Below are 250,000 nucleotides of genomic sequence, written 5' to 3'. Positions count from 1 at the left end.
TTCAGAGGGATTAATTATGCCAAATTGACTGAGGTTAATTTAATTGAATCCATTAACAGGTGGTATCTAAAATAAAAGAGACATGTGAAAGAAAGAAGCACATAAAGTGGTTTAAAAGTATAATTTAAGTGCTTTTTACATTTTCACATTGTTTGTGTTTATGCCATGTCCACAACAAGCTGAATGTCACACACACACACACACACACACACACACACACACACACACACACACTCTTTATCTATTGCCTAATTAAGTTAATAAGGCATAGCAAGCAGTTGCCTATTTAGTGTAACTTTGGTATTTTCCAACCCAGGCCCCATTTTCCTACGTGTTTGTGTCTAAGTGACACTCAGTGTCTGAGTGGAAAGAACAATTGCATTTTTTTCAGTGCACCCAGAGTTGAAAAATTTCAACCTTGGGTAAAAACACCGCACTTGTTGCTTTTACTTTGGCCGTTCATTAATGATGGAGGAGTAATACCACGAGGACAAACCATCACATCTTACATGAACAAGTGCTGAACAACAACAACAACAACAACAACAACAACAACAACAATAATATTGGAGGAGAAATATGTTAATATACTGTATATGCTTCCTCTCATGAACTCATTGGGGAGTCTGTCCTCTCTTCTTCCTTCAGCCCTTCCCTCTTCCAAAGCATGCTCTACCTTGTTCCGACACATTTACTCACGCAGGTATTCCGTATCATAGCAATTAGATGCAGTCAAAGCTTCTCAGCCGAAAAAACTCTGCGCCTCCAAAGCACTCTCACACGCTCCCAGCTGGGCGTTTTTCCTGAGGAGAGCTTGGCATTTTTAGCTGAAGAGAAAAAAAAAAAGGCTTTGTTGGACACAGCCACTAATTGATGGTGCAAACATTACCAGAGTGGTTACATTGCAGCCTGTTTCACCATTGCCAATTGCAGTAGTCTCACTCAATACTGGATCAATTTTAAAAAACTGTTGTTTTAACCACTCACTTAGACACAAACACATGGGAATATTGGCTCCAGGTTGTAAAAAACTGCAGTTTTCCTTTAAGATGGACATGGAGCAACATTAGCATTCATTTGCAGTCAGAAGGCTTACTGACATAGCTGGTGTTCTACAATCCTAATAGCACTAAAGCCAATTTAAGACCAAATTGAGCATTTAGGCATTAACACAGTTAAGATAAGCAAATGCATAATGTATAACAGCACAGCTGTGTAACAACATGCCCCGTGCCACAGATTAGTTTTAGACTAAAATGGTGAAGATTGTTATTAAGAACCCGGGAAAACAAATCCACCTAATGGAGTTTTGGAAACTGGCTGCCATTTCTCACTGACACTGAGGGCACGAGCATCTCCGAGCCATCTTTAATAGTCTGACATTTAAAGGGCATTACACTCAGGCTCGCTCTCCTGTGTGTCACTCAGACACAAATACATGTGCAGTATCACGTAAAGTGGTGTGAAACTACTGGGCGATTCAGGTTGTGTGTTTATGATATTCTGGACCTGTGCTGCATGCTCAGTTTTCAGTTTGACTTTTCATTGATGAGGTGTATGTGTTTGTGTGTGTGTGTGTGTGTGTGTGTGTGTGTGTGTGTGTGTGCGCGTAACAGGAATGTGAGTTCAGCAGGTGAGGAAGCCCGTAGGCGGATGAGGGAGTGCGAGGGCCTGACAGACGCGCTTCTCTACGTCATCCAGACCGCTCTGGGGAGCAGTGAGATCGACAGCAAGGTAACTCTCAAACACATAACCAACTGCACACACGAAAACACCTGAATATAAAATGAACACACATGCACACAATGATATAAAACATCAGAGAGTGTGTGTGTGTATTACTATCCAAGAACGCAAATATAAATGGTTATTTATGCTCTGTAAACATGTTTCGTGATGATTACTATTTAAAGAATATTTATAATTTACATGAATTTACATGAGTTGAATGCAAATGCCTTATCGGTGTCTTTGCAGACCATTTGCATACTCTGTATATGCAAATTAATCTATATAAATTGTTTGGCTGTGGTTTGTATCTTAATATCGGCAAGCCACAAACCACACACTATATTCTTTTGTTTTTAGACCTGCAGCATTTAGTGCTTTTATGGATATTTATGGTCCCTGCACTGACAGATGTGAATCAGATGATGAGTACATCTTATTATAACTTATTTCAAGAATATATATCACGAAGCAATGAATCATATCTTGAACAAAAAACTACAATCATTAGACATGTCAAACAATGTACAAAAAGAATGAATAACGCTAACAAGTTTAAATACCGTAGGCATAGATTTGAGGGGGATACAGGGGGAACCTCCATAGCTAGCAACTTTTAGTTCTAAAAATGTTCTGAGAATGGTGTAAATGGTACGTTCTTCTGAAAGTTTGGGTAACATTCTCCATAAACATCATCAAAACGTTAAAAATGTTTTAACGACATTTTAACATTTTGATGATAAAATGTAAAAATGTTGTTTTTTCTTTGTTAGCATATCAAATTAAAGGAACATTCCATAAGAAAATATCTGATCTCAGGACTCAATAGCATGTTGTGAATGTTTCTTTGAAAATGTTCTTCCTTTGTTCCAACATTTTGGGAATGGTTTGCAACAGCACATTTTATGATCTGTCACCTCTTAATATCACCAAAACATCCTCAGAATGTTGCAGTTCAAATGTTACGTCTTAGTCAGCAAACCTTACAGGAAAATTATTTGAAATAATAAACATCCTTTAAGCATTCTTTGAACATTAGATAAACTTGTTTTCTTTAAAACATTATTGCAACCTTTAGGTAATGTTAGCCAATGTAGTTGGAACTTTCCCTGCTAGCTGGGCTCCCCTGAAGATTTAGAACATGCGTATTTGTCTTGCCCAGTAAAAAATGAAAGTAGCAGAGGGCTTTTATTTTGACTAAATCGAGGACATTTACGTCATAAATTGATGCAGAAATTTCACAAATTGTTGCATAAAAAAATTATCAGAATGCAGAATAACAACCCTTTAAAAAAACAGTTTAAAACACAGCCGTGGGAGATTGTTGTTTGCATGGTCCTGTTTAAATAGATCTGAAATCAGAGCCATAAGACCCACAACATTCTTACTTTCTGCAGCAGAAAGCTAAGGTTTCAGTCTTCCTTACCCCTCCCACCCCTTTCCCCTCCCTACTGCTTATATCGATCTTAAATCATTAAAAAAAAACAACATTATGATCATTCATGCTTTATTTTTGCTACAGAAAGCTAAGTCCTCTGTCTTTAGTGTCATTGAATACACTCATAATGTCACCATTGCGCTACATTGTGTGGTACAAATCATGCGAAAACGTGCAGTGGCGCCAGAGAAAGGAACAATGAATGTAACACAACACCTTTGCACTCTGCTCATAAAAATGAGCACATCTCATCACAGTAAGCAAAAATACTAACGTAGAGACTGGTGGACCATTTCTATTGCAGAGTTCAGAGGGTTAATATTTTGAATATGTGTATTTTTATCTCCCCAAACTGATACGAGAAAGTAGCAGAGGACTTTAACTTTGACTAAATTAAGACATTTACACCATAGATTGATACAGAAAATGAACACATTGATGCTTAAAATTCACCAGAATGCAGGAAATTTGTTTGACACTCAACATTTTCTGGTGGAGAACCCCCCCGAAAGGCTGAAGCAAAACATATTACCTTGTTATATACAAATATATAGTATGAAATACCAAGCTTGTAGAATTATCATTTTTTACAATGCACCATTTACTAACCAACCCAGATGGCCAGTGACAGAAGCATCATTAGCGTGTGTGTTTGTGTTTGTGTTTGTGTGTGTGTGTGTGCGTGTGCGCGTGTGTGTGTGTGTGTGTGCGTGTGCGCGTGTGTGTGTGTGTGTTTGTGTTTGTGTTTGTGTGTGTGTGTGTGTTATCTTTACGTGAGCCTATGAGCAAACATGCGTATCTGTTTATGTGCATGCACTTGCATATGTGCTGCATGCATATAGAAGATGTGAGTTTAATGTGTAAAGAGTGTCTGGCTCTGTGGACAGTGTGAGTGTGTGTGTGTGTGTGTGTGTGTGTGTGTGTGTGTCTGCGTGTGTGTGGGCATGTGTGTTTAACGGAGGCACTTCACAAGATGTGAAGTTTTTAATCCTTAAAAAGCCTTCACAAGATCAAAGTCTGTGACTGTTGACTGCATAGCCACTCATAACAATAGGATTAGTGTGCGTGTGTGTGTGTGTGTGTGTGTGTCTGTGTCTGTGTCTGTGTCTGTGTGTGTGTCTGTGTTTGTCTATGTCCATATAGCTTATATAATACAGTCTACTGCACAGTATGTTCATAGAAGTGTGTGTGTCTGTGTTAATATGTGTCTACAGAATGATTTGGAGTGTGTGTTTGTCTGTTTGCCTGATTGCCATCTGTCCCTCCTTCATGTCTGTCTCATTCTCTCTGCATACTTCTTCCCCATCCTTTTCTTTTTGTCTCCCACCAGACTGTAGAGAACTGTGTGTGCATCCTGAGGAACTTGTCGTACCGTCTGGCTGCAGAGACGTCTCACAGCCAACAGGGGGGGTCGGAGGAGCTGGACGGGCTGTTATGTGACACCGGCGGGAAGGATGCAGAGAGTTCCGGATGCTGGGGCAAAAAGAAAAAGAAAAAGAAGGGACATGACCAGGTAGGAAAACTGAAAACTTGATCCGGGGAATATTTGTTCTTTCTTTTTCCCTTTTTTTTTGCTCCTAGCTTGACTCAGCCAAAAACTCATTGCTTGTGCTTTATGTGATGTAAAACGGTTTAGCAGCCTCAGCCTAAAGATTCAGTGTGGTTCTTGTAAAGGCTGGGTGTTCATAAAGTACTGCAGATCCATGCAGTTAATATTCTGGTGGATTCATCCTTGTGTAATGTCTCTGAGCAGTCCTCTGAATATCCAGATAAGCTAATGTAGTGTGTTTAGTCTTAGCTGAATGCTGTTGCCCTCTGCTTGCTTGTATTAAAAGCAGATCAGGGCCTGTTTTTTTAAGGCATTCATAGAGAGCAGTGCTAATGTAGCTGTTGATGTTGTATCTGTTCACAAAGACACACAGAATTGGCTTATGCTGTTAGCTAGCTATACTTAGCATCTGTCCAATCTGTGAACTAAATGGGACCCATTATATCATATTCAACATCTGTCTAAGAAGGCTCAGTTTTAGTGCCTGTTTCTTTGAGTCCAGAAAAGCCCATTCTGCTCTGATTTGCCAGCTTTTCCAGGTCTTTTGGATTTTAGTATCTCATCACCATCATTACAACCGAGGAATGACTGTAAAAGCAACCAAGTTTACAGATTTCTGTGGCGTTAGCATGAAGCTACATGTAGCAGTGTACTTGCAGTTGGGAAATGACTGTGTATAGCTGCACTTTCTCCTGTTAAAATAGTGGATAAACACATTTTCAGTTGGTTCCAGACACATTCCACACAGTGTATGATCCAAAATCTGAGAGAAATGAGCATCTACAACCAAGATTACAGCTTTCCATGCGTTAACATGCAGCTAGATGTAGCAGTGTATTGAGCTGACGTCATCTTGTAGGCAAAGTAGAAAATAATGTTGGAAACAGAGGGTTCAGAACAGGGTCTAAAGGTTGCTGTACTGTGTTTGTGTTGTATTAATTATGTTTTTATGGCCAGTGACCACATAAAAATCTACATTTACACACAAAGTATATAATGCATGCCCTCATTGGTTTAATCCTGTGACTTTATTGGTTAGTATTTCCTGTCAGATGTCCCCGCCAGGATAATAAAAGGAAAACAATAAGACATAATAACAGTCCAGAGAGGTTGACATCTTTTGCCTTTATTGTAGAGCATCCAGTGTGTGTTTTCTAAGACACTATCCCAACCATAATCTGCTTTCTTTATATCATTTGTTATCGGTCTTGTGTCACAGGTGTCATCATTTGTTTGTTTCTTTTCTTTCATTACCAAATGGAGGATTCAGTGTCTCATTTTGTAAGGCAGCCCTGTGGTGTTTCTAGTTCAGGAACATTTGCTCAGTTCATCCTTAGTTCACACATTATCTCTAGTCTCAAATTAATATTTATGAATGCAACACGGCTTTCTTTGATATTCATGATGTTTGAGCTGGAGTTGTTTTTCCACGTCAACCACTGGTATTCACCTACCACCTGGATTATTCAGGGGCACGTCTGCAAAATAAGGTGACTCCCAGCTACATATGAAAGAGCTTGATGGTGTGATGCAAATGTGCATGTTCTTAATTCAATGCCTTTTGTTATTCTATGCAACGTCACCAATATAGGCTAAAGGTTTTCACACAGCAAAATCGGGAGACTATAGCATTACCTACAAATTGACTTACTACCTGTGGTATCAAAACACCAAAAAGGTTGGGATGCTGTGCAAAATGTAAATTAAAACAGAATGCAATGATTCGCAAATCCATTTAGACTTTTTTCAATTGAACACAGTATAAAGACAAGATATTAATTTTCAAACTAATAAACATTAGCGTTTCATTGTAAATGTGAACTTATTCTAAATGTGATGCTTGCAACACGTTACAAAAATCTTGGGTCAGGGGCAACAAAGGACTGGAAAAGTTGCACAAAACATCAAAAGCCAGCATCTGTGATGGTATGGGGTGTCATGGGTAAATCACATGGCTGTGAAGGCTCCCTTATTGATAAAGGGTACATACAGTTTTGGAGCAACATGCCAAGCCACATTCTGCACGTGTTTGTACAGCATGGCTTCGAAGTAAAAGATCGCAGATACCAGACCGGCCTGCTTGCAGTCTAGATGCAAAATACGACAAGAGAGAACCTGAACTGCTGGGCAACTGAAGCAGTATAAAAAGCAAGAATGGAATAGGATTTCTCTTTTAAAACTTTAAAACAATTGGGTACTCAGTTCAAATGCTTACTGAGTGTGTTGTTGAAAAAAAGGTGATGTAACACAGTGGTAAACATGACTCTGTCCCAACTTTTTTGGAACATGTTGCAGGCATCAAATACAGAATGAGTGCATATTTCTAAAAAAAGACAATGAAGTTTATCATTTTGAACAAATATCTTCTCTTTGTACTCTATTCAATTGAATTTAGGTCAAAACAAATTTGGAAATCATTGCATTTTGTTTTTATTTGCGTTTTACGCAGGATCCCAACTTCTTTGGAATCATGGTTGTAGAATTTCTTTCTAAATTTCCTTGGTCTGTCCATCTGTTGCCAACAGGAAGAGTGTTATCCTCCGGTTAGTTAAAAAATTAGTGCTCTTTTAGTTGTAGAATTGGCAGAAACCATGCGGCTGCCTTGGAGTAGGCTCTAACCTCTTGTCATGTTAATAAGCAATCAGCATCACATTCTGGTTGAGTGGGAGACATCTTTTACAAGTTCTGGTGAAGCTGTAGGGATTGAAAAACCCAACACTTCCGGTGGATCAGGGGAGGGTGAATTGCTCATTAGCCCTGCATGCTTTTTAACCCCCTTTCATTTTTGGAAATGACAGAAAAGGGAGATTTTAGTGATGAGGCAGGCCTTTAACTTCCTTTTTTCCAGTTGAACCCTCAAGGATTTTTTTGCATATCCAGGCAGATACCAGGAAGATGAGGGATCCTAAAACTAACCCTGGATCACATTGTAAAGGGACAAATCATACCCTCACCGTAATGATTATACGTAGCCCCTCCATCCCCTGTCTCTTCCCACTATCTGTCTGTCTCCACTCCAGCGCAGCTGTGGGTGATTACCATGAAGTAGCAATTGGGGAGCTTGTTGGAGAGGGCAAAACTCTATCGACTGTGGGGTAATTAGAGAGAGAGAATGAGGAGAGGAGACGAGAGGAGGCAAGGATGTGTTGATGGAGAGAGGAGATATAAAGGGAGACGAAAGTTAGGGTTAAAGGAGCTAGTAGACACAAAAGGATGAGAGAGGAGACAGGAAGAAGGAAGTCGTAGAATAATAAGGTCAAAGACAACAAAGGGAAGCAAAGGAAAACAAGACGTTTTTCTTTTTTTAATACAGCCTGTTGGCAGTGTGACAGAGCCTCACCAGACATGTGAGATTACGTCATTGCAGATGGAGGGGCGATAATATGATTTTGTATACAAGACAAACATATGGATTGATAGTATAAAAGACAAGAAGTAGACCTACAAAGGATCACAAAACTGAATTTAAAAAAAAATTATCTTTGCACTGTATTTGATTGAATATAAGTCAATAAGGATTTGCAAATTATTTTTCACTTGCGTTTTATACAGCATGCCAACTTTTTTGGAATTGGGATTGCAGCATTTCTCTCTAAATTTCACGGGTGAACCGAATGATATTGGACAAAGCTGAGGCCTATGCAGATCTTTGGGGGGGGGGGTGCAGCAATACTGAGTTAAGATGTAAAGAAGTCATTACATCTCAGACAAGTTTGATTAACAGCTAACACACCTAAAACACACAAAAACATGGCTTAACAGCAACAATATGAAATGAAAGTACACAATTTTCCTCCATTATAACTCACAAGGTTCAAAGAGAAAATTATCTATTATAGACACAATTTCCCCTCATATACAGTGGTCCCTCGCTATAACACGGTACACCTTTCGCGGCCTCGCAGTTTCGCCGATTTTTTTTTGTGCAATTTTGCATGCTTTTTTTTTTTTTTTTTTTTACACAGCGCATTGTGTTCTGCGTCCTGATTGGCTAAGGGACTGTAGACCATTGTCAATCAATCTCCTCCGTGCCGTGTCTCCTGTAGAGTACAGAATGCATTCAGCTTGCCAAATGTACAGTTTTAAAACATCTATAATAAAAAAAAATTGTAAATTGTATTATTGTAAAAAATAATGCTGACTACTACTTTGCCTATTGCGGGTTATTTTTAGAATGTAACTCCCGCGATAAACGAGGGACCACTGTACAACATGCCAATGTTATTAGCACAAGCCTATGGCATTTTACATTGCATAAAGTAGCCTAGCGGGTAGTCGACTTGTTGTCTACTCGTATAAATCACACACAAGACTTAAAATGATGTTTTGTAGGGGCTTTATTGTCAATTTATTGTTTCTCATCTGTAAAATAAAAGCAAATAAAGGAGGTCTGCATCACCATGACATTAAATACATTTCTAATGGTGCATGTCAGGGTAATGCATCGGGAGCAGCATAAGGTACATTATAGGGTACAGTCTAGGCAGTATAAATCTCAGTTTAGAGGCTGTTTGTTTTAATGACTTGAAGCTCTGTTTGAATGCCAGTGAGAGGCCAAAATGTGGTTGAAAATACCAGTTTTCAGAAATATCTGTACTAGTGTAGACAGGGCTTAAGTCCCAATCTCTTTTGAAACTGTTGCTGCCAAGCCTTTCATTCTAACATGGGACATATGCAGTTAAAAATCATAAAGGTGGCAGATTTACCACTCATAATTCTTGGTCATATTTCAAAGAATGGGTTCTTAAATTCAGGCAGTGGCGTCAAAAAAAATAATAATCAAAAAACAAATGTCACTTGCAGATTTTAACAGTTGTAGCCAGCTAGTTAAGCACTGCACTGTGTGTTTCCAAAGAAAAGAGGGGTTCATATTACAACAAGTCTAATATGTAGTCTAAGGCAGCATCTAATGATTACTTTTTGGTTCAAATGACTTTTTCCACCCCTCAATGCACCCACTCATCTGCACGTCAGTCAGATGTCAGTACCAATGATCTGTGTGAATTATACGGCAGTGTCACTGAGAAATCTCCTTCATTCAGGAGCCAAAGCTTCCACAGTTATTATTGATATACTGTATGTGTGTGTATTTTTCAAAATGCATCATCAATGCAGGCGGAAATGTCAGATTTCAATTACAGAGGAGATAGAAAAAACAAATGCACAAATAGATGAATGCCACCCTATTTATACCCTGCTTATGAATAGTAAATCTCTCTCTCTCTCTCTCTCTCTCTCTCTCTCTCTCTCTCTCTCTCTCTCTCTCTCCCCCTCTCCCTCTCCCTGTTTCTGCCTGAGGGGACCATGCTGGCACCCTACCACTGTCAAACCTTGCCTCACACAGAATTCAAAATGCTTTTCTATTCTGAATTATGTCTCATCTTCCGCAGTGGGACGGCGTCGGCCCATTTCCAGACTTGGCGGAGCCCCCGAAAGGCATCCAGATGTTGTGGCACCCCACCATCGTCAAGCCCTACCTCACACTGCTGTCTGAGTGCTCCAACCCAGACACCCTGGAGGGAGCAGCTGGGGCTCTGCAGAACCTAGCTGCTGGCAGCTGGAAGGTGAGGACTGTGCCTATATTGCTGTGATACTAAAGGGCATCTGCAGGAGAGTGTTGAAGTTCCAGAGGGATCCTGAGTGCTCTGAAAGTGAGAAATCTCTCTGAAATAACAACCTCTACAGCCACCCCATATTCTGGTCATATTGTACTGTGGGATAGCAAACCTTACTTACTGGCTCTTTGAAATTCCCTCATGCATGAGTTCCGTTGGGTACACGTCTCTCTGAAACCAACATTCAAGTCAGAAAAAAATGCATATCGTCATAATAAAAGTATCTTATCAGTATGTTACAGATAACAATATGCATCATACCAAGGACTCTCTGATGATAAGATTAAAAGTGTTTATTTGTTGTTAGCCTCAATGATTTTTATTTGTTTATCAGTTAATTTGATAGGGTTTCTTTGTTTCTTTTTAAAAAATCATCCTTGACAGATGCCTTTTCTTTTTAAATAGAAATGCTAATAAACACGGCACCATCCATTTTTCAAAAAATATATTATACATGGTGTTTCTAAAGCTTTTAGCCACATCATGTGCCCTTTCCTCCCACCCTAAAATCAATTCTTAGATACATTGCGATTCTCGCTTTGAAAGCGTCTGTATGTCTCCATGCAGAAAAGACAATTAACAAAAATGTAATTCTCGACCTAATGATCCTCAGCTGAAATTTTGTAAGACCGGCCTGTATTATCCTTACAGCTTAACCAGCTGGCTGGTGAAAAATAGCGGACGTAAGGATGTGCATCATGTTTATGTTTTAAGCAAGGCCAAGAACAGCTTTGAAGAGAATGCCAATGAAAAAAGTCTATGCAGTTTTAAAGAAAGCCACCCAACCTGAGCATACAGGATACAATGAGTAAGGGGCTTGCAATTAGTATTGAATCTCAATGCACCATGATATACAGAGTCCAGAGCATGCAAACACTGCAAATACACCCTCTCTGTCCACCTCAAAACCCTTCCTTCCCTCTGTCATTCTGCCCAGTGGTCGGTGTATATCCGGGCGGCCGTGCGTAAGGAGAAGGGCCTCCCCATCCTGGTGGAGTTACTGAGGATAGACAACGACCGTGTGGTGTGTGCTGTGGCCACCGCGCTGAGAAACATGGCTTTGGACATTAGGAACAAGGAGCTCATTGGTGAGTAGTTAAATCACAGTAAACAAAAAGTGAAATTATAAGGGCGGTCTTGAAAAAGGTTGAATAAGACTCTGCCAATAGATTAACCCTTTGAAACCTGAGCAAATAGGCTTGATTTCTTTCAAAATCATGGGAAGAAGGCAATGAGCAACTGGGCAACTTAAGAAAAAATGACACAATATCTTCGCATATGAAAAACAATCCTAATTCCACGAATGTATGCAATTTGCAGGGCATTTCTTGTCAAGTTGCTCAATGCCTTTTTTCCAGGTTGAAAGAAATCAAGCCAATTAGCTCAGTGTTCAAAGGTTTAAATACCTGTGAAAGGCGTCTAAATGCAGCACAAAAAGTGACGCTGATCCAGGTTCCAAAGGGTTAATGCATACAGCCATTTCCAAAGCAAATTATTCAAGAATTGTGCCATTTTTTATAGCAGTGGAGTAAAGTGCATAATTCAGCCTTAATTGAAGATAATGGCACTGAAAACAAGTGCAGTTATCTTCGTCCACTTGCAGAATCACTCACTTGCTTTTATATTGAATATGATACTTAGTTAAGTAGAGATGTTTAGCAATAATACTTTTAAAAGGAGCTTTTAAAATGTCTCTTGTGTAGAGGCTTACTGCTGTTAGGACTGGCTGACTGGCAATGGGGTTGACGATATCTCTGTGACAAGAATTGAGATGCATGTCTTTATAGTGTTTGTATTTATGCAGATATAGAGAAAGTTGACTTTAAGCAGCATTGTTGCTCTGACTGATGGTTTGATGCTCGATCTTCCTTTGGAGACCCGGTGATGTCTGCAGTAAACCCTGCTTTTCTGCCGGTCTCCATAGCAACAACCACATGCCTCCTTACTTTTTCTCTGCCTGATGCTTGAGGCTCTGAGCTAAGCTGTCTGTGTCAGTGTGTACACTGTCTATGTATGTGAATGCAGCCATTCATGTGTGTAGAGTATGTAGGTTGTGATGTTAATCTTATATCCCACTGCCACGGGGCATGCACGTATATTCTGATGGGACACATTGTCCTGCCCTCACTCACTGTTGTGTTGACATGATGAAAATGCATTAGAGACACAGCATATTGTGTCATAGCCTCCTCAGAGCTTTCATCAGGAGCTATCAATGCTGAGTGCACAGACAGGTCTGCTGTGAGACAACTGTTGATTTATTGCTGCAGTGTTACAAACTCAATTAACTGCTTCACTTTCACTGTTTGTATCTCAGTAATAATGTAAATGTTGACAATAGTATATTGTAATAGTTAAAGTAAGCTGTTCTGACTGTAATAAGCATGTTTATATGTGTGAATAACTTATTAATTCCTATTTGGAGGGAACATGTTTTTTTAGAACATGGTCCTAAAATTGCCAGGAAATTAGTAAAAAAAAATAAATACATAAACAAAAAGTAACTGGGAAATTACCTGAAAAAAATATATATATATGTATATATATATATATATATATATATATATATATATATGTATATATATATATATATATATAGATAGATAGATAGATAGATAGATAGATAGATAGATAGATAGATAGATATATACATACATATATTATATATGTATACATTTTTTCTGTAACATAATTTAAAAAATATGGTTACACTAATTTTACATATAGTTTTATGGACATTTTTCCCTAGTACTTTAAAAATGTTCTGTTTAAAAAAATTGATTTTTTAGGTCATTTTCTTGTCACCTTTTATTAGTTTCTTACAAACTGCAGGTCATTTTTTTCTCATGTCTCTAAAAGAAATCAAACCAACTTGCTCAGTTTTCAGGGGTTTAATAGTTTGTAAAAGGCATCTCAACACAGCACAAGAAAACTGATGTTGATCCAGGTTTTTCTAAGGTGAGGGCTGCACAATATATTGTTTTAACATCATTGAGATGACAAAAAGTGCAATGAACATGTTTGGAGAGGGTGATATCACACTGTTGCATATTGCGATTATGCAATTAAGATATTATATAATATCTTAATTATATTATATAAGAGATTTTTTTGAGCAGGTTGAAAAAGAAAAGTGTTGTCAGAAATATCGATTTATTAATACATATTAATTCTTCATATTTGAAATGGTGTCAATGCTTATTTTACTTCAGTATTGATACTGGCTGCACTTTTGCGCTCTCTCTCGTATCCTTATAGGGATAGTTCACCCAAAAATTAAAATTCAGTCATTATCTACTCACCCTCGTGCTGATGGAAAGTCTGGTGAAGTTTTATAGTCCATAAAATACTGCTGGAGTTTCAAGGGGAAAAGGCATTGCACTCATCTCCCAAACAATTGAAGCAAATGGTGACCAGGATTCAAACATAAAAAAAAATACATAATAAAACCACAAAATGTTTCCATACTGCTCATCCGAAGTACTCAAGTGTCCTGAAGCCCCAGTGGGCCAAGTTGTTTTGAAAAAATCTCACTGGGGTTATGTTTTTAGCCTTGTTGTAGCCTGTAGCTCCTATTGACATGCTGCGTTGACATGTGCGTGCTCACATAAGACCGAGAGCTCGCTGTATCTGCACACCAGTGTTTAGATGCGACCCGTAAGCCTCCCGCACATTCGTACTTGTTAAGTATTTGGTTTGTGATTTATAAAAACACTTCTTATTAAAAAAGAAAAAAAAAACGGATCTTGAGTCTAGCTGCTTCATGCACCAGCAGGGTTTTTACAACAGGAAAAAAAGTGTAGATGTGAGCTGTCTGTAGGCGATGGTGTTGCTCTACCCCCATCACCCAGGGTGATGACCCAATCAGAGTGAGGGGCACAGGTCAGCATGGACAACATTGCCTGACAGGAGCACTGGGCTGTCATGGGAAATGTAGTCAGTCAGTGATGGATCACGTGGTCAAGTCAGCATTATTGTCTGACAGCCCCACAGGCCTTATTTTCTGACTGGTAGCTGGCAGTTTTAGCTTTTATAGGTTTTTCAGGTAAGAAATGGGAAAGAGCAGAGACCACGATTGACTTAGGGATTGTCCAAAAATTACTGAGTCAGTGTATATTTTTTTTCTGTAGCCTACTTTTGATCAAAGTTAGCATAACACAAGCTTAAATGGCATATTCTTCATTCCTGTTTCATCTTTCCCTTCTCCGTTCCACTTCCAAACCCCCTAACCAACATTATTCCACATCAACCCCATCCTGTCACTCTTAACCATCATGCCCACAGGTAAATACGCCATGAGGGACCTGGTGCACCGCTTGCCCGGGGGCAGCAACAACAACAACAGCAGCGGCGGGGGCGGAGGAGGTGGAGGAAGCACCAACAGCAGTGTCCTGGTGGGGAAGACCATGTCGGACGACACCATCACGGCTATCTGCTGTGCGCTGCACGAGGTCATCACTAAGAACATGGAGAACACCAAGGCCCTGAGGGACGCCGGCGGCATCGAGAAGCTCATTGGCATTGCCCGCAGCAAAGGAGACAAGTAAGCCGAATGAGAAGGTGACGTCAGGTGGAAGAAAGAAGAAGGGAATGTAGAACGATGAGAAGGTGGAAATAGGCTTAGCAAGCATTAACAGACAAGAACATGTGCATCCTTGATATTGCATCATAGTACCTTGTAGTTGATGAATTCATTCAAAATGTATCCATAATTATTAGCTTTTTTTCCCAAACTGCAAACACTAGAATTTGAATCTCTGTGATGCTATTGAGCTTAATTCTGTGTTGTGAGAAACATCCCACATCAGCACTCAAATCACAGAGTCACCGTGTCTCAGACAGCTGCTGGACTGGAGATAATCTTTATTTAATTGTCTCCATATTTCCAAATGTTGATTATGGGACGTACACATATTACTGCTTATCAGGCCGCCTGCTGTTCTGTAAGAAGCATACATTTGTTTATTTGCTCATGATCAAAGCACATAGAGCATGCAGGTAGAAAACAGTGTGGAGAGGGGGGCGTGAAGAAAGAGGTATTTAGGCATCAACATAAGAGGGCTGATTGGGAGTAGGCCAAGAGTCCAGTGGACAAGAAGGTGAAATGAGAAAAGGTTCGACGGTGAGTGTGGTGAAAACAGAGAGAGATCATGCAGCAGAGACATGGGGCGGAGGCGGGAGGAGGGCGAGGGGCTGTGTGCTTGTTTTAGAGCTATGAGTCAGCAGTCAAAACAGTCAAAAAAAGAAAGTTTGGCCAGTCAGATGTCTGTTTACCTGCACACCTGCCTTTTTTGGCATTTTTGCCTATTTTTGAGAGTTGATTGTAGAGACGAACAAGAAATATTTGGGAGGGTGGGGGCAGGAGGGGTGACATGCAGCTATAGGGTTGCAGCTTTATACTGGCTTTAAGGTTTGGTGTGAAAATTTTCAGTTATATGCTTCTCTGTGATATGGGGGAAAAATGCAGTGCAACGGAGAATCTCACCTTTATTTTTATCATATTCAAAAGGCAGACTTTTTAGTGAATAATAATAGGCTAAAACTAATTTCTCTTATAATTCAAAGGTTATTTCACTGTTTTTTTAAGAGACGTTGAGCCCAGGGCCCCATTGTGTCATAAATCCACCTATGACTGAGGGTGTAAATCCATAGATAAACATGTTTTTTTCTTTTGAATTCTTGTTCTTCAAAGAGGGTTTTTTGAAGTTCTCTACATTGCATCACTGAAAGGGCATGATATGCAGTTGCATATTCCAAAACAATAACGTTTACCAAAATGACTTGAAGAAATAAAGTTTAATTTGCAAGGCGGCTGATAAGGCCATATGAGCCAATTAAACCTGCAGCCATTAGTCAGCTGAGTTGAACCCTGGAGGACGCAGAATGAAATATTGGCCAATCAATCAATCAACCAAGCAATAATGCAATTTGGCCTCAGTACAATTCAAGTTCCATATTTGAGGAGATAAAGAAGATGTTCTCATTTTGTATCTTTGGTCGTCTTTCTTCTTCGCAGACAGGCAGAGCTTTACATACTGGTTTAGTGTCTCTGCTTTATGTCTGTGTCTTTGTTCTGGTGCATTTAGATGTTTTCATAGCTCCTATCAGTACAAAACAAAATGAATGACAGTCAGGCTTTATACTGTATGTTTTTTTCCTCTGCTGAATTCCCAGACATAGTCCCAAAGTGGTGAAGGCGGCATCTCAAGTCCTGAACAGCATGTGGCAATACAGAGACCTCCGCAGCCTCTACAAGAAGGTAAAGTGTGAATGTGCTCCGGCTGTATTAACACTGAAAACTAAGTCAGGATGATACTATCACTGCAAAAACTGAAGTCTAAGTAAGATTAAATATCTTAAATCAAAGCAATATATTGTTTTTTGTGGGGCCAATTTTATGATTTGTTTTAAGCTGTTTGCAGCTTTTTTGTTTAGTGTAGCTGTGCTGGTTTTAAGATACATTTCCCAAACATATAGCCTTATTCTTTTATTTATTTAGACAATGGCACTAGCATTTGCTAATTTATTCTTCATATTGAGAGTATAACTCTTAAATCTTGTATCTAGACAGACGAGTTTATTTTTAGTTTGGTCGCACTAATTTCAGATATCTGTGGTTCTTTTTTTTTTAATTGATTTATGTTTTTATTATATTTAGACCATTAAAACAATATACAGATGCACCATATTACCAAAACATCACAAATCCTCAATATGCCACAAACAAATGCCACAAAATGAGTTAAAAAACAACAAAATCAAAACAAAAACAATACAGAGACAAAGACACTATTCCTAAAGAACAAAAACAAAAACAAAGTCATCATGATCATCAGTCTTCTAAACATAAGATATTCCATTTTCCAGCATAGTCTTTTATTGTTCCCTTACTATTTGCAATAATGCCCTCTAACCTAAAACAGTGTTTCAAAAAAAGAAATAATATTAGGAAATGTAAAACGTTCAAAAGTAAGTCTCTTACCCAATCAATAACTGTATTTAAAATCCTTGGACATCCATTTCTTATTTGACCAAGTATTATTTTTTGAGGGCACATTTATTAACAATAGGAACTGTAGAGCCATTTTTTCAGGGTCATTCAAAATGTCACCACTTACGACAAAACCAAGAAAGATGCGACATGTCTTCAATTTCACTTTACAGAAGTGGCAGTTTTGAGCCACTTCCACCCCCCAAATGAAAAGCATTTTTCTCATGAACAATATCTTGGATAGAATTTAAATGGAAAGTATTGTGATTTAGCATCTATAATAGAATTATAAGTTATATTATGCACCTGTCTCTGTGTCAACGGGGTATCTGTGGTTCTTTGAGGTGAGATATTTTTACCTGTGACAAAAAAATTTAGTATTTTTTTTAGTATTTATATTTTCTCCAACTTTATTGCTTTTTTTCTTGTTTTTAGAGTTGATATTTTTACAGTGTTTTAGCTCTCACTATCTCCTCTCCCCTTTTTTTGCTCCCTCCCCTTTCTTCTCTTCCTCAGGATGGCTATTCCCAGTACCATTTTGTCGGCTCGTCCTCCACGATAGAGAGAGACAGACAGCGACCTTATTCCTCCTCTCGTACCCCGTCCATCTCTCCTGTACGGACCTCACCCAACAATCGATCAGGTGAGTCAACCCAGCACCCCCTCTTTTCTGTCTTTCCTTTTGTCCTCCATCAATCTTTCCATCAGTGCGGTCCAGTCAAACAAACCCGGCTCTATACGACCTGAAGTCTTCTTTAACCTTCACACTACGGCGGCCACTGACAAATAAATCTGCTGTCAGGTAAAATCCTTGCACGGTGCCTCCTAAAGAAAGTTTTCTGCCCTTGCGTTGTCGAAATTAGGGTTTGACTAATATGAGCGTTTCCAGGCTTGGGTATTTTTGGATTCAGGACATCTTGGAACTTAAAAAGTAGGAGAAAAATGTGATCCGTGTTTCTCTCGGGGCCTAAAAGCCTCTGACACTGACAGTTGGACAGTAAAGCCAACAATCAGTCATCCTGCATTCATGTGTGGAATATGATCAAAATGTTACACTGTCCTTTCCAAATATGGAATACCTAACTTACAACTTTTAAAACATTATAGGGCTGCTACAGAAAGAGCCACAGTGCATAAAGTTTTTTTTCATTCTCTCAGGTTGCATCAGTGATGGATTTTAAAAACCTATTTTTGCAACAGCATCCTTCATTAATGCGAGGGAAGCTTGCCCCCTCTTCTCCACTAATTAAGTTTCTCATTTTTAAAGACCCTTCCAACATGAGAGGAATCTTTTCAAAAACTTAACACTGACTCATTTGACTTTTTTCTTGGACTTTTTCTGTACATGCAAGACATGATAATGAAGTGCATTTATTATATTCCTCTTAATTAGGCAAACACAACGTGCATTTAATTTCTCTATCTGCATATTTTATTTTTTTGTGCCGCTGTAGCTTGGATGTAATGTAACTTTACTTATATAGCACCTTTAAAAACAGAGTTTACAAAGTGCTTTGACAAACGAAGCAAAGCAGAAATGGGATTCTTAGACGGCGATACTACAACAGAAAACCAAACAGTCCTTTCAACACAAGCAAACCAAAGGTCAAATAATGCAAGATGCGAGACATAAAATGTCAATCTAAAATAAACAAAGAAATAGACCAAAAACAACAACAACAGAAGCAATAAAAACAATAAAGCAACAAATAAAAGGAAATGGAACATAAATTTAAAAAAATAAAAAATAAATAAATAGAAAATTTAAAAAATCACATCACGTAAAAGCAAATCTATAAAAATAGGTTTTAAGAAGTGATTTAACAATGATAATAATAATAAAGTTAATTTATATAACACTTATCAAAATCAACATTACAAAGTGCTGTGCCATTAAAAGAACTACTAATTCTGCAACCCTGCAACATTCATTTCAGACTTGTGCTGTGTTGCTTATTTTTCGGTGTTATATTTTGTTTTACAAAGATAAACAAATGAAAGTTCTTTATACTTCTCTGCCCACTCAAGCTCTACCCTCCACATCCATCCTACACCCTATGGTGTAAGTAATAGTCTTTAATAAGTAAGAGACCAAATGAATAGAATAAACTTTTCTTTAAGTTAAAAAATGAATTTAGAAAAACTGTGGCAGGGAAAAAAAACATTTATATGACTTGTTTGACAACTGACAACGAGGCAGTTGTGCCATATCGATATATCAATATGCACTTGGAAGCTAAACATTAAATATATGTGGCCACAAACAACAAATGCATCATTAGACAGCATATCAACCAGAGGTACATGAAGCTTATTGTCATGAAATCTATATGCTGTTTCCATATTTTTAAAATAAATCCCAACTCTTACGTCTTATATTGTAATAGATTTTATCAAATGCGATGTAGCTTGACATTTTATTCTCCTAATGTAATAATGTAAGAGGGTGATCAGACCTCCAACGGTCTATGGCTTTTTTATGCACTCTGGCACCTAATTTACATTCAAAGTATACACAGAATCCCAGTGTGAATCAATTTATTTTCATTGTGAATAACAAAAGGGTCGACGGGCCATAAGTTGAGTATCACTGGGCTATAGGCTATAGCATCATTTCTGCAATAATTGTATTTTCACACAAGTTGTATTCCATCATATTTCACGACCCTGAAAGACTGGTATGATTTTTAAAAAGCCTCCACTGTGGAGATATATTGTTCTGTACATGCTAGCCAATGCATAATTCAAACCAATTTGAATTTACTGTACTGTGCGAGAGCATTTGAATGGTTCTCATTGGGCCGCATTTTTAAAAAATCACCAGAAGTGGATTTATGAGGCTGTCACCCAACAGTGGCAAAATGATAAACACTTTGGTTTGGAAATTAATTTTTTTATTTTGTTTCTCAGTTTACAATTGTGCAAGCAGATGGTCCGTCAAGCCATTTGTTTAATTTCACTGCTGTGGCAATTTTTCACATACAAAAGAAACCTTTCATAAAAAGCCTTAGGAAAGTGTACATTCCCGCAAGAGTTGTTTACCGCTGTAGGAGTAGCAGCAGGCAGAGGATAATTGGCCGTGTAGGTGCCGATATTACAATAGACTGGTGATATTAGCATTAATGAGTGTGTGGATCAATGCTAAGTGTTATACAGAAAAGAGACAAAGCGACAGATGCAGCCCTACAAACAGGCTGGCGGTCTCCATCATAGCCAGCAGCTTCTATGTGAAAGGCTGTTGATAATGATTTGAATATTAGAGGAAATGCAACCGAACCATATGGCACAGAATCAATAGCCAGGTTTCCTCCAACATGGCTAACCAGATCTAACTCATTATCTTTGCATCTGATCCCACCGTCCCCCTGTCAGCTCAGAATTTCTTTCTAACTGTCTGTGATACTTTTTCAATTTTATGGGGATTTTTGGGGGATATAAATAAACACAGACATAAATTAAAAGGCCAGCGGGAGTTCAAGATGAATTGTGTACATGTAGTAAATACAGGTGCAGAGAAAGATGGGCCTGCAGCCAGACAAAAAGAAGAAGAGAGAAGACAGAAGCAAGAGTAGAGCAAATTCAGGGAGGAGATATGACTCAATATTTACCTCTTTGAAATCACACCCTGGTCAAAAAGCTAGATTTCTGAAGAATGGCACAATACCCACAGAGCTGCAAAACAAACAGCACCCAGCGCCCCCCATTTTTGACTCATTTCAGGGTGATGGTTAGAGGAAATATTACACGCAGTGAAGCCTCAGTGTGTTGTGCCTTTGTTGAGGTAAATACAAAATCTGTGATGCTTGGAAAATCACTCTGGCCTTTCTGCCGTGAAGGGACTCCAGTGTGATATGAATAGTTATCCTTTCTGTTGTCTCCTCCATGAATCCACAGGTGTACTGATAATGCCTTCATGATGGATTGAAGGTTAAAGATGCCCCCATTGTTTGTGTGTGTTTGTGTGTAGCAAGCGCCCCTGCTTCCCCCAGGGAGATGATGGCGCTGAAGGAGAGGAAGGCAGACTATGAGTCGACTGGCAATGCCAGTTACCATGGCAACAAGGGCGAACACACGTCCCGAAAGGACGCCATGATGGGTAGGAATTCCACACTTTGTGTCCGATACTTAAACACCTGTAAAGCTTTGTGTTTTCAGCTCACTTTGTAGCTTTAGAACAAATAGCAACCACATGTGAGTGTAGGAATTTCAATATTAAAAGAAAAATTCCACATTTTGATAAATACGCTTAATTGTTTTCTTGCTGACACTTAAATAACAAAATCAATACCACTCATAGTATCTGTACAGAAAATATGAAGCCGGAGCCAGATAATTAGTTTAACTTAAATCTCTTCTTCAGACACATTTTTAAATTTGCTTTCACAAGATATCATCCTTTTTATTGCTTTAATCATCTTTTTATTGTTTTATTTCTTTTATTTGTATCTGTTTACAAAATTAATTTGTCTTGCCTTCGTTTGTTGTTTGGCCTTGCTATTTGGCTTTCTGTTGTTATATTGCTTTTTGAGTACCCTGCTCTTGCTTTACCTGTCATAGTGTTTTGTACACCCTATTTTTAAAGGAACTATACAAATACAATACAATTGTTATTATTATTATTATTAATTAATTAATTTATTTATTTATTTATTTATTTTTATTCTCTCTTGTTTTTTATTATTACAAATCTATCAAACAAGATACAAAAAAGATAGAGTGTATGAAAAGAGTGGTGCAGGGATGATGTTTTTTTGCAGGCCGGCCTGGAAGTTAGCATCACCCTGAATACCTTGACAAAAAGCTTATGGGATTTTTCCATTGAATTCTGGAAATTGCAAAGAAATAGGTTAATTTAAGTATCAAATATTTTATACTACACCACTGTTGCATGACTTCAGTGTCACCACCACTTAGTTTCCAAGTTAACCACAATTAGAAAATACAAAAAATTGATGAAACTACAAGTTAGAGTATGAACACAAAAGGCTGTAAGGGCAGACCAGTGTGTACATTTGTTTCCATTTTCAACAACCTCTGTAGTCTATCTAGTGACTCTCTCACTTCTAAAATTGAAGTATTTGCTGACGTACTTTATGTCATGGAACAAAACATGAACGTCTCTTAAGCTTATGTGAACCACAGACCTTATTACAGGCATCTAACCAAAGACCCATCGACTTTAGAATGAGAAAACCAGAAGTGCAAAGATGCTAACTCATTTTGGCCATTCAGGTCTCATTCCTGCAGCACTGTATTACAAATGTTTGTAGGTGGATTTTGTTACCTTTGGTCAGAGCCAGTACTAGCTGTTGGCCCTTGTTTCCAGTATTTCTGCTAAGATAAGCTAATCAGCTGTTAGCAGTACCTTCTTACTTAGTGTGCAGACATAAGAGTGGGAGCAATCTTATCTTAACGGTCAGCAAAGAAGAATTCTCCCAAAATTGTCAAACTTATTAAGTGTCAGCTTCTGTCAGTGATATGAACTCACAGTATATGTTACTGTAAGTGTTTGTAAGACAAACAAAGTCTACTATATGGTTTGAGTGTTCAATGATGTAATGTTTGCAGACACTTTTCACACATTGACAGTAGCTATATGGGGAAAGTTCCAAAGTTCTCCTTAATCATCATCATTCATTGTCATTTTAATTCTTACTCTTAATGAGAAATGTTTCACGTCCACCTGATAACGCTGACAGCCTACCCACACTCCTCTACCTTCACCGTAGTACCTGAGCAAATGCCTCAGAGCATGCATTCACCTGAGGTCCTCATCCTCTATGTCTCTGCAGGTCAAATCTCCAGTGGCTCTTCCACGCTGCACAGAGGAGCTTACGTGTCACCTACTGATGACCTGAAGTATAATCAGGTAAGTCACTTTTCTGTGTTAAATGTGATAACTTTTGTGCCCTTAAAATTGTGATCACAGAGCACTCCGTCTCTGTATCGAGTCAAGTGCTGCAAGCAAGAATACCTCAAAGTATTCACCTCCTTTATGTGATGAATTACTACTACTAGCTGTCATTTAAATAAGTAGCAATTTGCAAAAGAATGCATTAGTCATGGACCTAACTAAGGAGAGATGTTCACAGAGGGAGGAAATGAAAACACCAGAGGCAAATATATTATTACATTTCTACTTGAGAATTTTAAGGGTCCCAAGTTCTCTGAAAAAACATTTAGAGAATCACAACATTTAATGTCTGATAGCCTAGAAGACATTTTTTTTCAGTCTGTTGCCCATCTTTGCATTTCTTTCTCTCTTTTTCTCTCTCTCCTGATGTTGATGTTTTATGCCGCCGCACCGATAGCCATGGCCAAGGGCATTATATGTTTTTTGATTGTCTGTCCTTTCTATTCTTGTAAGTGCGATATCTCAAAAGCACATTTATGGACTTTTTTTTTCTTTTTTTTTTCAATTTTGGCAAAAACGTTCACATGGACTCAAGGATGATCTAAGGTTCTAAGGGCAGAGGGATGTTGTACACTGTAAAGCCCTCTGAGGCAAACTATGTTTTGTGATAATCGGCTCTATAAATAAAATTGACTTGACTTGACTTGACTTGATTAGATTTTGTTGGTCATAGGTGAAAGGTGATGGTCATATTGACCTAGCATCCATCTCATCCTTGTGAGCATGATGTCTTGAGAGGACACTTGTTCAAATTTGGCATAAACATTTACTTTGAGTCAATGATAAACTGAGTAGAATTTGGTGGTCAAAGGTCCAGGTCACTGTGACCTTGTCTGTGACATTCTCATGAACGCGATATCTCAAGAAAAGATGGGGGGAATATCTTAATATTTAGCACAAACATTCACTTTGAGTCAACGATGAACTTTTTAGAATTTGGTGGCCAAAGGTCAAGGTCACTGTGACCTTGGGTCTGTCTCATTTTGTGAACACTATATTTGAAGAAGGCCTTAAGGGAATTTCATCAGATTTGGCACAAACATCCTCTTGACTCAAGAATGTACTGGTTTGAATTTAAGGGTCAAAGGTAAAGGTCACCATGACCTCAAAAAACATGTTTTTTTTTGCCAAAACTCAAAAAATGTATATACTAATCGTGACAAATTTTCACACAAATGTCTATTAGGATAAAATAATAAAGTGAGAATTTTTTAGAAGGTCAAAGGTCAGCTTCACTATGGCATTGTAATGTTTTGCAAAAGCACTTTTCTGGCTATTACTCAATGTCATAGCTTATGAACACAAGGGGGGACATTTGGTCAGGTATGGAATTTGGTGACAATAAGCTTGGGTGTACACCCTGAAACTGTGCTGATTATATAGATTGTATATTCTGTGCTGCTGCGAGGTAGATGTGAGTGAAGCATCCATGGTTTTTCTGACATGCATGTAAACTGTAACTTAAACCTGACAGGTTCACAGCGGCATATAACGACAAGGCGGTATTTCTAGTTTTTATGCTACATTGCAAGCTCTGCTTACCCCTTCATGACAGTTCAACAGAATGAAGTGCAGTATAGTAATTCCATAGTAAGTTGTAGATGGAGATAAAATATGACAGCAGAATGAGTCCCTTTTTTGTATGGGAATTTAATAGTGACACAAAGGGGGATAAAATACAATGAGGGTCACTATAAACTTATAGAGTCCCATTTATGCTTTATAGTTATACTGCAGTAAATTGCCTTCAGGGTGTGGCTTTCAATTCAGCTTTGTTGCCAGTAAAAGCCTTTCATATTACCCATCACACCCTTTGGCAGCAATATCTAAGACTGTTGTTAAACGTATGACTTGGCAGTCTCACAGCAGTGCACAACAATCTAATCCATTTTTTGTGTTAAGATATTGGTTTGCTCGCTAGCTAAACAAACAATCTGGTGAGCCAGCCGTCTTTTTGCGAACCATTGAGCTAAATACACTTTCATAACTGACAGATACCGAGATCTTTACTGCTAATTTATGCTGGTTCAATTCATGCTTATTCTTGGGGACTTATGGCTTTTGATGGAAAATGCATTATCGTATTTCATCCCCCAAAAATATAAAAAAGAAAGTCACCAACAGGTGTGCAAAGTCCATTTTGGTTGCAATGGTTAATAATCTTTTGGCACATTCAGATATAGGTATTTAGTTTTTGATCACAGAAGAACTTTTTCATGTTAGACATGCTTTTATATGCATTGTAGGCATCTAATTCTATAAGGTTTGCACTAGAGGGCATCCGTGCTCTTAAACCATTCTGCTTTGTAATGGTCTCGTACACACAAAAGTCATCTCCACCTAAAGGAGCTAACTTAGTCTGGTCTGATTAGAGTTCTTCTGCTTTGTTTAGCATAGAGTTGGCTTTTGATTTAGTTATATTTTAGTCTAGGTCTAAAAGACATGGATACAACCTGGGTTTGGGTATCATTTCTGCACAGAATTTTCTGGTTGAGTACTTGTACCACCTCTAGCTACTATTAATCACTGAAATCCCGTGTGTCATGCTAGCTAGAGCTGGTAGATGTCTATAAACATTTGGTGTGTTTTAGAAATGTGAGTCACATTGAAACTGATTTCTGAAGGGGCTTTTCAAAGTTTTTGAGCAAAGACCATTATTCCTAATGCTTAAATAATCTCAAAGCTATCAGAACTTTTCGACCCTGAACTGCTTGCATGTTGTCCATTATTTGTGTCTCTATTTTTTATGAATCTCTGCTGGTATTTTACTTTTGTTCATATTTTACTGGTATTTTTACAATTTGTTTTGGGCCTGTCTGTCTGTCCCATTCTTACGAATGCTATATCTCAACAGTGCCTTGAGGGAGTTTCCTTAAATTTGGCACAAACATCCACTTGGACTCAATGATGAAGTGATTAGATTTTAGTGGTCAAAGGTCAAGGTCACTGTGACCTTCTCTGGTTCATCCCTCTGACACAATATCTCAGGCACACCTTGAGGAAATTTTTCAAATTTAACACAAACTTTTACTAAGACTCAAGATAGAATTGATTAGATTTTGGTTGATTAGATTCAAAGGTCAAGATCTCTGTGACCACACGTCCATTGCATTTTCATGAACTCTCAATAGGATCTCAAAAAGGTCTTAAAAAATATTATTAAATTTTGCATGTCCACTTGCACTCAAGGTTGAACTAATTAGAATTTGGTAGATTTAGGGTAAAGGTCAAGGCCACTGTAACCTCAGAAAACATTTTTTCGCCCTAACTCAAGAATTAATTAACACTAATTATGACAAAATTTCAAACACATATACAGAATAAAATAATGTTCAAAGGTCACTTTCACTGTCATTGTTATGATGATAATGATCTGCAAAAACACTTTTATTGCCATTATGCATCACCATAACTCACGAACAAAAGAGGAGAAATTTGGTCAGAGATTGAATTGGTGACACTAATCATGGCTGTCTACATTGAAACTGTGCTGACTGTACAAATCTACTGTGCTGACGAAGTGAAGATATGTGTGAAGCATCCATGTTAAGATGCTGTAGCTTTTTGCAGCAACATCTGTGCTTGAAACGATGTCAGCTGTCATGCACCATGAGTCTGGACAGACATGAATGTAAATTGCAACTTGGCTGGTGGAGGCACACAACTGTGAGATGGAAATTCTAGTTTAAAAGATATATGCACATCATCTGCATATACTTGCATTAGTGGTTCTAGCTTGGAGTAAAATGGAGACGCATTGGGGGTAGTTGTTGTTTAAGTATAGAACTCTTGTGCATACCCTCACGTCATGATGTTTTGGACCTAGCTGTCATAATCTTGCTTTTCTCTCAATAACGGTCTTTGCTTTTTTTTTCTTTCACAGATCTCTTCTCAAGGCCTGCCGTCAGAGCCCTACCCGCCTTTCCAAAACCCTCCTCCGCCCGACAGCGTCAACTATGAGGACCAAACCTTCTATGAGAACCAAGTTCATGGGGGAGGGCGCCCCCCGCAGGGTGACCTCAACATGCACCTGCAGGGCCTCAAGTCCACCGGCAACTATGTAGACTTCTACTCAGCCTCACGGCCCTACAGCGAGCTCAACTACGAGACCAGCCACTATCCAGCCTCACCAGACTCCTGGGTCTAAGGGGAGATGAGGGTGGAGGATTAGGAGGTGGAGGAGGAGGAGGAGAGGATGGACGGTGAAGGGGTTTAAAAAGTGGAGGAGAGAAGATGAGAGGACAGTTTCCCTCCCTCCCCATCCTCCCCTGTAGTTCCTGAGTAGCATCATAGATAGCAGGACATCAGAGAGGGGAGGATGGAGCGCAGGAAAAGAGACATGGGGAGAAAATCTAAGAAACGCCTCTCTTAGACATCAGGGGGAGAAGAAAAAGGGGACAAAGGAGGCACAGAAGCGACCAGAGGAGCGGCCATGCATGTGCATGCACACCACCAACAAAAGTGACGGACACATTTTCTTTCTGTGTTTAGTTTGTGATCAACTACTGCGAGACGGTTCAGCAGACAGAAAGACCTCCTGCACCTGAAGGCCTATGAATACAGAATGTAAGAGGGACGGACATGATGAAAGAGAACATAAAGGAAAAGGTGGAAAAAGGTGGAGGATATGTGGAGATAAAGAAGGACAATGGAAGAGAAAAATGAATCAGTGGACTCGAGGATGGATTTGGATTGCGAGTGGAACGTGTGAGAGATACCCAGGAGAGACCTGTAAATATGTGGTATAGCAACATGGCTTTTAGTAATGTGAAGCACAAGAAGCAGAGCTGTAGGACATGTAGGACGTCTGTCACACAAACCTTTGTTTCTCTCCATGGCTTCAGTGTGATGTATCCTCCTCTGGGTGAAGAACGCTTCTGGACTTTGTCATTTGTACAAGTTTTTTGTTTTTTTTTTCTTTTTCTTTTGTTGTGTTTCTACTTTTTTAATTCTCGATTCTGGTTGTATAGTATTTGATGTACACTGTACATTTACGGAGATGCATTGTGTACTGTACATTGCACTATTTTCTGTGTCATGTCAGGCCTTTCGCCATCGGGTCCACCTCACTTCCTTCACTGACTATCCTCCCCCTTCAACACACACAATAATACACACACAGTATCTGCACTCAGACTTTCCAAATCCATATCACAGCTGCAGACGGATGTCAGCGTGTTGCTATTGTGAAATATCGGATATGATTTGAGTATTGAAGCATCAGTTCTGGTAGGTCAAGGTGCTCCTTTAACTGCCCTACAGATAGTTTTCACTGGCTGACTCAGGAGCAGCCTTTACCGAGACAAAACTCGAGCTTTCCTTTTTTTTTTTTGGCGGCTGTCTTTCTACATTAACACCTCAAATCCACATTTTGTTCCCATGAGCCCCTCCTGCAAGTGAACTGTGCTCATAGTGTATATAACCGTGCCAAACAGGGGTTACTTCCCCTCAGCTGAAGAAGGCGGAGGGGAAGGTTTAGGGGCGTGTTAAAGGGTCCAAGTTCAGCAGAAGCTCTCGGCTGAACATCCTTGCGTTCTAACGATGCTAGTTTGTAAATGCTTTGGTTTTTCTAAACTGTGTTTTACTGGGATGAAACCTGTCTAACTGCACCAGGACTGGGAAGAAAACATTAAAAGAAAACTCTAAAAAAGAAGAAGAAAATCACGGAGGGACTGTGACCCGGCGGAGCATCGCTTCCTCCAAAGTTGTACAAAATTAGTTGATTTCTGTGTTGTAAAATAATCAATGTTTGAAGTAAAAAAAAAACAAAAAAACTTTTCTGAGAGATGGGTGGCAAACTTCATGGTAGACAAAACTGTTAATAGAGTACGGATATATATTATATAAATATAAATATATACTTTTTATGTGCAGATGTGGATGTCACTTATAGCAGCAACATTATGGAAAAAGACTTGTAAAAGAAAAAAAAACAGCTACATGTAGGAATTTTGTTCACATTTTATTTTCTGGTCAACACACTAAATTGTCGACTTTGTGTAGTAATGTTGTTGCTATGTGGAGTAGAGTAGACCAGGGCCCAGGGATACACGTTGTCACTAAAGCAGTCCAAAAAGGTGCTACGTCCATGAGAGGTATTTCCAACATGTCTGTATTTCAACTGTGCACAAAATGTTTGTTCCCCTTTTGCATTGATAAACTATCGACTATTAGCCACATAACTGAGAACAATCACGTCGGATTTTCCATGCATGAAAACCACCCACCCGTTCTGATTAATTGGCCTCCTTATGCTGAATAGCGAAAATTCCATGAATGCATGAGTATTTGTTGTCAGTAAATTTGGAACTAAATGGTGATTTTATTTTATTTTTTAATGTGAGAAAGGCTAAATTGTTAAACGTGACAACAGACCCTGGTTCTCCCTACCCACTGCTGTTTAGAAGTCCTAGAGGTCATCTTCCGATGCTTGAAAAATGACTCATAATGCAACTGTCCCCACGAAAAACACTGGATGAAAAACAGACGTACTGTATTTGTTAGTAAGCATCTGGAAACTGACAACGTTATGTATGTCCTTGTGATCCTTAGGCAGAAGAACCTGACTATAAGACCTGTATGGAGATATTACGTCGGTAACCTTTTTGTTGCTAGACCAAACGTGTTTTAAAAAGAGAATTGTGAATCTTTCTATTGCCTCAAACAGATTGCAACTGCTCCAAAAAATATAAACGGACCATCGAAGAACCCCTGACTTTGGGAGTTGTTTGTTCTGTTGCCAAAAACGTGTCCTTTTGGTATTTTTTCAGTGTGTTAAAGGACAGTAGTTTTACTGGTATTGAGCTTTATCATTGTCTGTGTAAAAGTAAGGAGTGCTTTCAGTATTTCTAAAGCATACCATAAGTTTGAAATCCTACAGTCCATGCAGTAAATTTTACTAACAAGGACTCAAGACTTACAAGAACTAATCCATCGCAGTCAATATGTTGCTTCAAATTTTTGTCAGTTATTGTTTGATGCTATTTTTCTAAGGAAAATTGTTTGGTCAATTGTAAGAAAGAGAAACCAATGGGCTTAAGACCAAGTTAGGACTGAGACCAAACCACAAGAATTTCAAAAAGTTGTGAAATAAAGTCTCAAATGGTAACTTTGAAATTTTTCAACTTGGACCCTATTTTCCTTGTGACCAAGTGACTAATGGAAGAAAAAGAAACAATTTTTGGCAGCAGCAAACTGGCTGCAATGAACCACTCTGGATGTGTTAGCACCTTCAATTTATGTCAACTAAAAGTGCGTTCGTTATTGTTAGATAGACTAGAATCCCTTTTTGTTTAAAGGTACACTATGCAGGATTGCCGGTTACTGTTTCTAAACACGCTCGTCAGTGAAAGCCATGTCTGGCATGTGGCCTCACTGACTGTTTTCTGGGTTGTGTCTTGGATGTTCGCTGCTCAAGGTCTGGCACCTGGTTGCTACCTTTCTATGAAGCCCCGACCTCTCCTGAGCACTGCGGTGGAACACACCCGTACATGTTCTGAACACAGAAAATAGCAAGGAAAGAAGAAAATACAGGCAGAGGGCAGATAAATACACCACCACACACTTCTGGTGTGTCATAAGTTATGATTTTTTCTGAAAGCTTTAGTTTTAGGAACAAGAAGGTCTGTCTAATGTTGGGATCCTTTCTGACACCTAGAATAACAATCTGGACATGTCAGTGGAAAAAACAAGGACTTTTAGTGGACGTAAATTGACAGTACGAACATGCCCAGAGTGATTATATGGCAGCCAGTTGATGCCCTCTTGCTCAACACTGGACCGTTGAAGACATTATTTCCATTACTCACAAAAACACGAGAAAATAGGGCCCAGGCTGAAAAATACCACAGTTACCCTGTGATATTGCATTCTTATAACCTCTGAAAGTGTGAGCAGTTCAGACATTCTGCATATAACTTCAAGTCCAAAATAAGGTAACTTTTTTTTCTCATCTTGAAAGAAATGTGCGTCCTGGTGGACATGCAGCTGACAAAAACCACACTGGTGTCCACAAAACCAGCAAGCGATGCTAGGGGAGGGGGGTGTATGGCAGCTGGACTTGCTAGAGCTAGAGATCAAAATTCAAAACGAGACAAGTCAATACACCTCTGGGACGAAGATCAACATCATGGAGGTGTTGTTACAGCGAGCTCAAGCGTTACAGTCCTGTTCTGTTTAAGTTTGAACACTGAAGTCATCGTTAGTTGCTTTGTATACTCCGTGAACTGTTCACTTCAGCACTTTTCAGATAGTCTGACTGATACAGTATTAAAATGGCCCACCTCTTTCACAGATGGAAATATTAGATGATGCAGCCCCATACAGCAGGCGCAGGCAGCTTTCCAGGGCTTTACAATAGAGGAAACAGAAGATCAAACCCTCATAAAAATTTAAAGGGAAGGCACTCATGAGATAATCTCTGTGTGTCTGTGTTTGTTGCACATTAATGTGTACAGGTGAATGCCCAGGGCCTTGTGCGTGCCTGTACATCCCTGTGTGTACAGTGTAGATCTTAAAAAGCAACTATATAGACAACTACAGGGTCATGGGTGCTCTCTAGTGGTCACCAGAGAAACTGCACCACAGGTCGGAGTGGCGGCCATTTTAGTCTCAGAGGCCTGCTCTGCATGGCGCTCTGCAGAAAGATCAGCACACCACAGGCACAGATTTGATCTGTGAGGGCTGAGGTAAGCTCATGTCTTTTTGTGATCATATATGCACTGTTGAAGGGCCGAACAATGCACAAACGAGACGTCAAAGCTGCAGAAAAGACTTAGTGTTGAGAGTGATCTTTCTTTATCTGAGGCACACCACAGCTGGTTTGTTGCAGGGCACCTATAGTAAAAAACAACGTGCTGCAAACTTTGGGGGCTGCTTTTAAACATTCTATCTTCCTACACATTTTAATGCTTTTTTTTGGACGGCTTTGACCTTTTTTGTGTTATTTCAGATGGCATGTAAAAGTATGACTTAATGATATTTTGGATTACATGCTATCCTACGGCTTTTGTTTTAAACGCTGTTTTAGTCATGATGCTGTACTGTAGCATTGTGCTGTTTTGGAAAAAATGCATCACTAAATACTGTGACATCTTTAATGCTGTGTCAAAGTCATGGACGACAGACTATACAATTCTGGGTTGTTTTTTTTTTGCATTTTTAGACGACAAATTACACTGTGAGGTTTCTTTGCTATTTTGCAGGACGACATGGTACACTGGGATGATTTGCATTTTTTGACAGCATTCGTATTTTACTATGATGTTTTGATGACATTTTTGTTTTTCACCTTTTCGGCCTTTATTTCCGCATTGTATACTATGATGCATCTCTACCAGCCATAATATGTCATTTTCAGCCATTTTTATTCAGTCAAAATTTCACATTTTTCATCATACTATACTATGGCGTTTTCAATCAATTTTTTGACATGCTGAATTTTTACGTTTTTGACCCTTTTTTGCCTTTATTTCGTACATTGTATACTATGAAACTTCTCTAGAAACTATAATATATCATTTTCAGACATTTTTATGATGTGTCAGAATTTTACATTTTTCAACATACTATTCTGTGGCATTTTCAGTCATTTTATCGACATGCTAAATTATGACATTTTTAGCTTTTTTGGCACTTGTTTTTACATTGTATAATATGACGCGTCTCTGCAAGCTATTATATGTCGTTTTCAGTCATTTTTTCAACATGCTAAATTATGAAGTTTTTGGCCTTTTTTGTCTTTATTTCCACTTTGTATACTATGACGTGTCTCTATAAGTCATAATATGTTGTTTTCAGAAATTTGACATTTTTCAACATAAAATCCTGTGGCGTTTTTGATCATTTTTTCAACATGCTAAATAACGATGTTTTTGGCCTTTTTTTTGCCTGTTTTTCAACTTTGTAAACTATGACGCATCTCTACAAGCTATAATATGTCATTTTCAGCCATTTTCATGACATGTCAAAAATTGACATTTTTCAACATATTAAACTACAGAATTTTTGGCCATTTTTTTAAGATGCTAAATTATGATGTTTTTGGTCTTTTTTTTGGCCTTTATGTCCACTTTGTATACAATGACTTGTCTCTACAAGCTATAATATGTTGTACTCAGGACATTTTTATGACATGTCAAAATTTGACATTTTTCAACAAAGTATGCTATGGTGTTTTTGGCCATTTTTTCAACATGCTAAATTATGACGCTCCTGGTCTTTTTTGGCCTTTATTTCCATATTGTATAGTATGACGCGTCTCTACAAGTTATTATATGTCGTTTTCAGCCATTTTTATGACATGTCAACATTTGACATTTTTCGACATACTACACTATGGCATTTTTGGCCATTTTTTTGACATGCTAAGTTATGACGTTTTTGGCTATTATAGGCCTTCATGTCCACATTGCATACTATGACGCGCTATTATATGTTGTTTTCGGGCATTTTCATGAAGTCAAAATTTGACATTTTTGACATACTACAATACTAATACTGCCTTTTTGGCCATTTTTTTACATGCTAAATTATTATAATAATAATTAAGTTTTTAGCCTTGCTTGGCTTTTATTTCCACATTGTATACTATCATGCATCTCTACAAGATGTAATATGTTGATTTCAGACATTTTTCAATATACTGTACAGTGGCGTTTTTGGACATTTTTTTGACATGCTAAATTAAGAAGTTTTTGGACTTTTTTGGCTTTTACTTCCACATTGTAAACTATCAAGCATCTCTACAAGTTATAATATGTTGTCAGGCATTTTTAGACATATCAAAGTTAGATGTTTTACACATATTATACAGTGCTGTTTTTGACCATTTTGTTGACTTGCTAAATTATGAAGTTTTTGGACGTTTTAACTTTTATTTCCACATTGTATACTATCATGTGTCTCTACAAGCTATAGACACGGCCATAGCACAAAAAAGCTTAAAACCCCTCCAAACAGCATAAAAAGGCGTGTCCAGACACGTCATAGCGTAATATGTTGCAAAATCGGCCAAATGCACCATGATATAGCATGTCGAAAAAATGACGAAGAGGGCAAGGCACAAAGTAGCATGCCGAGACACAACTTACTGTACAATGTTCCAAAAACGGCAAATAACATGCATGATGAAAAAATGACCAAGAAGGCAAGGCTATAGTATGGCTAAAAATTTCAAAATGTGACATGTCCCAAAAAGATCTGAAAACACCTTAAATTAGCATAAAATAGTGTGCCAAGACACGCCATAGCATAGAGTCTTGCAAAAACAGCCCAAAAGACCATAATAATACATGTTGAAAAAATGACCAAAAAAGCAAGGCTATAGTATGGCAAAAATGTCAAAATGTGACATGTCCCAAAAAAAGCTGAAAACACTTTAAATCAGCATAAAATAGTGTGCCAAAACACATCATAGCATAGAATGTTGCAAAAATGGCCAAAAACACCATAATAATGCATGTTGAAAAAATGACTAAAAGAGCAAGGCTATAGTATGGCAAAAATGTCAAAATGTGACATGTCCCAAAAAAAGTTGAAAACACTTTAAAACAGTATAAAATAGCATGCCAAAACATACCATAGCATAGAATGTTATAAAAATGGCCAAAAACACCATAATAATGCATGTTGAAAAAATGAGCAAAAGAGCAAGGCTATAGTATGGCAAAATGTCAAAATGTGACATGTCCCAAAAACCTGAAAACACTTTAAAACAGCATAAAATTGCGTGCCAAAACACACCGTAGCATAGAACTTTGAAAAAACGGCCAAAACCACAATAATAATGCATGTTTGAAAAAATGAGCAAAAGACAAGGCTATAGTATGGCAAAAATGTCAAAATAGGACATGTCCACAAAACAACTGAAAACACCTCAAATCAGCATAAAATAGCGTGCCAAAACACACCATAGCATAGAATATTGCAAAAACGGCCAAAAACAGCATAATAATGCATGTTGAAACAATGACCGAAAACGCAAGGCTATAGTATGGCAAAAATTTCAAAATGTGACATGTCCCAAAAAAAGCTAAAAAAAACCTCAAAACAGCATAAAATAGCGTGCCGAGACACACCATAGCATAGATTGTTACAAAAACACCATAATAATACATGTTGAAAAAATGACCAAAGAAGCAAGGCTATAGTATGGCAAAAATTTCAAAATGTAACATGTCCCAAAAAAAGCTGAAAACACCTCAAAACAGCATAAAATAGTGTGCCAAGACACACCATAGCATAGAATGTTGCAAAAATGGCCAAATCACCATAATAATGCATGTTGAAAAAATGAGCAAAAGAGCAAGGCTATAGTATGGCAAAAATGTCAAAATGTGACATGTCCCAAAAAAACCTGAAAACACCCCAAAACAGCATAAAATAGCGTGCCAAGACACACCATAGCATAGAATGTTGCAAAAATGGCCCAAAACAGCATAATAATGCATGTTGAAACAATGACCGAAAACGCAAGGCTATAGTATGGCAAAAATGTCAAAATGTGACATGTCCCAAAAAAAGCTGAAAACACTTTAAAACAGCATAAAATTGCGTGCCAAAACACACCGTAGCATAGAACTTTGAAAAAACGGCCAAAACCACAATAATAATGCATGTTTGAAAAAATGAGCAAAAGAGCAAGGCTATAGTATGGCAAAAATGTCAAAATGTGACATGTCCCAAAAAAACCTGAAAACACCCCAAAACAGCATAAAATAGCGTGCCGAGACACACCGTAGCATAGAATGTTGCAAAAACGGACAAAAACACCATAATAATACATGTTGAAAAATGACCAAAAAAGCAAGGCTATAGTATGGCAAAAATTTCAAAATGTGACATGTCCCAAAAAAAGCTAAAAAACAACCTCAAAACAGCATAAAATAGCGTGCCAAGACACACCATAGTATAGAATGTTGCAAAATGGCCAAAACACCATAATAATACAAGTTGAAAAAATGACCAAAAAAGCAAGGCTATAGTATGGCAAAAATGTCAAAATGTGACATGTCCCAAAAAAAGCTGAAAACACTTTAAAACAGCATAAAATAGCGTGCCAAAACATACCATAGTATAGAATGTTGCAAAAACGGCCAAAAACACTATAATAATGCATGTTGAAAAAATGAGCAAAAAAGCAAGGCTATAGTATGGCAAAAATGTCAAAATGTGACATGTCCCAAAAAAACCTGAAAACACCCCAAAACGGCATAAAATAGCGTGCCAAGACACACCGTAGCATAGAACTTTGAAAAAGCGGACAAAAACACAATAATAATGCATGTTGAAAGAATGACCGAAAACGCAAGGCTATAGTATGGCAAAAATGTCAAAATGTGACAAGTCCACAAAACAACTGAAAACACCTCAAATCAGCATAAAATAGCGTGCCAAGACACACCATAGCATAGAACTTTGAAAAAACGGCCAAAAACAGCATAATAATGCATGTTGAAAAAATGACCAAAAAAGCAAGGCTATAGTATGGCAAAAATGTCAAAATGTGACATGTCCCAAAAAAAGTTGAAAACACTTTAAAACAACATAAAATAGCTTGCCAAAACACACCACAGCATAGAATATTGCAAAATGGCCAAAACACCATAATATTGCATGTTGAAAAATGAGCAAAAGAGCAAGGCTATAGTATGGCAAAAATGTCAAAATGTGACATGTCCCCAAAACAGCTGAAAACACTTTAAAACAGCATAAAATAGCGTGCCAAGACACACCGTAGGATAGAACTTTGAAAAAACAGACAAAAACACCATAATAATGCATGTTGAAAAAATGACCGAAAACGCAAGGCTATAGTATGGCAAAAATGTCAAAATGGGACATGTCCACAAAACAACTGAAAACACCTCAAATCAGCATAAAATAGTGTGCAAAGACACGCCATAGCATAGATTGTTGCAAAAATGGCCCAAAACAGCATAATAATGCATGTTGAAACAATGAGCAAAAGAGCAAGGCTATAGTATGGCAAAAATTTCAAAATGTGACATGTCCCAAAAAAAGCTGAAAACACCTCAAAACAGCATAAAATAGCGTGCCAAAACACACCGTAGCATAGAACTTTGAAAAAACGGACAAAAACACCATAATAATACATGTTGAAAAATGACCAAAAAAGCAAGGCTATAGTATGGCAAAAATTTCAAAATGTGACATGTCCCAAAAAAAGCTGAAAACACTTTAAAACAGCATAAAATAGCGTGCCAAGACACACCATAGCATAGAATGTTGCAAAATGGCCCAAAACACCATAATAATACAAGTTGAAAAATGACCAAAAAGCAAGGCTATAGTATGGCAAAATGTCAAAATGTGACATGTCCCAAAAAAGTTGAAAACACTTTAAAACAGCATAAAATAGCATGCCAAAACATACCATTGTATAGAATGTTGCAAAAACGGCCAAAAACACTATAATAATGCATGTAGAAACAATGACCGAAAACGCAAGGCTATAGTATGGCAAAAATGTCAAAATGGGACATGTCCACAAAACAACTGAAAACACCTCAAATCAGCATAAAATAGCGTTCAAAGACACGCCATAGCATAGATTGTTGCAAAAATGGCCCAAAACAGCATAATAATGCATGTTGAAACAATGACCGAAAACGCAAGGCTATAGTATGGCAAAAATGTCAAAATGGGACATGTCCCAAAAAAAGCTGAAAACACTTTAAAACAGCATAAAATAGCGTGCCAAAACATACCATAGTATAGAATGTTGCAAAAACGGCCAAAACACTATAATAATGCATGTTGAAAATGAGCAAAAAGCAAGGCTATAGTATGGCAAAAATGTCAAAATGTGACATGTCCCAAAAAAAGCTGAAAACACCTCAAAACAGCATAAAATAGCGTACAAGACACACCATAGCATAGAATGTTGCAAAACGGCCAAAAACACCATAATAATACATGTTGAAAAATGAGCAAAAGAGCAAGGCTATAGTATGGCAAAATTTCAAAATGTGACATGTCCCAAAAAAAGCTGAAAACACTTCAAAACAGCATAAAATAGCGTACAAGACACACCATAGCATAGAATGTTGCAAAAATGGCCAAAAACACCATAAAAATACAAGTTGAAAAAATGACCAAAAAAGCAAGGCTATAGTATGGCAAAAATGTCAAAATGTGACATGTCCCAAAAAAAGCTGAAAACACTTTAAAACAGCATAAAATAGCGTGCCAAAACACACCATAGTATAGAATGTTGCAAAAACGGCCAAAAACACTATAATAATACATGTAGAAAAAATGAGCAAAAAAGCAAGGCTATAGTATGGCAAAAATGTCAAAATGTGACATGTCCCAAAAAAAGCTGAAAACACCTCAAAACAGCATAAAATAGCGTGCCAAGACACACCATAGCATAGAACTTTGAAAAAGCGGACAAAAACACAATAATAATGCATGTTGAAAGAATGACCGAAAACGCAAGGCTATAGTATGGCAAAAATTTCAAAATGTGACATGTCCCAAAAAAAGCTAAAATAACCTCAAAACAGCATAAAATAGCATGCCAAGACACACCATAGCATAGAATGTTGCAAAAACGGCCAAAAACACCATAATAATGCATGTTGAAAAATGACCAAAAAGCAAGGCTATAGTATGGCAAAAATGTCAAAATGTGACATGTCCCAAAAAAAGCTGAAAACAGCGTAAAATAGCTTGCCAAGACACACCATAGCATAGAATGTTGCAAAAATGGCCAAAAACACCATAATAATGCATGTTGAAAAAATGAGCAAAAGAGCAAGGCTATAGTATGGCAAAAATGTCAAAATGTGACATGTCCCAAAAAAACCTGAAAACACCCCAAAACAGCATAAAATAACGTGCCAAAACATACCATAGCATAGAATGTTGTAAAAATGGCCAAAAACACCATAAAAATACAAGTTGAAAAACTCACCAAAAACGCAAGGCTATAGTATGGCAAAAATGTCAAAATGTGACATGTCCCAAAAAGAAGCTGAAAACACTTTAAAACAGCATAAAATTGAGTACCAAAACACACAGTAGCATAGAACTTTCAAAATGGCCAAAACCACAATAATAATGCATGTTGAAAGAATGACCGAAAAGCAAGGCTATAGTATGGCAAAATGTCAAAATGGGACATGTCCCCAAAACAGCTGAAAACATTTTAAAACAGCATAAAATAGCGTACAAAACATACCATAGCATAGAATGTTGTAAAATGGCCAAAAACACCATAATAATGCATGTTGAAAAATGAGCAAAAGAGCAAGGCTATAGTATGGCAAAAATGTCAAAATGTGACATGTCCCAAAAAAAGCTGAAAACACTTTAAAACAGCATAAAATAGCGTGCCAAGACACACCAGAGCATAGAATGTTGCAAAAATGGCCAAAAACATCATAATAAATACAAGTTGAAAAATGACCAAAAAGCAAGGCTATAGTATGGCAAAAATGTCAAAATGTAACATGTCCCAAAAAAAAGTTGAAAACACTTTAAATCAACAGAAAATAGCGTGCCAAAACACACCATAGCATAGAATATTGCAAAAACGGCCAAAAACACTATAATAATACATGTAGAAAAAATGACCAAAAAAGCAAGGCTGTAGTATGGCAACAATGTCAAAATGTGACATGTCCCAAAAAAAGCTGAAAACACTTTAAAACAGCATAAAACTGCGTGCCAAAACACACCATAGCATAGAATGTTGTAAAAATGGCCAAAAACACCATAATAATGCATGTAGAAAAATGAGCAAAAGAGCAAGGCTATAGTATGGCACAAATGTCAAAATGTGACATGTCCCAAAAAAGCTGAAAACACCTCAAAACAGCATAAAATAGCGTGCCAAGACACACCATAGCATAGAATGTTGCAAAATGGCCAAAAACACCATAATAAATACAAGTTGAAAAATGACCAAAAAGCAAGGCTATAGTATGGCAAAAATGTCAAAATGTGACATGTCCCAAAAAAAGCTGAAAACACTTTAAAACAGCATAAAATAGCGTGCCAAAACACACCATAGCATAGAATTTTGCAAAACGGCCAAAACACTATAATAATGCATGTAGAAAAAATGAGCAAAAAGCAAGTCTATAGTATGGCAAAATGTCAAAATGTGACATGTCCCAAAAAAAGCTGAAAACACCTCAAAACAGCATAAAATAGCGTGCCAAGACACACCGTAGCATAGAACTTTGAAAAAGCGGACAAAAACACAATAATAATGCATGTTGAAAGAATGACCGAAAACGCAAGGCTATAGTATGGCAAAAATTTCAAAATGTGACATGTCCCAAAAAAAGCTAAAATAACCTCAAAACAGCATAAAATAGCGTGCCAAGACACACCATAGCATAGAATGTTGCAAAACGGCCAAAACACCATAATAATACAAGTTGAAAAATGACCAAAAAGCAAGGCTATAGTATGGCAAAAATGTTAAAATGTGACATGTCCCAAAAAAGTTGAAAACACTTTAAAACAGCATAAAATAGCGTGCCAAGACACACCAGAGCATAGAATGTTGCAAAAATGGCCAAAAACATCATAATAATGCATATTGAAAAAATGAGCAAAAGAGCAAGGCTATAGTATGGCAAAAATGTCAAAATGTGACATGTCCCAAAAAAACCTGAAAACACCCCAAAACAGCATAAAATAACGTGCCAAAACATACCATAGCATAGAATGTTGTAAAAATGGCCAAAAACACCATAAAAATACAAGTTGAAAAACTCACCAAAAACGCAAGGCTATAGTATGGCAAAAATGTCAAAATGTGACATGTCCCAAAAAGAAGCTGAAAACACTTTAAAACAGCATAAAATTGCGTGCCAAGACACACCGTAGCATAGAACTTTGAAAAAACGGCCAAAACCACAATAATAATGCATGTTGAAAGAATGACCGAAAACGCAAGGCTATAGTATGGCAAAAATGTCAAAATGGGACATGTCCCCAAAACAGCTGAAAACATTTTAAAACAGCATAAAATAGCGTGCCAAAACATACCATAGCATAGAATGTTATAAAAATGGCCAAAAACACCATAATAATGCATGTTGAAAAAATGAGCAAAAGAGCAAGGCTATAGTATGGCAAAAACTTCAAAATGTGACATGTCCCAAAAAAGTTGAAAACACTTTAAAACAGCATAAAATAGCATGCCAAGACACACCAGAGCATAGAATGTTGCAAAAATGGCCAAAAACATCATAATAATGCATATTGAAAAAATGACCAAAAAAGCAAGGCTATAGTATGGCAAAAATGTCAAAATGTAACATGTCCCAAAAAAAGTTGAAAACACTTTAAAACAACATAAAATAGCGTGCCAAAACACACCATAGCATAGAATACTGCAAAAACGGCCAAAAACACTATAATAATACATGTAGAAAAAATGACCAAAAAAGCAAGGCTATAGTATGGCAAAAATGTCAAAATGTGACATGTCCCAAAAAAAGCTGAAAACACTTTAAAACAGCATAAAACTGCGTGCCAAACACACCATAGCATAGAATGTTGTAAAATGGCCAAAAACACCATAATAATGCATATTGAAAAAATGAGCAAAAGAGCAAGGCTATAGTATGGCAAAAATGTCAAAATGTGACATGTCCCAAAAAAAGCTGAAAACACCTCAAAACAGCATAAAATAGCGTGCCAAGACACACCATAGCATAGAATGTTGCAAAAATGGCCAAAAACACCATAATAATGCATGTTGAAACAATGACCGAAAACGCAAGGCTATAGTATAAATGTCAAAATGTGACATGTCCCAAAAAAGCTGAAAACACTTTAAAACAGCATAAAATAGCGTGCCAAAACATACCATAGTATAGAATGTTGCAAAAACGGCCAAAAACACTATAATAATGCATGTAGAAAAAATGAGCAAAAAAGCAAGGCTATAGTATGGCAAAATGTCAAAATGTGACATGTCCCAAAAAAGCTGAAAACACCTCAAAACAGCATAAAATAGCGTACAAGACACACCATAGCATAGAACTTTGAAAAGCGGACAAAAACACAATAATAATGCATGTTGAAAGAATGACCGAAAACGCAAGGCTATAGTATGGCAAAAATTTCAAAATGTGACATGTCCCAAAAAAAGCTAAAATAACCTCAAAACAGCATAAAATAGCGTGCCAAGACACACCATAGCATAGAATGTTGCAAAAACGGCCAAAAACACCATAAAAATACAAGTTGAAAAAATGACCAAAAAAGCAAGGCTATAGTATGGCAAAAATGTCAAAATGTGACATGTCCCAAAAAAAGTTGAAAACACTTTAAATCAGCATAAAATAGCGTGCCAAAACACACCATAGCATAGAATGTTGCAAAAATGGCCAAAAACACCATAACAATACATGTTGAAAAAATGACCGAAAAAGCAAGGCTATAGTATGGCAAAAATGTCAAAATGTGACATGTCCCAAAAAAAGCTGAAAACACCCCAAAACAGCATAAAATAGCGTGCCAAAACATACCATAGCATAGAATGTTGTAAAATGGCCAAAAACACCATAAAAATACAAGTTGAAAAACTCACCAAAAACGCAAGGCTATAGTATGGCAAAATGTCAAAATGTGACATGTCCCAAAAAAAGCTGAAAACACTTTAAAACAGCATAAAATTGCGTACAAGACACACCGTAGCATAGAACTTTGAAAAACGGCCAAAACCACAATAATAATGCATGTTGAAAGAATGACCGAAAACGCAAGGCTATAGTATGGCAAAAATGTCAAAATGGGACATGTCCCCAAAACAGCTGAAAACACCGCAAAACAGCATAAAATAGCGTGCCAAGACACACCATAGCATAGAATGTTGCAAAAATGGCCAAAAACACCATAATAATGCATGTTTGAAAAATGACCAAAAAGCAAGGCTATAGTATGGCAAAATGTCAAAATGTGACATGTCCCAAAAAACCTGAAAACACCTCAAAACAGCATAAAATAGCGTACAAAACATACCATAGTATAGAATGTGGCAAAACGGCCAAAAACACTATAATAATACATGTAGAAAAATGAGCAAAAAGCAAGGCTATAGTATGACAAAAATTTCAAAATGTGACATGTCCCCAAAAAAGCTAAAAAAAACCTCAAAACAGCATAAAATAGTGTGCCGAGACACACCATAGCATAGATTGTTGCAAAAACGGCCAAAAACACCATAATAATGCATGTTGAAAAAATGAGCAAAAGAGCATGGCTATAGTATGGCAAAAATGTCAAAATGTAACATGTCCCGAAAAAAGTTGAAAACACTTTAAATCAGCATAAAATAGTGTGCCAAAACACACCATAGCATAGAATGTTGCAAAAATGGCCAAAAACATCATAATAATGCATATTGAAAAAATGAGCAAAAGAGCAAGGCTATAGTATGGCAAAAATGTCAAAATGTGACATGTCCCAAAAAAAGCTGAAAACACCTCAAAACAGCATAAAATAGTGTACCGAGACACACCATAGCATAGAATGTTGCAAAAATGGCCAAAAACACCATAAAAATTCAAGTTGAAAAACTCACCAAAAACGCAAGGCTATAGTATGGCAAAAATGTCAAAATGTGACATGTCCCAAAAAAAGCTGAAAACACTTTAAAACAGCATAAAATAGCGTGCCAAAACACACCATAGCATAGAATGTTGCAAAAACGGCCAAAAACACTATAATAATACATGTAGAAAAAATGAGCAAAAAAGCAAGGCTATAGTATGGCAAAAATGTCAAAATGTGACATGTCCCAAAAAAAGCTAAAAAAAACCTCAAAACAGCATAAAATAGCGTGCCGAGACACACCATAGCATAGATTGTTGCAAAAACGGCCAAAAACACCATAATAATGCATGTTGAAAAAGTGAGCAAAAGAGCATGGCTATAGTATGGCAAAAATGTCAAAATGTGACATGTCCCCAAAAAAGTTGAAAACACTTTAAATCAGCATAAAATAGCTTGCCAAAACACACCATAGCATAGAATATTGCAAAAACGGCCAAAAACAGCATAATAATGCATGTTGAAAAAAATGAGCAAAAGAGCAAGGCTATATTATGGCAAAAATGTCAAAATGGGACATGTCCCGAAAACAGCTGAAAACACCTCAAAACAGCATAAAATAGCATGCCAAAACACACCATAGCATAGAATGTTGAAAAAAACGGCCAAAAACACCATAAAAATACAAGTTGAAAAAATGACCAAAAAAGCAAGGCTATAGTATGGCAAAAATGTCAAAATGTGACATGTCCCAAAAAAAGCTGAAAACACCTCAAAACAGCATAAAATAGCGTGCCGAGACACACCATAGCATAGAATGTTGCAAAAATGGCCCAAAACAGCATAATAATGCATGTTGAAACAATGACCGAAAACGCAAGGCTATAGTATGGCAAAAATGTCAAAATGTGACATGTCCCAAAAAAAAGCTGAAAACACTTTAAAACAGCATAAAATTGCGTGCCAAAACACACTGTAGCATAGAACTTTGAAAAAACGGCCAAAACCACAATTATAATGCATGTTTAAAAAAATAAACAAAAGACAAGGCTACAGTATGGCAAAAATGTCAAAATGGGACATGTCCACAAAACAACTGAAAACACCTCAAACTTAGCATAAAATAGCGTGCCAAAACACACCATAGCATAGAATGTTGCAAAAACGGCCAAAAACAGCATAATAATGCATGTTGAAAAATGACCAAAAAGCAAGGCTATAGTATGGCAAAAATGTAAAAATATGACATGTCCCCAGAACAGCTGAAAATACATCACAACAGCATAAAATAAGGCCCCACGACATGCCGTAGCATAGAACTTTGAAAAAGCGGACAAAAACACAATAATAATGCATGTTGAAAGAATGACCGAAAACGCAAGGCTATAGTATGGAAAAATGTCAAAATATGACATGTCCCCAAAACAGCTGAAAATACCTCAAATCAGCATAAAATAGCGTGCCAAGACACACCATAGCATAGAATGTTGCAAGAACAGCCAAAAACACCATAATAATACATGTTGAAAAAATGCCCGAAAAAGCAAGGCTATAGTATGGCAAAAATGTCAAAATGTGACATGTCCCAAAAAAAGCTGAAAACACCCCAAAACAGCATAAAATAGCGTGCCACGACACACCATAGTATAGAATGTTGCAAAAATGGCCTAAACCACCATAACAATACATGTTGAAAAAAATGACAACAAAAGCAAGGCTATAGTCTGGCAAAAATGTCAAAATGTGATATGTTTCAAAAAAAGCTGAAAACACTTTAAAACAGCATAAAATTGCGTGCCAAAACACACTGTAGCATAGAGCTTTGAAAAAATGGACAAAAACACAATAATAATGCATGTTGAAACAATGACCGAAAAAGCAAGGCTATAGTATGGCAAAAATGTCAAAATGTGACATGTCCCAAAAAAAGCTGAAAACACTTTAAAACAGCATAAAATTGCGTGCCAAAACACACCGTAGCATAGAACTTTGAAAAAACGGCCAAAACCACAATAATAATGCATGTTTGAAAAAATGAGCAAAAGACAAGGCTATAGTATGGCAAAAATGTCAAAATGGGACATGTCCACAAAACAACTGAAAACACCTCAAATCAGCATAAAATAGCGTGCAAAGACACGCCATAGCATAGATTGTTGCAAAAATGGCCCAAAACATCATTATAATTCATGTTGAAACAATGACCGAAAACACAAGGCTATAGTATGGCAAAAATGTCAAAATGTGACATGTCCCCAAAACAGCTGAAAACACCTCAAAACAGCATAAAATAGCGTGCCGAGACACACCATAGCATAGATTGTTGCAAAAACGGCCAAAAACACCATAATAATGCATGTTGAAAAAATGAGCAAAAGAGCAAGGCTATAGTATGGCAAAAATGTCAATATTGTGACATGTCCCCAAAACAGCTGAAAACACCTCAAAACAGCATAAAATAGTGTGCCAAGACACACCATAGCATAGAATGTTGCAAAAATGGCCAAATCACCATAATAATGCATGTTGAAAAAATGAGCAAAAGAGCAAGGCTATAGTATGGCAAAAATGTCAAAATGTGACATGTCCCAAAAAAACCTGAAAACACCCCAAAACAGCATAAAATAGCGTGCCAAGACACACCATAGCATAGAATGTTGCAAAAATGGCCCAAAACAGCATAATAATGCATGTTGAAACAATGACCGAAAACGCAAGGCTATAGTATGGCAAAAATGTCAAAATGTGACATGTCCCAAAAAAAGCTGAAAACACTTTAAAACAGCATAAAATTGCGTGCCAAAACACACCGTAGCATAGAACTTTGAAAAAACGGCCAAAACCACAATAATAATGCATGTTTGAAAAAATGAGCAAAAGAGCAAGGCTATAGTATGGCAAAAATGTCAAAATGTGACATGTCCCAAAAAAACCTGAAAACACCCCAAAACAGCATAAAATAGCGTGCCGAGACACACCATAGTATAGAATGTTGCAAAAATGGCCAAAAACACCATAATAATGCATGTTGAAAAAATGAGCAAAAGAGCAAGGCTATAGTATGGCAAAAATTTCAAAATGTAACATGTCCCAAAAAAAGCTGAAAACAGCATAAAATAGCGTGCCAAGACACACCATAGCATAGAATGTTGCAAAAATGGCCAAAAACACCATAAAAATACAAGTTGAAAAAATGACCAAAAAAGCAAGGCTATAGTATGGCAAAAATGTCAAAATGTGACATGTCCCAAAAAAAGCTGAAAACACTTTAAAACAGCATAAAATAGCGTGCCAAAACATACCATAGTATAGAATGTTGCAAAAACGGCCAAAAACACCATAATAATGCATGTTGAAAAAATGAGCAAAAGAGCAAGGCTATAGTATGGCAAAAACTTCAAAATGTGACATGTCCCCAAAAAACCTGAAAACACCCCAAAACAGCATAAAATAGCGTGGCAAGACACACCATAGCATAGAACTTTGAAAAAGCGGACAAAAACACAATAATAATGCATGTTGAAAGAATGACCGAAAACGCAAGGCTATAGTATGGCAAAAATGTCAAAATGTGACATGTCCACAAAACAACTGAAAACACCTCAAATCAGCATAAAATAGCGTGCCAAGACACACCGTAGCATAGAACTTTGAAAAAAAGGACAAAAACACCATAATAATGCATGTTGAAACAATGACCGAAAACGCAAGGCTATAGTATGGCAAAAATGTCAAAATGTGACATGTCCCAAAAAAAGTTGAAAACACTTTAAAACAGCATAAAATAGCGTGCCAAAACATACCATAGCATAGAATGTTGTAAAAATGGCCAAAAACACCATAATATTGCATGTTGAAAAAATGAGCAAAAGAGCAAGGCTATAGTATGGCAAAAATGTCAAAATGTGACATGTCCCAAAAAAAGCTGAAAACACTTTAAAACAGCATAAAATAGCGTGCCAAGACACACCGTAGCATAGAACTTTTAAAAAGCGGACAAAAACACAATAATAATGCATGTTGAAAGAATGACCGAAAACGCAAGGCTATAGTATGGCAAAAATGTCAAAATGGGACATGTCCACAAAACAACTGAAAACACCTCAAATCAGCATAAAATAGTGTGCAAAGACACGCCATAGCATAGATTGTTGCAAAAATGGCCCAAAACAGCATAATAATGCATGTTGAAACAATGAGCAAAAGAGCAAGGCTATAGTATGGCAAAAATTTCAAAATGTGACATGTCCCAAAAAAAGCTGAAAACACCTCAAAACAGCATAAAATAGCGTGCCAAGACACACCGTAGCATAGAACTTTGAAAAAACGGCCAAAAACACCATAATAATACATGTTGAAAAAATGACTAAAAAAGCAAGGCTATAGTATGGCAAAAATTTCAAAATGTAACATGTCCCAAAAAAAGCTGAAAACAGCGTAAAATAGCGTGCCAAGACACACCATAGCATAGAATGTTGCAAAAATGGCCAAAAACACCATAAAAATACAAGTTGAAAAAATGACCAAAAAAGCAAGGCTATAGTATGGCAAAAATGTCAAAATGGGACATGTCCCAAAAAAAGTTGAAAACACTTTAAAACAGCATAAAATAGCATGCCAAAACATACCATTGTATAGAATGTTGCAAAAACGGCCAAAAACACTATAATAATGCATGTAGAAACAATGACCGAAAACGCAAGGCTATAGTATGGCAAAAATGTCAAAATGGGACATGTCCACAAAACAACTGAAAACACCTCAAATCAGCATAAAATAGCGTGCCAAGACACACCATAGCATAGATTGTTGCAAAAATGGCCCAAAACATCATTATAATTCATGTTGAAACAATGACCGAAAACACAAGGCTATAGTATGGCAAAAATGTCAAAATGTGACATGTCCCAAAAAAAGCTGAAAACACTTTAAAACAGCATAAAATAGCGTGCCAAAACATACCATAGTATAGAATGTTGCAAAAACGGCCAAAAACACTATAATAATGCATGTAGAAAAAATGAGCAAAAAAGCAAGGCTATAGTATGGCAAAAATGTCAAAATGTGACATGTCCCAAAAAAAGCTGAAAACACCTCAAAACAGCATAAAATAGCGTGCCAAGACACACCATAGCATAGAATGTTGCAAAAACGGCCAAAAACACCATAAAAATACAAGTTGAAAAAATGAGCAAAAGAGCAAGGCTATAGTATGGCAAAAATTTCAAAATGTGACATGTCCCAAAAAAAGCTGAAAACACTTTAAAACAGCGTAAAATAGCGTGCCAAGACACACCATAGCATAGAATGTTGCAAAAATGGCCAAAAACACCATAAAAATACAAGTTGAAAAAATGACCAAAAAAGCAAGGCTATAGTATGGCAAAAATGTCAAAATGTGACATGTCCCAAAAAGCTGAAAACACTTTAAAACAGCATAAAATAGCGTACAAAACATACCATAGTATAGAATGTTGCAAAAACGGCCAAAAACACTATAATAATACATGTAGAAAAAATGACCAAAAAAGCAAGGCTATAGTATGGCAAAAATGTCAAAATGTGACATGTCCCAAAAAAAGCTGAAAACACCTCAAAACAGCATAAAATAGCGTGCCAAGACACACCGTAGCATAGAACTTTGAAAAAGCGGACAAAAACACAATAATAATGCATGTTGAAAGAATGACCGAAAACGCAAGGCTATAGTATGGCAAAAATTTCAAAATGTGACATGTCCCAAAAAAAGCTAAAATAACCTCAAAACAGCATAAAATAGCATGCCAAGACACACCATAGCATAGAATGTTGCAAAAACGGCCAAAAACACCATAAAAATACAAGTTGAAAAAATGACCAAAAAAGCAAGGCTATAGTATGGCAAAAATGTCAAAATGTGACATGTCCCAAAAAAAGCTAAAATAACCTCAAAACAGCATAAAATAGCATGCCAAAACATACCATAGCATAGAATGTTGTAAAAATGGCCAAAAACACCATAATAATGCATGTTGAAAAAATGAGCAAAAGAGCAAGGCTATAGTATGGCAAAAATGTCAAAATGTGACATGTCCCAAAAAAACCTGAAAACACCCCAAAACAGCATAAAATAACGTGCCAAAACATACCATAGCATAGAATGTTGTAAAATGGCCAAAACACCATAAAAATACAAGTTGAAAAACTCACCAAAACGCAAGGCTATAGTATGGCAAAAATGTCAAAATGTGACATGTCCCAAAAGAAGCTGAAAACACTTTAAAACAGCATAAAATTGCGTGCCAAGACACACCGTAGCATAGAACTTTGAAAAAACGGCCAAAACCACAATAATAATGCATGTTGAAAGAATGACCGAAAACGCAAGGCTATAGTATGGCAAAAATGTCAAAATGGGACATGTCCCCAAAACAGCTGAAAACATTTTAAAACAGCATAAAATAGCGTGCCAAAACATACCATAGCATAGAATGTTGTAAAAATGGCCAAAAACACCATAATAATGCATGTTGAAAAAATGAGCAAAAGAGCAAGGCTATAGTATGGCAAAAATTTCAAAATGTGACATGTCCCAAAAAAAGCTGAAAACACTTTAAAACAGCGTAAAATAGCGTGCCAAAACACACCATAGCATAGAATGTTGCAAAAATGGCCAAAAACACCATAAAAATACAAGTTGAAAAAATGACCAAAAAAGCAAGGCTATAGTATGGCAAAAATGTCAAAATGTAACATGTCCCAAAAAAAAGTTGAAAACACTTTAAAACAACAGAAATAGCTTGCCAAAACACACCATAGCATAGAATATTGCAAAAACGGCCAAAAACAGCATAATAATGCATGTTGAAAAAATGACCAAAAAAGCAAGGCTATAGTATGGCAAAAATGTCAAAATGTGACATGTCCCAAAAAAAGCTGAAAACACTTTAAAACAGCATAAAACTGCGTGCCAAAACACACCATAGCATAGAATGTTGTAAAAATGGCCAAAAACACCATAATAATGCATGTAGAAAAAATGAGCAAAAGAGCAAGGCTATAGTATGGCACAAATGTCAAAATGTGACATGTCCCAAAAAAAGCTGAAAACACCTCAAAACAGCATAAAATAGCGTGCCAAGACACACCATAGCATAGATTGTTGCAAAAATGGCCCAAAACATCATTATAATTCATGTTGAAACAATGACCGAAAACACAAGGCTATAGTATGGAAAAATGTCAAAATGTGACATGTCCCAAAAAAAGCTGAAAACACTTTAAAACAGCATAAAATAGCGTGCCAAAACATACCATAGTATAGAATGTTGCAAAAACGGCCAAAAACACTATAATAATGCATGTAGAAAAAATGAGCAAAAAAGCAAGGCTATAGTATGGCAAAAATGTCAAAATGTGACATGTCCCAAAAAAAGCTGAAAACACCTCAAAACAGCATAAAATAGCGTGCCAAGACACACCGTAGCATAGAACTTTGAAAAAGCGGACAAAAACACAATAATAATGCATGTTGAAAGAATGACCGAAAACGCAAGGCTATAGTATGGCAAAAATTTCAAAATGTGACATGTCCCAAAAAAAGCTAAAATAACCTCAAAACAGCATAAAATAGCGTGCCAAGACACACCATAGCATAGAATGTTGCAAAAACGGCCAAAAACACCATAAAAATACAAGTTGAAAAAATGACCAAAAAAGCAAGGCTATAGTATGGCAAAAATGTCAAAATGTGACATGTCCCAAAAAAAGTTGAAAACACTTTAAAACAGCATAAAATAGCGTGCCAAAACATACCATAGCATAGAATGTTGTAAAAATGGCCAAAAACACCATAATAATGCATGTTGAAAAAATGAGCAAAAGAGCAAGGCTATAGTATGGCAAAAATGTCAAAATGTGACATGTCCCAAAAAAACCTGAAAACACCCCAAAACAGCATAAAATAGCGTGCCAAAACATACCATAGCATAGAATGTTGTAAAAATGGCCAAAAACACCATAAAAATACAAGTTGAAAAACTCACCAAAAACGCAAGGCTATAGTATGGCAAAAATGTCAAAATGTGACATGTCCCAAAAAAAAGCTGAAAACACTTTAAAACAGCATAAAATAGCGTGCCAAGACACACCGTAGGATAGAACTTTGAAAAACGGCCAAAACCACAATAATAATGCATGTTGAAAGAATGACCAAAACGCAAGGCTATAGTATGGCAAAAATGTCAAAATGGGACATGTCCCAAAAAAAGCTGAAAACACCTCAAAACAGCATAAAATAGCGTGCCAAGACACACCATAGCATAGAATATTGCAAAAACGGCCAAAAACACCATAATAATGCATGTTTGAAAAAATGACCAAAAAAGCAAGGCTATAGTATGGCAAAAATGTCAAAATGTGACATGTCCCAAAAAAAGCTGAAAACACCTCAAAACAGCATAAAATAGCGTGCCAAAACATACCATAGTATAGAATGTGGCAAAAACGGCCAAAAACACTATAATAATACATGTAGAAAAAATGAGCAAAAAAGCAAGGCTATAGTATGGCAAAAATGTCAAAATGTGACATGTCCCAAAAAAAGCTAAAAAAACCTCAAAACAGCATAAAATAGCGTGCCGAGACACACCATAGCATAGATTGTTGCAAAAACGGCCAAAAACACCATAATAATGCATGTTGAAAAAATGAGCAAAAAAGCAAGGCTATAGTATGGCAAAAATGTCAAAATGTGACATGTCCCAAAAAAAGTTGAAAACACTTTAAAACAACATAAAATAGCGTGCCAAAACACACCATAGCATAGAATGTTGCAAAAATGGCCAAAAACACCATAATAATGCATGTTGAAAAAATGACTAAAAGAGCAAGGCTATAGTATGGCAAAAATGTCAAAATGTGACATGTCCCAAAAAAAGCTGAAAACACCTCAAAACAGCATAAAATAGTGTACCGAGACACACCATAGCATAGAATGTTGCAAAAATGGCCAAAAACACCATAAAAATTCAAGTTGAAAAACTCACCAAAAACGCAAGGCTATAGTATGGCAAAAATGTCAAAATGTGACATGTCCCAAAAAAAGCTGAAAACACTTTAAAACAGCATAAAATTGCGTGCCAAAACACACCGTAGCATAGAACTTTGAAAAAACGGCCAAAACCACAATTATAATGCATGTTTGAAAAAATGAGCAAAAGAGCAAGGCTATAGTATGGCAAAAATGTCAAAATGTGACATGTCCCAAAAGAAGCTGAAAACACCTCAAAACAGCATAAAATAGCGTGCCAAGACACACCACAGTATAGAATGTTGAAAAAACGGCCAAAAACACTATAATAATACATGTAGAAAAAATGACCAAAAAAGCAAGGCTATAGTATGGCAAAAATGTCAAAATGTGACATGTCCCAAAAAAAGCTGAAAACACTTTAAAACAGCATAAAATAGCGTGCCGAGACACACCACAGTATAGAATGTTGCAAAAACGGCCAAAAACACTATAATAATACATGTAGAAAAAATGACCAAAAAAGCAAGGCTATAGTATGGCAAAAATGTCAAAATGTGACATGTCCCAAAAAAAGCTAAAAAAACCTCAAAACAGCATAAAATAGCGTGCCGAGACACACCATAGCATAGATTGTTGCAAAAACGGCCAAAAACACCATAATAATGCATGTTGAAAAAATGAGCAAAAGAGCAAGGCTATAGTATGGCAAAAATGTCAAAATGTGACATGTCCCAAAAAAAGTTGAAAACACTTTAAAACAGCATAAAATAGCGTGCCAAAACACACCATAGCATTGAATGTTGCAAAAACGGCCAAAAACAGCATAATAATGCATGTTGAAAAAATGAGCAAAAGAGCAAGGCTATAGTATGGCAAAAATGTCAAAATGGGACATGTCCCGAAAACAGCTGAAAACACCTCAAAACAGCATAAAATAGCATGCCAAAACACACCATAGCATAGAATGTTGAAAAAAACGGCCAAAAACACCATAAAAATACAAGTTGAAAAAATGACCAAAAAAGCAAGGCAAAAATGTCAAAATGTGACATGTCCCAAAAAAAGCTGAAAACACCTCAAAACAGCATAAAATAGCGTGCCAAGACACACCATAGCATAGATTGTTGCAAAAATGGCCCAAAACATCATTATAATTCATGTTGAAACAATGACCGAAAACACAAGGCTATAGTATGGCAAAAATGTCAAAATGTGACATGTCCCCAAAACAGCTGAAAACACTTTAAAACAGCATAAAATTGCGTGCCAAAACACACTGTAGCATAGAACTTTGAAAAAACGGCCAAAACCACAATTATAATGCATGTTTAAAAAAATAAACAAAAGACAAGGCTACAGTATGGCAAAAATGTCAAAATGGGACATGTCCACAAAACAACTGAAAACACCTCAAACTTAGCATAAAATAGCGTGCCAAAACACACCATAGCATAGAATGTTGCAAAAACGGCCAAAAACAGCATAATAATGCATGTTGAAAAAATGACCAAAAAAGCAAGGCTATAGTATGGCAAAAATGTCAAAATGTGACACGTCCCCAGAACAGCTGAAAACACCTCAAAACAGCATAAAATAGCGTCCCACGACATGCCGTAGCATAGAACTTTGAAAAAGCGGACAAAAACACAATAATAATGCATGTTGAAAGAATGACCGAAAACGCAAGGCTATAGTATGGAAAAATGTCAAAATATGACATGTCCCCAAAACAGCTGAAAATACCTCAAATCAGCATAAAATAGCGTGCCAAGACACACCATAGCATAGAATGTTGCAAGAACAGCCAAAAACACCATAATAATACATGTTGAAAAAATGCCCGAAAAAGCAAGGCTATAGTATGGCAAAAATGTCAAAATGTGACATGTCCCAAAAAAAGCTGAAAACACCCCAAAACAGCATAAAATAGCGTGCCACGACACACCATAGTATAGAATGTTGCAAAAATGGCCTAAACCACCATAACAATACATGTTGAAAAATGACAACAAAAGCAAGGCTATAGTCTGGCAAAAATGTCAAAATGTGATATGTTTCAAAAAAAGCTGAAAACACTTTAAAACAGCATAAAATTGCGTGCCAAAACACACTGTAGCATAGAGCTTTGAAAAAATGGACAAAAACACAATAATAATGCATGTTGAAACAATGACCGAAAAAGCAAGGCTATAGTATGGCAAAAATGTCAAAATGTGACATGTCCCAAAAACAGCTGAAAACACCTCAAATCAGCATAAAATAGCGTGCCACAATACGCCATAGCATAGAATGCTGCAAAAACGGCCAAAAACACCATAATAATGTACGTTGAAAACACGACCCAAAAGACAAGGCTATAGTATGGCAAAAATGTCAAAATGTGACATGTCCCCAATACAGCTGAAAACACCTCAAAACAGCATAAAATAGCGTCCCACGACACACTGTAGCATAGAGCTTTGAAAAAATGGACAAAAACACAATAATAATGCATGTTGAAACAATGACCGAAAAAGCAAGGCTATAGTATGGCAAAAATGTCAAAATGTGACATGTCCCAAAAACAGCTGAAAACACCTCAAAACAGCATAAAATAGCGTGCCAAAACACACCATAGCATAGAATGCTGCAAAAACGACCAAAAACACCATAATAATGTACGTTGAAAACACGACCCAAAAGACAAGGCTATAGTATGGCAAAAATGTCAAAATGTGACATGTCCCCAATACAGCTGAAAACACCTCAAAACAGCATAAAATAGCGTCCCACGACATGCCGTAGCATAGAACTTTGAAAAAACGGACAAAAACACAATAATAATGCATGTTCAAACAATGACCGAAAACGCAAGGCTATAGTATGGCAAAAATGTCAAAATGTGACATGTCCCAAAAAAAGCTGAAAACACCTCAAAATAGCGTAAAATAGCGTGCCAAAACACACCATAGCATAGAATGTTTCAAAAACAGCCCGAAACACCATAATGCATGTTGAGAAAATGACTGAAAAAGCAAGGCTATAGTATGGCAAAAAAAAAGTCAAAATGTGACATGTCCCAAAAAAAGTTGAAAACACTTTAAAACAGCATAAAATAGCGTGCCAAAACATACCATAGCATAGAATGTTGTAAAAATGGCCAAAAACACCATAATAATGCATGTAGAAAAAATGAGCAAAAGAGCAAGGCTATAGTATGGCAAAAATTCAAAATGTGACATGTCCCAAAAAAAGCTGAAAACACTTTAAAACAGCGTAAAATAAGCGTGCAAGACACACCATAGCATAGAATGTTGCAAAATGGCCAAAAACACCATAAAAATAGAAGTTGAAAAATGACCAAAAAGCAAGGCTATAGTATGGCAAAATGTAAAAATGTAACATGTCCCAAAAAAAGTTGAAAACACTTTAAAACAACAGAAAATAGCGTGCCAAAACACACCATAGCATAGAATATTGCAAAAACGGCCAAAAACACTATAATAATACATGTAGAAAAATGACCAAAAAAGCAAGGCTGTAGTATGGCAACAATGTCAAAATGTGACATGTCCCAAAAAAAGCTGAAAACACTTTAAAACAGCATAAAACTGCGTGCCAAAACACACCATAGCATAGAATGTTGTAAAAATGGCCAAAAACACCATAATAATGCATGTAGAAAAAATGAGCAAAAGAGCAAGGCTATAGTATGGCAAAAATGTCAAAATGTGACATGTCCCAAAAAAAGCTGAAAACACCTCAAAACAGCATAAAATAGCGTGCCAAGACACACCATAGCATAGAATGTTGCAAAAATGGCCAAAAACACCATAAAAATACAAGTTGAAAAAATGACCAAAAAAGCAAGGCTATAGTATGGCAAAAATGTCAAAATGTGACATGTCCCAAAAAAAGCTGAAAACACTTTAAAACAGCATAAAATAGCGTGCCAAAACATACCATAGTATAGAATGTTGCAAAAACGGCCAAAAACACTATAATAATGCATGTAGAAAAAATGAGCAAAAAAGCAAGGCTATAGTATGGCAAAAATGTCAAAATGTGACATGTCCCCAAAACAGCTGAAAACACCTCAAAACAGCATAAAATAGCGTGCCGAGACACACCATAGCATAGAACTTTGAAAAAGCGGACAAAAACACCATAATAATGCATGTTGAAAGAATGACCGAAAACGCAAGGCTATAGTATGGCAAAAATGTCAAAATGTGACATGTCCCAAAAAAAGCTAAAATAACCTCAAAACAGCATAAAATAGCGTGCCAAGACACACCATAGCATAGAATGTTGCAAAAACGGCCAAAAACACCATGAAAATACAAGTTGAAAAAATGACCAAAAAAGCAAGGCTATAGTATGGCAAAAATGTCAAAATGGGACATGTCCCAAAAAAAGTTGAAAACACTTTAAAACAGCATAAAATAGCGTGCCAAAACATACCATAGCATAGAATGTTGTAAAAATGGCCAAAAACACCATAATAATGCATGTTGAAAAAATGAGCAAAAGAGCAAGGCTATAGTATGGCAAAAATGTCAAAATGTGACATGTCCCAAAAAAAGCTGAAAACACCTCAAAACAGCATAAAATAGTGTACCGAGACACACCATAGCATAGAATGTTGCAAAAATGGCCAAAAACACCATAAAAATTCAAGTTGAAAAACTCACCAAAAACGCAAGGCTATAGTATGGCAAAAATGTCAAAATGTGACATGTCCCAAAAAAACCTGAAAACACCTCAAAACAGCATAAAATAGCGTGCCAAAACATACCATAGTATAGAATGTGGCAAAAACGGCCAAAAACACTATAATAATACATGTAGAAAAAATGAGCAAAAAAGCAAGGCTATAGTATGGCAAAAATGTCAAAATGTGACATGTCCCAAAAAAAGCTAAAAAAACCTCAAAACAGCATAAAATAGCGTGCCGAGACACACCATAGCATAGATTGTTGCAAAAACGGCCAAAAACACCATAATAATGTACGTTGAAAACACGACCCAAAAGACAAGGCTATAGTATGGCAAAAATGTCAAAATGTGACATGTCCCCAATACAGCTGAAAACACCTCAAAACAGCATAAAATAGCGTCCCACGACATGCCGTAGCATAGAACTTTGAAAAAACGGACAAAAACACAATAATAATGCATGTTCAAACAATGACCGAAAACGCAAGGCTATAGTATGGCAAAAATGTCAAAATGTGACATGTCCCAAAAAAAGCTGAAAACACCTCAAAATAGCGTAAAATAGCGTGCCAAAACACACCATAGCATAGAATGTTTCAAAAACAGCCCGAAACACCATAATGCATGTTGAGAAAATGACTGAAAAAGCAAGGCTATAGTATGGCAAAAAAAAAGTCAAAATGTGACATGTCCCAAAAAAAGTTGAAAACACTTTAAAACAGCATAAAATAGCGTGCCAAAACATACCATAGCATAGAATGTTGTAAAAATGGCCAAAAACACCATAATAATGCATGTTGAAAAAATGAGCAAAAGAGCAAGGCTATAGTATGGCAAAAATTTCAAAATGTGACATGTCCCAAAAAAAGCTGAAAACACTTTAAAACAGCGTAAAATAGCGTGCCAAGACACACCATAGCATAGAATGTTGCAAAAATGGCCAAAAACACCATAAAAATACAAGTTGAAAAAATGACCAAAAAAGCAAGGCTATAGTATGGCAAAAATGTCAAAATGTAACATGTCCCAAAAAAAGTTGAAAACACTTTAAAACAACAGAAAATAGCGTGCCAAAACACACCATAGCATAGAATATTGCAAAAACGGCCAAAAACACTATAATAATACATGTAGAAAAAATGACCAAAAAAGCAAGGCTGTAGTATGGCAACAATGTCAAAATGTGACATGTCCCAAAAAAAGCTGAAAACACTTTAAAACAGCATAAAACTGCGTGCCAAAACACACCATAGCATAGAATGTTGTAAAAATGGCCAAAAACACCATAATAATGCATGTAGAAAAAATGAGCAAAAGAGCAAGGCTATAGTATGGCAAAAATGTCAAAATGTGACATGTCCCAAAAAAAGCTGAAAACACCTCAAAACAGCATAAAATAGCGTGCCAAGACACACCATAGCATAGAATGTTGCAAAAATGGCCAAAAACACCATAAAAATACAAGTTGAAAAAATGACCAAAAAAGCAAGGCTATAGTATGGCAAAAATGTCAAAATGTGACATGTCCCAAAAAAAGCTGAAAACACTTTAAAACAGCATAAAATAGCGTGCCAAAACATACCATAGTATAGAATGTTGCAAAAACGGCCAAAAACACTATAATAATGCATGTAGAAAAAATGAGCAAAAAAGCAAGGCTATAGTATGGCAAAAATGTCAAAATGTGACATGTCCCAAAAAAAGCTGAAAACACCTCAAAACAGCATAAAATAGCGTGCCAAGACACACCATAGCATAGAATGTTGCAAAAATGGCCAAAAACACCATAAAAATACAAGTTGAAAAAATGACCAAAAAAGCAAGGCTATAGTATGGCAAAAATGTCAAAATGTGACATGTCCCAAAAAAAGCTGAAAACACTTTAAAACAGCATAAAATAGCGTGCCAAAACATACCATAGTATAGAATGTTGCAAAAACGGCCAAAAACACTATAATAATGCATGTAGAAAAAATGAGCAAAAAAGCAAGGCTATAGTATGGCAAAAATGTCAAAATGTGACATGTCCCAAAAAAAGCTGAAAACACCTCAAAACAGCATAAAATAGCGTGCCAAGACACACCGTAGCATAGAACTTTGAAAAAGCGGACAAAAACACAATAATAATGCATGTTGAAAGAATGACCGAAAACGCAAGGCTATAGTATGGCAAAAATTTCAAAATGTGACATGTCCCAAAAAAAGCTAAAATAACCTCAAAACAGCATAAAATAGCGTGCCAAGACACACCATAGCATAGAATGTTGCAAAAACGGCCAAAAACACCATGAAAATACAAGTTGAAAAAATGACCAAAAAAGCAAGGCTATAGTATGGCAAAAATGTCAAAATGTGACATGTCCCAAAAAAAAGCTGAAAACACTTTAAAACAGCATAAAATTGCGTGCCAAGACACACCGTAGCATAGAACTTTGAAAAAACGGCCAAAACCACAATAATAATGCATGTTGAAAGAATGACCGAAAACGCAAGGCTATAGTATGGCAAAAATGTCAAAATGGGACATGTCCCCAAAACAGCTGAAAACACCGCAAAACAGCATAAAATAGCGTGCCAAGACACACCATAGCATAGAATGTTGCAAAAATGGCCAAAAACACCATAATAATGCATGTTTGAAAAATGACCAAAAAAGCAAGGCTATAGTATGGCAAAAATGTCAAAATGTGACATGTCCCAAAAAAACCTGAAAACACCTCAAAACAGCATAAAATAGCGTGCCAAAACATACCATAGTATAGAATGTGGCAAAAACGGCCAAAAACACTATAATAATACATGTAGAAAAAATGAGCAAAAAAGCAAGGCTATAGTATGGCAAAAATGTCAAAATGTGACATGTCCCAAAAAAAGCTAAAAAAACCTCAAAACAGCATAAAATAGCGTGCCGAGACACACCATAGCATAGATTGTTGCAAAAACGGCCAAACATACCATAATAATGCATGTTGAAAAAATGAGCAAAAAAGCAAGGCTATAGTATGGCAAAAATGTCAAAATGTGACATGTCCCAAAAAAAGTTGAAAACACTTTAAAACAGCATAAAATAGCGTGCCAAAACATACCATAGCATAGAATGTTGTAAAAATGGCCAAAAACACCATAATAATGCATGTTGAAAAAATGAGCAAAAGAGCAAGGCTATAGTATGGCAAAAATGTCAAAATGTGACATGTCCCAAAAAAAGCTGAAAACACCTCAAAACAGCATAAAATAGTGTACCGAGACACACCATAGCATAGAATGTTGCAAAAATGGCCAAAAACACCATAAAAATTCAAGTTGAAAAACTCACCAAAAACGCAAGGCTATAGTATGGCAAAAATGTCAAAATGTGACATGTCCCAAAAAAAAGCTGAAAACACTTTAAAACAGCATAAAATTGCGTGCCAAAACACACCGTAGCATAGAACTTTGAAAAAACGGACAAAAACACAATAATAATGCATGTTCAAACAATGACCGAAAACGCAAGGCTATAGTATGGCAAAAATGTCAAAATGTGACATGTCCCAAAAAAAGCTGAAAACACCTCAAAATAGCGTAAAATAAGCGTTACAAACACACCATAGCATAGAATGTTTCAAAAACAGCCCGAAACACCATAATGCATGTTGAGAAAATGACTGAAAAAGCAAGGCTATAGTATGGCAAAAAAAAAGTCAAAATGTGACATGTCCCAAAAAAAGTTGAAAACACTTTAAAACAGCATAAAATAGCGTGCCAAAACACACCATAGCATAGAATATTGCAAAAACGGCCAAAAACACTATAATAATACATGTAGAAAAAATGACCAAAAAAGCAAGGCTGTAGTATGGCAACAATGTCAAAATGTGACATGTCCCAAAAAAAGCTGAAAACACTTTAAAACAGCATAAAACTGCGTGCCAAAACACACCATAGCATAGAATGTTGTAAAAATGGCCAAAAACACCATAATAATGCATGTAGAAAAAATGAGCAAAAGAGCAAGGCTATAGTATGGCAAAAATTTCAAAATGTGACATGTCCCAAAAAAAGCTAAAATAACCTCAAAACAGCATAAAATAGCGTGCCAAGACACACCATAGCATAGAATGTTGCAAAACGGCCAAAAACACCATGAAAATACAAGTTGAAAGAATGACCAAAAAAGCAAGGCTATAGTATGGCAAAAATGTCAAAATGTGACATGTCCCAAAAAAAGTTGAAAACACTTTAAAACAGCATAAAATAGCGTGCCAAAACATACCATAGCATAGAATGTTGTAAAAATGGCCAAAAACACCATAATAATGCATGTTGAAAAAATGAGCAAAAGAGCAAGGCTATAGTATGGCAAAAATGTCAAAATGTGACATGTCCCAAAAAAACCTGAAAACACCCCAAAACAGCATAAAATAGCGTGCCAAAACATACCATAGCATAGAATGTTGTAAAAATGGCCAAAAACACCATAAAAATACAAGTTGAAAAACTCACCAAAAACGCAAGGCTATAGTATGGCAAAAATGTCAAAATGTGACATGTCCCAAAAAAAAGCTGAAAACACTTTAAAACAGCATAAAATTGCGTGCCAAGACACACCGTAGCATAGAACTTTGAAAAAACGGCCAAAACCACAATAATAATGCATGTTGAAAGAATGACCGAAAACGCAAGGCTATAGTATGGCAAAAATGTCAAAATGGGACATGTCCCCAAAACAGCTGAAAACACCGCAAAACAGCATAAAATAGCGTGCCAAGACACACCATAGCATAGAATGTTGCAAAAATGGCCAAAAACACCATAATAATGCATGTTTGAAAAATGACCAAAAAAGCAAGGCTATAGTATGGCAAAAATGTCAAAATGTGACATGTCCCAAAAAAACCTGAAAACACCTCAAAACAGCATAAAATAGCGTGCCAAAACATACCATAGTATAGAATGTGGCAAAAACGGCCAAAAACACTATAATAATACATGTAGAAAAAATGAGCAAAAAAGCAAGGCTATAGTATGGCAAAAATGTCAAAATGTGACATGTCCCAAAAAAGCTAAAAAACCTCAAAACAGCATAAAATAGCGTGCCGAGACACACCATAGCATAGATTGTTGCAAAAACGGCCAAAAACACCATAATAATGCATGTTGAAAAAATGAGCAAAAAAGCAAGGCTATAGTATGGCAAAAATGTCAAAATGTGACATGTCCCAAAAAAAGTTGAAAACACTTTAAAACAGCATAAAATAGCGTGCCAAAACATACCATAGCATAGAATGTTGTAAAAATGGCCAAAAACACCATAATAATGCATGTTGAAAAAATGAGCAAAAGAGCAAGGCTATAGTATGGCAAAAATGTCAAAATGTGACATGTCCCAAAAAAAGCTGAAAACACCTCAAAACAGCATAAAATAGTGTACCGAGACACACCATAGCATAGAATGTTGCAAAAATGGCCAAAAACACCATAAAATTCAAGTTGAAAAACTCACCAAAAAGCATAAAGGCTATAGTATGGCAAAATGTCAAAATGTGACATGTCCCAAAAAAAAGCTGAAAACACTTTAAAACAGCATAAAATTGCGTGCCAAAACACACCGTAGCATAGAACTTTGAAAAAACGGCCAAAACCACAATTATAATGCATGTTTGAAAAAATGAGCAAAAGAGCAAGGCTATAGTATGGCAAAAATGTCAAAATGTGACATGTCCCAAAAGAAGCTGAAAACACCTCAAAACAGCATAAAATAGCGTGCCGAGACACACCATAGTATAGAATGTTAGAAAAACGGCCAAAAACACTATAATAATACATGTAGAAAAAATGAGCAAAAAAGCAAGACTATAGTATGGCAAAAATGTCAAAATGTGACATGTCCCAAAAAAAGCTGAAAACACTTTAAAACAGCATAAAATTGCGTGCCAAAACACACTGTAGCATAGAACTTTGCAAAAACGGCCAAAACCACAATTATAATGCATGTTTAAAAAAATAAACAAAAGACAAGGCTACAGTATGGCAAAAATGTCAAAATGGGACATGTCCACAAAACAACTGAAAACACCTCAAACTTAGCATAAAATAGCGTGCCAAAACACACCATAGCATAGAATATTGCAAAAACGGCCAAAAACAGCATAATAATGCATGTTTGAAAAAATGACCAAAAAAGCAAGGCTATAGTATGGCAAAAATGTTAAATGTGACACGTCCCCAGAACAGCTGAAAACACCTCAAAACAGCATAAAATAGCGTCCCACGACATGCCGTAGCATAGAACTTTGAAAAAGCGGACAAAAACACAATAATAATGCATGTTGAAAGAATGACCGAAAACGCAAGGCTATAGTATGGAAAAATGTCAAAATATGACATGTCCCCAAAACAGCTGAAAATACCTCAAATCAGCATAAAATAGCGTGCCAAGACACACCATAGCATAGAATGTTGCAAGAACAGCCAAAAACACCATAATAATACATGTTGAAAAAATGCCCGAAAAAGCAAGGCTATAGTATGGCAAAAATGTCAAAATGTGACATGTCCCAAAAAAAGCTGAAAACACCCCAAAACAGCATAAAATAGCGTGCCACGACACACCATAGTATAGAATGTTGCAAAAATGGCCTAAACCACCATAACAATACATGTTGAAAAAAATGACAACAAAAGCAAGGCTATAGTCTGGCAAAAATGTCAAAATGTGACATGTTTCAAAAAAAGCTGAAAACACTTTAAAACAGCATAAAATTGCGTGCCAAAACACACTGTAGCATAGAGCTTTGAAAAAATGGACAAAAACACAATAATAATGCATGTTGAAACAATGACCGAAAAAGCAAGGCTATAGTATGGCAAAAATGTCAAAATGTGACATGTCCCAAAAACAGCTGAAAACACCTCAAATCAGCATAAAATAGCGTGCCACAATACGCCATAGCATAGAATGCTGCAAAAACGGCCAAAAACACCATAATAATGTACGTTGAAAACACGACCCAAAAGACAAGGCTATAGTATGGCAAAAATGTCAAAATGTGACATGTCCCCAATACAGCTGAAAACACCTCAAAACAGCATAAAATAGCGTGCCACAATACGCCATAGCATAGAATGCTGCAAAAACGGCCAAAAACACCATAATAATGTACGTTGAAAACACGACCCAAAAGACAAGGCTATAGTATGGCAAAAATGTCAAAATGTGACATGTCCCCAATACAGCTGAAAACACCTCAAAACAGCATAAAATAGCGTCCCACGACATGCCGTAGCATAGAACTTTGAAAAAACGGACAAAAACACAATAATAATGCATGTTCAAACAATGACCGAAAACGCAAGGCTATAGTATGGCAAAAATGTCAAAATGTGACATGTCCCAAAAAAAGCTGAAAACACCTCAAAATAGCGTAAAATAGCGTGCCAAAACACACCATAGCATAGAATGTTTCAAAAACAGCCCGAAACACCATAATGCATGTTGAGAAAATGACTGAAAAAGCAAGGCTATAGTATGGCAAAAAAAAAAGTCAAAATGTGACATGTCCCAAAAAAGAGGAAAACACCTCAAAACAGCATGAAATAGTGTGTCATGACACGCCATAGCATAGAATGTTGCAAAAACGGCCAAAAACCCCATAATAATGAATGTTAAAAAAACGTCCCAAAAGGCAAGGCTATAGTATGGCAAAAATAACAAACTATGACATGTCCCCAAAACAACTCATCAAAACAGCATAAAATAGCGTGCCAAGACAAACCATAGCATAGAATGTTGCAAAAACGGCCCAAAACACCATAAAAACGCATATTGAAAAAATGAGCAAAAGAGCAAGGCTATAGTATGGCAAAAATGTCAAAATGTGACATGTCCCAAAAAAAGCTGAAAACACTTTAAAACAGCATAAAATTGCGTGCCAAAACACACCGTAGCATAGAACTTTGAAAAAACGGCCAAAACCACAATTATAATGCATGTTTGAAAAAATGAGCAAAAGACAAGGCTATAGTATGGCAAAAATGTCAAAATGGGACATGTCCACAAAACAACTGAAAACACCACAAACTTAGCATAAAATAGCGTGCCAAAACACACCATAGCATAGAATGTTGCAAAAATGGCCAAAAACACCATAATAATACATGTTGAAAAAATGACCAAAATGCAAGGCTATAGTATGGCAAAAATGTCAAAATGTGACATGTCCCAAAAAAAGCTGAAAACACCTCAAAATAGCGTAAAATAGCGTGCCAAAACACACCATAGCATAGAATGTTTCAAAAACAGCCCGAAACACCATAATGCATGTTGAGAAAATGACTGAAAAAGCAAGGCTATAGTATGGCAAAAAAAAAGTCAAAATGTGACATGTCCCAAAAAAGAGGAAAACACCTCAAAACAGCATGAAATAGTGTGTCACGACACGCCATAGCATAGAATGTTGCAAAAACGGCCAAAAACACCATAATAATGCATGTTAAAAAAACGTCCCAAAAGGCAAGGCTATAGTATGGCAAAAATAACAAACTATGACATGTCCCCAAAACAACTAAAAACAACTCATCAAAACAGCATAAAATAGCGTGCCAAGACAAACCATAGCATAGAATGTTGCAAAAACGGCCCAAAACACCATAAAAACGCATATTGAAAAAATGAGCAAAAGACAAGGCTATAGTATGGCAAAAATGTCAAAATGGGACATGTCCACAAAACAACTGAAAACACCACAAACTTAGCATAAAATAGCGTGCCAAGACACACCATAGCATAGAATGTTGCAAGAACGGCCAAAAACACCATAATAATACATGTTGAAAGAATGCCCGAAAAAGCAAGGCTATAGTATAGCAAAAATGTCAAAATGTGACACGTCCCCAAAACAGCTGAAAACTCCTCAAATCAGCATAAAATAGCGTGCCACAATACGCCATGGCATAGAATGCTGCAAAAACGGCCAAAAACAGCATAATAATGCATGTTCAAAAAATTACCAAAAAAGCAAGGCTATAGTATGGCAAAAATGGCAAAATGTGACAAAGAGATGAAAACACCTCAGAGCAGCATAGAATAGTGTGCTTAGACAGGCAATAACATAGAATGTTGCAAAAATGGCAAAAAACAACCTAATAATGCATGTTGAAATAATTACCAAGAAGGCAAGGCTATAGTAAAGCTTTAAATGTCAAAATATGACATCCAAAAAAAAACTGCTGAAAACACCTCAAAACAGCACAAAATTACATGCCGAGACACTGCATTGCATAGAATGTTGCAAAAATGGCCAAAAACACCATAATAATTCATGTTTAAAAAATGACCAAAAAGGCAAGGCTATAGTATGGATAAAATTGTCAAAATATGACGTCCCAAAAACAGCTGAAAACACGTCATTTTTGTTACTGGTCGACACGCTATACTATAGTGTGTTTGGCCATTTTTTTGACATGCTAAATTAGGAAGTCTTTGGACTTTATTTTCAGATTGTATACTACGATGCGTCTCTAGAAGCTATAATATGTGACTTTCAGCTGTTTTCATGTCGTCAAAATTTGACTTTTTTTTTATTTTCACGTTTTATTCTATGATGGGTTTCCACAAGCTAGTTTATGTCGTTTTCAGCCATTTTTATGACAAAAATTGAAATATTTCGACACAGTATGCTATGGCGTTTTTGGCCATATTTTGACATGCTAAATTCTGAAGTTTTTGGACTTTTATGGCCTTTATTTCCACATTGTATACTAATATGTGTCTCTACAAGTTGTGTTATGTTGTTTTCTGCCATTTTTACATGTCAAAATTTGACTTTTTTCTGCATAATAAACTATGGGGTTTTTGGCAATTTTTTTTGACATGCTAAATTATGACGTTTTTGGCCTTTTTTGGCCTTCATTTCCACATTTTATACCGTGACTCGTCTCTACAAGCTATTATATGTTGTTTTCAGCCATTTTTATCACATCTTAAAATTTGACATTTTTGGCGTTTTTGTCCATTTCTTTGGACTTCTAGATTAGGAAGTTTTTTTCTCTGTTGTAAGCTATCATGCATCTCTACAAGCTATAATAAAAAAAAATATCAAAGTTTTTGGTCTTTTTTGGTTGTCATTTCCACGTTGTATACTATGATGCCTCTCTACAAGCTATTATATGTCTTTTTCAGCCATTTTTTGACCAGTCAAAATTTGTCATTTTTCGACATACTATACTATGGCGTTTTAAGACATTTTTTTAACATGCTAAATTCGGAAGTGGTTGGCCTTTTTTGGCCCTTATTTCCACATTGAATACTATGACGCTTCTCTACAAGCTAAAAAATGTCATTTTCAGCCATTTTTACGATATGTCAAAATTTACCATTTTTTGACATAGTTTACTATGGTGTTATTGGCCATTTTTTTACATGCTAAATTAGGAAGTTTTTGGCCTTTTTTGGCCTCTATTTCCACATTGTATACTATCATGCAACTCTACAAGCTATAATATGTCCTTTTCAGCCATTGTCATGACATGCCATTTTGGATAAAATACTATACTATTACGTTTTTATGCCATTTTTGACAACTTACTATACTATAATGTTTTTGTTTTTTTTTTTGTTTTTTTACAGTTTTGACAATATACTATATTATGACATTTTATGCATTTTTGGACTATATATTATAGTATGGCGTTTTTTTGCATTTTTGGATGACATACTATACTGTGATGTTTTCATGCCATTTTTGGAAGACATACTATAGTTTGACATTTTCATGCATTTTTTGATGATATACTATAAAATGAAGTTTTTATGCATTTTTGGATGACATACTATAATATGCCATACTGGACAACATGTCATACTGTGAAGTTTTTATGCCATTTTGGACAGCATATTACGCTATGACGATTTTAGGCAATTTTTGAAAACCTACAATACTATAGTAAGTATTTTTTGTTGTATTTTCAACATGGCATGCTTTAGTCAAGTCAAGTCAGTTTTATTTATATAGCCCATTATCACAAAACATGGTTTGCCTCAGAGGGCTTTACAGTGTACGACATCCCTCTGCCCTTAGACCCTCACATCACCCAAGGAAAAACTCCCCAAAAAGAACCCCTGTAACGGGGAAAAAAAAGAGGAAGAAACCTCAGGAAGAGCGGTAGAGGATAGTGAGGGATCCCTCTTCCAGGACGGACAGACGAGCAATAGATGTCGTAAATAGCAAGTGAAATACAATCATGGCAAAAAAGGAAAGAGAAAGAGAGGGGGGTGGGGATGATGTTGATAGATGATGTTGATGATGTTGATAGAGATGATAACAGTCTCATGCATATGTGAAAGGGAGTTGTCCAAAGGCAAGATCACAGCATCGGCGCAACCAGGACCAGACCACGATCAGGGCGAGCGGGGGGCACAGAATCAGTACAGCCACAGCACGAGCACAACCAAAGGCAGGGTCGCAGCATCAGCACAGCTATCACCACGGTCAGGCACAGTCAAGGTTACAGCCAGGATCCAGGGAAACTAGGAAACAAGGGAGCAGGAACGCTCCCGAGAGGCAACAGAGACTGACTGCAGTGCAATTTCAGGCGACATAATATAGTATGACTTTTTCGGGCTATCTCTGACAACATAGAAATGTGTGACTTTTTGTGTTTTTTTAATGACATACTATTACTACTTTGGACGACAGAATGTCATCAAAAATAGCACCCCAGTGTAATGCTATAGTATGTTGTCCTAAATAGCACCAAATTTTCGCGCAATTTTGGACACCGTACTATAGTGTGACTTTTTTTTTTGCTGTTTTGGATAACATACAATAGTATTTCTTTCTTGCAATTTTGTACCACATCGTATTCTTCCACATTTTTGCTCTGTTTTGGATGACATGTGATAGTGTGACTTTTTTATGTTAGTTTAGATGACATGCATACAGTGTCTCTGCAGCTTTTTGTTGGATTAAAGCAAAAGAGGAATATGAAATGGCCCATCAGCAACTTCCCCACCATAGTTGTTGAATATGGTTACAGTGTGTTTTTTTCCATTTTTTTCTAATTATAATTTCAACCAAAACCCACATTTTAAATCATAAGAGAGAATTTTTGACCAGAGTATTTTACAACCAGTACTCCTCACTGCTCGATGCCAAGAAATTCCCCTGATCTTATACACTGGACCTTTAAAGAAATGAAGAAACAGTAGGTGTGCTACAGTGTAGCACACCTTTTTAGCACATACAAAAGCCCTTTACATGTAACGAGATTAAATGTGTGTATATATATACATATATATATATATATATACATATATATATATATACTGTATATACGAAAAAATGTGTTCATGATCAACTCAATAATGTTTAAGTTGAACTCAAACAGAACCAGCTGTTTAGGAATAAATATGCACTAACAACAGCCATCCAAAAACAATAAAGTTGCTCAAGACAATTTAATCTAAGAATTCTTACACTATGGTGAGACAAGAGTGCATATCAAAAACACACAGGGTAGTCACTCTGCATCAGCAGTGTGTCTCACATACAGGCATTTTTAGGCATATAAGTGTTTCCAGATATTTCTTTCTGCAGAGACAAAGAAAAGACATGGGCAAGATTGAGGGCCAAAACTAATTGCAGCAGATGACACTTCAAGCTGACTTCCCTTTGTAATTGAAAGATGTCCAACAGCACCATCAGCTAAAAACTGGCAGAAAATCCTCAAAAATAGAAGCAAAACCAAGAGACTCACTTATGCAAGGAAACACAAGAACTGGGGTGCAGAGAAATGGCAGCAGATGTTTTGGATGGATGAGTCAAAGTTTGTAATGTTTTGGAGAGTTGACAAGGTGTCATCTGGCAACCGTGCAACAAAAAGGAGGTCTCTTGCAGATCTGGGGCTGCATTTCTGCAAATATAGTTTGGGATTTGGTCATCTTGATGCTGAGAATTACAGATTTGACCCCAAAAATACAGCCAGTCATAAAGCCATAATTTTCAGCGAAAAAAAGAGCACAAAGTCCTCCAGCAGAGGACAGAAGCTTGCACAATACTCTGTATATAAATATCAATTTTAAATACTATGGGAGGATAGCTAAGAGATATGAGAGTGATATTTTAGTCGTGCAAGCTTAGAGCATCACAAAAAAGGTTTAACAGAATTTCGAATGATCTTTGTGTGTTATGAAAAAAGACAGTTTTAGAGGGGTTTTTTTGACAACTGCATGCAAAAATGCCTTGTTAAGAGTTTTTCCTTGAATGACAGAGGGGCATGAAATTGACCCATAAGCCCTTTTTGAAAGCTTGTCTTTCAATATCCTTTGTCGAGTACACAGCACTTTTTAGATATATTAACATGGCGGTTTCTGCAATTAGTAAAAGTACAACAAAAAAAATCATATGGATATTCAAGTTTGATTCACAGTATTTCCACATATGCCAGTGATGGTGTGACATACAGACTCTGAAAGACAGATGGACTACCATGGCTGTATTTAGAGACCTGAATAAAGTATTCAAGGCGGCGCCCTGTTTATTCCAATGAAAGTTGCACATGAAGACAAAAACGTTCCATTTCCACTGTATGACATTACCTGGATCTTCTGCATTATGGGGCCCATACAGCATGTGCACCAGAGACTTACAGTGGCCTAGAAGGGGCAAGTGCTGGCAAGTACAATACAGGTTATGAACCCTGCCTACTCCATGTTAGTTAGAACAGGGGTCAAACTAAAATCTCCAAATATTTGTGATTGTCCGTGGGTTCCATAATGGCCCCTTGCCAATTGCCCACATGAGTAGGGTTACCCAAGTTGGCCCCAAAAGGGTAATACTAGGGCTACCTAGATCGCATGGGCCGAAATTGGGAATCTCATCTTGGGCCCACAAGTAAACCCACCAATGTGGGCATTATGCACAAGGCAATTATGGAACCCGTGGATAATCTACGGAAGCCCTGAGGGGCATGAGAGAATTTTTTTTTCTGCAGGGTCCATTTTCTATGTCCAGAAAATTTTTTTCTACATGTGTGAAGTAGAGTGAAAAAGAAATCTTTTTTGGTGGGGGCAAGAAAGCTTTTTATAATACCCATTTTGACCACAAGAGGCTGAAGCGCACCACCAGGGGACTCATTTCTCTCTGCGCTCTAAACACAGCACACTATGTGGTACATAAAAGGTTATGGTCATAGTGGTCACTTTTATTTGCAGCAGTTACAGTACATTGCTTTTGTGTTTTCTCATTTTTTATCTTCAAAATGCAAAATGCAAAATCGAACATCAACAGTAGTAGTTACCAGCAGTCTCCAGCAGGGGAGCATTCAACAAATCATATTTAGCACTCAGCTTGTTCTGCGTCCCTGTGCTCTGATTAATAAATGTATTCTATAATTTCAAAACAATACCCTTATGTTTTCATTGCATGGGTAGATCAATTAATTTTATACTATATATAAAAAACAAATCTTCCAATTCAAACAATTAATAACTATGAATAATAACCAGTCATTTATATTGACGAGATCAAAATGCATCAAAATTGCTTATTCTGTTTGTTATAGACAAACGCAGTGCACTGTAACTGCTGCAAGTGACAGTGACCACTATGACCAAAATGACTTCTCCCAAAAGCTTTTTTTTTTCTTGCCCAAAAGAAAAAAAAAGTTTTTTCTTGCCCCCCCCAAAAAAGTGTTTTTCTTGCCCCCCCCCAAAAAAAAAGTGTTTCACTCTATTTCACACATGAGCAAAGCATTTTTTTGGACTAAGAAAATTGACCAGCAGCAAAAAAAAAAAAAAAATTCTCGCTTGCCCCTCAGGGCTTCTGGAAAAAATCTATATAGGGCCCATTTTTCAGCACAATTACAACCCAAATGGACTCAACGTACAACTGATGGTTGGGATTTTGGCTTCATTTTTGTACAGTGGGATGATGATTAGTCCATCTTTATATGACGTACTTGTCAGGCCATCAACAGTTTCAAGTCAGTGGTTTTGGCATGGTTTTCCTTTGCATTAGAGCTTCAAGTCAGTTATGAAGTTAAGTCAATGAAATGCATTTTGTTGAAGTGACTCAGAGTTGAGTCATTAATGCTTTTAAATCCCACTCCAGCATTTTCTCTCCATCATCTAAACAAGATGTGAGATCAGATCAAAAATGGTTGAACCTGGTAGCAATGAGTTATTGCTCAGTACTTTGTCTTGTGTTTTGCGACGTAATAGTTTCAGTTTTTGGCAGAAATGTAAAGAGATCCATTGAGGTAAACCTTGACAGTCTCAAGTCCACTAAAGTATAGTTCACCAGAGTGGTTCAGAGTCCAGATTAGTCCAAGAGATGAACAGGTTGAAGACAAAGGAGCAGGGCTTATCCTTGCGTTGATGTTGCATGTAAACGAGCAAAAAAAAAAAAGAAAAGAAAAAGTTGCAATTCACGGTAGTTGCCACTGGATGGTATTGAATGTAATACATCATATAGTAGAATATTTACACACTAAATTGCCATTCCGATGTAAAATACAAATGTTCTCATGCAGGAACAACTAATGGCGACCCTCCATTTCTCACAGAGCAGAAGATGCTTACAGTACCAAACAGTCGCAGTGGACTATTGCGTGTGATTATTTTGGAAGTCAACAAGTCACAGTCTAGCACTAAGCTGTTTATTTTTGGCTCTGCCTCTCCACTTCTCCACAAAGCTCTCACAAAGCCTATGTGAGCTGGCCCCTCAGCTCAGCTGTCAAACACTGCTCATCAGCTCTCCCTTGCAAATACCTGTTGGACTATGTATCAGTGTAAAATGGCTTCTTGGCTTCCTCCTGCATGCTCAGTGATCCTTCCCTGCGGCAATCTACTGCTGAAGCCAGCCACCAATCTTCATTTGGCCGTGTCAGAGCCCTTCCTTCTATCCTGTAAAATTCATGTGACAGGCTGTCAGCCTCCTGCATTTTCAAGCCCCATTTCTCCCCTCTTTTGTACAAAAGCATAATGCATTGACTTGATCAATCAATCTGCTCATATTTTTCTGAATTAATGAGCTAATAATGTAAATTCCAAGATTATTGTTAATGCAGAAAACCAAGAAAATATTTTTTTCCCCCACATTTGTCAGAATTCTGAGATAACACTTCAGAACAGATTTTCCTTTTTCAAGGAAATACATTATGATCCTTCTCATCACCTACAAAAGCCCTCAAAGACCTTCCCCCACTCGCCACCTCAGAACATCAGATGCCAACCTCCTGAACCCCATCACCAGGACCCAGCACCGCATTGCTATTGCTGCCGCCATCCTCTAAAACTTCCTCCTTCCAAATATCCACAACCTAGACACATTCAACTCATTTAAAAAATCACCTCAAAACCCAAACTTTTCAAAAAAGCATACAATACCTGTCTCCCGCTGCTTTCCTAAATCTGAGCTGCCATACCCTCTTCATTTTGTACTCTGTTCTTGGTATTTGTTCTGCTGTTTCATGTGAGCATCTTTCAGTATTTTGTATTCCTTATTCTATATTTTTCTTTTTGCATTTCATGAAAAGCTCCATTGGGTACATGGTAAAATGCCATATAAGTCCTATAAATTATTATTATTAATTATTATTATTATTAAAGTCATAATTTTGAGGGGGAAATAAATCATTACTTACGAATCAGTACTTTGTGGATCGAAAAGTTGTAATAATATGCAAACAAAGTCACAATTTTTTTTTTAAAAAAAGGCGTACAATGACAATAAAGTTGGAATTTTGAGGAAAAAAATCTATTTAAAGAAAAAAGCTGGAATTTTAATGAAAAAATAATTTCCAAATTAGAGTATTTTTAAGGAAAATAAGTTGTCACAATACGCAGTCAAGTCATAATTTTAAAAGACATTTGACACTCCGAAAATAAAGTCATAGTATTTTCAGGAAAAAAGCCAAACACAAATAAAATGTGATTTTAAGGATTAAAAAATCGGAATATTACAAAAATAAAATATTTCAAGGGAAATAAGATGTAGTATTACACAAATGAAGTCCTTTTAAGAGAAAAAGTTGTAATGTTACTTGAGAACAAATAGATAATTTTTATAACATTAATTAAACGTTCCTTCTTTGCGGCCCAGAAGCAAATATTCCAAACTGGGAACCTTCTGCTAAAGCATACTGTAACTCTTACACTTAATCTTCTTTTGTTCTTTTGCCATGTGTCACTAAATTTACTATGAATATAATATGTCAACACAGAAAAATCTTAGTCGTCGGATTCCTTGCAGGAATTACAAATATAGCTTCTATACTGTATGTGGACTTTTTATTTTTTCCTGAGTTCAAAAATCTCCCACACTGCATCACAAATTGTGTCTCACAAATAAAGCGTGTGAACTGGAGTAGAAACAAGGCAACAAATCCAACAATGTCGGCAATCTCAAAAAATACATATTTTCACATCAACAGAGTTGATTCTTGAGGTTAATTTCTGTCAGCCTGTAACACTGCATTGTCAGGGCTTTCTAAAAACACACACTGGAGATCTCTGAATTTTCAGCAAGCCATGTCCCGCTCTCTGAGATAAAGTGAACGTAGAGTGGTGCTCCCCTTTGCCCTCATCTCCTCTTTATCAGAGGTAATGCTCGTCGCCTCTCGTCTTCCTGCCTCCTCTCTATTCTCTTCATCTTGTAGTCCCATTTGGGGATCTGGAGCTGGTTGCAGTTTCTGCTCCGTTTGAGTTTTTCTGGTAAGAAGCTTGGAGCCGGGGCTTTGCAGAGCCTCACTTTGGGCACCACAATGCCCGGCCGCACGCTGCTCCTCCTCAGCATGTGCAGAGGCAGGAGGCTTGCTCGTCTGATGGCCACTGTGGCCACGTCGTTCAACAGCTGAGGCTGCAAGCTGGCTCTCCGATCCCTCACCTTGGGAATAAGCAAGACTCGTGAGTTTTGGAAAAACCTCTTGTAGTTGTTCAGTCTGTCCGGGCCCAGACGCTTCAGTTCAGAGATCCGTTGCCTCCTCAGGATCTCCTGTACGGCCTGACGGCGTTTCCCGACACACGGCGGGCTGCCTGGACACACTGTGCGGCAAGCAGTGGCGATGACTGGATTGCAGATACTGGTGGTGACCCGCACCATGTGGTCAAGAACACCATCATCCACAGGGTTTACTTTGTTAGTGATGGAAATCTTATAAGGGCAGCAGGAAAGGAAGTTCAACAAATGCCTCCAGCAGGACTTTGGTTCTTGGGCCTGGGCCACCAGCTCCTGCACAAGAAGATCCAACGTTATAGTTTAAAGAAATCATTAATTTACCCTTTGAAACCTGGTGCACCGTGACTTACTTGTGCTGCTTTCAGATGCCTCTAAAAAGTATTTTAACCTTTGAATCCCAAGGAATTTGGTTTGACTTTTTTGACATGGGGAAAAAAAGGCAAATGACAACTTGCTACAGATGTTCCAGGAATCGCAAGAAATTAGTCGATTTTTTTTTTAAAGCTAGGCAAAAATGTCTAGGGGAAAAAAAGAAAAAAGAAAAGAAAGAAGCTATGGGAAATTGTTCAGGGTAAAAAAGAAAAGTTAGGGAAAAACAATTTAAAACTTGAAATAATGTTGCATTTTTAGATTTTTTTTTATTTACCAATTTTGCAGTAATCTTCTAGTCGTTTTTTGTAATTTCTTTCTCATTTTTGGGTCATTTCTCATTTCTCTTCATTGCTAATCGCCTCCTTCCCATGTAAAAAGAAAAATAAAACAAGCCAATTTGCTCAGGCTTCAAATGGTTAAAGCACTATGTGGTGTGTACAGTAGAAGCAATGATGAGTTCATTAACCTCCAACATGGGCCACTCCAGGGAGAAGGAGTCACAGAACTGCTCAGCACAGGGCTTTGACATCAGCCGTTGCATCAGATTGGCTGTCTCATATCGACCAGTGAAGAGAGCCCACTCTCTGGGTGTCATCTTGCGGCCGCTGTCCCTTGCCTGAAAATCTCCCCCTGGAAACATGAAGAGTTATGAAAGTCGTCAATGCGACGGAGAATCCGTAACTAAAGCTCCTCTGTAATTTACCTTGATACATCTAATATATTGAGAAGAATAAGGTTTTTATTCAATATGTCAATTTCGATAGCAGATGTCCATTGACTTTCATTAATTAAATGTTGTGTTATCTTTACCACAAAGCATGAGAGCCCGGACGCACTCAGCCCGGCCCTGCATGGCGGCCTTCATCAGAGCCGTGAAACCATGACAGTTCCTCCTCTCGATGTCCATCCCGGGGAAGTAGTTGAGGAGGTAGTTGGAGATGAACACATGACCTGCAGCCGGGAGAGAAACAAAGACAGGTGTTCGGCAGGCTAGTTTCTCCAGTTTACACAAGCAGAGCTAGCTCCCATATTGTCTTTTGCTTTTCTACATTTCAGCTACCACTCTGTTTTTATCAACACTCATCAATAACTTGGCTTGTCTAATTTTCTACAGCCACCACTTCTATCACTTCTAGCATATACAAAACATATATAAGCATATATAAAACATATTTCATGTATCCAAGTGTTACTATGTGGGACAGTTTAATTCTCTCCTATACACAGAGGACTTGGACTTTAGTTCCCAGAGTTTTCTTCTTAAAGTTAATGTTCTTCTTAAAGGGTAATATTCTCTTTTAACACCAAAAAATGTGGTTACAATGCCGAGGTTTTAGCACACAATAGAAATCCATTAAGGAGCTATAACCTGAAGCATGGTTGAACTCCACCAGTCCGGTGGAGAGGATGGTTAATACTGGGAGTTCTCTTCTGAGTTTTAATTCCCAGTACATGTCTAGACACTTTCCACTTTTAGTGAAAGGTTTTATGGAAACTTTTTCTCCTCATGTGTTCACACTCTGCAGCAGCCTTGTGGACTCACAGTCTTGGTCACCTGTTCCCCCCGAGGCATCGCAGAGTACTTTGTCATAAAAGGGGATCGATACTTCTTTTAATGAAGCAGAAAATGAAGAGCAGTCTGCAGCTATTCATCACAGGACACAGAGAGCCATTCATCATCGTTAGCAGATGAGAGGTCCAGGCGCCGTGTCTAATACATGTGGCTGCATCACTATGAAATGACTCGCCGTGGTACTTTCTAACGCAAGCAAAAAATGTGATTCTTGCGACCCAAATTACCGGACCATAATATAGTATAATCTATGCTTTTATTTTAGACCAAATTCTCTGCAGTAACATTTTTACCACTGTAAATTATGCAGTAAGAGTAGTGAAATGAGATGAAATGAGACATCTGCAAAGTTGTGTGTATCTGTGGTGATAATATTCGATGTTTGGTCATGTAATTCATTAGTGGCAGGTCACATCAGAGGTTTTTAGTCCTAGATTTGGAATTCTAACAGTTAAATTGTTACACTTTGCAGTAAATGGAGGAGAAAAATGAGAAAGTCAAACTCAATAAGCTCTCTGCCATTTCTTCAAATCTTTTTATGGATCCCTGTCAAAGTGAGCATGTCATGACTCCGTCTCACGCAAATAGATACAATGATGACTCCATTAGCTTTGACTGGGTGGGTAGTCAGACAGAGATAGTTCAACTTATCAATGCTTCAATAGTAAATTGATCTGTATGAATGAGACTGGTTTAAGTTTATGCTTCACTCGCACAGGTTTTTCCTTTTAAATCAGAAAAGATTTTAAGCAAAATCATATCAATAAGTGACTTTTACAGGATTGTTGCACATTAAATTCCCTTTACATTACATTACAAGACTCAGTTGAATAAAGGAAAACTTAAGTTTCTTGCAACTGGGTTTTTTTGGCTCTGGTTGTCAGGTCTATTTACTAATTACTAGAATCTCGTAACACAGCAAAATCACTAAAAAGAAACACTAGCGCTCAGAAGATTTAAACAAGTTGTAAACAAACCAACAGTTTTAACAAATTTATTTGGAAGGGGAGAAAGGCAAACAGTAACATTATTACTGCGCCCAAAAGATTGAGCGTTAACATAATTCACAGTTTACAAACAAAGCTCCTGGTTCAACGTTAGCCTGTACTTGCTCAGTTTTACCTCAGATAATTGTAGAGGTTGTGAACTAGCTGTGTTCAGCCAGACTAGCTACCACATTAATTTGACTGCTCATCTGCTGTTTTAGCACCACTGTTGTGGTCAAAGATTTGTAGAAAGGTCGCTACTACAAAATGCTGGCTTCATACCTTTCTGCAAAATGCAAATATATTAAATTTGCATGGTTCACACGTATCATATTAACGTTTAAAAGTGAAATCATGGAGGTGGAGGTGCAGGAGATGGTAAATGGTTGACACGTAGAGTGACAAATAACAAAACCTGTTGGGATTTAGTGAGTAATGGTTTCTAGCGTCTTTTAAGGCACCTTTTCTTTCTTTTTTTTTTTTTTTTTTTTACATTTCATTTATTATTTATTTATTTTTCTGTAGTGACCCCTTGCTGTGTTTACGTCACCTTTGTAGGCACAAAAACAGTTTTTTTTTTGGTTGTTTTGTTTTGATTTGACCAAGACATTGCTGCTTTTCCTGTCAGGATTGTACCCCCTAAATCAGGTATTTTAAGCTAAAACATGATATTTTCCTAACTATAACCAAGTAATTTCTGTCCTGAAACCTAAGCACATGTTAACGCAAGTGTTGATGAAATGTGCAATGTCAGTGTCTCCACTGCTTAATGCATATAAAATGCATATGCAATGTACCCCTTGTTTGCAACATAATATAGTGGTAACATTTTTAGGGCGATTCAGTTGAGATCTTGGCAATTATTTTGGTGGGTACAATATTAGAATTGATGGCTGGTGCTAGGAAAAATAAAATAAAAAACTCTGAAATGTTTGTCCAAGATTATAAAACACAGTAACAGTATAACAGTAGCTCCAATAAGTGTCACTATGTCAGCAAATATACTCAATAATGTCATATACATCCATTAGCAGCTATAAGCTACTGGTCTTGCCAGTCTAAATATGGCTTCAGCAGTAAACCATTTCAATGTACTGACTTAAGCAAGAGTGAATTTTATGGCAAATGAAATTTTTCATTTGGCACAATTCTGTATTAGAGAGAAAATTAATTGAATGCTGATAATAGTAACAAATAATGATAAATGAGTGTAATATTTGCAGCAGCGAATTACTTTTAACTTAACTTTTCTTGTTTTAACATGATTGGTTTGTTGTTATAACACCAGCCAATGATTAGAGACACTGTAGCTCAGAGCAACATAACATGATGGATTAATCATACAGCACGGCTGATACATAACACAACATGACTGATCAATGTGGCAGGTTGTTTTTATGTACAAAGATATGGCTGTGAGCTGCTTTGGTATTGTTCAGCGCATTTTGTGTAATTATTATGTGTGAATGTAGTGTCAGATGGGATTAGCTAGAGCCACCCATGAACTAAGAAGTGATAAGTAGGTACATATGATACATGAATCATCCCTAGCATTGAATAAAACTTAATCATAACACATAAACCAGTCATAGTTTAAAAAAAAATAAATCTGCCCCCTCTGAAGCCATTATTAGGTTTTCCTTTTTTAAATGACAATATACTTATCATACATGCCATTTTGTGACATTGTTAAAAAAGTAGTAATTTGGTATCTACTAATAATGAAAAAAAAACATCTTGTTAGAAAGTTGAAATGACCTTGTAAATAAAAAAGACAATTTGTTCAAGTCAGAACAAGAAACTAAACTAACATTAATTAAAAAATGAGTACTTTCCATGCCCAGTGGTCTAAGTAAGTCTAAACACCTGCTGTTGGTCTTTCACTGTACATGGACTTTTTAAAAATTCAAGCACCCGTGATGCTTTCATTTAAAGGCGTGAGGTGTGTTTACCTGCTTGGGCTGCAGTGATAAGAGCTGTGTTGCCTTCATTGTCCTGCCAGTTGACATCAACATATGGGCACTGAGAGAGAGCGATGACCACGTCCACGTAGCCATTGTAGCACGCCACGATCAGACCGGACTGAAACACAAAAACAAAAGTGATTGAGTTTCTTCTTCTCTCTTTGTCTGTGGTTTGAAAACATCAAAATGGTCTCTTGGGGCTATGGGAAAAGCTTATCTATAATTTCATAGCAATGTTTCCTCACAGGAGAAAATCGCGTGAATCTAAAAAAGAAATAATGTTTATCACTTCTGCTGCCTACAAGCACAGTAAAAGGCTGTTTTTCACAGTGTGTAACAGACAGATAGTGAGTCTGTAATAAACTGGCTAAACACAGTTGTCCAACTGTAGTGGTCGCTTGCCAAGCACCGAATTGTCCAAATTGCTACTGGCTGGGTTGCTCTTACTTAAAAGGGTAATATCTGTTAAATCAGAGCTAGTGTTTGGATTAGGACTAAATGAAAAAAAGAATCTCTCATATTCACTCACAAAATCCAAATTTAAAAAAAGGGACAGGGGTGCATTTTCAAGCTTTTGAGACACTAAATACTTTTACCAACCTTACTGATAATTTTAAAAAATGCATGCAGAATCTAAGCAGCTGGTGGTGTGACATCATGTAAGATCATTAGGAGTTAACCACAGTGCAGTTTGAACTAGACTAAAGAAAGCACAGATAAGTCACAATTAAAATAGATGCAGATTGTGTTGAGCAATTAGTCTTTGCCTTGTTTAGATCTTTGGGGATTGTTGAGGATGACAGGGTGATGCACACTTTCTAATCCACCTTGGAGGTGGAGGTCTTTGAAAGGACAGTCGTATCACTTTATCATCAACTTAACTGCGGACCTGGCCTCAGTCTAACATTACTGAAAAGAATAAGCCCAGTCAGTCAAACAACAGCCCTACTGAAAATGGAAGTCTAGAAGAAGAATTTAAAAAAAATCTGCGTTCATTTTATAACATTGTGAGAAACAGTGAAAACAGCTGCCATGTACACGGATCCGCAAAAACAACGAATAACGCTGTTGTATGCATACCAGGCAAGTAGTTGGAGGTGTAAGTTTGTAGGATCAACTTCAATTTATTTTTTCCTCAAACAAAAAATTGACAAGAAATCTACCTTGTACCTTGTAACTTTATAATGACACAGCATGGAAGAACACACGTGCTGTTTACATGACAGAAGGGTTGCTTTTTCAAATATTACACTCTGGAAGGCCATTTCAAAACTGTGCGTCTTCAGGTCCCCAAAAGGCCATTGTTGTGTTAACAAAAAGCCAAATCACAACAAAAATTTAACATTTCATGCAAGAACTGTTGCCATGTAAACGGCCCCTAAACTACTTATTATTATTATTATTAACTTAAAGGGATGGTGAGAGAAAGGAGAGATCCCTTTGAAAGGATAGTTTGGACTTCTTGAAGTGGGATTGTATGAGGTATTTACCCATAGTCAGGGTACTGCAGACAGTAGATATCAATTCATGTGTACTCTATGTTTAAAATAATTTTACTGCTCTGCCTTTTCATCAGACAGCCATTTTTGAGAAGGAAATTTTACCATTATATCTCTATATCTCCTGGTGCCAGACTCTATTGAGAAAATCAGTGATTAAACAGCACTGAACACGAGCTACTGGTCTACCGCTGCCTCAATCAGTTATGTTTGTGTCAGTGTGTGATTTGGGCATTTAAAACTGATGGTTCAGATACACCAAAGTTAGAAATAAATAAAAAACCAAAGTAGCACAATATCACAAACTAACTAACTGAATGAAGCGGCCAGCAGCTACAGTGTTCAGAGAGTTAAAATTGTGGTTTTTGTCAATGGCACCTTGTGGTTTTGACAGGAGCATAGATGGGGATCTGAAGCTTTTAATGGCTTCACTGTTGGAACAGGCTGTCTGACGGAAAGGTTGAGTAGTGAAAATACTCTCATTATACTTAAACTGTTAGAGATTCTTTTGGGTAGGACTTTTTCAGGTGACTAAAACAGAATATGCAACAGCCCCTTCCACAGCAGATCACTGTTCAGTTTCCGTGTTGGCACCCCTGCTTCTGGGCGCATGCAAACCTCCATCTACTGTATAATACACTGTCTATGGATAAGAACCTCATACAACCCCACTTCAAAAATTATGAATAATCCCTTCATGAAATGTAGAAATAAATGTTAATTTAAAGTGTACATGCATGCAGATCACATTGTGATTCAAATGTGAGGTGGTGTGTGAATCAGATGTCATTATCCAGATAATGTATCACTTGATAAAATGAGATGTAACTGGGGAAAACTGTTCTGCAAAATCAAATGGACGCTTACAATAGACAGATTAGGTAAAGATTTCCCTTCTGCCTTTGGATTCCAAAGAGAAAAACACTGATACAAGTTTTTCGTCGTATTACAAAAAGTTTCACAATCTGCATTCTGATTCATCCCACCAATTTAGCAGCATTCTGTTTTATTTCCCGCTAAGGTGCCAGTCTTTCAAAATGAGGTATGACAAGCAATAAATTAAGCCTTTCCCACAACCCACCTCAGGAGAGTAACAAAGCACATCAAAAAGGACAGCTACAAAGCTGGTTGAATTAAATATTTATGGGATAAGGCAAGAACTTAATTTCAACACAGAACAAGAGGATAATTGGGGACATGAGACAATGGCAAAGTTGTGAATTCAAGGGAATTATTTCCAAGCTTTTTTGGGGGGTGGGGGGGTAATAAATAAGAATTTGTATTAATAACTGGAATAATTATGACCACAACGGCATGACATTATGTGACCTGCACGCACATTTTGAAACAACACAAAAAAATGCAATCATGTCCAGTGAAGGCAACTCAAACCATTGGTGAGGTTGCAGAAAGATGAATTTTCGTAGTCAGGAAAGCTGACAATTTTTAAAATTGGAAATTTTTCACACACTTAGGAAATTTTTGTTTAGACACACTAGGTTAAGTGATTGTTGCTACCCCCTTGTTTTGTTTGTGAAAGCTGTTCTTTATAGAAGAGAGTTAAGTTTTTTTTTCTAGTTTGTTTTCTGAGATAGTGGTTTAGTTAGGCCCAGTTTTGTTCTATTCAGTTATTTTCTTTGGCACAACCACCTGGTCCCATCCTCTCTCACATTTTGAGAACCCGTTGTTTGGTCACCAATAAATTACTTTAATTTCCACTTCTACTCGGGTTCATCTTTCTTGGTTGTAGTGTTATCGTCCCTTTGCTTTAAAGGGAATGTAACAGCCACAGTATGCAGTTATACAAGGGTTATGAGCTATAGTTGGTAGGTGAACACTTAGGACGATTTTAGTACCATAAATTGCTAGCTGGGATGTCTTGTTTTAGCCTGAGAATAGTACAACGCAATGTTTTAGTAATGTTTTCAGCAGCAAGTTTTCTTTAAGTTCCCAGAATGTTCTTAAAGTTTCTCTCTAAACATCATTAAAATGTTAAAAATGTTTTTTCTTTACATTATGGAAAATTTCACAAAAATGATGTGTGATCTCAGGCCTCAAACATCCTGAAAACATTTTTTGAATGTTGCTTTGAAAACGGTCTTCCTTTGTTCTCAGGTAACATTGTGTGAACGCTTTATAAAAGATTATTCTATGATCTGTCACCTCTAAACATCACCAAAACATCCTCAGAATGTTGCAGTTAAAACGTTACATATTACTTAGCATTTACAGGAACATTATTTGACATGAAAAATAGTTTTTAAAGGTTCTTTGAATATTAGCTTAAAATGTTTTCTTTAAAACATTATTGTAACTTGTAGGTAACGTTAGCTAGTGTTGTGGGAATGTTCCCTGCTAGCTGGGATGAAGTTACTGCTGCCAGCCTGGTTTCTAATGCAACAGATATTAAAAATGACACAGAATTTGCAGTTAAATACCAATCCCTAACATTAAGGTTTATACTGGATCACACTACAAACAGCAAGTGGATTGATTCAGCAGCGTTCTGAATCAGTGAAAAGTTATTGTTTAGTTTAATATCCCAATAGAAACTGTCACCCGTTGCTTATTTCCATGACTTATATACTGTGTCAACACACTTCAAGATGACCTGGAAGACGTTACGGTTGGAGGACTCCAGGACTCCAGGACAATCCCTCTCTGTCTCTATCAGATCAGCAAGCATGCAGTATCTCTTACTGAGTTCTCAGGTCAATGTCTTAGCGAGCCCTTTAGAAGCTGAGCCCTGACGGCAAGCTGCTTCTTGACACTGTCGCTGTGCAGTTTGCACTCCCCATCTGTCACATGAGAGGCTTAACCAACTGCTCTGAACCCTCCTTCAGGATTTGACCCTCAGTGGCTCTCTGGTGCCCAGGAGCTGCACCAGGGTCAGCTGACCTGACCGCAAAACCTGATGCGCCCGCCAGTGAGAAGAACAGCCAAGTTCACTCAGGGTCAACATGCCTTCCATCCGTCATCATGCCTTTGTGTTGCAGACCACAACACATCTTAGGTATTAAGCCTTAAAGTGATGAATCATAGGAGGATATGTATCATCAAACAGAACTTTTTAAAAAAAGACTACAGTTTTGTTTGCTGAACTCGCAATTGCACAATCTCAAGAGTTCTGAATGATACTTGTAAACTGTGGACATCACACTTAACAGTGTGAAAAGGGGAAAATCTAAAAGGCTAAAATGGGACTGAGTGGCCAGTCAACATTGCAGGCACAAATGTTTAAAACAAGTCATATGCGTGCTGGAAAAAAAGCAGCTCCCATATACACTGTCATTATGATTTTAGATAATATATAATTCCTCAGTGCTACAACAGCTCCTGACTGTGAGCTGCAGGTGTGTGTTTCCATCTACAGGACTGTTCTGAACCTGAATTTGAACTTAAGTGTTATAATGACACTTTTTCAGGGGCAGTGGGTGGCTTACATAATCATCGACACTGGCCCTGTTGTAGCACTGATGATGCACATACACATTAGTCTCAGAGCTGAGACCGAGTTCAAAGGACATTGCATTACTGCTGATTATTTTACACACCATGCTTTGGTGTTTAATAGTTTTAAATGTATTTTTGCAATGGAAAAAAATGCATACGGGTTGCTTTCATTGACCTTTTTCAGATGGTAATTATTTTATCTTAGTATCAAAATGATACTATTAAAAGGAATCTGTGCTTAAAAGGATAGTTTGGGGTTTTAAAGTGGGGCTGTATCAGATACTTATGTATAGTCAGTGTATTAGATACAATAGGCTTTCTGCAAAGTAGTAAAATACATCCAGAAACCTTAAATTCTAGAGTAAAGATACTTAATATGGCTAAACATTAACACTGATACATTGCTTTGTGACTAATACTCATGAGACTACATTTACAGTAGCCTATTAAAACCTTTGCGAAACTGAGGTTTCCAACTGAAAAACATTGGGATTCTTTTGGGTTCCATCGGGGAAGCTGTAAAGAAAGCAAACAAAGCCAGAGTGGTCTGATTTCAAGACACCTACTCTTCTATTTCGATCTGTTTCTCTCACTTCCTCTTCGGTCACTCCTTGTCTGATCATAATTTTGACAATGATGGCGTTGTTGTTGCAGCAGGCCTTAAAGAAGGATATAGGCTCGGGACTGTCAGGGCTTGGCACGCGGTACAAGTCGGACATATCCGAACTGTCTGGGGGATAGAAAGAATCATCCGAGGCAATGCTGTGCATGTCCGAGCGATCCGGCAGCGACTCGAAGTCCAATTCCTCGAACTCCTGGTAGACATCATCCTCGTCCTCCCAATAGTTTTGCCTGTAATCAACTTCAGTCTCCTCGTCATTGTCCTCTTCTGACTCCTCACACTCATCATCATTTTTGTCAACACTAGTGATGGACATAACAGGTGTATCCATTGCCGCTGTACTCGTCCTATACGGAATCTGACCCAGTCCTGCGCCTCTGGATGCTCCATTTTCCCGAACCTTTGAACCATCACCTTGTTCCTCTGTTATTAACACCATTTAAACCCTCCCTTGCCCCCGCACGTTTTTTTAAAATTCCTGTGGTTTGCCATGAACATTGTAGGAGGATCTAGAGTTTATGTCCACTGGCCTGCTGCAGTATGCTGTCCTACCAGACAGAAGATCCAATCATGCCAGACTATTGACCTGTATCTGTTTCTGTTTCAGCCAGGTTTCCGAAGTGATAAGTGTCACCAGAGGTCACTGCAGAGGCATGAGATCATTAAACATGCTCCCAGTCCTCAGTCATGGTTGGCATCCTGAGAAGATGAATTCATAGAGTTTGGGATTCCCCAGAGGTCCACAAGACAATGTCATTAAGAAAGGTATTATCATATGCATGATCTGAGGTAGTCACTTTGGATTTGTGAGGTCACCAAAGAGGGTCGATAAAAAAGAAGCATCAAAAGTTTTCCTCTTCAATGAGTCTGCCAAGGGTGCATTTCCAGACAAATTGAGTTTGAAAAGCCCAAAAGTTTCCATTAGTTACGATTTGTTGAAAAGTCCTTACCAGTTTCCATGTGACTCTTCGCAACGGCACCAAAAGCCTTGTCCGTCAAATCTTTTAATCACGGCATCAGAACCCAGACGGGCAGTTTGAAGCCTTGAAGTCTGGATGCTTCAAGTTGTCCCCTGGAAAGTAGACCAGGCAGTCGTCTTGGTTGGAAGCTGTAACATCCACCACCAACAGCAACTAATTGTGTTTCCCTGTGGAGAAACACTGAGCTTCCTTTGATGCTGGCCGGCAAAGGGAGGAGAGACATTCTCTTGAACTGACGCATGATAATCCCTTTAGTCGCTCTCTCTCTAGCAGTAGCTGTTCTGTCATGTTCCCCTCCTCTGTGACAAGACAGTTTGAATGTTTTCTGTTGAAATACAATAAAATGTAAAATTGAGTGGTACAAGCACAGAGGGAATGTCTTAACTTTAGAAAATCTTCTCTTTTATTATCTGTAGATGTTTTACACAGGGTCAGCTGAAGAAATTAAGCAAGTTCTTTCACAGGACACTAAAAGTACTTAACACAAAGAATATGCAAAGTAAATGCAACAAATACCACGCCAATGTCTAAACCAACATTCATTTACTACCTTTGCTTTGACCAAGGTATTCTTACACAAGAATGTCATCGGTCCAACAGGTCACGCTGACCCCACCCTTCTCTCATGCTGCATTTAACACTGCCAGCTTAAATTGGATTTAACATCCACGTGACTTAATTTGTGTACAGGGCACAGTGGAATGACTGGGATCACCGTTAAACCCAGACAGTTCAGGCCATAATGTCACCTACATTAGTGTCTAAGACATACTTCTTGTTGGGTGCAATGGCATTCTTTCAAATTACAAATCAGACTTGTAAAACCTTTCTGATTAATAAATCACTTTTAGAATCAGTTTAGGCAATTTAAAAGACTACAGTAAAAACAAAACATAACAGAATTGCACGACAGGATATAAATTAAGCAAAGAGAACGCTGCAAGCCAATGGAAGCAAGTTGCAAAAATTTGAACTATAGAAATTTAAATACCCAATTAATGCATCCAATATTTATAACTTGTCATGTTAGTACCACTGATTTACAGTATAGAAACACTTTTCTCCAAGACCCACCTATCTGAATTCATGTGATTTGGATCCTGATGTTCCAAATATCCAGCAGATACTTTCAACTGATAGAAATTCAACAACTGAAGTTGCTCAACTTCAATCAGGCCAAATCTAATTCTAAAAGATTTTGTGGCATTTTGGGGGCAGCAGAAATAAGTTGCGAACACAAACATGCAGAGTTTCCAATGATACAAAGTTGACTACAGTTAATAAGCTTGTATTCCAATGGCCGGATTGGCTCATAAATCAGTCTAGTTCATATGGTCATGAACTGAGTGTCTGACTTGCGTATCTGAGCCAGACAGTTTGGGAGTCAAAGTGTTTTCTGCCAAGTGCCTCAGGTAGGTGAAGTTTGTCACATGACAAGTCATCTCTGAGCGGACATGTTTTCAGGCCCAGAGATGTTAATCTCTAACAGTCAAATTCTGCCTTTCCTGACACACATTACCTGACTGTATGTACACTTTGTACTGAACTGCCTTACACCTGTATAAGTATCTGCAAGTTCTCTGTGACCCAAGTCTGAAATATCTTGTGCAAAATAGTCATCTGTGCCAGAGAGTGTACATTTGTTCTGGTTCTTTGCCTTGTTCTTTGCCTGGAGTCTGGTTTTACACACTAGCACTAATCTCTTCAGAGCTCCATAAGGAGGGACAAATCACAGGCACTTAGTCTGATATGATCACCATGAAAGGTTGATCCCATTGTGCTTGTGAAAAATGAAGCATGGGTTGAAAAAAAAAAATCAGATTTAGCTTGACAGCAGAAATCTGGTTTCAACTGCATATGCTCCTAATCTGCACTTGGCTTCCACAAATGTTAAGACTATGCATTAGCAGAAAAGGTAATTGGATTCAGCAGAAATAACCCCACGGCCTGTTTCCTAGAGCTGCGCTTTTCAGCAGTAGTAGACATGATCCCAGATCAGAATGGGGCTGTTCTAAACTGCTGATGTTGGATGTGGAATGAAGGATAAATACATTTTGACACATCAACATTAAAGAATTGATGCACTGCCTTGATAGCGCTGCACTTTTTGCACTCGTCAGAAGAGATGGAAATACTTGTGGGGAGATTGAAATAGAGGCAGGAAGTTATAGAAGTTTAAGGAAATTGTCAGATGTAGCTGCCCCAGGTTAACATGCTTAAACTCAAGATTCTCGATTATTGCAATTCCCATTGAGAAAAATTCTTCTTGCACAGTCTTATCTATTGCATTTCATTAACTCTGTCATTTGGCGTTTTGAGAATATTTTTCCTCCTACCTCTTTGTGATTCTGCCATTTTCTCCTCTGCTTAATAAACTAAAGCCTCTTTAAAAGTCCTCCTCCCTCCTCCTGTTTTTCACCTTAGGAGCTCTCTTAAGGGCTAAGATCTTTTGTAAATAAATTTTATCTTTACTGGGATTTAGTTTTAACTTTAGGGGCAAATTCTTAGAAAACATCATCATTGTAACAGTTTTCTTAGAAATTTATATTGAGCAACATTGTATTGAAGGCCTTTGTGAATACAACTCCAGGGATCATACAGCTTTAGGCAAGCTTGATTTAAGGCTTTATACACCTTTTTTAGCCACTTGGCAGGAAAAGTACAACCAGTTTTACAATAACCACAACTGAAAGAAAACAATATCAACTGGAGTATCTTGTTATAGCACGAAAATATCCTGTAAAAACATGAATAACATCTTATAACAAGAAACTTCATTTTCTCACCTACTATTCATCAGTTTTGCTTTTTTTTCATGGCCTGGCTTTCATACTTTTGTTTGTTTTTAAAGATCTGCGGGGATCCTAGTTGGTACGAGCTGGCAAGTACTCTATGTTTTTATGCATTTTTTCTCAGACAAAAGTGTTCAAACCTTTGAATCTTTAGTTGGCATAACATGTGTAAAAAGAAAATATCGACCCACACAAAATTAACATTCCCTGAAAAATGAAGAAACAACAAGGTAATTCAAGATTACTCTTGAGCTAAAGGCCTGTGGAGAAATAATTACTCAGAGAACAAAAGCAAAGTCAGAAAAAAACATGTTTTTTGAGTTGCAAGAATACATTTTCCTTATCACCTCACCACTCCTGAGATTTATCGTGCAACCCCTTCAGGACATCACAACACCATCACTGGGATCCGCAGCTCTAATCCAAAAATCAAAACACACACAAGTAAAACCATTTGTTTGAGGATCATCCAGTACATTATCTGCAGTGTGAAGAACAAAACTGTACACTGAGAAATCATTTCAACTATTTATTATTGTTTCATCTTACTGAACCAACAATTAATAGACTTTAGTGTGTATACCTTTATATTACAGTACATGCCACTGCCTTTTTGAACATATAAAAATAGAAATCATTTGCTTCTAGAAATTGAAATTCAAGACCAAAATTTGAAGTGTCCAGGTCAGTTCAAGAAGATACCTAAAGATCACTTTATAGCATCATATATGTACACACACACATAAATATATATGTATGTATATATATATGTATATATATAAATAATGTGAGCATTCCACACAGCAGCACTACAGCTCTCAGCATTAAAGTTAATGTGATTCACAATCCCTATCAATAAAAAAACAGTTATGTTTACCAAACTCCTAATGAAACAATTCTCACACAAATGCAGTGTCAAAAAAAAAAAAAAACCAAGATGCAAAACTTAAAATTCACCTTTTAAGTAAAATCCATTGTGCAGAGTCACCACAGTGAAATACTGACATCTCTCAGTCTCAGTGGGAGGGAAATAAAATGTGTTGACTGTGTAACAAAGGATTCTGAAATGATTGCAAATTGTGGTATAAAGTGCAACACATATAAAATATAAGCATGAAAAAACTACTCAGTATTGTTCCAAAAAAGGAACTTAAAAAGCATCTCAAACATAGCTCTCAGTTTAGAAGCAAAAGCCCATCAGAGAATGGGATTCAGTTTTTATTGGCAGCAAGAAGCAGTTTTAAAGAATGGCTGGTGCTGAAAATATGTTACCTTTTTTTTAAATATATTTTTTAGCAATTATAATACCCTTTTACTTCTCAAATTTTATATTGTAATTGTGTTTTGTTCCATACTAGGTGTGGATATATGACTTCTAACTCCTGAAACTTGCTTTAAAAAAGAAAGAAAATAAATTTCAGGTATATTCTCAGGGGTAGTAGACAGAGGAGACAATGCTGTCATAAAAGTGAGACATAGGGAGTACAACACCAAGACTTTACATCCTCATGCAGAGTTCTTTTGGGAGGACTAAAGGTTGTAGAAAATGAAATGTTTGAAACCTTAAGCAATAGTCCGACATTTTAGAAAAATACACTTATTTGCTTTCTTGTCAAGAGTTAGGTGAGTATAAATCCTGGAGTCTGGAGTTTGCTGGGCAACCAGCAGAGACTCCAAGACGTCAAGAAATAGTTCTGGTATGTAACCCTTTGTGTAACCAGAAAAGGACATTTCTGTATTTCATTTTTTGGTATGTATAAAACTGAGGAGATATGTGTGTTAATTAATGAGCTTTGAGGAGGTAAGTCGATTTTTTTACATTTGGCACGAGTCAGGCCAGCCGTTTCCAGTCTTTATGCTAAGCTAAGCTAACCATCTCCTCGCTCTAGCTTTACATTTAGTGTGCAGATACGATTGTGATATTGATCTTTTCACCTAACGCCATGTTCACACTGGAGGTGGAAGCACCACAATATGACAATTGTTGCACAAGTAGTCGCCCGGCAGCTCACACCAGAAGCTGCGCCAGTCAACAAGTGACTCTGTTTCTCCCCTCTTTTCTAATCACACCAATGTCAGCTTGTGTTTATATTTGCTCATTTTTCTCTCTTTCTTTGTTTCAACACAAGTAACAAATATGTGGAATAAAATAAGCATAGGATGCTTATTTTATCATTCATAAAGAATCTGTTTGTTTATTTCATACATATCTTTTACAACATTAACAATAGATTGTCAGTGTATTTTCTTTCCAGATCTGTCAGTGGCTCACAGAAAAAATAAACTAGATGCTGAAACTATTTCTGCAGATTGCGAGCTGGCCCCACAGCGTTTGGCAACACGGCGCTTCTAGTGTGAACAGCCCAAGTGGTTAACATGGGCACAAAAAGGAAGTGAGCACTGCTCGACAGAAAATCGACACGTTTAGCAGTACTCCGGTGTCCAGTTTTAAACCTGCGTACCTTTAAGCAAGAAAGCAACTATCTAAAAAATGCTGAACTATTCCTTTGTAAACTTCTGAACTCATGTTGAATCAAAATGATCATACGCCTGTTACATCGATTTATGCATGTTTCTATGCATTATGTTGTAAATGCAATATTTTTGATGCCTTTTGAGACACATTTAAGTCTGTTTGTCTGTTTTGAGTTTACAGTTAAGCTTGACTTTCACTGTGCTCTTCAGTTAGCTAGTTAGTTAACTCTCGGACTACGTATATGCCAGCCACTTCAGATTTCTTCTCCTAACTACCTGTTCTTGTTTAACATGATCCTGAACGCTTCTTCTTTTAGAGCACATACATAGTGATTGTTGTGGATACTGTGATTTTGATATTGTAAATACGAGTACTGTAGGCTGAACTGAGTAAGTAGGCTCTTTCCTCTAACATGAGACAAACTTTCAAGACATGAAGGACCCTGAAACGTGACTCCCTGAACTGAGCTGACCCTGATTCTTCCAGTCACTATTTAAGTGTCAACCTTCAGATAAATCAGAGCACCAGCTGTGAAGAGGTAAAGACGAGAGTTGATTTTAGAGGATCTTTTCAAGTGAGCTGCAGCTCATCAGTGTGAGCACCTGGAATGCTCCTGCCAAGGAGACATTCACCAGTATGACAAAGAGAGCAATGTTTTAACCCTTTCAAACCCAAGCAAATCGGCATGTTTTCTTACAAAAACATGGGAGGAGGGAAATGAGCAATATAACAAAGAATGACCCAAAAATAAGCAATAAATTAGTAAAATGTTCCAAAAAAGTTGTCTGAAAATAAGCACAAAAAAAGAAGAAAGTACAAAACAAAACTGACAAGGAAATTACCCCCCACAAAATCCTTAAAATAAAAAAGTATATTCTGTAACATATTTTGAGTATACAATTCTAATCATAATCATAAATATAGTTTCTCATAAATCTTCCTGTATTTTAGAAATAATTGTGTATGATTTCTCTTTTGCTCTCCTTTTTTAAACGTTAATATTCAGGTTGTTCTCTTGTCATCTATTACAAATTTCTTGCAATTTGCTTATTGCCTTGCCTTTTCCCATGTTTTTCAGGACAATTAAAACTTTTCACTCAGATTTCAAAGGGTTAGATAATTGTGAAAGATGTCTATATGCAGCACAAGAAAACTGATGTCCATTCAGGTTTCAAAGGGTTAAAGGGAGACAATGTAACTTATGCTAAACAGTGGCCACCGTGGACAGAAGTAGTTATTACAGGTGAGTGACACATTGCATTTCCACAAATTTGTTGGTTGCCATTACTGAACAGACCAGTAGATCAAATTCAGAGTGACTCAACTGACTCAGCTGAAGTCATAGAAGGTAAAAGACTCACAGCAGATCAGAGTGCCTCAAGAAGGGAATTCAATAGTACAAATGCTCTGAGTCACAGGAGAAGCATCTGGTGGAAAAGAACAGAACCACACACAGCGCTACATGAGCTCCTGCTGCTGTCCTCACAGACTAACAGAACCAGATCTGACTGCTGATCTGACATAAAACTACTTTCTCTCCAACATAACCAAGACGGATGGCATAAAGCACCAGCTGTGCAACAGCAGTCTTTTAGTGGCACGAATTATACAAAGTAGCATCACTGTCTCTTAACTGCTGATGCTTTCTGTGCACACACTATTTTACTTTTTAAACTTAATGTAAGGTCAGCCCCCATGAAGTGTGATGTCATTTTGTTTTGTTTTTTTAAGGAGGTGCTTTGTCAGGTCTTTTACTATGTCAGACTGATGTATTTGGTCTACATGACAATCTGAAGATATAAAATTTGAAAGATGTGGGTGTTTAGTATCTTGTTTGAAAAAAAAAAGTGATTATTAAAAAAAGCAGGGCGCAGGGCATTTTAAATATGTTTCCAACTCTCATTTCTACGCATTCCTTTTACTTTACAGTGAACTGTCACTATCTATATTATCAAGTCAGTCATTAGCTATGAGGAACATATGCGCCACTAAGTATTGGCCAGTTTAACATTTGGTTTTCCTTCTTTTTGTTTCTGTCAGGTAAATATGTGAGCAGTGTCTTTAAAAGGTGGCATGCAGGCGTAAACAAATGGTATGAAATGTAACTTTAAGCTTAAGGGAAAGGGCCTGGACGTGGCGTCAAACTGCATTTCTATAGCATTAAATAACTAATTAAAACCAAACTATCAGAGAAACAAACACCTGAACTAACATCAGGGACAGGGACAGTGGACTTTGAGTTTTCTGTTGGGCCAATCCACAAACACTGAGGGGGCGGGGTTTGTGACCTAAATTGCAGCCGGCCACCAGGGGGCGATTGAGATGTTTTGGCTTCACTGTCGGGGAGCTGTAAGGTGTCCATCTTTATTTACAGAATATGATCTGAGCAGCTTATTAGCAGCACCATTTTTAAAAATTCCATCAAAATAAATGTGTAAAATTAGCGTCACTCTCAGGATGTAAAACATGCATATTTTGAAATGTTCTGAGGCTTTTTTCCAGTTGAAATATTTATAGTTGAAACTTAGTGACCTCTCCTCTCCCGAAGGCGGATTTGCTCAGGAAGGTACCTTGCAACCCAGTTTTTAAATTTCACAGCACATCTTAAAAAAACCATGTCCTTGGCTGTGTCCAGATTGTCCAAAAAAACCCAAAACATAATTTTCTTCTTCTTTTCTTTCTACTTCAAAGGAATTCTCATAGGACTATCTAACAGCTCACTCCAAAAATGCAACACTAAAAATCAATAAAAAACATCTAAAAAGAAAAAAAAATACAATCACATTGCTACATCATGTATGTCCCTACTAATCACTGACAACCTCAATCTGATGAAGCGCCATTTGAGACGCATCAACAATTGGAACAGAACCCATGTTAATCTAAATATCGCCTCTCCAGTTCTGAAATGTCAAATACGTCCCATTAAGAGACACTGAGTGAGAGCTAGATAATATTTCACGACAAACATTCACAGGGGAGCACAAATTTGAGGTAAAAACTGTGCTTCACTGATCTGACTTCCAACTCAAACCTTTAAAATAATAAAATCACAAAAAAATAAAATGTCAGCTGCATTGAAGACAAAAACGGACACATTAGACAGTCGGCAACTTTGTGATTCTGCTGAGTTTCAATCATGCGGACTGTTTTTTCAGGTCGGTTAACAACCTTTTTCAGAAATTCAACTTTTCCATGAGGAAGTTTAGTGAATATTTTGTCTTTACTCTGTCTCTGTCTGCCAGCCTGTGACAGCAGTAGATGTTGGTGAATAAGAAGCTGCAGCCAAAAGTTAAGAGGTTGGCATTTGACAGCACAGAGGAAACAAAAAAATGTTTCACCACAGGAGCTGATGATAGCAGAGTGACTCAGCTCCACCAATCCCACAGCTGTGTGTCGTCTATGAGGAGGTGCTGTATGTGGAAGTGGACGTGCTCCTGCCTGTCTTGCGTTCGTAGTTCACCAGTCGCTGTCCAACCAGGTACCTGGGGGAGAAACAGGAAAAGAGTAGTTTACAAATTATTTTTAATATTTAAACTCACTCTATTATGCACACAATTAATTTTGAGATTTCACTGATCACTCTTCATTTGGGTCATATACTTTCTGATCCGATTTACTGCAAAGTCGACTTAGACTACATGAGTTTTAAGATCATAATCAACTTTGAAATCGGCATGAATGAAAGTCAGAAAGTGTATCCTATTAGGTTGCTGTGATCTGTAAATTCTCCACTTCTACGCCTTACGCTACAAAGAGTAGTGTAATATCAAGAGTGCTCACTTCACAGCAAAATCTGAATACCAAAACGCCCCCAGTGGTACACTGCACAGAAAACAAAATGACTGCTTGACTCGAAGCAATTTCAGCTGACTGAGGGTCTCTGACTGATGATTCCAGCTTCCAAATTTCACAGGGGAGTCCTAATAAATGCTATGATATCATAATAATTATCAGGGTGCAATTTCTGTACATATCACACAGTCCCACCGACTGGAATTTCTCTGAATCAGTAAAACAGCACAATTGGAATAGAACAGTGAGCTTCTTTGCCCCTTTGCCACTTATCACTACTGACTTGTCGTTCTTGATGTGCTCATAGAGGCGTTTGAACTGTCGGATCTGGAAGGACAGGATGGCCAACAGTATGACTACCATCAGCAGGAAGGGATAGATCCTCCTCTCCACCAGCATCTGCATCTCTGGCTGCACACCTATAAAGAGAGGGAGGGATGCAGATGGGGAGATGAGGGAAAGAAAGACAGGACAGAGGAAAACTGGAACAAAATCTCCTCTTAACAAGTCTGCATGTCTGCTGTGTCTTATCTCTAACAACCGATGGACTTAAAGTCGAGACAAACAACAATCAATTGCACTTTGGCTCGCACAAAGGCTAAACTCCTGATTACAGCCAGAACTGGGAATTCTTGATTGACTAGTTGTTTAAATGCAAGTGTTGTCTGAATCAACATCAAAAGCACTTGTCTAAACTAAAATTGGTGCCTTGGGTAGGCTTTGAATAAGAAACACTCCCCAAATGAGCCCATGTCCAAATTAGTAAGGATTTGCCTTTGCAGAGGCCTGATGATATCTGAGAGTGTCTGCTACCTCTGGGCCCCAATTTCATCTACCACAATTTCTAATTTAGTCAGTACCCAAAACAAAATAAGGACTTTCTTACTTTTCCACATGTTGGTTTATCAGCTATATTAACATTTCTTAAAAAAAATCATTCATTATCATTTTTCACACAATTCCTGCTGAATTATTCAAGAGTTATTCTAAATTGTACCCATTCACCCATCTTTTTAGTAATTATGTCTTTGAGTGCACAACTGATAGGTAAGTGGTTTGTTTACATGACGCAATGGAGTTCTATATTTTAACGAATGCAGTGTGGACAGTGAGCGTCTGATATAACAGGAAGAGGCGTGATAGTCAGACGCTCACTTCCAGTTAAGACACGGTGTAATGTTTCTGCATTTGTGTAAATGACCAGTGGATATTAAAGTCTAGAAGTAGGAAGAATAACAACTAAGAGGTAGATTTCTTCATGAGGCCATCTTTGACCCCACTAAGAGAGAGTTGGTGAAGACTGAGAAAACTGGAGCAGTGAGAGAAAGGAGGACAGGTGAAAGAAGCAAAAATCATTTCTTTTTTACTCCATTACCTGCTCTTTAGGGTACATGACAGTACCTGAAGTTAATGCTCAAACCAGATGCAGAGGCATCCACAGAGACTCACCCAGCAGTGGTGTAATGCCTTTAGAGATAGTGTAGGGCACACTGAGAGACAGCAGCAGGACACAGATGACTGGGGCAGCCAGTCCTCGCACAATGAAATGGAGGTCAATGTTTCGGATACCGTTAGCATACACCTACAGGACAGAAATAGAGAGGGGATACTGAAAGCTTTGTTTTACTTCGTTCCAATGTCAACTGAGTTTTTTTTTGTCTCCTAAAGATACACTTCGTAACTCTGTGTCATATTTGCTGAAGCGGTCACTATATTCTGAGAGAAGTACACAAGACAGACAGTCTTTTCCTACTGCCTTTAATGGCATTTGCAAGAACAGCAACAACCAATCAGAGCCGAGGAATCTTTAATGCAGCTGTCAATCACTGCTGATGAACTGTAGCCAAATTGTCAAACTAGGTAGCACTGATAATATATAAATTAAGATTCTGTTTCTGCATTGCCTTTTTCTTAACTCAAACGTTTTCAGAAACATATATAGGTGTACTATTTCGCTGTATGATAAAGTTTGTGACCCAGCCATCGTGTTGGATACAGTTGAGCCGAAACAAATTATAGAATCTTAATCTCCATTATTGATCAGCGGGCCTAGTTTGGCCGAAGTTTGCAAGCAGTGACATGACTGACAGCTGTGTCTAAGACTCCTCAGCTCTGATTGGCTGTTTCCAGCAAGCTGCAATGAATTGTAGCAAAAGATTATCTGTGTTATATAGTTCATTCAGAATATAGTGACAGTTTTAACAAATATGACAAAAAGTTATTTACATAGAAGCTATCAAATTTAGCTTTAAGAGTATATTGCCCAACAAAGATGGACTAGTTCTTATAACAGTGGATCCTAACCTTTGCCCTTAAGGCACCCCTTTTCTATCATGGAGTAAATCGACTACTCCTGACTAACAAGCAAGCAAGTTTACTTATATATTACCTTTCACAGACAGCACTTACAAAGTGCTTCACAAACAAGATAAAATAAAATAACATTAAATAAATGAACAAAGTAAAACCCCTTTTCCACCAATATGTGTGTGTGTGTGTGCGCACAGGTCCCCTTTGGCAGTAGACCAGAGTTGTATACACGGCTCTGTAGCAGCCTTATTGTGTGGTTTTTATCCTTTTTTTTTGGTGTGTCTCATTTGACGTCACAAACGGGCCTAAAGTTGCTAAACAGTAGAAAGCAGCATGGATAGAGGCCTGTGTGAACTTCATGGTGGTTACTTTTTCTTTACCTCTCACTTATTCAGTTTCTTTCAAACTTTGTGCAGACGAATTTCAATCCATGTTTGACTCAAGCTTGGGCAGAGACGGACGGTTGTGGTGGTGCGTCATTGCATTTCACTGATTAAATTAGCGCATTAACCCAGGTGTTACATTTCCATCAGTGCCAATCAGAGCTAAAGCTGATAAATACTCTTGACTACGGCTGAGTCATTTGACCTGGGTGTGAATGCTAATTGAAACATCTCCCATTACAGTAAAAAGCCAGATGTTAGCAGGTGTTTTGTACACAGGAAAAAGGGTTTTAGTGTCAATTTTTGTTGTTATTTCATGTTATATTCAATGCATAACAATAACAGTTCAGAAAAACTAATTAATTGTACAGGGAGTGAAGGCTCTGTGAATGCAGCTTGTGTTCAGGTGTTCACTGTACCCTTATCCTGTGAGATGCAAGTTTATACTTTAATATTTAAAGTTAAAAAATATCAACTTAATTTAGTTTTCTTCCCAGAAATGAATGGAAAGCTGCGATTTTGACAACTATATCTACTATATTCTCATAACCCCCTCCCACTGGAGTTCCACTGGATGTGGATCATATGAAATGTTTTTACATGATTTGTCATCTTTACTGTGTTTTTAAATGTCAGTGAACTTGTTTTGTTCTAGATGAAATGAAGCTGGGAGGATGTCACACTGACCTGTTCGATGACAGTTTTGAGCCACCACTGAGGGCCCATGAGTGTGATGGCAGCAATGATTTTAGCATGGAGCACGCCCAGGGCCCAGTCCTGCCACAAACAAACAAACAAACAAACAAACAAACAAACAAACAAACAAACAAACAACCAATAAACAACCAAGACATAATGAGATTTGTCTAAAAAGATCTGTATCTGCTCAGTATCAAGGTCAGTTGTCTTCTAAAGTTGTTTTTGTGTCCTTAAACAAATGTGAAGAAACAATCCACAGTTCCCAGATAGATATCTGATGTGCAACAGGCACCCGCAGCAACTGTGTAGTGCCGTAGTGTATGTGCATGTATAATTGTGTATGATTTTTTTAATCATATTCACACACTCACACTCTCACTCACACACACACACACACACACACACACACACACACACACACACACACACACGCAAACACACGCAAACACAAACTCCTTAGTCCTACCTGCCAGGGGTAGAAGAGAGGCGTCTGGTCCAGTGGGACTCTAAGAGGAGCCACGATGACCAGCTCAAACAGCAGACCCAACAGCAGAGGAATCGCCCCAGCTAATAGCACAGCCACCACAATGGTCTTTAGGATCTGTTTTCGACAATACATATCATCAAAATACATCAAAAATCAAAATTCAACAGCTCCCCACGTGACACAGAGGGAGCTTTATTTTTTCCATTGGCAGCAAGGACTAGACAAAAATCTGCTTTACCATGAGCGTCCACTCATGGACTTTGACCATGATGATTGTCCGCCCCTGTGGCATCCAGGACAGAATCACAGTGGCAGCTCGAATGGACAGCCAGCAGACATACAGTCCGCTGGCCGCTGTGTACAGCTCGTGAACCATGGCACTGCCCATCCAGAAAGACATCAGCCAGCGACCCACACACACTGGGAGAGGGAAGGAGGAAGGTGAGTGAAAACAGGTGTAAAGAACAACTGAAAACAGGAAAACGAAAGGTAAAGTCCATAACTTACCTGGAAGTGTAAGGCAGATCAGACTAGCCAGTAACAGTGTCACGCACATAAATACAACCAGCAGAATGATCTTAACCAAAAAGAACAAAAATCAATTGTGAAGGAAACATTTATAGCAGTACAGGCTTTAACACTGATATCTGATATAACGTTGGGACACACCTTGAGGGGGAAGTTGACAGGCCGATGGTACGCCTGGAAACTCACAGGACCGCCCTGCTGCAGTATGGCCTGGTGAGCAGCGTGAAGCCCCTCCCCCAGGCCAGGGATCCTGTTGTTGTTGCGACCGGGAGGATTGTTGTTTGGTTGATTGTCATCATCCTCGTGGTCCCCCAGCAGGTAGGAGTGAAGGTCTCTGTGGTGAGGAATGATTTTGTCTTGTTACTATGACTGTGAAATGACATTATGACAAAGCACAAGGGGAGCAAAATATCATTTGTGAACACTGTGGTCCTTCTTTGTGTGTGTGTGTGTGTGTGTGTGTGTGTGTGTGTGTGTGTGTGTGTCTTGTGCATACAGCATGTATCCAGCGGTGAATGTCCAGGCGTGGACGAGCCGTTTGAGCCACTGGCGAGTGTGACCCTGCTCCAGCAGTGCTGGTAGGACAACCTGAAGCAACAGCAGCTCTAGTGAGAGCTCGCTGACCGGGGCGTCACTGCAGACACAAGACATAAACCAATTCACACTCCATTTCTAATATACCGTCAATGTAATGAGAAATGGCAGCTCATTTTCTCTGGCAGATTCCTATTTTGGTTATGCCTGAATAGAGAACAGACAATGTCATTTTAAAGTTTGAGATGCTGAAAGTTAAATGATAATTTAGTGTTGTTGTTTGTACCTGTACAGCATGACGTTGTAGGGCAGGAAGTTTGGGAAGAGCAGTTTAATGATTCTGATAGGAAGCCAAAGCATCAGCAGAACTATGGAGCCAAACACCACCTGCAAACACACACACACAAACAAAACAACAACTCAGTGTATTTTAGTAGGCATGTAAAGCCCTTTCTCCACACTCATGATCTGTCTTGACTTGGTTTGGTTTGGCACATCAGCCCAGACCAGCAGAGACTTGCATCTCCATCACAAAAGGGCTATCTGCTTGAAGATGTGTCTTTAACTGATGACAGCTTGTCCTAAGAGAATAATTTTAAAAGCAGCAGGCTAAAGTCCCCCATTATTTTTGCTGCAGGCGTATTTCAACCATACAGCAGGCAGGTTAAAGAAGTTTACCTGTTGGAGGTCAGCAGAGGTGCATTACAAGCCTCATGTCTGCTACTGCTTATCTAACATCTCACTTCCATTGTTACTGCTCTTTTACTTTCCTCCCTGAGGTACAAGTACAGTTGCTTTTTATTAAAGATAATCTCCTTACAAAGTTCTCTTCATTTGGTGATGCACATTTAATTTTCTATAGATCCTTCTCAATGAAAGTCCCCCATTACACTGGTGTGTAGAAGCTTGTATTGTGAAGTAGCAAAATAAGGAAATGCTGGATTTTCATCGGGGGCAACTTCACAGTCCACATCCTGTACGACTGAAGGCGAACATGAAACGGTAAAATAAAGCAGAAATCTAAAGCACAAACAGGGACTCAGCAGGAGTAAAAGTAAACTCCAAACCAGAGATTGATGTCGGATTAACAAGAACACTTTTGACATATGACACCTTTCATGTTGTGTTTCTAGTGTTTTGTGCTCTTGAAGACATATAAGGAATTGTTAATATGTCGTATTTCTTATAAGGAGTTTGGCATCACATTTCCACCAAGAGCAGGATGAGAAATAATCTGAAAAGTGATAAAACTGAAATCTTGCAAACAGTGACTCTGAAAAGTCCACAGTCTTTGCTAAATCTTACAGTGTGTGACTAACAACTTGCATCATTTTCAAATATGAGAGGGTGTTAGACTTTGCTATTTTAAAAGTCATCTACTGTATGGTAGACATTATTGAAATGTGCTTGTGTGCTTATTTTTTACAATCCCAGATTTTGTCAATTTGTTTTTTTTAACTGCTTTAGATCAATAACGTTCTTTAAAATTCTACATGATGTACTTGACTTGATATGACGATGGCCTATTTTTATGTATCTTGCATCAGAGTCACCAGAAATCTGGCACTGAAGATTATATTTTGAAGAGAACAGAGAAGGAGGATACTTGACTGACCACAGAGAGAATAAACCTCCGCAGGTGTCTGTAGATGGGCAGGTGGATCATCTCTTGGACCGGGTTGAAGTCTGGATCATTCAGGTTCCTCAGAAACCACAGCACGCCCGGCCGGAGCACCTGCAACCACAGAAACAGGTGAAATCTTAAGCTGTTAAAATCTTAATTTTAACAGCTATAGATGGCTTGTGAGTTGTTACACAAGTTGCAAACCATCACAATGACTGGCTGCTACACTTACCTCCCGGAGCAGAAGGATGAAGGAAGCAAAGTAGAAGACGTAGACCATGCCAACCAACCAGTGGAGGAACATTGTGGTACCGGGGGCTGAATCAAAACTCTGCTCCCTGTCTTTCAGAGTTGCATCAAACATCTCCTGCAATGAACAGGAGACGTGCTGTGTTGTGTTTGTTTAACACCAATGACAGCCACTAAATATGTTCATCATCATGATTGCATTTAATTGTGTTTATTCTGCACGACTGTCATACCAGTGAGCAAATGTCGAGCCACCAACCACAAATCAGCGGAAACAAGCCTATCTCCATGACAACAAGCAGGGACACCTGCAACATAAAAATACAATGTAATTTAGTTTCAGTTTTCATCATTTGTTCCTGCAATCATCATTTACCTAATTACTGTTTCGACTGAAAGCTTGCCGAGTTCGATAAAAAACAAAACAGGCTTTTGAAAACATTCCAATCTTGCATCTCTAAATTACCTTGACAACTATGTAGCAGACTCCCAGGAGGCGTCTGGACCGCTGAAACTTCACTAATGAAGCCAGTGCCTGAAAGAGGAGCAGTTAAGGACAAACGCCAAAATGTGAGATAAATAAACATTCAGTTCGTATGTAATGTACCCAAATTTAGCATCACTCATTAACACATTTTATTCAAATTCTCAAAACCAAAATGGACCACTGACCTGATCTTTTGGGTTCCTGTTCCTCCAACACTTACATTTTTACCGAGACAATGTATAGATAAGAAACTAAATTTTAGATCATTTTACATTATTTGCAAACAGTGGTGGCCTTAATTTCAGGTATATATTTCATAAGGGGTTAGGAAATAATGGAACACACATACATATTTAAAATACAAATATGAGAAAATGTATTTCATTACAGTTTAAATTAGTGGTATTCTGGATACAGTTACTTTCTTTAAAAATAGATTACTTGAAGGGATTACTTTGTTTCGTGCTCTAACACTGTTTATTAACTGAATGAATGTTTTCTATTGGAATGTTGGCATTTGCTGCAAGTTTTGAGCTAAACATTTGACGAACAACTTGCCTGAATTAATTTGTGTCTCTCACTTTGAAAGTTCTGCAACAGACAAAGAACGGCTGATTCATGACAGTGAAATGAGGAGTTAGGAGACAGCTGGCTAGAGGGCGATCGCCAAGGAGCTAAAAGTCTGATAGGTGACCATCTAGCATAACAACATACTTGCTGTTGGCTATTGGTTTTTAATTTCCAATAAGTATTAGAATATAAACTGTGTGCTTTCTGGTTAGAAAAACAACAGATGTTAAAAGAAAAAATTGCAAGTACTTGCCCAATGTGTTTATGGTTACATTTCTATTTGAGCGCAAAGCTGATAGATTTGTGGTTTGTTTACATGACGGAACTTAAGTGCATATGATACAGATTCAGGCCACATCCACACTAATACGATGTCATTTTAAAGCTGCTTATGTAAATAAAAACGCTCTTTGTACACATGAGCGTTTAATCGTTTTCTCAAAAATAAATCTCCGTCCATACTCACAGGCCTAAAAATGCATAACAAATTAACACAAATTGGGAACAAAATAGATTGTTGTAAACAAAGGATACATGGCAGATTATGAGGGCTCCAGCCAGGAGGATGTACCCCAGTATGGTGGTGACGAGGCCGTCAAAGTGTGAAGCTTTGATCTGCAACCAGATAAAACATCATCAAACAAATTCCATCACTGCATGACAATTCAGACACTGGTAAGGAACTTCAACTGTACAAATGTCTCTCCATGCATTGCTGTGCACTTACATAGTCTTCAAAGCCCAGTCCGACCACAGAGAAATGGCCAATGTGATACGGGCAAAAAGCTAGACGGAAATACAAAGGCTGAGTTAGAACATGTAGTTTAATGGGGTGAATAAGAAGCTATAAAGGACTGTCTTATATCACTGAATTATAGTGAACAACCTGTTAAAATTGGGGGAAATTCCCCAGTAATAGGACACCAAAGGTTTGACTGGTTCTCAAAGGTAAAGACTGTATGCACAGTACAGCAACACTACATTGCAGGTTTAACTCACCAAAAACCAGGATGAAGAGTGTGTTGAGAGACACCACCCAGAACACGTGCTCCTGGATAATACACACACACACACACACACACACACACACAGGCACACACACACACAGGCACACACACACACAGGCACACACACACGGGTCAATGTAAAATAATTACTTTCTATAAAGCAATGGAGACTCTGTATGCATCCTATCAACATGTAGTTCCATTGAAGCTGTTAAAGTAATAGAAAAACCTAAAAATTATCATCTGTGTGTTAACTCCTCACAATGTGTTTCATGGAATTTGGGATGAAAACGTTTTTCTTACATGCCTCCACTGTAAACGAAGAATCCAAAAAGGCAAACATTCTTTATGAACTGAGGTCACAAGGTGCATTTCAATCCAACCGTTTTTATGCACATTTTCAATTAATTTTCATTTCTGAATGTGATTTAGTGCAATGGAACAAGATTCCGTGAATAAAAGGTGATGTTTTCATAGGCCACTGCAAGCTTTCTCAGTCGTCTCTGGATGGCTTTTAACATGTATACAGGTGCATCTCAAAAAATAAGAGTGTCGTGAAAAAGTTCAGTATTTTCCATCAGTTATTCAAAAAAGTGAAAATTCATTACATGTAAACTTAAATGTTTCAAGCATCTTTCTGTTTTAATTTTGATGATCACGGCCTACAGCTAGAAAAATGTGAAAAAAACCTGTTTCAAAATATTAGAATATTTCATTTCAAAATTGAGTAAATTATTATTCAAACAGTATAAATACTATGCATCTCTTGGTCTAGTTCAGTACCACGATCATTGGGATGACTGCTGACTTGACAGTTCATGGACACCTTTCACAAGGAGGGTAAGACACAGAGGGTCATTGCTGAAAAGGCTGGCTGTTCGCAGAGTGCTGCATCGAAGCATATTAATGGAAACTTGACTGGAAGGGAAAAGTGTGGTAGAAAAAGGTGTGCAAGCAACAGAGATGACCACAGGCTTGAGAGGATTGTCAAGAAAAGCTGATTCAAGAACTTGGGAGAGCTTCACAAGGAGTGGACTGAGGCTGGTGTCGGTGCATTAAGAGCCACCACACACAGACGTCTTTGGGAAAGGGGCTAAAACAGCCACATTCCTAATGTCAAGCCACTCCTAAACCAGAGACAACATCAGGGGTGTCTTACCTGGGCCAAGGACAAGAAGTACAGGACAGCTGCTCAGTGGTCCAAAGTCCTCTTTTTACATATGAGCATTTTTTTAATTTCATTTGGAAACTCTGTTTTATCAAGTCCAAAGTCAATGCAGCTGTCTACCAAGAGATTCTAGAGCACTTCATGCTTCCATCTGTTGACAAGCTTTATGGACATGTCGATTTTCTTTTCCAACAGGTCTTGGCACCTACTCAAAGTGCCAAAACTACTTCCAAATGGTTCGCGGACCATGATATTGCTGTGCTTGATTGGCCAGCCAAGTCACCTGACCATAGAGACTCTATGAGAAACACCCTACCCATAAATACAGACAAGCTGAAGGCCACTATCAAAGCAACATCGGCTTCAGTAACAGATTGATCGCCTCCATGTCACGCTGCATTGATGCAGGAATTTGTAGTAAAGGAGCCCCGACCAAGTATTGAGTGTATAAAGGAACATACCTTTCAGAAGTTGGACATTTCTTTTTTTTTTTACTGGAAAATGTCCAAATAATTTGAGATACTGATTTTCATGATCTATAGGCCATATCATCAAAATTAAAACAAAAAAGGCTAATATTTCAATTAATGTCAAATAAATATACAGTGTATGATAGTTTACCTTTTTGAGTTAAATTATGAAGAAAAATTCATTCTTTCATGATATTCAAATTTTTTGAGATGCACCTGTATGTATGCACCCAGAGCTGTAAAATACAGCTAGCTACAGCTCCTTGTCTCAGGATTACAGAGACGAGAAGTTAATGTCTTAAGAGACAACATGCCTCAAGAAACTGATGGTGGTCCTGCGGTCAAAGCTGAGGAGGAATACATTTGCTGCAGAGAGTCAGACTTGTTAGTGTCAGAGTATATAATTTAGATGTGTCCACAAATGACAGTGATCCCAGCTGTGTCACTAAATTTCAACAAATTAATGTATGTCACCTGAAAATCAAGACAGAAAAGAAGAAAAAAAGAAGAGGCCGGCTGGACCAAATTGTCACTTTTTGAGACAAAAGCTACTACATTAACTAAAACAAAGAAATGATTCATCAAGTTACTCTGAGTCTCTATTAGGGAGGTTAGGAGTGCAAAATAAGCATCCATAGAGTCACAATGACCACATTTAAGGGAAATATGCTGGACTGACATATACGTTGAAGGCAAACTTGAAAGTGTGTAAGAGTAGAAAGAGAGCATGTGCACTTACCAAGAAAACCAGGGAGCCATCCAGCCCCAGCATCTGAGACACAAACAAAAAGCAATGTCATATACTGATCCTTTATGATACATACAAAGTAAATGAACATCCTGCTAGTAATTAATATAACCTGTAACTTGTACTAATACGATGATGACATTTATTGACAGCCAAGCTAACAGCATCCCCAGAAATGGCAAGATGTGCTGCTTTAACACACTAAACCAAAATGGATATTTTCTGTTAGCCCAAATTCATCTGCCAACTAACTGCTTCCTTGTGTACACTTTTCTTTCTAGCATCGTGTTATAGCTACATCAAACCACTTAATGGAACAAGAGACAGATAAACAAAATATAGATTCCCACCCTTTCCCAGGTCAGCTCCTCTGCAGCACGGTCCCACTCCAGGGCATTCCAGTTCAAATCTTCTGCAAAGGACAATCAGAAAACAACAAAATGTGTACTTTAAATATGCCTCTGTGGCTGCATTATTATGTAGGTTGCTGTCCATTGCCATGATTTTGGTTTATTTATGTCTTTATAGAGGAATGAAGACACTAGCTCACAGGGAGCTCTCTCTTAAAGATATAATGTATAACTTTTTTGCACTAAATTGGCTGACATTGACTAGACCGATGTACATATTTTGTTGTATATCTTCCCCCCGGCAGCACAGAACATCTCTACAAGCAGCACAGTTTCAAGGTGGGCATCCAAGTTTAGTGTCACAAATTCAGTATCTGACCAAATGTCTTCCCTTCTGTTCCTGATTTATGATGTGAGAAATGGTTTGAAAAGCGTTTTTGCAAACATTACGTTGTAAACCTTTGAATCTTTGGATATAAAATGTAATTATTCATTATTATATACTTTTAGACATTTGTGTGAAATTTTTCTATAGTAAGTGTATTAATTTTGGAGTAATGGAAAAAACATGTTTGTTATGTCACAGTGGCCTTCGTCAACATTTGTGCCAAATTGAAAAAAGTCCCTCACAGCATTCTTGAGATATCATGTCAAGAGAATGAGACAGACAAGGTCACAGTGACCTTGAACTTCAAGCTATGACCATGAAAATCTAATTATCTTAAGATATTGCGTTCACAAGAATAAGACAGATGCAAGGTCACACTGAACTCAATCTTTAACCGCCTAAATCTAATCAGTTTATCATTAAGTCCAAGGGGACGTTTGTGTCAAATTTGAAGAAATTCCCTCAAGGTGTCCTTGAGATATAACAAGAATTGGACAGACAGATGGAAAACCAAAAAACTTGATGCCTTATGCTTATGCAGAGGCAGTGACGAGCCAATTTACTGCTTCCGAAGCCTTGTCAGTTTGTTTTGGGGAGGAAGAGACTTCTCTGAATAATTCGGCTACCCAATAAGATCCTCCTGAAAAATGAACACTCAAGGGATTCTGACTGGCTTCATTGATGGCATTGCTCCTCCTTTTGTTATTGTTTTGAGTGAGAGACCCCTTCTGGTTTAAAAAAAAAAAAAAAAGTGTTTAAAACTTTTCTTAAAGCATTTATGTCAGTCTTGTTAAATTAAATTGGTCACCCAACAACAAAACCATAATAATTTAATAACTTCAATTTTATTATATCAGTTGACTAATTTCTTTACCACAAAAAAAAAAATTGTGTCAGTTCCACACAGTAGAGCTGTGGGCAATCAACAATGTTATGTAAAAAGGTTGAAAACCTTTAAAGTGCATCACACTCCTATGTTTTCATGTTAACACTGACCTTGCCCTCCATTATTTGCATCACCAGCGTCCTCTTCCCTGCCTTCTTCATCATCATCCTCCTCTTCGTCTTCCTCTCCATCGTCCTCATCTTCTTCATCGTCGAGTTCGCCTTCATCTCTGTGATTGCCGGCTTCATGTGGGTTGGCAGGTGCCAGCCCATCTGGGGCAATGTCTGCAGGGTGCTGGGCTTCTGCAGCAGCCTGAGCATTGACGCCAATGTTACCATCTGGAACCTGTAGAGTCATGAAATAACAAAAGGTCCTGACATACAGCATCGCCTGAATTCTGTTAAATAAGATAATATGGCTTGCATGTGTATCAATCCTGCTCAATTGACGTATTGCTTCGCCCCACCGTCGAATGCCACAAGCCAATCACATTCTGAACAGCTACACAATGTACTCGGACATCCTGCTCCATAGAAAAGCATCAGAAATTTTGATTTTCTGTTTTATTTTAATTTATGCAGTTATTACTTGAAAAATGGTCAAACAATTTGCATCGGATAAATGTTACACTGATATGAGGTATCCTGAGAGGCTGGAGAATGGAGTGCATTTTATATCATTCCCTAAACCTCACATAAACAGAGCAAAGTGTCTACTTTGGATTAAGCTGTGTGGCAAGTGAATATAATTAACAGGGATGTCTACATTTATTGTAAGGTAAGGCAACATAATGTTAACAAAATTTGCTGCAAAGTGACAAGCATATATAACCTCATACATTATGTCAGCAACATCGTGTATCGTGTCACCTTGCAGCAAACTCTGCTAGGTAACTTAGCTTAAGTTAGCTAATCGCAGCTACCGTTATGGCCAACTTCAGCTTCATAACTTTAGCTCATCATGTCATGTGTTCAACTTAGTCTTAGTAATTTTGCCCCTTGACAACTGGACATCTGTATTAACTGTAGCAAGAGATTGTAGTTAAAGCCCACCCAGCTGAAGTCATTAATGTTAACTTAGCTGTAACATTAGAAAGCAAAGGCTGGCTAACGCTAACACCACAGCATGGTGAAGATCCTTTTGATGACTTCTGTGTGAAATAAGGAGCTTCTGTCTCAAAAAGTTCTATTGCATCTTTGGATATGTCTGCTGCGTTCCTCAAACTTATAACATGAGAGAGAAAAACTCTTAAGCAACTGTTTTGACACTTGTAACTAAGACATTTCAGTCCTGAACTGTATTGCTCATTACCATAACGAAAGAGCAGAGATTTGAAACCTGGGAAGCACTGTTTTTTCCTCATCTGGTTGTGTGTAAACACAGACAAATGTCAGGATTAGCTTGGCAAGCACATTCTTTATCAGAAAAGATAACAGTCCTGAAGGTTCCCCTGAGGCAAAGCGTTGGCCAGTCCCAGCAGGCAGAAAACAAATGTGACCCAACACAGAAATCTGACAAAATGTGGGAGAAAGTTAAACTTGGAGTGATTATTTTTCACTAAATCCAAAGACTGTATTTTAATGTCCCGTTTTAAATAAATGAAATCAAACTAAGAATGAATGCCTTAGGTAATCACAAACTCCACTGGCTTATCATTTACAGATATGAGCCTGTCTTTGTGCCAACTGTGTCAGAGTGCATTAGTGGTAGAGTAAATTGGGAAGCCAGTAAACCACTGTCTGCCTATAGGGGTGAACCAGGGAGCAAGTTAAACAAAGCCAAGCTTTCTTTGCCGTAGCTGGCTTGACAAAGCCTCCAGCCTCAGTAAGAGATAATGAGTACCATGACGGTGGTTATCAACTTGCTCTGTTAACCCAGGCTTTTTTTGTCAGAGTAAAATGACGCATTCAGTGCATCATTTCACTCTTAAAAATGATCGATTGCATGCCACTTATTTCCACCGCTGAAGAATACTTAAAAAATGTATTACAATAAAAAGCAACACTGTTGCTCCTGTTAAGGTGAGAGAGGAATAATGGCTTAAAATTAACTGCGTAAATGCCATGCAGACATCTTGTTGGGGCTGGGATGTGTGGACAGTTCAATCATTCCACAAAGCAGAAATCATGGACTGATAGAATCATCCAGAAACTTGGACAATTATAAAGGAAAAGGAATAAATTACAGAGCATAAGTTGAAGGAGCCAATCGGATATTTGTACATTGTTGTACCTTGTATTATTTCCATGTGATAAATACATGATTGATTATATTAGCTGCACATTTTACAGCTCAAACACTTTAAACTTGATGCAGAAAATTTAAACACTATACTGAAGAATTGCCTTTACCTTATGCATACTGACACCAGGGGTGCAAATTGGCACCAGCAACCAGCCACCAGCCAAATGCCTATGAAATATGCTGCTAGATTTGGTTCACTCACCAGCCAAAATAACAATGGTTATCTATTGAGAGGCTTGGAGATTTTGGAGTCCACCAACCACAGTGGCAGGCTTCCAAAAAAGGTTCATTTCCTACCCCGCTGACACTGTTCTATAATGAAGGATACACTGAAATCAATCTTAGTTTTTGGCCATTAAAAAGCGAAATGAGTTTTATTGACTGATTGTTTTCTCTGATAAATAGGCTACTAACAGACTAATACATTTTCTAATCAACGTTCTATTTGCTGTGATACAACTGCAGTGTAAAACTGACTTTGGCAAATCAGGACCACGCAGAAAAGTCGTGAGATTCATTTATATTGCCCAAATATCTTCTAACGCTGTACAGATCTGGTGCTTGCATAACGTTTCACTTATATGGTTATCCAAATGGCATTTTGGTTTGTTTGGTTTTAAAATGGCAAGTGAGTTACAAAGTATCCCATGATACCCAGACCTTCAACATTTTGACTTTTTCTCAACATTGTATCTCAATTTTATTCTTGACATTTCAACTTTTTTCTTGAAGTGCATAATGAAAAAAAAATCCTTCTCATCTAATTTTTTTTGTCATCCCTGTACCTAATACCCTTCTGTAGGTCGCTGTATCACTGATACACTGAATAAAATAAATTTAAAAAAACAATAGATACAGTAAGCATTATTGATATTGCACAAGATTTTCTATAGACCATAGAGTGATGCTATTTCCAAAGAAGTTGATTGATGGAAGGCGCTTTTAAGGCAATATCAAGTCAAACTTTGAACAAAAGCTTTATTAAACCAGGTTAATCTTGCAGCATAAGTTGCCATGGCAATATACCTAGGATACAAGAAAACCACCATTGTGACACGGAAAACTATGGCTTTAGACGTAACATACCTCGCTAACCCACTAATCTTGCTTCGTGGTCCCCTCCCTCAGCTCTGTGTGGAGGTACAAAAAAAAAGAAGTAAGTTGGCACCATAAACTGATCTCACCTCGTTAGCTGGTGCGGGACCGTTGGGCTGGTTTGGAACTAGAGGGGGTGGATTCTGCTCCAACCACTGAGGGGCGCCACCATGGACAATCTGCTCTCTGAGCCACACTAGGCTGATGAAGGCACACAACGTGCAAGTGACCACAAAACAGCCCTGGAGGCAGTCGGCAAGCAGGTTTTGCCTGCAAGGAAGAACCATTATGATTTTCTGAGATATATCACAATGATTTCACACAATTCTTCTGGACAAAGGGAAAGAAAAGATGACATGATGGATGGAGGGCTTTTACGGATAACCACACTTTGACCACCACTCAGACTCCAGGGTAAATAAAAACATAAAGAACACACAGACCCAAAATGAACAGAAGCATAACACTGTGAGAGAATCTGGGCAAAACGAAGACCAGAGAGTCATTCATACTTACGTTGAAAGCATATCTAATGGCAGGGTAAGGAGAGAGCTCACGGAGCCAGTAAATAAACACTTGTAGATGCGACCTGTAAGAAAATAAGACAAAAAAAATCAATCTGAGAATCATTTTCTAAAAACTAAATCTAAAAACTATGCTCCAAATTCTAAAATCTTCTTTGAATTGTATTTTTTGGGGGGAATAACAAAAATACTTCAACTAATGGTTCACTTCACATGTTCAATGTTCACTTTGTCAATAAAAAATGTATGTTTTTCATATCTGCAGACATCAGCATGTTGGCCGATGTCAACATTTCTTTTTAAAGCCAATATCTGCCAATACCGATAATGTGCCGACGTTTATGTGAATCCCTTGGACACATCATGTTATCATCAGTCTTTTGGACTTTCCAAATGTCATTAACCAAATTTAACTCAAATAATATGGTAATATGTGATTTGCCAGTGAGCCCACACAATCTAAGGTAAACAGTAAATGACAGGCCCACAGAGAGGGCCACTAAAGCTTTTAACACACTACTCAGCAGTATTACTCTTAATTTGTCATATTCTAACAGATTCCGGGTCCAGTTTGTTTTTTTTTTGCCACTCGCTCCCCCGCAGTAAAGTTAAACCACCTGATTCCACAAGATTTCTGTTGAATAACTTAGGATCCCAATCAAAATTCAGTCCTCTAAACTGTATTGTGTTTCATGATAAATAAGGAATTTATTTACAGCTTAAGGGAACAAATTAAAGTAGCTTAGTTCCGTTCCCTAAACAACAGCAGTCAATTGTGGGTTCAAACTGTCAAGTTCATTTGTTGCTGCGGAGTGGGTTAAAGGTTTATTTGAGTTTGTTTTATCTAGTTTCAGTTCTTACACAATTTGAACAGCTGCTTAATGTTCACCTTCTATTTAACTTTTCCCTAAGTTTAGTTTGGAGTTAAGGGATATGTACGATATGCTGAAACAATATACAACTGCTGATAAAACTTCTTTTTATTTTGTTTTTACAATGAAATGGTGTGACTTACATGCTGTGAGAGGCACCACGCCTAACCAGGCAAAGGCCACCAGTGTGTAGTGGAACCAGTATCTGATGGCTGTTCCAATACTGGTGACCAGCCCTGCAAAGATGTCCTGGACAGGCAAGCGAGACGGCATGTCTGGAGAGTAGACTGGGGAAAAGAGATGAGAGAAACAGGTTGTTATAACTTGAGGAGCTAACAACAAACAAATACATTTTTAGCTTATTGATCCAACTTACTGATTGACAACTTACTTGGTGTAAATGCAAACCTGTGTTTGCATAATTCACAGTATTCTTTCCTGCTGTGTTTCAACCACTGCAATAAGCTGTGAAAACAAAAGAAACACATTGTGTGTTTACTCTTGTGACCGTGCATGGTAACTTTGCTTCACTTGTGCAAGAATTTTAAAAACCACACAGCTTTTCCACAATTCTTTACAGCTAAAATGTGAGCGCTCCTTGGCTCAAAAATACTTTTGTTTCATGTCTTGTTGTTAATACTGTTTTTCAGGTGTGTTATTACATCTAAACTGTATTCAGGTACACTCCCATGAAGTGATCTCTTTGTTATAGTCGCTGCTACTCTCTAACTTGCCCAGAGAATTATTTCCCCATGTTGGAGTACACTTCAACAACTGTTAAAGCAACAAGATTAACAGATTGCAACCTATTTTTAAGAAAATTTAATCAAATAAAGATAAGGGAAAACAATGAATATAATAACCAAACCATGGACATTTTTTAAATTTAAGCACAGTTTTAAACAAAGTTGACTTAACCTACCATTCCTGATGAATAAACTTGATGCTGCCGGTGCAGACACAGGGGTGGTAGAGCGGCTTGTCCTGGGTGCCCTCCGACCGACAAACCCGACAGATATCTGCTGTACAAAAAACACACAATAACATTATTTGACATGATCCTACTCCTGACATATTTTATTTCATCAACTTGGCACGTTGAATTTCTTTTCATTCCATCAACAGATTAGTAATTTACTAAACTCAGTCAGCCTCAGACAGCCCTTTGCTGGGGTGCAGGTTTTGTTTCAACATTATGGGGAACACATGAAACAGAGGACTTGAGGTCCCTCTCCAACAAATTTGGGCATTAGAAGCTTAATTACAATCACAATGTTGGCTTCCCTAAATAAAATGTACTAGACAATATGCAAAATTGGCATTTAAAATATGTGCTATGCTCCTAGAAACTCAGCTGCATATCAAATCAAGCACTTCCATAACTCCAGCCTTCGCTCACTTAACAAAAAAACAAAAACAAATACAATGGTGGATGTGTATCAATATGAGATGCACTGACTTTAGATGGAAAAGAGTCTTGTTTTTAGTCCTATATTAATGCAAAAAAATTAACATAAGCATGAATGTAACAGTGTAACAAAGCAGTGCTCTGTTTATTGAACCCTTGGAAACCTGAGCTGAGTTTGACTTCTTTAAAAAAAAAAAAATCAGGGAAAGGTAATGAGCAACCTGGCCAGAAATGACCCACAAATTGCAAGAAATCAGTAAAGGTAAGAGGAAAATGACCTGAAAAAAAATTATCAAAAAAGGGGGGTAAATGTTCAGAAAACATTTCTCTCTTTGTTCTTCTTACTTTCATAAATAATTCTTGCAAGTTTTTAATGATTTTTGGGCAATTTCTTGCTAGGTTGCTCACTGCCTTTTTACCATGTTTTTGAAAGAAATCAAACCAATTTGCACAACTTTCAAAGAGTTAACTGTGAAAATGATCTAGGATCTGTCATGCAGCCCTATTCTGGTTTTATGCATCAATTTATGGTTGAACTGTATTTAACTTTTTCGAATCATTATATATTTGCAATTTTCATGTTGTTATTTGGATGGGGGACAAATCTTCACTGCAAAATGTTTAAAAAAAATAAAATTGAAAAAAAAGGGGAAAAATGCATGAAAGCTTTCTGCAAGATCTTTACACTCATAGTAGTTACAGAATTTTAAAACCTTTTGGGATAGCATACACACTTATCTTCAGTGAATACAACAGGTCTACAACAGGACAGGTCATATACACTGTAGAGGAACTGTAATCCTTGGATTACCCGTCACTGGATGACCAAAATAAAATAACTATAATTAGCTCAAGATGCAAGAGCATACCACTAGTTAGGATACCCAGAGTACATTCGATTGACTGACCTCAAATGTAAACATTTAGCTATATTCAAAAATATAAAAAAGCTAGCCAAGTAGTAATGTGTGAGCCCAGAAAACCTGAACACCAAGCGTGTGTACTGTTGCATAAATAATACTCAGGACAAATGTGGTGTCCAACGTTACATTTGTCCAAGAATGCGACAATTATTTTGAGTAGGTTCAGGATGTTTGCGATATTTTATCTTTTGTATAAATCGGTCTTACGTTTTAAAACACACCTTATCAATTTGCAGGACCGCCAGCGTGTGAACGCAAAGTTAGCTAAATTAGTTAACGCTTGTACGTAACATTATAACGGTTGAATTAAACTTATTAAACGTTAACTGCAGCGTCTGACTAACTAGACAATTCGCTAAGTTTTGAGTGACTATAATATGTAACGACCGTCTTGAACCACAACATAAAAACGTGTTAGTCAAAGCAAGCAACGGAAATCTTACGTTGCCGACTTTATTTGTAACAGCTGATAGCTAACGGGAGAAAGCTAACGCTAGTTAGCTACTTAGCTAATGCTTATTGGCTAACAGTTTTATACATTTCTGGTGAACTTTTATCAAAAGTGTAACACAATGTCCACTGGGTCATTGTCACAAGCAGTCCTTACGAAGAAGTTAAAATGAGATACAGACAAAGTTAGTACCGGCTTGCCCGTTAACGCTAACAGTTGGGGCAATCAAGTTTTAACATTAGCTACCTTCCTCGGCGGTGTCCATCTTGACTGGCTACAAGGCAGCCCTGCTCCACAACACTCAGGCAGGCTGGTCAGTCAGTGTAACAACGAGCTATCTCCGTGGAAACATTTCAAGTTGCTGTTTAGCTCAAGCTCCAGTCATTTTTAACGTGACCGTGCGCTTCGAAATTAAATACAGCAGTTTGACTTCATAGTATATCGGCTAACGGTCAGGACGTGGCTACAGAAATAACGTGTGATTGTGCGGCGTTTTCACCACTAGATGACAGCCACGCGCAATCAAGCAGCTTCACGAGTACAGAGTGGTTTTATTTATAAATACACACACGGCTAAAAATAGCACACAGCGCAGCAGTAGACAGGCTTGCTACATTTGCCAAGCACGTCTTGGCAACACACGTGTCTGTCTGGGAAGTATAAACAACTCAATTTGTGCTGAATCATTAAAATCATCATAATAACTTATGCTATCATTTGTGACAAGTACAATTCGCCCTACTTTCTCTTGTCATTAGGGCAGTGTACTTGTTGGGTTTTCATTTTTCCTCCCAGAAACAGAAATGAAAAAAGCAGTAAGTTATTAAATTTACAGAATAGAAATGCCATTTTTTTCTCCTATTCAAAAGGGTGACATTTTTCACCTGGGAAGTGCAATGTTTTTCCCCACCTATCCAAAAAAACTCCCCTTTTTGTGCACCTGGCAGAAAAAAACCACTAGACCTTGTTATGACAAGTCAAAAATGATGTCAAAATGTGGTTCCAAAGCCATTACAGTGCTGGTTTTAACAATAAGTTCAGTCTCCAGTCTTCACTTCACTCTCACTAACTATTTTGGTGCCAGCGTATTGAACAATGTTTTCGGTTTTTAACGGCAGTTACAGAAAATGAAAAAAACAACCCAAAACATCTGATTTAATTTTCTTGGTATTTATTTATTTATCCATTTATTTATTTATTTACAAGTAAAAAAGAAAATAAAGTGACATTACTATGATATATATTCCATTTCTTGCTCTGAACACTAAAAACAGATGTTTTTAATTTGTCCTTTTTGGATTTTGTAATAAAAATGAAATAACTAATAGTTTTGAGTGGTTTTTTTTTTTTTCATTGATCTGTTTCTGAAAAGACAATTAAAAGACCAAAAAGTACACTGACCTCATTACTACTGATGTTCTTTTTAATCCCTTGTCTGATTTTGAGCCCCACAAATGTATGGAACATGAAATACCTGTTTGTTTCACTAGTGTGCACATATGCAGAGCTGACTGATAACTGGAGAAAATTGACTTTGAAGGATGACTGTTTTTTTTTTTTTTTGGAGGGGGGGGGGTTAATCTGGATCCTATTTTCCCATGTTTCTTGTGTCTAAGTGGCTTATGGGAACAGAATTGGTCCAGAATTGAGCAAAATAAGCCATGTGGGGCATTTGTGCATCATCAATTTACAACTTGTAAACATGCTCATTTTTGCAACTCACAGGCTCTGATTATTGGAATGTGTCTGTGACCTTTTTGATGAAGAGTAATATCTTTTTTATTTCACCAGAAACAGCCCCCAAATTATCACCAAACTCCACTTAAATAACCGGAATTTAAGTGTGCGTAGAGCCACCATATTTTCACTACAGCCTGACTTGTACTGGATTTTTAGGGCCCATGTCAATACTAATATTAGGGAGTAAAATAATCCCGATATTGATATATCAGCAGATATACTATCTATCTTATCTGATCTATTTCAGCTATCCCTCTAATATGGTTATAAAACACTTTTGACAAAGATATGTTTTGGAGGCAGGATATTTTCAGTTTAACAATAACATTTACTGGCAAAATAAAATCAGTGCACAGAAACAGAACACCTATTTGGGAATTTAATTATTATATTATTATATTATTATTATACTATTATTATATGTTACTTCAAGCATTTTTTTCTAAATTATGTTCTGTTAAAAAAAAAAGTTTCATATTTGTACATATGGGACAACATATACACTGATAATATATCTGTGAAAGGCCAATATCAGCTGATAAAATGGGCTGACTGATATATCGGTTGGGCTCTAATAGACGTTAATTGACAGTGCACAAATTTGCCACTACGGCTGCAACTCTCTCGCTCAGTACTGGACCAATTTTAAAAATTGTTGCTCCTATTAGTGACTTTGACACAAAAACATGGGAAAATAGGGTCCAGGTTGAAAAATACTGATGTTACCCCTTAGCATGGTATAAGCACTCATTAAGGCAAGTGCCAATTAGTTTTGTCTTTCTACTTCGCTCAGTTTGACATTGATGTGTAAAGACTTACTACCATTTGGCACATTTTAAAACTTGAACATCAGTTTTTTCCACCCATTTCAGATCCACCCCACAAAGGAAATTGCATGGATTCAAAACAGGACCACATCTCAGGGTTGCAGTCCATGATGAAAATTTAACAATATCTGATTGTTGGCATTTATGTGTGGGAATCTGGTGTATGTTCATGTTCTGGTGTCGTCTTCCTTGTCATCCCACGTTGTACGTGTGATTTAAATGTCTTGGCATCGTACACCCACACAGTGTCTATGCCCTCCCCGGCGGTATGTTCGGGGATCCAAGTAGGGAAGGGGAAGCGGCAGGCCACCACCCTGGCTGTACTCGGTAACTCATTTGCCAGTTTCAGCTCCAGCTGGTCCATCTGCAGACACAGAAAGCAACAATCAGAACATCAAGGGTACCACTTTGGGATTCTGAAAACTTACTTGGCGATTTTAAAAAAGAGCACTCAGGCAATACAATGATACAACCGAGGTCAAGAACATCTGATCATATTTAATTGCTCTCTCTAGTGAAGTGGATGGTGCAATTTCTCACAAACAATAAATGATTTTATCTATTGTACTATTTCATTCAGTTACTTAAACTAGCCAACCAGAGTGCACACTCTAAACAGGTTTTTCATTAACCCTCAAATTGCACAAAATGAAATTGCGGATACAAAATATGCCTAATGGAAACACGGCAATTTCGGCATATTTCGCAAAACTGCAATGGAAACACTTTTTTTGCATTTATAGCTTATATGATGTGTAACAGCAGGTAGCGGTAATGGGACTTTATGGATGCCAACCACCATTAAACCCAAAGAAGACAAAGTACAACAAAGTCACAATACATTCTACAAAACATGGCTTAGTATGTGCGGACAGAGGAAGAGACAGAGATCTTCTTAACTATTATACTAGACAAAGAAATTACGCTGATATTTGATTGGCTTTATTGAGTGGCTGCAATAGAAATAAACCAGTCAAAGTTTTGAACATCCATCGCCATGGTTATTGTAATGTTATCACGAGAGCAAAGTCACACAACATTGCGCAAAATATCCATCAGTGGCAATGCAGTTGAAAATATTGCTTATGTTTTGCGCAAGTCTGTATTAGAAACCCACCTACTGACTATATGCTTTACTAATTTAGTAACTTCCATTAGCAAACATGGCATTGATAATAAGCTTAAAATGCAATAATAAAAATGCTGCTAAAAATGACAGCAGCGCAAACAGAAGAACTCACCATTTGAGGGACTCCAAAAATGACAACATTGGAGTATTGAGCAAAACTGACCTGCAAAGAAATCAGAAAGAAGTGGAATATAACAAGTATGTTTTTTTAGGGGATGTACGATATTGGATTCTTGCCGATACTTGATATGCCGAAACTTTTTGACTCATTTGGGCTGATTGCTGATACTGCTATATACACGTGTTTTTCCACCTAATTGCAGAGAATATCAACTGGTGGCAGATGCAGACATAACATACAAAGTTTTTCAAAATATACACATTCACTGGAGTAAAAAATGGAATTACTTTAACTCTTAGGAACTGTTTGGTGCATTTTACACACTTTCCATTCTTCATTTTTTTGATCATTTTGGCTGTGTTCATGCATATGACATACATTTTAGCAAGATTGTGTATTTTTGTTTAATCTTGGAAATTCCAGCTCAGCTCCTACAGTAAGTCTAAAATACACTGTGCAAACAAAATTGTTACATTCATACTGTTAAATTGTTAAATCCAACAGCTGTCAAAGTATAAAAGCATGCATTGTATTATTTTTAGATGTTATTCTGAGCTTTTGCCTTGGGATTTGTCACTTTTACTATTTTCTACCTGATTACATAGTTTTTACTATATTTAGCATTAGGAGAAAATACATGCTATTTCCACTAGATTTAAATCACCTAGTGCTTTTGTTTTGGAGAGGAAGAGACCTTCGCAGATAATTCAGCTCCCGGTAAAAACCTTCTGAAGAATGAACACAATCCCCACCACTAGATGCCACTAAATCCTAAATACTGCTCCTTTATGTGACACCGTATGCCTATAACAACAAAAATACATTGACTGCTATTATCAAATAAATGCATTTCCCCCAAATGTAGTCATATACTATACTTTACCAATCATGTATCACTGACCTTCCATAAGTCAGAGATGTGGAAGGAGGTGGAGCGGTGGACTCCCTCTCTCAAAGCCCTGTAGCGAGAATACCAGACCAGCCAGGGGTTCAGCTCAAAGCCTGATGCCTGAAAGCCCTGCTTGGCTGCAGCTATCACCTGCAGGAGGAAGGACAACTGAGGAGAATTCAATTCAGCAACGTGAAGTAACTGTAGCAACACTTGCATTAGGATGAATCTAAGAATGTTTTTGGTTTAATGCGATTGGCAGGAGTTAAAAGCTAATGTTACGCTATAAACAAACAATACTTAAATCAAATGATTAAAAGTCACCACCAAAATGAGGCTGGGAAGCAGTTTTTGGCACAGCTAGATGTGATTACATTCTTTAGTCTCATTTAGTCACTTGTTAGCAACCACCTTTTCAAAGACAAATAAGAGCTTCTTAGTTCACAAATTGGGTATTTAATGATGTATTTATGTCAAAGAACTAATCATGACTTTCACTGAAGCTTGTGTTAACCACAGTTTTAGGCTTCTAACCAAAAACACAATCAAAAAAAAAAACATTGAAGAGAGACAAGGGAACCAGAGGTGCTGAGATGCTAACCCCTTTACGGTTTTAGGACTCATTACTGAGGCTCTTCATATAATATGCTTGTGACATCACAACTTCACAGAAGTCCTGACAGCTTGTTTAAAGCCACAGCTTCTGAATATGGGCTGTGCACATTTCTGTGTGGGTTGAATGTTTTGATACTTAAACAGTATTATATAAGACCTATTCCAGTGTTGTAATGACAAAAAGTCATGAAAATCAGATTTTTACAATATGGGACCTTTAACTCTGCCACAGAGGAGACAGGTTTGGCGTTCAGTAACAGTAAACAGTGTTATGACTAAGAAAAATAGAGAAAATGTGTTTTACCACAGGCACATAGGGATTTATCAGTATAATGAGCATGTCACCAATATTGCTGTTTACTTCTATAGCACTGATTCTTATTTTTTATGCCTCTATATCCACACTGAACACAGCACTTACTATCCTTCCATCTCCACTCCCAATGTCAACCAGCGTCCCTGACCGGGCTCGCAGCACCCTGAGGACATTCTCCACCTGAGCTGTAGTCGCGGGGACAAACGGGAGACAGACTTTCCTGAGGGCAGGAGCCACAAACGGAGCAGCCACCGCGTACAGGGCGACCAGAGACCCTCCCAGCACCCCTGTGACCACCACACCGAGCCGACTTCTGCTCTTTGCCTCCTTCACTTCGCTTTTTAATTGTCCTGCTGGTGCCGAGTCTAGAAAAAGCTCCTCCTGTGACATGATGTTAGCTTAACGGACGCGTATAAATGCGCAGCTAACTTTCGCTGAAGTTGGGCTGCATGAATGACAGCTGGGACTCTGCTACAGGTTAGCTAACCGAGCTAAAGTAACTGTCATAAATGAAGCCGGGTAATAATTAAAACGCGCCTGCTCATTGTGCTAAGTCAAACGTGCAAAACAAATTATTATAAACAATAGAAATGGCTAACAAGAGAGCGACCGTCCTGTTAGGTTATTCTGCTATGCATGCGTTCATTCTAAACGATGACCTGTGCAACGTTGATACAAGCCCGAGGGGATGACAAAGATAAGGGAACAAAGGTTCCGCCTTCCTTCCCTCCCTGGTCAACTATTTTTCTAATAATACACAGTAATCATCCCAGCTAATTTTCAGGTCATTTTCTCCCCTACTTTGACAGTTCATTTTTCAGTAGACATTTCTTGCCGAGTTTCTTGTTGCCTTTTTTCCATCTTTTTTAAAGATATGAAACCAATTTCTCATGTTTGAATGCTTGTGAGAGGCATCTGAAGGCAGCACAAGAAAACTAATCTCCCTCAAGGTGTTTAAAAGAGTTTTAAAAGGTACAAATAAATACACACACACACACACACACACACACACACACACACACACACACACACATTAAATGACAATGCCATGGAGTAAAGGAAAAAAGAATTTTAATGAAATAAATAGTCAGTCGAATAATCAATATAAATAAATCAGACAGAAAAAAATGGGATGAACCGAATTGAAAATAAATTGATGCACACAAATAAACCTCAATAAATCCCCCCAAACAAACAACAGATTTGATCTCATAATATATGCATTTTTACACAGAAACAAAAAATATAAATTTCAAGCCTACTAGGTATCATAGTGTATTTGCAAAACAATATTTGGTCATGTTTTATTTTTTTATTTTTATTATTATTATTATTATTATTATTATTATTATTATTATTATTATCATTATTATTTACATTTCACCAGCTAATTAGTTTAGATTCAAGAATTCAGCTGTTTTGTTTATTTACAGAGTATATGTGACCATTCTCTGCATATTCTCAGATTAATTTAGTTGAATTTGAACTATTGACTAGACCTAACCATTTGAAACCTGAGCAAATTGGCTTTATTTCTTGAAAAAAAAAACACATGGGAAGACCCCAGATTTCCATCATATCCTTGTCATTGATATTATTTGTTTAAATGCCTTTTCCTGGACCTGTGTTCAACACAAAACATCTTGTTTGTTGAAAGACAGGGAACAGTCTAACACTTTGGTGGCGTAATAATGTCCAAACATAAAGGAAACACTACAACATTCATCCATAAAATAATCTCAAATAGGATGAAGTCATAAAACATTTCATTTTAGAGCTGGAAAAGCCAAATAAGGAACAAAAAAGGGTGAAAAAAGCCCAGCTAGCCCAGCATTTGCTAATGTGAGCTCACTTATTTGCTCTGATAAGTTAATGTTTGCTCTCCTTATTTCTGATCCATACGTTCAGGATTTTTTTTTAAGTGAGCCAAATTATCCACAGAGGTCTCTTCCTCTTAAAAACAAATGGAACAGGTGAATAAAACGGGTAAAAGCACTGAAAATAACGGTTTCACATTTTATAAAAATCAGTGTTTTTTCCGACACTGGTCAGGGAGGAGCTGCTAACCACAGTGGCTGACGTGAAAACACAAAAACATGAAGGGCCCTAGCCTATCTGAAATCAGTGTTTGGTTTGTCCATTTTGGGCTACTCTAGAAACATGGCGGTGCAACATGACAGATTATGTGGACAAAAACCCACTCCCCTTTTACATATGAACAGCTCATCGTAAGGTAACGAAAACACCACAGTTCTTATTTTCAGGTGATTAAGCACTGAAGAAGACATACGTATTACATTTTATTCTATTTCTGCCAACATATCCTCATAAATCCTTCATGCTGGATATTTAATTCCTATAAAGTTAAACTGAAATCTAATTTACAAAGGAGTTTAAATTTCATGATTTTTAACATAACCAGATAAAGACTTCAAGTGATGATATATATTCACCACTTCCTTCTTAATGTCACCTTACAATAGTCAGAAGTCATTAGACAGTGTACGGTGGACAGTGTGGTCCAGCCCTGGCATGCCATGGTGCATCTGATGGTGATGCATGTAGTGCTGGCTGGTGGTGGGACCATCGTCTGTCATCAAATCATCATCCTCCTCCGCCCTGTACCCCTCTGCCCCATCCTGAGAGTAGCTATGCTTCATCACCAGGATGCTCCTCCGACCTGCTGGTGTGGTGTGATGGGAGAGGTGTGGCGACTGCTGGCTCACCATGACAGGCGGGAGCGGCGGGGGCACAAGAGCCCCCCCGTCAGCCGCTATGGTAGCGTCCCTCATGCTCAAGTTGCTGCGGCTTCCGTGGACACTGCCGTGCACGCTCCCCGGAAAAGAGCCACAGTGATGGTCACGGATGCATTTGGAGGAGGAGCGGCGGAGATTGTGGAACTTTTCAAAGTCCTCGGCGAGGGCGGCATCAGTCAGGTCGCCAGAGGGGGCACGGCGCAGAGTGCAAAGCTCGTAGTGAGGAGGCTCGAAACCAGGATGGAGGAGAGCAGGGTCAAAGTCGTCTCTGTGTGTTAAACAGAGGAAAAAAGACAAACACAAACACATATGATACAGATAGTTAGCACAAAAAGGTTGACAGTTTCTGTTAAACTGATTTTCAACCTCAGTCAACTTTGAGTTTAGGTGTGCTGTCACTGACGTGTGTATAATTGTCTAAGTATGCACTCTGAACCTGCAGGCATGTGATCTGTGCTCTTATACACAAAAATAAGTGAATTTCCTTCTGCCCTTAAAAAAAAAGACAAATGATTTTTGTTTTTTGACATTCATCAAAATATTTACAACTTGAAACTGCATTTTATAATGATACCATTTCTACTAAATCATGTACCCAATAGCTAAGCTGCAACACGCTGCATTTTAGCCAAAATGAAGTGGTTACACTGGTACCAGTAGATTGATGTTAAGCCCTTGTTCAGATTTTTTTTTTTTTTTTACAAAGCGGCTTTATATTTATGTTTTGGCCACTTGGGGGCAGAAGAACAAGTTGAAAACACAACATTGAACATCAACAAAAACACTACCTAAACTTTTTAAGCAAAAAGACGTCTATTTATTGATCCAGCAGACACAAAGCAGCATTTGCATTCATTTGGAGACACTAAGGTATTTAAACAATGTAATGAAGTTAAATAAGTCCATTTCTTACTAATCTAATGTAACATAGTGTGACATATCTCACATGACATATGTCGCATACATCACGTGACATATGTCACATACAGCTCATGGGATTTGTCACCAAAGCCATGAAAGTTTTTCTAAACCTACAAACAGTGGATTGTTGCCTAAACCCAACCACATAGATTTAGTTAAACTGAATTGGATTATATATTAATATTAACCAGGTGTTTAAAACTATGACCGCTAACAGTCATATACAAGCCATTCCACTGTCCATCCACCTTTAGGGACATTATTAGAGGGTGGGAACATGATCTTTGTATGTATGTAGGTATAAAGGGGGGAGAATGCATTGGGTAAGAAATGAATGAAATTTCACCTGCGGATGATGTATTTCTTGCGAGGCTGTTTGACCTGGATGATGACAGAGATAACAAGCAGGATGACAACCAGGCCACAGGTCACTCCGATGATAGTGAGGTTAGTGTTATCCAGCGTGTCCAGGATACTGGCTTTCCTCTTCTCTAGTTAGAGAGGAAACATGGAGAAGAATGAGTTTCTGTTCAGCATTAGCCAACTTAGCCAATTTAGCTGCTTGTCTGCCTCTGTTTCATGCAGGGTACCTTTGCAGTGATTCTCATCCCATGGGTAAACACAGTTCTGGATACCGTTGCAGACCAGGGTGTGGTTGATGCACATGTTGCTGTGGCAAAAGAAAGTCCCTCCATCACACGGAGCTGAAAAACAATAATGAAAAGGAGTCATACACAGTTGACTACATTGAAGTCAATTTTAATATGATTTTCTCTAAAAGTATGTAATATTTCACCTTTATGCAGTGTTAAGAATTTTTTATTATTTACCACACTGTACTGTAATGTTAATCATCACCAGATGGCGCCAATGTAAGGTTTTCTAATCATAGTTTTTTGGGGCATTTATTTTTTGCTTTGCCACTTGGAGGCAGAGCAACCAGCTGAAAGCACAACACTGACATATTATCACCTTACGAAATTATTACGGCAAACACGTAAGTGAACTTATGCCTATTAATACATTGAGCAAAAGCTGAGCCACCTTCATTTGGAGTAGTGGTTTCTGGCCACGTAAAGAATCTAGGTCCAGTGTCCACTTTGCTTTTAAAAGAAAACTTTATCCATTTTCAAAATTCATACATGTTAGTCCTGTGGTCTAAGACAGTCCAAAATATCACTAAAAATGAACTCTTTTCTAAATCCCCAAACTGGAGTGCTAAAACTCAAATTTGGGATGCCAAAAGGTATAAATTCTAAAGCTGCTCATAGACAGATAATGGTGAAAGATGACACTGAGAGCAGCCAGAGGAACATGATGAATACATGGGCACACTTTCTGTTTCACAACTGTAATAACTACAACAGATAAAGTGAATTTGGATATATATAAAACAAAAAAAAGATTTGTCTATGGAGCAGCTCCAGACTTTATACTTGATGACATAATTTTAAGACTTCCTTCTCTGGTTTCTGGCTTTGAGAGACAGTAGCTCATGTCCCCAAATACTAATTAAACTTTCCTTGGTCACGGAAATAACATATTGAAATTCTTAATTTAGTTAATGTTCCCTTTTAACTCTTGTTTGGTATCCATAATCTCCTGTGAGAAATAATAAATAATGCCATATTAGCAGCTAAATGTTCCCTTATGTTCATAAGCTAATTGCTAACTTGGTCCATCTGCCACTTGTTGCTGTGCTTTTTCACATTGCAGTTAGTCATTTGATTCGGTCTAAATATAGAATATTGATTAGTGCAGCATTAAAGTATAATTTGATACATTTTGAAATAGTTTGATTAATAAATAAATGCTTTGATCTCAACATTTTTGATGAGAAATGCCTCTGCAACGCTGCTCACTGACTGCTACTTGCATTAAATAGCAGTTCAGTTCAGTGATTTGGTACAGTTTTCATACCTGATGCAAATTTTGCTATGTTTCCTGCTGTGATAGCGCCTGAAAAAGTGCTTGCTTTGTTACTGAGACATTTCAGCATTTACAGCTAGGATAATGCCACATGAAGTAGTTTTTTTGTGTGTTTTTTTTAACCAAGATATCGTTGTATTGTCTACCTGATAGTGCCATGAAAAGCAGTGGTCTACTAAAGTACATTTGATCTGTACATATTATAGAGAAGTAACCAAAATTCCACACTAACTGTGAAGAGGCTAGTATCTTCAAAAGAAAGCTTGCAGAAAAATGGAGACTGACTCACGTTCATGGAAGGTTGTGAAAAGGATCTTAAATTTGCTCCTCCTGCTTCCCTCATCCGCCCACAGTCTCACCACACCAACAGAGGACACCAGCATGACATCGTTGGCCACCGTGGAGCAGAACTTATTCTTCAGGTGCTCGACTGAACTGTTGCCGTCATAGATGGCAACAAAGTTACGCTTGCACTCATTCGAGTTGTGCATCTCGTACTCGAGAAAACGCATGTAGATCTGTACATAAAAGGCAGAAAGGGAAATTTTTCTTCCAATTCTTTTGAAAAGAATATGCCACATTTTTTTACATCGATTTTTACACAGTGGCAACATAATTATCTTGGTTTCAATCATAAAGCTTCTTGTCTCATTCCAACACTTAAGCATTTTAGCTAACATAAGCATTGCCAGTAGATGAAAAAGAGAACTTTTAAAAGTGGTAAAACTGAATGGGTAATCGTAACATTTATGGAACTCAGTCATTTTTAAGTTGGAGATTGTAAAAATGTAGGTACTGTACATAACATGAGATACAGGTATAGTGTCAGCCTACTGCCTTAAAATAAGGGATTCATAAAAGGTAGGAAATACCTCTGATTTGTTATTTATAATATATGGGTACAATCAGAAACATATTTTCAACAATGGTACATGCAATATCCTACAAATAAGCGCTGCCTGATTGGCCGTTTTTGTTGTGTTGCAATCAGTTCTAACAAATTTCATTAGAGATGGTAGAAAGAGGAGAAGGACATCATTTTTTTCACAGACTATCTGTCTCACGTTCTAATTTTAGAATATGTTGACAGTTTTCAATTAGACACAGAATTATTTTCATGAAAGTTACCAACTGTAGCTTTAAGCGTTGTAATGTAAAGAAGGACAAAATGACTTTTAATCAATTGTTAGAGTTCTTTTAAAAAAGGATGTGTTGCTTGGATATGGTAGTAAGATTTGGTCCAAACCTTTCCAACCCCCTTAAAGTCAAAGTCATTTAAAAAATAAATAAGTGCCAACCACAACTGACAAAAAGCACCACTGCCAACACATAACAAGACTGGCGACATATACAGACCCTACTTCTTGGTGGAGCCTTGATGTACCACCTGCAGTCTACAGCTTCAGTCGCCAGCGCCCGGCCCTCTCCACTTATCTGGGTGGACTCCACAAAGCCTTCTGGCCCGCTCAGCTCAAACTCACAAACTGTGGATAACAAAATTTTTAAGTTAAGGTAATGCAAGTTTTCAGACCCTAAAATCTTAATGTGAAATTGTAGAAAGATATTTGACAAAATTATCCATTCAGCGAAAATGAGAAGTCAGACACATAAAATGTATAGGTAGTTGTATGAAACCGTTATTTACCATTAGCGGTCAGCAGGAATCAAAGCTGCTGACCTGCAAAATTGTTGTGGCATAATAACACAAGTTGAATACTCACATGGCAGAGCTGGCAGTTCCCCAAGCCCTTGGAACTCTGGATCTAGAAACAGAACATAACAATTTTAGAAACAAATATCTGGAACACTTACTCAAACCTTTCCATAAACAGGGGCCAAAAACACAAGTTTGGCTCAAGTGGACGCTTGTGCTAAATTTAAAGAAATTACTTCAAGAGGAATTTTGAGAAATCATATTTACGATAATGAGACGGACACAAGGTCACAGTGACTTTAACTTTTGACTTTCAAAATCTCATCACTTCATTGTTGAGTCCAAGTGAACGTTTGTGCCAAATCTGAAAAAATTCCCTCAAGCTGTTTTTGAGGTATGGCATTCACAAGAATGAGGCAGAGGAAAACACAGTGGCCTTGACCTTTGATGTATGACCACCAAATCAATTCATAATTGAGTCCAAGTGGACATTTGTGCCACAACTGACAAGATTCCCTGAAGGTATTCTTAAGATATTGTGTTTAAAAGAATGGGACTGACACCCCAAATATATAATGCCTCTAGCATCAGCCATTGTTGCCACGAAGGCATAAAAACTTTGAGCAGCAGGGCCAGTGAGTTGGAGGTGGAACAGAAATGCACATATCTGACACATTTTCTCCACTTTTCTCTTTCCATGTACCATCTAGTACAAGCACAAGCACACCAGCTTGAGAAGAAGATACTATACAATACATCCGTTCAATTTGCTGCCAGCTATCTGTGCCCCAGATTTTAAAATACAAATACAAATACTGCAACAAATTTGGTCTGGGGATAGAGAAAACAATCTAGGACAAAGACTAAAATGCAGAATGAAAATGATAATATCAAAACATATTGCAAAACAAAATAAAAACACAGCTGGCCAAGGCTTACATCATTTGTGTCCGGGCACATTGCCTCCGCCCTCATTTAAACTCCCCTGAAACCCTTATGCCCTTCATCAAAAAAGAAAAACACACACTTCACATTAGAAAGGGAAGAGAAATTGTGTTCTAAACCTTTGTGCTGATGAATCTACTTGCTAGGTGGATTATTAATCCTGATGTACCGGCTTAGTTCGAGACAGATTAGGCCCCAACAGCAGTGGCAACCTTGTGATAAAAATGTTACTTTTTTGTTTTCTAAATTCTACCAAAGCAACCAGTTTGACAATATATGAGAGAGACTTAAATAATATACTAAATAATACAGCATACACAACTGTCCCTAAATCAAGTACAGGTTAAAAAAGGTGTTTTAAAAGACATGGGGTGGACTGGAGAGTGAGTTAATTTAAAAAACCATAATATCCCTAATTTAAAAAATTTTTGTCATTCATAATGCAATAAACTGGTCAGTAGCTATGATGTAAGGAGAGCAGGTGATGGACTCCACGGAGGCTCAAATCAACAAGGACTCTTAATAATCCTCTCATGTTTCTTAACTGTGCCTCTGCTTCAGGGTTGTCCAGATTATTCACATTCATTCCTATGTGTGTGTGTGTGTGTGTGTGTGTGTGTTCCCAGTGGTTTTATACCCAATATGAAAAAAAAGTAAGATGAGATGAAAGCAACATATAGGATGGTTTAAGTAAATCCTCTGCTACTGTTATTCAGCTTAAAGGTTTATGGTACAAACAAGAACACTGACATTGTATTTATCTTTGTTCAATCAACGAAAAAAGATTAATACAACACACAGACGTACATATACATGAATGTAAATTAAAATATCCACAGCCACAAATAGATTTAAATAGAAATTTAGATTTTTTTGGAGCTGCGTCTTTTTATTAGGAGGATTGTTGAAATACATACACCTTTGTGCATTGCACCACACCCTCGGAGCACAGAATGTACTCTGGGCACAGATGGAGCAGCAAAATGTTACATGCATTGCAAGCGAAACTTTCCGTCATTCTGCATTCACTCGCAGCAGCTGCTCCTCTCATCCATAAATTTGATCAGCCCTGACAGATCAGTTATCCACCCCATGACTCACAAACTGTTACTAAGGGAAAAAAATGTACTGCAGGAATTGAACGATGCCATCAGCAGCAATATCACCAAGCAACCGGACTGAATCTTCATAGTAGATGCTGATTTTAATCAACTCAACCTTCAACTCCAAAGAAGTAGCAGGATCAAGGATAATTATACTTTCTTTTCTTAAACTTTGTTTAAAAAATGAACAATAAATCTACCTTCTAAAAAGCAAAACAACAAAACAAGCTGTAAACAAAAAGTTACATAATGCCTTTATATGGCTAATTTGTTAGCAGTTTCTTACAGACAAGTCCAGCATTTACAAACAACATTAACATTCATTTGCTGTAATGTTTGTGTCCATATACAATAAGTTCAACAGTCACTGAAAACAGCACCTAAAAATGTTGCTCATGAGAACTGTCAGGCTAAACCTGGTCAATAACGATGCAAGGCCAAAAACCAAACCAATGTGCCATAGACACCATGTTGGCTCCCCCGCTGGGTCTCTTGGTGATCTTTTAGAGGTTGTGACACATACCCCCGGATGGCTGGCTGCAGTATAGGTCATAAACCCCACCCCCTCCATGTCAGCAAACGGGATGTGGGGCAAACTAAAACCTCACAGTACACGCCAAAAAAATTCTTTAAAGGTGCTTTCTGTCATTTAAGTGAAAAAGCAATAAGTTTGGTTTTAATTATTTATTTGATTTAATAAAAAGGGGATTTGACGTAATGATTGACAACTGTGAGTGCCAATCGGTGTGCTCGCCTTCAATGAAGCTGCTCATGATTGGTCGGATGTGTGTATGGGTAGGAAACTTGATTATGTCACCAGCGCGGGATGTCAGAAATGTCACTTATTCATAAGTAAGAGCCTGCATGTCCCAGTCTTGCAGCTATTCAGAAGATTACCGTTTTGTCATAAAGCTGATCAGATTGCCTCCAGTAGCTGAAATTAATTCAAACAAGTAAATACTATCATGTTCACTTTATGAGGTTTAAAACAAAAACAAATTTCATGAAAATCAGTTCATTAAGCGAGTAACAGTCGATTCTGAAGTGAAATCTGCATCTCTCATGACACATGTAATTCTTTATTAGTAGAGTTTGACCTCTACAATAATGCAGCTGTGCAGACAGGCGTCACACTGGGAATGTGATATCTACGTGTCTATACTGATAGGTCAGTCTCTGTTATCAGTTTCTATAGGAGTGACTGTGGCAAAAAAAGTGGAAAATACGATAATTTTTCCATTTCATTTTGCATTTCTGATAAATTGTTGTTCCTCTATCGTACCAGCTGGCGCTACGTCTGGCTGGCAGGGAGTGATGTTTGGAGTATTACTACAACTCTAAGCCTTCCGACTCCTTTCCTTGGCACTCTCTCCTAGTCCACCACCCTGCTGCGAGTTTGACATTGTCGCCTGCCACATGCCAAACTGGCTACCCCTTTTACACAGTTTCTCCCTCTCAGTTTGTGCCCCATTCGGCCAGTCATACAGTCCAATTGAAACACATATTTGCATGCACAACTGACACATGTATTTCCCAGTGCCACATTGTGATATACACCAGATCAATACCGCAGAGAAACCCAGGAATCCTTCAATTTAAAGGCTAGTGGTAGTGTAGTTTTTAATTGTGCATATGAGGTCAAAAAGTTACATCGTGCAACTTTAATACTGGTCTGGTGGCATGCTGCTGGGAAAGTATTCTCATTTCCATTTGTAGTGCAGGCACACCAGCTGCAGCTGACGAGGGAAGAGGAGGGCAGCATTTATTCAATACACACGCGCACGCACACACACACACACACACACACACACACACAAAGTTAATGAAAGCTTGTCTTCAGGGGAATACAGCTTGTCAGTGCTGAGCCGCAGTAGCAGCTTAAGGGAGTCCGAGGCAGAGGCTTCATTAACGGCAGATTTTATAGGCCACCTACACTGACGGGGGGCAAAGATTAATCTGCATCCCTCTGTCCACCCAACCACCCCTCTTTCTTTTTTTCTTTCTTTCTTTCTTGACATGATAGAGCATCATGTACATTATCTTTTTATCCGCACGGGATGTTCCAGTTTTAGCCTACAGTTTGTGAGTCCCTCCCACACACTCAAGTTTTGATATTGCTGCAGGGGCTGATGTTGTTTTCCTGTGCATATGAGGTTTGATGCTATTTTTCTGCAAATATCAGACTTTTTTTCTATCATTTCACAAAATTTTACAGTATGGTTACCTTACTCTCCAGAGTTAACAACTTACTGAGCATACTAATGCATTTATCCTAAAAGCGTGAAGTACCCCTTTAAGTTTCTGTCATTTCCTATAACTGCTTGTCCTCGTAAGGGTCGCGGGCCCCTTTAAGTTGATACATTTAATTATTGGCAGATCAGAACGAGCTTTTTTCTGTTTACATCAAGTTTAATGAGTCTCCCCTGCCAAATGCTAATCTCCTGTCTAATTCCACTAATCATTGGTGGCAGGAGAGAATTAATTTAACAACATGTGCTTACACACATCTTTAATAACTGCAGTAATTTGAAAGGATCAGTGCACACTATGTTGACCAAGACTTGGAATACAATATCATTTCTATTTAAGCATGTTATTGCCACATAAGGGATATTAAGAATTTACCCTTAACTTTTTGTTGAGTTATTTTATGCTGTTATTTATTTATTTAGATTTTATTAGCACACGATATGTGATTTAAACAAATTGGCCAAAATGCCAAATTGAGGCTTCAAAACAGTCCACAAATCAATGGGTGATGTCATGATGACTGCATCCATTATTTTCATGCAGTCTAGGGACGAAACAGCATGAGTGCCACCGCAGCAAAAAAGAGAAAGCAATAAAGGTAAATCTTTTGGCACAGTGCAATTCAGCTCCACCGAGCAACTGTGTATTTACCAATTTAATATATATGAGGATGCGTTTCCGGTAGAGTCCTTTGTAGCATTAATGGCCTATTAAACTGTTTACCTTATCACCCATCACTCACCTTGTGTGAAGTTATACCGGGCAGAGAAACCGATGGCCTCCAGTTCACCATCAGCCACAAACTTGATGTACAGGTACCTCCCACTTGAGCGGACATACGCTGGGCTTTCCTGCCCACAGAAGCGACCAATGATGGGCGAGAAACCAAAGGGTCCATCGCGGACCTCGATGTGGTCGAACTTACACTCCCAGGACGGCTCAATGGAATACTTTTCATCGAAGAACAAGTCGATGCACTGTCGAGGGGAGGCTGGAGCAGGAGGAGAGGTTGAGAACAGGTGAGATAAAAGCAGGAAGAGTGGAAAGTGAGGAAAAGGCTAAAAGAAAGGATGGAGAGCCCGCACCTTCTATAATGTAGATACATTCCCTCTCAGGCGGGTATTTCTCAGGGTAATTAGGGGAGGTGAAAAACCCTCCATCAGGCTCCTTTACCCAGGTCCCACACTGCCCAGCTGGTGTCACACCTGAGTTGTTCTTCACTGGAAACACAGGCAGACATTGTACAGTCAGATGTTCAGTTGGAGAGCTGTTTGTTTTTAGCATTTCTTACCTTTAAAAGTCTCAAAATGCAGTTGAGAGTATGTGCAAAGATTGTATAAACTGCATTTTATTTTTTTACACATAAAAGCAATTTTTCAAATTAGCTTGATCAAGACTATACACTCCGTAGTCTGAACTACCACTCTACTTGACTCATGCTTTTCATGCCACTTTATACCTCTATTCCACTATGTTTCAGAGAACATTGTACTTTTCTACTTTACTAAATTTATCTGAAAGTTGTAGTTATTTTACAAAGTAAAATTTTTGCATAAAAAGCATAAGATGAGTTTATAAAATGATTTTTATATAGGCCTAGATTACACTACCCAACAGTTAATACATGTACAACTGAAATGATTAGTCAATTAATCAACAAGGTGAATGACAGAAAATTCATTGGTTCTTTAATTTGTGAATATTATTTAGTGTTTTCTGCAGAATCATTAAGTAATACTTTAAGTTTAAATTTTAAGTAACTGCTACAAGCTCTCCTTCTTCCCAACTTCCATAGCTCTACTTGCTAAGCAACCCGCTCAATTTTGGCACTTTAACAGTTCTAGCGAGTCTTGGTGTGCAGTTATTGTGATTTTATTATTTTATTCTTTTATCATGTACCTGCTATTTTTTTGCGGTGTCATAGCTTTCTGACTTTTAACTTATCTTGCTTTTATAAGTTATTTTATTGGCTTTTATCCTTGTTTGATAGCTGCTATTTTATATTTGCTATTATCGATATTTCAGTCCACTTTAATCCTTGTGGAAGAGCATTGCCATTATTTTTTATTTTTTTTCGCCATTATCATTGATATTTTCCTTGAAGTACATGTTCTTGATTAAACTTTTACCAAAATAACATATTCAATGCAGGACTTAACAGAACAAAGTATTTTCCAAGTGTGGTATTTTAACTAAAGAGAAGGAACAAAATACTTCCTCCACACTTACAGATAATACTGTAAGTCCTAAAATGCAAAATGGTGAAGAATGAACAGTGAGGATGTGATACAATACCTTGAGCTTTTATTTTGGTACCTGACAGCACAGGTGGGACGAGGCTTGCTAAAGCTGAGAGGAGAAGAGATTAAAGATGGTTTTTCTTTCTTTTTTTCAATTTATCAGAAATCTAAACCTCTTAAAAATATAGTCTTTAACCCTTTAAAACCCGGGCAAATGCCTAATTTCTTTCAAAAACATGGGAAGAAGAAAGAAGAAATGACCCAAAACTAGCAATAAATTGTAAAAAGTACAAAAAAATTACCTGAAAATTAGCCCCCCCAAAAAAATAAAAAAACATCACACAAAGAAACAAAAAACAAGTGAAAAACCAAGTAAAACAACAACAAATAAAACAAGGATTTGACCTAAAAAAACTGCTTAAGAATTAGAATAATGCTGTAAAATTTATGTAAATATATAATTATGATAAATAGTTCTCTGGATATTTTCCCTAGGTTGTTTTTTTTTTTTTAAATAGTTTTCTAAATCTCCTACCTCCTCGCAATTTTGGAAAAATGTATTGTCAAGTTGATCATTGCTTTTTTTTTCCATTTTTGAAAGACATCAAACCAATTTGCTCAGGGTTCAAATGTTTAAATACTGAAGAGGGGTGATAGAACAGAAAAAAAGTACAAGAAATAAAATTGTTGAACAGCTATTTGCACCAGATGTTAAAAGCAGACCATTGACACACTATGTGACTATATAATTATTTACCTTTTAGAACCTGAATGGATATAAATTTTGTTGTACTGCATTGAAACAATTTTCATAAGCATATAAATCTATGGAGCTTTAGAAAATTGGTTTGATTTCTTTTGAAAACATGGAAAAAAGGCAATGAGCAACTTGACAAGAAATGTGCAAAAAAGAAAAAAATGAGAAGAAAATGACTTGAATGACTCGTGGGAACATTTTTAGATATTATCCAAAAAGGTTTAGTAAACTATTTTTATAAATCTTTTAAATTCTATATTTAAAATTATGTTACAGGAAGAAAAAAAATCTTCTTTTTGCAATTTCTTAAGGTAATTTTCTTGACTGAAAAGAAAAACTTTTCTTTCTTTCTTTTCTCTTTATTTCTTCTAACTTTTTTAAATGTCTTGCTAGTTTTTGTGCCATTTCTTGATAGGTGCTCATTGCTTTCTCCCCAATGTTTTTTAAGGACATCAAGCCAAATTGCTGGTTTCAAAGGTTAAATTTAGGGCTAATATTCTTTTTTTTCTTGAAAGCATGTAATTTGATACCTCCACAAACATTCTACATGATCAAAGATGATAACAGCTGTGAACTTACCAATGGGCAGCAGAAGTTTGTGCACCATTTCTGTTCCCTGAGGCTTTGTAGCTGTGTCTCAAATAATGCCATTAAACACTTTTGAAGTCAAACGTCCCTTTATTGGGGAAATGTCCTTCAGCCCATCAGTTCTTCACAAAAATGCGCCAAATCCGATAGCAAAGAGTTCGACATTTTCCTCCCTCTCTGTCTGTCTCCCCAGGAGCTCAAAGGATTATTCTCCCGTCCGCTACAAACCTTCAATATTTTTCCTCCACCTTTCGGCTGCATTAATCCTCTCACAAGATATACGCTCATTGACAAAGCTGCGCCCGTTTATAGCTGGCTGAGGCAACTGAAAACTGTCCTTTCGCTCGCTGTGTGTGTGTGTGTGTGTGTGTGTGTGTGTGCATGCGTGCGTGTATCATTCAGTGAAGGGTTGTCCAAGTTTATCCTCCAGGGAGTCACACAATCAGCAGCATTATCAAAATTTAAATTTAATAAAAACTAATGTTTTAGAAATGCAGTTTACTCTATTAATCTACTGTCATTTTTAAAATGTGAAAGTTTTAAACAGATTAAGAATACATTTGAATCCACTTGGACTTTCTGCATATTTAGATTCTTAAAGACCCAGCATGTAGAATTTCGGAAAATCTATTGGCAGAAATGCTACTTAATATTCACAACTATGTTTTCATTTGTTTATGATCACCATGCAATGGTTGTGTTTTTATTACCTTAGATTGAGCTTTTATATCTACGTACAGAGCACGGATTTATAGAGAGAACTGGATAGGGGAGAGAGGGGTAACATGAGCCAGTGAGTAAGTTGACCCAACCGTCTTTCTTTCTTGGCAACTGTGGAAGGAAGTGATAATAATTACGAATTTAAACAAATATGTGAAATTTAATCATTTAATTGATAGGCTAAATGCTGTCAAAATATATGCAATATGTTGCTGTGAGCTTTGACTGAGGATAATACGCATTTGGTGTTGTTTGAAATAAGCAAAGTTTTTATGTTTTTTTCAATAATAATTAATCAATAATTAATTTTTACTGATTACCAATTATGGAAAGTATTTACAATTTGCAACCCTACTCTGAACCAAATCTTACATAGTGGCCAAGAGTGGAATTACACTGTCTGGGTCCGTCACATGATGCCCACAGGCCCAGAAAGACTCATGCCATTATCTAGATTTAAGTCATCCAGTTCTGTAACATTTGGAAAGTTTTGGGGTTCGTTCCAATTAAATCAGAAGTTGGAGGTTGGAAGTGGGAGTGACATTGACCATGTTCTAGCAGCACAAGTGGGAATGCCCTGGATGTTCGCATTAAAATCACCACGGGTAAGTCATTGTTAGCAAATAAAACCAGGGTTAGCCATTGTTAACAATACCAGTTAAAATAACAACAATATTTTTAACATCGTAATAACATGTCTAACAATAGAAGATGACCAGTACCATGTGTACAGCTGAATTAATGTGATACAAATAATACAGTGGGGCTCAAAATGTTGTATTATCAGAGTGTTTATCACTGTTCACATGCTGAGCAGCCATGATGAATGTTGATTTCAGGGTTGGTGAGGTTTCTCCGAGTTTCCAAATGGGAGGTCCAACCTCATGGGCGTTTCAGTTGTAAATTCCCACTAGGAACTCAGATATTGCTACTTCCCAGTTCAACTGGAGCGCACAATAAGAGCTGCACAATTACATTGTTTAGACAGCCATTCAAGTTAGCAAAGTGCTAAACTGGAAGTTAGTCACTCTGCGAGTGGAAGTAACCTGCTCAGGCACTCTTGGATGCCACTGTAAGTCTAGTGCGCAACCCTCATGGGCCCATAGATCTTAGATATTAGATCCATAGATATTCTATAGCCAAAAAAAAAAGGGTTTTTTTGTTGTTGTTTTTTTTTTTTGCTTCATAGGCAAATGACATTCATGGCTGTGATGAAGCTAAGCCCATGGGTTTATTATGAGTATATTTTTTAGGGATGTCAGCATTAACAAGTTAATTGTGATGCAATTAGGGTCCATACATAATTTGTAATCATGTTTTTTTTTTATCATGTTAATCATCGCCCAACTTTCCTTTTGTTAACAGGTTGCACCGGGCTGAGTTTTAAAGCTGATGATACTGTACTGGTATCTTGACCTGAGGAATCCAGTCAATCCATCCATGTCATGCTAGCTTCTCAGGGAGGGAGCTAAATAAGTAAGGCTAAATTTTTGAGTCGCCCCTTTCAGACAAGCCTATGCTGGACCCATACAGTTTTGGGCAAAAAACAATTTGCAAAAAACATTGCAGTTTTTTGCATTCAGTATAAACATGTTATTTTTTTGTCTATTTTATTTGAATATTTCTGTATATTTGGGCCCCACAAACAGTCTTAAAATTGCTACAACCTATGAGCTGAGCACGGAGGTGCAGCTAATCAGACTGATGGCAGCACGCAGCTGCAGCACAAAAGCCAGCAAAGCACTGTTTTGGAGTACCTGAATCACCACAGACCTTAAGATGAAATTAAATCAAAGAAGTGGACTATATGTTTTTTCTTTTTAAGTTAACTCTTTCAAAAACACGGGAAGAAGGCAATGAGGGACCTAACAAGAAATGGTCCAAAATTGGGGGTGGCACGGTGGCTTTGTGGTTAGCACTGTTGCCTCACAGCAAGAGGGTCCCTGGTTCGAGAGACCCAAATTTGGAACGGGGTTCGGTCCGGGCGGGGGCTCTTCTGTGCAGAGTTTGCATGTTCTCCCCGTGTCTGCATGGGTTCTCTCCGGGGTCTCCGGCTTCTTCCCACAGTCCAAAGACATGCAGGTTGATTGGTGACTCTAAATTGCCCTTAGGTGTGACTGTGAGTGTGACTGGTTGTTTGTCTGTATGTGTCGGCCCTGCGATAGTCTGGCGACCTGTCCAGGGTGTACCCCGCCTTTCGCTCCAGCCCCCCCGCGACCCTTACGAGGACAAGCGGTTCCAGAAAATGAAATGGCCCAAAACTGGCAAGAAATTAGTAAAAACATCACAAGAAAATTACTTGTAAATAAGCAAAAAATAAATGAATAAAACGAAAGAAAGAAAAAAAGAAGAAAAAAATACGTTAAGAAAGAGCTCAATTAAAAAACAAGAAAAAAACCTGTTACATAATTTTAAGTATATAATTATAATAATGACAGTTCTGGATAGTGTTCAGATTTATTTAAATGAATTATGTTTAAACATTTTTAAAATAAAAAAAATAGAAATCAAAAATAGAGTTACATTATTATTTACTTTATGAACAGCCATGACTCATGAAAGTATATAATTATTTACACATTTAATATCATGTTAGCCATACAGTATATGAAACAGATATGAAACATGAAAACTTGCAGAGTAACATAAGTTCAAACACAAAATGTGATTCAAAAGCATTTTCAAGCAAATTGGGGAAAAAAACTTCATCTGACAACATTAAAACTACGTATATGATTGATCACATTCTGACTCCTTTGTGTCATGTCTCCTGGTGATCCATGAATTATGTCCATTCACATTTTATCAATAGCTAATCTGGCTCTATGTATTCCACCAGTCGTGTTCTACTTCATGTATCTGATCTTGAATTTTAGTACTCTTTTACTAATACTTTTCTTTTCAGTTGTATTGGAAAATTGTACAGTGAGCTACTCTACCCATTTCCTGAGTGCAGATCAAAATCTTCCCTTTCAGCAATCAAAGAATCAGTACTCCTACCTCCAGCTGCATGTAAGGGTAGGAACATGGCATCTATCAATTCAAGCCCTGCAACATAAACCAGCCATGATTTTGGTGAATATCCGCTTTTGGGCTTGCATCTGTCAAAAGCTTCTCGAGTGTGGATGACAGATTTTTGCAATTTAGCCAAAAAATCATTGTCAGCTGTCTCTGGGTCACAATTAAGATTGAGGACAATACGAATTTCTCTTGTTTCAGAGCTAAAGTACCTATTAGCTGTAGTGTTTTTGATGCGGTGGAGGTGAAGCTTCAAGCAGCCTGCAAAAAATTTCCCCAGATTCACATTGAGTGCTGTTGTGTCTTCCATCATCAGTAACGTCTTGTTTTCTCCCAATTTGTCCAAAGATCGGTCATCAGTTTTCAGTTGCTTGAGGTACCTTGGTGAAAAAAAATACAATAAAACTGCACAATCGGACACAGAGAACATACATTCAGTACTGACAAACTGATTTTATGGAACACATGTAAATCAATAAATGGACGTGGACCGTGCCTTTCTATTCTACTTAAAGTGCTTTTACACTACAGAGCCACATTGACCCGTTCACACACACATTCACACACTGGTGGCCAGGGCTACTGTAAACCGTGCGTGATACTCAGTTTAACATTTGTACACAATCACACACCGATGGGCAATTTGTGGTTTGTTATCTTATCCAAGGATACATCGGTAATGTGGCCTGGAAGAGCCAGGAATGCATCAATGCATTGATCTTTTGATAAGTAGACAATCCGCTCTACTGAGCCGAAGCCACCCCATTAATACCAGCCTGTCTTGATTCCGAAGTTGTCAGATACTACCACTTTGACAGTGCTATCTGCATGAGATCATGACACCAAAAGCCACCTTTCATGTCTGCATGGATATGCTGCTGGACAGCATCAGGTGAGAATGCGGCTGGACAGTACTGGCCGCGGTGTTATTATATGCTGGCCGACAGCACCTACTGTGTCTGCATGATACACAGATGGGTGGCGTCACTTGTCAACGTGGCCGGACGGAACCTGTCGAGTGCAGGGCAGGACAACGCCAGGTTGAAACTGGTAACTAGTAATGATGTAATATAAAGAAAGCTAGGATGCCTACCCAGCTAGCAATTTTTGTTCTAAAAATGTTCTGAGAAGGGTACAATGTAACCAATGTAATGTTTTAGCTACATTTTCACTGGCAAGTTATCTTTATGTTCCCAGAATGTTCTTCTAAAAGTTCAGGCAACATTCTCTATGAACATACAAAAATTCTTTGATATTTTTTTTACTGTTAATATATCACATTACATTTTAATCTAAAAAAGATCTGTAATCTTAGTCCTCAATAACATTTTCTGAATGTAGCTTTGAAAATGTTCTTCCTTTGTTCTCATGTAACATTGTGGGAACATCTTATAAAAGAACATTCTTTGATCTGTCACCTCTTAACATCACCTAAACATCCTCGGAATTTTGCAGTTGTCACGTCGTTCTTGGAACATTAGATTAAAATGTTTTCTTTAAAACATTGTTGCAACTTGTAGATAACGTTAGCCAATGTTGTGGGAACGTTCCCTACTACCTGGGTATAGAATAGATGGGAGGGGCAGTGTATGGGTCCAACAAACCCTGGAGTTTCATGCAGGAGTCCGGTGTTCGCTTCCCATCTGAACATGATGTATATTTCCAACACCTTACCATGTGCTGTCTTTACCTAATCCTTACCATCTGTGGTGGCATGTATTATTTTTGACGTCCCAGCATTGGTTGCCATGTGCTTGTGATCATGGAGGCAGCATCCCAGGAAACAGCAGACGCAGTATGATACTGCACCTAGAGTGTAATATGTCGACGCGAAAGTCCACTGCATAGTGGCAATATGTGACGACTTGGAATGAGAATGTGTTGGAGCAACAGCCACCTGTAAATACATATTACAGTACCTACCTCCCTGTCTCTTTTCTCATCCTGGTGGGGTTGTTTGCAATGTAGGGTACCAGTCTCAGGTACTCGCTGACTGTGTAGACATGCGGTGGGTAGTACCCTCTCATGTTTTGGACAAATAAACCTGGAATAGGCCCCGAGTCTGGCACCCACTCTCCCCTGGCCCGCCTAGCAAGAGTGTCAAACAGCACAGCCAGAGACAGGGCCACTACCCCCACGCCACCAAGAGTGACCCTGCCCTCCCTGCCAAAAGTGGTCTTCAGGTCCAGGGTGAAGTCCTCCAGCTGCTTGGGGGTGAGGGAGGACTGCACTGCTGTGTAGTGGTTCCTCAGGAGAAGAGAATAGTTGACGGACAGCATGTTGAGGAGAAGAGGACTGGGGTTGTAGTTTGGGAAAAGACAGATGTCTCGAGCAACAGAGGCCAGGTGGGCTGCGTCCTCAGCAGGACACTGCATGTTCCCCATTTTGATCTGAAATTTGTCAGAAATTTGACTCTTAAAAAATCGTAGTAAAAAAGTTCAAACTGCACAGCACTGCTTGGTCTGTGTGTTTGGAAAACTGTCCCTGGAAATCCCAAATAAAGTCATGTTGGGAGCATTATGTAAAATCTGTCATTAATTATTCACTTGATACATGACTGTGATACATGACTGTGTCTTGCACCACTGTTTGATCTGGAAGTCATCCTGCCAAAACACACTGACATGCACATTGATTTTTTTTTTTGAACGTTATGAGAGAGAGGGACAATCGGAGGATAAAACTGTGTGTGTGTGTGTGTGTGTGTGTGTGTGTGTGTGTGTGTCTGTGTGTGTGTGTGTGTGTATGTGTGTGTGCGCATGTGTGGTGGGGGGTGAGGTTGGGGGGTTGCTGTTGCAAGCCAACTTTAAACTTAGATGGTCTAAAAATCAAAGGCTGTACAGTCAATTTCTGCCCCCAAAATGGTTCCCCTATAACTTAGATTCAAACAAAACATAGAAAAGGTATTCTGAGAGCAAATTCTAACTGATACTCTTTGTCTAGATATAGAAATACATGTACGTAGTATCAGTTTGGTATCAGTTAGAAATTGCCCTCCAAACAATATGGTAATATTTTCTGAAATAAATCTGTAATCTTGCTCCACTGATGTCTGCCACTGAATAAGTTTGCAAAGTGAGTGAGCAACAACAAGTGTCTAGCAGCACAGTGCATGAAAAATCAAACAAGGTGCCACAATACTGCACGTAATAAATTTATAACTCAAGGTAACAGTCTACATTTGGAGTTTAACTGTGGACTTTCTTTCCTGTTTGTTAGTGTATGCATGTGTGTGTGCCAAAAGGAAATTGCAATCCCTCAAGCCATGGGCACTAAGTTGATCAAAAAAGTCAACTCATTAGAGAGAGTAAGCTTAAGAAATTTTACCACCATCCACTGTTTAACTGCAGCATGGTAATATGTATTACCGTAATATTAATAACATGGATTCATTCCAACCATATTCCACTTGAAATATCAATTGTCTTGATTTTACTCAATTCCTCTTTTCAATTCTTTAGAATTAGTTTCAGTGGCCACTTGTTGGGCAATGATAGTTTGACAACAACTACAGTGTAATGAATTTTAACTTTACTTTTATTTTTTAAAGCATTTTTTCATCTGTATTTGGACAGTTGACCAATGAACTACACTGCTGATTTTTTAAGTGCATCACCCTTCAGGTCAAAATCTTCTCTTTGAGCTGTCAGAAATTCTCTCTCTCCACTCTCCCCTGGCCCGCCTAGCAAGAGTGTCAAACAGCACAGCCAGAGACAGGGCCACTACCCCCACACCGCTGAGAGTGACCCTGACCTCCCTGTCAAAAGTGGTCCTCAGGTCCTGGGTGAAGTCCTCCAGCTGCTTGGGGGTCAGGGAGGACTTCACTGCTGTGTAGTGGTTCCTCAGGTGAGAGGAAGAGTTGATGGACAGCATCTCAGCGAAAAGAAGACTGGGGTTGAAATTTGGAAAGGGCAGATGTCCAGAACAACAGAGGTCAGAGAGCTGTGTCCTCAGCAGGACACTGCATGTTCCCCATCTAGTTGTGAATTTGTCAGATGATGGAGATTTGATTGAAAACAGTCTCTGTAAAAAGATTGGAACCAGACAACAGTACCTGTCTGTGTCTGACAGGCTGTCTCTGGACATCAGTTATAAAGTCAGAGTGGGATCATGACGTCAAATCTGTAATTACACTGGCCCACATCCTTTAATGCAATTTAAAGATGACAGGGTTTATCTTTGGTGTTGATCTTATTCAGGTGCATATCACATTGTTGAAAATAAATGTGTCCAGTGTGCATGCAAATGTATGATTTGGTGGACTAGATGGCAAAAAGGAAGGAACTGTGTTAAAAAAGGCTGCCAGTTGTGGCATCTGGCAACATGTGGCAAGTTTGACCAACAACATCAAACTCACAGGTGGACTGGGAGAGAGTGCCAAGGAAAAGAGTCATGGGATAAGAGTTGTCGTAATTCTCTCAACATCTGCCCCCATAAAACAGACACTGTGCCAGTTATAACAGAAATTTAAATCACATGAATAAATTAATGTATTTTACACTTTTTTTTTCAATCACACTCTAAATCCTAATCTCCAACTAGGTAGACTGTCCTCAATCAGCCGTTTTACTCTCAAACTTCAAAAACAGCTGATGAAGAACATCAGTGCAGCTCCAGCATTCAGCTGCTTGTGATGAGTACAGCCATGTAAAGGGCATTAAACAAAACTCTGAATAAAACAAAAAGATTTGTTTGTTTTTTTTTAAAAAAATGTAGTTATATAATTACAAAAATGCTACAAAACATGGTCTTGTTAAATAGAAATGCAAAGATTAAGTACCAGATATTCACTAGTATCCCACTGCTACCATCCTGAAGTGCAACATATTAATGAGTGCTTATGTGGACCTGTTAGTCACATTGATAAGTTTATTTAGACTGAATTGGATTTATTACCTCCATTGTGAGGCTGAAATTTTGTGCTTTCCTCTTTGTTTCCAAGGGGAAAAAATGACCACTCTTACTTTCCACTGACCATACACTAAAGAAAGCCTACAGATCATATTATATTCATACATTAAATTCATATATTTAAATTCAACATACTGGAGCCTTAACTCTTTGAAACCTGTAAATTGGTTTGATTCCTTCCAAAAACAACTGAGCATATGAGCAATGAGCATAGCCCTAAAATGAGCAACAAATTAATTACAAAACTATATCTATAATCTTTATAATTACAATTTAAAATTATGTACTTTTTCCAGGAAATTTCCTTTCCCTTTTTTTCCCCCAGATCATTATTTTATTTCTTTTCCTTTTTTATTTATTTTCCCCACAAATTTCAGGTATTATTCTTGTACTTTTCCACCCCACCAATTTCTTACAGTTATTTATTTATTTGTTTTTTTAACATTTTTTAATTTATTAATTTATTTTGGCATTTCCTGTTTTGTTGCTCATTTCCTACTTCCTGTGTTTTTAAAAGAAATCAAGTAAATTTGCTCAGTTTTCAAAGTGTAAATCAGTGTTTATTTTCCAATTTTTATGCTTATTTTGTGTTGTGCAATTCCCTTCTTTAAAGCTCTTTGCACTGCATTTCTTTATGAAAGGTACCCATGTGCTTATTTTGAAAAGGTATCCTTACTTCCTGAATGTGGTTTACTTCCTGTTGCAGCAAGCTTTAAATTTAAAGCCACCAATGGAAGAATGTTTAAAATATTTTTCATTGTTTTATTGGCTAGAGTTTTAGTCCCCCCTCCTTGTGCAGCAATTGAAACACCTCAGTGTCCCGGATGTAGTTTTCCTGGGAAATTTAAATCCCAGCACATGTCAAAAAGTGTCCAGCTGAGTCTGAATGAGTCCAAATCCACTCAGAGGCAGAGGAATGACCACTGTGAGTCTGAATTATCTTTCTAAGCAGCTTCTCTCGGCACTGAAAGTTAAAGGAAGGGAAAGTTTTGTTAAAGAGGAGCTTCACACACCTGTTAGGTGAAGCCCAGAGAGGAGGGTGGTTGTTACGTGTTTCCAACCAGTGGCAGAGCGGGAACTAAACTGAAGTTTAATGCTGACAATATTTTCTCAGTGAAGAAAATGCTGAGCTGGAACTTGCGTCTCAAGATGGAGGACTTTAACAAACAGAGGTCGTCATTAAGGTCAGTATGTGGATATTTATCAAGTGATGACAAACAGTGAACAGCAGTCACCCTGGGGTGTTCCTGTATCATCCGTTCACTCATTATTTAATTCCTAATGGAAAACCTAAAAAAACAGTGAGAATAATAATAATCGATCGCGTGCCTCCTACTTCTACCTTTGAAGAATATTAAAAAATGATTACAGCACAAAGCAACACTATTGCTTCAGTTAAAACAAAAGCTGACAGAAAATGATGCATTGTGAATGCACAAGTTAATGTGGGCTATCTATTTAGGTTGTTATGTCAATCTGTTATTTCTAAAGTGACAGCCTCTCAATCTGCAGCTCTTAAACTTAAAACTTAATACAGTGGATTTAAATGTGTTTAACATAATGTTTGTGTGTTTCTGTAAGCATGAACGTTGTCCTTATGACAAAATGTGTACATCTTTCTGTGTGTGCCTGCTCTGCTATCTGTATCCAGGTCTGTGCACTAAGTGCATACTCAGTCATGAGTTATCGCAGGTTTGAATAATATCTGTGATATTATTAATACCAACTAGGGGTGTCAAGGTTTACAATTTTTTCTACACGTGTAAACGGGACTTCTAACCGACGTGTACCCGGTTACACGATTTATGATCTTTTTCTATCGCAGTTGCGCTATATAACCACTAGATGGTTCTGTCTCCATTCAAATACCTCCTAATCTCATTAAATCAAAGCCATTCCAGTAGTTAGTTATCGGACAAATACGTTTATTCAGCGAACAGAACTTAAAAAGTAGGCAATCCATCTCACCATTTAAGGCTTAGACCTACTTATGACAGAAAGTAAAATGAGTTGAAAATAAAATCATCAATTTTGACAGACAAGAAAACGTACAAGTGAAAGCTGGAAAAGGTTTAACCTTCTTTTTTAATCATTGTTTTAACTATTGCTCACTTTTGTACAATATATTTTTTTAAACTTAAAGTGCAAACTGCATCCCTCTCTTGCAACGGGAGCTGCGTCTGAATTTTAATATCCGTCTCATGGTGAAAGTAATCTGGAATTGGCGAGAGAAAGCAACTCAAAAAGAAGCCAAAGTAAGCTGAAGTGAGAGGAAAAAACTTCACCTCTATATCCACAAAGTTAAAAAAGTAGAGGGGGACTCTCACAATTATTCACTAAAATTGGCGAGAGAAAAAAAAAATCAGGTCGGAAAATGCCGACAGAACACCAACCAACAATATAATGTACAACAACACGCAACAGCAACAGCTAGCCTGTCCACACCGGCAGCAGCACTCTCTCCCTCCAACTTGTTCGGGTGTTTCCATCGCAGGTGGTTTCGCATGGATCCCGTGCTGTTGTTGTAAGCCAGCTTTGCCTGACATAGCCTGCACTCAACACTATTTCCACTGGCAGTTTGTTGGAAAAACTGCCACACGGTGCTCCGCTTGTTCATCGCTTGTTGCTTGTTGTCCATGCGGCCCCGAGTCAACTTGAAGTGACGCGACACTGGCTGTGGCTGCGTTTTTTTTTTTTTTTATATCAACGTAACATTGCCACCTGTGCATCTATTATGTATGCGGATAACTGCATTAGTGGGAACATTTAAGTGTATAGTTAGTTAATGTTATTATCTTAAGCTTTCAGGCAACATTATCACCCCTAAAAATAGTATTGGTGAGAAATGAACGAGGAGGAGGAGAGGAAAAAATGACGTGTAAACGGTTATTGATTTTTCTGAACGGTTATGATTTGTTATCCGTGTACCCGTTTACACGTGTAGATGTTGACATCCCTAATACCAACACACTAATCTATCAGCTGCCATACAACAGCAGTGTAAAAACAGACTTCAGCAAATCAGACCCAAGCATATCCCAAACATAAGAAGTGGTAACAGTATGGTATGATTTGAAGGAATTATATTGCATTTAATGTGAAATTGACATCATCCTGATTTAAAAATACATAGTGACCTTCTGTTAATGAATAATTTGATCTGTTGTTTTAAAGAAGCTTCTTTAAGTGCCACTGGGGACAAATTGAATTACTGAAGGGGGGCCGGCAAATAGTTCTTTTTTTTTTCTTTTCAAAAATTACAATATGTCTAAAAAGTATCAAACAGAGCAAAGATTTTAAAGAGACAAATTTATTGTAAATCTGTGTCAGATAATGAATTTCAGTTTCTTTGTTAATGCAGTTTGTATGTGTCGCATGGTGTCATGAGTTTACAGGCGGTTTCTCCTCCCATCCGAACAGTCTGGCAGCACCTTGTCTCAGACTGAGTTTTTGCTCTTCATATTGACGCTTCTGGGTTTGAAATTGTGAGGATGTAATGGCTGACAGCCAGACGAACGCAGACACCGGCAGCCTTTGTCACTGCCCATAACCGCTGGCGAAACTTGTTTCTGACCTCATCTGGGTGTGACTTTATCAGGTGAGCAGCCTGAAAGGTAACACTACACACCCTTGATGAGAAATCTCTGCTGTCATTTGTGATCTTTTGGGGCCATATAATATGACAGCAGCGATTAAGTCTTTCAGCACTGGTATTTCTGGTTTCTGAATTGAGTCATTGTTTAGTATGTGTGTCTTTTTTGTCCACAATGGCCCTTGTCATGTTAAAGTTATTCAGATCTATTCATGACCAGGAAACAAGTGCGATTTTGCTCTCGATTTGAGCAAAAATATCTTGTCTTTGTATTATAATGAACTGAATATTCGTCAAAATGTATTTTAAATTGATGTTTTTATTTATGTTTTACACAGCACACCCAACTTTTTTGGATTTGGGGTTGAGCATTTGTGTCACATTTGTCCTTCAGTTGTCAAAACTACCAGATATTTTTTTTCACAGGAAGCCACAATGACGGCAGTGGACCTTTTGAACACACGGGAGGATCTGACAGAAGATGATGTAAGACTTTGAAGTAGTATCTGCAGCAGTGAGACATCCTGGAAGGCTTCCAAGCCATCAAAGTGTACAAGCTGAAGGAAGCAAAGAGGCTCAGGTGGAGAACACCTTTGAACTTCATGAAGCTCTGAAGATGACCGAGAAGATTTCCAAGAAGACCAACAGGAATGATCTGGTGCAGCGTCCATCAGACACCAGCTCATGACCACAAGGTCAGTCACACTCTTTAAATTTGTATTTTCAGGCATAAAGAGTGAGATGACATTAACAACAAAATGCAACTCTGTCCAGAAGCTCATTATATTCACCAAAGAAAAACAATTGGAGGCCCGATCTCATAATTATGAGAAAAGGTTCAGGTTATCAATCATCAAAGGCATGATGATGCTCCCTGTTTTCTTTTATTTCCCCCTTTGTTTGAGAAACTTATATTAATGGGAGTAATGTGAATGATATTTAATGCCATTGGTTATTCATCAATAAATTGTCTTGTGACATAGTGCGGTCATGCATATGAGGTTTTTGGTGTTGATGGGCCTGAAATAAAGCAGTAGTATCCTGACCAATCAGGACTATGTAAGCTAGCAGAAGGATTTAACGGGGATCCAGTGCAGAGACGCTAAAAAAGAAATACAATCTTTCCTTAGTTGGCGTTAGTACACGTGGCGCAACATTCTAAATCAAGCCTATTGGAGCAGTCTGGTAATAAAGAACTGCAATTGTCCAGCCTAGAATTAATAAATGTGTGGACTAGTTTATCCACATATTTTTGAGACAGCATCCCAGTCTTTAAGATGTCTTTCAACAAACCATCAAACAGGCTCAAAAAATCATCTCAGATACAACCCCATGATCTTCACTCCGAATATCAGCTCCTCCCCACAGGCAGATGGTACAGACTCCCCCTAAGTAGGCACAACCAGTTCAAAAATTGCTTTGTCCCACTGTCCATTAAAGCCCTCAGGGCCGCCTCTATGTATAGTTGTATTTCTTTCTTGCTGTTTAGCAAAGTATTGTGTAACACATGCATTATTTCATGATGGGCATGTGTGGTTGAAGCATGAATGTATTTGCTGTTTTTAATTGTAGTATTTTTACTGAGTGTGTATTGTTGTTTTTGTTGTTTTTTTATAATGTAGACATTAAAGTCCAAGGCAAATTTCCCACTGGGACAATAAAGTCTATCTAATCTAATCTAATTTTACTGATGCTCCTAAGACAAGAGGCATCCTCACAAATATTTTTTTCTCTTTATGTCACCCAGATGTGATCATTCCAGTACTGGAGCCATGACACATCTCATACTACCAACAAACGCTTCAATCACACTTCCAGTACAAAGTTTTGAGTGTGCACAGGAGGGGTGGACACCAAAGGATGAGCAGGCCCTGGATGATACCTAAACAGAGCTGTGTCATAGCTGGGGTCGACGCACACATCAACACACAGCATGAGGTCATGCAGATTGAGACAAAGGGGTAGCCAGCAGATACAGGGAAACCAATTAATTTCTGTGACATATTTGACCGTCCTTCTGGAAGATTTAAACTCATAACAACAGTGCTGACCAATGGAATTGCAAGAACTAGAGAAACATTTCATGCATGCAAGTTTGTGTTGGACTGGGCTGAAGTAAGAGCTGGACCTGGAGCTGCACTGAGTGACAACGAATTGCAGGATTCAGGGGTGATGATGCGTTCTTCTGAGCTGGCGAGTCCACACTGTCAACTTGAAACTATTAGGTAAGGATTCAGCTTCTGTTTAACATATAACTTTTGAAATATTGCTTGACCTACAAGTAATCGTCTCATAACAAATACAACCGAAATCTGTTGGATTGAACAGTGTAGATTGCACTCGCAAAACTGCTGTACCATTTTGTGCAAGCTTTGGGGACTGAGTTTCTTTGAAATATTTTAAATTTCATTATAATTCTGCAGCAAAGGCACAATTCAACAATCATTAAATCAGTGTCTCCCATAGAATTAGACATAGAATCAGGGACATTTTTCCCAGCAGATATAAAAGTGGATTTGCTGACACGTGTTGACTTGTTGCTGTATTGATGTTTGTGCATACTGCCCTCCAGAATAGCTGATTATTTTTTATCTTTTAATTTTCTTAAAACAAGTCTGCAAGTATAGACTGCAGAACCTACATCTCTGTGTTTTTTCACATTCTGGTGGGGTTGTTTGCAGTGTGGAAGTAGTAGGAAGTGACCTCAATTCAGAATGACTCCTGTTTCTGGAATCTTTGGACAACAACATTTTCTTCATGAATTTGAGGTAACAGGGCATGACTGAATGATTTGCAAATGATCATTTTGTGGGTTAATTATTGGATTTAAATTTTTGTTTTATTCTTCATCTGCATTTGGCTAGTTGGCCAGTGAACTTCTCTGCCTATTTTCTGAGTGCATTGGCCTTGAGATCAAAATCTTCTCTCTGAGCTGTCAGTAATTCAAGTTCCTTTAGAGTTTTAAACTCAAACACATCCTCGTTGACGACATCTAGCCAGGCTAGCCTGGCAATGACATGCAACCATGTCTTTGGTATGTTCCTGTTGAATGGCTGACATCGCCTAAAAGCTTCTTGTGTGTCAGTTGTTTTGTTGACTTCAGCCAAAAAAACTTTGCTGGCTGCATCTGGGTCACAGTTAAGGTTGAAGATAACAGTGTTTTCAGGGGCGGGGGTGCGTCTCTTCCTTGTTCCGTGGTCAGAAGCTGCATCAAATACAGTTGCAGTGTTTTTAACAGACTTGACTATATCATCCACAGCTGTAGAGTTGGCAATACGCAGTAAGTGAATGCGCAAACTGTTTTGAAATAAATTCCCAAACTTCATGTTGACCCCCATGATTGCGTCTTTGCTCAGGTATGGGTTGTCTTTCACGGTTTGTTTGTCAATCATGAGTTGCTTGAAGTACCTTTGTAAGAAAAGCGCACACACGTAAAAAGACATTTTAAAATGCACAAACAAAATGTTGTACATGCATATAGTTGTAGCAAACAAATTTGTTCATCACATGTTCACATACATTTGACATGTACACAGCACATCAGGGGCCGATTTAGAAGGTAGATTTATTAGTCATTTTTAAACAAAGTTTTAAAAGTAAACATATTAACAAAGCTTCCTAGTGCAAAGAGCAATTCCTGGTGACAAAATTCTAAGAAAATTCTTAGAATTGTGATGTTTTCTAAGAATTTCTCCCTAAAGTTAAGATTAGATCCTAGTGAAGATAAAACATGTTCATAAAGCATCTTAATTCTTAAGAGGGCTCATAAGGGGAAAAACTGTCAGGAGTAGAGAGGAAGAATTTTAACACTGGAAATAAAGTGATCACAAAACTAAGATAAATAGCAACAAAAAAATACAACAGTACAGCAGTGTGATCACACATACAGCACTTTCACAATTTCATATTGTCACGCAGTTCATTTCATTTCCACAGGGTGTCCACACTTTGCAGACTAACAATACGGCATATCTATGACAACCAATCACATATGTTAAAAAAAAGAAGTTTCTGTCCCTTCCTTGCTCAGAGACCTTTCCTAAAGCACTCCTAAGCTAGAAGTCGTCGCTAACAGTTTTTTTGCTACGTTTGGAGATCTCTGAGAGTATTTTTAGAATGTTTGTGACTACAACCCCAGAGATGTAGCATTTTATCCGCAATTCAGCTATGTGGGAAAAATCAATTCAAATGGCTGGATATTGGAGATTCTTACACTGTATTTTTGAACAAGTATCTGTAAAAGTTTTTTGGATGTGCATGCCCTTGACCTTGCTTGTTTCTGCACACTGAAGAGTCTCACAACATTGTTTATCACTGCTTCTCTACACAGCAAGCATTTTAGTTTTTAGTCATTCCTCTCATTTATAATAATCACAGCTATCTACGCAGGCCATGTAACTGCTTGCATCTCATGTGGATAGTGGAGACTCAGTGCATATTTTTAACCTTTGGCTTAAAAAATTTCAGCTTTGGGCCTGAAATTTTCCTAGCAAAGAGTCCTTAGTCATGATTTAGGAAAATTATCTCACTGTGCTGTAACATTTTTCTGGTTGCTAAATATTTTAGTGTTTAGATCACTTTATTTCTGGTGTTCTGTTCGTTATTGAATTTTGTAGGAAATGGGAAGCATACCAAGTAAGATTAACCACAAACATTATCCCTCTACCATCCTCTGTAGCATTTCATTAACTCACTGTCATCCAGCATTTGCAGAATATTTCTCCTTTCTCTGCAGTTCTGCCATTTTCTCCTCTAGTTAAGAAACTCCTCTTGAAAGTTTTTCGACCTTAGAAGTTCTCTTGGGCTATGATGCTTTGCGATTAACTTTTATCTTTACCAGGACCTAGACTTAACTTTGAACTTTTTTTAAAATGTCAAACTTCTAAGAATTTTCTTAGAATTTCGTCACTAGGAGCACTGTAATAGGAAGCTTTTTAGATTCGGCCCGGGGTATATATTCTCTTCTGTGTTACACACATAAATACACTAAATACTGTGTGGATTGCAGTGCCTACCTTTCTGTCTCTTTTCTCATCCTGGTGGGGTTGTTTGCAATGTAGGGTACCAGTCTCAGGAACTCACTGACTGTGTAGACATGTGGTGGGTAGTATCCTCTCAGGTCTTTTGCAAATAAACCTGGAATAGGCCCTGAGTGTGGCACCCACTCTCCCCTGACCTTTTTAGCAAGAGTGTCAAACAGCACAGCCAGAGACAGGGCCACTACCCCCACGCCACCAAGAGTGACCCTGCCCTCCCTGCCAAAAGTGGTCCTCAGTTCCTGGGTGAAGTCCTGCAGCTGCTTGGGGGTGAGGGAGGACTGCACTGCTGTGTAGTGGTTCCTCAGGTGAAAGGAAGAATTTAAGGACAGCATGTCAGCCAAAAGAGGACTGGCGTTGTAGCTTGGGAAAGGACAGATGTGTCGAGCAACAGTGGCAAGGAGGGCTGCGTCCTCAGCAGGACACTGCATGTTCCCCATCTTGAAAAATTCAACCAGACAGCAGTACCTGTGTGTGTCTGACAGGCTGTCTCTGGACATCATGTACAATTCAGAGAGGGATCATGACGTTAGACGTTCTTCAATTAATCATTGTTTATCCGCTTCCTCTAATATGGGACTCTCTGTGCCTGTCTATTGCGCTCATGTTTGATCAGTTCCTCATCTTGCAAAAGCACACTGACATGTACACTGACACACTGACTACCTGGCTGAAAGTTTTAAAAAAAGAGGAAAAAATAAACAGCAGACAGACAAAGTAGGATTAGATTACCAACAGGACATGTGACAGATAAGGAGTGCATAAGGAGTAAACCTTGAATCAGGATCATTTGTGTATTGAACCTACTTTAGTTTAGTTTATGACTAAATACTTGCAAATATCATATTTAAGGCAAACTCAGCTGTACTTTATTTTGATAATTAGCAAATGTTAGCAACAGTATCATGCTAAATTAAGGCTCTGAATATAGTAAACATTGGTAAACAAGTTCTTCCGTACTTAGGAAAAAAAGTTCTGTATGTACAGTATGTGTGTGTATGTATGCATATTCCATTGTGCAAGTGTGAGGAGTATTTTAAGGGCTTTAAAGTCTTTGCCAGATGATCCATTATTGGACCTGGAAAAGAAACGGAATATGGAAAGAGACGTCGGCTTACAAAAAGTTCACAACCAAAAAGGGAACACAATCTTATGGTCTAAGAAGAAATTGACAGATAAGCATATTTATTATTTATAAGCATATTTATTCACACACAGGTTCCAGTAAATCGTGTTTTTTACTTGACCTTTATTATTTCAGTTGTCTGTGCATGGCTCAACTTTCTGACCAATATTTGCTCAGAAGGTGCAAAGGTGCAGCGACTACATGCACAACCTTGTTGACAGTGACACTTACCTAACAGTGATAGATGCATGTGACTGAGCCTAACAAACATAATTTACTTTTAGAATAACTTGGGCAGTAAGTTGCAAAAGATCAAAACAACAAGGTTCTCAGAAAGTCTCACAAGCAGGAATACAGGGTTACAAAAATGTTCAGTATCAGACAGCTATTCAGCCAGCTACTTTGTCTTCTTGGTAATTCTAGCTTTGTGTCCTCAAACCTTTTGTTAATAACCAAAATTGCTTTTTTCAAACCCTATACAGCTTGAGTTAACCATTATCTGGATTTGTTTTCTCATTTAGTTTTGTTCACCTTAGTTCCTTTTGTTACAACTGTGAGCACTTTTTAAACTCACCCATAAAATGATCATACTGTATTTAAATCAATTTGTCATGCCTTTTTAGCTTGAATTCAGCTGGAAAACATTGTTTTCCTGGCATGCCTATATGAAAATTATTGAGTTACTGATTTAGGACTGCGTTGCACAACAGTAAAATTATATCAATACATCCATTCACAAACTCTCACACAACTCACGCAGTATTACATTTTTTGCTGAAAATACACTTTAGTATTGAATTTTGGCTTTGGAGAGTGTATGGATAAGCTTCATTTTCAGTTCAATTTTAAATGGTGAGGTTTTAGCAGAAATGCATGTGTCTAGGAAGCACTGAGCATACAACTGGATAAATGAGTTCATAAAGAGGTATTTTGAAGCAGACACACACACACACAACTTCAATTCATCATGAATTTTCTCTGTTTTTGGATTCGTTGGAAAACAACGCTATCTTCATGAATTCCAGGTAACACTACGTGACGGGGTTACAAATGGTCATTTTGTGGGTGAACTATTCCTTTAATGTTGTTTTTAATTTTTCTCTAGTATAGACTATACACTACTATTGTGTAATGAATTTTACCTTGGACATGCATTTGGACAGTTGACCAATGACCTACTCTGCCCATTTTCTAAGTGCATAGGCCTTCAGGTCAAAATCCTCTCTCTGAGCTGTAAGTAATTCAGCTTGGTTTTTGAAGTCAAAGATGGGGTCATTGATGACATCTAGCCAGGCTAGCCTGGCAATAAAATGTAAAAATGTCTTTGGTATGTTCCTGTTGAATGGCTGACACAGTCTAAAAGCCTCTTGTGTGTCGGTTGTTTTGTTCACTTCAGCCAAAAAAGCTTTGCTGGCTGCCTCTGGATCGCAGTTGAGGTTGAAGATAACAGTGTTTTCAGGGGCGGGGATGCGTCTCTTTCTGGTTTTGCTGACATGAGCTGCATCAACTCCAGTCTCATGTTTTCTTACAGACTTGATTATAGCATCCACAACTGTAGAGTTGGCAATACGCAATAGGTGAATACGCAAACTGTTTTGAAATAAAGTCCCAAACGTCAAGTTGACCCCAGTGATGGCATCATTGCCCTGGTTCTGGTTGGATCGTTCATCAATCATTAGTTGCTTGAGGTACCTTGGTAAGAAAAACACAGATAGACATTTTAAAGTGCTCAAACTGAATATAATATTGTTTTTTGCTGATTGCATACTCTTCTGTGTTACACCTGGAAATATAGTAACTGTGTAGACTGCAGTGCCTACCTCTCTGTCTCCTCTCTCATCCTGGTGGGGTTGTTTGCTATGTAGGGTAGCAGTCTTAGGAACTCGCTGACTGTGTAGACATGCGGTGGGTAGTGCCCTCTCAAGTCTTTGGCAAATAAACCTGGAATAGGCCCTGAGTGTGGCACCCACTCTCCCCTGACTTGTCTTCCAAGAGTATCAAATAGCACAGCCAGGGACAGGGCCACTACCCCCACCCCGCCGAGGTTGACCCTGCCCTTCCTGCCAAAAGTGGTCCTCAGGTCCTGAGTAAAGTCCTCCAGCTGTTTGGGGGTCAGGGAGGACTGCACTTCCACGTAGTAGTTCCTCAGATGAAGGGAAGAATTGGCTGACAGCATGTTTAGGAGAAGAGGACTGGGGTTGTAGTCTGGGAAAGGACAGATGTCTCGAGCAACAGAGGCCAGAAGGGCTGCATCCTCGGCAGGACACTGCATGTTCCCCATCTTGATATGAATTTGTCAGTTGATGGAAGTCTCACTGAGAACAGTCTCTGGACAAAGAATTGAATCAGACAGCAGTACCTGTGTGAGTCTGACAGTCTGCCCCTGAACATTGTAAGTCAGAGAGGGATCATGACGTCAAATCTGTAATTAATTATTATTTAGCTGATTCCTGCAAAATGGGACTCTCTGTGCCTTTCTCTTGTACCTATGTTTGATCAGTTGCTCATTTTGCCAAAGTACACTGACATGCACATCAACCGAACTGACTATCTGGCTAAAGTTAAAGAAAAATAAACAAAAAATAACCTTCCAGCAGATTGACACATTATGCAAGAGATCACCAGCGGGACATATGTCAGATAAGGTGTGTAGATAGTAAACATTGGATTGTGAGTCATTTGTATATTTGACCACTATGACTCAATTCTTTCAAAATCACATTCCCATCAACCTCAACTGTACTTTGAGTTCACTGCTAATTAGCAAATGTTAACGTTACGCAACGTTAATATGCTAAAATAAGATCTTAATCATAGTCTAAGTCTATAGTGTATAGAAGCTACTATCTGTTTTCCAAAGATGTTCCAAATAATCTTTTTTACTTAACTTTTTCATTTCCATTTACTGTGCAAGTTGCAATTTTTTGCCTTCTCATCAGGACCACTTTCACTAGCTTTGCTGTCTGACCAGTGTTTGCTGGAAAATAGTAAAGATGTAGCAACTGTATGCACAATCTTGTTGTAACTAATGCTTGCCCAACAGTGATAGAATAACTTCAAAAGACTTTTTTTTATTCCTACCCCCATGTATTTATAAATTGATATCCAATTTGTACATACAATCCAATACCATGTTAATATAGAAAGATATCCATATTTATACAAAAAAAAAAAGACGGCTGACACTCCCCGACTTACCCCCAGCTATGTTTAAGGGAAGTTAAAATATTTGAGAGATGGGCATTGACATCTTGCTGTCATTGGGAGACAGAGTCTGTGCAGTACCAATATCCGCAAATAGGGAGTTCCTGCCATGATACCCGTCCGACCAGTCACAAGCAGCTCCATTTAATGCAACAGCATAGAATGTCTGTCACAGCTATCATGGCGGAAAATCCCCTTTCTGTAGAATCAAATCAAATCAATCGAATCTTTGGGAAAAAATTTATTTGGCACATGCTTTTAGATTTTAGACTTTAGATCAATTTTATTGTCATTCAGACTATACACAACAGTGCACATTAGAATGGAATTTTTAGTTTGGCCCATTCATTAACAAGGAGGTGGCAAGCTTTATGAACTATACTGCAGTCAGACACCAGGGGGCGATCGAGATTGAAGTTACACTTTGGGGGAACTTTCATGTTGTCCATACAGTCTATGGTTCATTTCATCAATAACTAAACTGTCCTTATGTTTTACACCAGTTTCCAGTTTATAAAGGGGACAGTGGGGATGGTTAAAACGGGGACAGTTAGGACAATGCCTTTATAGCAAGTTAGAAAAAAAAACATGCCTATGCCATTTACCAAGCTCATATCCAGCCACACCCTACTGACTTTCAACCTCGAAGTAGAGATTCTCTGACATTCTTCACATTTTTTTTTGTCACAGATTTATACCATGTTTGTAAATTTTTTAATGTTTTATTTTCTTATACCATCATTTTTTTAAGTTATACCACATACCAATATACTGTATATGGTTGAAAAGCAGGGTTTTTTTGGGCATTTTCTGGACTATCAGTCAATATTATGCTGCTAAAATATTTTTTTAACTTCAAATTTTTGTATTTCTTTATATTTAAGTCGACCGAATTTTAGAAGACAAGTGGATGTAAGTTTGTAATTATTCAAATTCTTATCTCACATTTAGTCAACTTGAAAAAATTGAGGCAGCCTGTAAGTTAACTTCTTAAAGTTGAAACAAAATGTTATTTTTTACAGTGTTGCTAGCTGTCTGTATTTTGTTGTTAGCTGGCACAGGAGTCTTATGTGTGTCTGATCTCCAGAGGGCAGTTTGAACAGTTACCTGGGGGTGGTTCACAGTAGAGTCATAACTTGTTAAAAATCAACAACGAGCAGACAAAAACAAGAAAAGGCGTTGTCTTATTGAATACTTTAACTTGGTTTAACCTGTAGCCCATGTTATGCTTTATGTCATGTTCAGTGTGAGATTTACACTGCTAAGATAGATTAATTTGTTAATAAAATCTCTTCAATGAAGTTGCTTTAGGTTATAACCCATGGACTCTGTTTCAGGTGCTGCTAAACTGAATTCACAGGCCATGTAAAGAAATGCATAGACATAATACAGACCTGCATATCAAACACAAATCAGTTAAAAAAACAACAACAATAAATAAGAGTTAACCTATTTAGTATTTTTTTATAGTGTAACAGGAAAGCTAGTAATATGCAACCTACTACATTTCAGAAGTAACCTTCCCAACACTGGCTACATGTAGCCCACCTATTGAGCCTATAGGTGCCACTGATATGAAGAGTTTGAAGAAAGACAATTTTCATATCCCAGTATTTATTGATACATGTTACAATTTTAGAAATTGTTTCTTTTTCTTAAGAAAATGTGTTAACAAATGACTTTGTTAGTAACAATTGTTCAAATTTAGACTGCATTTTTCCCATTGAAATTATAATAATTTTTATTTTTTTTAAAGCCCAGAACAAGGTGTCCTAACTAACTGCATCCACTGTCCCAATTGTGGTGGATTTTGGGAAAATGTACTCCTTGTACAATATTTAAAAGTATTCCCTTTTCTGTTCAAATAGTCTGTGAATGTGTCAATAAAAAAAAAAAAAAGTTTCCCAACCGACACTGCCCCATTTCTTTTCAGCTGTATGTGGAAAATTGGGCAGTGAACTACTCAACCCATTTTCTGAATGCGTGGGCCTTCAGATCAAAATCTCCTCTTTGTGCAATTAATAAGTCGTCATGTTTATCAATTTCATACATGGGCATATACAGGGCATCAAGCCATACTAGATGGGCAAAATGCTGTAGCCATGTAGTTGGTATATCACCTTTTGGCTTGCATCTTTTAAAAGCTTCTTGGGTATGATTGTCAGATTTTTGTACTTCAGCCAAAAATTCTTTGTCAGCAGCCTCTGGGTCACAGTTTAAATGAAACACCATATCAGCTGGTGGAGTTCTCTCGCTGAGTAAATACTCATTGTCCGTAATGTTTTTGATGCGGAGCAGGTGAAACTTCAAACTGACTGCAAAAGCACGTCCCAGAAACACATTGAGTGCTGTGATGTCTTCATTCAGCAGTAACTTGTGGTTTTCTCCCAATTTGTCCAAAGATTTGTCTTCAGTTACCAGCTGCTTGAGGTACCTTGGTGAGATAAACAGACAATAAAACCACACAATGTGACACAGAGTACGTAAATTCAATACTGACAAACCGATCTTATAGAGTACAGGTACATAAATACTTATTACAGAACCTACCACTCTGTCTGCTCTATCATCCTGGTGGGGTTGTTTGCAATGTAGGGTACCAGTCTCAGGTACTCGCTGGCCGTATAGACATGTGGTGGGTAGTATCCTCTTGGGTTTTTGACAAATAAACCTGGAATAGGCCCCAATTCTGGCACCCACTCTCCCCTGACCTTATTAGCAAGAGTGTCAAACAGCACAGCCAGAGACAGGGCCACTACCCCCACGCCGCCGAGAGTGACCCTGCCCTCCCTGCCAAAAGTGGTCCTCAGGTCCTGGGTGAAATCCTCCAGCTGCGTTGGTGTAAGGGAGGACTGCACTGCTGTGTAGTGGTTCCTCAGGTGAAGGGACGAGTTGACCAACAGCATGTCAGCGAAAAGAGTACTGGGGTTATAGTTTGGGAAAGGACAGATGTCTCGAGCAACAGAGGCCACATGGGCTGCGTCCTCAGCACGCCAGTGCACATTTCCCATCTTGGTTTGAATTTGTCGGTTGATGGAGATTTGACTGAGAGCAACCTCTGTGAAAAAGATTCAACCACACAACAGTGCCTGTGTGTATCTGACAGTCTGCCACTGAACATTACTTTTAAATTCAGAGAAGGATCATGACGTCAAATCTGTAATTAATTATTATTTAGCTGTGTCCTGCAGTATGCGACTCTCTGTTCTGTACTTATCTCTTGCACTCATGTTTGATTAGTTACTCATCTTGCCAAAGCATACTGACATGCATGTTGACACAATGACTACCTGACTGAAAGTGACAAGAAAACAAATGAACTACCATAAGACAAGGTTTACAAGCGCACACATATGAGATAAAGTGCACAAATAGCAATGGTTTTCAAGACATGCTCAAAATGTGATTAATCCAAAAATAGAAAACTTCAGACATGCAAAAACATGCAGTACAATAGTCTGTATGTGTATCACAGAGATAGTACACAACTTAACAAGAGTTAAGTTGTGTACTATCTGTGTTTTATTAACTTAATTTCCCCCCGTCATTTACTTTATTCAGTTATTTTATTTGTTTATTTGTGTCATTTTTTACTTTAAATGTGATAGGTGATATAGTAATAAGCGCCGTCTTTGACAGTTTATCACAGTATAAGTGATATATACGGTCTTTGGCTAATCTGTGTGATCACCAGCGCCAAATAATACAACACACAATGTTAACAACTACCTGGCAAAATAAGAAAAGAAAAGTCACATCAAGAAGCTCAAGTGTCAGATATTTTTGTTAGTAGATGATAGACACCAAAACAGAGCTGAAGGGGGAGTTAATGTGTAACCTAAAGTCATAGTGTTCAGATATAAGAATCCAAATGAATACAAAAAATGTTGCTCTCTTGGATGTGTAAAATATTAAATAGTTTGCTAAAATAACAGAGCCTGCTGCTAGCCTAGCAAGAAATCAGTGGCATACAATCACAGTTGGCCGTCCACTACTTTGGCCCGAGTAAAATATTCTAAAATAAGCTAAAAAATATTATACAGACATTATTATAAAATAAAAGATTGCTATGAAACTTGGACATGAATGGTGCCCGCATGATATATCCTAATGACCTCTGTGATCCTCTGACTTTACCAATTAGCACCACCACTGGTGTTGTTTTGAGAGATTATTGGATGGATTGTCATGATATTTAGTAAATATTTTTTTGTCCCTCTCAGATTGACTGGACCAGTATTTTGGTTTATCATTTATTACTTGAAAAGGTGACATTTCCATTAGCTTCAGATGTACTTTGTGTTTATTGCTAATTTGCATATGTTAGCAATGCTAACAAGCTAAACTAAATTGGTAAAGATTTTAAACATTGTATTTACATATCACTGTTGATTACAGCTTTATCAAAAAATATCTTCTGTACTTTTATTCTATTTTGAGACATCACATTTGATTATGACCTTTTTTATGAAAAACTAACCCTAACCCTCACATTCACATTCATTGCTTATTCCATGACGTAATAGAGTGGTGAAGTAATGAGTCCTAAAACGTGGAAGTCTGTTGGCCTCTTAGCACTCCCGGTTCCCTCTTCCAAAAGTCTATGGGTTTTTTGAATGGGTTTTTGGTCAAATGCCCTAAATAAGGCCTGCGGTTAACACGGGTTGAAGATATTTAGACATTTTGTTCTGCAAGATAAAATGTGCCCGCATAAACCCGATTTTTGAACTTTTAAGTTTTTACTCGTCTTAAAAAAGGCGGTTACTAACAGGTGACTAACTGTTTGTCAGGGATGTTAGACATCATCACAGTGAACACAGAAACTCGTTACACCTACAGCTTTACAGACTCGCACTCGAACTTGTACATTTATCTGTTTATAATATTTTTCGATTGTGTTTTCACAGTGTTTGTTGTGGTGACGTTTAAGTTGTGCGACCACGATGTAGTTCGTATATAGCCTAACAATAGCTTTTTGCTTCTGGTGATTGAATTTATGTTTCAAATCACACAAAAGTGGTGTTCATCTGTAAAGATTATCACGCTGAACAAAGCGTGTAAGTCTCATAAACTTGTGTTCATCACAGAGCTTATAACTGAAAATAACTGAAAATCCCATTTAAAAATCTCATAAGGTTTTTGACGAAGGAACCAGTGCGATGCTTACTTCCTGGTTGGCCTACAAAAATACATATATCATCCCTTCACCACTCTATTCTTAGAAGTACTTTTAGGGTTTCTGAACTCTTTGTCAGATGGACCATTATTGGACTTGGAAATGACAAGGAAAATGAAACATCTGTACACAGACACACAACTGATTTCATTTTCAGTACATTAGTTTTCTTTACATTAGTTCTCTAAATCAGCCTGGAAATCAATTATTTATCCAGGAGGGGGCAGCAGATGCTTGTAGAGGAGATCAAACATTTGTGTTATCCACCATGTAAGAGCACACTGGTTTTTAACTTATTGAAATTGGGATAAAACTATTGACTCTCATTGTATAAGGCTGTCCTTGAAACATAAAAGCGTAATTACAAATTTTGTAAATGAAATGCTGCTGATACTGTTTATGCACCCATGATGTCTGCATTTCATAAAGTTGCTTGCATTTTTTTGTGTGTCAACAGAAATGAAACCCGTGATTGCAGGCCCTTTTATGTTTCAATCATTTGGAAATCACTCATTTTGTTGCAAGTAGACACAACTTAGAGGAAGAAAATGCCTCTATAAGCTCATGGAATCAACACACACACACATACACATACACACACACAAACACACACACACATATATATATTGTATATATACCGCCCAATGACAAGCTTCCCAAGCTGGGATTGGATAATAAATGAATGAATGAATATCTATATATATATTCTTAGAAGATATCAGTCCCATTGGATGCCATGGACTTTTATTACCAAATCCTAACCTTGTGTTATGGTTGCCTGAACCTATCTTTACCTATCTATGCTTTTGTGCACCTCCTGGCATTGGATGCCTTGTGCTGTTGTTGCCTCATTCTAACCTTGTGCTTTTTGTTGCCCCCGTAATATCACAAGCAGATGAAGGAGGATAGTGCATAACTTGTAGATACAAATGTCCAGTGACAAAGTGGCCAGATGTGACAACTTGGGATGAGGAATGTGTTGGTATTACCATCTAGTCCAGCCTGAGCAGACTCTTTGCATTGCTAATGCTGCAACTTGTTGCATGCATGTTACATTGCCATGTTTGTTCGTTGGTGTTTGCATTGTTTTGCATATTTCTTTGCATCTTGTGTTTGTACCTAAAATAAGTTGTCTTCTCTATGCTGATGGAGAGTCACAAGAGAGTATGTTGGAGTAGACGAAGCAGAGCAAGAGAAGAGAGAGCACGCAAACACAGATACACGCGCGCACACACACACACAGCCCACAAACTTTCACAAATGTTCTAGTGTATGTAAAGGCAGATGAATCAGTGCTTTGTGGTCATGCCGCAGGGGAATACTGGCCACCCTGCTGGCTGCTGCTGCTGCCGCCATTCTCAAGGAAAGCAGAAGACCTGATTTGATCTCGGACAGGTTCAGCCCTGAAAGGAATACAACACAGGGATGTTTGATAGATTTTTGAAAATAATTTTTACTGTAATATTCGACTTTTTTTTTTTTTGCTAGGACACCACATAGATATGACTGCAAACTGTGCACCTGTAGAATACATAGAGTGATTATAGTGACACAATATGAAAAGAAATCTTGCATGCAAGTTGGCTTCCTAATCCTTAGGAGTCCTTATTTGCATTGTGTTTTTTTTTTTTTTTTTGGCAACCCACTGTTAAAATCAACAGGTTTAAGCTTGAAAAGTAAATGTCTGGGGTGTTAAAACTTTAAGTTGACTGAATTTGAGAAGATAAGTTTGGGTATTCTGTAATGACTTAAATTGTTTCCTCAAATTCAGTCAACTTAAAAATGTGGGTTATCTTTGCATGGCCTCAGTTCCTTGGACATTTCACTACATCTTAAGACTGTTGCCTATTTTCTGCTGCCAATAACTAGTTTGGACAGTGTCTTCCTGTTAAACAAAAAACCTGGAATATGCAAAATGTGCAATATTTGTAACAAGAGCGGGCTACTCTCATAACATCCACAAGTTTACCTTCACGTCACCTCTAGTGCAATCAGGTGCCTCCTCAAATAGATCAACCCTGGAGTTCCAACAGATGTGTGTGTGTGTGTGTCTGTGTGTGCGTGTGTGTGTGGGGGGGTGCGGTGTAAGGGGGAGCCAGAGGGTTTGTGGAGGCGTGGTCCTCTGCGTTGCAAATTTGGCATATAAACGCAAAATGAGCAGCGGTCCCATGCAGCCAGGAGCGTACTGAGCCAGCTGAGGAATTCAACAGGTACCTATAGACATTTCTGAACTCTCTCTCTTCCAGCAGTGCAGATGATAAGTGGGAAAGAGAAGCGATTGCCTGCATTTCTTTCATGTGATGGGTGGAATTAGAGGCTCCCTGGACTGGAAAACTGTCACCCTGCAATAATCTAAAGGCGTTCTGGCATCTGGAATACTGCACCTGAGCCGTATTTTCATTAGTTTGGCGGAATTTAAAGGTAAACTTTCAGAATACATTACTGCTCGATAAAATTGACTGTAGTATTATTTATGACCTTTGTGTGTGTGTATGTGTCTTTGTTTTCAACAATTAAGTCTATAAACTGTAAAAAAAAACAAAACAAAAAAAAAAAACAACTATTTGTTTTAACATAATAAACGTGAGTGCCCAGGCTGCCTACATTTTTAAATCAACTGAACTTGAGAAGACAATCATTACAAAATTACCTCAACTTACATTCTCAAATTCAGTCAACTTAAAGTTTTAAGGACGCCCAGGCACTAACTTTTTTGAGGTAAAGCAAATAGTTAATTTTAACAGAAAAGTGTTCCTATTTAAATATTTAACTATTTTACAATTTTAAATACTTTCTATATCTCTAAATTGGTGAAGTTATTAGAACTAGTTTTGAATGAAAAAGCAATAACTGGAGTATTTTAATCCTTGAGGGATCATCAAAAGATGCTTGGTATAATTGAATCCATTTTTCTATAAAAAAAATTAAAATTTGAAAAGTTTCCAGGCTGCCTGAAAATTTTAAGTTGACTGAACCTGAGGGGACAAGTTAAAGCATTACAAAGTTACCTCAGCTTGTTTTCTCAAGAAGTTTTTAAGTTTTAACAAATTGTTTCTTTCAACAGTGTACAGTCCAGTGACTCACGCATGCGCACCAAATCTCGTGCTCTGTGACATAACGTGTGAAAACTCAGTTGACACTGGTCCTTCTGTGTGTAGTGATTGCAGTGACCTGGAGATGCACTCAGACTGCTGAAAAGCAGCTTTACAGTTTGAAGTGAAGTTCCCTATAATTACAGCATTATTTAAACTGTGACAGAGGACAGATTCAAGGTGGACTCTTATAAAGATGCTGTAGTCCATATAAGCTTGCCAATAAGAAAAAAAAATGTGTACACTGATGTAAATGCTAATGCTTAGCATGGATGTTGAGACTCAATCATTTTTCAAAATTACAAAATAATGAGCTTATATTGACCTGTGCATTGGTTCAGCATTACATATGTATACAGCTGCTTGGGAATTTTCTTCTCATATGCAGCCAATGAACAGAATGAATAAAGCTGAAATTCAAACTCGAGCTATTCTGCTTACATATACACTCTGTGTTTTGCAGGGAAAAAAGAATTCTTTCTTCAGCTGCAGTAATTCTCGTCATGAAGACGTCTCCTCCTTTCCCGGGCTTGATTAGAGCTGCAAGCTTGCTGCTGTATTTGAGCCAGAGCATTCTGGCCATGGTCCTCACCAACTCCACACAACTCGAGGCCATCCTGGACCAGTACAGAGACAAGGATGAGGAGTGGTGGAGGGCCAGGTCGAGAGGTAAGAGGGCCATCAGCGAGGGAGACATGCACCTTATCCTGGACTTGCACAACAAGCTGCGGGGTCAGGTCTACCCTCCTGCTTCCAACATGGAGTACATGGTAAGTTCTGAGGACACATCTGTCTGTCATATAATATAGGCAAATCTTATCACACTGGAAAACATTTTTTTTTAACCCGGCATACCCTACTCTATTTAAGAGAAAGAATTCAATTCCTAGAGACATAGATTGATGCAAAATCAGGTAATTTGGATTGACAGTTTTCTAAAGCATGTCCATTCACACCTCCAGCTTTAGGAAATATTCTTCATTTAAAGCCTTTTGAGAATGGTGTCTTTTATATCTCTTCAGATAAACCAAATGATTACAGGCCGAGTAGCTTGTGGGCAGGGCCAGCCCTAGACTTTTACTGGCCCCAAGCTGGATTTGATTTGGGGGGGACCCCCTCAGTGTAAGGTATTCACACATCACTGAAAAAAATGTGTATTGTAAATATTATTAAATACAGTATTTTTCTTTTAACACTTAAATCAATGAATGCATTTTTTTAACCACAGATACCAGAGTGCTTGTTTTATAGAAAACAGTAAAAAACTTGTCTCCATTTTGCCCTTTAGTGAGTTTATTGTTTCGACATTTTGTCATTCCTATTTTTTCAGTACTTTTTTTGTTATTGTCTCGTGATCATAAAATCAAACAAACAAAGAAAAACAACAACTTTCTGGACCAGAGGTCCATAAGCAACTGCTTATATTGCGTATCAGGTAGGTTGTGGGGTTACTGGTATGAAAAAGCCCTGTTTATGACTATTACATCCACTGCAGTCTTTTTCGTCAATGTGTGTAAGCTGGTGCTGGACGTTTTTAAACTTTTGGGCTAACATTATAATCTCTGCCCTGGTCATATTCAATTTAGGAAAGCGTATGTGCCAACAACATGTAGGTAGTAAATAGGCTGAAAAATAGGCCCTATGTGGGATTGTCCACGGGTTCCACATCGGCCTCCTGACAGCTGCTCACGTAGATAATGAGTTATTCAGTTATCCAAATAAGATGCCCATTTGGGCCCATACCCACTTAGTACCCAGGTAGCTCTAGCATAACCCATGTTGGGCCAACTTAAGTAAACCCACTCATGTGCTCAATTGGCATGGGGCAAAGGGCCCATTTTTCAGCCCATTTATTACCCACATGAGCCCCACATACAAATGTTGGCTGAGATATGACATAACCACTACTCCACATCCAAAACTGAGGTTGTGGTTGTCTTAGAATGGTCTAATCTTGCATATGTTTTTTATCATACCAGGACCTGCTTGCTCCATACTGCAATGCAACAACAACCAACCATGCTACTAGCATGAGCTGGTTTTAGCTGTTTTTGTTATTTTAGCAGGGAAAACAGTCACCTTTTGAGAATTGAGAAGCTGCTTTGTCCTCATCTTTCTAAAATCAATAAAAACCATTGTAGCTAACAGTAGGCTAACTTGTGTTTTTCATCCTTGAGGCATTAATGAAAACATAAATTAGGATGAATTATTTGGAATGGTGTGTTCACAGGTCAACATCCTGACAGGAACATCCAAAGCGGGAAGGTTAGACACAAAAGTCACAAGACTTTGTGAAGAGGAAAGCACTTTCCCATAGTTCTGTCAGCTAAAAACAGTGGAGCAGGGAAGGAAATACAGAGAGAACAAGATTTGCAATCCAAAGTCACCATCTGGCTAGCTGTGGCTCCTGCGTCTTGCTTGCCCGCCCTCGCTGACCCCAGCCCATATCCAGCTTTCACTCCTGCAGTGTTGTCCTGCCCTCTACCTCCACCATCCTGCCCCCCCCTTCCTGCCCTACCTCTCCTTACTCTATCACTCCATTTCTCCTCCTGCTGACTCTCTTTCTCCGTGCCTCGCTCTTTTGCCTTCTTGATCTTCAGCTTTGCAAGCCTTCCCTCAGGCTTTTCTTCACACTGCTCCATTTTCACATTCTCCCTTTGCCTCCTCTCTCCCCATTCATAGCAGCTCATTCAAACCTTGGCCAAGGCCTATGTTATCTTTTGTTTGATCCTCCACGCATCTCATTTTGGGTGCCACGGCGGTAAATCTATTTCAAACATGTCGAGCCTCGCCATTTGAAGTGCAGGGCATGGTAGTGTAAATGTATGTTATGTACACTAATCCAGTGTTTCTTTAGCAAGGGATACTATTACTGATGATAATGATGTGGTAAGGCTGGAGACTGATGAGGCACACGTGTTTGGTTTTCAGATTGCAGGATTTGGAGGCCAAACGGGCTGCACTTTTATTGCAGCTCTAACTTCTTTGATTTCATACAAAATCCATTCAGTGAATTGCTTTAAAGCACTGTTGCGTCTGTTCATCCAAATCACTTCTTGCCCAGGAAATTTTATGGAGAAAAAGAGACCTCTTTAGAAGTTTTCATAATCACAACCACTTTACGTACTGAAGATTGAGTTACAAACTTTTACATGAACCATTATGCGTACCTTAAATTCCCAAAGCAAAGGATGTCTTAATGTGATACCTTAAGCATTCACTCTAAATCTATTGCTATAAGAGTGCACATTTTGCACTTAGCTCTGTAGCAGAGGTGGTCCTGGCAGATAGCTGAAAACAGCTCAGTATTCTGGGAACTTAATGCTCTTTGGAATGCAAAAGAAGATTGGTAGCTGTTACCATGACCTGACCAAAGGCTGATGGGCAGTCCATCTTCCTCTCTGCTGGATAATTGAGGGTGAAGAATAACAAGAACTCAGAGAGAATAATGAGCTGGCAGAGATCATTAGTATCAGCCTTAGACTGTTAGCAGTGGAAGCTTCGTGCTGAACTTGAATTTTATCATAACCTGCGAGAATAGTGACACACAATGCCCATGTAGGTGGGCAGTATTGCCTTGTAAGTAGGGTTGAGAGTTCTATATGATTCAATCAAACTAGTTTCTACAAAAATGTTGAAGGGCAAAAGTGTTTTCACCTGTTCCGAATGGCCATACTCTGAAAATCACTGCAGTCACCGAGAGGGACGAGGCATGATAAATTAGATAAATGGGAAAGACATACACTTCCCCCAAGTCGTTGATGGTGTTGCACTTCATTGTAGACACAAAAGTGACTTGAATGCGTTGTGTGAAGACTGAAAAATGAGAGTTCAGTTCTTACATACTTTACTACCTTAGCACACCTGGCTGTCGGCTTTGTTCATGTATTGATTTCAGAAAGTTAAAGACATTGTCAGATGTAGCTACCCTGATTTTGAGAAGGTGTTAAGGATGGAACGTTGTTTAATTATCTGGCAAACATTTTTTGAAGGATAGTGACTCCTTCGGAAAGGAAAAGGGGAGGAAGGAATCAAATAGTATTTCTTCCAAAAGTTACAGTTGCGTATAAAAATATGGCATGTCAAAAAATCTATTATATCTATTATATGTGAGATATTTCAAGGCAACTACTCTTATTGTTCAGGTTTGGTTTGGGTGATGCAGATAATACTACTAGGGTAGGTTATGATTGGTTAGATTGTCTTCATAGTTTAAAGAAGCAGACAGAGATATTTGAGATCAATGTCAGTCTCCAGTGTCAAAGGGCTGCTACAGAGAAATGCTGGTCATCTGGCAAATAAATGAGACCTGACCTGTACCTAATCTAATAAACCTTAATTTCATGGATCTTTAATCCAGCCTGGCTTCTGAGATCAAATTTCATTGTACTTGCTGATGGTACCTGTTGCAACATGCTCCAACCTATGCAGTTATTGGGCTATGAACTCCCAGTAAAGGTTACATCACACGTCCTGCAAATGTTTGCACTGTCTCCCATTAACTTCCTAACTGTAACCCACTCAACAGTCATATTCAAACATGCGCTTCTTGTTGTGGTTGTTGTGAATTTTTGAACAGTCAACCTTATCTTTCAATTTTATACGAAGGACAGTCTCTGTTTTCTGTAGCCTAATGTAACAGAATTGGTTTAACTCTTCAAGAATCATGTCACCTTTTAGGTCATCCAAACTTGAATGATAAGAATTCAACCTAAAAGTGACAATATAATGTAATAATCATGAAAAAAAGTAGTATCCCATGGCAACCGTTCAGGAGATTAGAGCAAACAGTCACCCCACTGTTGGTATCTCAGCTGCAGCTGGATTCGGGCCAAAGAAGTAGAGTCAAAATATCCCATCTCCAATCAGGCCTGAACAGTAAGCAGCACCACAGTGAATGTGCAACAATGTGCACAGTGTGCAAGCCTTACCAAACATATGGAACACATTATGGTGGTCAATCAGAGCAGTTACAACTCCACACTTGAGCATTATTCTATTGGTTTTGATGTGTGATAGCCATAAAGCAACCAAACAGTATCCCAGCAGCTGAGCACACTGCACCTATTCTTCTCCCTCCCCAACAAAGTCAACAGTAAATTAACTTTGCCGCAACATTTGAATTGCTCAATCCTATACCCATGGTCTGCTTCCCTACTTTGTTCAAAACAGTTTTCAGGTATTTTGACTTCAATTAAGTTTAATTTTGTGAACAGTAAAGATGGCATCAATCCCCCAAACAGAGACTCTCTGTTTTGCAAGCTTTTACTTGTCTGCTTTTTTCTGTCTCAGCTTGTTTTAAGAGACCAAAACTTACTGGAAACAAGCTATGAAACAACCACATCGAATAGTAGCACAAAGGTGCAAGTTGATGCGATGGTGGTGGTGATACCTCTCTGTTTCCCTTCTCTCTCATGTGTGTGTCAGACAGCGAATGTGTGTGCTTAATAGGAGAGGCCTAGTTTTTACTATACTGTGTTAAATTTGCAAGAAGCATGTGTATAGTCACTGTACCTTAAAGTAAAGAGCAGGTTCATCGTTCAGGTCCACCCCGCCTCCGTTATGCAAGGTTACTTCCAGATTAGGGTCGGTGGGATTTATAAATGTTCAGTGTACTCAAAGAGGATGATGAGATATCTAAAAAATGTAATGAGTAGCAATTAAAGCAACAACTACGATAAGTGACCACTTAGCCCACTTAAATCATGACGGTAATCCAGAGTGGAGTTTCGGGTCTGCAAACATCTGTCAGGGGAACGCTCTGGACTCACTGAATTTAAGCCCAAGAGAAAACTAGTATTACCAAACCTAATGCCTTAGCCACCAGCTGAGAAAAATATTAGCTGCTTACTCTAGCCAGCTTTCAGAGTCGACCCTTTAAATTCATCTTTCCAAAGGTAAATAACCAATAATGTGTGTGTTGTTGTGTGGGTGTGTGTGCTCCCCAGGTATGGGATTACGAGTTAGAGAGGAGCGCCGAGCACTGGGCATATACCTGCCGATGGGAACACGGACCGAGCCACATGTTGACGCAAATAGGCCAAAACCTTGGAGCGCACTGGGGAAGGTGTGTATGTAATAAAAAGAGAGAGAACTGTTAGTTAAATTAATTAATGTTCATTATTATACATTTTTATACAACAGGATTATGATGAAAGTGGGAGTAGGGAAAGGAGAAAGAAAAGAGGGGCCCTGCCATGAGAATTGCAGTGCCAGGCAATGGTATCTGGACAAGCTAATAACGATTAAAAAACACGTAGATCTGTTTGACTTGGCAGCCTAAATCATGGATATCAGACCTGATTGACTACCTCCACTTACATTCCCCCACACTGTAAACTCATTTCATATTTATCTCATTTTTGGACTGAGTGCATGCATTTTGCGCGAATTTAAAAGTTATAGAAGCTCATTGACAGCTTTGCAGTGGCTAGGTGCATATAGCATAGTCATACTCACACAGGTATGGCGGCAACTCCTCTTTTTGGCTCAATTAACCTATTAAACCAAACAAAATGTTGGTTTAATAGGCCATGTAGCCAGTGTGGCCTCATGGTGAACACCAGCATATTGTCTTCTTTGTTATTGTTTTTACTTTTTTTTTTTTAATTTATTTTCAGGTAATTTTCTTGTGGCTTTTCACTTATTTCTAGCAAATTTTGACTCCATGTCTCCTTAAGTTTCTCATTGCCTTCTCCCCATGTTTTTGAATAAATCAAATGAATTCACTCAGGTCTCAAAGGTTAGCGAAAATCCAGGATCATGACAAGGTGAAGTGCCTTGCTAGTGGAAACTACAAAAGGGCAGTTTAGGACACAATATAACACCTTTTGTGTGACTTTAGGGACCGGCCCCCTACCTACCATGTCCAGGCCTGGTATGATGAGGTGAGGTACTACAGCTATCCCTACGCCCAGGAGTGTAACCCACACTGCCCATTCAGATGTTCAGGACCTGTTTGTACTCATTACACTCAGGTAAGGGCTTTTTGTATTTCCAGGTCTTAAAGAGTTAACAATGCCTTTGGATCGTTTTAGGCCTTTAGTTAAAACTTGATTATGGAATAGCCAATATACCAACCCCCAGGAACAGCAATGGTTCTTTGAAGCCAATATTAAATTTTAGTGGCCAAATGTGATGCCACTAGGCCCAAATAGACTCATTTTCCATCAACTTTTATAGATGTCTGTAAATCAGTAGATTTATGACAAAAACACAAGTACAGATAACATTAAATTGTACAAGGGATATTGAAACCAAGACATATACACCTTATTTGTTTTTATTAGACATACATTTTGTGATTATTTGAGAGGTCTTAATAGCTTTCTTGTTTGTTGTTATCTTAGACATAGAGTGAAAGAGATATTGTAATTCAACACAAAATAAATCAAAATATGGAGTTACCGCATTTGCATTTATTTGCAGTCTCTTTTTTTAAAAAATGAATAAATAAAAACTAGAGTGCTGATAACAATCTTTGTTTTTATGTTTTAGGTTTTCAGGTTCAGAACACCAAAAGAATGCAACAGCCCGGTGCATCTGATACCACCCCTTAAGGGTGACTGTGTATTACATTATCTGAGGCTGAGGGTCATGGACCAAGCATCAATATTTGACATATTAGGTTTGAGACCAAGTTGCAAAATAATTGACCTTTTTGGTTTTGTGTGACATGGAGTAACTTTTAGAAAAGAACATGGCGCTGCCTCTTATGCTTTATCAAGTTCCCTTTATACATCCATACTACACTGTGACGCAGGTGTGTTCAGTTAAGCTAAGATTAGCAAATCAGTAAAAAAAAACCTCTATGGAGAGTGTTAAGTGTCGCAGTAACATTTTTCTTTGGATACATTTTTATCAGATCAGTTTTGATTAAACAAGGCCCTTCTTTCACGTTAAAAATTATTGTTGTTCATGCTACTGTGATAGCAGCATGAAATTCACCTTTTGACAAATGCCAAAGAACCACTGAAAAGTTTACTTTGCTTTTCTAAATATTTCTCTGCTTGTCTGTGTGTATTTCAATTTTCAGTTGGTGTGGGCAACTAGCAATCGCATTGGCTGTGCCATCAATGTGTGTTACAACATGAACGTGTGGGGAATGATCTGGGCTAAAGCTGTCTATCTGGTCTGCAACTACTCCCCACCGTACGTACTGTATTTGTTTGTTTTAATACCGTGTGATAAAAAATCCCTAAAAATATATTTAAATACATTCTTAACACTGCTGCAAAGACCTGCCACCAAAGAATACAGTATCAAAAACATAATAACATTTTTTGGCAACAGCAGTAATTCCCAGTAGATTGGGTTTAATTACTTATGATACACCTCTATCTCTTGCTCATAAAAATAAATCTGCTGAATTCCTTGAACATTTTTTATAAAAAACAAAAACAACACATTTTTTGTGCGTGTTCCTTTTTTAATCACAACAAAACCTTTCATCATTTTTTTTCAGGGGCAACTGGTGGGGTCATGCTCCGTACAAATATGGAACTCCCTGTTCTGCCTGTCCAGCTAGCTACGGTGGAGGCTGCAGGGACAATCTCTGCTACAAAGGTGGGTTTTGTGGTATTCTGCCATGCTTTATCTCCTTACATACCCTTGTACCTACCTGGAATTATTAAAGTTACTAATAAAGAAAATGGGTTGTTGCCATGTGTTTTTAACCCTTAGGGCCCGCTTTAATATTACACACTCACATCGCTCTACGCACAAAATGCGCTTTTCAAAATCAAGATATTAAAAAAATATATATACATTCATTTTATTTTGTACTTTTATTGATTAATTTCATTATTATTATTAATTCTCAGAATTTTAACCCCTTAAATGCCAGGTTTTTGTCATGATACCACTATGTTTCAGAGGGAAAAGGAATTATTTTCAATACACTACATGCAAAGTAGATTAAAAAAAAAATACTAATAATCACAGCCTGTGATATGTCAGTAATTTGCAGCAATATTGAGCGTGAAAAATATTGTAAAATTGACATCATCAGGTGGAAAATAGTAAAAAAAAACAAAACAAATTGAAGAATGACACCCAGAAATAATACAATGCATGTTTTTATGCTTTGATGGCTGTTCGATCAAAAATTGCTGTTTAAATTGGTTTCAATGGTGCATTTTTTGCACTTAACAGTATGAATGTAACAATTTTGTTTCCACAGTGTATTTTAGACTTATTGTAGGAGCTGAGCTGGACATTTCAAGATTAAACAAAAATACACAATCTTGCCAAAATTTATGCCATGAACACAGCCAAAATAATCAAAAAATGAAGAATGAAAAGTGTGTAAAATATGACAAACAGCCCCTAATAGTTTATAGAAGGCAACATTCAGCTACACCATGGATATTTCCTCTCACTGGCAGGATGAGCCCAGTGTAGCATTTCCACATCCAAATCAAACATTTTGAGACATAAGAACAACTTATGATCAAATCCAGAATGAAACCACAATGACAGTCTGGTATTCATATTTTCAGATGGGGGTGTTGACAGGCGTCCAGCTCCTGAGATTGAGGAGACCAACTACATTGAACCTGAACCGGAACCAGTGAGGGACAGGGAGCTCCAACCCAGGGCCCAGACACCAAACCCCTCAGCAAATGACAACCTAGAGAGAAACCAGGTTGTCAGCACAGAGCAGATGTGTAAGGACTGCTCACACAATGCTACATCTTGAACTGTTTGAGTATATATTACTATTATTTTTAAAACGAAGCAGTGAAAAGCTTCTGTTTGCTATTTTAGGTCAACAGGTGGACTGTGAGACGAAGCTGAGAGATCAGTGCAAAGGGACGACTTGTAACAGGTGAATGCTCAGGAACATCATGACACAGCATCAGCAGTCGGATGTCAAATAATAGTGTATGCAAATTTTGAGAAATATTTGATCTGCCAAGATAGGAGGGAAATATAGTAACGTGTACAATATTGTGTCCTTGCATTAAAGGCAACGCATTAGTAGTGATGTGTGTACTTTTGTCCTTGTCCATAGATATGAGTGTCCACCTGGCTGCCTTGTTAGGCCTGGAAAAGTAGTTGGGACTGGATATTATGACATGGTGAGTGATCTCCAGAGACACCTTAATTTTTCAGTTAATTTTGAAATGTTTGACATTTCCCTATGTATCAATGGAGAAATACTTTCTTTCAAGCTGTAGACTGAGGGTGGGGGCTGTTCAGGGTGTACCCCACCTCTCGCCCAATGACAGCTGGGATAGGCTGTGTTCTATGTACTTGTTGGTTTTTATTGGATTATAGTTTGCTGACTGCTCTTTGTTGTCGTTTATCTTTTTGTTGTGGAATTTTAATTGTGGGTTTTTTGTTTACTTGTTTGTTTAATCTATGTTTGTGTTTTTGTTTGCTGTTTTCAATTTGAGATTGGGTCCATTAGTATAATCCTCTGGCTTCTTGACCACTCCTGACACTTTTTAAATTTTTTTTTTTTTTAATTTAACTGGATTTTATGCAGTTTTTAATTGTGTACAAATAAACCAAACTAAACTAAACAACAGTCACCTCTGGCAAATGCTTTCCATTGTGTCACTGGGGAAACAATTTGATTAATTCTCCCTCTCTCTCTTTGTCTTTGTGTGTGTATATATATATATATATATATATATATATATATATATGCCCTTTTGCGCTCACATTCACACCTACTGGCTATTTAGAGTTAGTAATTAATCTGCATGTCTTTGGAATGTGGGAGGAAGCTGGAAAACCCATGCTCAATTGGGGAGCACATGCAAACGTGGCGCAGAAGGGCCCCCCCCAGTGTCTGAACCCCACCCCAACCCGGGTTTAAAGCTGGGACCCCCTTGCTGTGAGGCGACAATGCTAACCACTACACAACCATGCCGCCCGTGATCTTGTGATAACCATATCTGAAAAATGCCTAAAGGGAAACATCCACATGGACTCAATAATGAACTGATTAGATTTTGGAGGTCTAAGGTCAAAAGTTAAGGCCACTATGACCTCTTCTGTTTCATTCTAGTGAATGAGATATCTCACAAATGCCATAAGGGAATTTCCTCAGATTTGGCACAAACATCTCCCTAAACTAAAAATTAACCGATTAGAATTTGGTGGTCAAAGATCACTGTGACCTCATGAAACTTGTTTTTGGACTGAGGCTAAACATTGTACTGCTGTGGACAGCAGCCACAGCAAAACCAGCAATAAATGCTACCTTAAAAGGCCAACCTTAAAATATCTGTATCTGTTTATTTACATGCTATATTTGGAATAATTGTACTGCTTTGTTTTACACACTAACTGATAAAAGCAGCGGTAGATCAGCAGCTTCTGTGTTGTGCAAAGTGAGATGACAGTGAAGTGTGGTAGTTTAATTACATATAACAGCTTCAGTTACCCATCGGAAAGTGTGGTCTGAAGGCAAGCTAAAGTGGTTAAAATATTCTTAATATAGCATACACTTAAACACTGACATTGATTATTTTAGGTGGGACTTTTTTAGGTGGCTAAAAACCAATTGAGCAAGCATTTGCTTAGGGCCTTAAATTAATGTATCTGATGCAATGTCTTGTCTATCCGAAAGTTAGGGTAAACAAAGAATGTGATTTGGTCTATACCTTGCCACACATTAGCATTCATGTCTTATCTTTCACTGCAGCAATCCAGTTTGTGTGGAGCTGGGTTGCACTCCGGTGTTATTGATAATGATGGAGGATGGCTGGATGTGACCAGACTGGGCAGAAAACAACAATTCACCAAGTCATACAAGAATGGTATTCAATCAATTGGGTATGAATCATTCTCTGTATTTATTCTTGTGTTTAGTGTGTTTAGTGTTTAGTTTCATAGAGTGTAGGTATAAATTGATTCCCTTTATTGTAATCAATGATTCATTGCTATGCAGCAGAGATCATAATTTAATGCAGTTTTCTTTAAATTTGCAGGAAAAACAGAAGTGCAAATTCCTTCAAAGTGGAGACGGTGCCAGGTAAGGAGCATTCAGCCATTTTTTCACTTTGAGGTAACAGATACAATAACATATCGTCTGCATTCAGAAACACTGTAGGGTCACGTTGCTGTGCCTTTTTCTCTCCCAGTCAAGGCAATAACGTGTGATACAACTGTTGCACTTTTCTGCCCTTTCAAGAAACCTGTGCGACACTGTCCAAGGTAATAATCTATTTTAGACTTATTTACTTAGGAACCTGAAAACATCTCACTGTTTGAATTCAACCACGATCGTGTGACCCAGTGGGTCACGGTCATCCTAATAGAGGTTAGCTATTTGGCCCATTTGAGCTCCAAATTCAACATAAAGAAACAACAATAGCCTACAGCTAGAGTAATGTAAGATGCCTTTAGCGACCTGGCTACCGTAGCCTTCGTCAACCAAAGTGGATAATGCAGGTACAATTTGGCAGAAGCATGTAATAGCCTACAGTTACTCTTAGTAGCTAATGACAATATCCATTAGCCACCATAGCAATTTTAATTGAATTAAATGTAATTTCCCAATGACAAAAATTGTGGCTGGTGTGCATGAAAATGTCAAGCCCTGGTTACCGGCTATGCTATTCATAATTTTCTTCTTTAACTCTGCCTTAATAGTGTTAACTCAACCACTGAGATTACTCTGGCCTTCAGATACACAGTCTGTTTTTAATACAGTGAGAACATTTTCTGGTTTCATTCCATAAACTGAAAATACACTAGGACCTAAAGTGAGTTTTGGCTTCTTTTTTTTTCAGGTTGTACTGTCCCAGAAACTGTCTGCGTGACAGTCGAGCCCGAGTCATTGGGACAAAATACTACTCAGATGTAAGTTCTTGAATCTCTGTCATAAATTAACCATCATAGTCTTGTATTGATTTTGCTTGAAACAATTATAGACTTAATTGATGACTCTAAATTGCCCTTAGGTGTGATTGTGAGTGTGTATGGTTGTTCGTCTATATGTGTCGGCCCTGCGACAGTCTGGCAAACTGTCCAGGGTGTACCCCGCCTTCCGCCCGATGACAACTGGGATTGGCTCCAGCCCCCCCGCGACCCTTACGAGGACAAGCGGTTACAGAAAATGACTGACTGACAATTATAGACCTTTTTACAGCAGACATTTTGACTTATAACCAGTAAAGAATATGAGTATTTTTTTGTTGTTTTTATGTCAGCCTGCCCAATGATAACAGTTACAAAATAGCTGCTAGCTAACTCTGGTGCAAAAACAAATCAACCAGTAATGGCACAGTTGTATTTAAACACATAAAACATGTTATGTTCTCTGTTTGTCATGTCACCACATTTAGTTAAACCATTTGAATTCTTCTTGCTTTGTGATGATGCTAAATGTTAACAACTGTCACCAACAGACTCTACATTCCTTTTTTTTTTTGGAAAACAGGACAAATTCTTCTTGAATGTATTTGTCTTATATGAATTATTTGATATCAGGACCTTTTTTTTTTTTACCCCCAGAAATCCAGTATCTGCCGAGCAGCCATTCATGCTGGAGTAATCCAGACTGAGTCAGGGGGGTACCTCGATGTAATGCCTGTGGACAGAAGGAGGCAGTACAGTGGTAGTAACCAGAATGGCATCACCTCAGAAAGGTATGGTTAAAAAAAAAGTACACTATTTACAAATTATATTTCACTGTCCTTACCCATAAAATGAACACATAGGGGGTTTTTACAAGCAGAAATTACAACCAGCGCCCCATGTACAGAGGCTGTGTCCTCGCCGCAGTGGCCGCAGGTTCGAATCCGACCTCTGCCCTTTGCTGCATGTCGATCTCTCTCTCCCTTTTCTCACTCACACTATCCTGTCAATTAAAGGCAACAAAAGCCCCATAAAATAATCTTTAAAAAACAAAAAAAAGAAATTAGAACCCATACTTTGGTTTTGCTGTTAGTCAGGGACCTCTAATGGCCATAGAAATTATGAAGGAAACAAAGGAGAACGTCAGGTGACATAGTATAAAGAGCAAAAAAAATCCACTGAGGATGGGTGGGAGTGGAGGTGAATGGGTCAAACAAGCACCGGACTTTCATCCAGGAGACCAGCGTTTGTGTCCCATGGGAAACCAAACGTCAATATAGAGTTCCGTTAAAAATTAGACGTACTATGTCACTTCACGTAATGTACATGATATGAGATATGTAATATTGCCTTCCTAGCTAGTAATTTTTGGTACAGTGCAACCAATATTCTTCTTAAATGTTTTTTTTTTAACATATCACATTAAATTACATTTTCATTTAGAAAGAAAACAAAAGGTCTATAATCACAGTCATCAACAACATGTTCTGATATTGCTTTGAAAATGTTCTTTCTGTGTTCTCATGCAACATTGTGGGTATGTTTTATAAAAGAACATTCGATGATCTTGTATCTTCTCTGGGGCCCACTTGGGTAATTCACCTATGTGGGCAATTAGGATGGGGCCAATATGGAACCTCTGGATAGTCCCATATAGGGCCCATTTTTCAGCCCATTTACATGGTCCCCACAATGTTGGCTGGGAAGAAATGTGCTAATAGAGGCTAATTTCATGAATTTTAGATATATGACAATTTTCAGTGTATGTATACTATATTTGATATAAAGTCAGACTTTGTTATGAGTCCAACTTCTTTTCTGCAATGACCTTGGCCAGTATGATGGGCAAAGTTTAGTGACTAGTTAATATTCGAATACATCTTTACATCAAAATCTCACATTACTATGAATAACAACATGTACATTTACTACATCTCTGTTCTCTCCCTGCCCTTCTTCCAGCCTAGTGAACCCAACAGGTGGAAAAGCCTTCAGAGTGTTCGCAGTCATCTGAAAAACCACTCTCAAAGGACAGAGTACCATCAAACATGGCCACTTCACATCCATTGAACCCACTCATTATCATCTTACAACCTGCAATTACATTCACTCCTCAGTAAATAATTCAGCTTTTCAGCTCCTGACACTGTAAGTGTAACATGGCTTTACTCAAGGCTTCCTCTCTAAATTTGGTCATTAGTAAACCAGTGTCTAATGAAAGCTTAGCAAAGCATGTTTGGTGGATGATGATCCTGGATGTCTTTTGACTTACGTATTTCCTAAATTTTCTAAAGCTGACCATAATAATCACATAGGGCTGCCACAATATCATGACGTGTTTTTTGACACTAAAAGTTGAATATACACTGACGGATTTAGCACCGCTCTATATGCCTCCCACAGTTTCAGAATGTGAAGGTTAAAATATAAAGTGAGAGGTTTTACCAAAGTAAATTTAGATGTAGTACGCCTCAGCTCTGTAGACATCCACCAGGTAAATAACGGGTCAGTCAGATGCAGAGTCATAAAATCTGTTCAGACATTTTGTGGGAATAAGATTAGACTACTATTTAGTCAGACCATCTCTGCTGAATTTAACTCCCTGGGCATTAGCTGTCCATCCCAAAATACTCTCTTGTGTATTTCTGTGGAAGCCCAAACCAGACAAATGACTAATCCTTTGAGACCTGGATCATCATCACTTTTCTTGTGCTGCTTTCAGGCGCCTTTCACTACCCTTTAAACCTTTGAACCCTAAATAATTTGGTTCCATTTCCTTTAAAAAAGAAATTTACAATGAACAACTTTGTAAAAATGTTCCAGAAATGTCAAGGAATTAGCAAATTTAGAGAATTCATTTTAAGCAAGAAATTACCTAAAGCAAGAAATTAGTAAGATGTCCAAGAAAATTACCTAAAAATTAGCAAAAAGAAATGAGAGTAAAACAAATAAGCAAACAAGGAAATTAACTGAATAAAAGTGTCAAAAACTATAACAATATTGTCACATAATTTTAAATGTGTAATTATGACAATTATAAATGTAATTTTAAAGATATTTTCCCTAACTATTAAACTGATCATTGCTTACTTTGCATGTTTTTGAAAGAAGTAAAGCCAGTTTGTTCATGTTTTAAAGTGTCATTTTTAAAATTAAATTACAAATTACAAATTAATTTATATAATTTGATGAATAATCTCAGGCCAGAATGTATGTTTTACTTTCACTCAGAAGATTAGCAGCAAGCCGATTATTTTGTCAGTTTGAAGTGCTGTAAAAAACTGTAAAACATGACTCAACATTCTTTTACTGCATTGTTTAATTCTTATCTCAATTTTTTTCAGAAACATACTTTACTGCACTGTTAACTATACATTGACTTTGACCTAGCAGCCATGTTGAAAACAGCTGCGCTCACCAGCCAGACTGACTTTCCCGTTTTACAGCTGAACAGCACACTAAAATATGTTTCTGAAAAGATTTAAGGTGAGAGATAGGTAATGTAGACACAGAATCTTGATTCATATGTGGTATGTGATTTGCACTGACTAGTTTGACAGTCTGACTGCAGTTCAAGAGCAGTGATTGGTTGTTTTTGTGATTCTCTAAAATCTCTCAAATGCAATTCGGATCACTATGAGGAGGCAGAGGAACATGACATTTTTTCACAGATTATTTGCCTCATGTTCTCCTGTCAGGATATAGTGACAGTTATAAAAAATAACATTTTGCCATAATTGCAAAAACAAACAAATAAACATACCTACCGTAGCTTTAAGTCTGGTTTGGAGCCACAAAATTTACTTTTTTCATTCACAGAGGTGATATACAGTGCAGCAAAAATGCAGGTTGTAAAATACAGATTGTATATTTTTGTACATAACGTTGTTGTAAATAATATTGAACACTTTGCTATGAAATGCTTGCTGCGGTTTGCGGTTTACATCTCTAACACATTGCCAGCCATACATACATACAAAAAAGGAAAAAGCAGTAGATGCTGAAACAGATTCTGCATGCATAACATTTTTGTCACTCGAGCTTTTATTTTTTATAAAAGGACAAACAACACATTTAGTATATTCATATTCATTTGTAAATACTGTGTATGTAACATATTATTTTGTGCTGCATTTCCAAGCTTTTGTTTATAGATTTATATAAATGGAACCTGGCTGGCCAGGAATGTGCATGGCAGAATTACAATTAAAATACTGAGAGTATTGAAGTGTTTTGTGTCATTTCTTCTTCTTTCTAAAGAGTCAACATTATAAAAACCAAACTATATTTCCTTGGTGATTTCTCAGAAAATACTAAACCTAAATTCTACAAACCCAGATTTACAGGCTCGACTCTGCTCCTCAGTTTACATTGCATTATATTACACTTGTTTTCACATATGGTTACAGACATATGGTTGTGTGGCCGCAATATTTTTAATATCAGTCCCTGCAGCGTCCAAATAGCCTGAGGAATCCACATTAACATTTCAACAACGTCTCAAATTCAGCTGCGGATCAAACTTTCTAGTGAGATTTCTTTCTAGAAAGCTGTGGGTGTTTCCAGGAACTGTGGGGAACACGGAGGAAGAGAAAGCTGCTTGTTTCAGGTCCAGGGAGGAGATCTTATCTACCAGTTGGTTTCACGTGTTTTAGGTAAAGGCCAAAGAAGTTGTCAGCTCAGTCAAAACAGTAGATATGTCATTACAGTTTGTGCCCTGTCAATCCAATTTCAGATTTCATTTTGTTAGTGCTGTATATCCAAAGGCCTGAAATAATACCACTGAGTTCAGGGCAGCTGATTTTGGAGTCAAGATTCACAACTTTAGGCCTTCTAGGAATAAGAAGAAAAAAAAACATTGTCATAGTACCAAAGTCTGAAGAGGAAAATAAGCCATTCTAACCACCAGGCTGACCTGCACTTTGTGGTGTCATTTTTCAACCTTATTTTCAACCAGCGTTATACTTCAGTGCATTGCTGCATTTGTGTGCTGCAATATTTTATATCACTTCTCATTTTTTATCTGAATCGCAGTGAAAAAGTTAACCGATGTTTAAGTGCTCAGGACCACTGGCTGTGCCAGCGGCCGTACAGACAAAGGCCAGCTTTGTGTTTTGCTGATCTCAACTTCCCAGGATGCATTTCCGTTCCCTCGTGTATGGGCTCAGATGTGGTCAGGCCCCGGCTAAAAAGTCACCATCAGTCACCCCTTAACACACATGAAGAGCCACACACTCTCATAAGGATTGCACACATCTACACAAGAGAGACACACACAATCATGCCCCCTGTCAATTAGCAAACCTAAGAGGAGATCATAACCAAGAAAATAATTCAGTTTTTTTTTTTTAACATTTTCATGACTATATGTTACACAGTTGTAGACATTTTACCAAGAACTGGCTTTTAAAGGAATACTCCAACTGCAAAATGACCATTTATATATTAATTCCTGGTCAGTTTGTGGTAATATGAGTGACATTTTGCAGGTTAAGGCCAGGGGGGTCCTGAAACTTTGAGTCCCTGGGTCTGTGCCCAGTAGGCCCATTCTGTAATCCATCTATGGTGTTGAATACTGTATACTGAATACTGTATATTGATACATATTTTGATATACAAATGGTCATTTTGTAGGTGAAGTAAACTTTTACCATGGTAGAGCATCCGAAACAGTATTTGGACAACCGGACATTAAAATATTAAAAGGCTTTAGTCAATACAACCTAAACGTAATATGGCTGTGAAATGGACATGACCCTTTCCCCTGTATGTATATCACGTAAAGAAACTAAGATTAAATTTGCTAACTGGGTTTGGGCCAGGTCTCCTGGAGAAAAAAGGCAAGCAGCATAGTGCTGTCAAAATTCACAGGAGCCTGTTGCAGAGGCGGCCATTGGCACAGGACCCCTGTGAACTGCTGCGGTCAGTTAGGCAGCCTGTCAGTCACTGAACAGTCAGGCAGCCATCGTGCCTGTCAATTAGAGGCTTTGCCAAGCATATAGAGAAAGTAGGCAGTACTTCATCAGCATGAAATGTAATTTGTGCAGGGACAGGCAGCGAGTTTGGTCAGACAAATCGCCACCCACTTAGCCAAGCAGCCCATCACTGTGGAAAAGCAGGCATTTCAGTCAGTTAACCAGGCTGTCATTCAGGCAAAGGTTTGGCAGTGGTTTTCAGGATGCTGGTTCCTTAAAGGAATCGTCATTTTCTTGGCAAGAGTATGAGAGATGAGAAGACTGAAACCACTTTCATGTCTGTTAAGTTATCTGGCCGATTTTTGATCGGTTTTCTTTTTCTTTTCTTTTTTTTCTGTCTTAAAGCATGAGCTCATCTCTGGCCTAATGTTATCACAGACATGTCTGAGCGAACTGCAGCTGCTGAACTTCTTCATGTACTCAAGCCGTGGAGTTTAGCCTGCGAGCATTTGTGGCTTCAAGAAAACCATGCCTTATGCCAGAAACACACTGGCTGCATCAACTAATTAGGCGGCACATCTTGAGTAAATGGGGGCTCGCCAATTTTTTTCTGCATGCCGCGCACAGTTGTCAGCAGAAATAGAGAGTGAAAATGTCATTTTGATAATTATATTGATTCTATACCACCTTTTACTTTAGTTGAAAAGTTTCTGTCTTTCACAGACATGAGGAAATACTAATTTTCCTGCTCCTGTTTCAAAATAAAGGTCCTCTTACAACATTTATGTCAACAGAATGGCATCAGTTGTTGACATAAGGCATTTTATTGTGAAATGTGTTGTGTTGTTGACAATGCAGGAGCTCACATGACTTCATAAATAAATGGATTGGTGCGTATAAATGTGGAAATACAGTACTCATAACAGCCCGGCAGAGGCGTCACAGCCATGGTGCTTCCAGTGTGTACACCGCAAGCATGAAACATGCTGGTTTGGTGAGGTTGTTGTCACGCACTGCTGACACAGCCAGTGTTTTTCTGGCGTTACTAACGCTAACTTTTCACTTACAGTGAATGATGATGAAGGGGTTGATCCCTGGTAGTGTGTAAATAGCAAACACAACACATACATTGTAAAGCAAAATCAAACAATGCCTAACACTTTCAAAATGTGTGTGTGTTCTGTGAAACATGGCAGAGTATGCAGAATTCGAAGGGGCCCAGGTGCACTGCAAGGAATTCGGAGCCCCCTGACAAGAAAGGAAACATGGCCCCTTGACCTTGATGTGTTGAACTTAGCACAGTATAAACTGCCATCATTGAAAGGACCCCCACCGAGCTCGAGGACGTACTCTCCCCTCTGTGAGCCACACTTCTCAGCAAGCCACCGAATACATTGAATGCTTCAGGACCAAAGCCCCAAAACGTTCACTCTCAAACCAAACTAAACTGAGTCACCCTACTTTGGCTCTATATTTTGCACTTAAAGTCATAACTGTCATCTCATGATTCCTTAAATAATGCTACTTAGAGGCCTTGAGCTCTTAATCTATAACATTTAGCTTTAAAGGAAAAGAGTCTTTTCATAGCAAGTGAATAAATAGTCATGGCTGGTATTTGTGCAAGTCTAACAACACACTCCTGTGTTGCCAGTTTTAGCAATAAAACCTTTTTGATTGTGTGTGTTGGTCAGTCAAATACAGAAATGTCAGGCGGACATAGCAATTATGAGGCTTTTTGAGATATGTTTGAAATTTGGACGCAGCTGGCCGTGCCTAAAACACACCGGTGTGCGTGTGTGTATATGTGTGATGTATGAACACACTTCCATGTGTGAATGTGTAGTTCTGAATGTGTCCAGCATGTGTAGAAGTGAGGCACTTTCTAAATATGACTCGTGCAATCACGCTCATGTTATATAGCCGGCTCCTCAGGCGGTTAACTCCTGGGCGGACACACACCGTGCATGTGGGCGAACAATCACTGCGGACAGGATGAGAAGTAACGTGTGTGTGTGTGTGTGCTGGCGTTTGAGTGTGTGGTTGGGCTTCCTCTTCTCAGCACTCCACCACTCATAGATTTAGACGGCGTTATTATTTTAACATAGTTAGCAGCTGTGTTTTGGTGGCAAAACATGGTAATCATCTCCCCCTTGCTGGCTTTTTTGTCGGTTGAGGTGTATTTATAACTCTGGACGGTTTCACTCCACTTTCTCATGACACAGATTTGGAGGTTTCTCAAAGTCACAAAATCATATTTGGTTCATCTTTGTGTCACTTAATTTAGTCTGATAGATGCAAATTATTCTGTTTGATTCACCAGATTTAGAAAAGTCCATATGTAGGTAATTAAAGGAATACTTCCCCCATAAAATGACCATTTGTACTTCAATCCATTAATTCAAGTCATGCTGTGTTACACTGAATTTGAGAAGAAAATTTTGTCTTTATAGCATTCCTCTACGGAAGACGATAGACATCTTGATTTACGGATTTAATTGGGTAACAGTGTTCAATAGTAGCAAAAATAGCAAAACATCTGTTCACAAACTGTCATACAACTTGTGCTTTGATTCAAGTCTCATTTATCGAGTCGTACAATCAGTACTTCTGATATGAACATTTTTTCTAAAACCTTTAAATTTAAAAATTACCTGAAAAAATGTATCTATGATCTATTTTCTTTTCTATTCTTTTCTTTTCTTTTCTTTTCTTTTCTTTTCTTTTCTTTTCTTTTCTTTTCTTTTCTTTTCTTTTCTTTTCTTTTCTTTTCTTTTCTTTTCTTTTCTTTTCTTTTCTTTTATTCCTTTATTTGAAAATGCATGATCTGGGTACGTGACGTATCTACATTATGCAACGTTAGTTACTTTAAAATAAGTTACCATTGACTTTTGGTCATGTCTATCCATCCATTTGAGTTCCTGTCTTCTTCCAAATTGCAGCATCAGAAATGTTGTTTTATGTTTTGATGTAAAGGTTTATGTTCTTGATTTACCGATTGCATGAATTTGTTTTCTAATTGTTTTTATATATAATACATTTGCTGTTTTCATTTAATTTGAATCAGCGTATTGAGACGCCTACTTACTCTAGCTAAATCAGTATCCAAAACATCATGAGTGTTTTCATTTTTGCACCTAAGGGTTGTAGCAGTAGGAAACAGCATTGCTGCCAAAGCTCTGCCCACTATGGAAGTGAGTGGGTGATGACAGGTGACAGAAATATATCTGAGACAGATATCTCATTCAGTTGTAGCGTTTCTGAACTCCTTTTAAAAACACTTCTTTTGGACTGCGTGCAGGAACCAGTCATAGCTCAATGTAGGTAATCAGTACATCTTGGCTCAGTCTCTGGTCTGCTTGTCTTGGTTAAAACTACAACTGCCTGGATACTTGTGCCATGATTCTAATATCATTTACATCCATTTTGTACCTCTTTACTATGACTGATAGTGATCATCCTAAAAGCTCACACTTAGTAACTGCAGATGGAGTAAGTCTTTGACAGACCGAGGTGTGAAAAATTGGTGGTATTTTGTCATTTGAAGTCATTCTGATGCTTGTTTCTCTTATAGGAAGTACTGGATGTAGGCTCACGCACCTTTTTTTCATACTCTTCATACTGTACTCACATTTTTCATTTTCCACCTACAGATTTCCTCTGCCTCCATCCCTCATTCCCTTTGCCAGCAGCTCCTTGTCTTTTTCTTGATCTGTCCCCTCTACACTTCCCAACAGACAGTGATGAGTGGTCCATCTTGTCTGTTTTATTTCTGTCATAAAGAAGACCATTGACATAATTTCAACCTTTGCAGTACTTCTCAGTTCATCAAAAAAAAAATTTAAAGACTTTTTGCAGCTTGAAAGCATTTTGAGGATAGTGAATTTTGGCTTAGCCAGAGTTCCACACCTACTACCCGCCAAACACACTAACACACACACTCACATACTCATCCCAAACTCAAATTATAGGCTTGGCAGCTCTCCCTCTCCTCCTGTTTTGTTGGTAACCCACATGAGGACCTCCAGTGCCAGCAGAGTGTGGCAGAGGGTCACTGTTTCCCACAGTCCCACAAGATTCAGAGACTTTCTTCTTACCCCCTGATCCTATGCTGTTGGTCTCTGCCACCATAGAATTCCCGTAGAAATTTTCCACTTGTACCAAAAATAGTTGTCTAGCTGCTGGCCACGCTCGCCTGGTGCCCTCCTGTCGCTTATGGCAGGCTGAGTACACACACCAGCCACCAGACTATTTTCATCTTAATAGTTCTCAAATTCATTAATTTGTTGTTTTAGTTTTTTCACTATGACATCCACTTTTTGCAAGACTGTATATTTGTGTTTGTGTTTGTGTGATTGAGAGTTTGAGAAAGTGGAAGATGAAATAAATTAAAATACTAGTGGGTGTTCTGGGCATTACTGTATGTAGAGTGGGCATGTCCCTAAAAAAAAGATGAAGTGCGAGGACAAGGTAGGCACTGTATATGATCTTCAATGCCACTATACAGTGAACTTGGCCAAAATAGCCAATTTAAATTAAATGAAAAGCTGAAATTTTAGAATAATATGGTTTAGGGATTATACGCCCACAGTGGTGTCTTTACAGCACGTTTCACAAATACTACACTCTAAAAAAAAGCTCTCATAAAAAGATTCAGTGAGGAACCCCAGGGTACTGGTCCCCAAATTAAATCATCTTTAGCCACAAAATGGTTCAATATTAGATTTATAGAGAAAACAGGGCTTTTAATGTTTAAGGAATATTCTGACTTGCCAGCTATTGGTGGGGAGCCATAGGACAAACCAGTTGCAAAACTCCATTTTAGCCAATCTGTGTAGAGAGCACTAATTTCTTTTTTAATGCCAGTGATGATTCTCTACCATCATCTATGTTTCCTTAGAATGAACATTTTGACACAAGACTTGTGCATGAATCAAAGTATACTGTAATGAGTCAGATGTCTTTAAACTGCCAGTTAAGGCTAACAAGACTCAGACATACTCTCCGCATTTCACATACAGTAACAGTCTCGTACAAGTCACACGGTTGTGCACAGTTCCAGTCATACTACTGAGGGTCCATGTCCGTCTTGTTTACCACACCAACCCATTCTCATCCCAACTCATCACATGGTGCCACTTTGTCAGTGACCTCCTGCATCTACTTAGGTATAATTATGCATCAGATGTTTACACTCCAGGATGTCATTATTGTGAAGTCATTACTGTGATGTCAACAAATGCACATGGTGGGATTACACAGCATGGTCCTTATCTTTACACCACAGCACATAGCAAATAATGGTTAGGATTAGGCAACAAACTAAAGGATGGTTAGGTTTAGGCAAAAGAGGCACATGACAAGGTGTAGAAAAAAAAGACTCACATCCACACAGGAAGCAAACTCCAGACTCCCGCATGAAAGTCGGTTGTTACCTGTCCACCTTCTCACCCACACCCCTACTCCTCACCAACTTCATATGTGCAGTTGCACTCCTTATATTATGTTGTTACCGGCAGCGTATTTACCTGACGCTGTCCTTCAGCGTTTCATGCGCAGATGCCAAGGTACTGTATGTCTGTGACATGTCCCATGCACATTGCATGTGGATGCACCCGGTGCCGTGTTCCGGTTGGAAGCGGAAAGTGGCTTTTGGTGCCAAGCTCATAGGCTAAAGCACTGACAGAGCAGATGTATTTGAAGAGTTCAGAGTGAGAATGGGCTGGCCACGCATGTCAATTCCCCAATCCACACTCTATTCCAGTTGATGGTGGTAATACACCATAACCTTCTTTTGCCAACTGCCATAAAAATCAAGAAGAAGAAGAAAATGGCAACCTCACAACAACAAGAAGCGCTCCTGTGTTTGTTGATTTTGGCTGAAAAAGAAAAAAGCAAAAGGACCAGATACAGGAAATACAATACACTGGTATAGCCTAAGAGATGAGAGATGAGTTTGTTTTTTTTAATAGAGCACAGACCATTGCCACACTTGCTCTACACACAGTCTGCATAGTTACAAATTTTGGGCTGCATGTGGACCCTTGCAGACAGGGGCGGATGTCAACAATTACGTCACATGGACTAAAATAGACCAAAGCAGACCCTCACAAATTCATAAAGTAGCCTATTAAGTGGTCATAAAGGTCCAGTGTTAAGGATTAAGTAGCATCTAGCAGTGGGGTTGCAAAACTAAAACTTTTCCTGTGTTCCAGGCGTGCAGAAGAATTACTGTGGCCGACTCTATAGCCAGTGTGTCATTTGTCTATTTTTGTTTGTTCGATATAAACGGCTTATTCTAAGGTAAACACATGCGATTATAAGTCATTGAAAACATAGATTAGAATGTTATTTAACCATTACTGCCATTAGATGCCCCTCAGTCCTACACAGTAGCCTCTTAAAGACAGGAATGTAAGCAGATGATTCATGAAAACCGTAATGTGAACTTGTGAAAAAAAAAGTAAATTACCTTAATAGCATCCCAATTACGTGTTAACAGTGACAACCCAAGTAAATTTTGTTACTTTAAAAAATAAGCACAAAAAATGAAGTATTACATGATTAATAATTTAATCGAATGGGAACTTTATGGAAACTATTACCTTGTAGCAGTCTTACAGGTATTCCTATATTAATCAGGTTCATTTTGAACAACCTCAGAACTCCAACTAAAAAGGTTTCGTATAGAATGACATGTTTTAATAGCCTGCAAGTTACGTGATGCTCAACAAAGAGAAACTCCGATTCATTTGCTTGCAGGATTAGAAATTCTGAGTTGTATTCTCATAAGAGGTAATAACAGCAATGAGTCCTTTTGCCGTGATATCGCGTTTTGCGGTCTGCCAGCACAGTGCAAGCAGCTGAAATTTATTCCCCGTGTGATGACACAAGAGGTCGTCCAAACCCTCCAGTATGTTTGCACAGCTACCTGGTTTTGGACGGGGGGAGTCAGTAAACAGGTAAAACGCTACAAATAGAACCTAGCCACTTAAGAATATAGTCTTGAGGGAGGGCAGCCCGCTCCCGGGTCTGCGTCAGCACTGACCTTTTTGCTGTTTGCTGAAGGGATTTGATTTCACCTCGAACTCTCTCGCTTTCCTTTTTTTTTTTCAACATTCACACTCAAGCCATCTGAGGAGTATAAAAGGGCAGTTTTGTCTACGAAGGAGAAGTTGGAGTAGTTCAGTCATGGGCCAAGTGGTATCACACCAGTGATAAGCTGGTTCCAGCTGAGAGATGTATGGCATTTTTTGAGCAAGGAGGTTGGAGGTTTTGCATCTTGCTTCTAAAAGCAAGCATGCATGCTTCTAAATATGCATGCATTTCATATGGAGGTCAGAGGTCAGGGTTAGCACAAAACATTGAGTGCTTTGCTAAAGGAAAGATCAACAGTGCCTCTAATTGTCACAAGTCCCCAAGTCACTAAGTATGTATCTCTGCTCATTGCTACCTCCTGCTGTGAGTCATAGCTGAAACCTATTTACAGTCATCCCCATACTGGTTGTTTACAAACTATAAATATCCTTCCCTGTGAGCCGGACATTGACAGAACATCTCCTATTCATTGTCAGTTTAAATGTTGAGCTTCAGCACCCTCTGCTGGCATTACATAGGCAGGCTTTGTCACTGCTGGATGCTCTCCCTATTTTCAAAGAAGATTTATACATTTTTAGCCAAGATATTCAAATAGAAGTCACAACAACATGAGCCTCTCACACACATAAATTAATGTTTAAAATGAAGGTCAGAACGTCACTAAGAAAGAAAACCTAATGCAGATTTTCTAAAGCTCAGCTCTTTGCCAACAATCTTAAGGCTTAGGAGGGAAAGACAATTATGTAATGTTCCTTTTTACACCACTTTCCCAACAAAGCTGAACAAATAGCAGGTTTCCTCTGTGGTTTCCAGTGTGGCTTTTGTGGATGGGAGATTATCAGATATCAGGGCAGCTGTAGAGGGGGTGTCTGCAGGTTAAACACGAGCCATGTTTGCTTTTGACTGCTGTTCCAGTCCAGTTCTGTTTAGTAAGGTCTACATTTCAAGGCACACTATATTTCATATTAACTATTACATGGCTCAGCAGTTTTGAAATAGGCCTGGGGACGAATACTCAGTCTTCAAAGACAAACATCTGGTCAAACATCTGGGCGGCCTGTATTTTAGAAATGCCAGAGATGGTCCTTTAAATTCCAGCTATTCAGGATCACTCACTTTAGTTGTGTTTAGTATATTTAGGAAATCATTGGTAGTCGATCAGGATACGATACAGTTTGTGTCTTGATTCCTCTGTTCATGAATTGGGAGAAGGACAAAAACTCTACAAATGTACATAAAGCGGGAGAGTTTTAAGATCCCAAGAAAAGTAGGTGTCATGGACCAAGTAAAAACACTTTATGCTGAGCCAATCACTCACTCTGTCTCTCACACACATACACACACACACACACACACAGAGAGAGAGAGAGAGAGAGAGAGAGAGAGAGAGAGAGAGAGAGAGGGAAAGAGAGAGTTGTGTTTCCATCACTTCAGAGGACATTACATTGACTTATTCACTTCTGGAGACTTATACTAACCCTAAACATTATATGCCTCATTGTAACCCTAACCTAACCCTAGCCCTTACCCTAAAACTAGTCTTTACCCAAAAATGTACTGATTCACATAACTGGGGACTTGCATTTTGTCCCCAAAAAGAGGGGAAGTCCCCATAAGGGTGTAAATGGACATACACCCCCCACATTATGCGCAATATAAACACGCTCACACACACACGACAGCAGCAGCATTAGTCACAGATAATATGCAGGAATGTGACTTGGTGACTCTAGTATAGAAATATTGTATATGGCGTAGAGACAACTGAGAAACTGCAAAAAAGCAAAAAAATAAATAAATAAAAAAGTTTGAGTCCATATAAGTCACAATCTAAATGTATTCCTTTTTTTAAATGAAATTATCAAAGTATTATTAAATATTAAAAATAATTAATTAATTAAAAATCCATTCAATAAAATTACTGTCTTTATTTACTTTAACATATTTGTCATATCAGATCATTTTAATTTGGGGCCACAAATGTAAAACCACAAAACAGCTATATTATTGTGTAATTTTTTGGTAAGATTTACCTAAACTATTTTACACTTAGTTACGATACAATAATATAAACTAAACTAAGCTAAATTTATATGTAGAATAACAAACTAAGCTAAGCTTAGGCTACGATTTTGCTAAACTCACAGACATATTGTATGTCTATGTTTAAATAAAGCTAAGGTGAAGTCGGCCTAAGGCAGAATAAGCTAAACTAAGCTTAACAAAGTTGTTATCCTAGCCAGAAGATGTATGTCTACCATGGAAGCAGGGAGCAACAACAAAACAATGATTAGCATGTTAATGTAGGTTTTTATTTTTTGGGGGGGGGGGTGTTCTGTGACACACAAAAATTTATATCGCAGCTGTGGAATAATAAGTTATCAATAAAACGGATGATGCAAGTTTATGTATGGATTGGGCCGAAAACAACAACCTACTGAGGTGCAGCAATGTATATTATTTTGCACCTGCGTATAATATCAGAATTATTATTATTATTTTATTTCTTTTATTTTGTTTTTTATTCTTTAATATATTTAAATTTACACATTACAAATTAAAAAATACAGCAAACAAACTGTAAATAAAAGTAACTTAATTTGCATTATTTGCTGTGTTTTTACTTGTCTATCAGCCACTTAAACCTCGAAAAGCAACGTATAAAAAAAGCATAAAGAGAAAGAAAAGAAAACTTCATCAGTAAGCAATAACAGTGTTTATTGTTGTTGACTATTCAATTGTATTCTATGATACATGTCAACATGACAACAAAAAATGGCAATGGAGAGGTCATATTTACTGCACTGAGGTGTCCAAAAGAAATGCTACAAATAAATAGTGATTGATGAAGACATTCAGCTGATAAAATACACAAAAAATACATATTTATACTGTATACAGTAGGTGTACTCACTGTCCTTCTAAAGGAGGTTTTCTAAAAAGCCTACAGTACATTATCATAAATGTCCTAACTCTTTGAGAAAACCTTGCATAAGAGTGCCAATAAAATCCTGCCAACTGCAAACAGTTCATGTTTACTTATTTCCATTGTTATACAAAGCTCAAAGCTCCTGTTCCCCTCGGTCTGCCCATTGTAATCTCTGATGAAACTCAGAATACAGTGGAAAGTTAGCGTCCAAGGTTTTCAAGGTGTTTCCTTTGCAGGCACAATGCTTGTGCGCATGCAAGCGTGTGGTGTAGTTCTGTGCTTAACACTTCACTGCTACCCACAATGCACTGTGGGAAAGGTAACACCCATTCTGTTTACCTGGAGGAAACCAGAGACGGAAGCTACCAGTGGAGGGAGAAGAGGAAGCAAAATCAAAGGCTAAAGAGCAGAAGTTTGTGTTTGGATTATCCTTGTTGAAAATAAGCCAGCTGTTTTTTTTTCAGTCTGAGTGGATTTTAAAGATACTTTGGATACTTTTACAGATAGTTTGTACGTACCTTTTGGCTTGACAAAGGTGTGAGTGAGAGAAGTGGAACAGTCAGAGTAAAGGGAGGAGTTGCAGGGCTCTCCATGTAAGGACTCACACTCTGTTCATATGGTAAACAGAGGGTCACATGGGGCAATAGTCTTGGAGCAGTGGGGGGAAAAGGGAGGGAAAGGAACAAGGAGAGAGACACTGCAGGACTTTGGCCTAACTCATGCTCAGGAGGCGGCACCTTCACCCTGAGTTTAGAGGACACTGCATTCCACAACAACGAGAAATAAGACACAAGATTCAGCAGGAGAGCCATGTGGAGGTGAAACTTAAAGCTCCAACTGCCACACCGAGGCCTTGATTTGACTTTTTAAAAATCTTTTTTCCGTGCCCCCGTGGAGGTTAAAAGTTCAGCAGCTAGTGCCCTCTTGCTTGTTGTCACTGGACACTCACTTCTTACTTTCTTGCTGACAACTGAAGAGCCAAGATGCCCACCAACTTCACCGTAGTGCCTGTGGAGGATGCAGAAGGCAGCAGTAACAGCGCGGCTGCAGCTGGAAGCAGCAAACCAGCCAGTTTGGGCAAAATTTTCAGGGAAGAAGATGATGAGGAAAACTTGCAAGGATCTAACTCAGGTAGTAGTATTATGAATGTGATAAACACACTCATACATTTGTTGGAATATACTCTTTGGGCTCATGTGAGAGCTGGAACCTATCCCAGCATGTGCTGGGTGAAAAGATATGTGTTAAAATGTGTAGGTTTAGAAAACTGTATACGCCATTGTGTAACTGAACAAGTGAAAACGGAAGCACGCTGACATAAGCAGTCAGATACATGCTACAGCAGGCACATGCTGTATAACCACACACACACTTTGAGTGTGACATCGTTCAGCTAGCTTGAACTTGCAGTGCAGCTTGATTAGTGTAGTAGGGAGGGGTGTGTGTGCTGTTGATACTTAAACCAGTGCAAATCAGTAGTTGGGTGTATTTGCTTAATCATGGCTGTAGTGCTTGGTCATATGTCTATAATAAAAAAAAAGCATAACCTATAAAGGCAAAGAGCTCAGAACTAGCAAAAATGGGGATTTTATGATTCAGACTGGGAGACTGTGACAACAGAGAGATAGAAATATAGTGATATTGTCATTTCATACTTTTTTATGCAGATATTCTTACCTCCAGAGAACCTACAGTACATGATACCTAAAAAAATCAGAAACTGCACACTGCCATGTTATATCAGCAGAATGTTAGCAGAAAATGCAGGCCATCAATATCCGCCCTCTTGTCCATTTAAATTTGTAAGCCTAAGAAACGAGATTATCTGTTTTGCTTGGTGTCTTCCATCTGTCTACAGTTAATATTTATATTTTATGTATTTACATATATATATATTTATCTTAAGATAATGAATTGATATACATTTCAATATATCTTAATATGGAATTCAGTTTATTGTCATTATTATTATTATTATTACTACTATTTTTTTTTTATTACAATGGAGTCTGATGTGGCAGCTATTAGAATCAGCTAAGCTAGCAGATTAATAAATAACCAAATAACCCTGATGATATCATTAAGGTTAATGTCTGAGACTTCAGAGATCTCCAGAGACATGATAGACTGATGAGTAAACTGAATTCAAGGTGTAATTTGTGTAGCTTTGGAAAAAAATTAGAAAAATATAGTCTACTTTTTCCCCACTGAGGGTTCATCATAAATGTTACAGTGGGCAGTGGGTACTTTATCTCTTAATGTTTTTCATTGTAAAAGCAGATGTCACCGAATGTGCAGTGCTCAAAAGGTTACACAACCATATATACGTAAAGAGTGCTGATGGGACAAGATGTCATCTGTATAAACACTAACATCTCAGTACCATCATTTTCCAAAGCAGTTTCCTATGACCAGTTTCATATTTCGATGTATTCACCTTTGTTACTCCTTAGACTGCACACAAGGCATATCTTTAGGTCTCTGTGGGTTTTGGAGAAAAATGTACACATTCAAAGAAAAGCCAAAAGTTTAAACATGGGTAAAATATCCGCAATCCAATGTTTCTTAATTGAAAATTGCCATCTTGGACTATCATAGCTGGTTTTGTAATGCATTCAAATCTGTTCACAAAAATGGTTGAAACTCATAATCTGAGGTCAAATATTCATTTGTGCATGAAGACAGATATAAATGAAGAACACTGAGCTAAAAAGTTGTGATAAACAGAGAGAATAGGGTTAAAGTAAAACAGACATCAACATTTTTGAAGAGAGAGAGAGGTGAGAAGATCAATAGGCCTACTACTGCCATGTCTATGGGCCCCATAATTCAGAAAATCATGGTAACGTCATCCTACCGAAACAGAACACTTTTGGCTTCATGTGCCATTAATCAACTTCCATAGGAATGAACACCTCCAATGCTGTATCCAGGTCTCTTTATACAGTACATCCATGATCTAACCACCACTAGATTCCAAAAACAAATAATTTCCCAAAATGTCAAACTATTCTGTAAAATCCTCAACAACCTGTTTATAGTGACTGAAAGTGAAAATGAATATTAAATATCTAATAATAAATTGTCTTCCTTCGTTGGAATGGCTGAACATTAAAGCATGACCACATTACACTACTTCTATCACTGTAAACACACACCGTTCAGAGCAAGAAGAGCTTTCTAATCGTCTTTGGTGAGGCTGTCAATGAGACAAACTTCCCAAAGTCTGTGTAAAAAGTCTTGTTGTGTTTTTTAAGGGCAGTTTTGTTCCTTGATCGTCATGTCCTTTCCCCTGGCAATTGAACGCAGGCACTTTCAACAACTGTACTGCGGAAAAGGATGTTAATCATGTTTCCCATGAGTTAGCCTGGTGCGATGGGCTGGCTGCCAGCAGTGCAGGGATTGTAAAGGAAGTTTATTTTTAGTGACTTTTGTTTGTTTGGATTGTCACTTTTTGTAATGCCTCTAGTTTCTAGTTCTACAAGCTAGTTTGACACTCACTGAACTGCATATTGTGTGCATGGTTACGGTTATGTGTATGTCACAGCAGGGTTCATGGACTATTAACTTTAAATGAATTCTCTCACCTCTATCACTCATTATACAACTTTGAATAATTGCCACAACAGTTTTGGCTCTACACTCCTAATTCAAAATGGTAGCAGTAACTTTTAACTCCAATACCCAGAAATCCTGCAAGAAATCCAAAATAGGCATCCAACTGGTCTTCCACGCTTCATGTCAAAGAAAACCAAAACAACACAAGACAGCTTTTAGTAATGTGCTAGCATAGTACTGTTACAGTTAGTTTATGTTTATGCACATGGGATTTATCTGCAGAATCTCAAATTTATTGCAGTATTCTTTATTAATTAATCTGTATTAATCATTTAGCAGCATGTTTCTATATTGCTTCCATTGTGCTGTCCACGGTGAACTGACCCTCTGGGAGACTCTGCTATTGTTCATAACTAAATATAGACATCTACCAGTTTACACACTTACTGCATGGGAAGCTTTTCAGTATTTTGGATTTTGTATAAGCACATGTCAGAGTGTGTTAGTAACCCTTCGTGATGTTGTACTTTACAATTATTCCTGCCATTTTCATTCGCTTTTTATCTCTTTAAAATTGTGGGTCTTTCGGACAGTAAGACTAGACGGACATCATGACAAAACTTTTAATTCAGAATTAGACTTTCTGAAATGTAAGACTTTAGGTTAAGTAGTTATATTTGAAGGACAATGTTAGCATTAGGGAATGTATGTTCCATTCAAATACAAACATATACAGTAATACTTTTTTTGTGTGTATTAGACTGACTCCACAGTTTAACCCCCTGAGCCCTAAGCCGTTTTTACCTTGTTTAGGTTCGCCTGGACTTTTTGTGAAATAATGCAACCTCAGTCTATCAAAGCACAATGAAGTTATATACAGTTTTGTTTTGTTTGTTTTTTCAGGACAACCTGGGCTATCAGTGATGTCACTTTAATGTACAAATAATTATGAGACCATAAAGACAAAAGAAAAAACAAGATGGAAATTGAATTGTACAGAGATTGAGTGATAAATCACCCAAAAACCTCTCTACAGTGTTGGGAATCAGAAAGTGACAAAATAAACATTAAAACTGTTATAGTTAAAAAAAAAATGGACACACTTTTCCAAAAAAAAAAGTCCCATCGTTTTTTGTTTTGCAGTTGTTTGTGTATCCCATTATCTGTGCCATTCTGCAAAGCAGCTCCTCTCTGAGGGCCCTGATCCTCCTGCCTGCTCTGCCTGCAATAAACACAGTTTACATCCATATGAGGCCCTGCTGCTTGTTACACTGTCTCCTGATTTACCCTGGTCTCATTATAATAATAATAATAATAATAACAATAATAATAATAATAATAATAATAATAATAATAATAATAATAATAATTATTATTATTATTATTATTATTATTATTATTATTATTATTATTATTATTATTATTATTATCATCATTATCATTATCATTATCATTATTATTATAGGGCCTACCAGCGTTTATGCTAATGCGGGAGGCGCTGCCAATAACACAGAGCGATAGATACAGCTAAATAGATACAGCAGGATTAGACCAATCACAGTGCAGTTTGCTTCAGATGACGTATGCTAATGAAAGCGGATACAAAGCGTCGATCGGTCTTCCGATTGGTGGACAAGACCAAAGCAAACCTCTGACCTCTCTCCAAAGGAACCATGGGAGGCCAATATGGCGTTTAGTATCGATGCTAATATATTCTTATCACCGAAATATCATTAAAATATGGACGGAAGACACCCAATATCGGATCTGTCATCACGGAATTATTGAACAACGTCCCGTAAAAACACTCGACTTCCAGGGCTGGATAGAGAAGCTTCTAAAAGATCAACGATGCACCGGCTGCACCTCTGTCATCCCCGTTAAAGGCACAGCCGGGAGCTTCACACTGCCGAAGATCCTAAAACGATCCGACCTACGGTCGCAGAGTTAGGACACTTTACATAAAGTGGAAGTTTGTGTGTATGAGAAACCTTTAGTCAGCACTGATTGATTCCTCACGCTGCTGAAGCATCTGTTAACAAGTTACCTTGTGTACAATTAGCAAAGAGCAAAGCATGACATGTTTAGGGCTTGAAAGTCAAAGTTTTAAGTCATAAACAAGTCATACTTCTTTCTTCATCAAATGTAATGCAATTTTAACAACAGAGTAATAACATTATTGTTGTGCTTCCATCTGTTAGTTTCGATCAGAGCATTTTGCTTACTCTAGTTTGGTTTTTGTTGACCATAGCTTGTTTTTGTACATAAACAAAATCATCTTTGGTACAATTTTTTTCCAACCAGTAACCAGTAATGTAACGTTAGTTCTCTCCTAAAACTTGATTGGATGCTGTTAGATTGGTTCAAACAAAGTGGATATGGGGAATTAAGTGTCAGCTTGCTAGGATAGCATACATGCTTGTTCAGAAAATTAAGGGAAATGAATTGATTTTTGGCACATTTTAAATATTGTGCTCTTTAAACTTTAGCTTTAGGGAAGGTATCGAGTATTTTGAAGTCAAAAGGCTCAAGTCCAAGTCAAGTCACAGGTTTTTGGGTTTTTTTTTAATGTAGTCAAGTCTCATTCAAGTCCAAGTCATATAACTTAAGTCCACACCTCTGATAATTATTATGTTCTCCTGTTTTGTGTTTTTACAACACTTGGCACCTCCTAGTGGTTTTACATCAATGAGATGAATATTCAAGGATAATCCATATAATTGCAATGACAAAGTTTAACTAAGTTAAATATTGCTTAGGTGTTTCTTTATTGATTGTTTCTGTAGTATTATTAATGTATTGTGTACACTCATACTATTCTCTATTTTCTACTTCTCTATTTCCTTTGTTCAGCCTAATGTATTCCTTTGTGTCTTGGATACAAAGTGGCTTTAAAGCACACACACACACAAAAAAAAAACCGCTGATACCAGACCAGTGTGCAAAAACTCCGCCCACTGGTCTGCCGAACGTCTGTACACTGGTTGATCCTCTCAGTTAGTTTAAAGGATGAGGTTCTGGCTCGGTGCCCACTGAGGGACTTCCCAGCTTATCACAGCATGCTGGATTTTATTACACCATGTCATGTGCATCCAGAGAACGCTGTTCTTCTTATTGAATGCTCTTCAGTGATCTCTGAACCACTGTGAAGTCACTGGTTCTTCAAGGCAGTTAATATGAGCTGATAACAGTGTGATTGAGTGTGATAACATACCAAACCCAACAAAGTGAGACCATTGCGTGACAACCAGGGGCAAAAGATTCCAAACTGGGAAGCAATTTGAAAGGCATTTCTTAATATTAGGCTGCTCCGTGCAGCTTTGCCTTTACAAAAGCTGACAAAAGCCATATCTGTGGGTAGAGCCTTAATTTGTTTTTTTGATTTGACCCCTTATCCCTCTACAGACAGTATAGGATTCTTTTCTCACAAAGTTTTAGAAGAAACAGTTTTTTCAAAGTGGTTTGGACTTCGAAGTGCTCGCAGTCAATGGCTCTAGCAGGTTTAGCCAGAAGTTAAATGGCTCTGGCTCAGTAAGTCATGATGCTGTTACGCAGGCAAAAAAAAAAAGTCACAAAAGCTAACTGATGTTATCTGACTATTGACCAATGTAGTAGTTCAAGCTAACATTAACGTTAGTGTTATTTGTTAAAAGTTTCACTAGTTGTGTTTCGAGTAGCATTTCACTTGTATGTGTATGTGGTTTTCGGGATAGTACGCAAATGAGTTTCATTTAATATGTGAGAGGAAAAGCACATATTAAATGTTAAGTGGCTGACTCTTGTTACTAATATAATGGAGGATAAAATACACGTCATACAACAAAACAATCTTAAAAAAACTTTGACTTTGGTTTCACAGAGGACACAAACCATGGTCTCCTGGGAGAAAGTCCTTTGCTTCTGTGATACAACTATGTTCACACCCTCAGAATTTGTCACACTTTTCACGACATCATCAGACATTCTCTTTTGGTCCCGTAATAATTACTAAGACCACTAGAGGCTGCTGCCTAAAAAAAAAGGAAATAGGCTATGGGTTGTAATTTCAGCTTGTTAAAACGATGAGGTTGTATTTTGGAAGACAGCAGTCTCCCTAAAACATAGCTTTACACTGTTAAACTATGTGTTTTAACTTAAACAAAAAGATAGTCTTCAGGCTGCCTTTAAATTGTAAACCAAATGAATATGAGAAGACAAGATTAGGTAATTTTGCAATAATTCAACTTCAAGTTAAGGCAACTTAAAAATTAAGGTTTTTTTTCCCCAAAGCCATCTGTGGTTGATTGAAAGTTCTCTAACCAGACAGTAGTTTTGAGTTTCATTTTGCCTGCGTGAAGCAGGTGATCAGTCAGTGTTTTTGGCCAACCAAATTTGACACCAAAATATTTATCTAAAATCCGCAGTTTAGATAACCCATAGTGGGATGTGTTTATCACCCTTCCATATTCTGTCTCATTACTGCTATGACACACCCATGACTAATCCTACAGTTCATCACTGTGTGTACAATCTATCATGGCTACAACTGTTATGGATACAGTACCTCTGTTCTCTTGTCGCTCTATCAATAATTTGCATCTTAGAGCATGTTTTTTTTCTTCTGTTTCGCACTAGGAGATGACAGCCAGAGAGAGTCCAGTCCATTCATCAACTCAGATGATGAAAGAGAGCGCTATTATGAAGGCAAAAACATGGCCCTGTTTGAGGTAAGACAAAAAATGATGGTTCTCCAAATTCATACATGTTTAAGCATTTGACTCGCATGTTAAGTAATTTGCACCATCAACTAAATATACATCTCGCATATAGTACAGGAAGATTATATCATTATTGTCTGCCACGTCACATTTATAACTAACTTAAAAAAGGTGCGTTATTTGAAGTTGCTGACAATACATAGCTATATGATCAGAAGGTTACTTGTTTTAGGAAAGATAAGAAAATAACAGACAATCTAAATAAAATTAAATAAAAAAGCTAAGTAGAATTAGAATAAGCACATTGATAAAGGAATCTAAAAAAAAAAGTATGCAAAAGTATTTTTCCTGGACAGGTTGTTTCAAAGCTTCGGGTCCACTGTAATCTTAAGTTGGGACAGAAACCTCTGAATCGAAGCCTCGGAGTACGTACAAGTTAGTTTGGTACAAAGATGGAGTTAGTTAAGAAGAAAATATAACAAAGAGAAAAGCCATGAAGAGCTTAAAAAGTAGAGGTCGACCAATATTGGATTTTCAGGGCAGATCCCAATTATTTGTACTTAATGAGACCAAAAACTGCTATTTCAAACTGATATGCATTTACAATAAAAATGAATATTAAAGGCTCCAACACAAAACTTTGTTTAAATGCCTTTAACAAATGTTTAATCAAAAACGGAAACTTTTTGGTTTGGTGTAAATTGGTGTAGTAAGTGAAAATTTAAATTAAAAAAAATGAATGAATAAAAATAGCTCCCTGTGGTTTTAAAAAGCAGGAGTTCCTCCCATGCTGACACTTAGTTTGCATGTATTGCAGACTGCCTTCCCTGGTGTTGGTTGAGTTTAATACGCATGCTTTTTCATCAATTAATTGTATCAGTGATCATTAAAATTAAATGCTGATGCAGATAATCAGCAAAATACAAATATCATCCCTGATAATTGGCCTGGCTGATGAAGGCTGAAGTAATCAGTAAGATCTTAAACACCCAGGGAGGCAGTGTAAGGGAGTTAAAACAGAGGTGATGTGCTCATTTCTCTTGGTTCTGTTTAAAAGCTACTGTGCCCATGCATTAAGGTGTTGAATTCCCATGCTTTATTTTATCTCTGCATTTCTCCGTCTCTGCAGGAGGAAATGGACAGTGCGCCCATGGTATCCTCTCTTCTCAACAAGCTGGCCAACTACACCAACCTGACCCAGGGTGTCCGTGAGCATGAGGAGGCTGAAAATGAGGACGGGGTCAGAAGGGTCACTGTCATGGTACGCACCCCTTTTTGAGCCAGTGAAATTTAGATACTGCAAGTTGAAACTTTGTTATAGGGACTGGTTTTATTTTGATGCAGTTGACATACTCACAGCAGATCAAAATCCAACAAGTTTCTCATCATCTCAATGATGCTTCAACAGAAGTGGTCCAGCTGTTCTGTAAGGGTGCTAATGTGCTCAGTGCTAATAAGCCCCTAAATGCGTTCTGCTATTCGGGCTCGCCATACAATGTCGCACTGTGTACAGTGTGTACCTCTGATTTTATGTATAGGCAGTAAAATAAGTTCCAGAGTATGTAAGTCCAGCTTTTCAGTTTTGCAGTACCGTTTGCTGCTGACTTTGATCTTTAGGATGATGATCTGAGGCGATAAAGCAGCTCGTAAACATCTCTAAAGAATAGACTGTATTGTGATAAAGACATCTGCCTTTTTCTTTAAAGTCTTTCATACTTTAAGATTAATTATGACAACTAGATTTTGCATAACGCCATAGCATGTATATAAAGGGCGAAGACACGCCCCTACTTACTCCATCTATGCTTAAGTGAGGTTGAAATACTCAAGATACGGGCATTGGCTGTCACAGTTGTCAATCATGGCAGAAAAGCCCCCTTTTATTTCATTAAATAACTCATTAAAACCGAACTTATCATAAAACCAAACACTTGAACAAACAGGGTGATGAGAACTACCTTCAGTGACAGAAACCATTTTTAGGAAATATTTATTTGGCGTGTACTTTGAGTTTTTAGTTTGGCCTATGTCCCATTCACTAAAGTCCTGTGTCACTGCTGTTCAGCAAATACACTTTATAAGAGATGACACAGGATATACCACTGAGGAGACTGTCACAAACTAGTGGACAACATGAAAAGGATGTTTGATGGCCTGTTTTATCTTTCATATCTTACTTTTTTACATTTGTTCAACCTAAGCATAAAAAAATGATGTATAGTTACTTCTCAGCATTTTCAGAACTTACAATTTGCAAAGTACATTAATCAACATCTTGTCCTTGTCCTTTTAAAGGACTGCGATTGATGAACATTTCCATGATTGATTAGTTTTCCCTTCTTGGTTCTTGATTTTAGCAATAACAACTTGCCCATGGTGATTTTTTGAATAGCTGCTTTTGTCTAACTAGCATTCCAACATTTGCTGGTAAAGACGTTTATGCATCATTTCCACTGCATGGTATGGCTTGACTACACTCTACTTGACTAACTCTTGGTACCAGGAACATTTCTAGATTTTGGTTTCAGCTGCAGATTGTACGGTGAAAGTGGGTTATGAAACACTCCAACAGTGAGTCTGCATTGGTGCTGATTTGCTCTCTGTTATGGAGTGAGAGTCAGTAGGGTCTTGTTTGGGAAAGATTCTTCATTCTGACGATTCAAGTGATGATTCTCTGATTAATCGGTGGTCTGCAGTCTTTTAACTACACCTTCTAGTATTGGCTTAGCCCACCTGGAACCTCAACAAAGGTGCTGCCAAAAAAGTACCAGGTACTATCCATAACTTTTGCCAATGGAAACTCAAACAACAAAGAGTCAAGTACAGCTGAGCTGAGCTTTGCCCTGCAGCGTTTTACCCTTGAAATGGTACAAATTCCTTGATTATGAAAATTGTTGGTGATTCATTTTCTGTTTTTTGGCAATAATTGATTAACTGACTGAGTGTTTCAGCTCCAGAAAGAAACAGTGTGCTCATTGGGCCAGGTAGTCCTTTCTAAGAGAAACCTCTGTATCACACACACTACATTTTCTAGTACATTGTCTAAAGTGGAATGTTGAATTCAGCACAAATCTCTGTCAAACTCCTCGCATTATGAATGCCCAAATCCTGCTTTTAACATTTTACACCTCTTAGATGTCCAACCATAAGTACTGTCAGGGTGCTGCTCAGCTCTGAACTTGAATGAACTTGATGATATCAATTGGTCTCTGTTAAAGGTTTGCTAAATAGAACGAAAACAGAGTTAAAAACAAGTGGAAGTTGGTTTGGTAGCTAAATAAGCGGCAGTAGAGAGGTATTTTAAGGCAGATAGCAAGAGGCATGATATTTTGACCTTTCAAATGTATCTGATCACTTGAGGTTCTTGTGACACGGTGAAGATCTTTCTGAAAAGTTTTTAAAAAATAAAATAAATGCAGAATACATAACTAGTTGAACCAGATACCTTTTTTAACATTACTATTATATTTTGATAGTGACAAAGAAGGAGGGGGGAGGGGGACGAAGGTTTTCAAGCAACCTAATGTTGTTTCTCTGATACTTACATGGTATCTGCAGTTGTTATCAACCTTTGAGCAAAGTCACAAGACCAATAACAACTCCTTTATACTTAGCCGGTGTGTGGTGTTAAAAGCCTGCTTGGTCAAAAGACCTGACATCACCAACACATGACTGGTAACATTCATGTTAAGGTCGTGAACTGAATGGACACTTTTCTTCTGCTGAAATACAAAGCGCAGCTGAGAGCTCAGACTGAAAAACAGTGGTTGAGTCTGGCCAATGTACTTCCCCTCAGCCCTCAGAACTACAGTGTGTCTGTGGTGTGGGAGGTTGTGTTTGAGAGCCAGGTGGACGTGGAGAGTGGAGGTGTTTCCTTTCTTTTTAGTGCCAGCTGGCACAGCTGCTTCTCGTAGTGTTGAGATTGACACACAGAGAGGTACAGTTGCATGTTAATAGATATATAAGGTTTTTTCACAATGTCTTTCCATTCTGGGGTGATGTGCAGAGTTTATATGCATGTGAGGAGTTGTGTATAATTTAAATATCACCTGGTCTGTAAAATCTGTTGTGCGTGGGAATAGGTGGATTGTCTCCATGTCTCATCAGGGTCAGAGAGTTCTGTAAAAGCCAGTCTGTCTAAGGCTGGTCATCACGCATAAGAGTGAAAAATAAATTGTGGAATTGTTTTACATATGTCATTTTTGAGCTGCAGTCCTGCATGCCAATGTTCACTTATTACCACTGTCATCAATTACATAATCCTTTAAAGCAATATTTTTGGACTAGCCCCCTCCAGGAAAGCTGCCTTATGTGTTGGCCTCTGCTGGTCTGCTGAAGGAGCCCAGGTTGGCACACATTGCTCTAGAAATCACCCATGGCTCATCATGTTTCAAAAACAAAACATCACCTCTAAATATCAAATACTGGATTTTTTTAAAAAGCCAGGTCCTTTTGAGTCATTTGTCTCATGTCTAAGTCTCAAGTTATAAATCCCAAGTCAAAGTCAAGTTGAGTCTTGAATTAGTGTAAGTCAACCAAGTTTTAGGTCCTCAAATTGAGGTGAGTCAAGTCATGTGACTACTATACTACTACTCACTAAACTACCTGTATTTGTGGTACTGCTACAGGACCATAGGAGCCTAAAAGTAAGGACAGAAAACCCTTTTTTTCCCAGGGCGTCAAATACTGCTGTTTTGTCACACCCCTTGGTGAGTAATATTGATGCCAAAGGCACCTTGAAGTGTCTTTATGAGATGCACCAGGCTTTCAACTAACTCATCTTTACTAACTCAAATTTAAACCCATCTGTGGCAATACTTAATGCCAGGAGCACATGCATCAATGTGTTTTAGCCGTATGTCACATAGTGCACTAAAGGTTGACCTGAGCATCACTTTGAGACACAGAGGGGCGTCAAAGCATCGGTATTTGATGACCTGGGAATGAGATAGAAGACAGTCCGATACAGTCAAAGCTGCCCAGCCCAGAAGAAATCACATCGGACTGTTTTTTTTTTGTTTGTTTTCAGGGTTGTGGACTGCAGAGGTTTTAAAGTACAGTATGGGCTGCAGCATAGTATAACAGCTTCCAAGGATACAGAAAATATTACTTGATTCGAAGCTGTTTGTCATACATCCTTAACCCTTTGAAACCTGGATTGACATGCTGCATTCAGATGCCTTTCACAAGTATTTAAACCTTTGAAACGTGACTAAATTGATTTGATTTCTTTCAAACACATGGGGAAAAAAAACAATTTGCAACTTGGCATGAAAAGTTCTACAAATTGCTAAAAGAGATTTACAAAAGGTGAGCAGATGGATTCTGGTGAGGTTTTCACTCTGTCAGCGTCAGCTAGGCTGAGGACAATCGCCAGGACTTTTTCACCAAACACCAAAAAGAGAATCTGTCAAATTTTCTAATTAAATTTTCTGTAAAATGATGTGTCCTCAAAAGGAAGTCTGAATGCTGTTTTCAACGCCCTCTTTACATTTGTAAGATTAAGACTCCGGTCCTGCATTACTTTAAGGGTATTCAGATTTAAATGTATTGATTCTAAGTCTAAGAAATACTGTGAAATATCCACAATGTGTATAAATTGTAAATATATGTAAACTCCCCCCATGTCCCCACAAATTACACAAAAAAGGCAGAAATTGAAATGATATGACATCATCAGGAATATGTGTCCACTTACAACAACTGGTGCATATTTGCGCCTCCTCTGAAGTCTGTGTGTCTCTGGGTGAAACTCAGAGGATGTTGGATTGTAGCTTTGAGTAGAAGCATTGATGATGTTTTGGTGAAGCCCGCCCCTTGAATGATACAGAACACTGAGGGAAGATCTGAGACTAAAAAGAATAAGACAGACTCTGCAGAGAGAGAGTGAGGGGGAGAGCAGCAGCAGAGAGGAAGACGCAGAAACACAGGAGAGAAAGATGTGGGAGATCTGGAAATCAACATCAGGCACTTCACATTATTTAGACGCACAACTGAGCGCAGTGGAGAAAGCACAGGAAGTGTTTGTAACACGGAAAAAGGTACGTAAACTTTGTTTTAGGGGAATTATATAATATATACTGTATGTGTAGGTTTGTGCAGTGTGATGGATATTGTGAATAGTAAAGAACATAGGCGTAATGAAGTAAGACTGCAGGAACTTAGGCAAAATACTTTAGAGCTAACACTGTTGTATGGATCAGGGATCATGTTTTAGGTTAGTTACAGTCAGGAATTTGAAGGACCTGGCTTTGTTTAGAGTTCCTTTTTTCCTTTTATTTATGCAGTCCTTTTTTGCTTTTGGAAATAAAATAAAATAATGTGACTTTTCTACTGCGTCAAATACACTATTAGATCGTAAGAAAAGTGTATCTCATGCTCTAATTACAACAGGAGCAAAACACAAAATTGCAGTCATAACTCCTGGTCTATGTCTCAAAAATACATTTTCAGTGTCATTTAAACTTTTTTTTATTTCATTTTTATAAAATATAAATGCACTTATTATTTTTCTTGTCAGCTTTGTTGTCCTTTCCTTTGATTGTTCTGTTTGAACTGTTTTAAACCACATACATTTCTCATTCATCATTTTTTGATCTAATCAATTCATTCCTTTTTAAATTCAAATGAGTAGAGAAAGGAACAAAACAGGCTTGCGCCTTGATCAGTTAACAGCTGTGCTGTGCCAGTCTATAAATCCCCCCCACTACAAAATGTGCTTTGCTTCTTGTTCCTCCACCTGGATGTTAAAGCTTCACTGCGCAAAATGATGCATGTGCTGTCACATTCATCCACTTACAAGTTTATTTTTAAGACATGTACATACAAGTTGGTTTTGTGACATCACAACTAGTTTGGAGCCACTTGTGGTGCAATATGCAACTTACAGAGTTTGTGTGAATTTGGTACATTGTATCCCCCACTGCGCAAATACAGAGAGATGACTATTCAGTGGCAATATTTGCATATTTTTTGGCTTTTTTAAGGGGGAAAAGCAAATAGCTGTAAGTTAAAAAGGATTTTTCAGCAATTGATTTTTGTGGAAAACACAAACACACACATCAGAAACTGTTACTCAGTGGAGTATTTTTTTTATATATCTGAAAACATCTTAATTTTGTTTTTTTAACTCTTTCACTACACAAGGGCTTTGTTTCTTCAACATTTTGGGCTGGGGGAGGGGGGCAGAAAGTGAAAGAAACTCAGTTTGCTGCATTTAGATGTTTATGCACCAATTTGTACCTTCTCCACATTAACTTAAATGTGAAAACAAAAATTCTCTATTACTCCCGTGTTTTCATTGGGGGTGGAGGGACAAATGCAGATGTTCTAAATTTTTAGGAGGACGTACCCCTGCATCTCCCCCGAAAAAATCTACGCTTAGTCACCACATATAACCTGTAAAAGGAAATAGAAATCCAAGCTAGATTTTACAACAACTTTAAATTGCTGCAGATTGAGTAGTAATATTTAGTGTTATTTTTAACATGTACAAAAGTAAACGCATATACGGGAAGAACAATTACTTAAATACCTCGCAACATGCCAAAAGCACATATTTTGTCATGTAAAATGAAGGACATAAGGAATTGTATTCAACCCTTTCTGCTTAACACCTGCCTTAAACAAAAGCAGATGACTTCAAGTAAAGCAGATGACTTCAAGTAAGATGTCATATGCTTTTTTTGATGGCTGTATTTTCATGTAGCCTGGTGTTCTTCCTCTCTACCTTATTGATTCTCACCTGCGTGCGTGTGTGTGTATGTGTTCATCTGCCCCCAGGTCCCCCAAATGGGCACCTTCATTGGAGTTTACCTGCCCTGCATGCAGAACATCCTCGGTGTCATTCTCTTTCTGCGTCTCACCTGGATCGTTGGCACAGCAGGAATCCTGGGTTCCTTCGCCATCGTCTCCATGTGCTGCATCTGTGTGAGTCACTTATAAACCTAAACTTTCTGCTGACTGTGACAATGATGATGATTGATGTCAAACGAAATATAGTAGGAACACAACATAAAATAAAGAGAGATCTGAGATGGTCTATTTCACTATTTTTTTTTTATCAAAATGTCACTGGTGGCATCTGTGCAAGAAGGAAAGACAATCAGAGTCCCTTTTGGCAATTCTTTATAATTTTACAAAAGCCTGAATGATCAGTTCTTTCAGTCAGTCAGTCAATCCTTCGGGTGTGAATTCATGAGCTCAAAAGAGGGTGCCCAAAATAAGCAGGAAATTTGTCTTGTTTACAGCTGCAGATTGTACGTCAGAAGCTCCATAGCCAAACAGAGAGCTGACTGTTTAAAAAAGTCTGAACTGAAATGCTCAGCACTCATGTGATGTGACAGGAACAATCTGCACCCAACACCCCTCTACAATATATAGCCACCCTGTCAGGCTACCGTGCTTTACACTGAAGACACAGACCTTAATGACGTGGCAGTGGTGGTGTAGGAGACTGTTATGTTCAGAGGAGGATAAAGACACGATCGGCCCCTGGAGACAGACATCTAGAAGGCCCCATTACCTCTGCTACAAAGAGCAGGACACACAAACCTTACCACTGTTTAGTCTCCTTTTGTTGCTTTTTGCATCTCTCTACATTTAATCTCTTTGTCATCTCATTGTTGGATGCTTTCTTTTATGTGGTCATTTGTGTTTGCTGTTGCTTTGCGTTTATTTGTAGTCATTTTGTGTTTGTTTTTTTTTTATAATTTTGAGTGTATTTGTTGTTGCTTTCTGTCTCTTTTTAGTCATTTTGTGTCTCTTCATGGTCATTTTAAATCTCCTCATAGTTGCTTTGCATCTCTTTGTGGTCATTTTTTGTCTTAATGCGGTTGTTTGTGTCTCTTTGCATCTCTGTATTTCTATTTATTTGTGGTCATTTTGAGCCACTTTGTAGTTGCTGTGTCTCTTTGTAGTCCGTTTAAGTATTTTTGTCATCACATTTTGTCCCCTGTTGGTTGTTTTGAGTCTCTTTGTAGTTGCTTTGCATCTTTTTGCTGTCTCTTTGTGTCTCCTTGTAGTCATTATTGCTGTCTTAATAGCTGCTTTGTGTCTCATTGTACAGATAGTTTGTGTCTCTTTGTGGTCATTTTCAGTTTCTTTATTGTTGCTTTGCATGTGTTTGTAGACAGTTGGTCTCTCTGTAGTTGTTCAGAGTCTCTTTGTAGTTGATTTGCATCACTTAGTAGTCATTTTGTGACTCTTAATGGACATTTAGAGTCTATTTGTAGTTGCTTTGCGTCTCTTTTAGTCATTTTGTGTCTTGTTATAGTCAGCTTTGGCTCTGGATGGTTATCAGTCTCTTTGTGTGTGTTTAATTTCTTTGTGGTCATTTTAAGTCTGTTTCTGGTGTGTACTTGTCTCTTGGGGTGACCTTTTGGGCCCTGGGCTGTCCCATTCAGTAATCCATTCATGGTTATATTATGCATTTCACAAGGTCCTGCTGTGTATTAAATAGAAATATTGGTTTATGTAATGACTGAGATATGCTTATAGCACTGCGTGTCAAAGACTGTCATATACTCAACAGTTTGTGCTTACCTTTAAATGTGCATTCAAAGGCTGTTTATTGTCTTTTTTCTTTTTTTGCTTCTGCCTAAGCCTGTTCAGTCACTACATCATACACAGACTATGCTGTTTGTATTTATTGTGTTATGTATGATGACTGAATAAAATACTACTACTACTACTACTACTACTACTAAGACTCAATGAAACAGTGAAAAGTCTTCTGTAAAAAAATATTTATTCATGGTTACTTTATAAATTAGAGTTTTATAAAGATGGTAAATCATTCTTATGATTTAACAAAGTTCTAGAACAGCAACATTTAACGCAGTCCAGCTGTCTGAAGTCAGAGGGAAATTGTGGTTGCAAAATAAAGTGTGAAGGAACAAAGAAGTTTGGGGACTACTGTAGATAGGTCTGTGTTTTCTTACCTTTTTTCCTGATTCCTGATTCTCACCTGACCTTGAAGCCCAACCCATTTCCCCAAAGGCAGACAAAAAGATTTGTATAACTGGGGATCTACTGAGGAGTAACACTCAGATAAAGACCTTGAGCCTAGAGTTTTTTTTTATCTCCCCAGGCATAAAAAATTGTGTCGAGACAGGATCCCACAAGCTTTATTTCCTCCCATCTTGAAAAAAAAGAAACTGAAACAACAAACAATATTCTTCCAAACCAGATTCCTTGAGTCTGTGAGAGAGGACTTCTGTAGTTCTCTGTGGTAAAAGGATTTAACGCCTCCTATAGGTGACTCTGACTGACTGACATTGTCAGAGTTTGCTGGATATGTTGTTACAAAAAAAGCCACTGAAATGCTAATTAAAATGATACTAATTTAAAATAATATAAGGACTTTGAGACTCTGACCTTCCTGAAGGACACACAGCTTCAGTTCTACAGTTTCACCTATTTCTTTCTTATAGCTCAACTTCTTCTGCATATTATTTGTAGACTGATATTTAGGATTGGTTGTTCCTCATCACATGTCATGCAGTGCACGTCTCCAAAATTTGAGCTTTATTTATATAAGGCCGCAGCACTTGCACCCTGAAAAACAGGTTCTTGGGAAGACTTCAGCGTGCCATCCGCATGTCTGCATTCAAAACAATCAATTTTAGGGTGCAAAAATGTGGTGTTTGGTCCATAACTTGTTGATTCTTAAAAAAGAAAAGTTTGGCTTGTATTGTAATATTATTAAAGGGGGGAGTAAAAAAAGTTTATTGTTTATTTATTTTTTTTTTATCATATTCTTTTAAGTAAAAAAGAACCAAAACATCCCAAATAGATTGTTTTTCTGTCATTACTGACTCAGGAGTCTGCACAGAAAAAAATGATACTCAGGTTTATACAGTAATAAGTGATCATATTACACTGTGCTATTACAAGTGAGCAAAAGACATTACTGTTTGAGCAAGCTTGAATAACACAATCGCAGTAATTACTGACAGTGTATTCTGAAATTAGCAGCTTTTTGCACAAATTATGAAGTACAGTTTGCATACTTCTCTCTCTTTTCTTCCATCCGAAATTAAACATCTGTGCTCTTTTTCTCCATGCAGACCCTGCTCACAGCCATTTCAATGAGCGCCATAGCAACCAACGGAGTTGTCCCAGGTACATTATTACATTATGAAAAGTTGCATTTATTGTAATTTTTTCTTTTTTATGTATTTATTTTACTAGATTTCTAGAAATATATAAATATGAAAGCTTTTATCTACATATATTTGCAACTATCTGTCCAACAGCTGCATATCTATCTATCTATATATATATATATATATATATATATATATATACATATATACATATGCAGCTGTGAACATTCACGTTTTATGATTTATAAGTTACCTTGTAAGAGCTTCTCTTGAGGACAACAGAATGAAAAATGGAGATCTGTTCAAACCCAAGTAAATTATAAAGGAAATTATTATCATTGTTAGAACTTACTTCTCACATAGACAAGTTTGTTTTTGTTTTGTTTTTTTACAAATAAACATATAAATAAATACAAATACAAATAAATATATAGAATTTTAAATAGTGAGGGAGTCATGTGTCTCCTATACACAGTGGAAGTTAAATTGCAAAATTAAATGTGATTGAAAGTTTAACAAAATAAAGTTTAGACTACCAAGGAATACATTCGATTTTTTTTGTTTCAAAGCCGGTGGCTCGTACTACATGATCTCCAGATCACTGGGTCCAGAGTTTGGAGGAGCAGTGGGTCTCTGTTTCTACCTTGGCACCACCTTCGCTGGATCCATGTACATACTGGGCACCATCGAGATTCTGCTGGTATGTTACCACTCTGACAGATCAGAGGTCAGCCACACCAGCAGCATTTCAGTCATGTTACGTTCACTCTCTTCCTACTGTCTCCCCACTGCCAGACGTACATCGTTCCAACAGCAACAGTGTTTAAAGAAGGCGAAAGTGCAGCAATGGCCAACAACATGCGTGTCTATGGCACATGCTGCCTGCTCCTCATGGCTCTGGTAGTGTTTGTAGGGGTGAAGTAAGTAGCCGCATGTACACACACACACACGCGCGCGCGCACACAAGCACAAAAAGTCACATATTCTTCTTTCTGCAGGTATGTGAACAAACTGGCTCTGGTATTTCTGGCCTGTGTGGTTCTCTCCATCATGGCCACTTATGCAGGAGTCATCAAGACAGTCATCGAACCACCAGAATTCAAGTGAGTTAACAGATGAATAACTATTTCTCATTAGGCATGTTTTTAAGACTGAAATGTTTTCTTAAAAAATACCAAATTTAACTCCTCCATTGCTATGTTTGAATGACTGATTCCTATTGCAAGTTCAGTGTGTCTAATTTAATTAGTTGATAGGTATACATGGACACATGTCCCCCTCACTATTTAAAACGTGCATTTGTCCCTGTGAAAATGACAGAGGACTTTTATTTTGCAAAATTACCCCTTAAATGGGCAGGCACATACATTTTTTTTTCGAGTATTTGTTGAAAAATGCTAAATTAGTAGGCCAGGTTTTTGTTTTGTTTTGTTTTTTCAAAATATGACCTTTAGTTTCCAAATTACAGTTTGCATCTCAGTTCATTGCCCATTTAGGATAGATATTTTACTCTTTCCCCCTATTGGCAACGTATCCTCCATGATATAGACACTGAAACCTAATTTTTAAAGCTGTTATTATTTTTAAATGAGAATATATAAAATCATTCTTTAAAAAAAACATTTTTAAAGCAAAATTTCCCCCCAAATATTATAAACATATAAAAAAAATAGTTAATAAAAAACGTACCTGATGGTCATCAACTTCGTTCACGCAGGATTTAGTTTTGGATTGTGATAGCAATTATGAGAAGCTTTTTAAGGGTTAAAACATTAACCCTTATAAAGTAATGCAGAAACAGCACAAATTGGTACATATCAATTTCACCAGAATCAAACGTATGCTCTTGACAATGAGACTGTCTGTGGTACTCTACATGGCAGAAATACTCATTTGACTGCTTACGTCACTCGTGATATGTTTTGTAGCACAAAATAACATCATACGAACATGTTAAAAAGGTTAAATACTTGATTTCCATTGGAGGAGGTCTCTCTGTGGTGTGTTGGTATCACATATGCCATTTCTGATAGACGCACCACAGGTTCAAGAGTTCAGGTGTTTCCACTGTAAAAACCACAATGGAAAATTCCTCTTCCATTCACTTATACTTGTCCTAAGGCATCTGTTTCCCAGATAACCAGATTTCCATCTTCCACAACAGTTACAGAAGCTTCTTTTCTTACCACACCGCACTTTTCTCTCTTCTCTACAGCGTCTGCCTGTTGGGAAACCGCTCTCTGAAGAACGAACTGTTTGACACATGCGCAAAGACGGAGGTCGTGAAAAACAAGACCATCATCACGGAGCTTTCGGGCCTCTTCTGTAACAGTAAATACCCCAACGCAACCTGTGATGAATACTTCAATTTAAACAACCTGACGGAGATACAGGCCATACCTGGGCTCCTGAGCGGAGTCATCAAAGGTGAGCAGGAGGAGAGAAGATCAGATCGGTCCACAAGAGGTTCATTGCCCCAGAGAATAGGCGGGTTGCAGATTTGTGCAAAACTTAAGTGATTTTTTCGAAATGTCGATAAAAAACAATTGTGAGATGACTGCATTTCCACTGAGTGATGTCATGTGACTTCTCCTCTCACAATAACATTCCAAGAAGCATGGTGATGGATGTTCAGGACATCAGCAGCTTTATTTCTATTGCAGCCACCGCAGTAGCTGTCATTATTTCCAATCCAAGGCGACTTAGGTGTGTTATGGAGCCATAATAGAAAGACAAGCCTCTTATATGTGGGAGCGGCCTCATATGAGGGATTTCTGGGAGGTGATAGTCCATGGTTTTTTACAGAGGAATTGTGGATTCAAAACTTCCAGATGGTCTGCTCAACTTTTGAAGAGTTATGTGATGCAATAACAGCTCTTGTAGCGCCTGCTGCATCATGAGGGAGCCAGTTCCTACTGACATAGTCATAGCATCATGTGACCTTGAAAAGTGTTTCCAATGCAGTTTTGCAAAACATGGCTTTTTCAAATCGCCTTAAATATCACCTCATGCGAGTGTAAAAACTTTTTTTGCAATTGAAACTAACGTATTTCCAGCTGATGATGCTTTTTATCTGTGTGTCTTTCCGTTAGACAACCTGTGGGGCGACTATGGTCCAGCTGATACATTCATAGAGAAGAAGAGCCAGCCTTCAGTCGAAGCCCAGGACGTGTCCAATGACATGAATCGGCCCTACGTCTTCAATGACATCACCACCTACTTCACTCTGCTGGTGGGAATATACTTCCCCTCTGTCACAGGTAGATCAAATACCAAACAAATACTGACATGGAAGGCGATACTGATATGAAGTGTTTGTGATAAGAAATTCCATAATGTGTCAGGAAAACATTTGAAGAAGAGACAATATGCATAATGAGAACTTGTAGTTTTCTTACATTAATTTCATTTTTCTTTTAAAGGGCTACTTTTGCACTTTCATGTTTACATTTTCAGATTATGGCATTGATCCTTTTGTGTGAGTTAAGGATCCTAACAAAACATCAGTTTTGTGCTGCATTCATGCGCCAAGAATTTAAACCTCCCAAACCTGAGAAAATTGGTTTGATTTCTTTTAAAAACATGGGGGGGAAATGCAATTAACAACTTGGCAAGAAATGTGGGATTTTACATATTCACAAAAAAAATGAGGGAAAAAATGTCTAGAAAAATTCTTATAATTGTATATTTGAAAAAAAATGTATTAAGGATATTTTTTTCTTTTACTTCTTTCTTTTTCTTCCTTTTTATTTATTTCAATTTTATTTCTATCTATTTTTTGGGGCCATTTCTTGCTAACTTGATCATTGCCTCCTTCCCACGTTTTTAAAAGAAGTAAAGTAAATTTGCTCAGGTTTCAAAAGGTTTAGGAGCTTTATATGACATTAGGAGCATATCTATGGTTCAGAGTCTGACCTGGTATGGCCTTCACATGGTTCTAAACATGGAGTTGGTGGGGAGCCTGACTGGACATGCACTAAAATGTACTCCTGACCAGACCAGCTTTAATACTTTAATACTACTTTAATACTTCCCCCAACATTGACTCTTTTACATTGTGTGTGTTTTTTTTTCAGGTATAATGGCTGGTTCTAACAGGTCTGGTGATCTCAGAGATGCCCAAAGGTCCATCCCAATAGGAACCATCATGGCCATTCTCACCACCTCTTTCATCTGTATCCTCCGGACTCTTTGAGTGTGTGTGCAGCTGTTAATAGTGGGTACACAAAATAGTTTAACCAATCTCTGACACAATGCATGTGAAGGAGGTGATGGAAAAGTACAGTTACATGTGTATTTATTGTGTCATACTGTCAGAACAGATTTGTTACTGCGGTAAATACACAGTGCAAAAAATACAAGTATTTTGATTTTAACTTCATGGTCAGACATCTCCTGCGTGGTTTTGTTCGGAGCTTGTATAGAAGGAGTGGTGCTGAGAGACAAGTAAGTGTGAAATTTCTCTTTGATGTGGCTCACAGAAATACATATTTCTAGTATACAGTCCATATTTTATTCATGCTTGTGGGTGTTTCAGGTTTGGACTCTCAGTAAAGAAGAATCCAGTGATTGGTATTCTGGCCTGGCCGTCTCCCTGGGTGATTGTGATTGGCTCCTTTTTCTCCTGCTGTGGGGCGGGGCTTCAGAGCCTCACTGGCGCCCCCCGCCTGTTGCAGGCCATCGCTCGGGATGGCATCATCCCCTTCTTACAGGTAAGTGTTAAAAATATAATTGCTCTTTGTGTGTTACAGTCCCACATGCTTTTACTATCAAGCACCACCCAAACACAAAGTGACTGTTGGTTTATATTTCATTTTAATTTGGTTTTCAACAGGTCTTTTCAAGACTTTTGCCTCAATAAAGCTCTGAAATATACCAATTTCTAACCTCAGTCAAATTCTAAATTAAGCCTCTTTCCCTCTGGACAAAAATCCAATAACACCCACTAACATCAGGCTTTTGTCTTTAGTGGGAAATGTTACTCTGCGTTCCAACTCCAATTGACTCCGGTTTACAATGATGGCACACACAGGTGGACGCGCTAATCCTTGCCCCTTTTAGGAAACCGCATCTTTCCATATTATTCTGCACCAAAGCTAAAAGAGAGACTTAATAAGCAACAGATATTGAAAAAATAAACACTAATATTTTCACTGGCCTCCATGCTGCTTTCTACTGTTCTGGTTTCTAGTGCGTCCATTACATCAAACAGTTAAAACCCGTTTAAAAAAGGCAGTTTATCACCAGTTTGTAGCAGTTTCTTCTCTGCATATATGTGCTAATTCTTGCAAAAATGTAATGATAACTGAAGACAAATATAGTCTTCAGTTAGTTTGTTTGACTTAAACTTGCCCAATGGAGTTTTCTGATTTCTTTTAACTTGGGACTCATTTAAAAATCACTTGTATACACAGAACATACGAGGGATTTCAGAGAATTTTTGGCAATCACCAATTTTCTCGTTCTAACAATTCTGTCGTAGTTACAAATAAAATCCACAGTTAGTCCAGACCTGTAATATAAGTCATGGGTCTTGTTCTGCACAAGGGAAAAAACTAACATGAAATCCTTCTGTCTTCATCTGATTCTGGAGTGTACATTATAATAGTGGAGATTAAAATAACATGGAACTGTATCTATTATGCTGATTGACCTTGATTATACAATGTTTTTGTGTTTTAATGGAGTACTGTATCGGATCACCTCTCTGTCTGTATTTCTCAGGTCTTTGGTCATGGTAAAGCTAATGGTGAGCCCACGTGGGCTCTGCTGCTGACAGTTGGGATCTGTGAGATAGGAATCCTCATTGCTTCTCTGGATGCTGTGGCCCCCATCCTCTCCATGTACGTGGTTGAAAACACACAAAAACATTCTGCATTAGTAATGTGCATTTACCTACGCTCCTTTCTCTCCTGACTGATGTCTCCTTCAGGTTTTTCCTCATGTGCTATCTGTTTGTGAACCTGGCCTGTGCCGTTCAGACTTTGCTCCGCACCCCCAACTGGAGACCTCGCTTCAAGTTCTATCACTGGTAAGAACTGCCTACACCAAAACACAAAATACATTCTGCACATTTTATTTAAGCTTCCAGAGCTTTGATTAAAACCACAAACTGTAGTCCTTAAACTAGTAAAAACTAACACACAGGTTTTAACGGACAACATCACATCACCTCAATCCTGGCTTTCCTCCGCCGGCTCCCTGTTCGTTTTAGAACTGATTTTAAGATTTCAATAATCACTTTTAAAGCTCTTTTTTATACATAATAGAAATGTTGACCCCATTTGAGCCAGTTTGCAGCCATAGATCCTCAGGTGGGGCCCTTCTGGCCGTTCCAAAGCCGAGGCTTGAATCTAAAGGGCCCCTCGGCTTTAAAACAACCTGCCCAAGAAGATAAGGCTGACGAAATCAAGGACTCATCACTTCATAAAACCCATTTAATACTTAGTATTAAAGTATTATTTCTGTGTTTAATGCTAATATTCTTTGAATTGTATTAATCTTATTGGTATAAGTTGTTATTGTTATTTTTGTTTTGTAACTGTTTCTCTCTTGTTTAATTCTACTTTAAATTTTGTCTGGCCTTAGTTATTGCAAGAAACCCTTCTGCTTTGTCTTTGTTTGTAAATTTTAATTTGAAGGTGCTATATAAATAAAGTTATGGTTATGATTATGATTATAATAATAATGGTAATTATCATTATTATTATTATTGCTGTTGTTGTTGTTGTTGTTGTTGTTGTTGGTATTATCATTATTAACTTTGTGTGTGTGTGTGTGTGTGTGTGTGTGTGTGTGTGTCCTGTAGGACACTGTCCTTCTTAGGAATGAGTCTGTGTCTCTCTCTCATGTTCATCTCCTCCTGGTACTATGCTCTGGTCGCCATAGTGATAGCCGGCTGTATCTACAAGTACATTGAGTACAGAGGGTGAGTCTGAGGGTTTCAGGTCAAGACGATATGCTTAACATCTCACATGCCATTGAGCCTTAATAAAATAAAACACCTGTATGTCTATTACACTCTTAAACATTTGGAAAATAAATGTCAAACATTCCTGTTTGGACTTTTTGTTTGCAGGGCAGTGAAGGAATGGGGAGATGGGATCAGAGGTCTGTCCTTAAACGCAGCACGCTATGCTCTCGTGCGGCTGGAGGAAGCACCACTACACACCAAAAACTGGAGGTGAGTGTCTGTGTGTATGTCGTGATTTTCTTTAAAGGTCCAATGTGTAGGATTTAGGGGCAGCAGTTATCAGATATAGTATATAAAATTCATAACTATGTTTTCATGAGTGTATGAACATATGAATCATTGTGTTTTTCGTTATGTTAGAATGAGTCGTTTATATCTACATATAAAATTGTTCCTCTCCAAGCCCACAGGAACAGCACCGGGCACTGAAGTCAATTTTTGTGGTGGCCAAAAAAGGAATAACAACATCATGTGATGCCATGGGGGCCAAAAAGAACTTTTTCCCACAACTTACAGTGCGAAAGAGGTGTCTATAAATTAGTGGATACATTTCTTTCAGCATCAGAACTCGCACGAAATGACTCATTTCACCATCGGATACAATCCATTCACTCCGATAACATGGAAAGTCTAGAGGAGCTGGAAAATGAAATCATTTTATCTCCATTCAAGTTAGTGGAGCGAAGTTAGCCACTCTGTGAAAGTTAGCTGCTCGGCCACACTCAGTCGTTCTAAGTCTCTAATGTACATGTTCTATGAGCCCCATAATGCAAAAAAATAAGGGGAATTTCATACTACGGAAAAGATCGTTTTTGGTTTCATGGACACTTTAAAAATTAATTTTAGTTTTTTCTGGTTAAATAAAGGTTAAATAATTTTTTTTTTCTTCTCTGCTATGTTGCTCTACAGTTGCCACCAACAGACATATCACTGGCTGTAGATGCATTTTTGCATTTTTTCGCTGGCCACTGTAGTTCTTCTACATACTTCCAGAACGTGAAATTAGCGCATCTTCCCTTTAATATTATACATTTTTAATGTTTAATTTTTTTTTCGTGTCTTTTCATAGAGCATTATCAGTATAAAATATGCATTAACAAGAGAAAAGGCAGATGTACAATGTTCTCTTTTTTCCCTCAATATTGTTATTTAGTTTTACTCTACTAGTTGCATTTTTTCTGTCTTCAGGCCTCAGCTGTTGGTGTTGTGTAAGCTGGACTCTGACCTGGCGGTAAGACACCCTCGTCTCCTGTCCTTCACTACGCAGCTGAAAGCAGGAAAGGGACTGACCATCGTCTGCTCGGTCCTCGAGGGAACCTTCATGAACCGAGGCAATGATGCAAAGTCTGGAGAGCAGGTTTGTCTGTTTGCTGGTCATCTGCTCTGCCTGTTGATTCCTCTGCATAGTTTTCCAGATTTTTTTTACAAGAAAATTACAGAAACAATAGCATAATTTTTTTTTTAAAAAAAGGAAAAAGGGAAAATAAACAATAAAAAGTCCAGGGAAAACAGTAGGTAAATAATGAAAATCAAATATCTTTTTTTTCTGTAATCTTTCTGTCACATGATTTTACATAATAAATATAACTATAACTTTATATTTTCCCCTTGTTAAAATATTTCAAATAATTCTCTCCTCCTCAGTCTCATGTTTCACCTTGTAAAAATGTCTTGTATTTTGTGTGACATTTCTTGGTAAATTGCTAAATGCCTTTTCCCCATGTTTTTTTGAAAGAAATCATACCAATTTGCTCACCTTTCAGAGGTTTGAAAGCTTGTAAAAGGTGTCTGAATGCAGCACAAGAAAACTGCTGTCAGTCCAGGTTTCAAAGGGTTAAAAAACTGTATCAGTTTAGACCTGGTAATGCTGCTTATGTTCACCTAACCTGAATATACATTAAGACAAGTTTCATTTACAAAGGAGGCTGCCAGCATTTGATACTTACAATGAATGACAGCACCTTAAAATATTGCGCACAAATCATTATTGACACTGTTTTATCATCCGTCTGTGCAGAATTTGAAAGCAGCCATGTCTGCAGAGAAGATGAAGGGTTTTTCTCATGTGGTGGTGTCGTCCAACCTGCGAGACGGCTTCTCCCTGCTCATCCAGTCTGCGGGACTGGGAGGGATGAAACACAATGCTGTCCTGATGGCCTGGCCAACCGGCTGGGAGCAAGCCCGCGACCCCTCCTCCAGGAGGAACTTCATAGGTAAACTACACAGCAGCGTCCTGAAGGAAGTGGGTGAAGAAATGAATTAATTTTCAAGTTGTATACCCTTTTAATAATTAATTCAATTAAGTTTACTCACATTTAATGTATGGAAGCAAACAAGAGACATACAGTTTTGAATTTTACCACACAATATTGAACAGAACTGAACTGAAATGTTTTACTTTGAAATCCAGGTTTGAGTTTGTTTGTTTTGAATTCACCTCTTTGAAATTCTAATATTAAATTTTATGATTTACATTTTCAAGAGATGCATTTGAAAATATGTTTTGCAGTATTTTCAAATTCAGTTCCTGAAATTCAAGTTTCAGAATCAGAAAAGAGGTAGCTCAAATTTGATTGGTTCAATTCAGATTTAAAACTTTGAGTCAAAAAAATTACTTTGAGCCATCCAACTCTTTTTTTTTTTTTATTGAAAATTTTGAGATTTGATTTTGTGAACATTGAAAAATATATATATATTCAAATTCCAGAATTCAGCTTTTGTAATTGCATATTAAGACATTTTATACTTTAATTTCAAGTAGGTGAAATCAGAACAAAGAAATTCAGACACATGGTTTTAAAATGTTTTTTTTTAAAACTATGAATTCAATTGTGTTTGAATTTTAATATTAAGTATTCAGTGCCTGTTAAATTATATCCTTATGCCTCTTATTTACTATCATATTAAAGCATTTTGTTAAGATGGCCGAAATTTCTCATTGGCACTCAAATTTTATGAAGAATTTTTATGGTTTGGCTTATGATTTTACTTTTTTTTTTAAATTTCAGTATTTTAAAGACCCAAAGGAGTTGAAGTATTAAATCCAGCAGCAAGTAGGGGGGAATTTTTATCTCTGCAAGAGGAGTCGAGAGGAAAGCACCGGGGAAGAGCAGAGGGAGACACAAAGCTTCCTGTATGAGGCTGCATATCACAGCCCTGACATAAAATTATTTGAAATGCTCACTTACTTTCTGTCTCTGTCCCCCTCTGTCCCTCTCTGTCTGCAGAGACGGTGAGAGAGACGACGGCAGCTCATCAGGCTCTGCTGGTCGCTAAGAACATCGACCATTTCCCCAGTAACCAGGAGCGTCTGAAGGAGGGAACCATCGATGTGTGGTGGATCGTACATGATGGTGGACTGCTCATGCTGCTGCCATTTTTACTGAGTCAACACAAGGTGTGTGTGTGTGTGTGTGTGTGTGTGTGTGTGTGTGTGTGTGTGTGTGTGTGTGTACATTTTATTAATAGTGCACCTTTCACAATACTCAAAGAGGCTTAACAGAGACCAAAACAAAATTGATTAAAGCCAGTAAAACATACAGAATAAATAAAAACAAAATCAGTGTGCCATTGGTGAGTCTATGATCTTCTTCAACTTTGCCCTAATGTTGACCCTAACATTAAGTGGTTTAATTCACCAGCCTTTAATCCTCATACTCTAAAAATTTTAACACCATGTGGACATAAACATAATGTTGTCTTGTCCTCTTCTATAAAGCAGCTTCTGTTTGTGCCATAAAATAGGAATTGCCATGTAGTGCAGCCTGACAAACCATGTCACTATAGTGGCAGTCGTCACTATTAATAAATTAATGGATGTTGTCATGCTTCACACAGCTGCATTATTGCTGAATTTCTTGCTGTCATGTCAAGGGAAGGTCACAGATAGGATCAAATGCTCGTGTATTGGCAGTTTAACCCTTTGAAACCTAAGTAAATTGGCTTGATGTCTTTCAAAAACATGGGAAGAGGGCAGTGAGCAACAAAAGCAGAACTGGCCCAAAAATTAGCAAGAAATTAGAATAAGTGCAAGAAAATTACCAAAGTGTGAATAAAATCCAAATCACATTTGACTATTTCAATCACCACTGGTTAGTAACAACAGGATGGAACGACCCAAAAAGCTGTTGCTGTTGCTATTAACCCTTTGACACCTTAAAATTAATTAAATTAATTTCCTTAATTTCTTTCAGAAACACTGAAAAAGAGGCAATGAACAACCAAATGAGCAATTGTTTTGGAATTATATAATATATATATTTAAAACAATGCCTGAAAAACAAAGATAAATAAATAAATAAAAATGAATTAAAAAAAATTAAATGACCTACCATTATAATAATATTATAAAAAAGTAACAATTCTGTAACATAATTTTGAATATGTAATCATGATAATTTAGATAATTTATAGAGTTTTTTTCCCAGCTTTTTTCTTTCTTCCCTAGGCATTTTATCCTGTTTTTTGTTTTTTTGTTTTTTTTTTTTAAATATCCTCTAATTTCTTGAAATTTGTATAACATTTCTTTTTCAAGTTGTTCATTGCCTTTTTTCCCATGTTTTTGAAAGAAATTCCACCAATGTGCTCAGGGTTCAAAGGTTTAAATACTTGTGACAGACATCTGAGAGCAGCACACGGAAAGTGATGTCGCTCCAGGTTTCAAAAGGTTAACTGTGTGTAACCGTGCTGATACTGATACATGTTCTCATTCGGCAGGTATGGAGGAAATGTAAAATGCGAATCTTCACCGTGGCCCAAATGGATGACAACTCCATCCAGATGAAGAAAGACCTGCAGATGTTTCTCTATCATCTACGGCTGGATGCAGAGGTGGAGGTGGTGGAGATGGTGAGACTCTTTGCATTTCAGTCAATTCATTTTGTTGTGTCTGTCTCTTACCCATAGACTGTGTATTAAGATGAACCATTTGTCTCTACTTCCACTGTACAGAAATTAAGCCAAAATATCCAAAATATAGATGCTGCCATCTTGCTCAAGTGATGTGATTTGGAGCCAGAGTCTGTGCAGTAGTGATTAGCGGTTGAGGCTGCGGTATTGACGCCCTTCCCAAACACCTGCCCAACTTACAACAATCATACACAGCTGTCAGTCATGATGTCACACCCCCTTTCTAAATAATTCACTAATTAACACTAAATTTATCAGAAAAATGAAGACGTGAACAAACATCAGTGTGATAAGAACTATTAAAATGACAGAAACCAACTTTGGGAATTTTCGATAACCCTTTGCCATGGCGACAGCTGTATAATCTAACTTTTAATTCTATTATAGATACTAAATCACAATAATTTCACGAGAAAAATGCTTTTCATTTTGGGGTTGGAAGTGGGAGTCTTTTGGTTCTGTCCACATGTGGTGACATTTTGGATGACCTGGAAAAAATGGCTTTATGGTTCCTATTTTTAATAAATGTGCCCTCAAACAATAATACTTGGTGAATTAAGAAATTGATGTCCAAGTATTTTAAATATTTATTTTATAGGGTAAGGGATTTTTTTTTTAAACTGATTTCCATCCCCTAATTTTCTCTCTTTATTTGAAACATTATTTTAGGTTAGAGGGCATTATTACAAATAAACAGGGAACAATTAAGGACTTTGAAAGAAAATGGAACACATTAAAAGACTGATGATCATGATGACTGTGTTTTTGTTTCTTGTTTTTAAGTAATAGTGTCTTTGTGTTTTTTCACTTGTTTTGTGGCATCTGTTTGTGGTTTGTTGATGGTTTGTGATGTGTGGTAATATGGTGCATCTTTTGATTATTGTTTTAATATTATAAATGTAATAATAATATTAAAAAAAAGCTACCTGATTATGCCCTTGATGAGAACAGCAGCTACAGCAAATGCATCAGATAACTGTAAGTGTGTTTTATGTGTCCCTCTAGCATGATAGCGACATCTCAGCCTTCACCTATGAGAAGACGCTGATGATGGAGCAGAGGTCGGACATGCTCAAACAGATGCAGCTGTCTCGCACCGAGAGGGAGAGAGAGGTACTGTGACTCTACCATCATTACATCGCACTGTTCAAAAATCTGACAAAAACTTCAGGCTCAACACCCATGACTTACGTGTCATTACAAAAAACATTATAAGGACATTTTCTAACCAACAATAGCAAGATGTGAGCTAAACTGATGCAGATGTCCTCCACCCAAAGAGAAAGGTGAGGTAAAACCGCTTATGCTCTGTTCTGCCGTTGTTGACCTTTGAACCTTTCCTCCAATCCCGCTTTGTGATTAAACCCCGGGCTCAGATTCAGAGCATCACAGACGTGTCACGCGGCTCCATAAAGAGGAAGAAGACATCATGTTTCCCTTCACTCTACACCCTGAGCATACCAGAAGATGAGGTAGCCACAGCGACCAAAACGACCCATAGTAACCAATCACGATGCCATTGGTCCCTCCATTTATCATGCCATCCTTTCTCTTAACATAATCCATTCATAACAGCTGCGATGTTTCTGACGGTGATGTTCAGCCTTAGTGTGTTTGCTGTTCTCTCTTCAGTCTCTGTTGGGGACATGTTGACTGGGCAGAGACCAAAAGCTGCCACTAGAGGAAGACAAAGACTCTCAGTGCTGGAGGTCTACAGAGACTCCAGATATTTCCAATCAACCTGCTGCTGCTGCATTACTAACTACTACACCATTTCCCTTTCTAACAGACAAAAATGGATCAAAATGTTGTGGATTATGTTTTTATTTAACCCTTTGAAACCTGGAGCACTTTTCTTGTGCTGCTTTCAGACGCCTTTCATATGTATTTAAAAGAAAATTTAGAAAATTTGTGCGATTTCTTTAAAAAAAAATATGGGGGGAAAAGGCACTGAGCAACATAGTAATAAATGTTCCATAAATTGCAAGAAATTTGTAGATTTAGAAAAAAAATTAAAAGCTAGGGAAAAATGTCTAGGGATAAAAGAAAAGGGCTTGGGAAACAAATATATATTTAGAAGGATCATAATTAAAATTATGTGACAAAATTATGACAATTTTTCCAGGTCATTTCCTTTGTCATTTTTTAACTTTTTTTCCCTTTTCTTTTAAACATTAATTTTATATTATTTCAAATTGAGATTTAATTTTTAAAAATAAATGTATTTATTTATTTATTTCATCAATCTTTTTTTCAGGTAATTTTACTAATGTTTCGTGCTAATTTTTAAAATGATTTCTTCTGTCTTTGCTCATTGCCTTTTTCCAATGTTTTTGAAAGAAATCAATGGAATTGCTCAGGTTTCAAAGGATTTATAGCAACAACAGCAGTTTTTTGGGTTTTTCAGGATTGTCATCCTGCCGTTACTAACCAGTAGTGGAATAGTCAAGTATAATTTGGATTTTATTCCCACTTGCTTTATATATATCAAGGCAGCTGTTTGACTGTAATATGTGCAGACCTTAATGTATGTTTGGACAGCATGCAATGCAATGACCTGTTTTCCCTTGACTTAATGTGTTTGACCACTTGAGGAGGAGAACAAATAGTGCAATTGCTGATATGGAGGGAGAAAGGTTTTTGCCTACCACTTAATAGTATAATAAGTGATATGGTTAACATTTTTCATGGCTAAGTTGGGAAGCAATGTAACATCTAATGCTAGAAACTCACCGTTATAGAATACAAATAATTTTTTTTCTATTGTCCAGACAAGTCAGTTTTATTTATATAGCTCAATATGACAAATCACAATTTCCTTCAGGGGGATTCACAACTCAGTCTCACTCCTAACTCGTCAAATAGAGGTCACACCTGAGTGAAAAATCATTGGCTGTCATTTTTAGGCACGCATGTTAATTTTTAGTCATTGCATTATTGTGCACAATGAGCACAGGAGGACGTCTTTCAAGGAGATCACAGAAACAGAGCAGGAGGTTCACTGTGTACCATTTAAAAGACAGTGTTGTGTGTTTCTGCGTTCTTTTCCTGCATGTTCTGTCATCGCCGTAAACCTGTCGATCACCTGACTGCCTTAAAAATAACTGCATCTACATCTTCTCATATTCTCATGTCCCTCATAACTGTAAAACAATGACATATTTGAAATGACATGTTGTATTGTGGTTAAAAAAAAGTGCATTTATACTAAGTTAAAATTCAACTGAAGAAAGGTTGTAAAATCATATTAGTGTTAAGAGCTACCAGAGAGAGTTTGATCTTTTGAGTGCACTATAAAGGGTTTAATTAGGAAAATACAATGTTTTATTAATAGAAATTAGGGAGGACGCAACGTGGTGTAGAACCCATAATTAAGTTGTCATCATGTGACCTGTCCTACGTTTAGGCCCAGCTAATCCACGACCGGAACACGGCGTCTCATTCTGCGAATGACAAAGCTGCAGGTGCCACACCAGATCGTGTCCACATGACCTGGACAAAAGACAAACTGATCAATGAGAGGAACAGACACAGAGAAACCATGGGAGTAAAAGACATGTTTAATATGAAACCGTAAGTAAATCCAGCCTCACAGCAAAAAATCTTAGAGATTCACTCCCCAATTTTATTATAGTGCCCAATATGTCATACATTATATTTATACTCAAATCAGTGCTAAACAGTATGATCTATTTGTTTAGTTTGATATTTTTACTTTGATTATGTTTTATTTTATCTCAGTTTGTGTGCTTGTAATTTTTTTTAATGGCAGAGGAGTGCTAACACTTATCTAGATAATCTAAAATAATGACTTAGAGGCCCAGAGTGCAAGGTTTACTGACAGAAATGGAAAATTAGAAGTATTTTTTCTTTCATGTATAATCACTTTAAAAAAAAGTATCTTGTTTTCGTTACCTTAAAATGAGCTGTTTATATGTACACAAGGAGCAGGTCCTCATCCATGAAGTCCTTCATGTTGCACCACCATGATTCTCGAAGTTTCGGCTGGTTGCTATCTGTAGTCCTTATTATTAAATGCCGCTAAATCCCACACACTGTTGCTTTAAGATCTTGCAAAAAATAAATAATAAGTATCTTATTAACTCATGTTATTATCTTAATGATTGAATATCTTGTTTTTTGCTCCCTCCTCTAGTGAATGGGAGAATCTGTAAGTCACTTAATATTTTAGTTTTTGTTTGCATGTGCATGACCTCTGTGCATGTGTGGTGTGAGAATACGTGTCAGCATGCTTTTGTGTGATGGATCACCAGTTCAGTTTGCATGATGACTAATGTGGAAGCTGTGTGTGTTTTTGTTCTGTTTTTGCCCACAAGATCTTTAGATTCCCAATCAATCATACTGTGCTTTTTTTAGAATTCTGATTTAGAGGATCATACTGAACCAGACCTCTGACTTTGCAAGAAATGGCAGGATAACTGGTGATTTTGTTAATGTCTGTGATTTAACGTAGCAACCAGTCCAACGTGCGGAGGATGCACACAGCTGTGAAGCTGAATGAGGTGGTGGTCAAGAATTCTCAGGATTCACAGCTGGTGCTGCTCAACATGCCGGGCCCACCAAAGAGCAGGAAAGGGGATGAGAACTGTATCCTTTTTCATCAGCCATTTAGTCGACAAGTCAAATGATCAGTCAGTGAAAAAAATGTGGCTATACTGAAGGAATGGTTTAACATTTTGGGAAATAGGCTTATTTACTTTCTTGCCAAAAGTTAGATGATGAAATCAAACATGACAATGCGAAAAATTTCAAGCTAGAGACAAGAGGCGGTTAGCTTAGCCTAGCTTAGCTTAGCATAAAAACTTCAAAACAGCTGGCATAGTCCCAGAGGTCTTTAGAAAGCTGAAGCGTAATGAAGACTTCAGTTAAAGGTTATGTGCCTTAAACCAAAAGTTATTGTTTTGGGATTTCTTAAACAAGACAAAACATGTTATGATCGGTGCACAATAGAGGTGGTCTCACAACCAGGGCATCATAAAACACAGAGAGTCACTTTGGCATCTGTATGAGACAAACCAGGCCGTCAAAATAAACAGAGATACACTTTGGCTTATACATATATGAGACAAACCAGGCAGCCAAAATACACAGAGACACCCTAAAGAATCTGTATGAGACAAACCAGGTCATCAAAATACATGGAGGCTTTCTTTAGCGTCTGTTTCAGACAAACCAGGGGGTCAAAATACATGGAGACACCCTTAGGCTTTTGTATTACACATACAAGGCTTTCCAAAATCTCCAATGTAAACCCATCTGTGTCATTATAAGATGCTCAGAGAAATGGGTATAGTTTAAAGAGAGCAAAAGTTTACTTAGTGTGGGTTAGAGGTGCGTGAATGGGTCTAACAAGCACGGGGCTTGACCCAGGAGACCAGTATTCGAGACCAACCAACTGTCTATCATGGCGGAAAAGCCCCCTTTTTTATAATTTAATAACTATTAAAACCAAACTTATAAAACAATCACTTAAACAAACATCAGGGTGATGAGAACTACCTTTAGCAACAGAAACCATCTTTGGGAGAAATTTATTTGGCGTGTAATTTGAGTTCTTAGTTTGGCCTGCGCCCCATTCACTAACACAGAGGAGGGGCTTTATGACCTATACTGCAGTCAGACACCTGAGGGCGATCGAGACTGAAAAGCTTCACTTTGGGAGAGCAGTCATGTTGTCCATCTTTATATACAGTCTATAGTAGCAACCACTCTACGAGCTGACAGATCTAAAACTGGTATGTCCTTAACCAGAATGTGTCTCTCAGACATGGAGTTCCTTGAAGTCCTCATGGATGGTCTCGACCGTGTGTTGTTGGTTCGTGGAGGAGGTCGGGAGGTCATTACCATCTACTCCTAGCACCAAAAAGTTCCTAGTTGTTTGGAAGGGCACTGGATAGATACACTGTTGGACAGTAGGACCCAAGAGGACAATGGGACATGGATAAAGATGTTGGAAAGAGGAAGTACAGTACTCTCACACTGTCATTCAAGAAAAGAAGGACCATGGTCACGAGGAAAGACAGGGGAGTCTACCTGCAGCCCGGCTTGACCACAGTGCAACGTTTGGGGCACAGAAGGTCTCTACACCCCCTCCTTCTCTTCCTGGGACTCCTTAACTCCAGCAAATCTAAACACTGCAAAATGAAAACTGTTTGGCTGAACGGCTGAGAGGTTATTTTCTCGGTTTAACTGTTTTCTGAAAGAGCTTTCATTTCAATGTCATATTGTGTCACCAGGCACTTGTTAGAGGAAGAACACAAACTATAGCTTGTTGTCATTTTTAGCATTTCACTGATTGTGGTAGCTGGAAACTTGCTCGCTGGTTTCAATGAGGGATGCTATCATAGCGAACATAGCACCTTTGATGAAACTTTTGTTTCTTTGATAATTGACAAGCACTGACTCTGGATCATGGGATGATGTTTTTGTACAGAATATCATGTTTCCCTCGCATAACTGCCTTCTGTCAGAAGTTAAAGCCAAACTCCCATTGATTACAATCAGGACTGTTAAAGGGCAAATGTGGCAGTATTGGTTGTAACTGTTTTTGTTGTCACCAAAAACATTAGTGTGATACAAAAGGAAGAGATAGCGAAAATGCAACAAAGAGAATGCAACTTTTACGATTTTAGCATTTTAGTACATTTTAAATATTGATGTATTTGTTTGTATCGGAGCAAACTGTTAAGGTGCACATGTGACTATAAAGTAGTGTTTTCATTTAGTATTTCTATTAATTCTATAATTTTAACACTATTTTAGTTAAGCAGTGTGTCATGTGTTAGTTCAACAAAAAAAGACACACTAATTAAACAAGCCAAAAAAGTTCTCAACTCTGAGTCTTTATGTGTAAAAAGTACTAAGTAATAATAATAGTCTGCTGTCTTTGTTGGATGAAGTTGGACCGCAGCGAATGTAGATGCAGCAGCCAGTAGCTCCTCAAATCCTTGCTACTTTTTTGCTGAATCACAACTTTTCTATGATAGAGAAGCACTTATCAACATCAGGAAAAGCTGTGTGGGTTTTGGACTGAATGCAAGACCATAAGTGGATCTCCACCAGCTGCATATGCCGAGCAGCCAGTCAGACCAGAGGGGAGAAACGAAACCGAAAGTGCCAGACAAAGAGAGGGAGCCGGCATCAGGGCAAGGCTGACCCGACTTGGACTGAGAGCTGCTCCTCTACCAAGACTTCCTCTGGCTAATGTCTGATCTGCAGGAGAATAAAGTGGATGAAATGCAATTGAGGCTCACTCAGCAACAGAAAATCAGAGACTGCTTGCTGCACATCTTCACAGACACCTGGTTAACCCCTAACATCCCAGATCAAGTTAGTGCACTGGATGGGCAGACCTTGTTCAGAGCTGATATGGGTGGATGGATGGATGAATGGATGGATGGATTGATAGATAGAAAGATATTTTCATTACAACTTTGCTAAAACAACACTAAAACAACAAAGCTATGGTGGCCTTAGACTTTTGCACAGTGCATCATAACACAATAAAATGTCACCACATTGAATTGGACAGCTGATTGAGTCAGTGGAGTGCCAGACTAAAAGAAAAGGCCTGTTGGTGTCTACTTAACCTCATTTTTGCGCCTTTTTTTTTCTTAAGAATTAACCAATATAGTGTTATGATCCTAAGTTTTGTTGTAGTCTGATCGTGTTTTACTTTGAAAGTCAAACTCTTCATGCATCTGTCTTACTTTACTTCTTGCCCACCTCCAGCTGTGTCTTGTTCTGTGATTAGTCTATCTGTGTTCATCCCTGTATTCAGAGTGTCGCTCCCTGCTTTGTCCTGCCTGGTCTTTCGTGTTTCATGCTGGATTTCTTCCCTGAGATCATCCCTGCTTACATCATGACGCCTTGGTTTATTATCAGCTAAGTTTTGGTTCTTCTTTTTTGTTGTTGAGTTTTGCTGCCTGTGTGTTTTGGAGGTTTTGTCAGGTGCATTAAACCTTTGAAACCTGAGCAAATTGGCTTGATTTCTTTCAAAAACTTATGAATAAGCCATTAAGCAACAAAAGAAATAATCACCAAAAAAAAAAAACAAGAAATAAGTCAAAAGGTAGAAGAAAAATACATGGAGATTAATGCAGAAAATCATCACACAAAACAAAGAAACAAAACAAATTAAAATAAATAAATAAATAAATAAAGGATTGGAAAAAGTGCTTAAAAAATTAAAATAATTCTGGGGTGCCTGGTTGCTCACTTGGTGGATTGGGTAACCCATGATTAGAGGCCTGCTGTCGATTCCAGCTTGCAGCTCCTCGCTGCGTGTCTTCCCCTCTCACCTTCCTTTCCACACTTTAGCTGTCCTATCTAAAGAAAGGCAAAAGCCAAAAATAAATAAATAACAATGATAAAAAAAATCTAAGAAATCTAATAATTCTTCAAAATTATTTAAATAAGTAATTATGATCATTCTGAAATTTTTTCCCTAGCTTTTTTCTTTTTCCCTAGACATTTTTAGCTTTTTTTTCAAAATATTTTTCTAAATTTACTGATTTCTTGCAATTTGTTGAATATTTCTTATCAAGTTGTGCACTGCCTTTTCCCCCATGCTTATAAAAGAGAAATCACATCAGTTTGCTCAAGGTTCAAAGGTTAAAATACTTGTGAAAAGCATCTGAAAGCACCACCAGAAAAGTTGTTTCAGAGCGTTAAAGCTCGCCTTTTGTTATGCTCACCTCCCTACCTACGGCTCTACATGTGGGTCCTAATCTAAACTAAAAGGTAAAAATTTATTACTGGTTAATGGAAGTCTGGCTTGAAAGCAAAAATGACTGAAACTGACATCCTGATATCACAATCAATGGATGCTGTAAATAACATTGTTTTAAAATGAGTTTCAGGTTTAAATCAGAGAAGATTGCACACTCTTTTCATCTCTATCCAGACCATTAGTGCTGATAAATTATGACCCATATAATGAGCTGGCCCACAATCAGTGTTTGTTCAGACTTGGCTGGAAACTCCCATAACATGACATGAAACATACATCTTTAGACACGCAGGAAAAAGGCAAGAAATCATGTAAGCAGGATGTTGGTATACACAGGAAACGAAAGAGGAAATGAAGCCAAGTGGTTGGTCACATTTAGACCACCGTGATTTCTCTGATTGCCCTCTATTCATCTCAACTCATCTTCTAAACCCTTTGAAACCTGGAGTGAATTGGTGCAATTTCATAATAATAATAATACTAATAATACTAATAATGCTAACAATAATAATAATAATAATACTAATAATACTACTACTACTACTACTACTACTACTAATAATAATAATAATAATAATAATAATAATAATAACTATTATTATTATTATTATTATTATTATTATTATTATTATTGTTGTTGTTGTTATTATTATTATAGCAATAATAGTAATAATAAAAATCTAGGTAAAACTATATGTGTAGTTATCATAATTACAGATTTAAAATTATGCTCCGAAATAATTATGATTTTATATTATTTTTCCCAGGTCATTTATTTACACTTTCTTATTTCAAGTTTTTTTTTTTAATATTTATTTTTGTTAACTCATTTTTTGGGTAATTTCTTTTGTCGCTCATTACCTTCTTATGTTTTTGAAAGAAATTGCACCAATTTGCTCAAGTTTCAGATGGCTGATCTTTTCATCTTATTGCAGATTTAGTAACTGAAACTTCAAATCAGCATTGATTTGATACAGTGATTGTTTCTTTTTGTTTTTTTAATTTATTTACTTATAGGCTTTGCCACCACTGATATTTGTGCCATATAGCAGAAAGTGATACATTCTTGTCAGATGGAATCCATTCTGGTGTGACCCAGATGAGAGCTGAGCTGGATTGTTGTCATCTGTTGCGTAACTGGCCCAAGCTCAGTTTCCAAAAATCAATTTAATCCAAAAATCATCATTGTCTCTTGGCTCACAAAAGAACAAAGACAATCTTGGAGCTGCAGTAAGAAGCTTTGGAGAAATTTGGCCTTGGATAAATGGCTTCCTGTTTGTCCTGCAGAGCGGTTAGCTGGGTCAGCACGCACAGAACAACAACAACAACAACGACCTTGGTCTGATGCTCTGATCTACAACTCTGCTACAGTCTGCGCTGTCTGTGATCCTTACGCTCACGTTAAAGTACATGCTGTCTTCTGCTAAGATTGAGAACAGTTAACTTAATTTGGCACTTTATTGTTTCCCCAATGGGAATCTTGTACAGTGGCCAAGATCCACATAAAAAAAAAAAAAAGACAATGACCGAAAGTGTCACTGTGTTAAACAATTCACAAAGCTTGTGAAAAACGAGGGGAAAATCATGGGTTCACAGAGGCTTATTTTCTGCAAATATGGGATGTTTTACTACCTAAAGCTTTTACAAGATTTTAGCCCTCTAGAACTTGTTGCTGTTGTTTAAGTTCAGTGCAGCATGCAGTAGTGGTTCAGCACGAGAGATGGCCTGTTCTGGGGGCCATCATTGTACTTTGTGCCCAGATTATACATCGTTTGTTTAGCAAGTGATTAGACACACCCTTAATGCACTTGCACCATGCACTTTAGACCATTCGCTATAATTTTTTTTAAAAGAGTTCCCGAGTAATGAGTCATAAAACCAAGAAATTAGTTAGCATTTCAGCACCTGTGGTTCTCTTGTCTCAAAGTCACTGGGTTTTTCGAATGGATTAGTGGTTAGAAGCCTGGAATAAGGTCTAAAGTTAACACAAGCTTAAAGGACTCCCATTTTGTTCTACGACATAAAATGCACCAGTAAATACCCAGTCACAAACTTTGAAGCTTTTGTGTCTTAAATAAGGCTAACAAGTGTCTAAACAAGACTACAAAGCATCATCTGGTGATTGCATTTAAGCTTAAAAAATCTGAAAAGTGTTATTAATTTGAATATCATCTTGCTTAGCAAAACGTGTAAGTATCATAAACGTGTTTGCCAAAAAGCGTATTTTCTGCAACAATCCAAAATCCGATGGAAAAATTCCATAGGATTTTTGACTATGGAACCATGGCAATGTTAGCTTCCACTATGGCCTACAAACAAACGCCATCTCAGGGGCACTCTGTAGGTCCCTTATTAACTGATTGGACAAACTTTGTGTCTTTTTAAGCCTGAAGATTCTCCCGTTGTCTTGACCCCCTCAGAAACATCCTCTCACTTTTCCTGTAGTGCTCTCTGCATGGCAAAATTGGATTTTGTTCAACAGTTTGTTTAATTACCAAATACCAGCAAAACAATCAACGTTCCCATTTGCCTCAGTTGTTTTTTGTGTTTAGTGTTACAAATCGTACCCAAGGCACACTAAATTAAGATTGTGAGCATGTTATCATTATACCTGTTACACATTTCATTTTAACTATGAGCATATAAGCATGCTGACCTTAACATTTTGCTAGAAAGTTTATCTTGATGAAGATATAATATATATATATATATATATATATATATATATATATATATATATATATATCCCTAATGTATGCAGTTTTTGTTTAGTCTACATACAGACGGTGACCATAGCCATCACCTTCCAACATCATGACCTTACAGTAACATCTGAAGATTTGCTTAAACTGCTTTTTCTTTTCTCTATTTTATCTCAGAGCTTTATCTGGGAGACAAGCTAAAGATGGAGAACACAAGTGGCTCAGGAAGGGAATGGGAGGGAGGGTACCTTTCTTTATCTCCCAGCCATTATCATTCCAGCATCTGCTAAGGCGGCTGTTAACATCACAGCATGGATAATTTCACTGAGACTCCCTCTGACCTCATTGACCCCCGAGCTTTGTCTCTGTTGTCTTGGGAGAAAAGGTCCGGCACTAAGTGGACCAGTTGTTTCTGGGATCTATTCTCTAAAATATCTCTCCAGAAATGATGTTGAACTCGGTTATCCTGAGGCCACACAAACAAATATGATCAGTGTTTGGGACATATATTTGAGTCTATTGATTTCTATAAAACTGAAATGGTATAGGACACGTTTTTTTTAGGGGATTGTCAGTTTTTCAACAAACTCCCTGAAACTGGTCAAACTCCCCATCCCAACACCACTCGGCCACTTCCACTCTAATAATAATAATCTAATAACTCTAATCAAAAAGGCATTTAATACTTAATACTATGAGTCCCGTGTGAATAGGCCTTCAAACAAATGGGTGTATTTGTCATTTGACGCCTCAGTGTGTGTGATCAGTAAGAACAGCGTGGCAGTGTCAGGGTGTGACTATAATGGTATGAAAATATTTTTTGTCTGACTGATTAAAGCAGGATAAACACTGAGAGCAACCAGCCAACAAATGGTGCTGTCTAAACTACGCGTCTGAGTCAAAAGACCTTTTCTGGAGCAAATTGCCTTTGTGTAACACATAAATGATTTCTTTTAACCCTTTGAAACCTGTATCAGCATTGTTTAGTTGGTTTGATTTCTTTAAAAAAAACAAAAACATGAGAACATGACCAACAGAAGTATATATATACACACACACACATATATATATATAGACATTTAAACATTTAATCACTTTTTCAGTAATTTTTCTTTCTTCTTTCTTTCTTTTGTATTATTATGTCATTGTTTTTTTATTCATTTTCCTTTTTTTTTGCTTATTTTTGGGAAGTTTCTAGCATATTTTTTTCTACTTTCAAGCTAATTTTTGGGCCACTTATTAAGTTGCTCATTACCTTTTCCTCATGTTTTTGAAAGCTATCAAATCAATTTGCTCAGGTTTCAATGGCTTAAGGAGAGACACTCCAAGTGAATAGGGTAACATTTTAACATATAAACACAACTGTTAAACTATGACATTTGATTACTTACATTAAGATTTATTTTTCTATCACAAGTTTTCTGAAATTTTATATTTAAGTATGCCAATGATGCAATTTTTCATACACTGACTTGCATACATTTATAGAACAAAAATCAGAATATTGGATGACGTCAGGTTCATTGACATATTAGAGTCATAGGTTTTTACAGAAGGACTTTTAAAATTTGGGTATGTGTTTTATGCCTCCATCACTGTGTCTCACTTGCAGTTACATCTAATGTGAATGCAACAATTTAAAGGTCTTATTGATAGTATGTTTTTTATGTAGAAAAATATCTCTAGAAAATATCGAATGCCCAAAACTTGGGGCAAAATAAAAGTATTTCTGTTGTTAAAAAAATATTACAATTGTGAATTTATTATTCTTATCAGTTTGATAGATCCATAGAAATGTTTTGTTTGCCTCTTTGTCAGATATCTGACCTCTTGTTGATGCATTTAATGCTCACAGTTTGAGAACATTCTGCAAACTCTGAGACAAAGCAGAAATGATTTGTTTCAATTCTAAACAGAGACTTGTTTCGATGAAAAAAAATGTGTTTGAGTATATTGTGTAAGATAATAAGACTTTTTCCATATGATTTGAGTTGTTTTGGTTTAAAGTACCTCATTACCATATTTGGAGCCATGTTTAATGCAATGCAAAGCATCAAATTAAAACAATTCTAGAACCCGGCTTCATGACGATAGCAAGAATTTGCACCAACTTGAAAAACTCAGCTGATTCAACAAATCTTCTGCAATACAGGTAAGTACTAAATGATTAAATGTTATTATTCTGTCAAGATCGTGTTGGCATGAGATGTTTGGAAAATCTTGGATTATGGGTACTTAACACCAAAACTAAAAACTGGAAATATTAATCACCAGTATATTCTGTCAAATTGACACTGACAATAAACGTTGTCCTGAACAGTAATTCAACCGAATATCACCATCAAATGTTGGTGGCCAGCTGTGATTGCGCTTTGCAGAATCTACAAGAAAACCAGATTAGTGTACTAAAAATATAAAATTATTAATTCATATCTATTGTGAAAATTTAATGACTCATTAACCACAGTGTCAATACACTGGTACCAACTGTTCTTTCTCATTCTCTCTTATTGTTAATACTTTCTACAGCTTTTGCAGCTCTATGATACTAACAAGAAATGGAAGAAAAGTCATCATTGTTATGTCATAGCCTTGATCTTTTGATAAAAAAAAAGTATGGCCTCCATGTAAATTTTCCCCCTTAGTATTGAAAATTGTATCAAATGAGCAAAACTAGCAAAAAAATAGCAAAACTAGAGGACTTGGTCCCTTTTTTGCATTAATTGCCCATTGCCTGCTTCCTCTGTTCCCAACAAAATCAAGCCTATTTGCCCCGGTTTCAAGGGGTTAAAACAAACTGTTTCCTTTTCCAGTGTGTTGACTTTGTGTCCTATGATCGTGTCTTGCTTGTAATATGCAACACTGTCCCCATGATCTCTTGTAGTACTGCTCTGTTTTGTTCATGTCCGTAAGCTTTCGTAAAACATACCTAAATCTGGACGATTACCACAGAGAACAGACAAAAGGCTCTGTCCATGTCCACATATGTATGTAATGTTAAACTTAAATGAAACTTAGCAAAGCTGTTGATCGTGAGATAATGACCTGTTTTTCTCTGTCTCTTTAAGATAACTAGTTCACAATGGAACATTGTGCTGGTCAATCTTTTAGTGCATGCCACACCAGTAGACACTGGGCTTCCGACCTGCTCCCCAGCAGTTATAAACCACTGACAGATCTGGGACATGGAGGCTTTGGACAGGTGGTCAAATGCTTGAAAAAGGACACCAACGAGATTGTTGCTGTGAAGATCCCTGAAGAGGGCTGCAGCATCCACACGGAAGTAGGTCCAATAATTCATTAGCATTTACTTTGCCTTCATCTAAATATCAAAAATGTTTTCCTTGGCTTTAATGCTCGTCAATACTTCACCTGTATGTCAACAACAAGACTTACCTTTATAGTCTGGTTTTTAACTGATTTCTCTTTTATCCTCTTAAATCTGTTTTATTGATTTATATATTATCTTATTTCATTTCAGTTTTCTTAATTATTGTTTGACATGTTACTGTCTAATTTTATCATATTGTAGTGATTTATCTTTTAGTGTTTTATTAAATAATTTTATCATATGTTACAGTTTTATCTGTGAGTTTTTTATAATCTTATTAAAGTATATTTTTAATGAGTTATTGTATTTTATTTTATTTTATAACATTTTATTTTATAACATTTTAACCTTACCTCCAGTGTTTCCTCTTTAGGAATTTAAGATTGCGTTTCCTCATTTTGTCCATACCTGTTTTTTTACTCCATCTTTTTTTGACACATTTTCTAACCTTGAGCTTGGATTGTGGAGTTTTTTGCTATACAAATAAAGTTTGATTGATTGAACTAAGCGTCTCTCCAGTTAAGGATACTGAACATCTTGAAGTGGAATGACCTGCATGAGTACAACATCGTCAAGTTCATGGACTTGATTACACTGAGGGACGGCAGAGATGCGCTAGCCTTCGAGATGCTGGATGTGACTCTACTGGACTATATTGTTGACCAGAGGAACTATATCCCTCTGGATATATGTGACATTAGGAGTATAGTCCAACAGGTATGAATACAGAAGCATCAGGAACAACACAAAAAGCTCTCAGTCGGCAGGTTTCCATCAACCCTCAAATTGCACAAATTAAAATTGCAAATACAAAATTCGCCGAATGGAAAAATGTCAATTTCGAAAAGAAAACTCCTGTTGCAAAAAAGATTTGACACTTACATGAGGTGGTATTTCAGGCGATTCAAAAAGGCCCTATTTCGCAAAAGTGTAATGGAAACACGTTTTTTTCTTTTATAGCTCATATGATGTGTAACTCCAGGGGTGGTAATACCATTAAACCCAGAGAAGAAGAAAAAAAACAGAGTCACATGACATTCTACAAAAACATTTCTCAGTGTGTGTGAACGGAGGAAGAGAAAAAACCTAACCCTTATACGAGACAAGAAAATTATGCCGATATTATTGGCCTTACAGATTGGCTGCAATAGAATTAAACCTGCCAATGTCTTGGACATCCATCGCCATGCTTCATGAAATGTTATCGTGAGAGGAAAGTTGCATACTATCACTCAATGGAAACACAGTCATCTCGCAGTTGTGTTGCATCGAAAGTTAGAAAATATATCTTACGTGTTGTGCAAATCTCTAATGGAAATCCGCCTAGTCTCACTCCATTCTCTGACTCCCATATCTGATATTTGTACTTGCAGATGGCCACAGCATTAAATGCTCTGAAGACCACAGGCGTGATTCACACCGATATTAAGTTAGATAACATCATGCTGGTGGATCCACAGACGCATCCTCTCAGGGTGAAGCTCATTGATTTTGGGCTGGCTTTTCCAACCACTTTACTGAGGCACAGAGTGGGCAAATCTCAACAGACGAAACATTTTAGGTATGCTACACAGAGTCGTGACTCCTGATCCTACAAGTTTGTAGGAGATGTCTTCCATCTGCTCAACAATGACATTGTTCCTAACTCTGTGTCTGTATTTGTTTCATATTCAGGGCTCCAGAAATATTTTTGGGACTTCCATTTTCAGAGGCCATAGACATGTGGTCTGTAGGAGTTGTGATGTCAGTCATGCTGCTTGGTGCCCCGCTCTTCCAAGGAAAGACTGAATATGATGTAGTAAGTCACTGAATGCTTCCTTTTATCTTTCTTCCTCAAAGATCTAGTGATACTGCATCTGTGTGCTCTTCACTTATCACATCTTTAAAAGTACCCTGTGGAGTCAAATACAGTTTTTTTTCATTCTGTGGTTTTCATCAAAATATGCTGAGGCCCAACAAACATGTTAAATACGCTTACATCCTCAGAAAACTTTTAAAAGCTGATATCTTTTTTTTAAACGTAGAATCCTGCCACTGTAGTTCTCGTTCTCACTTGGCACATGAGAAGGTTTCAGTTCTGAAACTTCACCACTAAAATCCACTGAATCCTAAACAACAAGTCTTTATTGCTAGTGCAATTAAACCACCTCAGATTTGGTATCAAGATGATATTTGCAATACCCTAGTTGAAAACAAACTTTTCCCACTTTTTCTGATTTTAATCTATGTTTTTAACTCTCTGAAACCTGAGCAATTTGGCTTTATTTCTTTCAAAAACATGGAAAGAAGGAAAAAAGCAAATGACCCAAAAATTATTGAGAAAATAATTATAAAGTCATAACTTATAAGAAAATTATCTGAACTTTGAAAAAAAAGTTAAGTAAAAATAAAATAAAATAATATAAGTAAAAGTGATTATAATAAAAATATAGATACTTTTCTGTAGGCTAATTTTAAATACATATAATTATAGATTACTTGATATTTTTCTCTATTTATATGATGATTTTCCATAGATTTTTCCTTCTCTTTTTAAGGAAATTTTCAGGTCATTTCTTTGTCACCTTCTACTAATTTTTTTTTTTCAGTGTAAATTACATTTCATGCCAAGTTACTGATTTCATGTTTCCTCCTGTGTTTTCAAACCAATCAGTTTCAAAAGTTTAAATACATTTGAAGGTGCCTGAGCACAGCACAAGAACACAGATGCCAAACCAGGTTTCAAAGGGTTAAACTATGAATCTCACCAGACCTTTAATATCAGTCTTTAGTGTTTGACAGTGTTCCAAATAGGTGATATGGACACATTTCAGTTGGTAACAAAAAAATAGTGATGGTTGGTACCTATCTGAGGCTTCACAGGGGACCTTTAATACACAGTGAAATTGATCCACTTCCCAGAAAACAGTTCTTCACCTCATAAGTTGGAACATAAGATCTATCCAATCATAAACTTTTAGATAAAACTGTATGAAGCAGCATTTGGCTTGCTGTCCTTAGCAGCACTTCTGGCAGATGTAATGTAATTGGTACTTTTAAAGATGCTATGCAACATACAGAGTTTTATAAACATTACTATGGGACAGCTTCATGACCAAAAAAGTGATACAGCTGTATATCTTGATATGATGTGGTATTTTGTCTCCAGATGCGAAACATTGTGAGATACCGAGGTGTACCTCCAGATCATCTTTTAAACGTTGGGAGGGATTCTCATAAATACTTTGTGAAAGAACATGGTCACTGGAGACTTAAGGTATGAAAAAAGCGTTCTCACTCACAATATTCTCTTCTCTGCATGCATTGTAAAAAATGTTTGTAAAATTAACAGCGAAGTGCTGTAAAATCATGGCATTATAAAACTGTAAATAAAAAAACTATGAAACAGTGTTCAATTTACAGTAATATTTTGTAAAGCACTTAACCAAACAAAACTGTTAATTTTAAAGTAAGAATATATCAAAATAATGATAGTTCTTTGTAGAATTTACAGTTTACTGTGGTTTTGTTTTTCCAGAAAGAAAGCGTATTCTATTTTACAAATACATGCTTTACAGATAAACATGTAGCCTACATATGGATTTTACAACCGATTTTAAAACATCTGAGTGTGACATTTAAATATTCCTTAAAAGCTGAACTTTCAATTATTCTGGCAACCACAGCAGCCAATTTTTTCTTTGGAAAAATAACATTTTTTTTTTTTTTTTTACAGTGAGGTTAAGATTATATGAACCTTCTTTCTTCATTTAGACACCTGAGGAGTACTGGCCAAGTCCTCCCTGCAAATACAAGCCCATCATATTCCGCAACCTGGATGATTTGCAGAAGGTAGGTGTTTGCATAGCTTGCTCTGTAGCTGCTGAAGATAAATCAGTTCTTTATTCATGAATCAGAAATTTTGCTTTACCGCTGTTGGATTTGCTGTTTGTTTTCTACATTAGTTGCCCCTGGAGAACCTGCATGTGGTGGAGGTGGATGAAAGGGTGGAGTGCATTGACCTGCTTGAGGCAATGCTTTGTTTGGACCCCGGTGAGAGGATTACCCCAACTGAAGTACTTGCTCATCCATTTATCACAAGAGGCACCTTTCAGCAAAACTCAAAGTAAGTCTGCAATTGCAATTTAATTATGTTGTATTTTTTAACAAGTATTTATTTATGTATTTTTTGCCTTTTCAAAACACAAAAGCAAAATTTTAAAGAATGGGTTCAGCAGTCTTTATCTGTTTTAACATAAGCCAGTACGGTTACCATACCTTAAGCTCACTATCTACAGTAGCTGAAGTATAATTTGTTTGTAGCATACTCACGCACACACACACACACACACACACACATACACAGACAGCTGCTAACATTACTCTACACTTTAATTTTGTGTGATTTCATTGTGTGATTGTGATTTTGGAAGGGTAAAAGAAAAAAATCTGAAAGTCTTTTGACACTGTTTTGCAGACTTGCTGCTAGTTACAGTTGCTATGATCTGAAATGATTACATTAGAATTTTGACCAGTCTGAAATGCTGAGTTGCATCTTCAGTTTCTGACTCCTGGAATCTGAGTAAACGCAATGGAATAAATGATAAAGCGAAACAATGATATATGTTGTATCAATGATGTTATAACTAATATTTTTATTGTGTCTTTGAATAACTGCACAGGTCTCCAGTTGATAATAAAAAAGGACATGCCCATCACTGGACAACTTCATCACTGGAGCTTAATAAACTAATAATAATCCTTAATGAAATTTATACACTGATTTCCTAGTCAACTGTTTACAGCATATGCCTTATTTCCACAGCTCAAGTGTCACCAGTGGATTTCAGGGATCCTCTTCAGCAACATCATCTCCCGGCGTTATCCTGGTGTGGCCTGCACCAGCTGAGTGCTGCTCACAAGGGCATGAGGACCGCAGGCAGAGTGAATCTTGGTAAGATGATTTACTCTGGACATGTCCGTCATCAGATATAGGAGAGGATGGAAAAATCAGGCTGGGGATACTCAGCTTGCTTTGCTTGGGGGGCCACTGTTGCAAAATGACAGGAGGCCAGGGGCCAGTTGCAGCAGCCTCATACATGTTTCTAGGATTTTATGATGTTAGGACATTTCTAAGATTTTAGGACATTTCTAGGATTTAGGACATTTCTCTGATTTGAGGACATTTCTAGGATTTTAGAACATTTTTTGATTTGGGACATTTCTCTAAGTTTAAGAGCTTTCTAGGATTTTATTATTATTATTATTATTATTTTGAAGCTTTTAGGACATGTCAAAATTTTAGCACATATCTAGGATTTTAGGACACATCAACATTTTAGGACATTACTCATTCATTTCCAGGACTTTAGGACAAGCTCTTTTTTGATGCTGTTTTGTGCACTCAGGCACCTTAAGCATACTTAAAGTACAAAAACAATTCCAGGAGTTAATCACTTTATTTTTATTGTGAATTAGAAAATGGCCGGGGGGCCAGTTTGCATGTTCTCCCCATGTCTGCGTGGGTTCTCTCCGGGGTCTCCGGCTTCCTTCCACAGTCCAAAGACATGCAGCTCAGGTTGATTGGTGACTCTAAATTGCCCTTAGGTGTGACTGTGTGCGTGAAAGGTTATCTGTCTATATGTGTCGGCCCTACCCGCCTTCGGCCCGGTGACAGCTGGGATTGGCTCCAGCCCCCCTGCAACCCTTGCGAGGATAAGCGGTTATGGAAAATGAATGAATGAATTCGAAAATGGCTTGGTATCACTTAATGGGTCATCATTAGAGCAGATTAGAGAATAATATATTAACAGTGTGTGTCTATGTGTGTTTAGCCCACCAGATTGCCTGGAGAAGCTCTCGAAAAAAAGACCAGTGGAACCCCCTCCCCATGTACCCGAGGAGTGCAATTTGGGACAGCAACTCACACCCACCACACTTGGTAGGAAATGCTAATCTGCACTTTTGCACCCGACATTGTAGTTGATTCTACCGAGGACATCTAAGGTATTTAATGTCCTTTTGATTTTTAGATGACATAGCGCCGAAGAATCAGAGGAAGAATCAGAGGAAGAATCAGAGGAAGCGAAAGAGGAATTGCTTCAGGCTCTTCTTAGTGTGGACCAGGAGGACATTCTTCAGCTGCATCAGGGTCAACAATACGGAGAAATAAATGACGCTATGAAGGTTTTACAGCGCAACACCTCGCTTGATGGATTTCACATAGGAAATGTGAGGAGTATGTATGTGATATCACCAAGTATGTTATCACATGCTCTCCATGGAGACGCGTGTGGGAAATCAATGTTAGCCAACATGTCTTGTGCTGTAAAAACCTTCACAGTTGTTGAGGGCGGCACGGTGGCTCAGTGGTTAGCACTGCGGCCTCACAGAGAGCTCCTGCCTTCTTTACCTCTCTGTGTGGAGTTTGCATGCTCTCCCCGTGTTAGCGTGGGTTTTCTCCGGGTGCTCCGGTTTCCTCCCACAGGCCAAAAAAACATGCAGGTTGATTGGAGACTCTAAATTGACACCGAATCTGATCCCATTCGATACAATTTGGCACTTCTGACTTATCATAACAAGTTGGACTAAATTAAAAAAAAAGAAAAATCTAATCACAACAATTAATTAGTCAATAAACAGTTAAAAATAACAGATAAATATCTGTGTCATGACACTAATATGTTTTTTGTATACCTGTGCTTTGGTGCTAGGACTCTTTGTAATGGAGATAAAATTGTTGTTTTAAAACATCAACATGTTATCACATAGGCTACAATACCATACTGCATGCCAATTTCGTCAGGGGTTAATCTCTACACCGTTAAATGTTTGTCAACATTACTAATATGGGGGGGGGACAGCAGTAAAACAGACATATAGGCCTATACTTAAATCATGATCAGTTTGAAAACACATAGCCTAATGCTGATTTGAGTACAGTTATATGCATTAAATACAATTTAAATATATATATATTAAATCATTCTCTATCTATATCTATCTATGTACTGCTAAATTAATGGTAACGACTTCAGAGATGTCTTATGGTAGTGAAATGAACATTTAGTTCATGGACAGCAGCTCTGGTGGACACCTGCAGTCAGCATGCCAATGGCACACTCCCTCAAAACTTGTGACATCTGTGGCGTTTTGTTTTGTGATCAAGCTGATAATCTGATAATTTTTGAGTGTTTTGTTCATCTCAAGGCACACCTGGATATATGGGTATGGGTTGTAATGATGTTGTTTAACCAGTACCTTGATATGGCACACCTCTCTTTCTCATTCTCTTGGAAAAACCTGTATTTGTGACCAAAATGAAATGAATGAATGAAAATAAGTGTATATATATATATATATATATATATATATATATATATATATATATATATATATATATATATATATATATATATATATATATATATATATATATGTAATGGGGGATTAAATTCTTAGATGCCAGCTACATTATACAGTAATAATAATAAGAGAAAGAGGGTAACCCCCCACCCCCAAACATTTAAAATAAAGTAAGTAATGATAATCAAATTAAGTCGATTTTTCTGACGTAATGTTGACGGAACGAAACAGGCGGAACGCGGAAGTCGGACATGCGGAGTTGCAGCGCCCGGAAAGTCTCTGGAGTGCACTTAACACAGACAGGTATGTTTGACAGCTAACTCTGGATTAAAAGTGAGTGTATGGAAGCACATCTGCTGTGTGTCTTACGCTCTGTCGGGCTCTGTCTCACGCTCCCAAGACACCGAGGAAAATGTCACACCAAAACATCGCGACAACAGGTGTTGAACAATTCTGTAAGAAGGTGAACGAATTCGACTCTAGCATACAGCTGAGTGTTTGTCAGCCCAGTCATGTAAACTTTCACAGCGTTTAAGTATCGCCGATCGAACAGCTGATGGTCCAACAGCAGACAGAGACAGACAGACAGACAGAGACAGATAGACAGACAGAGAGAGACAGACAGACAGACAGACCGCGGAGTTTCTCACAGTGCCAAAGTGTCTGAATGAATAAACATCCAAATATTCAGCGGTAGAAAGTGATTTCTTTTGACTTCCACAGACTGTTTAGTTTTAGTTTCAGCTCACTGGACTCCCTTTGAGCTCTTATTATTATTACCAGGGGCAGATCCGGTGTTTTGGGGGCCTGGGGGCCACAGGCACAGTGCCTTATTTTCACCCTTTCTCTAACTGCTAATGTTGACAGGCTG

The 250,000-nt window shown here is 37.8% G+C and overlaps 11 protein-coding genes, 1 long non-coding RNA gene and 1 pseudogene across 28 annotated transcripts in view; 5 read left to right on the top strand and 8 right to left on the bottom strand.

Annotated features, from left to right (window-relative positions):
• ctnnd2b (catenin (cadherin-associated protein), delta 2b) overlaps nucleotides 1-29,944 on the top strand; it is a 198,381-nt gene extending 168,437 nt beyond the window's left edge. For 6 of the 10 annotated variants that reach the window (XM_088085331.1, XM_088085330.1, XM_088085335.1 and 3 more), the window contains 10 exons: nucleotides 1,617-1,734; nucleotides 4,497-4,679; nucleotides 10,106-10,279; nucleotides 11,268-11,418; nucleotides 14,615-14,873; nucleotides 16,496-16,589; nucleotides 17,838-17,964; nucleotides 21,289-21,417; nucleotides 23,114-23,190; nucleotides 27,119-29,944. In XM_088085331.1, coding sequence (XP_087941457.1) covers nucleotides 1,617-1,734; nucleotides 4,497-4,679; nucleotides 10,106-10,279; nucleotides 11,268-11,418; nucleotides 14,615-14,873; nucleotides 16,496-16,589; nucleotides 17,838-17,964; nucleotides 21,289-21,417; nucleotides 23,114-23,190; nucleotides 27,119-27,382 — 1,576 coding nt within the window. In that variant the 3' untranslated portion in view covers nucleotides 27,383-29,944. The remainder of the gene's footprint in view (nucleotides 1-1,616; nucleotides 1,735-4,496; nucleotides 4,680-10,105; nucleotides 10,280-11,267; nucleotides 11,419-14,614; nucleotides 14,874-16,495; nucleotides 16,590-17,837; nucleotides 17,965-21,288; nucleotides 21,418-23,113; nucleotides 23,191-27,118) is intronic. The other 4 variants (XM_088085340.1, XM_088085334.1, XM_088085332.1 and 1 more) reach the window with 1 other exon arrangement.
• A 44,369-nt stretch (nucleotides 29,945-74,313) lies between these two features.
• ankrd33bb (ankyrin repeat domain 33Bb) lies at nucleotides 74,314-87,708 on the bottom strand. Its single transcript, XM_042497035.2, has 5 exons — nucleotides 85,843-87,708; nucleotides 80,313-80,442; nucleotides 76,612-76,752; nucleotides 76,268-76,431; nucleotides 74,314-75,702 (listed from the first exon to the last, which is right to left on the bottom strand). The coding sequence occupies exons 1-5, from the start codon at nucleotides 86,335-86,337 to the stop codon at nucleotides 75,055-75,057; spliced, it is 1,578 nt and encodes a 525-aa protein (XP_042352969.2). The 5' UTR covers nucleotides 86,338-87,708; the 3' UTR covers nucleotides 74,314-75,054.
• Nucleotides 87,709-90,186: 2,478 nt separating this feature from the next.
• LOC121951045 (E3 ubiquitin-protein ligase MARCHF6-like) lies at nucleotides 90,187-116,845 on the bottom strand. Of its 2 annotated transcripts, none has more exons than XM_042497228.2 (26): nucleotides 116,593-116,845; nucleotides 114,487-114,583; nucleotides 113,956-114,029; nucleotides 113,708-113,851; nucleotides 112,685-112,757; nucleotides 112,258-112,438; nucleotides 108,940-109,174; nucleotides 107,556-107,617; nucleotides 107,197-107,229; nucleotides 104,812-104,863; nucleotides 104,540-104,598; nucleotides 104,347-104,427; nucleotides 103,222-103,290; nucleotides 102,989-103,063; nucleotides 102,739-102,873; nucleotides 102,498-102,617; nucleotides 101,169-101,269; nucleotides 100,845-100,982; nucleotides 100,490-100,682; nucleotides 100,328-100,397; nucleotides 100,059-100,240; nucleotides 99,800-99,934; nucleotides 99,322-99,411; nucleotides 97,391-97,523; nucleotides 96,225-96,360; nucleotides 90,187-95,631 (listed from the first exon to the last, which is right to left on the bottom strand). In XM_042497228.2, the coding sequence occupies exons 1-26, from the start codon at nucleotides 116,609-116,611 to the stop codon at nucleotides 95,547-95,549; spliced, it is 2,772 nt and encodes a 923-aa protein (XP_042353162.2). In that variant the 5' UTR covers nucleotides 116,612-116,845; the 3' UTR covers nucleotides 90,187-95,546. The 2 variants fall into 2 exon arrangements, with proteins under 2 accessions (XP_042353162.2, XP_042353161.2); XM_042497227.2 differs by having other exon boundaries at nucleotides 114,487-114,586; nucleotides 116,593-116,844.
• Nucleotides 116,846-117,500: 655 nt separating this feature from the next.
• On the bottom strand, nucleotides 117,501-122,666 carry atpsckmt (fATP synthase c subunit lysine N-methyltransferase). Of its 2 annotated transcripts, none has more exons than XM_042497229.2 (4): nucleotides 122,089-122,666; nucleotides 121,065-121,220; nucleotides 120,155-120,205; nucleotides 117,501-119,277 (listed from the first exon to the last, which is right to left on the bottom strand). In XM_042497229.2, exons 1-4 carry the CDS (start codon nucleotides 122,371-122,373, stop codon nucleotides 119,056-119,058), a joined length of 714 nt encoding a protein of 237 aa, XP_042353163.2. In that variant the 5' UTR covers nucleotides 122,374-122,666; the 3' UTR covers nucleotides 117,501-119,055. The 2 variants fall into 2 exon arrangements, with proteins under 2 accessions (XP_042353163.2, XP_042353164.2); XM_042497230.2 differs by having other exon boundaries at nucleotides 121,065-121,202; nucleotides 122,089-122,662.
• A 371-nt stretch (nucleotides 122,667-123,037) lies between these two features.
• LOC121951880 (neuropilin and tolloid-like protein 1) lies at nucleotides 123,038-137,424 on the bottom strand. Its single transcript, XM_042498368.2, has 10 exons — nucleotides 137,118-137,424; nucleotides 135,837-135,890; nucleotides 134,627-134,761; nucleotides 134,284-134,532; nucleotides 129,311-129,352; nucleotides 128,946-129,073; nucleotides 127,879-128,107; nucleotides 126,251-126,364; nucleotides 126,007-126,151; nucleotides 123,038-125,007 (listed from the first exon to the last, which is right to left on the bottom strand). Exons 1-10 carry the CDS (start codon nucleotides 137,143-137,145, stop codon nucleotides 124,467-124,469), a joined length of 1,665 nt encoding a protein of 554 aa, XP_042354302.2. The 5' UTR covers nucleotides 137,146-137,424; the 3' UTR covers nucleotides 123,038-124,466.
• A 2,860-nt stretch (nucleotides 137,425-140,284) lies between these two features.
• Nucleotides 140,285-143,385, bottom strand: LOC121951845 (uncharacterized; annotated as a pseudogene). Its single transcript, XR_015778205.1, has 2 exons — nucleotides 142,788-143,385; nucleotides 140,285-141,244 (listed from the first exon to the last, which is right to left on the bottom strand). The product of XR_015778205.1 is annotated as an uncharacterized LOC121951845 (transcript).
• A 559-nt stretch (nucleotides 143,386-143,944) lies between these two features.
• LOC148188035 (uncharacterized) lies at nucleotides 143,945-151,250 on the top strand. The gene is made up of 5 exons (XR_015778247.1): nucleotides 143,945-146,700; nucleotides 146,890-146,959; nucleotides 149,196-149,373; nucleotides 149,794-150,062; nucleotides 151,115-151,250. It is a non-coding gene; the product is annotated as an uncharacterized LOC148188035 (long non-coding RNA).
• LOC148188034 (uncharacterized) lies at nucleotides 149,667-155,441 on the bottom strand. The gene is made up of 2 exons (XM_088086073.1): nucleotides 154,383-155,441; nucleotides 149,667-152,775 (listed from the first exon to the last, which is right to left on the bottom strand). The coding sequence occupies exons 1-2, from the start codon at nucleotides 154,904-154,906 to the stop codon at nucleotides 152,253-152,255; spliced, it is 1,047 nt and encodes a 348-aa protein (XP_087942199.1). The 5' UTR covers nucleotides 154,907-155,441; the 3' UTR covers nucleotides 149,667-152,252.
• On the top strand, nucleotides 151,341-184,040 carry LOC121951074 (cysteine-rich secretory protein LCCL domain-containing 1). Of its 2 annotated transcripts, none has more exons than XM_088086072.1 (16): nucleotides 151,341-151,592; nucleotides 166,159-166,330; nucleotides 167,465-167,771; nucleotides 172,950-173,068; nucleotides 173,846-173,978; nucleotides 175,037-175,152; nucleotides 175,466-175,566; nucleotides 176,502-176,669; nucleotides 176,770-176,830; nucleotides 177,017-177,083; nucleotides 178,661-178,791; nucleotides 178,947-178,990; nucleotides 179,100-179,172; nucleotides 179,751-179,820; nucleotides 180,475-180,608; nucleotides 181,780-184,040. In XM_088086072.1, exons 3-16 carry the CDS (start codon nucleotides 167,505-167,507, stop codon nucleotides 181,829-181,831), a joined length of 1,536 nt encoding a protein of 511 aa, XP_087942198.1. In that variant the 5' UTR covers nucleotides 151,341-151,592; nucleotides 166,159-166,330; nucleotides 167,465-167,504; the 3' UTR covers nucleotides 181,832-184,040. The 2 variants fall into 2 exon arrangements, with proteins under 2 accessions (XP_087942198.1, XP_087942197.1); XM_088086071.1 differs by having other exon boundaries at nucleotides 166,156-166,330.
• LOC121951075 (uncharacterized) lies at nucleotides 155,588-157,911 on the bottom strand. Its single transcript, XM_042497271.2, has 2 exons — nucleotides 157,350-157,911; nucleotides 155,588-157,221 (listed from the first exon to the last, which is right to left on the bottom strand). Exons 1-2 carry the CDS (start codon nucleotides 157,808-157,810, stop codon nucleotides 156,705-156,707), a joined length of 978 nt encoding a protein of 325 aa, XP_042353205.2. The 5' UTR covers nucleotides 157,811-157,911; the 3' UTR covers nucleotides 155,588-156,704.
• LOC121951076 (uncharacterized) lies at nucleotides 160,331-161,836 on the bottom strand. The gene is made up of 2 exons (XM_042497272.2): nucleotides 161,284-161,836; nucleotides 160,331-161,167 (listed from the first exon to the last, which is right to left on the bottom strand). Exons 1-2 carry the CDS (start codon nucleotides 161,742-161,744, stop codon nucleotides 160,693-160,695), a joined length of 936 nt encoding a protein of 311 aa, XP_042353206.2. The 5' UTR covers nucleotides 161,745-161,836; the 3' UTR covers nucleotides 160,331-160,692.
• Nucleotides 184,041-196,088: 12,048 nt separating the features above from the next.
• Nucleotides 196,089-235,000, top strand: LOC121951285 (solute carrier family 12 member 7-like). Of its 4 annotated transcripts, none has more exons than XM_042497551.2 (27): nucleotides 196,089-196,887; nucleotides 203,929-204,020; nucleotides 205,141-205,272; nucleotides 211,794-211,940; nucleotides 215,081-215,135; nucleotides 215,689-215,819; nucleotides 215,915-216,039; nucleotides 216,118-216,222; nucleotides 217,335-217,546; nucleotides 218,212-218,379; nucleotides 219,196-219,294; nucleotides 219,508-219,565; nucleotides 219,657-219,831; nucleotides 220,844-220,962; nucleotides 221,052-221,150; nucleotides 221,928-222,047; nucleotides 222,198-222,302; nucleotides 223,281-223,449; nucleotides 224,110-224,305; nucleotides 225,320-225,489; nucleotides 226,809-226,940; nucleotides 228,006-228,113; nucleotides 228,377-228,472; nucleotides 230,407-230,573; nucleotides 231,157-231,171; nucleotides 231,475-231,608; nucleotides 232,787-235,000. In XM_042497551.2, exons 1-27 carry the CDS (start codon nucleotides 196,740-196,742, stop codon nucleotides 232,876-232,878), a joined length of 3,369 nt encoding a protein of 1,122 aa, XP_042353485.1. In that variant the 5' UTR covers nucleotides 196,089-196,739; the 3' UTR covers nucleotides 232,879-235,000. The 4 variants fall into 4 exon arrangements, with proteins under 4 accessions (XP_042353485.1, XP_087941217.1, XP_087941216.1 ...); XM_088085091.1 differs by having other exon boundaries at nucleotides 196,089-196,890; XM_088085090.1 differs by lacking the exon at nucleotides 196,089-196,887 and adding an exon at nucleotides 201,003-201,260.
• Nucleotides 235,001-241,536: 6,536 nt separating this feature from the next.
• On the top strand, nucleotides 241,537-249,038 carry LOC121951846 (homeodomain-interacting protein kinase 3-like). The gene is made up of 10 exons (XM_088085499.1): nucleotides 241,537-241,737; nucleotides 242,305-242,502; nucleotides 243,159-243,346; nucleotides 243,460-243,583; nucleotides 244,934-245,041; nucleotides 245,539-245,616; nucleotides 245,730-245,890; nucleotides 246,590-246,718; nucleotides 247,599-247,705; nucleotides 247,797-249,038. Exons 1-10 carry the CDS (start codon nucleotides 241,537-241,539, stop codon nucleotides 247,934-247,936), a joined length of 1,434 nt encoding a protein of 477 aa, XP_087941625.1. The 3' UTR covers nucleotides 247,937-249,038.
• The last annotated feature ends 962 nt before the right edge of the window (nucleotides 249,039-250,000 follow it).

The sequence above is a fragment of the Plectropomus leopardus genome, chromosome 12 (assembly GCF_026936395.1).
Source record: "Plectropomus leopardus strain MGB_pleo_1.0 chromosome 12, ASM2693639v1, whole genome shotgun sequence".
In the NCBI taxonomy this organism is placed as follows: Eukaryota; Metazoa; Chordata; class Actinopteri; order Perciformes; family Serranidae; genus Plectropomus; species Plectropomus leopardus.
Note: the sequence above shows the minus strand (reverse complement) of the source record. Positions and strands in the feature narration are given on the sequence as shown.

What these genes read in the sequence shown, in the direction of transcription:
- ankrd33bb (XM_042497035.2), bottom strand. Translation starts at nt 86,337, where the DNA reads ATGGTGTTAATAACAGAGGAACAAGGTGATGGTTCAAAGGTTCGGGAA. An exon ending in TATCACTGCAGCCCAAGCAG is followed by an intron (nt 76,753 to 80,312) that starts GTAAACACACCT and finishes TCCCGGCTGCAG; the next exon opens with GTCATGTGTTCATCTCCAAC. An exon ending in TGGAGTGGCCCATGTTGGAG is followed by an intron (nt 75,703 to 76,267) that starts GTTAATGAACTC and finishes CTTCTTGTGCAG; the next exon opens with GAGCTGGTGGCCCAGGCCCA.
- LOC121951045 (XM_042497227.2), bottom strand. An exon ending in GGCTCGACATTTGCTCACTG is followed by an intron (nt 102,874 to 102,988) that starts GTATGACAGTCG and finishes TGTTCATTGCAG; the next exon opens with GAGATGTTTGATGCAACTCT. An exon ending in GAGCACATCAAGAACGACAA is followed by an intron (nt 95,632 to 96,224) that starts GTCAGTAGTGAT and finishes TTTCTCCCCCAG; the next exon opens with GTACCTGGTTGGACAGCGAC.
- atpsckmt (XM_042497229.2), bottom strand. Translation starts at nt 122,373, where the DNA reads ATGTCACAGGAGGAGCTTTTTCTAGACTCGGCACCAGCAGGACAATTA. An exon ending in ACATCTCTGACTTATGGAAG is followed by an intron (nt 120,206 to 121,064) that starts GTCAGTGATACA and finishes ATTTCTTTGCAG; the next exon opens with GTCAGTTTTGCTCAATACTC. An exon ending in TTTTTGGAGTCCCTCAAATG is followed by an intron (nt 119,278 to 120,154) that starts GTGAGTTCTTCT and finishes CTGTGTCTGCAG; the next exon opens with ATGGACCAGCTGGAGCTGAA.
- LOC121951880 (XM_042498368.2), bottom strand. Translation starts at nt 137,145, where the DNA reads ATGGTGCACAAACTTCTGCTGCCCATTG. An exon ending in GGATGAGAATCACTGCAAAG is followed by an intron (nt 126,152 to 126,250) that starts GTACCCTGCATG and finishes CTCTCTAACTAG; the next exon opens with AGAAGAGGAAAGCCAGTATC. An exon ending in AAGAAATACATCATCCGCAG is followed by an intron (nt 125,008 to 126,006) that starts GTGAAATTTCAT and finishes TTTAACACACAG; the next exon opens with AGACGACTTTGACCCTGCTC.
- LOC148188034 (XM_088086073.1), bottom strand. Translation starts at nt 154,906, where the DNA reads ATGATGTCCAGAGACAGCCTGTCAGACACACACAGGTACTGCTGTCTG. An exon ending in ATGAGAAAAGAGACAGAAAG is followed by an intron (nt 152,776 to 154,382) that starts GTAGGCACTGCA and finishes TTTCTTACAAAG; the next exon opens with GTACTTCAAGCAACTCATGA.
- LOC121951075 (XM_042497271.2), bottom strand. Translation starts at nt 157,810, where the DNA reads ATGGGGAACATGCAGTGTCCTGCCGAGGATGCAGCCCTTCTGGCCTCT. An exon ending in ATGAGAGAGGAGACAGAGAG is followed by an intron (nt 157,222 to 157,349) that starts GTAGGCACTGCA and finishes TTTCTTACCAAG; the next exon opens with GTACCTCAAGCAACTAATGA.
- LOC121951076 (XM_042497272.2), bottom strand. Translation starts at nt 161,744, where the DNA reads ATGGGAAATGTGCACTGGCGTGCTGAGGACGCAGCCCATGTGGCCTCT. An exon ending in ATGATAGAGCAGACAGAGTG is followed by an intron (nt 161,168 to 161,283) that starts GTAGGTTCTGTA and finishes TATCTCACCAAG; the next exon opens with GTACCTCAAGCAGCTGGTAA.
- LOC121951074 (XM_088086072.1), top strand. Translation starts at nt 167,505, where the DNA reads ATGAAGACGTCTCCTCCTTTCCCGGGCTTGATTAGAGCTGCAAGCTTG. An exon ending in GGACAAAATACTACTCAGAT is followed by an intron (nt 179,821 to 180,474) that starts GTAAGTTCTTGA and finishes TTTTACCCCCAG; the next exon opens with AAATCCAGTATCTGCCGAGC. An exon ending in AATGGCATCACCTCAGAAAG is followed by an intron (nt 180,609 to 181,779) that starts GTATGGTTAAAA and finishes CCCTTCTTCCAG; the next exon opens with CCTAGTGAACCCAACAGGTG.
- LOC121951285 (XM_088085090.1), top strand. Translation starts at nt 201,017, where the DNA reads ATGCTAATATATTCTTATCACCGAAATATCATTAAAATATGGACGGAA. An exon ending in TCAGAAGGGTCACTGTCATG is followed by an intron (nt 205,273 to 211,793) that starts GTACGCACCCCT and finishes ATCTGCCCCCAG; the next exon opens with GTCCCCCAAATGGGCACCTT. An exon ending in GTGGCCCCCATCCTCTCCAT is followed by an intron (nt 220,963 to 221,051) that starts GTACGTGGTTGA and finishes TGTCTCCTTCAG; the next exon opens with GTTTTTCCTCATGTGCTATC.
- LOC121951846 (XM_088085499.1), top strand. Translation starts at nt 241,537, where the DNA reads ATGGAACATTGTGCTGGTCAATCTTTTAGTGCATGCCACACCAGTAGA. An exon ending in TTAGGAGTATAGTCCAACAG is followed by an intron (nt 242,503 to 243,158) that starts GTATGAATACAG and finishes TTGTACTTGCAG; the next exon opens with ATGGCCACAGCATTAAATGC. An exon ending in CGCAGGCAGAGTGAATCTTG is followed by an intron (nt 246,719 to 247,598) that starts GTAAGATGATTT and finishes ATGTGTGTTTAG; the next exon opens with CCCACCAGATTGCCTGGAGA.